Raw genomic sequence first — 272087 nt, 5'->3', positions numbered from 1 at the left:
AACTATCCTGATCATTTTCAAAGAATTACGTTAAAGTGTGTCAATAAGTAGTAGATGATCACAAGACGCTCTTTTACCGCTTATGTGCCGATAGATGTGCTTCGCTCTAGAGCCAGACCGGCCGCCTGAACGAGAGATGGTGAGAGACAACCATTCGCCGGGAGGATCGAGAAAACCACGCGGTTTATCAATATTGGCGTCGTGCGCGTCGGTCGGTCAAGCAATGAAATGCAAAGTTTGGTGCCAATCCGCGCCAGGACAAAAATCACTGCTTACATTGAACTTGCTGATCTTATGTTAAAGATGTTTGATTATTTTTACGGTGGGCAGTGTTTTGTTTTGGGCGGCACCCACCCTCGTTTTAACAAACTATGTCGGCTCATTTTGGTCAGTCTTCAGAGTGGTTTTAAAGATAATTGCCGACAGTGAGTGGTTCGGTGAGGAAATTTATGCGATCTCTCCTTCAACCTCTTCGCCGAGGTTAAAACCAACCTTTGTTTTGTTTTCGATCACCTGATAATCATTTTTAGATGAAGTGGCACTCCGGTGCTCGATCATGTGACTGTTTGTGTTTTTCCCCGTAAAGAGAAGGTTTGCCGAATGTCGTATATGGAATAAATCGATGGTGGTGGAATTTGGCAAGCCAGCTCATCCGTTCAATTAACTAAGATTGAGATGAGCTGGAATTAAAAAAATAAAAACGTCAGAGGGTGTGACGTTATGTCTGATCACGTTATGACGATCACGTGAAGCATACTTGAACATTAATAAATTATACTCTGGAATATATTATGGATTTTTGTTTTTGGTTTATGTAATATACATCAATCGCATACCAGTCTCATATGATTAAAAGACCTGACAAAGGTGATACTGCTTTCCGATGAAATGCAGTATGAATTGATTACTGTAAAAAACATTATAAGAAGTTTTACTATGTGCAAGAACCTGCAAAGAAATAATAATAGCCTTTTGTACTTCCGTAATGCTATAAAGCAAGACCATGCTTAGGGTGGCTGGGTTCGATTCCTGGTGCTGGTCTAGACAATTGTCGGATTGGAAATTGTCTCGACTTCCCTGGGCATAAAAGTATTATCGTGTTAGCCTCATGATATACGAATGCAAAAAATGGTAACTTGGCTTAGAAACCTCGCAGTTAATAATTGTGGAAATGCTTAAGTGAACACTAAGCTGCGAGGCGGCTCTGTCCCAGTCAGTGTGGGGATGTAATGCTAATAAAAAGAAGAAGAAGAACTTCCGTAATCCGCATGATCACATGCACTGTCTCACTGTTTTCTTTAGTTTTCTGAAAATTAGTATAAATAAGACAACTTAGAATGGATCATAATTTTTATTAAGGCCTATTTGAATAAAAAACCCAAAACAAAAATGCCTTTAAAAATAAACAAAAAGCCAGACAAATTTGCTATACTTTTCCAAGGGGGTTACTTTTTACGCGGATGGAATTCATACATTTTTTGGCCCTCCTCAATAGCTTTAGGTGATTATACAACAAAGCCATGAATCGGCAATCTTGGAAACAGGGCTTTTAACAGTAAGGGAAGGTGGGTAGACTTGATCCCCGGGGAGACTTGATCACCCCCTGTTTTTTCGAGAACTAAAGTAATTTTGTTCTAGCGTATTTTTTAGTATAGATTCTCTAGACAAATGACTTTTATGTGGTGAGTTATTTTTTGGATTGACAACCTTATTTATTCTGCAGGACGGTTTGTATATTTTGACCTTCCTAAAGATTTTTTTATTGGCCAAGCAAAATTTGAACAACTTTTCATAACAATGACCAAATACTTTCGTTTTTCACAGCACAAAGCCATAAATATGCTTAACGATCTGCACTGATGAAAATGTCAACACTCCATCAAAGTTTTAGGATATTTGGATTTGAAGTTATTACCTCAATATGGGGTCACTTGATCCCCCATTAGTCATCCATACAAAAATTTGGCGAAAAAGTTCAAAAAAATATAAATCTGTTCTCAGGCTTCTAATTTTTTGTAGATTTGACAGATTTGATGAAGGGTTGTCAGGAAAAATTATTTATTGCGTAGATATCATAGAAAGGGGATCAAGTCTCCCCAAATTTTAAAATTGCATGTGCTGTCGAATTCAATAACAAAAATCGTTCACGTATACGCACAGCAATTCGAAAATTCCGCGTATTTTGAAGTAAAAATATTAAAAAAATCTGAGAGCACCTTTCTAATTTTATCAAAGCAAGTTCTTGGAGAGGGATCCATTTCCCCCGAATATTTTAAAAGTCGATTTTTGACAGCACTCCAAAAAATCGATTGTGTATCAATAACAACAATAATTTAAGGACTGTCATACATCAGTAAAGTTAAATACTATATTTCTTAGAGAGTCTGTGTGGAAATCGCGTATGTTTATTTATTTTTGCCCGTGTTTTGGAAATCAGAAAAGGGGATCAAGTCTACCCAGTCTCCCCTATTTTTTAAAAGCACGAATTGAAAGAACCGTAACGTACATGGAGCTGTGTGGTCGTCTTCAGTGTCTCGTACTTGACTCGACTTAACTCGTCTTAGACGAGTGAATACATTCCACTAAAAAGAGCTTAAAATATTTTAATTATATTATATTTTTCCGAAAGGGTTATTTTGCCGAAAGTGTCGTTTGGCCGGAAGGGTAATTTGGCCGAAAGGGTCATTTGGCCGAAAGAGTCATTTGGCCGAATAGGTCATTTGAAAAGTGAGAAATGAGGAATGAGAAGATAGACGTCTTACTTCTCACACTTCATTTTTTCTCTTCTCACTGTAAAAAGTGGAAAGCGCGAAATGAGTAGTGAGACGTCTCACTTCCACTTCGCACTATTCACTTTTTACAGTGAGAAGTGAGAAAAGAGGAGTGAGAAGTGAGACGCCTCACTTCTCACTTCTCATTCCTCGTTTCTCACTTCTCGTTATAAAAAGTGAGTCCTGCGAAGTGAGTAGTGAGACGTCTCACTGCCCACTTTGCACTTCTTACTTTTCACAGTGATAAGTGAGAAATGAGGAGTTAGAAGATAGACGTCTCACTTCTCACTCCTCATTTATTACTTCTAACTGTGAAAAATTAAGAGCACGAAGTGAGAAGTGAGACGTCTCACTACTCACTTCGTTACTTTTTACAGCAAAAAGTGATAAATGAGAAGTGAGACGTCTCCCTACTCACTTCGCTATTTTTAACAACGAGAAGTGATAAATGAGAAGTGACGCCTCACTGCTCACTTCGCGCTTCTCAATTTTTCCAGTGAGAAGTGAGACGTCTCACTTCTCACTCCTCATTTATCACTTCTCGCTGTAAAAAGTAGCGAAGTTAGTAGTGAGACGTGTCACTTCTCACTCCGCGCTCTTAATTTTTTTACAGTGAGAAGTGATAAATGAGGAGTGAGAAGTGAGACGTCTCTCTTCTTACTCCTAATTTCTCACTTTTCAAATGACATGTTTAGCTAAATGACCTCTTCGGCCAAATGTCTTCTTCGGCCAAATGTCCTATTCGGCAAATGACCATTTCGGTCAAACGACCATTTCGGCCGAATGACCCTTTCGACCAAATGACCCATTCGGTCAAATGACTTCCGGCATAACGGTTTGTTCGGCCTAACAACTTTCAGCCGAATGGGTTTCGGCCAAACTACCCTTCCCCGTTTGAAAAAGATAATTATTGAAGCTGTGTAAAGAAATTAGACCTGTGCGCCGATTGAAAATTTGTCGGCGGCGGCGTAATAGATTATTTTCAGCCAGCGGCAGTGGCGTCACGCCGTTGGTAATCGGCGGCGGCAGCGTGAGTCGGCGTGAGCTTATTTCAAGCAATAGAAATTTTCTGAAATTATTCTACAAATTCTATCAGCAAGTGCTCTAAAAGCTGCTCCAGGAATTCGTCCAGGAGTTTCTCCAGAAATTCGTCTGGATGTTCTTTCAAGAATTACTCAGGAAGCTCCTCTGGTAGTTTCTCCAGGAATTCTTCCGGAAGTTCCTCCAGGAATTCTTCCAGGAATTACTCTGGAAGTTCCTCCAGGAATTGGTCCACAAGTTCCTTCAGGAATTTTTCCGCATGTTTCTCCAAGAATTTTGCCAGTTATTCCATCAAAAAAATTTCCAGGAATTCCTCCGGATTTTTTCATATGAATGCTTAAGGTCTGGGGGAAGCTCTCTCCCGGTAGAGCGCTATTTTCATACTAAAATGTCTTTAACTCGGAATTGAGAACGAATTTCGCTTATCTCAACTGACAACCTCTTTGGAATTTATCAGTAAATGTTCCTAGAAAATTTTTTGGACCTTCTATTTCCCAAATTTAAATCAGGCTCTAAATACTAACCTATTGTACAGCTAAAATTTTCGCTTCTCAGTACCTCTCTCTGATGATTTGAGGCATAAAGGAACCGAATTTTGCAAAACCCAATTGACAAAAGTTTTAAAAATTTTCAACGATCAATTTGATGTTGTAAAAGATATATATATTTTGTAGGAAGCTCTTTTTACTTCAACCAAGTTTTCCAAATTCCATACAAAAAAATTGTGAGCTGACATACGGGATGGGGCGCCTAACATAGCTCTGGTCCTCACAAGTTTCAATACTCACGCTTCCACGGGTCTTCCGATGACAATTGACCGCCAGCTAAGGGTTGCGTACTTAGCTGGTAGTGTAGCCTGGGCACTGTTGTCCTTCTGACATCAGCTAGAGTGAGAGGGTGCGTCCTGTGGGGTCTGCCTAGGATGTGGAGGGGTTCGACAGTGGGCTTTGTTGAACTTCTATAAAAAGCTGCATGTGTCCCCAAGCAGGCCCTATCAAAGCGACCGTGTGCCGCTCAAAGCGCACTAGCCTAGTCCTGGTATTGGGTGGGACTTTAAACAAATTTGACCCGATTGATCGAGCGTATGTTCACCAAGGAGGTGCGGCTATTCTGGCATCCAGCAACTGAGTATGAAATGCTATTCCCCGGAAGCTATACCTAAGATGGCAGCCCCATCTTGGTGGATAGGGAACCTTGGGCCAACAACCTACTGTTCCCGAAACATTAATTTGTTCGATAATCCGATAATGAAAGAATACGGACTGATTTTACGGCGACGACTCTTAGCGCGAAACAACAGACACGAATAGGAACATGGAACGTTTTAACCCTAGCCCAAGGGGCAGCAGGGACAGCAGGAACAGCATGATGTCCAAGGGCTTGACGACCCCTCCCCAGCTGTCTGCGAGTCAGGGAGAACTGCCTAGGGCGTGGTGGGATTTAGCAGTGGGCTCTGCTAAAATCCCTCCCAAAAAACCACAAGTGCCCGTAAGCGGACTCTATCAAAGCGACTGTGTGCCGCTTCAAAAGCACAAGCCCAGGGAGGGAGTGCCAACTGGCATGTGGAGTGTCCCTACTTCGGTAGGGTAGTGCGTGAGCTGCTTCGGCAGGGAGTGAGTGATCTGTTTGTGCTGAGGCAGGAGTGTCATAGCGAGTCGCCGCCGCTATGGCCACCTCGAAGCGCAGCAGAAGTCTAGAGTATGGACTGCACATGCTAAGGTAAGAGTGTCGTAGCGTAGTATCGTTGATTAGTCCCCACATACCGCTATCGACACCTCGAGGCATGGCAGTGGAGTGTTAGAATAAGTTGTGGAGTGTACCTACTTCGGTAGGGTAGCGCGTGAGCTGCTTCGGCAGGGAGTGAGTGATCTGGTTGTGCTGAGGCAGGAGTGTCATAGCGTGTCTCCGCCGCTATTGTCACCTCAAAGCGCAGCAGAAGTCTGAGTATGGACTGCACATGCTGAGGCAGGAGTCGAGGTATCCCATCGACACCTCGAGGCATTGCAGTGGAGTGTTAGAGTGAGCACCCGAAAAAGGGTCACATGGAGCGAATGGTCTTTGGAGAAGCTGCTTCGGCGGCAGGGTAGCAGTGGCTTGTACCCACACACCTACAGTTGTGCACATGTGGTGCATGGGGAGTAGGGTGGCTCAAATTAGTATGGGAAAAACTTTTTTTCACTTTGCGCTACGACACTCTGCCTCAGCACGAGCAGATCAATCACACCACTGCCGAAGCAGACCATACGCTACCCTGCCGAAGCAGGGACACTCCCCATTAGGGTGGCTCAAAAAACACTTTTTCAAATTTTTTGATGGGCCGTTCTCTTATTCGGTTCTATTTGATGCCCTGATGCTCTGGACAAAATTTCAGCCAAATCGGTCAACGTTTGGGCAGTGCTAAACCCGTTGGAAGTTTATATGGAAAAATGTATGCAGAAACATCCCAAAACCGTGAATTGCTGTTGGACGGCACAACTTACAATGAAGAACTATGATACTCACTCAGATCTTGAATAATTTAATACAGAATGCTATGCAGAAAACCGCGAGAAGATTAGAGTTTGCCCGGCTAAGTTATTAGCATTTCTCTGAAGTGGGGTTTGAGCAAATTTCGTTTCTTTTACCTTTGAAAAGAAATAAATTCACCCCTACAACACTCCAGTAAAATGCTAATATTTTTGCCTAAAAAACTCTAATCTTCTCGCGGTTTTCAGCATAACATTCTGTATTTAATTCTACAAGAACTGAATGAGTATCATGGTTCTTGATCGTAAATTGTACCGTCTAACTGCAAATCACTGTTTTTGGATATTTCTGCATACATTTTTCCATATAAACTTCTAATGAGTTTAGCACCGCCCAAACGTTGACCGATTTGGCTGAAATTTTGTCCAGAGCATCAGGGCATCAAATAGAACCGAATAAGAGAACGGCCCATCAAAAAATTTGAAAAAGTGTTTTTTGAGCCACCCTAATGGGGAGTGTCCCTGCTTCGGCAGGGTAGCGTATGGTCTGCTTCGGCAGTGGTGTGATTGATCTGCTCGTGCTGAGGCAGAGTGTCGTAGCGCAATATCTGTAGGCCCAGGCAGTTACCGCTATCGACACCTCGAGGCATGGCAGCGGAGCGTCCGGGAGAGCATCCAAGTAAGACTCAAATGGAGTGAATGGGGTGCGAGCACCCAAGTCAGTCTCGCGTGGGACGAGTGCCTGTGTGAGCGATAATGAGTGAGTACGCTTAGTACTGCCGTCCCCCCAGAAGTAGTACTGCGAGGTAGTTCCTGGGGGAAACGATGGTGGAGCCCAAGGGAGTTTAGTCGGTATTACCGGTATGGTCGAGTCCGACACTCCAGTACACTTCCGTGTGGTAGTTTGGCAACTACAATGCACGTGTACTGGGTTAGTGTGTAAATGCATTCTCCCTTGTAAAAAAAAAAAAAAAAAAAAAAAAAAAAAAAAGCCCTAGCCCAGCAAGGTAAATTGGCACAACTTGCCAATGAGGCACGCCGCATGAAGCTTGAGATCCTGGGACTGAGGGAAGTCCGTTGGCCAAACTTTGGAGAACACAGAACGCCGTCGGGACAAGTTCTGCTATACTCTGGTGTACGAGGTGAACACGCTCCCCGGCATCGCGGAGTTGGCTTCCTACTAAGCTGTCAGGCACACTCTGCGCTTATTAAGTGGGAACCTATAAGTGAAAGGATAATCGTTGCTAGATTCAGAACACGGGTCCGAAACCTTACTATAATCCAATGTTATGCGCCAACCGATGCTGCCGATCTGCAAGAGAAAGAGAACTTCTACAGTCAACTCAATGCCGTCGTAGATAGAATTCCGAAGGGTGATATCAAGATCTGTTTGGGCGACTTCAATGAGAAGATCGGATCCGACAACTCGAACCATGAGCGCATTATGGGACGCCATGGTCTCGGAGAAATGAGCGAAAACGGAGATCTGTTCGCAGAATTTTGTGGTAATAATGACATGGTGATCGGGGGATAGCTCTTCCCTCATCCACCGGTTCACAAGGTCACGTGGGTCTCCCGTGACGGCTTAACACAAAATCAAATCGACCACATCTGCATCAGCCGAAAATGGAAACGGAGTCTTCTTGATGTACGGAATGAACGTAGTGCCGATATCGCGTCTGATCATCACCTCCTCATCGGCGAAATACGCCTGCGCATTGCGCTAATTCGTCGGCAGGAGGAAAGAGTTGGACGACTATTCAACACACGCCGACTGGAAGATGGCACTGTAAAACGGTCCTTCGTTGAAGAACTGAAGACGAGTGCTGCAGATATGCCGGAAGGTGGCAGCGTGGAAGACCAATGGACCGCCATCAAGAATGCCTTCATCGCCACCAGCGAGAACAATCTGGGCGAACTGCGCACCCAGAGAAATCAATGAATCACCGATGAGACCTGGAGGAAGATAGAGGAGCGAAGAGAAGCCAAAGCAGCGATAGAGCGATCAAAAACCAGAGGAGCCTAAGACTTTGTCAACGATACTCGGCTCTTGAGAAGGAAGTAAAACGCTCATATCGACGGGACAAGCGAGCGTGGGCAGACTCTCTGGATGACGAAGGAGAGAGAGCCGCCGCAACCGGGGACATTCGCCTCCTCTACGATATCTTACGACGCTTAAGCGGGGCGAAGATGAATGCAACGATGCCTGTGAAAGACGCGAATGATCAGTTATTGACCGACCCAACTGACCAGCTGAAACGCTGGTTCGAGCACTTCGAACAACTTTTTCAAGTGCCAGCCAGGCCATCACCACCTCGGCATGATCTGCCTAGGATCCGATGTATAACACGCGTCAATACCAAAGGTCCATCACTGCTAGAGATTCAAACAGCCATCCAAAGCATGAAATCGAATATAGCCCTAGGGGTCGATCGCATATCAGCCGAGATGCTCAAAACTGACAACATAACATCCGCTCAACTATTGCATCGTTTATTTCGTAATATCTGGGACACCGCAACTTTCCCGGTCGACTGGATGCAAGGTATCTTAGTGAAAGTGCCCTCCGGCGGCAGCAGGCCGGATTCCGTGCCGGAAGATCCTGTGTGGACCATATTGTCACGCTCCGCATCATTCTGGAGCAGGTCAACGAATTCCAAGAGTCCCTTTACTTGGTATTCATTGACTACGAAAAAGTTTTCGACCGTCTCAATCACGAGAATATGTGGGGCGCCCTGAGACGCAAGGGGTTTTCTGAGAAAATGATCGGCCTCATCGAGGCACAGTACGAGGCCTTCTCGTGTAGAGTGCTGTCTTTGCGAGTTTAAGAAATATCTGGAAAAACAGGCAGATAAGTGAACGCACAAAAATACGAATTTTCAACTCTAACGTGAAATCTGTGCTGTTATACGCTAGCGAAACATGATGTGTATCAGTGGAGAACACTCAACGGCTGCAGGTGTTCATCAACAGATGCCTGCGGTATATAATTCGGGCCTGGTGGTGGCCCAACAACTGGATCTCAAACAACGAGCTTCGTCTTCGTTGTCACAAGAGGCCGATAGCAACAGAAATTCGGGATCGGAAGTGGGGCTGGGTCGGTCACACTCTACGTAGGGGTGGAAACGAAATCTGTAAACAAGCATTAGACTGGAAGCCAGCGGGACATCGCAGCAGAGGTAGACCCAGAGGCTCATGGCGGCGAAGCCTCAATAAAGAAATAAAAGAAGTCGACCGAAATCTAACCTGGCAACAGGTTAAAGCGATAGCCGGGCAACGCTCAGGATGGAGATCTTTCAAGTCGGCCCTTTGCACCACCGGAGGTGTACAGGATCCATAAGTAAGTAAGTAAGAACACCTGATTTGGTTATAACCGAGTTGCAAATCATTCGCGTGAGCTGTATGGACTAGCATGGACATGACGGAATTCCATTGGCATGAGTTTTCGTAGATTTCTTCGTCAAAATTTGCATATCGTCTTTCGTCAGTAAAGAGGCCACTTGAGAGGTGCTAGGGATTTGAGTTTTGCCAAAAACTATTGATCAGTATCAGTGGCGTAGCCAGCAAATTGGTCTGGGGGGGGGGGGGGGGGGGGGGTTCTCTGAACATTTTTTTTCCTCTAAAAAAAATTTTCTTCTAAAAATTTCGTCTCTTGGGGAGGGTTTTATGTCCAAAACCCCCCCGTGGCTACGCCACTGATCAGTATCGAAGAAATCGAAAGATTCGGTGCCCATTTGTTCAAAAACGGTTTTTTGTTTTCTCGAAATTGTGTAAAATGAATTTAAGCAGTTTCTCAATCAAATGATTCATTTATATTTAGTGACATTTTAGGAAAATTTCATTATTTTTATTTAAATTAGTATTCATGACTCCAAGCAATCGGGTTACGTTGTATATCAACACGCGCCAAGTGCTGGAAAAATTAATCAGCTTATTTCGTTTATAACACCTCCCATTATTCCCAAAAAAGTGCTCACGCGATAGTCCGAATCAGTGCCCCGCACGGCATTGTGCAGTTTTGGTGAAATCCAAGTAAATAACCCCAGTAGCAGTGCATATTAAGTGACATTTTTCTCACGACGGTGCAGTAAGAGTAACAATACTGAAGTCACCAACACACGCGTTGCGGTCATTTGCTATATCTATCGCCGCGTCCCGAGTGCGAATCGATTCCAAAAACAAACCGAAACTCAATCCCACTTTTTTGTTGTGGTTTCACGAAAAAGTAAAGTGGATCCGAAAAAGTGCCCCTGACGCCCGGTCTTATGGCCGGTAAACCCACCCCATCGGGGAGGGGCCCGGATGACTATTGTAGTACGCCCAGTTCCACCAGAACACCAGGATGGATGCGAACCGACGACGAAATAGGACAAACCGTTGTCCTAGTTTTGCGTTGTAAGGTTGACGACGATCACATGGAACCAAACGGCTCATACAGAGAACCTCGCCTTCCTGAACCTTTTATCATCGGAAAAACTGTTGAATTAGCAATCGGTGTAAAACAAGCAAGAAATGTGAAAGCCTCTCGAGAGGGGCGTGGGTCTCGATACCTTCTCCGCTCAAACTCCAGAAAAGTTATCGACAAGCTCATTACGCTGACGGAACTTACCGACGGCACGCCAATTGAAATTTTTCAACATCCGACGCTGAACACCGTCCAGGGTATTGTTTACGAACCGGATTCCATCTGCACTAACGAAAACATTATCGCGGAAAACCTAGCAGACCAAGACGTGCATGCAGTGCGTCGTATTAAAAAGCGAACTAATGGTAAACTGCAGAACACCCCGCTTTTAGTTTTATCCTTCCACGGAACTGTTCTCCCCAGACTACGTGTACTTCGGTTTATTGCGAATCAAGGTACGACCATATTATCCATCTCCTATGATGTGCTTCAACTGTGGTATGTATGGCCATCTACGCAAATCTTGTCAGCAATCCGGCATCTGCATGCGATGCTCTCAACCATCCCACCTAGTCGATGGAGAGCAATGCGAAAACACACCATATTGCTTCCACTGTAAAGCGAACACCCCGTTACATCGCGTGATTGCGCAAAATTCAAGGAGGAGGACAAGATTGTCCACATGAAAGTTAATCAATGTATCTCTTTCGCCGAAGCAAGACGCCGGTACCTAGAGGAAAATAGGAGAGAAAATATCGCCCGCGTAGTTCAAGAACAACTGAAACAAGAAATAGTGACAAAGGACCATTTGATCGCATCTCTTCAAAATAAAATAGCCATCCTAGCGAAAGAACTCGATTCTTTCAAGTCTGGCTACAAAACAACCTTACTCACTCAGCCGTTAACTCCGATAGATGCTCAACCGTTTTCAGATCAACGCTACTTATCCTCTACACAACCCGACTTACCCGCAACACCGCAGACTACAGATCAACGCCACTCAAGGAAGGACAACAGTTTTGTCTCGCCACCCGCAAAAAAAAGAGACAATCGTGATATTGCATCGATCAACAACATTCGCACCAGAAGCCGTAGCAATAAACGTATATTTGAAATCTCCCCAACCGATGCAGCCAAGAATCGTGGAAAACGTAATTTGCAACAGTCCGGTACGAAAAGCAACACTGGAATTTCGGACAACTAATGGCTCAAAAACAACCCTACAATCTCAACAACTCCCTATCTAACTTAGCCACGAATATGGACACGAAAATGAAAGAACCATCATCCACACCCAGTATACAACCTAACCCCAGCAACAACCACTTGGATCATGAATTAGAACAACGCCTTAACACCATGAACGCAACCAAACAAACAAACATCAACTGTCACGACAAGCGGTTTCAAGGCAGAAAACATGCAGCACCCCCTCCATCTTCGACGATTCTGGCAAGTGACACGATCCGGAATATCATCACCCAACCCGTAGACCGTCAGATCTCTGAATTGGCCGCAAGCATGTGGAAGTTACCAGCCCTGCCTGTTCGTACACTTTCTAACTCTGCTGCATACGACTTCTTTCGAAAAATTATCTGTGCACCACCGCCCAGTACGAGATCACCTGAGTCGCCACGTGCGAGGCCTACAACGTCGACCCTGACCAGAGACGTCCCGGATCTCTCCGATGAACCTCTGGCGGCAGTCGGCGTGGTTGGAGCCATTCTTCATGGCAAGTATCCTCATATATACCATTCAATGCACAGTCAACTCCGACAAGCTCTTCTACCAATCTAGGACAATTCCGTGGATTTTATCGACGAGTGGAGGAAGAACTTGTAGCAACTTCCTCCAACCACTTGCATTTCCCTCATTCTCATGGAATCCAGCAGAGTTGAAAATCAAAAGCGTTACCGCACCGACAGCTTCCTCGAACTCAAGATATTATGCAACCGAAACGATCCGTGATAAAATCTCCCAACCCACTGACCATCAAACTTCCAGCTTGACCGCAGCCATGAGGAAATTTCCAGCCCAAGTTGCTAACACTCTTCCACACCCTGGTGGATACAACATGTATCGTACAAATAACTGTGCACCACTCTCCAGTGCGGAATTATCTGATTCGCCAAGCGCGAGGCCTACCACGTCGACCCTGACCAGAGATGTCCCGGATCTCTCCGATGAACCTCTGGCGGCAGTCGGCGTGGTCGAGCCATTCTTCATGGCAAGTATCCCCTCAAATATACCATACAATGCACAGTCAAATCCCACAAGATCTTCTACCAATCTAGGACAAATCCGTGAATTTTATCGACGAGAAGATGGAGAGCATGTAGTGAGCTCCCCGCTTCAACCACTTGAAGTGAATGTCTGGAGGGATAGGAATGAAGCCACTTACGAGTGCTTTGCGCTTCCTCCACCCTCCTGGAATCCAGTCGAGCCCAACGTCAACAGCGCTATCACACCGACAGCTTCATCGAACTTAACAAATTATGCAACCGAAGTAAATCGGCACCGAATCTCCCGACCCACTGACCATCAAACTTCCAGCTGGACCGCAGCCATGAGGAAATTACCAGCCCAGCCTGCTAACATTCCTCCAAACCCTGTTAAATACAACACGTATCGTACAATTGACTGTGTACCATTGACCAGTATGGAATCATCTGATTCGCCAAGTGCGAGGCCTACCACGTCGACCCTGACCAGAGACGTCCCGGAACTCTCCGATGAACCTCTGGCGGCAGTCGGCGTGGTTGAGCCATTCTTCATGGCAAGTATTCCTTCTTATGTACCATTCAATGCACAGTCAACTCCCACAAACTCTTCTACCAACCTAGAACCCAACAACGGCGAAGATACTCTGCCAGCCTTCGCACTACAGTGGAACATTTGCGGTCTACGGACACATCAGAATGAGCTACAAATCCTGGCCACGAAATACCGTCCAATTGTGATTTGCCTACAAGAAACAAATATGGATCCAAAGCGACTCCAAGCTAAGTTTCTCGGCAACATGTATGAGTTTGTCTTCAGCCATTGTTCTCCTCACGGTAGACAAGGTGCTGGTATGGCAATCAAGAGCGGAACACCATTCCAAAGGATCCCAATACGAACCAACATCCAAGCTATTGCGGTACAACTTCAAGCTCCGACGAAGATCACAATCGCCTCGATCTACCTACCACCCAAAACTAACGATTCAGCAGCTAAACTACTAGACCCCTTAATAGAGGAACTTCCGAAACCGATACTCCTATTGGGAGACCTGAATGCACACCATGTCTCTTGGGGCAGCAGGATAGGCTCATTACAATGCGAAGCAAAAAAAAGAGGTGACGAAATACTGCAACTTGTAGTGCAACACGACCTAATTGTACTCAATGACGGGTCCCACACTCGAATAGACCCGGTTACTGGGAATTCCCAGGCCTTAGACATCTCTATCTGCTCAACATCCGTTGCATCGAAATTCAAATGGAAAACCCTACCGGATTGTTCAGATAGCGACCATTTTCCCATCGTAATTGACACACCAAGCACAACATGCGAGCCACACTACCGAAAAAGATGGATCCAAGACAAAGCCAACTGGGAGCGGTTCGAAGCGCTTACAAGCAGAACCCTGTGTCTTGAGCATCGCTTGACGGTGGAAGAATTCACAGCCAGAATCATTTCTGCAGCGGAAGAATGCATCCCACAAACCAGCGGCAAGCATGGAACGAAGGCAGTAGTATGGTGGAATGACGATGTCGAAGCAGCAGTAAAACAAAGGCGCAAGCGGCTTCGCGCCCTCAGGCGACTCGGAAGTGATGATCCCCGCAAAACTGATGCATTGAGACTATTTCAAGAAGCCCGGTCAATAAGCCGCAAAACCATCAAGGAAGCAAAACAGAAATGCTGGGAAGAGTTCGCTGAAAGTATTAATGATAATAGCCCAGCAAGCCAGGTATGGAATAAGCTTAATAGACTCCAAGGTAAGAGAACGAGTAATACAATCACTCTCAACCTTCCATCTGGTTTCACTAATGATGGGAAAATGATAGCAGAAGCTCTGGCTGATGAATACCAGAAAAAATCTTCCGATACAAACTACTCCGACAGGTTTCAAAAACAGCACAAATCAGACATCGGCATATCCACCACAACTCAGCGTCCAAACTTATACAAGCAATACAACATTGACTTCTCTATGGACGAGCTATTGTGGGCGCTTGATAGAAAAAGCGGCTCCTCAACCGGAAACGATAGCATAAGTTACCCAATGCTGCAATACCTTTCTTTTTCCGCTAAAACGGCGTTGCTGGATCTGCTTAATCGAATATGGATCAGCGGGAGTTTTCCAGTGCAATGGAAAATAGGCACAGTTATCCCAATACCTAAACCAGATGCAGATAGGAGCAAGGCCGATGGGTATAGACCAATATCACTCCTAAGCTGTTTGGGCAAATTATTTGAAAGGATGATAAACCGCCGCCTAATAACTGAACTTGAAAAGAACAAGAGACTGGATCCACGCCAACACGCTTTCCGCTCTGGTAAAGGTGTCGATTCTCACCTAGCACAGTTCGAATCATTCATTACCCTGCAACATAACCAGCACGTCGAAATAGTGTCCCTTGATATTGCCAAAGCATATGATACTACATGGAAACCCGGTATTATACGTACACTGAAAGAATGGAAAATATCTGGCCGTATGATGAACATGTTATCCAGCTTTCTCGAGAATAGACACTTTCAAGTCTCCGCTAATGGTTCAACATCCAGTCTCAGGCAAGCTGAAAACGGCGTGCCTCAGGGATCAATACTGTCAGTTACGCTTTTCCTAGTGGCAATGCAGCCCATCTTCAACAAAATACCCCCCGGCGTCGAAATCTTGCTCTACGCCGATGACGTTATCCTAATAATGAAAGGAACAGAGCCAGCTTCAATTAGAAGACTCCTACGGGAAGCAGTCCTAGCCGTCACTAATTGGGCTGCTAGTGTAGGGTTTTCCATTGCGCCAACAAAATCTAAACTTCTACACTCCTGCCAGTCAAACCATCGTAAAAGAGGTCGTGCAATTATTATCGATAGCATACCTATTCCTCAAGTACGCAAAATGAAAATCCTTGGAATCCTATGTGACGCTAAGTTCAACTTGAAACAACATCTTTCATCCGTCAAAAATAGCTGTAGCAAACGACTCAACATCCTACAAATTCTCGGATGCCGATTGAAAAGAAGCAGTAGATCAACACTGTTGAAAGCAGGATCAGCACTAGTAACCTCGAAACTATTGTTTGGTTTGGGATTAACGAGCACAAACATCGAAGACTTAGAACGAATACTAGGACCAACTTATAACGAAGTAGTTCGGGCATCTTCCGGTGCCTTTGTATCCAGCCCAATTACTTCCATTATGGCTGAATCTGGCTGCCTACCTTTTCGCTTGGTAGTAGCACAAAGACTAGCACAACTAGCTGTACGATTGGTAGAAAAAGATCCCTTGGCTGTAAATTATCCAGTAGTAACACGAGCAAGAGAGTTTCTCCACGAAACAACTGGGTTCGACTTACCGAACATACATTGTACCCTAAGAGCAGCCGACCGAGCATGGAGTGCAAAACCCCCATGTATCGACAATCGACTGAAGAGGAGAATTAAAGCTGGTACAAATAAGAACATCGTCCTCCCGCATTTCACGGAACTCATCACAGGGCAATATCAGCACCACACACACGTCTACACCGACGGTTCTAAAGACAGCGACTTTACAGGATCCGGGGTTGCCGCTGGTGTTGAGGAACAAAGTTTTCGCCTACCAAGCATTTGCAGTGTATTCTCAGCTGAGGCATACGCTCTTCATATGGCAGTAAGCACCGCTCATAATCAAGAAAAAACAATTATTTTTACTGACTCTGCCAGCTGTCTTGACGCCTTAAATGGAGGAAGATCTAAACATCCATGGATCCAATCTGTGGAGAGAAACGTCGAGGGCAAGGATATTACTTTCTGCTGGGTTCCAGGACACTGTGGGATCAGTGGGAATGATCTAGCTGATAACTTAGCCAAAGCATCACGGAACCAACAGAAGCTTGACATACCAATACCATCCCAGGACGTCTCGAAGGCTATTCGAAACAAAGTATGGTCAACTTGGGAACTAGAATGGCGCCAAAACCAGTCAAATTTAAGACAAATTAAAAGTATTCCTGTAAAGCAACTAGACCGCACGTGCGCATCACAACAACGTATCCTTACACGACTTCGGATTGGACATACCCGTCTCACCCATTCGTACCTACTCAGCAAATCTAGTCCACCCATCTGTACTTATTGCGGCACCCAAATTACCATACAGCATATCTTTACTGATTGTAGAGGATTTACTCAACAGCGGAGTGAGTGTGGGATCAACGGATCACTCAGTGAAACACTGGCTTTCAATTCACAAAAGGAAGCAGCAGTACTCAAGTTTATCAAAGAATGCAAGTTATATAATGAAATTTAACTCAAACAATTGTAATGTAAATAGCCTACAAACAATTATACGTAATGTATTAAAACCCAATCTGACATGAATGCCACGATCGTGGTGAAGTGTCACTAATAAAATAAATAAATAAATAAATAAATAAGTATTCATGAGATCAAGATCAAGATCAAGATCAAGTTGATCAATTTTAAAAAATAACGTTCTCGTAATTTTTGCAGTGGATGCTACCTCATATGTCCCTTTCAGATGCCACATTCAAAACAATTTATAGAACCAACGTTCTGAGATATAATCATATTGAAATTGCATTGTTTTTTGATCGAAACTGCACATAACTTTGAAATGACAAGATTTATAAATGTGCTGTGTTCAGTAAAAACATGCATCATTGTGCGCTATAGAATTCTCCTGAAGATTACAATGTCGTCAGGTTGAAAACAAAAAAGTTAGAATAAAAAACAGATTTTTTGAGGGCCACCCTGATTTAAAGTTTAAAATTTAATTTAATGAGTTAAAATGATGTGCTAGATAAATGGTATCTTCTTAAAGTTTCGCAAAATAAAGTTTTCTACAAGTATGCTGAAGAGTTCAACCACATAATATTTCCAATAATAAAAATAGATTCTTTGTGGATTCAGTACAGCAGAATACCACAGTAGATCTCGGCACAGTAGCGGTTAAGTAACACAGAGTGCATATCGAATAAAGAAAGGAATGAAAAATGGGTTCTAGTTGCAAATGGGTTGTTCCAAACATTTGTGGAATCTGTCGTGATTGTCCTTAAAAGATAGCTTGCAGGGTCTGCCACCTATCCGCCAATTTTCCGGAGGACCATTCCGCCTAAATTTCTGATGGAGTATGGTGTTGTGAGCCGGAGAACAGAACAGATGCTCGTTAAGATTTGTATCCTCGTATCCAATGATACTTCGAGATGAACCTAGGACTGAAAATCTCGTTAATAAAGATAATAATTATAGCCAATAATACGCATTGCACACAGCATTTGCCGGGGTCTAGTGACCACTGCTTCTGCCTTACAAGCTGGAGGTCGTGGTTTCAATCCCAGACTGTATGTACCCGGCTTTGCTCGGAGTTGCCAGTTTGATTCGCAGTTTTTTCACAATCGGAAAACGAATAGACCAATTGGTCAAAAGGATAATTGTTTTTTTTTTGTTAAATATCTTGGCTGTGCATATGCACAGCATATGTTTCGAAATGGACAAATTGATATGAAATTTGCGAAAAAGAATCCACGTGTCTTGGAGGGACTCGAACCCTCAACCTCCTACTCTCTAGATAGGCGTGATAACCCCTACACAACAAGACCAGTTAAAGGTCACGTTTGCGGAAAAGCCATCAGAATCCGAGTACCAACCTCCACCGCGGTTAGCTCTCTTTTTTGCAAATTGAATATGGGGGTTGGGAGTTACACTGAATTGCTCGTTTTCTAAAGACAACCTCTTTCCCCTTACCCTCCCTCTTTTCTTAATGACCATTTCACCCCCTTTGTTATCTTCTCCTTAGGATAGAGAATGTGCAAACATATTTTTTTTCGCCGAGATTTCAGCATTATTTGTTTATTTTTCCCGAGGTAAGCACCGCCGAGTTTCAGCAAACATGATTTTTGCCGAGATCTCAGTAAAAGTGACGTTTCAGTTGCTGAGATACGGTAAATATTTTGCCAAAAATCAGTAATAAACAAAATTTTCTGCCGAAGCTCAGTTCTGAAATTTACTGAGATACAGCGGTGCCCAATTTTGCCGAGCTCGAGAAAGAAAAGCTTAGTGTGTGTGTACCAATTTTAGTTGAAATCGGTACAGGGGTTCAGAAGTTACACTAAATTGCCCGTTTTCTGAACAATACCCCTCCCTCCAGACCCCTCTCCCTTTGTCCAAATTACCCGCCCATACGATCGGCTCCTCATAGTGAATATGTGTACAAAATTTGATTTAAATCGGTCCTGCGGATTGGGAGTTACACTGAGTTGCTCGTTTTCCAAAGACAACACCTCCCCCTATACTCTCCCTTTTTTCCAATGACCATCCCACCCCCTTTGTTATCCTTTCCTTATGATATGGAATGTGTGTAAAAAATTTGGTTGAAATCGTTACAGGGGTTCATAATTTACTTTGAATTGCCCGTTTTCTGAACAAAACCCCTCCCTCCAGACCCCTCCCCCTTTCCCATATGATCGCCTCCTCGTAGTGAATATGTGTACAAAATTTGGTTGAAATCGGTCCTGGGAGTTGAAAGTTACACAGAATTGTTCGTTTTCTGAACAAAACCCCTCCCACCACCCCTCCCCCTATTCCAAATGACCATCCCACTTAACTTCCCCTGAGGATGTAGAATGTGTGTACCAAATTTAGTTGAAATCGGTCAAGTGGTTCAGAAGTAGTTAGCGAACATACATACATAGATTGGTTTTTATATATATATAAGATAATAAGATAAGAATAAGATAAGATAAGATATAAGATATAAGAAAAAGAAATATAAGAAAAGAAGAAGAAGAAGATAGAAGATAGATGTGGCATGGATTACATCACTTTCCTTGTTGAATCCTTGAACCATGCTTCAACTACCCAATTAACAAAACTTCCTTTCCGTGGTATTGTGGGGATGCAGAGGTATTATCGGTCTCTAGTAGCATAGCATAGTTACGGTGTACTTCGCAGATTGAACACTAGCTTTACTTATGTTTTTCTTTTGGAATCCTTGTTCAGATTGCTATCAGAAATCAAGGTAGATGTGGTCCTGGACTTCAATCTAGGATAAAAATCACAAAGGCATTAGGAAGTAGAAGAAAGTGATTACCTATTTATTAAGGCAAAGGTATCTATCCATTGTTACGGGGGAGGTATTCTCGGTCTCTAGTAGGAACAATAACTAAACACTAAAATTCCCACCTTTCCCAATCGACTTTAAGGACTTGGCCGGCGCCACGAGATGTTTACCTAGAAAGGGATCGTCAAGCGCTTAGACGTAGTCCTGCATACATTGTTTTTTTTTCAAACATCATATTTCATTCTTATGAAATCATTTTACGTAATCTTTTAATTGATTGCTTTTTTTCGTTTTTATAAGATGCCAATGATAAATTCCTATCTTTTGACCTTTGTTTCTATCTTGAAGGCAAAAGTGGTACATTTCATTAAAAAAATCCTGTATAATTTTTCAAATAAATTTTGGATACGATGAATAGATTAGAACGAGTGCAAGTTAAAATGTTCAATGCATGTACATATATGTATGTACATTTTCGCATGAATGATGATAATAACAGTTACCAGTCTTCCACAAAGTCGCTTACTTTCACACTGAGAAGTACGATATTACTGAGGTCTTATTACTGCGTAAATGTGTTAAACTTTAAACGGGTTATTCAATTATACTCCTGATGATTTTTCCCGCTCACTGTGAAAATTAATCTGACTGTAGAAAGGTGTGATAGTGCTTTTGAAAACAACCCAATGTCTGAACTGCGACTAGTTGATTCCTGTATTAATAATATTAAATCAAAACTTGTTTTCATATGAAATCTGATTAACAGTATGTAAAAATTAATGACCATAAAAAGGTGACTAAATTATGGTAATGATTTTGAAATCAACCTAATGTCGAATCTGCAACTACAGTAAAACCTCCATGAGTCGATATTGAAGAGACCATCGACTCAAGGAAATATCGAGATGTGGAATATACAATCCTAGGGATGCTGTTTGAAGGGACCATCGTAGTAACCCAGAAAATAATTTTTAATATGGAATAATTTGCTTCCATGAGTCGATATCGAGTCATAGAACATCGACTCATGGAGGTTTAACTGTAGTTGGTTTTAGTTGGTTTCTGTTTTAACAATGTTGTAACTTATTCTCTTATGAAGGATTGCAGTATGTTTGTTTCAGTTTTAAGCAACGAATCATTTTTAGCCTATTTTTATCAAAATGTCGGGATTCTGAAAAACCTCACTGATTTGTGATACTCTGCAAGCAAAAAGAAAACGGATATAAGTTTATATCAATCTATGCGTATATTTGTTGTAGGATCCCTAGTTGTGGGGTTGATGGTTTTGGGATTCAGCATATTCGATTTGCGATTAATTTGAAATTTCAAACTTGAGCAAAAATTACCCTTCCCCATTCAATTTTTTTCATTCGCTCAATTGATTCTATAATTTATATAAGGACAACCTTCCAAAGGAGCCATATTTTTTATGAAGGCGTTTAAAACTTAAAACAAAAAATTAAAACAGTACTTTTTTTCAATCTTGGCCTAAAATTTTCCCGATTTTCAACCAATGCCAGGCTGGTTTACACCTACAACATTTTTTCAGTTTTTGTTTTCGATTTTTAAAACAGTTAGAGGCTTAAAAATATAGGTTCTTTGATACAGTTGAATGAGTATGTTGTAAGTCAAAGAATTGACTGAGACAATAAAACGAGATACTTTTTTGACGGGAACGGTCAATTAGGTATTTTTATTGGCACGTGGTGCAATTTGAAAGAATTCCGACCAAATATTCAAGTAAATTGTTTGCATGTTGAGCATGCCGATTTCTAAGGCTGTGAACCATTCCACCGATTCGTTTAACTTTTAGTTAAAATTTGACAGTTCAATGGTTATTTTCCCATCGTGGTTAAAATTTTACCCCGAAGCCGACCCATTTGAGTTTTGACAGATTGATAGTTATTTGGAACAAAATGTATTTGGCGCCAATTTTTTCGCGAACAAAGTTTAACTATCGAACCGTCGAATCTAACCATGCTCCGGAGCGGGGTTATTTTTAACCACAGAAAAATAACCATCGAATTGTCAAATTTTAACTAAAAATTAAACGAATCGGTGAAATGGTTCACAGCCTAAACAAAATGTACGACAAACTCCGTTTAACAGAAACAAACCTTTAAATTATTTTCCTTGAAGTGTGCTAATCATCATCGTAATAATATCTCAAATATCAATTGAATTAACATTACGATCAACATGTTTGCCAGCAGTTTCAGCTCGCAAGCACCAGTGAATTTGAAAAAAATGCGCGCAAAAGCACGCAGCCATTCGCCCTTCAGTAACGTAGCACCGGCTGCCACTCTGCTGCCCATTTATTTTGACACGTCCAAAAGAGAATGACAACCAAAACAAATCTTCCCCTTACGCGGTGCGATGAATGGCTGTCGATTTGCCACCGTATCTGCTCCTTTTCCCATTCAGTCGCCGGAATCAAAGCTCTGGAGTTGAACTTTGTGTTTAGTGCCCGTGTACCGTGATAAGGTGAGATTGACGGATATTTTTTTTTATTGCTGGGTTTTGATGCTGAAAAAAAACGTAAGCGTGCAAATATATTGGATTGATTTGCATTTCGTTGTTTATTCTAGAATCTGCAATATGGAAGTGGATGGAAATACGGTTTTAGCGAGGTCGCTTAAGGAGCAAGTGAGTACTTAATGGGGATCGTGAATTGATTTGTTCAATGGCGTTGAAGAGTCTTTGTTTTATGACAACAATTTTTGGCTAATTTACATGTTATCTAACCTATTTTATCTAATAAACAGTTATATTGAGTGATGTGTGTACTCTTCGCTACTAAAGGGACTTTGGAATCACCTCGATTATCTCCAAGCACCTTTGAATGACCAATAATCTTGTTTGTGAATTGCGGCTGATATCTTTTCAGGTTGATATGCTTTTTCATTTTTACTTTTTCATCTCTTCCGTTATCAGGGCGTTGAATATGTATTCGGTATCGTCGGTATTCCAGTGGTGGAGCTTTCGATGGCGATACAAGCTGAGGGTCTCAAGTTCATTGGCATGCGAAATGAGCAGTCTGCTTGCTATGCTGCACAGGTAAGATTATATGAAATAATATTTATAATTGGATAATTTTATAATTTATCATACCTAATGAAACGTCGTAAAACATTATAACAGGTGAACAACAGAGTTTTATAATATTTTTGCGCTTAGGAGCATAAGGGAAAACTGCATTGATCTGCAAAACTCACTGCATTGATAATAAGAAAACATCAAGCGCGAGATCCAGAGCAAATTGCGATTTGGAAAATGTAAAAAATGCAATCTAGAATACGCAATTCAATTTAATTTCTTATTTGGAAATTTATACATTGTGATGTGCTTATATTGCTTTTCAAGATACATTTCGAGCTGATTTTTTAGATTAAAGTACATACTATGTGATAATCTTTTTAATCCGATTAATTGTTTTGCTCATAACAAAAACTGTAAATGTTGATGTCGCCTAACACTGTTCGCCTAACATCGATAACGTTTGACAGCAGCGCCTTATATTTGAACTCGTATTTTTGTTTGTTTTCGGTATTGCCTATGGATTTGTTATCATTCACCTAACGCCCTTTACTTTCGCCGTTCTGCCTTCCTCGCTCATTGCGTTAATAACTCACTGGTAGTAAAGCACAAATCACAAAGCTCTAGGACAAACTTTCAATATGATTATGTTAACCCTTCTCTTCCCATGGTAGCTGAAGAGCTTCGTCAAATTTGTATTTGACTCAACTTTATGGATTCATTAGACTGCTAATATAATCAATTTTGTGAGAAAATAGTTAAACTGTCTATAAACTATTGATCTACAAACAAAAGCTTTTTTCGTTTTCCACTAATTTAGCTATGCCAAATAACTTTTGTTCTAGCATATTTCTCTTATGCTATGTTTTGACAGGGCAAGTGAATTGAACAACTCAGTTGAATTCAATTGACTTGCCAAAAGTTGAACATGTTCAACTTTCTTTTCGTTCAAGTGAATTGAATTCACACGTTCACACGTTCAGTTCGCGTTCGATTCAAGCGACTTGCTCAATTCACTTGCGTTGTCTTAATGTAGCATTATTAAATTAATTGACGCTGGATTACGTGGGTTGGCATAAATTGGCCTACCAGCGACGTGAGAAGCTCTTGTTAACGCCCTTTTGAAATGTTGGTGCCGCATTGATTGAATCTGACGGCACCCAGAAGAAATAGAAAAGCTATCCGCTAATTTTCGGCAGTAATAGTTTCAATCATTTATGCTACGTTTAGACAAGGCAAGTGAATTGAGCAAGTCGCTTGAATCGAACGTGAACTGAACGTGTAAACACCTTAATTCAATTCACTTGAACGAAAAGAAAGTTGAACATGTTCAACTTTTGGCAAGTCAATTGAATTCAACTGAGTTGTTCAATTCACTTGCCCTGTCAAAACGTAGCATTAGTCAGAGTTTGACTCATTTGCCAATTATTACTTCTAGAAACTGATTTTTAAAAAGTGTTTTATTATATTACAATATATTGCTCGAAGTGTAATATTCACAGCGTAAGATAGATAATATCGCTTAATATGAAACAATATAAATCCGAATAATTGAAGTTAGTGTAACTAGCGTTTTAGTTCTGTTGCTAATTTTAACAACGAACTGTTCACCAAATGGTGCTACAAGTCCATCATTTAGCTTCTGTTTGTGTCGGGCAAACTACAAAAAAATCCGAGCAATGATTCGTTTCGACAGGGAAAGGGGGAAAAGTGGATTGAACAACAGTTGAATTCAATTGACTTGTTAAAAATTGAATATGCTCAACTTTTCATTCGTTCAAGTGAGTTGAATGAAGGTGTTCAGACGTCCAATTCGCTTTCAGTTCACTTGCCTTGTCAAAATTTAGTAGGTACAGCCGCCTCCATCAAGGGACCATCAAGATAAGGAGAGACCGAGGAATGGATGGAAAATTGGAATGGGTACTAGATCGAAAAAAGCTCGTTGCTACGAAAATCGACAATAAATCAAACGTCATTTCATGTTTTTATATGTTTGTTATTGTCCCAAGCAGAGTGTATTTTAATTAAGAGTGGCGACACTGTCAGAGTTGGAACAAAATTCATCTGCCATTACAATACAAAATCGTGTTCCAAACGAGCAGGAGAGCTGTTAAATGCTGCACATGTCGGTACTCTTAGGGACCCCACACACGCTCCGACATGTTGTACAACTTTGACTCCGCCCCCAAGTCTATGCGACCAATTCAGTTTGTACAACCGTCTGACGAACAGTTGGTACAACCAAAACTCCAACAAACGTAATATTTAGTCATTTTCTTTCTGTATATGCTGATGTGTTTGGTGCTTTTTCACGAACACTGAATTGGACGGATTGAATAGGAATGAATTTGGATTGGAGTGAAATTATATTGGATTTGAATTGGAATGGAACTAGAATTAGATTGGTTGAGGATTGAATTGAATTTTATTGGAACGTTCCTCCAGAAAATAGAATTAAATTGTTCCAAGTTCAAGTTCCTCCGAAAATCTCTCCGGGATTTCCCCCGGAAGTTCCTCCTGGAATTCCTCCATAAGTTCTTCCCGTAATTCCTCCGGAAGTTCTCCCGACATTACTCTGGAAGTTCTTTCCGGAATTCCTCCGCGAGTGCCTCCCGGGATTCCTCCGAAGTTCACAGTTCAAGATCCTCCCAGAATTCCTCCGGAAGTGCCTCACGGGATTCCTCCGAATTTCGCAGTTCAAGATCCTCCCAGAATTCCTCCGACATTTCCTCCGGGGATTCCTTTGGAAATTCATTCGGAAGTTCCTCCGGAATTCCTCCAAGAATTGCTCCAGAAGCTCCACCCGGAATTCAACCGGAAGTTCCTCCTGGAATTCCTGCGGAAGTTCCTTCCGGAATTCCAATTGAAGTTTCTCCCGGAATTACTCCGGAAGTTCCTCCTGAATTTCCTCCGGAAGTGCCTTTTGGAATTCCTCCAGAGTTCTAAATTCAAGTTTCTCCCAGAATTCACCTGAAAGTTCTTCTCGGATTTCCTCCGGAAGTTCCGCCCTGGATTCCTCTGGAAATTCCTCCGGAAGTTTCTCCCGGAACTTTTCCGGAAGTTCTTGATCATCGACATAGGGCGACATATAGAGAGTTGTAGAGAGTAGACTGTATAAAGTATTGGAACCATCAATGTCTTTTGGTGGTGTTCAGACAAATTGAACCCACTTATTTATCTTCTGTTTATTGTATTATATTTCTAATAAAAACAAACTACAGGCAACGTTACCCAACTTAACTTTAAGGACGCCCTCCCCTAAAAGTAATATGAACTCAACTTATCTTTTTAGGCCATTGGCTATCTAACTGGAAAACCGGGAGTATGTCTGGTCGTACCAGGACCAGGCCTGCTCCACGTTACAGCAGGTATGGCGAACGCTCAAATCAATTGCTGGCCGTTGATTGTAGTGGCGGGAGCTGCCTTCCAAGATCATGAAGGCATTGGCGCTTTCCAAGAGTGCCCTCAGGTTGATCTGAGCAGGCCATACTGCAAGTACGCAGCCAGACCGGCAAGCATTCCACTCATCCCACAGCATGTGGAGAAGGCCGTTCGTTTGGCATGCTACGGCCGACCTGGGGTAGCCTACTTGGATTTACCAGGAAACATTTTGATGTCAAAAGTTCCCGAAGATAGCGTCCCGAAACAGTATGTTCATCCCGAACGACCGATTGCGTTCCCTAACACGAAATCGGTGAAAGAAGCGGCCCACTTGCTTGCCAAAGCCAAGCGACCATTGGTAATAGTAGGCAAAGGGGCTGCTTACGCTCACGCTGAACTGCATCTCAGACAGTTGGTGCATCAAACCAATCTACCGTTTCTTCCAACTCCGATGGGCAAAGGTGTAGTTCCCGACTTGGATCCCCAGTGTGTGGCTCCGGCTAGAACTCTCGCGCTGCAAAAAGCGGATGTCATTTTGCTACTTGGAGCTCGGCTCAACTGGATGCTCCACTTTGGTCGTCAACCCCGATTCAGCCCAAATGTCAAGGTCATCCAGGTTGACGTGAGTGCCGAAGAACTGCACAACAGCATCCTCAGCTCTGTGGCCATTCAATCGGACATAGTTCCGTTTACAGAACAGCTAATCGACGAGCTGGCCACTATGCACTTCTACTTCGACAAAAACAACGACTGGTGGGTCGACCTGAAAGCCAAGTGCGAGAAGAACAAGAAAATTGTCCATCAGATGGCCATGGAGACGAAGATTCCGCTGAATTACCACGCCGTTTTCCATCACCTTCAAGAATTAATTCCGAAGGATGCCATCATTGTCAGCGAAGGAGCCAACACCATGGACATTGGTAGGACTTTCTTGCACAACAAATGGCCCCGCCATCGCCTGGATGCCGGAACATTCGGTACGATGGGTGTTGGACCGGGATTCGCTATCGCTGCCGCTTTGGTGTGTCGGGATCGATTCCCCGGTGAGAAAGTCATCTGCGTCGAGGGCGACTCGGCATTCGGCTTCTCCGGAATGGAAATTGAGACAATGGTTCGGTATCAGTTGCCGGTCGTAATCGTGATCGTCAACAATAATGGAATCTACTCCGGATTCGACAAGCCAGTGTATGATGAGATGCGTACTGGGGGGGATCTTACTCAAGTGTAAATATCATTGTTTTCGGACAGATGCTCGAATCACGTTTAATTGTTTTTAATTTTTCTTTCAGAACTCCCCCTACTGCTCTGAATGTTGAAACACGCTACGAAGCCATGATGAATATGTTCGGACTGAAGGGGTATTTCGTTCGCACCATTCCGGAACTACAGGAAGCAGTCAAAGAAGCACTAATTTTGACCGATAAGCCAACGATCATCAATGTGGCGATTAGTCCATTGGCTGATCGTAAGCCACAGGACTTCCAGTGGTTGACGGAGTCAAAGCTGTAATATGTGATAGATTTTCGCATTAGCATGCTGGTGGTTTATATGTCAGCGGGCTACCAAAATAGGTTATTTGGGTTGTGCAGGTGTGGATATTTTATGTGCTGCTTAAGGTCCGGTTCAAGAAATATACATTAAAATAAATATTACTATTATAGTTAAATCATTTTACTAATGTAATATTTTTTTTTCGAAAGAAAGGTGCTCTACTGATCAAATACAAGGCTGGAGGAGTATCAAAGAGGGCCCCCACAGTGGCCGATTGCTCTCTACCTTCTCACAAGTTAATGCGGTGCATGTGATGTATAGTAAGTAAACCGAATTGATACTTGCTTAAATGTGCCTTGAGAGCATTTAAATCTTTGAGCTTTGAGAGGACCTCAACTTGTAAAGCAAGTAGTAACACTATGGGAAGGCTTTAGAAATGTTATCATCAAGCTGTTCTTCATTCGAATAATTATAGAATGCATTTAAATATGTTCTTTATCTTATCTCTAATTTCTGTGCGAATGTGTCTGCCTGCATACAGAGATTAAGGTGAGAAATGAAGGCGTTGGGGGTCGTATTCAACTGATTACAAATGTTTGGATTGAATATGTCTGTATACATAGGAAGAGACGATAGCATTTTACTGATAGGACATGTACACAAACATGCATCACAGAGAAGAGACTTACTAACTCGCGCAAAATTTCTTTCAAAATATGTGATAGCAATTACTCCATCATCAACGCCACCAGCAAGCATCGACATTGCAAGTTGAAATCTCCGATTTACAACGTGATTATGAAATGTGTAACGAACATACAAATGGGTTTCATCACGTGTAGATTTGTTTAGATGCTGGAGAATCTTCATGGTGTGTTCTGTAATGAGAAAAGTTGAAATGAAACAATTATAGATTTAGTGAGTTTTCACATTTAGCCATAATCACCTGAAGATTGGAAGCTTCCACTAGATACCGACGAGTGAAACCGGAAGAAAACCAGAGCCGTTAAATTTGGTCGGTGATGTCAAAACGAAACAAAGCTGAACAGGAGAAGAGCCGAAGCACTCAACGGGCAAAGATGACCCGACTGCGGAAAGAAGATTTTGTGTAGTGATGCGTTGGTTACTGCTATCGGAACGAGAAGGAGTTCAACCAGAGAAATGTTGAATCCTCCAAGTAACAAGAAAGCATGTACGAAGATCATCATCATTGGTGTTTTCTGTAATCAGAATAACTATTTGGCTTAAGTTTTTGAATTTTCTCCGTTTAAACGACAGTAACGATTCCTTATTTTCAATCATGCGCCTTTTCGAACACTAACAGCAGATAACGATATGTTCCACTAAGGTGGCGATTTTATTGGTTTGGCTGTTTCTGGAAAGCGCGTGTTGAAGGAAGATGATGCAATAAGTTTGTTTGAATAGCTGGCATCAGTGGTAATTAAATACAATTTTCTCACAATATTCTTATTTTTTTTCTGTTAGGGATTGAAAAGTCGCATTATTGAAAATGTATCGGTTCTTTGCTGCTCCATTATTTTACACAAGGGAAGATAGATCCGAGAATTTGGTCTTCGGTAGCAAGCGTGTGTCAAAGCGCGTGAAATCTTGTTCAAACTGAGGATTAGATCCAAACCAGTAAGTTGCTTGATTTTGATGTCTGTGCTAGTGATGCATGTACATGATTGGTTGGTTTTCCCATTTCTAAACTTTTTATCAATTGAAATATTTTGGCTTTTTCAGTCTGATCTATTCAAACGGGTTTATATTTGCATTGCCCGACGTTTCGGCCCGTTTACTGGGTCTTTTTCAAGGGAAAAGCTGTCTGCCGTTCTTCGGCAGACAGCTTTTCCCTTGAAAAAAAACCCAACAAAAACGGGCCGAAACGTCGGGCAATGCAAATTGCACACAAAGTGATTACGTAAAAACCCTGTATCTCTTCTCATAGCACGATTGAATTTTATTGTAAACCTTCTGCCCTTTGTTTTCCTGGTTATATATGCACTGAGGAAACTGGACGCATGATTTCCAATCAAACGCCTTATGAAAATTTGCCACAAGGAATCGGTATGAATTTCAATATTTTGCCTTATGAATGATGATTTACATTTAAAAAAAGTAAAGCGCAGCAGACTGGGTTCGAACCACAGACGTCGGGATCGGGAGGCCGGTATGTAGACCACACGCCCATCGACGCTTGAAGACTTGGGAAGGTAACTGCGTATAAAAAGCACTGTTGGTGGAATATTCAGTCGAAGCTTCATAAGGCGCCAGTTATGAATTTCGCTAGTCCAGTTCGCTGAGTGTGTATATATCCCCATGAACTGAAAGCGTATATAGTAGTAGTATAACCTGAAATATTGAAAACCACACGCGTTTTTTAGTCTTCCTCACACCTCGAAATCTCCCTGGTTAATGTCCGTACTGTGAATAGTTCCGCGCTTTTTTGGGACCTCGCCGTAATAGAAGCGTTGACTCATCCTTAATCGAATGGTCCAAAAAAAAATGAAAATCCATCGAAAAACGGCTGAGATATTAAAGTTTAAATTCTATCATATTTTCGTGACGGTCCCCGATTTTCGCAATCGTAAAGTGTACCTCAATATAGAAAAGACAGGCGTAGTCCTACGTCAAAAATGTTCAGATTCGTGAGCACATGTTGGAAGTTGTCTCAACTTCCCTGGACATAAAAGTATCATCGTGTTAGCCTCATGATATACGAATGCAAAAATGGTAACTTGGTTTACAAACCTCGCAGTTAATAACTGTGGAAGGGCTTAATGAACACAGCTGCGAGGTGGCAGTGTCTCAGGGGGTATGTAATGCCAATGAAGAAGATGAAGAAGAAGAAGAAGAAGAATACATGCACGGGAACGCGGCGATTTATAACTCCCTGCTTCTTCTTTGACTATAATTTTGTTGGTCGCATAACAGCTTTGACTTCAAAAGTAGAATCAGCATTGCATACATTATGTAAAACCAATTCAATAAAAATTCCGCGAAAAAAATTAAAATTTTGTTTCGTTTCGTAAAATTTCTAATTAAATGGACCTTGATTTCGTATCGTTTCCAAGTATCGAAAGTAAAGCTATGTTTTGTTTCGTTTCGAATCAACAAAGACATTTTAAATTTCGTTTCGTTTCGTTAGGAAAAAAGTGTGTTATCACATACTCTTACTGCGAATAGGGCCTTCTACGTTTTACGTAACCAGCTTAGGTCACGCAATATGTAGACGGAAACGAAATTGGCCCTATACAAAACCCTCACATCAATCTCATCTTCGATTATGGTATGGCGGTTATACATATGTACTTTCACATAATCTGCGAGTCAGTTGTTAAAAAATATATAGATATAGATAACTATTTTGGACTTTATAGTTGAATGTTTTCACTTGTCAATAGACGAGTTAGTACAATCAAAAGATATTATAAACTACAGAGAAAGATTATCTTTGTCGTCGCTGTCCGAAACATGCTGGCAGGAATAGCGAAGGAGAAACAAATTCATACGATTTGACAGTTCTGTTCCCAGTATGTTTCGAACGGTAGAACAAAAGGGAACCGAATCGACATTTTTTCTCTGTAGTTTACAACCTCTTCTATATTATCCCATTTCATTCCACCTCTTCATTGTAACTTTACCAGTGAATATAAAATTACAACATTGCCAATAACAGCAACATTGGCCTCTCATATAAATGTCGGGACAAACTCAACTCGCAACAAGCGTGTGTCCCAAACCAAAATTAAGAGAAGTATTCGATTTTCGATGATGAAAAGTATCAGTTATTAATATTTATACAAAAACATAGCCATCTTTTGATAAGATTTGTTTTTAATTCTGAAATTTACAAATTTTCGCGGTTCACCACCGGTTCACCTCAACATATTTATTGCAGACAAGATGGAACGCAACATTGTCCTTATCCTCTGCAGATGAGGAAAAAGACTTATCACTTTACTATTTTCTTGCTTGTTTTTGCATTTTTCAACTACAATTACAAGTACAATCCTTGAACTTTGCAGATACGTAGTCTGCTGCCTTTAATGTCTCGTACTTGACTCGACTTCGAGTTGATTCGATTTCGAACTGTAGTATTAAAGAGCGATCGTAATAAAGGTATTCTCAACAAAAGCTATTAATGTGTTATCTTCATTGAAAATCAAAATGAAAGATATAATTCATTTTATAATCCTATTATTCGAAGTCGTAAAAGCACCTTATAACCCTATTATGCAAAAGGCCTTTTGGAAAAAAAGAGAAGAAAAAAAAAAGCGTGGAACTGTTTCTCCTCGATGTTTTCCCCTTCGCTGTTTCTGATTGGTCGGCTGACTTGAGCATTCAGCTATAAAAGCAATGACGTTCGCTTGGATTGTTGATTCATCAGTCAGACGTTGCAGACAGCAGAAGTCAGCCATAGCAGCAGTGGATTGGACCCGACGCGCTCGTCATCATTCGGACATCATCGGCAGCAGCGCTAGCAGAGTACCGACGCAGAAGGGGAGGAAAAGAGCTTGGGCATCCATCGGCGAGATTCATTCGTTGTCATACTTTGACATCAGCGCATCAGCGGTGGTGAAAAACAACACCTACCCACTCGACGTTTACCAGTGGTAGTGGTACCAGAAAGCGCAGCAGCATCGGAATCAAACGGCCCTTTTCAGGGCCAAGGTTACAGAGGAAGATTTAGCCATACAAACTACACTGTCTGGTTTCACTGAGGAGAGGAACATTCGGAGTCCGGTCGCAGTAACAAAAGCAACCGGCCCTTTATCAGGGCCACAGTTAATTGAAAGTTTTCCATTGTTACTGCTCTGTCCGGCGGCAACAGCAGCTATCTCAGATCCGATTTCGGATCGGAATCTTCAGCATCGGCACCGAATCATCAAATACTTGGGCGGATAACCAGTGTCATAATGACCCCCGGCTACGACAATGGCGCGGCTGGTAGCAGCACACAGTCTCCAGAGAAATTTATCAAGTAAGTAAAAGAAAAACAAAAAAAGAACTAAAGGAAAATTGATATCCTTAAAATCGACTCCGATAGAAAAGGCGGTGGTCGGTGAATAGTAGACTCCGATTGGAAAGGCGGATGTCTGCAACAATGGAACTCCGATTGAAAAGGCGGAGTTCGATATTTTGAGACCCCGATTGGAAAGGCGGTGGTCGATAATTCTTTAGACTCCGATTGAAAAGGCGGTGGTCGATTTTAATGAACTCCGATAGGAATGGCGGTGGTTCATTCCAATAATTAAGTAGATACCAGGACTAAAGAAGGTTTTATTTTCTTCTACAGGATAGTAAAACGAAGTGCGGCCAAAAAAGTATCGGAAGAATTGGCCAAAGTGAAAGCAGAGTTGGAAAAGACTCGTTTGGAGAAGGAAGAATTAAGCCGGATCCTGGCGGATCGGGATAAGGAGGAGAATGAATTTTGCCAAGCTAGATCAAGCACGATCCGGGAGGAGCACACTGCAGATAATGAGACATTGCTCACGACAATGAACAACATGTCACTGAGCAGTCTCAATATTCCAGAGTGTGTTCCGACAGCAGGTGAAACGGAATTGAATAAACGTGACTACGACCATTGGAAGAACGTTCTGAACGCCTCCATGGACCTCATACAAGCAGTTGATGAGTCAACGAGGATCAATATATTTCGCATTAAAGGCAGGTACATTGCTGCTTGAGTTGCTTGACGGCACATCATCTAATCCAGGGATACCGGATGAGAAACAGTTTCCATATTCGAACGCGATTGCTCGGTTGGACGCTCACTTCGGATCAAGAGCATACATGTTGTCACAACGAAGTAAACTAGCCAATATGGTTCAAAGAAAGGGAGAAATGAACATCCAATTCGTGAAACGGGTGGCAGCGGCAGCAAGGCTATGCAATTACAGATCAGATGAAGAATTCGAAGCCATTTCTCGAACAATGACCAGAGGATCGACGGACAGCCATGTTAGAACTCTCTCTTACCGAGTTCTTACGGATGGAGGATCCTTGAACGAATTGGTTGACCAAGTGCGTATTCGAGAGGTTGAGCTAGAAAATGAAAATGACTATCGCAGACTGCACCAGCAGCAGCCGGCCACTGTAGCGGCTATTGCACACCGCTCACATGAATTCGTGCAGCAGCGTCGGGGTCCATACGAAATGCCAAGAGGATTTGGTAACCGCCGCGGTAGAGGATCTTTCGTTCGTGGGCCTGAGAGGAATCAAAGGCTTGCTCAGTCATGCTGGCGGTGCTTGAGTGCGTACCACACGTCAGAACAATGTTATCATGCTGACAAGGTATGTCGCAGCTGTAACCGTCGAGGGCATATTGCTCGAGCATGCTCAACACAGGTGAAACAAGAACCACGCAAACGAGGCTGGATGGAAGATGAAACGGAACCACCAACGAAAATCGCGGCTGTGCAGAAGACAGAAGAAGATTCAGACCATTCGAAGGTAACCGATGTTGAAAGTGTTTAAATTTTCGAAACTATAATTATTTCAATTTTGCTTTAAAATGAACTCGAATAATAATAAAAAGAGAGAAAACTATGCATAGTTATGGAAAAACGAAGTTTTATTATCACGGTGATATTGTTTCAGGAATCTCAAAATCTACCTACTGATCAAGAGAAGACAGTCATTGGTATGATCGGATCATATGTACCAGATGATAAGGCAGCATACGTAGTTGCAGACGTCGCTGGAATAAGAGTCCGTTTCTTTATAGACTCAGGTGCGCAGGTGAATACGATTACACCGGAGTCCTTCAACGCCATTCTACAGAATGATACCGCGAAACGAAACTTGCACGAACTTCAGTATCAATCGGACAAGGTTTTACGAGCATATGCTTCACAGGGAAATATAGATGTCTTAGCTACATTCTCAGCTGAGCTCTATGTTTCCGATGAAAGACCTGTGAATACTGAGAAGTTTTACGTAGTGCGCGAAACAAAGGCACTTCTTGGTTTCAATACTGCTGTACGATATAGTTTGTTGCGAATTGGTCTGGAGGTTCCTGTCCAAGGAAACACAAGCTCAGACTGGAGATGCGAATTCAAACTGAATGCCTTACAAGCGGAACCTCGGAGAGAATTTCCAAAGTTCAATATTCCGGCGGTGGCTTTGAAGTATGATAAAACCATGCCACCTTCCAGAAACGTTTATACCCATATTCCAGCAGCTTTCAAAGAGTTGACAAGCCAAAAACTCGAAGAATTAAGAGATACTGGTATAATTGAAAAGGTAACTAAGGAAATGGATAAAAGCTTCTGCTCATCATTGCTAGTGATCCCTAAAGGAAAGTCGGATATCAGACTTGTCATCGATCTACGGGGTCCAAATAAATGCATCTTCAGAACGCCTTTCAAGATGCCGACGTTTGAGTCAATTCTGTTGCAGCTGCACGGTGCAAAATTCTTTTCTACGATCGATTTGAAGAACGCTTTCTTCAATATTGAGCTAGAAGAAAACTCCAGGCCCCTTACAAACTTCTTTGCTGGCGACGCGCTTTACAGATGCTGCCGTTTACCATTTGGGTTAACAAACGCTCCGGATATATTCCAGGAAGTTATGCAAACGGTAATTCTTTCGGAATGCGGAGGAACGGTCAATTACCTGGACGATGTCATGGTGTTCGGCCGAACTAAGGAGGAACACGATCGGAACCTACAGAATGTATTAAAAAGACTGGAGGATCACAATGTGGTGATAAACCAAGAAAAGTGTTCATTCGGGATGGAAGTAGTCAAATTTCTTGGCTTCACAGTATCGAACGAAGGTTGGCAGATCGAGAATGAGAAAATCAGCGCCATCAAGGAAGCACGGAAGCCTGAATCGGTACCAGAGGTGAAAAGCTTCCTGGGGCTTATCACGTTTATCGACAGATTCATCCCTCAAAGAGCGGATAGGACTCGCTACTTGCGGGAATTGTCCAACTCCAATGTTTTTTATTGGAACCAAGACCTAGAGGATGAATTCCAATATCTGAAGACTAGTGCGTGGAAACATATCAAGACCCTTGGCTACTTCAATCGTGAAGACTCAACGGAGTTGTACGTGGACGCATCTCCATATGGACTCGGGGCCGTTCTGGTTCAGTATGACGCGGAATCAAAACCACGGATCATATCTTGCGCTTCAAAGGCATTAACGATGGCGGAGAAAAAATATCCGCAAACGCAGAAGGAAGCTTTGGCCATGGTTTGGGGCGTTGAGCGATTTTCGGTATATCTATTAAATATGCATTTCACCATTCGGACTGACGCGGAATCCAATGAATTCATATTCGGCGGATTACATAGAATTGGTAAAAGAGCAGTTTCCAGGGCTGAAGCATGGGCACTAAGGTTGCAGCCATATGATTTCAAGGTACGTTATTCATTCATTAGTATGATTAGTATTATATTATGTGTCATGTATATATATAGGTTGTTCGTGTACCAAGTGAGATGAACATGGCCGATGCGTTATCTCGGTTAGTAAAAGAAACACAGTCGACGGAATCGTTTGATGAATCGAACGAAAAACATCTTTTATATTTTCTGGACACCGGAACGATGGAATTTACTTGGGAGGATATTGAAATCGAAGCAGAGAAGGATGTTGAACAGGATATGGTACGGAAAGCAGTCAGTAATAATCACTGGGATAAGACTCTTAAACGATATGAATCTGAAGCGAAGAATTTGAGAGTTCTAGGAGCTCTAATCTTTAAGAATGATCGGGTTATTCTGCCGTACGCTCTTCGAGATAAAGCGCTTATTTCAGCTCATCAAGGCCATATGGGCGCGGCGTCAATGAAAAAATTTTTGAGGAACTACTTCTGGTGGCCATCCATGTCCAGGCAAGTGGAGATGTTTGTGAAGAGTTGCGAAACATGCTTCCGACTGTCTAGAAGAAATCCTCCTATTCCATTGACCAGTCGTGAATTACCTGATGGTCCGTGGGAAATCCTCCAGGTCGATTTTTTCTCGTTTAATGGCTGTGGCTCTGGAGAATTCCTGGTGGTTGTAGATACCTATTCGCGGTATTTACACGTTGTGGAGATGAGAAACACCGATGCAGACAACACAAATGCGGCTCTAAGCAGGATCTTTGAAGTATGGGGATATCCTATTGCAATACATAGCGATAATGGTCCACCCTTCCAAGGAGAAAAATTTGTCAAGACGTGGGAAAACAGAGGTGTCAGGATCAGAAAATCAATCCCACTGAGTGCTCAGTCAAACGGAGCAGTGGAACGCCAAAATAAAGGGTTGAAAGACGCTTTCACTGCTGCCAAGCTGGACAATGTTAATTGGAAAATTGCTTTGGAACAGTACCTGCATATGCATAATAAGGTTCGTCCACTATCAAGGCTGGGTATCACACCATTTGAGTTACTTGTTGGGTGGCGATATAGAGGAACCTTCCCGTTTCTGTGGGAGTCGCTACCATCGGAACAGGTTGATAGAACTGACGTACGTGAGAAGGATGCAAGAAGCAAGCTAGACAGTAAACTACATGCGGATTCAGCAAGAGGAGCTAAGGAATCGGGGATTGCAGTGGGAGACAAGGTACTTCTAGCTCAAAACACGAAACAGAAGGGAGAGCCAACTTTTTCTGCAGATCGTTTTACTGTTTTAACAAGAGACGGAGCCAAAATTGTGGTACAGAGCGACAGAGGCATGCAATATTCAAGGAATGTACAGGACGTGAAGAAAGTAAGAAAGTTCCGATTACGTTAGGTGAGAACAACGATACAAATCCAGATAAGGAAAAGGAGAAATCGTCCGATTTTCTTAATCCCGATCTCATCACAAGTATGTTTACAGATGAGATTACTTTAGAAGAAAGACCAAAACGTTCAAGAAAAAACCGTCTCGCTTTGAAAATATGGTTTTGTTCAGTGTGTTTGATTGAAGAGTACAGTGATGAAGCATTGTAGTATTAAAGAGCGATCGTAATAAAGGTATTCTCAACAAAAGCTATTAATGTGTTATCTTCATTGAAAATCAAAATGAAAGATATAATTCATTTTATAATCCTATTATTCGAAGTCGTAAAAGCACCTTATAACCCTATTATGCAAAAGGCCTTTTGGAAAAAAGAGAAGAAAAAAAAAGTGTGGAACTGTTTCTCCTCGATGTTTTCCCCTTCGCTGTTTCTGATTGGTCGGCTGACTTGAGCATTCAGCTATAAAAGCAATGACGTTCGCTTGGATTGTTGATTCATCAGTCAGACGTTGCAGACAGCAGAAGTCAGCCATAGCAGCAGTGGATTGGACCCGACGCGCTCGTCATCATTCGGACATCATCGGCAGCAGCGCTAGCAGAGTACCGACGCGGAAGGGGAGGAAAAGAGCTTGGGCATCCATCGGCGAGATTCATTCGTTGTCATACTTTGACATCAGCGCATCAGCGGTGGTGAAAAACAACACCTACCCACTCGACGTTTACCAGTGGTAGTGGTACCAGAAAGCGCAGCAGCATCGGAATCAAACGGCCCTTTTCAGGGCCAAGGTTACAGAGGAAGATTTAGCCATACAAACTACACTGTCTGGTTTCACTGAGGAGAGGAACATTCGGAGTCCGGTCGCAGTAACAAAAGCAACCGGCCCTTTATCAGGGCCACAGTTAATTGAAAGTTTTCCATTGTTACTGCTCTGTCCGGCGGCAACAGCAGCTATCTCAGATCCGATTTCGGATCGGAATCTTCAGCATCGGCACCGAATCATCAAATACTTGGGCGGATAACCAGTGTCATAATGACCCCCGGCTACGACACGAACCAAGTACGATACACTAAAGACGACCTTACTGTTGAGGTCGTGTAATAATGTCGTGTCGGTGAAGTTACAATCAAGTGGTGGAATAAAATGGGCTAGTACTAACTCGTCCTATGACAAAATTGGAGCAGAAATTTGCTTAAAAGGCGTATACGATTGACAACCAGTAAATGGCGAGTTCGAATCTCGGCCTAGGGTGTTTTCGGGTGGGAAATAGTATTGAAAAGCAGGTCAAGTACCAGTTGGAATGTAGAGTCGTTAAAGAAGATGTTTTTGTGAGAAATTATTTTTTTCAAGAATGTTCAAAATCTGTATAAAATCTGTTTATTTCTGGAAAATCTGTAATCTGTATTTACAGATTCTTGGTCCGAAAAAGACTCAAAAATCTGTATCATTACAGAAAAATCTGTATATGTGGCAACACTGCGCACAGTGCTTTGTCCCATGGACAGAAATGGAAAAATCGACTCTCGTATTTAGTCGAATCAAGTAGACCATGATATTAACATATGTTTCAATTATGCTGTATGCGCATTAGTATCTTTGTAAGGTCACTGGGACGATCAAAACAATTCGTGTTTGTAAACATTTCCATCGCTGAAAGTGGATGATTTATCACCTGTTAGTGAAAAGCATCTTTTGCATTGCCGAAATTTTCGGAACGGTACCTTTTACTGTGAAAATCGATATGGAAAGCATAAAATCAAGTAAGTAAAATCCAATTTAATGTGTTTCAGTTGGACATATTTCGATCATTGTGATAAGTAAAGCTTCCATGTCATGGGCATGAGGAAGAAATAATCTACAACTTCAAACAGCTTTTTAAAAAAAGTACTTCAAAACACATCTCTGAAAATCGCACAAGAGCTCACTTATAGTATTCTTAAGAGAATGGAAGTGATTCCAGCTGCTATTATTTGCTCTATTAATAGCTGTTAACGATTTCCTAGGTGATACTCTTGCGCTAAATAACATAGATATATACAAACAATAGCTTCCATTGATCCGTCCCAACGAAAAGCTCATATGCTGAAAAAGAACTAAAGCAGTTTTGCAAATTGTTTTGTTTGAGAATTGATCAAAAATGGTCACAGAGCTTTCGATCATCCGAGAAATCCAAGAAGCAAAACTCTCGCTGGCTGTCTTCGTTGGTAAATCTTCCTCGCTATCCGAATACAATTATTGAAGGAATTGCCGAGTCTTCATTCAACATCGCGAAGGGAAGAACTCAAAAACCGTTTCAGGAATGTTCAAATATAACAAAGAAGCAACGTGTTGAAGACCTCATCTATAATAATGAACCTGAGGAGCTAGCATTTGCGGCCAATATATCAAGTAGCTCAAGCACAAATCATGATAAGGTTACGACAGCGGCACAAGCACTAGCGTTGTACATTGACTTGGATTTATTCGAGAGAAAGGACAATCTGCTTCGAAGTACTTTAAACAAAGTACATGCAAATCTGCTTCCTAGTCTTTACGCGTTGAAACGTCCGCTTAGGTTGATTTGCAAGACCTAATGACTTGTACCTCGCTAAGCATAATGCAGCAACTTTCGGTAGAGAGCTCAAGGACGGTGAAACTTGTATGCAAATGGGCTTTTGACGGAAGCTCAGGACATAGCACCTACACACAAAAATTGCCGAAGGTGAAATTAGAGCCTGCTTGTCGAGGCTCTAGTTCTATCAAAAATTATTGACATTAAAAACAACGCTATCTTCTGGTCAAATCCGAGGCCATGTTCGATATCCTTCAGTTTCTGGCCATCCGGAAGATGCTCCCAGTCGAACCATTCCTCGAGAACGACGACACGCCACATCGTCCCTGATGCCAAATGACCGGATGAGCAGCTGAAATTCCTGGATTATGATGATTCCATGATTACCGAATCCTAATCCCGCCCATCCTTAAACATTGTAAACTTAAGCTCGAGTCACCACGAATACGCTGGCTTCTACCCCTCTGTTACTAACTTTATAAGATGATATTGATTGTACGTATCTATAACCATGGCTCCGTAAGGTGTTATACACGCCTGAGCCTACAAAATAAACAAACTTGGGGAAAAAAATAACAAAATCCAATGATTTCTGATGCCGTCGTTAAAAAAAACAATTCCTCGAATCATTTTTAAGGATATCCTAATTCTATAGTATAAAACAATAGAGCTGGCGTCTACGTCACTTATGAGATGATCAATTGGAAATTGGTCAATTGTTGTAATAGAAACTGTTATCATACCTGATATTTTTCGTAAAAAGATCTTGATTCGTAAAATCTGGCGCTTACGGCATTTATGCAATTATCTATTCAACATAGGTCTTCTTCTTCTTCTTCTTATTGGCATTACATCCCCACACTGGGACAGAGCCGCCTCGCAGCTTAGTGTTCACTAAGCACTTCCACAGTTATTAACTGCGAGGTTTCTAAGCCAGGTTACCATTTTTGCATTTGTATATCATGAGGCTAGCACGATGATACTTTTATGCCCAGGGAAGTCGAGACAATTTCCAATCCGGAAATTGCTTAGACCGGCATCGGGAATCGAACCCAGCCACCCTCAGCATGGTCTTGCTTTGTAGCCGCGCGTCTTACCGCACGGCTAAGGAGAGCCCCATTCAACATAGGTCAATAACGCAAATATAAGTTTTTATTATAAGTGACTATTTTCCCAAATGAATCTCGATTATACGAAGCATATTATATGTTATGAAATTTGGCATTTACGCCACTTATGCAATTATCAATTTAACATAGGTCAGTAATGTAACTAGTAGAAAAACTGGTTTACAACCATTTTCCCAAAGACACCATTGAGTTAGAACGTGTAGAAAGTAAGTTATAATTTTTGTCCTGTAGCTCCATACGTTCGAAGCACTGTGCGCCGCTGATCTATAGCTTTCCATGCCGATTCAAATTTGAAGCGGCCCGCAACATCGCGTTGAAACTACAGAGATTTTTTTCGTAAAGATACCAATGATTTTTTTTGGAAATTCCGTACAATTTATTGTTGAATTTATGAAAACTCTCCGTAAAAGCTAAGATAAATCATAAATGCGATGGGTTTCCCGTTGAAATCCAAAGAATTTCTCGTTGAATTTTCGTACGGAAAAGGATCGTTCGGCAGAAAGCCATTTGGCCGAATAGACGATTTGGTAAAAGACTAATTAGCTTAAAGTTTTTTTGGCCTTTGTCATTTGGGCGAACAATTCATTTGGCTGAAAAAAATCTGAAGGGTTATGTACAAGACACGACCGCCCAACGTAAACTACGTAGAACAGTCTGGTGCATTGAGGAATGTAGTCATATTTTAAGATAATTCATTCGATTACTTTTGTTACTGGTTTAGAACAAAATTACCATAACTTAAAATATAAAATAAATGTTGGATACCGTAGTCAGGGGTGACGTCCGAGCCCTCACCGACAGTCTGGAGGTCGGATAACAAAATCGTTCAAAAAGGTCACTTATAATTCAGTTTTATGGTTCTCGGATACATTAAATCTATTCTACAAGCATTCTATGTAGTTGAAACAGTGACCCATTCTCACCCCCATTTGACCCGTTGTATCCCCGACGACGGTACGATAACTTAAATTTTTATGGTGATATATGGTGGTGACATATGGTGAGAGAATTCGGGCATAAAAGTTACTGTGATCGATGTGCAATATGTTTGTTGCGGGGGGTGTATACTGGTGAGTGCGTGTACCACGATTTAGCGATTTTACGACAGATAGAAGAATCTCTGCTCTGGCTACGGACAAACAGGTGCCTCTGTCCAATGGTAGTCAGAGCATCGAATCATCACTGGTGGAAGAATACGAGCCTTGGACCTTTGGCAGAATCTCCGCCTTCTGTTATTTGGAGTGACCAGGAATAGTTGGCAGAGAAGGGATAGTCGTATTGTTGAGTCCGAAAAAGAAGCGCGAGTCGATAAAACCCGGTTGCGCCAACTAGAAATCAACAAATACTAGCCATGTACCGTTTTGACTCCAATTCCGAACATGACTCATATTCCGAACTTTAGCTTTTAAAAGCCCATTTTAACTTTATTCGTGTAATTTTCTCCACAGGAGTTTGAATTCGTTTGTTATCTAGATCCTCAGTGCGGAAAACCAATGACAGTAGTTATAGGGCGCTAAAACGTCAGTGTTCGGAATATGAGTCATATTCGGGATTTGAGTCAGAACGGTACCAAAAACCAAGCCATTCGGTTGAGATGCGCCAGAGTAGTAAACGCTGCGGACGGGAATAGGGTATTTGTGCTATTTTATTACAATCTAACTCCCACTATCTGGCAGTGGCATTATGGATAACATATTCGTGCAACCATATTATTAATATAATTGCAAGAATCTTAGATCCGGGAGCTTGAAAGTAATAGTTCTATTGTAACCTATAGCCCGGCCCGTTTCAATAAAGTATGCGTTCCGAAGCTATAGCCGTATACAATAAGCCCCGCATGGTTGTACCCACAGAGTATCTGAAGTGCATTCAAACTTCCTGAATTAAAATTGAAATCTTTTGATTTTGGCGCATATTTAATAATAAACATATAATTAACAATTTGCAGTTTATCATACAATGGCTTACCATTTTCCTAAGTTATCTTTGAATCGAACATGTTTGTTCATTTGCATTGCGATTATCGCATTATGACATTGCATTGCCGTTGCTAACAATCGATCATCCTATCCTTGCACAAACATGCGCTTGTAGGGTAAGACGGTATAATGCGCCCCACCTGGCCAAAACGCCCCACTTTGGTTTCTAGAAAACTATACCTAACTAAGGGTAAACATCAGTTGGAACCTATAAATATCTGTAAAACCATCATACTATGTGAATGTGGAAGTATTTTTCTATTACACAATGAAAATAATAGCAAAATACAAAAAGTTACAGTTTTGATGTAACTTTTCATGTTTGTTTGCTAAACATTCTGGAGCGACTCTAGCATACTGTCCGAAAAACTTGCACTGGAACACTCAGTTGGGCAATAAAATAACTTATCTCAGTGATTAATATGATATAAAATTGCTTCCATCTTGAAAAATGTAACGATTTTCGAAAACATGTTTCACTGGCCAAAACGCCCCAGTGTAGGCAGGACGGTATGCCCTTACCAACTGTACACAAGCGCAGCGAGCCTGCAGCAGTCGCTTCCAAATTGTATGGACAATATTGAAATGTAATTCACACCTGCTTAAATGGACTTATGTTGGTTTTTTAATGTCAAGCACATAAGGATTTGTAACCTTTTAATTATGGGATAGATGAAATACTAATGAAGGGCTATGAAACGTGTTTGATTACGGTGGGGCGTATTGCCCAGGCACTTTTTGAAATCCAGTTTTTCACGACTTTTCAAAAAAGCTTTATTTCGTGTTCTCAGTAATATTTTTATATGACTACTCACAGGTAATGCATTTGCGACTTGTTGAAGTACCAAATAACACAAAGTATGCATAAATTACGTTGAAAAGTAAAAAGTTTTCATTGATATTGCCTTAGGGGGGGCATATTATACCGTCTTACCCTATGTATATCGCCGACTGCGGTCACTGCTCTGGCCCTACTTTTTGTGGCAAACTGGTGCGAAACACCGCACAAAAAGAGCCCAAAAACCAACTACACTGAACGACGGCCGAATGAGACTCACGTTGCGAACGGGAAAAAGAGGTGCTGCCAAAATGGTCCAATACCCTACTTTAACGTTGATAATCAAATGTTTCAATATAACTGGAAAATTGGTGGAGAGTTTCCGAGTCGATTGATATATAAATCTCAAAAATCCATCGAAAGATGAATGCGCTATTAACGTTCAAAATCTTACATGATTTCGTGACGGTCTCGGATTTGGAAGTTTTCATTTGTCACCCTGTATCAGAGTCTTCCCCTTAGACGTAGTTTACGTCAAAAATGGTTGGCCGATTTTGCTCTTTGGCCGAAATAACATTCGGCCAAAAGTGTCGTTCGGTTGCAGCTCATTTTGGTTATTTTCAAGACATCAACGGAAGAATATTTTGAATTTTGCCGAAAAAAATGGATCAACTTCCCCAGAAATTTTTTTGAGTTTTTTTTCCAGAATATTAATTTGAAAATTATTTTCACATTTTCTACGGGAACTACTTTGAAGTTTTGAGAATTCTTTGAAGTTACCAAGAGGATTTCCTCTTTGGATTTCCCAAGGAAAATTGTTTGGAATTTCAGCGTAAAATTCTTCGGATTTTACATGAGAATCTCTTCAGAATTTTCACGGGAAGTTGTTCCAAGTTTCTACAGGAAAATATTCTTCAAAATAAACACAGAAAATCCTTCATAATTGTAAGAGCTCGTGACTGGTAGAAGCGATGTTCTTACGTTGACTTTCTCAATCTAGATTAATTAAGACGACTCAACTAGAGCTAATGTTTGAATAGAAAATTCTTCGGAATATCCGCGGGAGACTCTCTGGCATTTCCACGAAGAAAAATTCTTCAAAGTTTTAGCGGAAGATTGTTCAAAATGTAGATTTCAACAAAAAAATCTTTGATTATAAACGGAAAAATTCTCGGAATTTTAAAGGAATTTCTTTGGATTTCTACATGAAATGCTTTGTATTGTCCATAAGAAATTCTCAAGAAATTTCATCGGTTGAAAACGACAGACGGCTGAACTGGTGATTTGCCGAAAAATCCGTTTGCCCTAACAGGTCGTCTGGCCGAAAATGTCATTTGGCATACGGCCGAATTTCAATTACTGAATGGATCATATGGTCAAACTGGCCATTCGTTTAGTCAAATGGCCTTTTTGACAAATGACCATTGATCAATGACCATGACCTCTACTTTTTAAGTCGATACTGGCCTTTGAGCCAACAATCATCTAGTCAAATTCCTTTTAGCTGGGCCGTACTGAACGTTTTCCTGAAACTGTTATCAGGTCGACAATGGTTTGGCCAAAAACGACATACAGCAAAAAGAAAGATTCGCCCGAACTGATAATCTGAACGACATTTTTTTGCCCTGACAGGTTATTTGACTGAAAATGCCGTTCAACCGAAAAAGTCGTTTGATCAGATAGATCATTTGACAAAAATGCAATTTGGTAAGAATGGTCATTTGGCAGAAAGAGCCATCTGGCCCAAGAATGTCCTCTTTAAGATTTCCATTTAGGCCAAATGGCATTTTCTGCGAGAAGTGTCGTTCGGCTGAATTGATCATTTGGCCAAACAGTCGCTTAGCTGATTAGGTCATGTGGCAAAAATAACTTTGGCCGAAAAAGTTGTTTTGCAGAAAGGACGTTTTCGGGCCAAATGGTTGTTTCTGTGAAATGGCAATTCTTACCAAACGGCATTTTGGATCTAATGATCTATTCGGTCTAACGATTTTTAACGACCAAATTACCACCCAGCAAACCTGCAGTCGTATAAGGATGTCAGACTGAAATTATATAAATATCCAGATGAAGTTAGTTGTTAATCCTCCCCACAAACTCAATCATTTACAGCTTTCCACAGATAAGCAAGATAGTAAAGTTTATTTTACTGTTGTGGGACTAGATGCAGTAAATTGAGATTTCTGAACGATTCACAGGCTATCTACAAAATGAACAAAAATGCGAGTGTTACAAATATGCGTCATCAACGAAACTAAAAAATGTGTAAATTGAAACAATCATATCTAATTGGCTTTTGTGTTCAATTACTACGATCGTCTATGGATTTACTGGTAAGGCAAAAAAGGTTTCCATTTCGTTTCCTCCGGGTTGATAAAGCGTTTGCAAATGATAGCAATTCGATATCGATGAAAGTGCGTAAGTGTCATCCAATCGTTACTCAAGTCCTTCACTTCATACGCTGATCCGGATGAAGAGTGTTCGTAATCACCCCCTTCGGGAATTAATTGAGATATTGTGCAATGATAAATGGTGCCAAACTCCGCTGATATATGAGCTTCGAGGACATGAGCATAATTGAATGCTCCGTTCGCGACGTGAACATTGAATGTATTTTGAACTTCATTACTGCCTACGCTCTTCATCGTAATACAGAGAAAATGACTTGTGGACAGCGAGTGGGAGGCGTACATACATATATTACGTTAAATAGAATGTCTTACTAAAAAAAATCAACTAGAAATAACGATTTATTTTTTTTCTACATATCAACATAACTATCTATTTTAGGTGGGCAAATCGATTGCCAAGCGGTAAACGAGTGTGGAAATATACGCTATTGGAACTGGATAAATGTTCTTTTACGAATTTGAATGAAAACTGTACTGAGACCCACTAAATCTTTTAAGCTATGCGTTCCAACAAATTAATCCCTTGCTCGTTAAACTAGATAACAAGAAACAGGAAACTGCTCTCTACTTCATAGAGATTTCACGAATTTGTGTACCTATGTGCCTAATTCGTCCTAATTCGATTCAAATTTATGCACCGACGACGTTCAAGAGAAAGATTTGTGGCTTACAAGGCCACCAGATCCGCCTATCATCCGCTCCGACACCGTTACACAGTGCACCATTGCGTGACTCCACCCACGAATACGGATGCTTTCGATATGTAAATCAGCACGAAGCATATCAGAGCCAGCTGAATTTTCGGTTGACGCCGGTTAGTTTGACGATATGTGCTTGTAGTAATTCCACCGTGGGACACAATGGTACTTGTACAGCACATATATCTCATTCTGACTGGAAATGGTATCCTGCTAATTCGGTTCCATCCCCACATCCTTCCTTCCTACCCAGGCTGCTGTAGACGTGGAAAGCTCCATTCTCGAGGCTTCGGACTGACAAACGGGTAATTTATTATGTGGAAACGATGCTTCCGTCCGTCGTCGTTGAGATGGAAGATAAAGCCAGAGGAGTTTGGGTGCTTGTGCATTCGAAAGGGTTTATTCAACTCGCTGCAGGCAGACCATGTCCAAATCAGTAGGTAGCGTCTAGGATAAAGCACTCGGAAAAGTGCAACATGCAACAGTAATGATAATTTCATTCATCGTAGACGGGCAGAATTGTGCCAGCAATGAGACGAGCACGGGCTTTTCGCTATCTGTGGTCAGTTTTATGCGGCCATTGTTTTGGCTAGCTGTTTATGTTCTGGACTGGGAAAAATATTTCCGTAAACGATGCATCAAAATAAGAATTTTATCATAATATGTATATTATAATATATATCTGGAGAACCTTGCAAAATTTCTAAAATTGACAATAAGATTTATTCCGATGTTGAAAATATCTTGATATAGTGTAATCACAACGGTATTATCCGCAATGCGATAAAAACTCAAAACATTATTTTTGGCGGTGCCCAGCTAACGTTAGGGGAAGGTGGGTAGACTTGATCCCCGGGGAGACTTGATCACCCCCTGTTTTATCGAGGCCTAAAGTAGTTTTGTTCTAGCGTATTTTTTAGTATAGATCCTCTAGGCAAATGACCTTTATGTGGTGAGTTATTTTTTGGATTGACAACCTTTTTTATTCTGCAAGGCGGTTTGTTTGTTTTAACCTTCCTAAAGATTTTTTTATTGGCCACGCAAAATTTGAACAACTTTTCATAAAACTGACCAAAGTCTTTCGTTTTTTCAAAGCATCAAGCCATAAATATGCTTATTGATCTGTACTGATAAAAATGTCAACACTCCATCAAAGTTTTAGGATATTTGGATTTATATGCCTCAATATGCGGACACTTGATCCCCCATTAGTCACCCATACAAAAATTTGTCGAAAAAATTTAAAAAAATATAAATCTATTCTCAGGCTTCCATTTTATTGTAGATTTGGCGGATTTGATGAAGGGTTGGCAGGAAAAAAATATTTATTGCGTAGAACTCATAGAAAGGGATCAAGTCTCCCCAAATTTTAAAATTGCATGTGCTGTCGAATTCAATAACAAAAACCGTTCATATATACGCACAGCGATTCGATAATTCCACGTATTTTGAAGTGAAAATATTTAAAAAATCTGAGGGCACCTTTCTAATTTAATCAAAGCAAGTTCTTGGAGAGGGATCCCGAATATTTTCCAAGTCGATTTTTGACAGCACTCCAAAAATTCGTATGTATTGTGTATCAATAACAACAATAATTTAAGGACTGTCATACATCAGTAAAGTTAAATACTATATATTTCTTGGCGAGTTTGTGTGGAAATCGCGTATGTTTATTTATTTATTTTTGGTTGTGATACATCGGAGATCAGAAAAGGGGATCAAGTCTACCCAGTCTCCCCTAACGATTACCATTATTATTATTATTTATTCAGACTAAGGCCGAAGTGGCCTGTGTGGTATATAAGAGTCTTCTCCATTCGATTCGGTCCATGGCTACACGACATTCTGGCTACGTGCCCGGCCCACCACAGTCGTCCAGTTTTCGCGGTGTGAACGATGGATGGTTCTCCCAACAGCTGATGCAACTCGTGGTTCATTCGCCTCCTCTACGTACCGTCCGCCATCTGTACCCCACCATAGATGGTACGCAGCACTGTCATTTCGAAAACTCCAAGTGCGCGTTGGTCCTCCACAAGCATCGTCCAGGTCTCATGTCCGTAGAGGACTACCGGTCTAATGAGCGTTTTGTAGATTGTCAGTTTGGTACGGCGGCGAACTTTATTCGATCGGAGCGTCTTGCGGAGTCCAAAGTACGTACGATTTCCAGCCACTATGCGTCTCCGAATTTCTCTGCTGGTATCATTTTCGGCAGTCAACAGTGAGCCCAAGTACACAAATTCTTCTACCACCTTGATGTTGTCACCACCGATGCAAACTCGGATGGGTGGCTCACATTGTCTTCTCTTGAACCTCTTCCTATCATGTACTTCGTCTTCGACGTGTTGATGACTAGTCCGATCCGCTTGGCTTCCCTCTTCAGTGTGATGTAGGCTTCCTCCATCTTCTCAAAGTTACGTGCCATAATATCTATGTCGTCGGCGAAGCCAAATACCTGGACGGACTTATTGAAAATTGTACCACTCGTGTTAATCCCTGCTCTTCGTATTACCCCTTCCAAAGCGATGTTGAATAGCAGACACGAAAAAAACATCACCTTGCCGTAACCGTCTGAGGGTTTTGAAGAGACTCGAGAATACCCCTGAAACTCGAACTACGCACATCACCCGATCCATCGTCGCTTTGATCAACCGTGTCAGTTTATCCGGAAATCCGTGTTCGTGCATTAGTTGCCATAGTTGGTTCCGATTGATTGTATCATATGCGGCTTTGAAGTCGATAAATAGATGATGTGTGGGCACGTTGTATTCGTGGCATTTCTGCAGTACTTGGCGAATGGCGCGTTGGCCCATAAAACCCGCTTGGTACTGCCCCACGAACTCCCTTGCAATTGGTGCTAGTCGACGGCATAAAATTTGGGAGAGTACCTTGTAGGCGGCGTTCAGCAATGTGATTGCGCGGTAGTTACTACAATCCAGCTTATCGCCCTTTAGTAGATGGGACACACGACACCTTCCATCCACTCCTGCGGCAAAACTTCCTCCTTCCAAATCTTGGTAATGACCCAGTGCAGCGCTCCAGCCAGTTCCTCACCACCGTGTTTAAATATCTCTCCTGGTAGTTGGTCAACCCCAGGGGCTTTGTTGTTCTTCAGCCGGCCAATCTCCTCCTGGATTTCCTGGAGATCCGGAGCCTGTAGAATTATGTCCTGCGCGCGTTTCCCCAGGTCCACCACCATACCGCCATATTCGTCTGCCACATCGCCATTCAGGTGCTGCCGCCACCTTTGGATTACCTCACGCTCGTTCGTGAGACGGTTCCCGTTTATGTCCTTACACATATCAGGCTGTGGCACGTGGCCCTTACGTGAACGGTTCAACTTCTCATAGAGCTTTCGTGTGTTATTAGCTCGGTACTGTTGCTCCGTCTCTTCACGGTCACGATCTTCCTGCTGATGCCTTTTCCTCCGGAAAATCGAGTTTTGTCTGTTCCGCGCCCGTTTATATCGCGCCTCGTTCGCCCTCGTGCGGTGTTGCAGCAATCTCGCCCATGCTGCATTCTTCTCTTCTACTAACTGCTCACATTCGCCGTCATACCAGTCGTTTCTCTGATCCGGAGGAACCGTGCCAGGTGCAGCGGTTGCGGTGCTACCAATGGCTGATCGAATATCTCTCCTGCCATCTCCAAGAGACGCTGCGCCTAGCTGCTCTTCCGTTGGGAGTGCCACTTCTAGCTGCTGCGCTTATTCTTGGGCCGTCTTGTAGCCGCCCAATGTTAAGCCGCGGCGTCCGACTTCGACGCGTGTTGATCACCGTCGAGAGTTTTGAGCGCAGGCATACTGCAACGAGGTAGTGGTCGGATTCAATATTCGCACTGCAGTAAGTGCGGACGTTCGTGATGTCGGAGAAGAATGTACCGTCGATTAGAACGTGGTAAATTTGGTTTTCCGTTTCTTGGTTAGGTGATCTCCATGTGGCCTTATGGATATTTTTGCAGGGAAAGAAGGTGCTTCGGACTACCATTCCGCGGGAGGCTGCGAAGTTTATGCATCGTTGGCCGTTGTCATTCGATACGGTGTGCAGACGATTACCATGCCACTATATTATTGACAATCATCTGCATATAAATGAAATTTGCAGTGCGATAGAGATAATGGCAAATCATTAATCTATATAGGGGAAGGTGGGTAGACTTGATCCCCGGGTAGACTTGATTACACCCTGTTTTATCGAGAACTAAAGTAGTTTTGTTCTAGCGTATTTTTAGTATAGATCCTCTAGATAAATGACCTTTATGTGGCGAGTTATTTTTTGAATTGACAATCTTATTTATTCTGCAGGGCGGTTTGTATGTTTTGACCTTCCCAAAAAAAAATTTATTGACCACGCAAAATTTGAATAACTTTTCATAACAATGACCAAATGCTTTCGTTTTTTCACAGCATAAAGCCATAAATCTGCTTAATTATTTGCACTGATGAAAATGCCATTATTCCATCGAAGGTTTAGGAAATTTGGATTTGAAGTTATTTCCTCAATATGGGGACATTTGATCCCCCATACAAAAATTCTCAATACAATGATCGCAGGCTTCTAATTTTCAGTAGATTTGACAGATTTGATGAAGGGTTGACAGGAAAGAAATATTCATTGCGTAGATATCATAGAAAGGGGATCAAGTCTCCCCAAATTTTAAAATTGCATGTGCTGTCGAATTCAAAAACAAAAATCGTTCATGTATACGCACAGCAATTCGAAAATTGCGCGTATTTTGAAGCAAAAATATTTTAAAAATCTGAGGGCACCTTTCTAATTTTATCAAAGCAAGTTCTTGGAGGGGGGTCAATTTTCCCCGAATATTTTAAAAGTAGATTTTCGACAGAACTCTAAAAAATCGATTGTGTATCTATAACAACAATAATTTAAGGACTGTCATACATCAGTAAAGTTGAAAACTATATTTCTTAGAGAGTCTGTGTCTTCTTCTTCTTCTTCTTCGTTGGCATTACATCCCCCACTGGGACATTGCCGCCTCGCAGCTTAGTGTTCATTAAGCACTTCCACAGTTATTAACCGCGAGGTTTCTAAGCCAAGTTATCATTTCTGCATACGTATATCATGAGGCTAGCACGATGATACTTTTATGCCCAGGGAAGTCGAGACAATTTCCAAGCCGAAAATTATCTAGACCGGTACCGGGAATCGAACCCAGCCACCCTCAGCATGGTCTTGCTTTGTAGCCGCGCATCTTACCGCACGGCTAAGGAGGGCCCCATTTATTTTACTGTCAAATCGTATGTATTTTTCCTTCATTGACATTTGGATCCCCTATCCTCGCCAGCAAAAGATGTTCCGGACAGCGACGGCAGCGACAATGTTTATCTGGTAACTCAAATATCTTTTGTCTGAACCTTATAGACTTGGAAACTACTGAACCGATCGACGTTAAAATTTGTATGCAGAGGTTTATGGGGCCGGGGTGAGGGCCGGGAAGCGTTCTTAAGATGGTTCGAGACCCCTCCCCGCTTTGGAAAGAGGAAATCCAATACAAATGAAACACTAATTTCTTCATAACTCGAAAATTAATCAAGCAAATGGAACCAAATCTCGCATGTGGAGATTTTGGAAGGGAGATATGTTTCTGTGGTGGTTCGAAACTACTCCCTTTTCTGGAAAGGGGGGCTCCCATACAAATAAAAAACAAATTTCTGCAAAACTCAAGAACTAATCAGTGAATAAATCAATTTTAGGCGAAACGAAGTTCGTCGCTAGTATACAATGAAAATAGAAGTAGACCAAGGATCGATCCTTGAGAACAGGGATCAGCTGAGATTGCTTGTTGTTGCATTCTACAAATTGTTTTCGGTTTGACAAATAGGTGGGAATTGAATTTACAGATAAATGGTCTAACATAAAATTATGTTTTAACTTATTGCACAGTAATCGATGATCAATGGAATCAAACGCTTTACTAAAATCCAGAAGAGCCATAATTGTAATCTTTTTCTTGTTCAGAGCTTCTTCAATATAATTCTCGATTTTGATAAAAGCAGTAACCGTGCTGCATGTTTTCCTGTAGCCCGACTGGAATGGGCAATGCAGTTTATGAGCGGTGAGATACTTATTCAATTGTTTTGATAACATTGCTTTTGATAGAGTGCAAAGTTGGTTGCGCAGAAGAGGGATTTTTTGGAGAAAGGCCGTTCGACCAAAAGCCATTCGGCCGAGGCTGAAAGTAGTTTGGCCGAACAGTCCATTAGGCCAAAAGTCATTTGACCGAATATATTATTTGGCTCAATATGTCATTTGGCCGAATAGGTCGTTTGGCCGAATAGGTCATTTGGCCAAATAGGTCGATCGGCTGAAAATGTCATTTGGCCTAATAGGTCATTCGACGTCTCGCTTCTCAATCATCATTTCCCACTTCACACTGCGAAGAGAGACGTCTCTCTTCCCACTTTTCACAGTGAGCTGTGATGAGTGAGAAATAAAAACTGAGAAGTAAGACGTCTCACTTCCAACTTCTCATTTCTCACTTCTCACTTTTCACTGTGAATAGTGAGAAGTGTGAAGTGAGTAGTGAGACGTCTCACTTCTCACTTCGCACTACTCACTATTCACAGTGAGAAGTGAGAAGTGAAACAACTCGCTTCTCTCTAGTTAATTCTCACTTCTCACTGTGAAAAGTGAGTACTACGAAGTGAGAAGTGAGACGCCTTCTTAATTCATACTGTGAAAAGTAATATTCACTATTCACAGTGAGAAGTGAGAAATGATAAGTGAGAAGTGAAACGTCTCACTTTTTAATTCTCATTGTGAAATTTAGAAGAGTGAAGTGAGTAGTGAAAAGTGAAGTAAGTAGTGAAAAGTGAAGTCTTTGTGAAAAGTGAGTATAACGAAGTGAAAAGTGAGACGTCTACTCACTTTTCACAGTGACAAGTGAGAAGTGGGAAGATTGAAGTAAGAATGGAGACACCTCTCTTCTCACTCATCATTTCAAACTTTTTATTTCTCACTTTTGCAGTGAGAAGTGAGAAATGATGATTGAGAAGTGAGAAGTAAGACGTCAAATGACCTATTTCTCAAAATGACATACACGGCCGAATGACCTATTTGGCGAAAGGCCAAATGACCTATTCGGCCGCATGACTTTCGGCCACATGGCATATGTCATTGAAATATCAAAGTTATTCATCCGCATTAGTGAAAAAATCTACATATTGATCTGATAAAGAAGAGTTGTAATCAATCTTGTAATAATCTCGGGTCCAATATATATCAGAATTCATTCTGGAAATTTTTTGTTAATTATATCTTGGCTGTGCACAGCACATGTTTCGAAATGGACAAATTGATATGAAATTTGCGAAAAAGAATCACCGTGTTTTGGAGGGACTTAAACCCTCAACCTCCTACTCTCTAGATAGGCGTGATAACCCTTAAACAACAAGACCACTCAAAGGTCACGTTTGCGAGAGAGTAGGAGGTTGAGGATTCAAGTCCCTCCAAGACACGTGGATTTTTTTTCGCAAATTTCATATCAATTTGTCCATTTCGAAACATGTACTGTGCATATGCTCAGCCAAGATATTTAATGGTTTTCGTTCAGCCAGGTTGCAGAAAAATACGCAATTAATTGCATTTTAGACAGTTTATATTTGTACTCAATGCAAAGCAAATAATGATCACTGATATCAGCTATCGATGATTGATTGACATTATTCAAGCTTTCACGAGATGAATTTTTTTTTGTTAAATATCTTGGCTGTGCATATGCACAGCAAATGCTTTGAAATGGACAAATTAGTATGAAATTTGTGAAAAAGAATCCACGTGTTATGGGGGGATTTGAACCCTCAACCTCCTACTCTCTAGCAGTGCTGGTAAAATCACTCATAAATCTCAATCAACGAGCCCTCCCGTGCGAACGAAATCGTCTGCGATTTTAAAAGAACGCATCACGCTTGAATTTTTCATGCTAAAACGCATCATTTCACTCATTTGCCAAAAAATCATTTCGGTTTAAAAACTTATACTTATACTTTATTGCTTATACATGAAAGAGTATCCATTGTTCTATGCGATGAATGGTTATTTACTGTTTTTAACGAAGGAGAACAAAAGAAAACCTACGATGATTCAAATGGATGATTCAACTCATCCATGAGTTTTTAGATGCTGAGTTGGGTGCGTTCAACTCACGCTTTATTTGAATCGTCCATAAGTTTTGAGATATTGATTTTTTACCAACACTGCTCTCTAGATAGGCGTGATAATCCCTACACAACAAGATCACTTAAAGGTCACGTTTGCGGAAAAGCCATCAGAATCCGAGTACAAACCTCCACCGCATATAGCCCTTTTTTGCAAATTGAATATATTTCGGATGCTTGATTTCAAGACAAAATTTTCAAAACGACTTATCTGCTTTTGTAAACAATGATTCAAACGACGATTTGACGAATGCGATAGCTCTTCCACGCAAACCAACACCATGAACAGGTAGCGGAAACCTTCAGCTACCTGTTGGTGGTGTTGGTTTGCGTGGGAGAGCTATCAGATTCGTCAAATTGTCGTTTGAATTTTTGTTTACAAAAGCAGATAAGTCGTTTTGAAAATTTTGTCTTGATTTGTCCAATCGAGTCCCTCCAAGACACGTGGATTCTTTTTCGCAAATTTCATATCAATTTGTCCATTTCGAAACATGTGCTGTGCATATACACAGCCAAGATATTTAGATATTAGTTTCTATTCTTTAAAAAATGGACGCATTTAGGCTTGATTATGTCTTTTCATCGCCTGTTGCTTATAAGAATTATTTCAAGAATCAGACCGCATCGTGCTTTCGTGCTGTGCGGTTCTTTCTCTCTTTGCGGAAGGAAGTTTTTAATACTACCCGAAGCTATTTTAATTTCAACAGTGCTTCTTAGCGCTATTTGTACCCACTGATCCCGTTACGATCTTTGCAAGGACCCGTGCCTTCGTTTTACGTTGGACCCGTTTGCGGAAGTAAAATTCCGACAAGCGGTGGTAATCCTGCAGGGACACCGTTCTGAGAAAAAAAAACCCTTAGAAGGTCACGTCTCCACGCTCAGCAATGAGTATTAACAAAAACAAGAGGAAGGGGGAGTCTCTGAATTCTCCACTTCCTTCAAAGAAACAAGGTTTCAAGACCGTCCTGCCCAAGCGCGGTAAAAATAGAAGGAAGCTGGAGACTTCAGATATTCCTTCTAAATCTAATGTTGACATTGTTTCTTCTCCTATCGAACTGAGCAATCAGTTCGATTTGATTAATGATGAAATTGAGCAAATCGAATCTACCTTTAGCCCAGGTGATTCGATTCATGCGAAGAAACAAAGGATTCCGCCAATTGTGGTATCTGTTGCCGAGTTTTCTGGCTTTCGGAATGAGATTTTGAGTAACCTTCGGATCAAGGTTTCATTTCAGATTGCTAGGAAGGGTGACTGCCGCGTTTTGCCGGGATCCTTTGACGATCGCAAACGTCTTCTTCAGTATTTAACTGAGAAGCGCCATAAATTCTTCACATACGACGACAAAACCGAGCGATTGTTCAAAGTCGTCTTGAAAGGTCTCCCCAGTGATGATAAATCACTGGATGAGATTAAAATTGAAATTTCTCAATTACTTGGATTTTCACCAGTCCAAGTAATTAAGATGAAAAAGAAATCCCACTTTGGTACTTCCCAGAGAGGCATTTCTCAAGAATTTTATTTAGTTCATTTTAACAAAAGTGAACTAAATAATATGAAAAGTTTGGAAAAGGCCTGTATTATGTCCCATGTCCGTGTTACATGGGAACATTTCCGCAGGCCTGGGGGAAATTTCCAAAACCCCACCCAGTGCCGTAAGTGCCAGAAGTGGGGTCATAGAACCAAACATTGTCACATGGATGCTAAATGCATGATTTGTGGTGGAACCTCTCACGCCAAGGACGCATGTCCTGTGAGAGAAGATTCCAATAAATTTAAGTGCGCAAATTGTGGGGGCAATCATAAATCCAATTTCTGGGAATGCCCTTCACGCAAAAAAGTTTTGAATTCCCGTGCAAAATTGATGACGGGAAATTCCAATCGGATCCCAGATTCGACGGGTAGAAATTTTTCAAACGCTCAAACTTCGAAACCGGTTACCGGTCGAGCAATTCATACCCACCACAATTCACAAACAAATTTTGCCGCTCGTCAACGGGTAGCAAGCACTTCAGTAAATTCCAATTTTTCGAATGTACCTACGTATGCAAACATCGCTGCTGGTAGACAAAATTTCTCTTCTCAAAATGAGGTTTATACCCATGTCCCAACGGAAAATAACGGTCATGTTGCCGATTCAGGTAGCATGACTGCTTCCGATTTTGATTTTTTAACTGAACAATTGCATCACATGATTGATGCAATGTTCAAAGCAAATACCATTCCTGAAGCTGTTCAGGTTGGTATAAAGTACACACAAAAAATTGTTAACGGACTCCGTTTCAATGGATCCAAAAAAATGTGTGAAAGTTCTAAATTGGAATGCCCGCTCTCTAAAGGGTAAGGAAGATGAATTATTCAACTTCCTAACAGTTCATAATGTGCATATTGCCATCATAACAGAAACTTATTTAAAACCAGGACTCTCCATTAAAAGAGATCCAAATTATTTTATCTACAGAAATGATCGTCTTGACAGCGCCTGTGGTGGGGTCGCCATTGTCATCAATAGGCGTATCAAACATAAATTATTTTCTTCGTTCGAAACCAAAGTTTTTGAAACCTTGGGAGTTTCTGTTGAAACAAATTTTGGCCAATTTTCCTTCATTGCAGCCTACTTGCCTTTTCAATGCAATGCGCAGCAAAAGAATTTGTTGAAAGCTGATCTTCAAATTCTGACTCGCAACAAATCAAAATTCTTCGTAATTGGTGACTTCAATGCCAAACACCGTTCATGGAATAATGCTCAAAGCAATTCCAACGGCAAAATTTTATTTGAAGATTGTTCTGCGGGATATTATACTATTCAATATCCCAATGGACCAACTTGTTTTTCTTCCAGTCGAAATCCTTCTACAATTGATTTAGTTTTAACGGATTCAAGTCAGCTGTGTGGCCAATTGATAACTCATACTGACTTTGACTCTGATCACCTTCCTGTGACATTTGAAATCTCACAAGAAGCAATTTATAATCAATTCAGCTCTACTTTTAATTATCATAGAGCTGATTGGGATTTATATAAAGCATATATCGATAGGAATTTTGATGTTGATATTCCTCTCGATACCAAAAGTGATATTGATAATGCTCTCGTATCTTCGACAAATTTAATTGTCGAAGCCAGAGGCATTGCAATTCCGAAATGTGAAGTTAAATTCAACTCCATTATTATTGACGACGATCTTCAGCTACTGATCCGTCTTAAAAATGTGAGAAGAAGGCAATACCAAAGAACTCGCAATCCCGCGTTGAAAGTTATTTGGCGAGATTTGCAAAATGAAATTAAAAAACGTTTCGCTATTCTGAGAAATACCAACTTTGAGAATAATGTCTCGAAGTTGGATCCCAGTTCGAAACCCTTTTGGAAATTAACAAAAATTCTTAAAAAACCTCAAAAGCCAATTCCAGCGCTTAAAGAGGGAAATTAAATTTAATTAACAAATGGCAAAAAAGCTCAAAAACTTGGTCAGCGGTTTGAGAGTGCCTATAATTTTAATCTAGATCTCACTAGTTCAAATAAGGATCAGGTTACACGGAGCATCGAAGACATTCTCAATCAAGAGAATGTTTTGACCCTTCGTTGGGAACCAATTTGGATGAAGTGAGATCTATTACTAGAAAATTTAAAAATATGAAAGCCCGGGTGATGATGGTATTTTCTACATACTTATCAAAAACTTCCTGAGAGCTCTTTATCCTTTTTGGTTAATTTATTTAACAAATGTTTTCAATTGGCATACTTTCCAGATAAATGGAAAACGCCAAAGTTGTTCCAATTTTGAAGCTGTACAAAAGTCCAGCAGAGGCTACTAGTTATCGCCCAATCAGTTTGCTTTCTTCAATAAGCAAACTGTTTGAAAAGATTATTTTAAAGAGAATGATGTCTCATAGTAATGACAATTCTATTTTTGCTGATGAGCAATTTGGTTTTCGCCATGGGCATTCAACCACTCATCAGTTATTAAGAGTTACGAACTTAATTCGGCTCAACAAATCTGACGGATATTTGACTGGAGTGGCTCTTCTTGATATAGAGAAAGCATTTGACAGTGTTTGGCATGAAGGTTTGATTGTAAAATTGATGAATTTTAATTTTCCTTTGTACATTATTAAACTGATCCAAAATTATTTATCAGATCGCTCACTGCAGGTAAACTATCAGAATTCCAAATCTGATAGATTACCTGTAAGGGCTGGTGTGCCCCAAGGCAGCATACTGGGGCCCATATTGTATAACATTTTTACTTCTGACTTACCTGATTTATCACCAGGGTGTCAAAAATCTTTGTTTGCAGATGACACGGGCCTCTCAGCCAAAGGGCGAAGCCTTCGTGTCATTTGTAGTAGATTGCAAAAAAGTTTGGATATTTTCTCCACTTACTTGCAAAAATGGAAAATTTCCCCGAATGCTTCCAAAACTCAGCTTATAATTTTCCCACATAAGCCGAGAGCTTCTTATTTGAAACCTTCTAGCAGACATATTGTCACTATGAATGGGGTTCCAATTAATTGGTCTAGCGAAGCCAAATATTTAGGACTTCTGCTGGACCAAAAATTAACTTTTAAAAATCACATTGAAGGCCTTCAAGCCAAATGTAACAAATATATTAAGTGTCTATATCCACTTATAAACAGAAAATCAAAACTTTGTCTTAAGAACAAACTTTTGATTTACAAACAAATTTTTAGACCTGCCATGTTGTATGCTGTGCCAATATGGACTAGTTGCTGCAATACCAGAAAGAAGGCACTTCAGAGGATTCAAAATAAAATTTTGAAAATGATTCTGAAGTTGCCTCCGTGGTATAGTACCAATGAACTTCATAGAATTTCTAATATTGAGACATTGCAACAAATGTCTAACAAAATAATTTCCAATTTTAGACAAAAATCGTTGCAATCTTCTATTGCAACGATTAGCTCCTTGTACCCTTAGTATAAATTAGGTTAGGTTTAGTTTAAGTTAAAAACATTGTAATTCCTACATGGTTCAATTAAACCAGAGGAAAAATCCTAACTGCCAAAGGCAATTGAAATGTATTAATAATAACTAAAAAGTAACATATCAAATAAGGATGATAGTGTTAAGAAAACACGGAACACCTAGTCTAAGAGATGAATGCATGTATTAGATGATATTTAGCAAATAAAATTAGTAAAAAAAAAAAAAAAATTATTTCAAGAATTTTGAAGTTCAAAGAAGAAGAAGGATTATTCCAAATATTGAAGTCTATATGACAGTCAAAAACCATTAGTTGCTCTATATTTGTGCAATTTTGACCTCTCCAAAGTACTTTTTTTCTGTACATTTCACAATGAGCGAGAAAGACATCATCACAGATGCACTCTTTACTTTATTTCAGAAGCAGCTAATTTAGACTATGATTATGCAAAAATTAAAAAAAAAATTAATCTATATGTGGAAAAACAAGATATATTTTCATTTTCTTCTTTTTTTCAATAGTGTTCCTTAACACTTCTTAGTTGGCTGGCGTCGTTCGATTATACAAATTGTTTGGCATTTGATATGCAACCAATTTTCCATGTAGAACCTTCCTCATTTCCTGCATAACGTGTATCGCTGCTGCTGCAACCATATCCAACCAGTAGATCTCGTTGTCCTTTACCAGGCAAACTGATTCTACTTGTTGTTGGAGCTTCTGGGGTGCGTCATCGTCCGATTTGTGTCTCACGTCCACCGATTGGTATTCCTTATCGTTCATACTGGTTTCCACATACCTGGATCGCACGGATCGTCGGCTTCTATTTTTTCCTAGTTTTCCAAGGAATTTTTTGCCCATTTCTGAGAATTAAGCGATTAATATTCTAGAGAAATTAGGAATCGTAATGAAAGTTTTCCAAATTACCTGCAATCTGAGAAACTGCTGCTCCAGCGCCTCCGCCGCCTATCTTCTTCATCACTCCATCTACCATGAGGGGTATTTTACTCAACGCCTCCTGAATTTTGTTGGGCTCCGCTGAAATGGAACTCTTCACAGATCGCGTTAACCTACGGTAGCCTAATCGCCCAGCTCTAGTATTGTATCTTACCATGCAGAGGACCGATCCCAATGCGATCACTAGAAACGGAAGCTTAAACATTTTGCGGAAGGTTACCAATTTAACAAACACCGACTGAAAAAAACTATCGGAACTAATGACAGAGCTAGCGGTTTTATAGTTTACAAGCTGAATCAGATAATTTGCTGTAGCATTTATCAGATCCATTGGTTGTTGAAAGGTGTTCATTTGGCTAAATTGTGCGATGATAATCAAGAGAAGTCATCTCCGAAAGTGGATCATTTGTACGTTTTGGTTGAACTCAAAGCGTGGAAAAAATAAAAGATCGATTTTTTTTTTACTTTCAAATTTTACTCTGTAAGAAATGTGGTATTGTTTTTCGTCTTTCATTTTGGCAATAGTAATGTTTTGAGCATCAACCGGTGCTCGGTGATCTGATCCTGGATAAGGACCAGTTATCCAAAAGATGAAAACGCAGCAAGAAAATCTGACAATGCCAGAAAAGCTTTGTTCAATACCCTAACATCTAACTTGTGGTCAAGCCACAGAAGTGGTATGAGGTGGGCTACACCCGCCTCTATTGCCACGATCCACTAAGGCAAAGTGTGTGCTGGGATTGATCAAAGAATAGAGTTACTTGGAAACCTTTGGATCGGGATGCAATGGGCAGGCTGTCGCATATATGATTTGCTAATAGCAATCTGTTGTCTCGAAAGGGCTGTCTCTCGACAAGGCAGATAGGGCCGACGGACGGCCGGATGCTCAACGCTCTAAGGCGGAGACTGAAACTAGATGGATCCTGATTGAGGGAAATGAGGAAATGCTATTGGAGATGTTGAAAAATATGTTTTTCCCAAGGCAAGTACGCTTGGTCATTGTTTCCTTGCATATCTGCAAGGTCGTGAATAAATTTCACACAAAATGATACTATTTCTTCAGGGAAGGGTCGTTTGGCCGAAAGCTATTTGACCAAATGCCACTAGGCCAAACGACCCATTAGGCCGAAACCTATCTGGACGAAAGGGTCATTAGGCCAAAAGGGTCGTTTGGTTGAAAGGGTCGTCTAGCCGAAAGGGTAATTTTGCCGAATAGGTCATTTGAAAAGTGAGAATTTTGGAATGAGAAGAGAGACGTCTCACTTCTCACACTTCATTTTTCTCTTCTCACTGTGAAAAGTGAGAACCGCGAAATGAGTAGTGAGACGTCTCACTATCCACTTCGCACTTCTCACTTTTTACAGTGAGAAGTATGTAGTGAGACGTCTCACTTCTCACTCCTCATTTCTCACTTCTCACTGTGAAAAGTTAGTAGTGCGAAGTGGGTAGTGAGACGTCTCACTACTCACTTTGCGCTCCTTTTTTACAGTGAGAAGTGAGACGTATCACTTCTCACTCCTCATTTCCCACTTTTCAAATGACCTATTCGGCCAAATGTATTATTCGGCCAAATGTCTTATTTGGCCAAATGTCTCATTCGGCCAAATGTCCTATTCAGCCAAATGACCCTTTCGGCCAAATGACCATTTGGTCAAAGACCCTTCCGGCCAAACGACCCTTTCGGCCTAATGACCTTTTCAGTCAAACGACCCTTTCAGCCAAACGACCATTTCGGCCATATGACCCTTTCGGCCAAACGACCCTTTGTTCGGCCAAACAACTTTCGGCCTAGTGACATTCGGCCAAATGGCTTTCGACCAAACGACCCCTATTTCTTCCATCATAAAAAAAAACAAAATTTCCCATGAAGACTTTAGAAAATAGCAATAAAAATGATCTATTTGTAAAAGCAGTAAATTTGAGCATTTTGTAGACTCCTTCTTCGAAAGATATTATTTTTGAAGTAATTTAAAACTATTTTATTGCTTGCTTATATATTCAGTAATATTTTCAAATACTGAAAGTTTATAGCCGGGATTGAAGTTTTTGAAAATAAATCCCCTACAACATCACCGCTACTACACTTCTCCCCATTGCTTCGACGATGAAAAAGTGTCTGGACAAGCGTGTACAAACGAGACGCCTGGACGCCGATTGTATTAAATATTCGAACATTCGCAAAAACCCCATTGCGTACTGCTGACTGTCGCATCCCAGTTCCATTAATTCCATTTTCATAGATTTTTTTTCTGTTCTCGTCTTTTTTTGTTCCGAAAAAACCTTTAAAGCCCATTGAATCTGTATTCTTGTTTTAAATTGCTGGCTCAGTAGGTTAGTGTGCAATTTGTAAACCATGATTCAAATCAGGTAATATTTATTTATTGCAAAGAACGGTATTATCAGATTGATTTAATAGCTACCATTTATAGATGATGTTTGGATTTGGCGAGGGAAGGCAGTATAAAAACTAGAATATGCTAATATGAATTCAAGTTCAGTGCATTTTGGTGGATTCGAACTAGGTCTGGGTTTTTTCCGCTAAGATGTCGAAATTTACGGTTAGCATTATGGTTGTTCTACTATCGATGGTATGTAAGCAATTCTGAACATCAAGTTTTCACCAATTCGGCTGTTCGGGGTTTGATTTAATATTCGAATTGCTCAACTTTCAGACGATGGTTTCCGCCGAACCAATGAATAAGGAGTTTTTCGAAAATCTCCTTACCACTGCATCCCAGGTGCTGCACTCCATAGCGGAAAAGGATTCCACTGGAATGATGAAACAATTTCTTGCTCCATTGAAAGGTAGGAGTTTTATGAAACATTCATTCATATTCTTGTTCAATAAACTTAGCGAACCCAAATATGTTTGCTGCAGGTGTGTTTGAACGCTTCATGGGCGGCGGCCGTCAGAAGCGTTCCATTCAGAACACGTCGTATGTCGCCACGAAGCTTAACGCCACCCATTATCAGCAAGTGGAGTTCCACAGGTCTTGGAATGATACACAGCAGAAGCTCGAATCGTCCTGTCTGGTCAAGGAGAATGAAATCTACTGGTTGGACTTGATGACCACTGCACTGATCGGTCTTATGCAGGAGATGAAGAAAGTCATTGAAGGCAAACAGGTTTCAATGAAAATGTCAAAGGGTGCGTACGAACAGCGAAAAGTTTAAGCATAAGGCGTTTCCTTGATTATAAATCTACCGAAATTTGATGAAATTTGAAATGATATAATTAGAGAAGTGAATAAAAATTTGATCCCAGTCTTAATCTTAGTCTTCTATCCCAATTTTATTTTCACTCAAATACAGTGAACTCTTTCTTACTCGATATTCTATAATTCGATATGTTCTGTAGCTTGACTCTGTTCCGTCGACGGTCGCTAAAACAAAAAGCTTCATAGGAATTTAATCAACTGTTTTTCGACATACCTTGCAAATGACTCGAAAATTAATTCACAACTTCGACATGAACGTATTGTGTATACATTCTCAAATTTTTAACGAACACGTTAGCAAAGCACGATTTGAAAAGTAACGCATTGTAAGGCCTACCTTCTTCAACAAACTGATCCCATTGAACATTCACTAAAATATCGGTTTCTTCGACCAGGAAACAAGTCAAACAAATGCAGAACAAATTAATTTTATGAAGCCTGCGACGGAATTAACAGTGGCATTGATTTTAGTTTAGAAATGGAGAAAGTGTTGCCAGGGGTCCACCTCAATTTGGTTACTATACTTGGACTTTACATTTTGCAACAACAACTTCGATACTTTGCTGAATGGTCATTAGATGTGATATATTGCGAGAAGATTGAAAAAATCGAACCGAGGTCCGACGGTCGACTGTCGGAAAGCTGTTCCGCAAACGTGCAATTATTGGGTAAGTAAGGCCTGTGCTATGCTGAGACTCCCTGAATCAATGGCCTCAGGGTCGGCACGCTCACCTCAAGCTACTCGCAGGCAGGGAACTCTCGCAATCAAAATGTAGGGAAAACCACAGAGCTTCACAATGCGACACTTTATTTTCTCCACTCTTTCACTTTCTTAAGTTCAGCTCACCTGGCTTCCTCGGGGCCCCTCTTCCTGGCAGCACTCCACCACTTCACTTCTTCCTTTTTCAACTCCTGTCCTTCCTCATCCTCTGCCTAGCTCTCCTTCCGTCCTTCCTTGTCTTCAACCTTCGATGCAAAGGCATTCACGCCGGCGACGGCGGCTTTCTTCCTCCTCGGTACGGAATCCTTACTTCCTTCACCCTTCAACGGCCTCCGTAGCGTCGCGTCCGTAGCTGACACTTTCCTCCTTCTGTTGCCGACGACTCGGCTGCGGCTTACCGGTGGTAGCTCCGGGGTGGCTTGGGGATTTCCCTCGCTCCTTGCCGCGGTCCAAAACGACCAATAAGATGGCCGAACGGCTACCGGCGGAACAATGCCGAATCAGGCCGACAATGGAACCTGGGTACGATCGCGGTTCTCGATGGGGTTTAACCAAGGGTTTAACCATAAAACGGCGGGGTTCTGGGAAGGAGAAAATGCTGGGATCAGCTTCTGTCTCCGGAAGCAGCCACTTTAAGTTACCTGACGTCCTCTACGCCTGGTCTTCTTCCACAAACTCTCTCACTTCAACTTCTTCTAATTCGGTAGCTTTCGCTAGCTTTAAAACTTTATTCCGTTCACTTCGAATTGCGTTGGATAAGTGACCGGTTTTAGGCTTGTTTCCCGCATTCTAGGGTCATGACCTCCTTTTTCAGGTCAGTCACCTCGCATCATTCCATCAACCCAATTACGCCACCCCTTCATGGCTGCTCGACGATGGTGCTTCTGGCCCTCTGGTGATGGGTTGGAGGAGCCAACCAACCAACACTTACAAACGTCAAATCACTTATTGCACGGTAAAAAATGTTGTTTTATTTTTTCGGTGTGTATTGTTGATTATTAAAATCAACGAGAATATGTAACCTTTGATTAGATTTCTTGAATATTCTTGATAACAAGAAAAATCAAAAGGATTCGTACAGTGCATGCCATTTGAAGTTTCCGACACTCAGTCTGTTTCTTTTTCTTTGTTCCTAAAAATATAAAGCAATAAATCAACGCGTAAAAAATATTCAAAATCAAAATTAAGAAATATGTAGGTAATATGTAAACTAAAATTGACCAAGTTAGAATTATTTTTCTAAATGAGAGCTGAAGGGTGGGGATCACAAGTAGGTCTGGGAGAGGGAAGGCCCTTCCCTTTATTTACGCTAATGGTCATCGTATTGTCCATAAGGCAATTTCGCCGCATTTTCGAGAGTAATAAGAATCATGAATATAATTGTTTTCTGATGTTTAACAGTGACAGCTTGAAAGCATAATTGAAACAAATATATACGAGGGTTAAATCAACTATCGCGTATGATAGATTCAACCCTTTTTGTGGTTTTAACAACAAAAAAAACTGTTATTCACAACTCAGAGCAAACATATTGCTGATATGAAGCAGAATAAGGTTGATTCTTCTACATTTTCTTCTCCCTGCATTCAAGAGGCTCGGAAGCTTACTTTCAAGAGGCTCGGAAGCCTCCTTTCAAGAGGCTCGGAAGCCTCCTTTCAAGAGGCTCGGAAGCCTCCTTTCAAGAGGCTCGGAAGCCTCCTTTCAAGAGGCTCGGAGGCCTCCTTTCAAGAGGCTCGGAAGCCTCCTGTCAAGAGGCTCGGAAGCCTCCTGTCAAGAGGCTCGGAAGCCTCCTGTCAAGAGGCTCGGAAGCCTCCTGTCAAGAGGCGCGGAAGCCTCCTGTCAAGAGGCGCGGAAGCCTCCTGTCAAGAGGCGCGGAAGCCTCCTGTCAAGAGGCGCGGAAGCCTCCTGTCAAGAGGCTCGGAAGCCTCCTGTCAAGAGGCTCGGAAGCCTCCTGTCAAGAGGCTCGGAAGCCTCCTGTCAAGAGGCTCGGAAGCCTCCTGTCAAGAGGCTCGGAAGCCTCCTGTCAAGAGGCTCGGAAGCCGCCTGTCAAGAGGCTCGGAAGCCTCCTGTCAAGAGGCTCGGAAGCCTCCTGTCAAGAGGCCTCAGGCCTCCTTTCAAGAGGCTCAGAAGCCGCCTGTCAAGAGGCTCAGAAGCCCTAGTGTCAAGAGGCTCAGAAGCCTCCTTTCAAGAGGCTCAGAAGCCTCCTTTCAAGAGGCTCAGAAGCCTCCTTTCAAGAGGCTCAGAGCCTCCTTTCAAGAGGCTCAGAAGCCTCCTTTCAAGAGGCTCAGAAGCCTCCTTTCAAGAGGCTCAAGCCTCCTTTCAAGAGGCTCAGCCTCCTTTCAAGAGGCTCAGAAGCCTCCTTTCAAGAGGCTCAGAAGCCTCCTTTCAAGAGGCTCAGAAGCCTCCTTTCAAGAGGCTCAAAGCCTCCTTTCAAGAGGCTCAGGCCTCCTTTCAAGAGGCTCCAGCCTCCTTTCAAGAGGCTCAAGCCTCTTTCAAGAGGCTCAGAAGCCTCTTTCAAGAGGCTCAAGCCTCCTTTCAAGAGGCTCAGAAGCCTCCTTTCAAGAGGCTCAGCCTCTTTCAAGAGGCTCAGAAGCCTCCTTTCAAGAGGCTCAAGCCTCCTTTCAAGAGGCTCAGAAGCCTCCTTTCAAGAGGCTCAGAAGCCTCCTTTCAAGAGGCTCAGAAGCCTCCTTCAAGAGGCTCAGGCCTCCTTTCAAGAGGCTCAGAAGCCTCATTTCAAGAGGCCTCAGCCTCCTTTCAAGAGGCCTCAAGCCTCCTTTCAAGAGGCTCAGCCTCCTTTCAAGAGGCTCAAGCCTCCTTTCAAGAGGCTCAGAAGCCTCCTTTCAAGAGGCTCAGAAGCCTCCTTTCAAGAGGCTCAGAAGCCTCCTTCAAGAGGCTCAGAAGCCTCCTTTCAAGAGGCTCAAGCCTCCTTTCAAGAGGCTCGGAAGCCTCCTTTCAAGAGGCTCGGAAGCCTTCCTTCAAGAGGCTCAGAAGCCTCCTTTCAAGAGGCTCGGAAGCCTCCTTTCAAGAGGCTCGGAAGCCTCCTTTCAAGAGGCTCGGAAGCCTCCTTTCAAGAGGCTCGGAAGCCTCCTTTCAAGAGGCTCGGAAGACTCCTTTCTTTTAAGAGGCTTGAAAATCTTCTTTCAAGATCCTTGAAATAGTCCTTCAAGAAACTCGGAAGCTTTCTTTCAAGAAGCTCGAAAACTTTTTTTCAAGAGGGTCACAATCTCAATTTCAAAAGGCTCGGGCACCTCTTTTTAAGAGGCTCGTAAGCCCCTTTTTAAAAATTAGGAAGCCCACAGTATTCTCAAAGGCTTATAGGATGCTTGACGTATAAATTTAATTTGAATTGGAAAGGTTCTCGGAATAGCGAACATTTCAAACAACTTTTTTGAGAGCCATGTACCTAATTTTTTTATACATATATCATATTTTCATTTACAGCTAAAACATAGGGGATTATTTCGATGAAGGTAAAAGCCAGAAGGGGTAACTTTTAAGAAAAAGGTTTATAACTGCTGTTTCAGAGCATAAAAAATTCACGTCTTGGTTACTAAACCGAGTGAATACATTTGTGAATTGCAAAGATATCACTGTTTTTTCTTGAAAAAATCTGTCATTTTCAAATGCCTGCAAATGGGGGAACCGCAAAGCCGCGTGCCCAGCTAAATAAAAACTGATATCCCAGCAAAAATAACGTTTGTTAGCTTATTTTCAGCAAATTATTTGCTGATTTTCAGAGACCTTGACAGAAATCTCGGCAAAAAACATGTTTGCTGGAGCTTGGCTGTGCGAATTTCGGTAAAAGTTGAACAAATTGCAGCGTACTGCATACTGCAACGAGGTAGAGGTCAGGTTCTACATTCGCACTGCGGTAAAAGCGGCCAGTCTAGATGTCGGAAAGAATTTTCTGTCGATCGGAACGTGGTCGTTTTGGTTTTCCGTTTTTTGGTAGACTTGTTGGTCCGGTGCTTTCATGTCAACGATGAAGATTTTGACGTCTGGCTGGGCTCCAACAGTAAGGGTATGCGATAAGACACTTTTTTCTAACGAAACGAAACGAAACGAAATTTTAAATGTCTATGTTAATTCGAAACGAATCGAAACGAAATATAGTTTTACTTTCGATACTTCGAAACGATACGAGGTCCATTTAATTCGAAATTTCACGAAACGAAACGAAACTTTAATTTTTTTTTTCTGCGGATTTTTTATTGAATTGATTTCACATTAATTCTGATTTCATGTTTTCAAAGCCAAATATCTGTTTTGCGATCAATAGGGTTATAGTAACAGAAGAACCAGCCTATAATAAATCACTGGCAATAAGGCAATACCCTTGCATTTGTACCGCTTTCAAAGATATACATCGTGCAGTGTGTGCTTCCGAATCTGATTTGAATCTGATATAAAAATATAGAAATTGTGGGATTTTTTTTGTATTCTGTTTAAAACCTTATTTCATATAAAATTAAGTGAGCAAGCTGAAGCATACTTCATATCGACTTATCAGCGTGGTTTATGGTATTGAGCTAACTCAAGACCAGAAAATGAATGCATAGATATTGTTTTTTATCTAGTGGGATACTCATTTATACATCGACATCTGCCAGGCGTTTACGCAGATAGAGAATTGTTAATAGCATACATTTGCTGGCTAGACGAATCATCTGTACCTTTCTAAAATGCACAAAGATATCTATTTTAGATTATTTATCAGAAATGCGATCACAAAGTTTTTACGGCAGAAGTTTGCCAGGTATGAAGATATAATTTTTCCTTTCTCCTACAAAAACTTGTAACAAAAGGATATCATTTCCTTCCAAATTCAACCTTTTCATAGGAGGCTCGGAGTGTAAGAAACAGCTGCTATGGATAATATGAGTCGGTCACGCCCTTACAGTCAATTTAGGATTAGGAGAGGAAAATTAGTTTGACACTCATTATTATAAAATACCGCATATCCGTGAGCGCCACGGGAAAGGAATCGTTGGTTTGTTGAAATGGTAATTCATGTGAAGCCACGTTGGTAAGCAGCTAAATATTTCTTGTAAACCAAGTTATTTTGAAAACTCGAAGACGAAACCCGTGTTTCAAATCAATCTAATGCCAAATTGATTTATTTTTTTTGTCTTTATTAAGGAGACTTTCAGCCCTAGGCTGGCTCGTTTCCGTAATGCAAAATTAGTGTGCTTAGTTTAATAATAATGATTTTCTTAGTGGTGGCTCTCAAGGCCTAGTTATGCGCTTAAATCTGGTTTGAGGCCTAAGAGGTGAAGAATTCGGCCTTTAATAAGAAAGAGGCGCTCTAAAATACTTCACAAGGGCCCTAGGAATCCACGCCACGGTTTTGCCTCTTTGACAAAGTTGTATGTACTGATCTGATTCATACAGTAGACGTTCGATAACTGCAAGTCATTAAACTACAATGATTTTAACTGCAATTCGATAGTTGCAGCAGTTTTGCAGTTATCGGACTACTAAACTTCAAAACTATGTCAAACTCAATGACAGCTGCATTGCGCTGTACAATCAGATGCACTTTTATTTCATCTGACGTCGATTGACAACCGTTTGACGTCTAATATACGTCGAACGTCATTCGCTAACTGAAAAGTTAACATGTCGAACGGCTACTGTATATGATTGACTAAAATAAAAACTCCCCCTAATAAATTAGAAATTTTCCATAAAAAAATTGGAAATTTCCAATAAAGAAATCAGGGTATGGGCAATAAATAAATATAAAATTTCCACATATAATGCAAAATTTCCACAAACAATTATGAACTTTCTACAAAACAAAAACAAATTAGCACTTTTAAAAGCAAAAATTGCAATCATAAACGAAGAATTTTACATGAAGATCAAAATTTTCAACAACAAAAAATACAAAATTTCCATGAATGAATCTGTTAGAAATAGTCATAGCTGTAAATAGTAGTTTTAAGTTCAATTGAATTTTATTGCCCATCTAACGCAACCCTACACTACCCTTTTCAATGACTCGTCTAATACTCCGCCAACAAAAATAAAGAGTAAGAGAGTCTCCCGCACGACCGATAGCAAGTACGGTCGGTTGTTTTTTGGTCGTTTGATGACTTCGAAATCATTCTAAGTGTTGAGCTAAATAGCCAACTTTATCTTTGCGCGCTCGAGTGATACGGTGCAGTGGAAAAATCGTCAAAGACCCAGACGAGACTTAGTACATTTAGTGCATTTGGTGGAGTGCTTTGTATCGCGGAACTTTTCGGGGCTAATTAGATTAGCGAAGCAAGTCCTTCGAGTGACGGCACACGAGTATCGTGAACAAAATCAATAATAGTAATAAACAATTACAAAACTTTCTACAAAATAAATATTTTTTCCATAAATATTAAAAACAACTTCCACAGAATAATCAAGAAAAATGCAATGAAAAATAAAAAAAATAAGAAATATGAAAAAGCAATAAAACTGAGCCTGAGCTAAAACCATAGATGACCCCTTCTTTGAAAGTGTTCAAAGTTCATGGAAAATTTTTATATTTGTATTTTTTTATGGAAATTTTCTTTTTTTATTGCTCTTTATTTTGTATTTTTCTTAATGAAATTTTCTTTTCCTTTGTTGTTTATTGATTTATTTTGTGAAATTTTTTTTATTTTTTTTTTGGAGGAAATACATATTAATTTTGTGAGATATTTCGTTATTGTTTATTGCTAATATTGAATTATTTATGGAATTTTTTTTTCGTGGAACATTTTGATTTCTTTATGGAAAGTTCTTCCTTTATAATTGCAATTTTTGCTTTTAAAAGTGCTAATTTGTTTTTGTTTTGTGGAAAATTCTCAATTGTTCATGGAAATTTTGCATTATTTGTGGAAATTTTATATTTATTTATTGCTCATACCCTGATTTCTTTATTGGCAATTTCCTATTTTTTATGGAAAATTTCTAATTCTACATGGATATTTTATTTGGCTGCCTAAAATTTACACTCTGAGCCTGATGTCTTAAATATTGAGTTGGATCACTTTAAAAAAATAGGATAGAATAGTTAAAGATACCTGTCGTTTTTTGTTGGACATTTCTAACAAAACACTGCATCGATGAACTCTAATTATGAGAAAAATCACTTCAATAAAGTTTTAAAAAAATGTAACAAAACACTGAAGACGTTTTATAGAAGAAAACTAAATACGTATTTGTCGACTCAGAATGGGCTTAGAAAGCGCCAATAAAAAAAATGCATAACATTAAGATTTGAAAACAGTTTTATGATTTTGTCCAGCGGCGCAGCCAAATTTTTAAAAATGCACGATCGTTCGAGAAAGTATAATTTAAGTCTGAATTAGTTTCGAAATTCCGCGGAATTCCGTTAAATTTCGTTGAAAGCTAGTTTTTTCTAGCGAAATATTTGTAATTTTACGAAACGAAACGAAAACAAGAAACCAGATTTCGCCATGCTCAAATTCTGCGAAATTCCGCGGAATTTCGTTTCGAACCACCTAAAACGAAATTTTTCGAAATACCGCATATGCTTACCAACAGTGCGTTTAGCGATTCTATCTCGTCGCCAGGTTTTTTCCCTTCATATGGGCAGTACACGTGCTGGTTTGTTGTAGTTGAAGAAAGAGCATTTCGCAGATTGCGCTAACTGGCTTTCACCTAAACATGCGCTGAAGCTCCTGTCGAGTAAATTTCCTGCAGCGCCACGACCTCTAAGTAGTGGTAATGTAATTAATCTATCTTTTGTGACAAGAGGCGAACCAGTCTCCGGCTGAAAACTTCTTTAATCTTTTCTTTTATATATATTTAAAACAAAGTTGGTATTTATACGACCGCGCATCACACAAAAATAGACAGCTCAATTTTTGCTGATTTATATTCGATTTCTTGTTCTATTTACGGTGAAAAATTTACGTGCCCGGCCCACCGCAGTCTTCCGATTTTCGCGGTGTGAACGATGGATGGTTCTCCCAACAGCTGATGCAACTCGTGGTTCATTCGCCTCCTTCACGTACCGTCCGCCATCTGCACCCCACCATAGATGGTACGCAACACTTTCCTTTCAAAAACTCCCAGTGCGCGTTGGTCCTCCACGAGCATCGTCCAGGTCTCATGTCCGTAAAGAGAACTACCGGTCTTATAAGCGTTTTGTAGATAGTCAGTTTGGTACGGCGGCGAACTCTATTTGATCGGAGCGTCTTGCGGATTCCAAAGTACGTACGATTTCCAGCCACTATGCGCCTCCGAATTTCTCTGCTGGTATCGTTATCGGCGGTCACCAGTACACGAATTCTTCAACCACCTCGATTTCGTCACCACCGATAGAAACTCGTGGTGGGTGGCTTACATTGACCTCTCTTGAGCCTCTTTCTATCATGTACTTCGTCTTCGACGTATTGATGACTAGTCCAATCCGTTTAGCTTCGCTTTTCAGTCTGATGTAGGCTTCCTCCATCCTCTCAAAGTTACGTGCCATATATGTATATACAAATTATATATGTATGTATATACAAAGTAGTAAAAAAATGAGAGATCATTCTGAAGAACCGATTTGTTTTCTAGATAAATTGCGGACGCAAAAAAAAAACTGTATCAGAAAATTGCTCAATTTCTGGCGAGACAAAGTTCGCTGGATCAGCTAGTTGAGCAATAATAATAATAATAATTCTTTTGTGACATCGAAACCTAGCGACTTGTAGTTCCATGTTCCAAGATTCCAATCGTAATCCTAATAGAATTTGTTTCTCGCCGGGAGCCGTCGTGTCAAGGCTTAGAGTTCCAACAACAATATACCTAACAGGTGGGTCTCATCACAAAAGCTTGAGGATTACTACTTCTGGCCACGACCATCTTTGGTTCAGATTTGATGGTTCAGCCTATCCTCTTCAGTGTGACTGCTTTGCAATAGATTTCAACGAGGTCGATGTCGTCCAGACCGCATTGTGCTTTCGTGCTGTGCGGTTCTATTTTCTCTTTGCTGAAAGAAGTTTTTAATACTACCCGAAGCGCTATTTGTACCTACTGATCCCGTTACGATCTTTGCTTGGACCCGTGCCTTCGTTTTACGTTGAATCCGTTTGCGGAAGTAAAACTCAGACAAGCGGTGGTAATCCTGCAAGGACACCGTTCTGGGAAAAACTCTCTTAGAATGTCACGTCTTCACGCTCAGCAATGAGTATTAACAAAAACAAGAGGAAGGGGGAATCTCTGAATTCTCCACTTCCTTCTAAGAAACAAGGTTTCAATACCGTCCTGCCAAAGCGCGGAAAAATAGAAGGAAGCTGCTAACTCTAACGTTGACATTATTTCTTCTCCTATCGAGCTGAGCAATCAGTTTGATTTGATTAATGACGAATTTGAGAAAATCGAATCTACCTCTAGGCCAGGTGATTCGATTCATGCGAAGAAACGACGGATTCCGCCAATTGTGGTATCTTTTGCCGAGTTTTCTGGCTTTCGGAATGAATTCTTGAATAACCTTCATAAATTCTTCATGTACGACGACAAAATTGAGCGATCGTTCGAAGGCGTCTTCAAAGGTCTCCCCAGTGATGATAAATCACTGGATGAGATTAAAATTTGAATTTCTCAATTACTTGGATTTTCACCAGTCCAAGTTATTAAGATGAAAAAGAAACTGCGCTTTGGTACTTCCCAGAGGGTACTTTTATTGCATTTTGTCTGGTGTAGTTTGTTCATTTTCACTGAATCGCATGCTGTTTTAAAATCACTGATTAAATTATGATGATCATCAGCAGACTAAACATCTGATAAGTCGTTCGTCGGGCCACAAAAACCCTTCTTTATATGCGCCAGTGAACTACTTTGAGAATGTTCCGAATGCGCCATTTTCCCAGTATTATTGTTAACGAGTTGTACTTATCGAACTATTTACCAGGAAAATAAAAAAATGTTTTTTACAATTTTTGCATGTATTACTTCTAAACCATGCACACGGTGTGTCTGTGGCCATTATTAACGAAAAAAAATGTCCATCCATTCTGAACTCGCCTTTCGAAAGATATAATATCCAGGCGTCTGCTATGAAAATTTCAAAATCTTTCATCTAGGGAATCGAAAGTTATAGCAGTTACAAATTTAATGATTTTTGCGTTGGATATCTCACTAATATGCAACCATATATACCGTGAATTTCCTCCTGATTACATCCAAATAAATTATCATCAAATATGCAATTTGCAACCTCAATCAACTATAACCTAAAACCTATTCTTTAAATAATAGAAAAAATAGCAAAGGATGTTAGAGATAACATTGTACAAATATCGATGGCAAAATAGACAATACAACCAAAATACAGTATTCAAATTACAGAATTATTGCACTTCAACCTCCTAATCATACCAAAGTGAGAATATTGTCTATGACAGACAAGTAACTACACTCTGTATGATGATTCTGTTTTTATTAAATATGATAATAGTTGGTAACATAGAATACCGCGCTGAAACAATTTTGTCTTTCATGGGTACTGGGTAGTTAGTAAGACTAGTAACCAACATTTAAACAACAATGTGCATCATTTGTTGTCAGTTATACAACCATCATCCAGTTCGATTCAAGCAGTGGTACGAAATCGAGTTCCATTTGGAAAAAAAATGGGAAAGGCTAGATCACACGAGGAAAACCGCCTTTTCCGAGAACGGTAGGCGAAAGAAGCATATATGCACCACTTCGGAACGCCTCAACAATTTAACTGACTTACTGAACTACAATACATATACTTCATAAATTAATGCATTTACTACATAAACTAATTTACAATGTTATGAAAACTTATATGTGAATATGTACATTTTGAATTGAAAATGTATTGGAGGTAACCACTTTCCCTTCGGTAGGACTCGAACCCACGACCCTACAGTACGCTACACTAGTGCTTTAACCAACTAAGATACGAAGGACCTCCATCGGCCTTCGCAACCTAGAGGCTACTGAATGAGCTCGAGATTCCTAAATTGGACGCATAGTCAAATCACTCGCAATCCATTTGTCAAGTCAACACTTCCATATGTGTATAGTACACGTCCACATTAGAGGAGCGTGAGTATTTAGTCTGTTGACTTGTAAGGTCGTCTTCAGTGTCTCGACTTGAGTCGAGTCAAATACGAGACACTGAAGACGACCATACAGTTGAGGTCGAAATACGATATGTAATATGATTTGGTGGAATTAAATGGAATTGTACTAAAATCGTCTCATGACAGTGAAATATTTCTTAAATAGTTTCAGTCTTTTGAAACCTCTCATTTTCTTACCTGGCTTCATGGAAATGCGATGGTTTCCATCTTCTAGTTGGATACTAGTATTCCCTGTGTCAGTTAATTTATGAAGTAAATGTATCGTAGTTCAGTAAGTCAGTTAAATTGTTGAGGCGTTCCGAAGTGGTGCATATATGCTTCTTCCGCCTACCGTTCTCGGAAAAGGCGGTTTTCCTCGTGTGATCTAGCCTTTCCCATTTTTTTTTCCAAATGGAACTCGATTTCGTACCACTGCTTGAATCGAACAGGATGATGGTTGTATAACTGACAACAAATGATGCACATTGTTGTTTAAATGTTGGTTACTAGTCTTACTAACTACCCAGTACCCATGAAAGACAACATTGTTTCAGCGCGGTATTCTATGTTACCAACTATCATCATATTTAAAAAAGCAGAATCATCATACAGAGTGTAGTTACTTGTCTGTCATAGACAATATTCAAACTTTGGTATGATTAGGAGGTTGAAGTGCAATAATTCTGTAATTTGAATACTGTATTTTGGTTGTATTGTCTATTTTGCCATCGATATTTGTACAATGTTATCTCTAACATCCTTTGCTATTTTTTTTTTCTATTATTCAAAGAATAGGTTTTAGGTTATAGTTGATTGAGGTTGCAAATTGCATATTTGATGATAATTTACTTGGATGTAATCCGGAGGAAAAAAATTTTTTGGGGCTTTTTTTGAGGTAAGATTCAGTTGCAGATCTCGAATATTATAATGCAATTGATATATACAGGTTTCAATATTGACTGTAACTGAAAAGTGTAAAGTATGGTTTTGATTATAAGGTCATAACAGTGCATAAGATAAAATACATACATAGACGGAAACAGCCTTAAAGTTGTGATCGAAAAATGCGCTTCAAATGAAAATGAATAGGGTAGAATACGGCTTTGGCAGGGTGCGACATTTGTTGGCACCCTCAACAATATTTGCGTTTTCCAGCTAACATACACTATTTATGAACATAAATTTGATTCAATCACACAATTTCAAGTCTAGGCTTTCATTTGAATAAGTTGTTTGTGTAAAAGTAGCAAGATTTGACGAATTAATCACCGAAACAAATTTGCACCTACGAAATCGTTGCCATTATTGCATCGCCCAAGAAAGCAGCAGACGAAAAGCAAACTGTTACTTACTTTTTTGGATCGCCTGTTTCTTCTCTTTATCGTGTATGATACGACAAATTAGGTACGTAAACTACTTTTTACACTTTATTACCACTTGATTATCACCACAAATAGCAAATTTATCCAAAATTTGCTCTATGTTTCACTAAATAAAATTGGGACTGTTCGTTTTCTTTGGCAGCAGCGCACTTCGGAATAGAGCGAGAGAATGTGTTTGTGAGCATATCAAACACACGCTAAAAAAATACCGCGCACAGTTCCATGTGATTTAATTTAGCAAAACTACGAACAAAATATCCGGCGTTGGCATTTATTTTAAAAAAGTGTTAGAATACAAATGCTTCTATTCAGATTTTTACTCAGACCATGAATTATACCAAAAGTGATAGCCACACCGTAGTATTTTAAGCCTTATGTGGCTGACAGAACCGTTTTCCTTTTGCAACTTTAATAGGGTAAAGTGCCCAATAGTGGACCCCCAACCAATAGTGGACCCTCCAGCCATTTTTGCATTATTACAGCACAATGTAAACATTTTGCTGTGAAATTCCATCGGGAGAACCTACCTTACAGTCCTATGATTTGATTACATGCATTGGAAATGCTATAGAAAGTAAAATTAAATGATTTTTTACAATTCTATAAAAAATAAACACGAGAGTGTCCATTATAGGAAAATGTTGGGGGGTTCATAATAGGGCAGAAGAACGTCCCGAAACGGAACATAAAAATCAAATGAAGTGTCGACTATAGGGAAGCAGATTCCTATTATGGACCCCCAGGGGGTCTACTATGGGGCGAATTCAGTCAGACTTTAAAATGTTAATTTCAACGAATAACGTCGTGTATTTGAGTGTTTTATGTATGTATCGTAAAGAGGAGATGCAGAACTTGGTATTAGATGTCAAGCAGAATTAATATGTTGAAAATTTCTACTCCTTATGACAAAAAGAGCAAAATTTCGCTACTAGGGGGTCCACTATTGGGCATTTTACCCTACTTTCCAAGCTCATCAAAAAATCATAACCATTCCCGTTCCTACATAGCGCATTTCAACCATAAATAATTGCCTACTTTTAGGGTATTATCAATTATTCAACTGTGAAACGTAGTGTACGAATGAGGTGGCTCCAGCTCAATCTTATGTGTATAGATTTGGTTTTACATAGTTTACGTCGTTGTACACAACCCCCATGATTATTTTGATGAAACAAACATATCATGTAAGGACCTTCAAATCTAAAGACCGTAAAGAGCAAGTTGTATATTTGAAACTGGTTGATAGACTTTTGCTTACGCGTGAAGACTCTAAGGCATTACAAAAGACAAAAGATGTAAATCTTGGCAGCGGACGAAAAGTATGTAAGTTCCCTTCTCCGAAATGGCCAACATTATTCAAATAGGTTAAAAATGGTAAAATATGGACATAAAATTGATGCCAAGGCTAAAATGCATGTTTTGTTTTAAGCCAGTTTTGATAATTAATAAAATTTCTTCCAAAATTGAGTGAAGCGAGATGAGCGTGCAGCCGATTATTATGAATGAATTTTACTACTAGAGAATATAAACAACCAGCATATGGCACCAATACATTACTAGTTTTCTACTTCCATGTCTAGTTGCTGAAGGGAGCAAAATCATTGCTGATAATAGAAATTGCTATGCCAATAGAAGAAACGTTGACCTGTTACTTTATATTAAATTTACTAAGTTTGTGGTAAAAGATATTATATTAAGTGAACACCAATCATCAAAGGAAGAGCATACGAATGTATACCAGTTGAACTATACCTGTGTTTTAGTGTAATTATTCATTATTTTTATCATTCAATTTGGCGAATGTCTTAGACTGCCAAGAATAGGTATTTTCCCCTATTTAAATATGAATCCCATAATTATCAAACCATTTGCGGTTATCCTATTAACTTCTTGTATTGATTCGGTTGAACTTCTACATTGCGGCTTCAATAATCGCCAAATATACATCGAATATCGACTAGCCAACGACGCTTTTCTAGGGTTGCACCGAAAAGCTCCATCAACAGTTTGAAAGCTCGCGAAGCTATCGCCAGGACATTTTCACTCACACTGTCAGAGCACATCGCTATCAGACTTTTGTACTGTCACGTTACCTTCGCACTCCATCACCACCCCATCGGCGACGACCCGCGCAACGAAAAGCGGAAACCATTCCCGTGAATGAAAGAGGAACCTGTTAGCTCGGTTCGGCTCGCCGTCGTCGTGTCGTGGCTATTTAGTATCTGGTGACCATGCGCACCAAGTGAGCCACATTTTCATTCATCTGTGCTTCCGAAGACGGCGACATTGAGATACGGGACGAGCAAACCACGAACCACGCTATAAAAAGGATTGTACAAGTTCGGTACTCTTCAGGCGATTCCTGTCGCAGGACTGAGCAACAAGCGGTAGCAAGAGACCAGTTAGTCGATCCATCAGCAGAAGCAGCATCCAGTGGCAGATTATTTGGGTAGTGTTGTGTGCCAAACTACATTATTCATTTTTTTACCACCCAAGACTCTGTCTCTTTGTGCATTCTTTCTTGGGAACTCGTGCTTTAGTGCCAGTGATTGCAGAACGTGACTAAGGATTAATTGTGACAAGAGTGACCAGTGGCTTATTCACGTCCAAGGGGGCTGAGGTTGCACAAGAAGGAATTTGATTGAATTTTTCTCTCAGTAGTGGCACCCAAGAGGACGGTAGCTGCGGAGTGTGTGCTTGTGTTCGTGCGTGTATTTCCAGCATTTTGCTTCTTTTTTTCAGTAGCCGCAAGAGGAGTTGAGGACCGTGAAGTGTGGTGCATGAAGTGGGAGTAGAACGTAGCTCCAACAAAGTTTAGTTCCTGTCGGTGCTGGTTGGTGGTAGCTTTGCAGCACAGAAAAGGCAGAGAGGAAAATCCCTGAAGAAAATCCAGTGCGACTAAGCATAGGAATTGCAACTCGTCTCTGTGCAGCAGGTGGGCGCAAGGTGTTGGGAAGACAAACAAAAGTGAGAAAATAGTTTCATCTGCCAGCGGAGTCGTGCCCGTGGTTTGATGCACTTTCCCGATTGCGAAGGAAGTCCCGGTTGGAAATAGTAAAAGAAGCAACAAGCCAGGATATTCGAAGCGCGGGATTGCGACAGTGTACGCGTGCTGCGTATGTGTGAGTTTGTGCCCCGGTTTTAAGGATAACTGTGTAAAGTCGAGACAAGAAACATAATTCCTGGAAAGTGTAGGACACCGACGAAAATAGCTGGAAAACAGCCCCGCCTCCCTCAGACTACGACGACGACGACGACGACAAACACCGAAAACATGGGAAACTTTGGAATTCTTTTACCGCCAAAATTGTTTCTCCGGATGCTGGTGCTGCTCTTTTTGACTGTTTATAATGTAAGTAGAATTTTTCATATACTGCTCGTCCGAGAAAATTCAAATATGTTGAACGGCACGTTTTGCCGAAAAAACGCAGCTTGGCTAATTAGAAATGCTTCTAAGGATACTGAAAGATTATTATGAACACCTATATTTGAACTTTCTCTTTACACATGTTTTATTTTGCAAGAACATTTTGAATAAAGGTGGAGCATTCTTCGGAACATGAATGATATAAATCATCCTCTAAACACGTCCATATTGTTTTTCTTTGCCTTTCTCTTATACCAAAGTGTAACCTAAAGGCGATATGTCCCTGCTAATTTTTATATCTGAACGAATTCAGGCGATGTTTGTATGTGCGTGTTTATCTCGCTTAAATGTCATAAATTTTCCCAAAAGTTGCATTTGATGGAGGCACTTGCTTTATTTATCTTCATTGAAAACTAATCTATGCGGACAATGCTTCCAAAATTTATTTATTTAATTATGCAGACTATGTTGAGTGCATCTTTTCAGCCTTTCCTAAATCACGTAAGGTTTATGTGAGATTCTCGATGAATTATATTTATTCTGATATTTTCTCATGGAGACTAGAAATATTTATGACACGCAAAATTAAAACAATTAATAAAGTTCCTGTGTTTCTTACTTTTTCTATGTATGAAACCACAATTTTGACATTTCCGTATTTCTCCGGAAAATGGGTTTTTGAATATTCACGAATTCACGACTGTTGAGTTTTGGCAAAAACGACTGACTGTACCGAAGAAATCAAAAGACGCGGAGCCAATTCGTTAAAAAACAGTTTGGCCTTTCTCGTATACTGCAAACTCCATAGAAATCTCAAATGATAGCCTATATTCAACCTTCCCAAAAATGTATGGCCAGGAGACCCATAGTGTTATATACCAATCGACTCAGTTCGACGAATTGAGGTGTTGTCTGTGTGTGTGTGCGCAAAACGACGCAAAAAATGTCAAGTTGCATTCGACGCTGTTAGCCGATGCGCGTCTAGCGCACCTTCCAGTATCACCTTAATAAATCTACTACTACACTTTAAAGTTTTTCTAAATACGGGAGGCTATCAATCACCACATGGGAGGTATGATAATAGATAAGAGGAGAATAAAGGATAAAAACAAAGATAGATAGTTAGCAAGCCAAAGCGAACTGATATTTCCAAACAATTAAGAATAATTTGTTTCCCCAACCGCCAGTCATAGCCTTTCTATAAAGTTGTTTGAAGCGGTGATAATAATTTAGAGCCGGTAAGCCATGAATGTTATATCGAATCAGATAAATAACCGATATGTGATTCATAACTAGGTTTTACACTACTAGTGCCCGCAAGTTGAATTCCCAACCGTTAGACTGTTAGAGTACCGCCAATCATTGTGAAGAAGTACTAGATTATTCAGGTGAGATTGATAATTATGAGTGCAACATGAATTATGCTCATTAATCTATCATTAGACCGCTCGAGTCCAGCACATGCAGTAGTTCCAGAACGAAGCAATTGTGATTATATACAGGAACTAAACGTAAGTGCTCATAAAGTTCATTGACAATTCTATGTCACTTCTTGCACAGGGGTTCACCCCACACTTTTCAAACGGAACAGATGCTATGAACTCATACTGAATTAAGATCATTTATCTATTCTTACAAAAATAGCTATTAACGTTGAGAATATTATAATTGATAAACAACATAATATGCCATTCAACAGGAAAATTATATTCTTCCAAAACCGAGCTGTTTGCGTTTGTATTTCCTGCCGGTCGAAGAATAGTATTTCGGAAAATAACTCCCGTTGAAAAGACTTTCAACAGACGCAGAATCTTGTTGCATTATTTCTTATTGAAAATTGACCAGGTCGGATTATGGGATCGAAAATCATGGCCAAAATAAAAATTTTTACGAAAATATCGCATGAAAAATGTCATTCATTTTTCAGACATTTATCCTTATCCAATTTGCTTGCAACAAGTTGCATTCGACGCAGAACCATGTCCCATTATTTCCCATTGCAAATTGGCCAGATCAGACTATGCAATCAAAAACTATAGCATAAATAAAAGTGTTTACGAAAAAATCGTGTTAAAATATGTTACTCATTTTTCAGACTCATTTTCGGGCAACTAACCATGACCGAGTCCGACCGACCGCTACACATTGCAATCGAGGGGGAAACTTATCCCGTTGGTTTTTGGCTATTTAAAATCGGCCCGATTTGCTTGCGGCAAATTGAATTCAAAATTGTTTCCCATTAAAAATCGGTCAGTCCTAGGCTTAATTTCTCTCTTTCTCGTGCACAAATTGTACCGAAAGGCTATAATTCAGGAAACCCCTTCCAATTGCTTTTATTTATTTTGATTTGAACCGGTGCCAGCGAAAGTGGAACATGTTAAATTACATTACAAATTTTACAGGAGACGCATTTTTCCAAAAACCTCAAACATAAAATTCGAATTAGCTATTGTCTGCAATTTAACTGTACCAACGTGTTATGACTGGTGTGCCTAAAGGTAGTAATGAGAAATATGTGAAGTTTCTTGACAAATTTCGAGTTTGTGTGAACAAAATGCACATGTACCACTATTAATGGGAACAAAATGCAACAGAAACTGAAAATCGTTGCCAGTAAAAGTGGTACATGTTCATTTATAAAATTATTTTAAACGACAGTAAACCATTTGAAATTTAAAGTAGAGTTAAAATCTGTTGCAGGAACATCTTTGTTGTTAATTTTTTTTTGAATAAGCTGATTTTAGTGGGTAGAACTGTACGTACATGTACCACTTTTCCTGGTAACGAAATTGCCATTGTGATACATACCAGAAATTAAAAAGCGCATATCTCCAGATGTCAAAAATCACTTTTTCGTCATTCCTTACCAGATCTTTGCTAATAGAAGCCGCTGGTGTAAAAAACACAAAATCGACAAAAATGGTTTATGTACCACTTTTGCTGGCACCGGTTCATTTTTCCAATAGTTATTATTCGTAACTCTTGTTGAATTTGGAATTCTTTGGACATGCCTAAGACGTTGAAATATTTTTTCAACAGTGACAATTTCGATTGATTATGATTATTGCGTACCAGGGTTGTTAACGTTAATCATAATCATTTCATAGAAGTCCAATAAAGATGCAACGTCGATGTCAATAAATTTTTCAGGGCCATATTTATGAAATAAATGCATGTAATCAAATATGATGGAAATAATGGGATCTATTATCTATCCATTAATTGCTGTTTTGGCTCCTTCAAGTTTTCGCGATATATTTTATGATGAGCGAAAAAGGCATAAACACCGCTAGGTGGATTAATCTGTTTTTTTTTTCTTAAAAACCACAAACAAATCTTCAAAATCTCTGCTAAAATTCATTTGAAATGTCTCGAATATATACGTTTTAAATTACTTCTTGAGTTTCATGAGAAATTCTCTTGACATTCCTGGAAAATTGTTCAGAATGTCCACAGTTGACTTGAATCTCTATGGAAAATTTTTCTGAATTGTCTGGGATATTTGTTGGATGTTTTTATTCAAGCGATGACAAAGTTTGTATTCTCAACATGCATACCTTCACACGGTTGATAATGGCGCCGTGAGGAAGTGTTTCATGTAGGTCCAGGCCAGCAACACACCTGTCAAAAACGATTTGTTATGACTTATATACGACCGAATCAAGTTGTACACTGTACACACTGCAACCAAAACAGTTTGAATTGTACTACTCGGAAAATTTCCCATGGACCATGTCATAGCACAAAAATTATTGTCTTTACTTTACGTCAGGATCCGAAGCAAATTAACACCAATACCTAACTTCATCCAACTCAACATTTTCCGCAGCGCCGCTAAGCTAAAGTTGCTTATGATATACAAATTCGTCTATTTACCATTACCGCCATCGGGGGTGACAATGGGTCTGGGGGGTGAGAATGGGTCATCGCCTTCACCGGCAGTCTGGAGGTCGTAGAGCAAAATCGTTCAAAAAGGTTTCTTATATTTAAGTCTTCTTGCCCTTAGATGCACTCAATCCAATCTACAAGCATTTTAAGTGGTTGAAACAGTGACCTATTCTCACCCCCATTTGACCCATTGTCACCCCTGACGACGGTACTCGAAATTACACTCTTCAGCGTTTTGTTAGAAACCGCATTTTAAGGTACTTGAAGTGTTGGAGCGATACGATCTATCCTTGGAACAAGTATTGTCAATAACGTCGGATAACGGTAAGAACATGATTGCCGCCGGAAAACAGCTCCATCGTCTATATGCCCAAACGGCGATGAAAGATATGTTTGATCATGGAGAGCAATCAGAAGAATTTGAAGAAAAAGAGGAGAAGCTTCTCGAAAATATAACATATGAGTTAGGTGAGCAGTTTACTTAACATAATACGGTGCTCGGCCCATACACTCCAATTAGCTATAAATGACGTTGTTTTGAACACGGATAGTGTTAAGAGGTGAGCCAGCCTAGGGCTGCAAACCTCTATAATAAAGATACAAAAAAAAAAAAAAAAAACACGGATATCAATATAAAGAAAATAACCGATATCGCAAAACAGATGAAAAATCAAATACAAATATTTTGTTGATCTCACTGGAGCTACTTACCCACCTCTCTGGATTCCGACAAGATGGAGTGGAAAATTTGAGCTAATTGACAGTTCTACGAAGCAGGAGGCAATTTTTAGAACGATGGGTGAACAATTTCCTGAATTAGGTATTTTTTTGCCCTGCAATATGATGACATCAACAACTTATCAATAGTAACTCATTTCTTACAGCACTGAACGAAGAAGATTGGCAGTTTTGTCATGAATTCACAGCTACATTCCGTCCTTTGCATATTGACGTAAACTACGTCTAAGGGGAAGACTCGGATACAGGATGACAAATAAAAATTTCCAATTGTGAGACCGTCACGAAATCATGTAAGATTTGTAACATTAATAGGTCCTTTATCTTTCAATGGATTTTAAAGATTTTCATATCAATCTATTTGCAAACTCTCTACCAATTTGCCAGTAGTATTGAAACGTTTGATTATGAACGCTAAACTATTGAAAATTTTAGTTCTTTCATACATCATGCATCCCATATAGGGGAACTGGGGGTAGGACGCCCACGTTAAGGAAAATGCCATTTTTATCAATGAAAACCACCATTTCAGCCAGTTTTCATCAGCGCATACTGAAGAACAGCATATCTGCGACTGACTACCGATAACAGATATCTAATTGTCCATTTTATTGCACAGAAATTTGATTTTTAAAAAGCCCCCAGATAAAAAATGATTTTGAAACCATGCGGGGTGAGATGCGCCAGTGGATGGGTTAAAACGCGCATGTGCTTATCGTACTGATTTTCATTTTAATTGCCTACATTAAGGCAATTAACCGAATGTTTCAGCTGTTTCGGTCATACGAAATGAGCATGGGCGTAATGCCCCACACCGACCTCAGAAGTTTGAAGGCCCATAAAATCGTTTTAAAACCAGTTTTGACGACGATTTCGTGTGGAACATAAAGAACTCGAGTAAGCAGCATGGCTCATGGCTCAATTATTAATATATCAATGTATAACAGCGACAGAAAGACTAAATTCCACCGATCTAGAATTGCATCAAAACACGCAAAAATCGTTTTTCGAGTTTTCATGTATAACTAAAGAAAAATCATGAAATATATGTATCCAATGGCAATATTTTTCATTGCTTTATCGTATAGACTATTGAAAATAATCAAAATGGGGATATTTAACCTTATTCAGGGGTGGCGCGTTTTAACCCATATGGGCGTGCTACCCCCACTTCCCCTACAGCACGTTCCAATCCTTGGTAATTGCCTACTTTTAGGGTATTATCAATTATTGATCTGGTGTGGCCCAGCTAGAGATGTCGTAAAATTCCGATTAATCGATTAGTAACTAATCGATTACACTCGATCCTTGTCGATTATAGAATCGATTAATCGTTGGATAGTAATCGATTCAAAATTAATCGATTATCACAACGATGAATCGATTAATCGAGGTAATCAATCCAATTGCGACATCCTTATGATGTCGTAAAATCCTGATTAATCGATTAGTAACTAATCGATTATTCTCGATTCCTCTCGATTATTGAATCGATTAATCGTTTGGTAATAATCGATTCAAAATAAATCGATTATCACAACGATGAATCGATTAATCGAAGTAATCGATTAATTTGCGACATCTCTAGGCCCAGCTGCTAGTCAGCGGGGTCCCTACTCCCTCACAGAGTGGGAGATGCTGCTAAAGTTGGGTAGTGGTTTCGGTGGGATGGTTCCTTCTGTTCTATATAGAGAGGAATAACTGGTTCAGTGTACTATATTTGGTTTTACGTAGTTTTCGTCGAGCGGTCGTGTCTTGTATACAACCCCAACATTTTATGACAAAACGATTGCAACAGAATGATCAGGCTCTTCCGGAGTTTTACATGAAATGGGTTCTTGCAATCCGAGATCTGCGAATTATGCAAGATAATAGATTTGCAAGACCACTGATTGATGCCCTCAACCAATGACTTGTGAGTCTCAAAAACAATATGATTTTCAAAGCCTCTCTGTATTTAGATCCAAGGTTTACAAACATGAACTCTTCGTTTTTTACTCCACATGAGAAGGAAGAAATTCAGGTATTGCGATTCGAATTGTACTCATTCTAGTAGTAATAAAAAGGATATTATTTCAGAATTACAAAACTGAAAAACTGAGGTCAAAAGAAGACTCTACCACTACTGTTCAAACGCAAAGCTGAAATACTTCCAATGATATTGACAATTATTCGTATATCTCAAGACCCTAGCTCCAAAATCAGACAGCAACTCAAAATGCTGGAGGTTGAGCCGCGAAAACGCATCCAGTATTGACGATAGTGGCGTTAGCTATTTTGGTTACACCTTCTTACCATGTTTCGGTTGTACGGGCATTTAGTGCATTAGGCTTGGTGCTATCTGATTGGAGAACAGGACTTGCTGATGACACTCTGGAAGATATTTTGTTACCAATGCGGATCTTTTTAAAAAAAATATCCATTGTCCATTGTTATACTATTGGGGAAATTTGAGAAGTAATGTGCTATGATTTTGAACCACTGAGTTGAGTTTATTTCTGTTCTTCACGTTATTAAGTTATCAATCGTAATGTTAAAACAATGAGCAGTTTTATTTAAAGTTTTATTTCATTGTTTACAGCACTTGAACTAAGAAAACCTATGTACATTTTCCACAAAATTGTGAATCAGCTAAGGATTCATTTAATTTATTTAGTCTACATCTAAACAGATAACATTGAATCAACAATTTGTCGTCACAATATACGGTTCGAGACCGCATCTCTCCATCCTCGAATACGCTCCATGCTCGCCAAGTCGTTTTGCACTTGTTCTCGTCGTCTCGTACCTGCCGGATCGGAAGCATGGTTGCAGGGTTGCTGTCCAACATTCTTGCAACATGCCCTGCCCATCGTACCCTTCCGGCTATAGCTACCTTCTAGATACTGGGTTCGCCGTAGAGCTGGGCGAGCTCGTGGTTCATTCTTCGCAGCCACACACCGTCTTCTTGAACACCGCCAAAGATGGTCCTAATCCTAAGCACCCGTATCTCGAATACTTCGAGTGCTTGTAAGTCCTCCTCGAGCATTATCCATGTTTCATGTCCGTAGAGGACTACCGATCTTATCAGCGTTTTGTAAATAACACATTGGGTGCGGTGCACCGCGGCGGAAAGCCGGACAGAACCTCAAACAAAATTTTGTGATTGAGCTAGTTCCAAAATTTTTTGATTGTAGCTTGTAAATTAAATTTTTGGTGTCTTGTTGAAGTTCATTCCGTAAAGTGTCTTCCGAACAAATATGTATGGGAAAATTAAATTTGTCCGGGATTTGTATGAGGGCCCGCCACTGTGCGGTGGTGAATCTTTTTTGATCGCAGTTTATTCTGGAGCATGTAGTAGGCCCGACTTCCACAGATGATGCGCCTTCGTATTACACGACAAACATTGTTATCAGCCGTTAGCAAGGATCCAAGGCAGACAAATTCCTCGACCACCTCGAAGGTATCCCCGTCCATCGTAACACTGCTTCCCAGGCGGGCCCTGTCGCGAACAGTTCCGCCTACAAGCATGTACATACTTTGTCTTTGACGCATTCACCACCAGTCCAACTTTTGTTGCTTCACGTTTCAGGCGGGTGTACAGTTCTGCCACCTTTGCAAATGTTCGGCCGACAATGTCCATGTCATCCGCGAAACAAATCAATTGACTGGATCTGTTGAAAATCATACCCCGGCTCTCCGCATGACACGTTCTAGCGCAATGTTAAACAACAGGCACGAAAGTCCATCACCTTGTCTTAGTCTCCGGCGTGATTCGAACGAACTGGAGTGTTCGCCCGAAATCTTCACATAGTTTTTTGCACACCATCCACCGTTGCTTTGATCAGTCTGGTAAGTTTCCCAGAGAAGCTGTTCTCGTCCATGATTTTCCATAGCTCTACGCGGTCTATACTGTTGTATGCCGCCTTGAAATCAACGAACAGATGGTGCGTTGGGACCTGGTATTCACGGCATTTTTTATAGATTTGCAGATCTGGTCCGATCTGGCTATCTTTTCCGGGCCCATCTTGATGAACTTAGCTCCGATACCATCATTACCAGCTGCTTTATTGGTCTTCAACTGTTGGATAGCATCCTGGCTTCCATCGTCCGCTGAACTGACGTAGTCATCTCCTCCGTCTGTACTCTCAGCGCCATTCAAATGTTCCTCGTAGTGTTGCTTCCACCTTTCGATCACCACACGTTCGTCCGTCAAGATGCTCCCATCCTTATCCCGGCACATTTCGGCTCGCGGCACGAAGCCTTTGCGGGATGCGTTAAGCTTCTGGAAGAACTTGCGTGTTTCTTGAGAACGGGACATCTCCTCGCAATCCGCTTTTTCCAGGCAGCATTTCTTCTCCTGAAAAAGGCAGGTCTGCTGTCTCTGCTTCCGTCTATAACGTTCCACGTTTTGCCGGGTACATTACTGCAGCGTGACCGCCCTGCGTTCTTCTCCTCCAGAATCTGTCTGCACTATTCGTCGAACCAATCGTTTCGTGGACTTCGTCCCATATACCCGACGTTGTTCTCCGCTGCGTCGTTAATGGCTGCTTCGACTGTATTCCAGCAGTCCTCAAGAGGGGCCCCATCGAGCTCACCCTCTTCCGGCAACGTTGCCTCGAGATGCTGCGCGTATGGAGTGACGAAATCAGGTTGCTTCAGTCGATCTAGTTCGTACCGCGGCGGTCGTGGGTACCGAACATTGTTGATGACGGATAGTTTTGGGCGCAATTTAACCATCACCAGATAGAGGTCAGAGTCGATATTAGCGCCACGATATGTCCTGACGTTGTCGGATAATGTCGGAGAAGTGCCGTCCATCAATCAGAACGTGGTCGATTTGTGATTCTGTCTGCAGTGGTGATCTCCAGGTGTACCGATACGGGAGGCTGTGTTGGAAGTAGGTGCTGCGAATGCACAATGGGAAAATGTTGCATGTTTCGGGCAAAATTCAATAACTCAAAAGGCCGCTGAACGAAAATTCTGACCAAGAACTTATCTTAAACAAAATTTTCCCAGGAATCGAATTGGGGTAGTTTCGGATCCGGCACGGCATTCCTAATAGGACTTTTTGGACGTTTTCCCCTAACTTCCCCCAGAACTTTAATATTATGAACGGAATGCAGCCCTTATAAGCAGTTTACGGCATATTTCTGATTGAATCTGAATGATTAGAATATTTTTGGGTAAGCGCAGTGTTATTCTATCTGGAGAGTATGTTAGTTTATGGGGAATATGGGGTAAAATAGTCTCATATATTACATACATACAAATGAATTTCTGTCTGTCTGTCTGATCATTATAGACTCGGGAACTACTGAACCATCCGGCGTGAAAACTAGTATGCAGAGGTTTTTGGAGTCGAGAAGGTTCTTATGATACTTGGAGACCCCTCCCTCTCAGGGGGGGGGGGCTTCCACATAAATAAAAAAAAATTACAGCATAACTCGAGAACTAATCAAGCAAATGCAACCAAAGTTGGCATGTTAAGGTTTTTGAAGTCAAGAAATGTTTCTGTGGTGATTCGTGACCCCTCCCCCTTAGGGGGGGGGGGGGGGGTCTCCCATACAAATGAAACATAAATGTCTCTCTGCAAGGAGGGGAGGGGCATACTAATGGAATCAGAAATTTCCACATTACTCATAAACTAATGAAGCAAAAAGAACCAAATTTGGTATGTTAATGTGTTTGAAGTTTGGAAATATTTCTGTGGTGGTTCTTGATCCCTACCCCTTCTGGACGGGGAGGCTCTCATACTATTGTTATTCATTGCAGCTAAAGACTTAGAAGATGCGATTGATTACTTGAATGCAGATTTGCATTCTTCAAGTAGATGGTGGAAGTACAACTAGTTAAAATTGAATTTACTAATATAAGTATATGATTATTTCTCGAAATCATTCAATTGATGATGTCTCGGTGAAAAGTGATAACGAGACACTGCGTACGAGAAATTAAATATCTTGGCATGATTAATGATGATAAATTGAAATTTGACCAACATATTGACAATGTCATGAAGAACATAGCCCAGAAGTTTGGACTTTTCTGTCGGCTGAAAAACGAATCAAATATTGCAAGTGCAATACAGTTGTTGCATTCACTCATCTCTCCTAACTTGGACTTTTTTTCTTCCATTTTGTTTTTAGCAAATCAGATACAAATATCGAGATTGCAGCGTATGCAGAATAAGATTATGGGTTTCATTATAAGATGTAGCAGATTCACTTCCTTTACTTTTTTGGATGCTTTGCGGTGGCTCTTAGTCAAGCAATTGTGTGTTGAACAATGGTGTTCATTTTCAAAGTAACTAACAGATTACTGCCTCGATATTTGTGTGATCAAATCGAAAGAGGAAGTGACTTTCATAGATATAACACTAGGAACGCGGAAGATATAAGAACACCTTACTTTTTGCAAGGAGCTTCACAAAAAAAATTGTATTTAATTAAATTCGATGTCTACACATATCAAACGTGCAATTACATTATCATAGTTCAAGAGAATTGTTTCACATGTAAAAGCTTTTTTTAAGCAGCTACTGAGTTGACTTTTTTAACCCTTTCAGGACGAATTTGCTAGTGTATGATATGATATCCCAGTAGGTTTATTGAGTTGATACGACTTCAATCATTATTCATACAAGCTATTACAGACCTTTTAGGTTCAACAAAACGTCCTGAAAACCCGTAACGATTGAACTACACTCAAACCTCCATGAGTCGATATTGAAGGGATCATTGACTCTTGGAATTGGCTTATTGTCATTGTGCATCTTGACTCAAGATTATTTTGGAGCACCTTGGCCATTGGATTTCATGTTCATGGAAATTTGGATCATATCCCAAGTAACATTTTAAGTTTTGTAACGCTCTCGAAGACCATAATTCATCCTACAAGAGTGTTATAAAACCAGTATAAAACCAAAATGTTACTAGGGTTTGCTTATTACACCGGATTGGGTAAATACCGATAATGAGGATATTGCGAAAGTCTTGATTGATCTGGAAGATACTATGAACTAAACTCAAGAGAATTTTAGGGGTATACCGACGATGAGGACATTGAAAAAGCCTTGATTAATCCTGTAGATATCGTTAGCTGAACTCCAGAACGTTTTGTAATTCCATGAGGATCTCGTATTGTAGAAAAAAGAGTATGCATGACGCGTATATGCTTATTGAACCAGAATGGGTGAATACCGACGATGAAAACATTGCAAAAGCTTTGAATGATCGAATAGATACCGTGGACTGAACTCCAGATCGTTTTGGAGTACCTTGAGCATCCCGTATTCAAGATAATAGGGTTTGCATTATGCGTATATGCTTATAAAACCAGATCAGATGAATACCGACGATGAGGACATTGACTAAAACCTTGATTGATCTGATAGATACCGTGGGCTGAACTCCAGAACGTTTTGGAGTACCTTGAGCATCTCGTATTCAAGAAAATTAATCTCATGCATAACGAACTATCAAACAATGTGATTTAGGATTCACACACAGATTCATTTGCATGCTCTCAGAAGCGAAATCTTCCCAAGGTTTCGGACATTAGGATCTTCAGAGTATAGTCAAACTTAACCCCTGATATTTTTTCTGCGAAGCCAACAGTTTTGCTGAAGAAAGTGGTGACCTCTTCTGTGATTTTACACAGCCAGTTCACAGACGTTTACATGCCAAAATTTATTCCATTTGCTTGATTAGTTCTCGAGTTATGCGGAAACTCCTGTTTCATTTGTATAACATCCTTTCTCCGCTTCTAGAGGTGGGAGGGGTCACAAACCACCACAGAAACATTTATTGCCTTCAAAAACCCTCAGATTATTAACTTCATAATAAAATGATATTGATAGTACATATCCCAAAGAACCATGGCTCCGTAAAGTGTTATACACGCCTGAGCCTACCAAATAAACGAAATTGAAAAAAAACCCTCAGACGCCAAATTTGATTTCATTTGCTTGATTAGTTTCCGAATTATGCAGAAATTTATGTTTCATTTGTATGAGAGCTCCCCCCTCCCCCCCTTCCACCACAACAGAAACATTTCCTGACTTCAAAAACCTTAACATACAAAATTTGGTTCCATTTGCATGATTGGTTTTTGAATTATGTGGAAATTCCGATTCCATTAGTATGGGAGCCCCCCCCCCCCTCTTTTCAGAGAGGGAAGGGCTCACGAACTACTACAGAAACATTTTTTGCCTATTATATCCACCACATGCCAAATTCGGTTCCATTTGCTTGATCAGTTTCCGAACTATGCAGACATTTATGTTTCATTTGTATGGGAGGCCCCCCTTCCATAAGAAGGAGGGGTCACGAATCACCACAGAAACATTTCTTGACTTCAAAAACCTTAACATGCCAGCATTGGTTGCATTTGCTTGATTAGTTCTCGAGTTATTTTTTTATTTATGTGGAAGCCCCCCCCCCCTCCTCCCCCACCTGAGAGGGAGGGGTCTCCAAGTATCATAAGAACCTTCTCGACTCCAAAAACCTCTGCATACTAGTTTTCACGCCGGATGGTTCAGTAGTTCCCGAGTCTATAATGATCAGACAGACAGACAGAAATTCATTTGTATGTATGTAATATATGAGACTATTTTACCCCATATTCCCCTTAAACTAACATACTCTCCAGATAGAATAACACTGCGCTTACCCAACAATATTCTAATCATTCAGATTCAATCAGAAATATGCCGTAAACTGCTTATAACGGCTGCATTCCGTTCATAATATCAAAGTTCTGGGGGAAGTTGGGGGAAAACGTCCAAAAAGTCCTATTAGGAATGCCGTGCCGGATCCGAAACTACCCCCATTCGATTCCTGGGAAAATTTTGTTTAAGATAAGTTCTTGGTCAGAATTTTCGTTCAGCGGCCTTTTGAGTTATTGAATTTTGCCCGAAACATGCAACATTTTCCCCATTGTGGAATGGTACGCTTTACACAGTATTTGCCGTGCCATGCTAAGGATGTATGTGTCAAATAAATAAAGGTCGAATTGCCATTAATTTTCTATCTGGAAACTTCGTTCACTTCATTTACATGTGTATTTTTGATCAGTTTTGGATTTTTGTAACATGAAAACTAATTGCTCTGAGACAAATTATAGAGAAACTTTAAATTAGAATGATTTATGAGAACACTTGCTATTATTTCCGTCTAACCGCGAAAAATCCGGGAACTTTAGAAGTAATATTAATCCCACTATCATTTGAATCTTAAAAACAAACTTAATTGATTACAATTTTCTACTAAATTGTTCATCTTTTTGTTCACATAACAACGTACTATGGGAAAAGCAATCCCATTTGTAACATGAAACAATATGTTGGTAGCGCCAATGACCCTCACGACAGCCAATTGAGCATTGATGAGATTCAAATTTTCTAAAACATCTAAAACATGGTAACCAACGGTCGTCGCATAATACGATTTCATAAATAGTATTGCTTTCGAAGTGACGGGGCGAGCGATAAACAGTTTGTTTTAAACCGTCTAAGACGAATTAAGTACTGTCCATTAATTCGTCTTAGACGGTTTAATTCATTCCACTAAAAGAGCTTAATATATTTTTCAGTTTGTTTTGTTTTCCTGACAACGCCTTTAGGTGATTCAAACAGCCTGTTGTGATTGCATGAGACTGAATAGGAAGTAAATGTCTATGCTATGTTTATGTTTATGTTTATCGCAAGGATGCTAACGATCATTCAGTAATTTGCGTTCGATCACTTAGTAGTTTGTCAATAACACATTCCAGAAGCTGAATTTCAAATATGTTGTATGGTGGACTTCTAGTGTGAAGGTTTTTCTACAACTCTGCCTAATGGTTCGTTATTAGAATTCAACTAATAACGGAGTTAGAGCGCTAGTTGCAGTAACTTAAACTAAATGATTGGAATTTTGTTATCATTTAGTCTAAGTTACTGAAACTATAGCTATAACTCCGTTACTAGTGGAGTTTAAACAACAAACCATTAGGCAGAGTTGTAGAAAAACCTTCACACTAGAAGTCCATTATACAACACATTTGAAATTCAGCTTCCGGAATGTGTTATTGACAAACTACTAAATGATCGAACGCAAATTACTGAATGATCGTTAGCATCCTAGGTTTATTGTATAGAATCATCTGACATTTCGTGGTCTCAATGAATATACTAAATTCAAACAAGTATACATTCGTTTATTACATCTTCTTAAAAAGGTGGTGAATGGTAAGTTAAAATCAAATAGCCTATAAATGCTGTTAAAAGCAGCCACAGCAGCACGGAAAGGTTCATTCGTGCCTGTAGTGATCTGGACATGATTTATAATAAATACTAAAATAATTGTACAAACGTACAGAGTATATAGGATATCTGTTTATAAGCAAGATTTAAAATTCTGTATAATAACCTAAAGCAAAAAAAAAATATTAACAGTGTAAATAAAACTGCGATGTTATTATTCCGTTTGAATGATATAAGCATACCATAAGATTGAGCCAATACTTACCATACCGATACCACTATAATAAATTAAAGCAAATTTGAATTTCAAGTTTTAAATTTTGAAGTTTTCAAACTTGATCGAAGTAGGCATGTTAGACCAAAATGTACCACGTGTGAAAGAAAAGATTCATTATTCTATTCTTGTGCCAGAAGGTTCTGAAACATATAGTTCTGCGAATTTTAAGAAAACCAACCAGCCGAAAATGGATGGGCAGAAACACCACAATTCGATTACGCGGAGAAAGGTGCATGAAATCTCGTTGGCGCATTGTTCGTTCCGGAGCATAAAGATTTAACCTCATGAGAAGTTCCTCATGAGAGTCAATTTCACCAGTCACGATTTTGGCCACGAAGGCAACCTGCGATCTATTACTTCTCATTTGAAGAGTGTCAATGCCAAGTAGTCTTCATCGATCCTCATATGCGGGAAGATGAGTGGGATCCCTCCATGGAAGGTGCCGAAGTGCATAACGCACGAATCTACGCTGCACGGTTTCTAGCCTTGAGATCCAGACGCTATGATAAGGGCTCCAAACTACAGCACAAAATTCAAGGATAGAACGAACTAAAGAGCAGTACAGAGATTTTAGGCAATGAGGATCCCAGAAGTCTTCAGATAGTTTGAAAATGAATCCGAGTTGCCGATTAGCTTTTGCGATGATGTCGTTATAGTGCGGCTTGAATGTCATGTCTTGATGGAGTGTGACTCCTAAATCCTTTATCGTATTCACTCTTTCGAGGGTAGTACCAGAGATACAATAGTCAAAAACTATCGGCTTGTGTTTCCGATAAAAGGAAATAGCATTACATTTTTGAATACTGCGCGTCAGGAGTTTAGCAGAGCACCAGTTCACCATTCTATCTACACGGGATTGCAGCTCTTCACAATCCTCGATGCTGTTGATAATCTTAAACATTTTAACATCATCCGCATGAAACAAACGACAACCAGGAGGTAGAAGTCGGGAGAGTTCGTTGATAAACAGCGTGAACAAGAGAGGCCCCAGATTACTTCCTTGTGGTACACCAGAAGTATTGGAGAAGTATTCAGACTGTGAAGAACCGATTTTCACAGAAAGCAAACGGTTCGGCAGATATGATTTGAACCAGCACACTAGATGGCGACTATTTCCAAGTTGTTCTAACTTTGCAAGCAATATTCCATGGTCGACGCGGTCGAACGCTGCTTTTAAATCCGTATAAACTGCATCAACTTGAACACCGGAGTCCATGGTACGAGCACACAGCGAAACAAACTCTATTAAATTCGTTTCTACATATCGCTTTGGATAGAAGCCGTGCTGTGCAGTAGAGATGTACGCTTTACTGGCACTGAATAAAACGTCGTTCATGATTATCTCGAATACTTTGGAGCTATTGGACGATGACTATAGACGGTAACCAAAGCCAAGCATGTCGGTACGCGACGTAAACAGAATTTTAAACATAATTGACACAATTGATATTTTAGTTACCAGATAAATATTGTCGCTGTCGTCGCTGTCCGGAACATCTTTTGCTGGCGAGGATAGGGCAGCTAAATGTCAAAGAAGGAAAATCCATACGATTTGACAGCTTGGTACCCAACATGTTCCGGACAGCAGAACAAAGGGAACCGAAGCGACAATCTTTATCTAGTAACTAAAATATCTTTTGTTTGAATGATCACTAAGCGCAGGTTTCTATTCTAAAAGAAGGAATACATCTTTCGTTAAGCGTATAGACCTTGAGGTCTATTATTATTAGAGAATTCTTGTATTACATACTTTCAAGCCGGTGAACTTATGCAATAAAAACTTTCCGATCGTAATCCGATTATATCTTCATGCGGTTTTGAATGGTGCCGAGAATTTTTTGAGTAGGCCTATGCATGCTATTATCAATTTTCTGTTCACGTACACGTCTGGCAGATGCGCAAATCGCGGATGATATAAAAAAATACACAAAAAAGCACATTTAGCACAGCACAGCCTGGCTCTCATTGTTCCTGAGCTGTTTAAGGTTGGGGCTTGTTGGTTCAGAATCTGTTAAAGTTCGAACCAATCGTTCCGTCGACTTCTTCCCACATACAGTACACGTTGGTCTCCACTAAGTCAATAGTGGCTGCTCTAACTGTACTCTGGCAGACTCGAAGAGGGGCTCTATCGAGCTCATTATCTTTTGGAAACACTACCTGGAGATGTTGCACATTGGCGACATCAGATTGTATCAGTCGCTCTAGGTCGTACCGAGGTGGCTGTGTAGCAAATTCATGAAGTTTGACGTGTTGCAAGATGGGTTTCAATATTGGACGAAAACTGGCCACTTCCCCAAAGGAACCAGACCCTGGAAGTACCCGGATGGAGGTCAATTCAGTCGAAAATCGTCGAAATGTACTCCAGTGTACTTGTTTTGTAAAATCATGAAGCTTGACATGTCGCAAGATGGATTTCGAAGCCAATCTGCAAGTGGCCATTTCTTCCCGAGAGGGAGGTAGCCCCAGTACTCCCAGGAATATATTCGAAAGCATGGCCATTCCACAGAAAATGACATCGGTTCCTTAAACTATACGAACTTTGTGATCGATTCCAGAAGATATTTTGAAAATTCTTTGGAAACCGGCTGAGGCTGTATGATTTTGATTTTTAAGTTATGCCGTAAAATGGGGGTTGGGAAAAGACGAGTTCATACAATTCTATTTAATTCCAACACTTGATTGTACCTTTGACAGATACGTATTTCGACCTCAACAGTAATGGCTTAGGTTCCTGGCACTGGGGGACCTTCCCCTAAATGTAACACAAAAAATCAATAAATATGTACAAGGATTAAGGATATTGGATAATATGAATATCAATATCAAAATGGTTAAAATAGTCAAATAGTACCAGCGACTTAATTAAGATAATCGATCTGCTTGTTTCAAAATTTAATTTAAATTTTGAATGATGTAGATCCTGTTTCTGACAGATTCTATTCATCTCGTGTTGAGTTTCATGTGAGTTATTTCTGACGCGTTCCGAGAATACCAAATATGTTTCCTTTTTCCGTTTCCGAGATTCCAATTCAAACCAACATTTGCTGTGAACAGCATCATATAACATATTTCATTTTTGGCATGAGCTGAGATATTTTCCAACACGCCAGAAGGATGTAATTTTCCATCCACATTCGAAATAAACACGAAAATTTCGGGATGCGTAACAGAAAACAAATAACGAATACCGTCCCACACACTACATATATGTAGCTATGGCGAGCAGAAGTCTGTCCAACACTTCTTCAAAGTAGTTTTCCCCCGAAGAGAGACTTTTCAATTTGTATGCAAAGTCAGTGGAAAATATAATTCGGACCACATCACTCACCCGTCACCGAGATGAGTTCTTCTCGCATCCGCCGATGATGAACGCTACACAGCACAACTTGCCGTCGTCGGTTGTGGCCCACAACTTGTGGGTTTGTCGGGCATCTTTTTCGGGATACACATTCTGCACTATTCTATATAGGTAGGTATCTCTATTCTCTATGCTGGTACACAGCGAGGGAAAGCCAAACCGTCAGCAATGGAGATTATAAGTTCACCCACGTGCGTCGTCGTCATCGTCGTCTGATACCGTCCCGGCGACCGAGGATGACGTTGTTGGTTTTGGTTGTCAGCCACCATGTGAAGAATAAAGTTTTGGCTTTACGAATTCAATTTGCTGTTTGAATGACTGTTTCGATTTGCATCTTTCCGTTGGTTGCTAGGGCTCAGGGGTAGCGGACATGGCAGGAGGAGCTCATTCATCCATTCCAAGAGGCTGATGGGCAACTGACCATCGGCAGGCAGCAGTGATGAATGTAAAGTGGAAATTGGAATTTTCGCTTCATGCTGGAGTGTTGCTTTGTAGCTAGGATGAAGCTGGAGCTTTTGAAAAGAAGGTTGATATCTTTGTGGTTGGATCCTATTGAAAGAAGCAAGGTGGTGGAAAGACCTCAGCAAGACGGCATTCAAGCAGCAGAAGGAAATTTTGTTTCCGAAAGATAGTTTTCGTTCACATTCGAAGGTCAGCAGCTAGGTTTCATCAAAGGGTGCTTTCATGTAGTTTGAAATTTGTTTTGTATATTGTAGATTTAGTCCAATGAGATTAATGTACCGGTTTTGGCCATGGGATTTTATTCGGCCAATTTTACGGAGAACCATTGGCGTAACTAATGAACAAATCTAGGGAGGGGGCTAACTTTTTTTTTTTTTTTTCTATTTTACAGTCATAACACAGAAAGTTTATCATTTTCGTTCAAAAGAATTCCTAGTTTTTTTTGTTGCATATCTTTTAGTAGCTTCTCCTTGAAATCTAGGAATTTGCCGAACCTTTCTCCAATCTCAAGAAGCCTAGCGTGATAATTTGAAATTCAAAATGTTCGGGAAACAGCACTAAAACACAATACTAGGAAATTCTGCATAAAGAAATGCCTTCGAAACGATTAGATTTAATAGATTACGCTGCATCGTATTTTTAAGGATTATCCTGAAATCTTGTAGGATCAGCTTTAGAAAGAAAGCTAAAGATCATACGCTCGATTTAGTTATCAATTATTCACCAAACTCTGAAAAAATAAACTTTAAATAAAAAAAAGATCTTTTCCTAATAATTTTTTTCCGGCATTTTCTGCATTTCCCTATTTATAGTCAAAGGAGATCCTAGGTGGGGCTGAAGTCCCCCTAACCCCCCAGTAGTTACGCTAATACGCTAATAATGCATATTATGTTTGTTTATTGGCCCCATTGGAAGATATACACAATACACATATTTCAGACATGTTGAAACTCTTTGTTTATATAAGCTTAAAATTGAGTAATCATTACGATTTCGAGCGCTGTGATTATCCCTCAAAATGAATTAAAATAATCAAATATACATATTTCTTAAATATGACATCGAGACGAGCCAGCCTTGGGTTTCGCTAATAAAGACAAAAAAAAATATGACCAACCAACTACTGACACCTAGAACCCAAATTTGATTACATTTGAAAAAGGCCACTCGCAGCGATACGAACGCCGAGAGAAGAAATTTTAGGTTATCCGTTGAATGTTATCTTGTTAAAATAAAAAGTATGAGCATAAAGTAAGCTAGAAAACCGATGATAAATTGATTGTCAGAAAATCAGTTTAATGTTACTTAAATTTTAAGAGGTTCAATAAGACCTATAAAGGTCAGTTGTATTCAAAATAAATATAGAAAAAAACTGCACAAAAAACTTAGACTTAGGTATGAATGTCCTCAAAAAGCGACTTATCGTGTAATTACGACTAAGTGAATTATACCATTAGCAGGGAGCTAAGTGGGGCGGTCATGTAATGCATCGAAATGCACAACAATTATTCAAATGACCATATGCCAAACCATCACCCAACGGAACCGTTCCACATGTTTCCGGTCCGATTAGTTTGAAACAAGAACACCATAAAGCACAACATGTGCTCGAAATGAGTACACCCTTCTCCTCCACCAATTGCCGTAGACAAAAGTGCGAAATTAATTGCTCCATATTTCATACGGCCAATATCCGGATGCAACCGCATATTTGCAAAGCACTCTCATATTGCAGAACAAACTCTCATAAATATGGCGTTGAGATGAAATAGAATAGGTTTCTAAATGCTGCGCCTTTCGCTTCGTACCAGTTCCGGTACCGATCAACCGCATTTGGATTGTTTGTCTTTTCTATGATTCTGCTATATTTATGTATTTGTTTAAATATTCGGCAGGGTACTAAAGCATAAATTGGTAAAATCAGTATTTATTCAGCGATTATAAGCTATGACTAATCCTTGGAAGCAATGTAACGTGGCACTATAATTTTCCACCGTGTTATATTTCACCACTTTGGGAAAAGAATGACTACCAATATATTGGATTAAAAAATTAGTGTTTTCAATTGAAATCTATATAAACAAAATTCAATATATCTATTTTCTATCCTTTTCTTCGTCTGTCTGTCTAATTCTTCCACTTGGTCGATTTCAATCAAATTTGGTACATGAAGATTCATAGAGACTATTATAAGGAGTGTAAGTATTATAAGGGTTTGCGACAATACACTTTTTCTTGGCGACACGAAATGAAATGAAATTTGAAATAGCCATGTTGATTCCAAACGAAAAATAGATTATTTCCGTGACTTCGGTACGATACGAAGTAAAAGCTTCATGTGCTTCAGAATTTGACGAAAGGAATGAAATTTTTATTTTTTTGCGGATTTTTTTATCGATATTTTTTTTATTATATCCTACATAAATAATTTTAATTTAATATTCAGAAAAAATATTTTAAGCTCTTTTTAGTGGAATGTATTCAACCGTCTAAGACGAGTTTAGCACTCTCCATTTAATTCCAATACGTTTTGTTATCTGTATATACCGAGCAGATGCATTTATTTAAAGAAGGCGTTACCCCTCCCTTCCCTTTTATACCGGGAAGACGCGTTCTTTTTAAGAAGGCATTATCAACTCCTTTCGCATTATACCGGGAAAATGCATCCATTTAAAGGAGGCATTACCTCTCCCTTCGCCTTATACCGAGAAGACGCGTTCTTTTACATAAGACATTATTAACTCATTTCGTCTTTAAGCAGAAATCGGAAAATATTTCATTGATAATTATTCTAACTAAATTCCGCCAAATAGCATTCCGCAGAATGATTTTCGGTGAAAAGGTACATTCCGCGAAATGTCTTTCGGAAAAAAGGTGCATCCCGCGAAATATGTTTCGGAGAGTTGATACATTTCGCGGAATGTCGTACCGCGAAAAAAAATCCGCGAAGTGTTTTTCGGCGAAATAATATACAACCCTTTCGGTCAAACGACCCTTTCGCCTAATGACCCTTTCGGCCTAATGACCCTTTCGCCTAATGACCCTTCCGGCCTAATGACCCTTTCGGCCTAATGACCCTTTCGGCCAAATGACCCTTTCGGCCAAACGACCTTTTCGGCCTAATGACCCTTTCGGCCAAACGACCCTTTCGACCAAATGACCCTTTCGGCCTAATGACCCTTTCGGCCTAATGACCTTTTCGGCCAAATGACCCTTTCGGCCAAATGACCCTTTCGGCCAAACGATCTTTTCCTACCTCGGGATAACCGTATGACTTAGGTTGCTGATATTCAATGCTTTCAATGTTCAATGCTTCAAAACATTGGCAAAACAAAACATTTGAATTTCAAATCAAAGAAAGTCATTTTTTAATTTTCGGCTACCCTATTCCCCATAATGCATCCAGGTTGGCAACACCTTCTCTAATCAAGAATATGTCCATTATCAATTGCTCGTTTTTGTTTGCGCAATTCACCAATAAGTTTATTTTGTGGCCATGTTCTTGGAAAGTCACGCAAGTGAAGAGAGAAAAAGCTACACCCCTCAGTCCTGACTGAGCATTACTCTGACCATGGAACCTTAATCCAGTAATAGTCATTCTGGCCATTTGAGAGTAAGAGCTTCTAAATAGGGATTCCATATCCCACAACCAACAAGTGGAATCAATTTAATTTAACTGTTATGGTTTGGGTGGCAGTTTATGGTCCATCCTGCAATTGACTGTTCTCTGTGCGCGTGTGTCGAGCACATGCTTTGCATGAAACGTGCCTTTCGAATCGGAATAATATGGAAGTGTGGGGTCTCAAGTTAGCCTTGCGAGCAAAGGCGTAGGATTACCAATCCGGAGATGGCGAGTTCGATTCTCGATTCGATCTAGGATGTTTTCGGGTGGGAAACATTCTCGATTCCCCTTGGCATAGTGTATCCATTGTCTATGCCCGCCATTGCATAAGATACATACTTATGCAATGGCGGGCATAGAAAAGCTTTCAATTAATAACTGAGGAAATGCTAATAGAATATCAAGTTGCAAAGTAGGCCAAGTTCCAGTTGGAATGTTGTGCCTTGCAAGAAGGAGAAGAAGTGCAGAACGATATCCTGGTTACGAGTACTTGACGGATAAGGGCACTCTTCGAGTTGAATATTTGCTGCGGGAGTTTTCCGCCACTGCATTGCAATAATGTCGTTGAATGTCGTTCCGCCAATCAACGTAATGAAATTATTGAGTTTGATATATGCAAGGACGTTAGATGCATATTGTGAATAACCAGCTGTTATATGTTTGATAATCATAGAACATTTCATTTGTGCAACCCGGGAGCAACTTGACATATTTAGTACAATCCCAAGTAACACACAAAAACATCTTTTAAAATCTGGGTTGAGAAAGTGGTCGCATGACAGCAGTACAAGCGTTGCATAAAAACATATTGCGTTTGACGTAAAGGTGATAGACTTTGAACTTTAATATCTCAGTGGTTTCTTGATGGATTTTCCATTTTTTTTTGGACCATTCGATCAAAAATGAGTCAACACTTTTTGACGTAGGACTTACGTCTCTCTTTACTATACCGGGTGTCATTTCAAAATATTCAAATCGACCGCGTTACGCTGTGTTGAAAGATTTTAAATGTTAATAGCGTTCGTCTCAGTGGACGAATTTCTGCGGTAAGCCCCTCAATCGACAGATTTCAAGTATGCCTTTCATGTCCATGCTTGATAAGACCCGAGAAACTTGTTTCAATAGGCATGAAACTGTTTTCAAACATTGAGATCAAGAGAACCTATAAATATGGGTACCACATAATTCTTGCATCATTCCATTACCACGTTCTGATTGGTGCAGACACCAGCGAATGAGCAGCCGCTGGGTCTGCCGAGAAGCCATAAAATAGCGCAACGCGATTTTTTCCTTTCATTCTGACCAGGACAAGAGAAGTAACCGCATCATCGATTGAACAGCACTCACACCTTTTAGCAGGGAATGAAGTCTGCACCGACCGCTTTTTCGGCTCGACACCATCGAAGCGACCATCATCAGCCGAAACCTAGCTAGTACATTAGCAGTCCACCCTACAGACCCGACAGCAATGCTGAGCAGATACCGGCAGCAGCAGCAGAGTCGAGCCGAGACCGGCCGGCATCGGTGCTGAGCCGAGGCAGGCTGAAGAAAAGCCACATGATGCAGCATGTATATGTCCAAAAAACAAACGGTTCTTCAGAGAGCCAATAATTGAGATCAATATCAATGCTTTCAATACTCTTCGGGATAGAAATTGTACTTGGGTGCCAAATCCAATATTCTAGAGATAAAATTTTATGCGTGATTTTCATAATTAGCGTCAAAACTAACAGTTGATAATTTTTCTGATTTAACCGCGAAGTGGACGATGGACTTCGCTTGACCATGCCTTTAAAGATTCATAAGATTAAATCTCTCACATAATCTTATTTGGATAAAAAAAACACCGATAACAGCTCAAACATTAATAAACTATCAATCGATTTTCCATCAAATGTTGGATTTTTTGGCATTGATAAGAAAATATGTAGATAAACATTGTTTGATACTGACCGCACACAAAGCGAACGTGACTGAATGATCGTCCCATGTTACCAATTCTAAATCTTATCACTCAAAATCCCATGTTCGGGTGTATCCTTCCTTCTACTACTAATAATGTTGTCTCAGAAAAGAACACGTACTTCCCACCTGAACTGCGATTCTAAGCTCGCTTGCCCGGCTTATTGGCCTGTATCTAGCGAAAAGTCCCGTTAGGAAATAGACGCCAGCAGCGAGCAACAAGCGTAAAAAAGAAGAAGCCCTTCTCGAACGCGTTGATGATGATGACGCTTTGGCTGCCAAAAAACGGGATACAAGACACTAGCTGATTGGCCCACCAATTGGGAAGCAGAGAAGATTCAATATAAGGTATAAAAGAAAAGTGCATTCGCTCGCAGAGCATTCAGTCTTTTTTATACCATCACTAGAAATTCGCGGTTATTTGAAAAGATCGTTTTCTTACTTTTTGCACTTAACCGAAGCAAACAGCCTTTTTCAAGGCTCTAAGAGTTAAAAATAATGTTCTCCTTCAGTCGCTATCGCACGGATTAGAAGGCCCTTCAGTGGAAGGGCTGAGATACAGTCTACATCCCCTGCTGAGCCAACTTGTGGTTTATTTCAGGCAGTCCTTCAGTGGGAAGGTTGCCACTGTCGAGGCTAATTTTTCGTGACCGGACAGATACCTCCTGAATTTTTTTTTGATGATTCTTGTTCGAGGTAGATTTGATTTCTGTGTCGGTTTGATGAGAAGATTTTGCCAAGGAATGGTATGCAACACCGATTATTTATCCAAAACAGTTGATTTGAGAAATTTGGATATATTATGTATCTTAAAGGCATGGTCAAGTCAAGTCCTACGTCCACTTAGCGGTTATGTCACAGACATTACCCACTGTTCGTTTTTGTATTTATATGAAAATACTGATTTTAAACTATTTATTATCGATAATTTATGAAAAGTTGAGAAATAGGTAAACCAACCAATCACGCACATGCATTATAAGCACAGACATTAAAATGAAGCAACTTGCGGGTTTGGATCTAATCTTCAGTTCGACCAAGTTTCCACGCAGAGCGGACACAGCTGCACGAAAGCGCTGGTAACATTCTCAACGGAAAACCATCGCATCAGTGGTCGGTGGTCGGTGTGACATCATTCAACCTAAACGAACCAGCATTTTATGCGAAGAAATGGTTGACTACTATTTTGATGCCGCGCCACCAGTGGCGATGTTGAAATTTTTTGAATTGTGGCGTCTTAGCGAAAAGTCATTGAGTTGCCGTCGGACAGTAACAACACGAAGTGAAATTTCAACGCAAATATTCGAACAAGCGTTTGGTTGCAGTTAGTTATTGGAAAGGCGCATAGGGGAAAACAATTGGCTCTTTTCAGGACCAGCATATTCTGGATAGAAAAGGTTGCAAGAATTCAATGGATTTATTAGTAAAACCCGAAGAGAAAAAACTGCTAGGTCATGCTTTAACTTTTTAGATTTGGTCGAATATTCACGCCAGGAAGGTTATGCTGGTATTTGGTGGGACCAGGTCGATGTGATCTACCATAAGCTGTCAAATCATTAATGGAGAATAGTATCAGACTTTATTGATGCTATTGAGCTAAGCGGTTCCAAAACAAGCAGTGGCAAGACAAAGTGATTCTTCAGCATGATAATGCTCCGCCTTACTTAGCCCTTTATTCATAGAAAGTTCTACCCCATCCGTTATATTCCACAGATATTACACCTTCCGATTATTACTGTTCCGTTCGATGACACATGTTCAGGAATATTATCAGCAGATCACTTATATGAACGCATTGCAAAATTGCTTGATTCGTGGAAAACCCAAAGGACGAATAGTTCTACCGTGATGGTATTTGTGATTTGTCAGAAAAGCTGGGAAATACTTCGATAAATTAGTTTTCAACTGTATTTGCTATTTTTGTATACTGAGCATATGTATTAGGCTATTTGACTACTCCAAAACCGACTTTTTATAGAAAGCTCCGAGACCCATAGCACAAATCATAATATAGGCATCTCATTTGGCCAAAAGGAATGACCGTAAGGGTCATTTGGTCGAAAGAGTTTTTTTGGCCGAAAGGGCCATTAGGCCGAATAGGACATTTGCCCGAATAGGTTGTTTGAAAAGTGAGAAATTAGGAATGAGAAGTGTCTCACTTTCGGCCTAATGACCCTTTCGGCAAAATGACCCTTTTCGGCCAAACGACCCTTTCGGCCAAACGACTTTCGGCTTATTGGTCTGTTCGACAAAATGGTATATTCGGCCAAACAACTTTCGGCCTAGTGGCATTCGGCCGAATGGGTTTCGGCCAAACGACCCTTCCCCAACAATTGTTGATATACAAAGGGCCTACTTTGAAACTTGCAGCTCGTTCTATGATGCTTATCTGAAAGGAGGCTTCCGGGCCTCTTGGAAGGAGGCTTCCGGGCCTCTTGGAAGGAGGCTTCCGGGCCTCTTGAAAGGAGGCTTCCGGGCCTCTTGAAAGGAGTCTTCCAGGCCTCTTGAAAGGAGGCTTCCGGGCCTCTTGGAAGGAGGCTTCCGGGCCTCTTGGAAGGAGGCTTCCGGGCCTCTTGAAAGGAGGCTTCCGGGCCTCTTGAAAGGAGGCTTCCGGGCCTCTTGAAAGGAGGCTTCCGGGCCTCTTGAAAGGAGGCTTCTAGGCTCTTGAAAGGAGGCTTCCGGGCCTCTTGAAAGGAGGCTTCCGGGCCTCTTGAAAGGAGGCTTCCGGGCCTCTTGAAAGGAGGCTTCCGGGCCTCTTGAAAGGAGGCGTCCGGGCCTCTTGAAAGGAGGCTTCCGGGCCTCTTGAAAGGAGGCTTCCGGGCCTCTTGAAAGGAGGCTTCCGGGCCTCTTGGAAGGAGGCTTCCGGGCCTCTTGAAAGGAGGCTTCCCGGCCTCTTGAAACAAGGCTTCCGGGCCTCTTGAAAGGAGGCTTCCGAGCCTCTTGAAAGGAGGCTTCCGAGCCTCTTCAAAGGAGGCTTCCGGGCCTCTTGAAATGAGGCTTCCGGGCCTCTTAAAAGGAGGTTTCCGAGCCTCTTGAAAGGAGGCTTTCGGGCGTCTTGAAAGGAGGCTTCCGAGCGTCTTGAAAGGAGGTTTCCGGGCCTCTTGAAAGGAAGCCTTCGGGCCTCTTGAAAGGAGGCTTTCGGGCCTCTTGAAAGAAGGCTCCCGGGCTTTTTGAAAGGAGGCTTCCGGGCCTCTTTAAAGGAGGCTTCCGAGCCTCTTGAAAGGAGGCTTCCGGGCCTCTTGAAAGGAGGCTTCCGGGCCTCTTGAAAGGAGGCTTTCGGGCCTCTTGAAAGGAGGCTTCCGAGCCTCTTGGAAGGAGGCTTCCGAGCCTCTTGAAAGGAGGCTTCCGAGCCTCTTGAAAGGAGGCTTCCGAGCCTCTTGAAAGGAGGCTTCCGAGCCTCTTGAAAGGAGGCTTCCGAGCCTCTTGAAAAGAGGCTTCCGGGCCCTCTTGAAGGAGGCTTCCAGGGCCTCTTGAAAGGAGGCTTCTGAGCCTCTTGAAAGGAGGCTTCTGAGCCTCTCTTGGAAGGAGGCTTCTGAGCCTCTTGAAAGGAGGCTTCTGAGCCTCTTGAAAGGAGGGTTCCGAGCCTCTTGAAAGGAGGGTTCCGGGCCTCTTGAAAGGAGGCTTCCGGGCCTCTTGAAAGGAGGCTTCCGAGCCTCTTGAAAGGAGGCTTCCGGGCCTCTTGAAAGGAGGCTTCCGGGCCTCTTGAAAGGAGGCTTCCGGGCCTCTTGAAAGGAGGCTTCCGGGCCTCTTGAAAGGAGGTTTCCGGGCCTCTTGAAAGGAAGCCTTCGGGCCTCTTGAAAGGAAGCTTTCGGGCCTCTTGAAAGAAGGCTCCCGGGCTTTTTGAAAGGAGGCTTCCGGGCCTCTTTAAAGGAGGCTTCCGAGCCTCTTGAAAGGAGGCTTCCGGGCCTCTTGAAAGGAGGCTTCCGGGACTCTTGAAAGGAGGCTTCCGGGACTCTTGAAAGGAGGCTTCCCGGATTCTTGAAAGGAGGCTTCCGAGCCTCTTGAAAGGAGGCTTCCGAGCCTCTTGAAAGGAGGCTTCCGAGCCTCTTGAAAGGAGGCTTCTGAGCCTCTTGAAAGGAGGCTTCTGAGCCTCTTGAAAGGAGGCCTGAGGCCTCTTGAAAGGAGGCTTCTGAGCCTCTTGAAAGGAGGCTTCTGAGCCCTATTGAAAGGAGGCTTCCTGAGCCTCTTGGAAGGAGGCTTCTGAGCCTCTTGAAAGGAGGCTTCCAGAGCCTCTTGAAAGGAGGCTTCCGAGCCTCTTGAAGGAGGCTTCCTGAGCCTCTTGAAAGGAGGCTTCTGAGCCTCTTGAAAGGAGGCTTCCGAGAGTCTCTTGAAAGGAGGCCTGAGCCTCTTGAAAGGAGACTTCTGAGCCTCTTGAAAGGAGGCTTCCTGAGCCTCTTGAAAGGAGGCTTCTGAGCCTCTTGAAAGGAGGCTTCCGAGCCTCTTGAAAGGAGGCTTCCGAGCCTCTTGAAAGGAGGCTTCCGAGCCTCTTGAAAGGAGGCTTCCGAGCCTCTTGAAAGGAGGCTTCCGAGCCTCTTGAAAGGAGGCTTCCGAGCCTCTTGAAAGGAGGCTTCCGGGACTCTTGAAAGGGGGCTTCCTGGCCTCTTGAAAGGAGGCTTCCTGGCCTCTTGAAAGGAGGCTTCCCGGCCTCTTAAAAGGAGGCTTCACGGCCTCTTAAAAGGAGACTCCCCTGCCTCTTAAAAGGAGGCTCCCCGGCCTCTTGAAATGAGGCTTCCCGGCCTCTTGAAAGGAGGCTTCCCGGCCTCTTGAAAGGAGGCTTCCCGGCCTTTTGAAAGGAGGCTTCTCGGCCTCTTGAAAGGAGGCTTCTCGGCCTCTTGAAAGGAGGCTTCTCGGCCTCTTGAAAGGAGGCTTCCCGGCCTCTTGAAAGGAGGCTTCCCGGCCTCTTGAAAGGAGGCTTCCCGGCCTCTTGAAAGGAGGCTTCCGAGCCTCTAGAAAGAAGACTTCCGGGCCTCTTGAATGGAGGCTTCCGGGCCTCTTGAAAGGAGGCTTCCGGGCCTCTTGAAATGAGGCTTCCGGGCCTCTTGAAATGAGGCTTCCGGGCCTCTTGAAAGGAGGCTTCCGGGCCTTTCGAAAAGTCTCTTCCGGGTCTCTTGAAAGTTGGCTTCCGGGCCACTTGAAATGAGGCTTCCGGGCCTCTTGAAAGCAGGCTTCCGGGCCTCTTGGAAGGAGGCTTCCGGGCCCCTTGAAAGGAGGCTCCCGGACCTCTTGAATTATGAAAATTACATATTGGAACATTTGTATGTATTTATATTGAGTCCACGCTTTCACCCACTTTCTGACATCTTGTGTGACAGCCCATTTCTTTCCATTGAAATAGATAGATAGGTGAATCAAAGAACATGTGTCTGCAAATCGAAATTAAATAATTTTAGGTAATTTTTCAATATTGCTTTCGCATCTTACACACAAGAACCACCATTTAGTAAAATTTTATTTACAACTAAACATTGCCTCATACCCTATACTGTTATTTTCGCTGTTTATTATACAACACCGAAATTGAATAAATCTTATTCTAAAAACGTGACGCACTAAGCCGAAGGCAATCCCAGCTCGGGACGTTAAACCGCACTCCGGTTGAAAGCTTCCCTCATTTTCATCTACATTATGTATGCCTATACAGTTCCCACATCAAAAAGTGAACACGTGGTTTTGCGGTGACGGTTTGATGGTTGCACGACACGACCATCGCTGGGTTGCTCGTCTAAAATCACGCAGACACACAATCTGGCACCCTGCCCATGATAATGTATGTAAAAAGCGGGGGATGGAAAACAGAGCTTGTCAGTTTGTCAGTGACGTGATTCCCTGGAATGGGGATTCTAGAGGTGTTGTCTGAAAAAATGGTAGAATCTTTTTACTCCTTCGAGTTTTACGACACATGTGTGGGCGTACTAGCAAATGTATTCTATTGGCACGATAGATGATGAAAAGCCTCTTCAAAAGTGCAAAAAAGATGTTCACGACAGAATTTTGTTATGGTTCTTGCCAGTTTAATAAGTACTACTGAATACAGCTATGTCCCAGTATGTAGGTGGATGGAATGCGAATGGATGTTTGTGTTGATAAAAAAGCTTTAACCAAATCCCTTTTTCTATCTCCACGCATCACCATAATGCTGCGAACCCGAGATCTTATATTGAATTTCAACCTTCAGCCATACACATGGCTGGAAAAAAAGGTATAACACGAAAAGATATGCTTACCAAAACCATAAATGAGATGCGGATTAGATTATGGTGGGTGCCGCCGGAGGAGGGTGATAAATGGGATTGATTTAGTTTTTTCCCTTCAATGATGTTAACGATTTACCCTTTTTTTTGGCAATCGGCTGATATACGGTATATTGGTCCAGGAACACACGACATCAATCAGCGTGATCGTAGAGATGATGTTCGACAGAAATCGGTCGCACCCAAAATATTATTTTTTATGGTTATGTGTAAAACGTAGGTCAAAGAAAATTATAAATATCTTGGTCTGTTATTAAAAGAGCAAATTGAAAGTTGGAGAAATTTATCAATTTTATAGAATTTTCTCGCTTCTATAATCTTCCATTACGGAAACGGTTTGCAATTCCTCTCAGATTTTTCGATTTCTAATATGCGTCATCGAATCGATTGAGCGATGTTCTAGTGATTGTAAAATTTTCTCTAGTTGACATCGATTGTTTAGGTACACATCCTAGTCCCATTCAAAGTTTACCAAACTAATGCGAGGTAGTTTGCATTTGTTGCGTTTTTTACCTTCATAAATAAAATGGCAATGCGATGCACCGCATGGAACGTTGTTCTGAGTGCACCACAAACGTGGGTCGCAATAATGGAAGTGGCTTAATTACGTTTTTATTCTCGATACCATCATTATTCGTTTTTCTTCCTCATTGCGCGCTTATATGAACAGCTGTTGGTAATTGCGGGGAATCACACATGGGCGTGTACTACCAGAATCAGAAAGGTGTTCTCAAAGGCTATATTTTACTCCAGAAGCGGAGCTTTGATTAGATACTGGAGGTTTGAATTTAGTTTGCACTCAAATTCCTAATACTAAAAATGTTATCACTAATCAATTTAATCAGGAAGTTACGGAATGGTCAATTCCTTCAACAGTAATAACCAAAATATTGGGAGTGGAGCTAGTACTTACTGCGAATCTCACAGTACAAAAAGTCGACGTTGAAGATTCATATTTTGACCAATTATTCATCGTGCATAGCTTTGAAAATGCCTAGAAAAAGTTGCAGTTGTTGATTTTACATAAGTTCATTAACTCAATTGTCTCCTGTGTGACAGGGGCCCTCCTTAGCCGTGCGGTAAGACGCGCGACTACAAAGCAAGACCATGCTGAGGGTGGCTGGGTTCGATTCCCGGTGCCGGTCTAGGCAATTTTCGGTTTGGAAATTGTCTCGACTTCCCTGGGCATAAAAGTATCATCGTGTTAGCCTCATGATATACGAATGCAAAAATGGTAATCTGGCTTAGAAACCTCGCGGTTAATAACTGTGGAAGTGCTTAATGAATACTAAGCTGCGAGGCGGCTCTGTCCCAGTGTGGGGATGTAATGCCAATAAGAAGAAGAAGAAGAAGAAGAAGAAGAAGTGACAGTGAAATAGTGCTTGTATGAACTATGCAAATACAATATACAATTGCATTGAACTTATCGAAGTAGGCTTTGTATGGACGTCAACTGAAAGTCACGCCAACAGCAATCGAAGCAATCGAGGCAAGCAGTTGTCAGTCATACGAAGTGAACGATCAGAATCAGGAGACTCCCGCTTGCCTATCACAATAATAAACTCCACAACTCCTAAAGTAAACGAAACTTTAGGAGAGAAAGTCTATTTTTACAAATCATCTCTTCCCTTCGTGAATTCGGTCCTGTGCACGCTGGTCTTTTAAAACCTACCCAAGACTGATTCCATCTACTTGGATAACAATATAAAATTAAATCATCAGTAAACAGCAGCAAATGACCACTGCAAGCGCAGTGTAAAAAAAAAACTCCATTAATTTTTCATTCATCAAACACAATCATTTGCATGTGGTTAGCGAGCCACCCAGCAACCATTTCGATGTGGCAGCTGCACGATGGTCATCGTTATGTGAGGTGGGGATACCGTACCCACAATAGGGGTGGTGCAATTTCAACGCGATTTCCCGTTTTTATTCACTTCACTATCGTTTCCTAATTTTTTTTCTTTTTGAAATGCGCCCACCACTGATTCATTTACCCTAATGACTTTAGTCGCCTGGCATTTTCGCAGAACAATTTTTTCCCTCGATCATTAATTATTCCCCTTTCATCGCGTGCTGCTGCTCCACTGCGATTCGTTTTCAACCCTAGTCATTAATTCGAACTTCCGTTAAGGGGTTTCGGTGGGGCCAACTTGAGTGAACTGGACCCTCGGTCGCAGTTCATCTCTTTTGTACGGTTGGTTGGACGCCCACTTTTGGACTTTAAATAATTGAAATCAGCAGCTGGGATAAGGTAGAGTTGGGTCACGATGAGATGGGATTTTTGTTGTAAGTCGAATAATACCACCAAAAGAGCTGAATGAACGGAAGCGAAGATAATGGGAAGAAAACCCATTTACATACTTGCAGTGATCAACTTCATTGGAAACTACTACAGGAAGATAATTGATATATGTATGTTGTCAAAGAAAATTGATATAAGTTGAAAATAAAAGCTTCTTTAAATAGCTAACAAGAGGTAAAAATGCGAATTACGGCTGGGATTATTGTATCACCTTCTCAACGAGATTGAATAGCCCTGAGTGAAGGCTGATGAGACGGGAGAGGATCCTTTCCAAGCTTTCGGATGGGGATGACTTTTACTGACTACCAGGACGATGGGAAGTAAATGACTAAGAATGAGCGGAAACTGCTCGAAAAAACGAGCTTTCATGTGTTTTTGTTCGAGCTTCGGGAACCTTAATAGTTTTTGATGGTTTGATATCTATTGAGCCATCCAACTCCTCCGAATAGTGGTTGGGCTTATCAGCCAAATAAAGGTTGATTGCATGATTGTTGAAGCCTGCCTAATGTGGATCATTATTGTCTATGATCATTTTGGCCATGCGATTGCAACTGTCTGTGCTGCTCGTGGATCACCGAACACACTCCTTCGGAAGAACTCGGCTTCCAGGGTACCACAATGCTTCAGTTTTCTTATTACCCGATCACAAGGAACAACCGAGACGCACCTTGATAGGTTTATAGAAATGCTGGAAGTCTCCAATCTTTCCAACACAGTCCTGCCACTTACAGGCTCTACTCACCAAAGCCGTCTCGGTCCTGTGATTGGATGTAGAATGTAGATGTTCTACTCCTGCATGCTTTGAGATAAATCTACTCATTATTTAAACTCTGAACGACCTATTGAAAGTGTTGTATCATTGGCACACTTTCATACGAATCGATCACATCTTCAACCAGGACGGACAGACGAAAGGCCTTTGGAAGCCCCTGGTCCCTCTAACTCAGTTGAGCAAACCATAGTGGATGCCGCTAACAAATTAAAAACCTCATACAATTCTGAATCCGACGAAATCCCATCTACATATGTTCCTCATTTTCATTTTTTTAGCGAAGGTAATAGAAATCTGCAAACGAGGTGAACCCAGGTAGTGTGGGGATGGGATCACCACTCCCGACCCACTAAAACCAACTCCTTCCTCTCCAGTCATTCCCCCGGCCCGCAATTAAGCAATACTTCGGGGGATGACTATTGGGCATTGCGCCCCCTCCATGACGTACACAAGTGCACGTATGCGCCTCAACTCTTCGACACTCCCCATGCAACACATTTGTACAAGACATACAGGCACCACATGTGCCCCAACACTCACCTGCCTATGCCGCTTGAATGACTGCAAGAGAAACGATAGGTACCCTGCAGGGGGTACCCCATGCCGCCATCTCAGAACATAGACAGTCCTCACTCAGTATGGTGCTGGAGGCAACCCTAGGTTGGTGGCTCCTATGCCGCTCCTACCTAAGCTACGAGGCAGACCCTTTCATGTCTCCTATTTCTGAGGTGCCGCAGAGGCATCCCCCCCCCGACACTCCTGCCAGCCAGGAATCTCCACAGACTCCGTTAACGACCTGGCTAATTGTTTCACCCCCAGGTCATTCATCCCTTCGGCACGGGTCGCCTGACACCTTGGGATTCGGGGTTAGGGGCTTGTATGCTTTAAGCGGCACACGGTTGGTTAATAGGGTCTGCTTGCGGATACTTGGGGTTTTTGGGAGAGAATTAACAGAGCCCCCTGTTAACCCCACCACCTCCTAGGCAGAACCCCCTGACTCGCAGACAGCTGGGGAGGGGTCGTCAAGACCTTGAACATAGTCCCTGCTGCCCCCATGTATGTTCCTCATGAAAAACATCGAATCTGGCAGGCTCTTTTCAAAAATTTAACTATTAATATTTTCCAGAAAATTTCCTAGTTTCGGAAAAACAGCTTACAGGACAGAAAGGAGAGATCTATATCGCCTGCCCAAATCAAATACAGGTGCCAACATAGACTGTCTGGCCATCCTTGAAGAGATCAACCTGTGTAATCTCGTGCTTTGAGAAACCAGCATATGTTAAGGCTACCTTACCGTCACACAAACTACGGAATGATTGAATCAGTCGATGGAATCCAGATAACATTCAACCGTGTATCATCATTCTACGATTATAACTTGTCAAACACTACACCAAATTCCTAACCGTTTTCTTCTGGTAGTTTAAATTAGCATTCTCGGTGTCATAACATCCCGAGTAGACGAAAATAGCTCAATAATATCAAATCTTGATAAGATAGCAAAATGAGATATGGACATGATTGATATAAGAGATAAAAGATCAGACGAAAATATCTAAATTTTGCCCTAAAACATCATGAGGAGATCAACTTATGCTATTTGTAAGAAGTAATCAATATCATGTGCTATTGGCTTGTTCTTATCCAAAACATATTTCGATATTGAAATGATATTTCGGTGCAAATTTTTGATATTGTTGGCTGTTCTTTTATCTCTTATATCAATCAAGTCCATATCATGTTTTGTTATTCTGTTCATGCCTTGTGCCCGGGATGCAATACATCATTCATATTATTCAGTTATGTTATTGATACTCAGGCTATAGCCCCTTCATTTATTTTCTCTATTTTGAGCTTCTTTTAAAAAATTCTCGAACATTTTACCACCTCAGTAGGTTATCCAACCATCAGTAAATTGCAGATCAATCACACTCATCAATATTCTCTTTTCTCAAGCACGTGCTTTCTGTTTTAACCCACAGCATCGAAGTGTGCTTGTTTACCAGCCGATGATTGCAACAAATTGATAGCGTTTGGCTAATCCGTTAGGCTAACACCAATAGGCAGTGGATATTTTTGCATATTTCATAAATATTCCATCAATCTCAAAGGAAAAAAATGCAACATTTATCCAGGGATTCCGACAGAAATCTTCCAAACATTCCGATGAGAATCCTTCAGTGATTCCGACGGGAATCCCCAGAGATTTTTATGGGAATCCTCCAAGCATTCCGAAGGGAACCTCCAGGGATTCTGAAGGCAATCCACCAGGGATTCCGACAGGAATTTTCCTGGGAGTCCGAAGAGAATGTTTCATGAATTCCAAATCTTCACGGGACTGCGCTCGATCGATTCTTTGGCTTATTTAAGGTCAACTTTCCCAAAGAACTTATATTTTTGAAGCCTCTAACTATTTTTAAAATCGAAAACAAAAAAGTGCTGCACGGCCTGAAAAATTCACCCGATGTTCGTTCAAAATGGGGTCAATCTTAAAAAAACAGCACTTTTTCGATTTTAAAAATAGTTAAGAGGCTTCAAAAAATATGGGTTCTTTGGGAAAGTTGACCTTAAATACGCCAAACAATCGAACGAGACAATAAAACGAGATACAATTTTTGACGGGAAAGGTCAATTCTTTCTCTCGGATTCTGATGAGAATCCTTCTCGTATGCTGATGGGAATTATGGAGATTAACAAGCTGCTAGGCAAGCGGAAATCTGCTGATAAACTGTTACTCCTCTCCGCGATGGTTGACCATATGTCTTTGACTGATGGGGAAGTACCACCAGGGATGCCAGATACAATTTTTAAATGTCTGTGTTAATCTCAGTAAAATGTCTGTATTTGTCTGTATAGGGCTTCAGAGGTATACTGGAAATAGAAAATTTCTCAAAACCATACATTTTTTTATAGGGGAACAGACGGCTTTGGCAGGTTTTGTTCTATTATTGGCAGGGGGTTTTTGTCGACCGAATTCTATGAAATCTGGCCACAATATTCTTTGATATGCAAAGAATGTTAAGGCCAAATTTGAGCAAAATCAGTCATAAAAAAAACCCCCTGACAATAATAGAACAAAACCTGCCAAAGCCGTCATTCCCCCTATCATTGAATATCAAGGCTTCAATAATCTGAAAATAATAAAACTAATTGTAATTCATTTAGTTTCCGTTAGCGATTATCCAGCTGAGATTCAGCGCACACTCTACATCTGTCGAGTCCCTCCGGATTCACAAAACGCCTATTTCAATTCTACGTTTTCCGCCTAAGAGCTGCCTTCGCTCTCTCAATGAGTAATGGAAAATCATCAGGTCTCGATATGGTTGGTTATTTCATCATTAAAAACTTTCCCAACTCCGCCAAAATCTGGTTCTGGGGTTGATCAACTAAGCATGGTCTGATCGAATCTTTCCGGATGAATGGCGGAAAACCCTCGTTGTACCCATCCACAAAAAAAGATTTCCTCTCGAGATGTCACAATGTACCGGCCTATTTCTCTGACAAGAGGTGTCTTCAAAGCCGTGGAAAGGTTTGTAGATCAGCGGCTGTAAATTAGAAGTCGATAATAGGTTCGGCTTTCTCTATCAAGCGTTCCGCCCAGAATAAGACACGGGCACTTACTTCGGGCATATACTTCGCATATCTGGAAGATGTATTGCACAACGCCTACAATGACGGCAAGCACGCGGATCTAGAACATTTCCAAGGCCTTCATCAGGACTTCTAACAGTGGCAATAATGGGAATTCTCCGGCAACCTCCTTGCTTTTGTCAGGAACTTGGTAGACTCTGACAACCAGCAAATGCGTTTGAGGACACGGTTGGGTGACTAACCCATCTACAATAAAAAGATTGTGGAAGTTCTCGGAGTCTCCATTGATCGGAGACTCTCGTTCCTTTCGCACTTCCGCGAACTCAAAGTAAACTGTCGGACCAGAGACAACGTTGTTCGGACCTTGTCTCATCCTCATCGAACCAACAACAGGAGGTCCTTCAATTCCTTCGTTCGAGCCGCCTCAGAATTGTTACTCGCAACACCAGCCGAGTCTGCCTGTGCGGAGGCTGGCATTCTGCCTTTTTGCCATCGTGCGCTGACGGCCATCTGCCGCTAGCCAGCTCGTTCACCACAGCTACTGCTGGAGAATATAAGATCCCTCTTCTAGCTGAAAGGGACCGGAATCTTAACACTACGGCCTGTGACTAATATAAATAGTTTGCAATTCCCGCAGGTGTGACAATTCCGTGGCTCTTAGACGGTCGTTGGTTGAGCCACAGATATTTCCACAACTATGAACACAGTTTTACGGATGGGTGAAGTCGGCATTGGGGTCACTGGGACCGGTTTCATTATCTCGGACCGCCTCCCGGACCGGACCAGAACCCATCCTCGTACTTTTAGACTCTGCCAGCGCCATCTCCACATTCCAGAGTGATAAGCCTAAGCACAACAGGATCCAATGCATCTTAGCGAATATGCTCTCGAACGAGCGCTCGAACACAACCTTTCCTTGGATCCTGGGGCACTGCGGAGTGCCTGGCAACAACAAGGCAGATCTTCTTGCCGAAGTCGGACATCAGGGCAAACATTTCACGACATCCGTCCCGTTTGGTGATGTCAAAACCTGCATGAAGAAAATCATTTGAGAAAACTGGGAAAAACTGGAAAAATACATCCGTTTACCTTCGGAGTAAAGGGACCACATCGGCATGGACATATGTTCCCTGTTTTAACAGCAGATCATGTCGCGGCTCCGAAACGGACACAGGCGGCCCTTGCATAATTTCGGCAGGAGCCCTGTCTGTACTATCTGCTTGTGATGTAAGCAACTCTGAGGTGCATTTTGCCAGCGGATGCTTGTTAAATCAAGTTCTTCTATTCAAGTATTCAATATCACCTTCGAATTACTTATAAAATCTTTATGAGGTTTGTACAATTATATTTGTACAATTATTCCAATTATTCCACAATTATTGATTCGATTTTCTTTGGTGTTGTTCTCTCAGGATTCCTTATGTAATGTTTTCAAAAGCAACATTAGGTTTTAATTTATACTGGAATCATCATCGGAGATTCTTAAGTTTTCATGATTTTTTCTGCTTTGGTTTTTCTCCAAAAATAACAAATGTCTGTAAAAGTCTGTAACATCAATCAAAAGTCTGTATAATGTCTGTAATCTGCATGATGTCTGTATGCAAGACCAAAAGTCTGTATAAATACAGACATGTCTGTATATCTGGCATCCCTGAGTACCACGATTGCTTTGATTGATATTTTGGTGGCTCACTGTCGTTGTTCATATAAAGCTTACTTTGCTTTCAAATCAATTAGATTTTCATAACTACCGCCAAGTGCAATTTCACTGCCACACAGGATCCTTTCTAAGAAATGAGAAACAAGCTCATTTGTTTTCCACTCATTTCATTGTGATAAATAGATTGAATTTATCTGAGGGCAAGAAGACTAATATATTTAAGAGACCTTTTTGAACGATTTTGCTATCCGACCTCCAGGCTGCCAGTGGGAGCCATGACCCATTCTCACCCCCAGACCCATTGCCACCCCCAATGGCAAAGTTAAAAAAAATTTTTTTAGATACTCTCATATTATTTTTTTTTAAATTTATTTAATTAACATCTAAACAGATAACAATGAATCAACAGTTTGACGCCACAATACACAGTTCGATGCCGCATCTCGCCATCATCGAATACGCCCCACGCTTGCCAAATCGTTTTGCACCTGGTCTACCCACCTTGCTCGCTGTGCTCCACGCCGTCTCGTACCTGCCGGATTGGAAGCGAACACCATCTTTGCAGGGTTGCTGTCACGCATCTTCCCGCACGGCTAAGGAAAGCCTCCCAGAATATTTAGAAGTAGTTTCAATTGCCCCCTATACCGGGCAGATACATCCTTTCGCCTTATACCGGGCAGATGCATCCATTTAAAGAAGGCGTTACCCCTCCCTTCGCCTTATACCGGGCAGACGCGTTCTTTTAAAGAAGGCATTATCAACTTCTTTCGCCTTATACCAGGCAGATGCATCCATTTAAAGAAGGCGTTACCCGGCGCCTTATACCGGGTAGATGCATCCATCTAAAGAAGGCGTTACCACACCCATCCCTTTGCTTTATACCGGGCAGATGCATCCATTTAAACAAGGCGTTACCCCTGCCTTCGCCTTATACCGGCAGACGCATTCTTTTAAAGAAGGAATTATCAACTCCTTTCACCTTATACCTTATACCTTATACCACCTTATTTCCATTTAAAGAAGGCGTTACCCGTCCCTTTGCCTTATACCGGGCTGACGCGTTCTTTTAAAGAAGGCATTATCAACTTCTTTCACCTTATACCGTGCAGATGCATCCATTTAAAGAAGGCGTTAGCCCTCCCTTCGCCTTATACCGAGCAGACACGTTCTTTTATTGAAGTCATTATCAACTGCTTTCGTCTTATACCGGGCAGATGCATCCATTCAAAGAAGGCGTTACCCAGCGCCTTATACCGGATAGATGCATCCATCTAAAGAAGGCGTTACCACTCCCCATCCCTTCGCTTTATACCGGGCAGATGCATTCATTTAAAGAAGGCGTTACCCCTGCCTTCGCCTTATACCGGCAGACGCATTCTTTTAAAGAAGGCATTATCAACTCCTTTCACCTTACACCTTATACCACCTTATTTCCATTTAAAGAAGGCGTTACCCGTCCCTGATTCGTTGTTTGGGCTTACATTTTTTTCGATTTAAAAAAAATAGAATATCTAGTTTGAATTTTCGGGCAAAACTTTAGTGCGGGCTTAAATAATTAAATTATGTCAGGTTTGGGTCTAGTACTGGTTTACGAATAAAAAAAACTGTCGGGTTCGAATTTTATAAAAAAAAATATTCCGGGTTTGGGTCAGGTCCGGATTTGAAGGAAATTTACAAACTGGGTTCTGGTCGGGCTTGGGTTTGCAAAATGTGAAACCCGACCATTTCTAGGGTAGACGCATCCATTCAAAGTAGGCATTATCTTTTCCCTTTACCGGCAGATGCGTTAATTCATAGAAGGGACTACCTCCTTTATTTTCTTTATACCGAGCAAACGTGTCCATTTCAAGAAGGCATTGTTTACTCATTTTGCGTTATACCGACTGGATGTGGTCATTCAAAGAAAGCATTACCTTCGTTCATTATTTAAATCGCAATTCAAAAGAATTTAGCCCGGATTGTATGTAAATAAGCAGAAATCGGCAAATATTTCAATGATAATTATTCTAACTGTATTCCGCCAAATGGCATTCCGCGAAATGATTTTCGGTGAAAAGGTACATTCCGCGAAATGTCTTTCGGAAAAAAGGTGCATTCCGCGAAATGTGAACCGAAATGTCGTACCGCGAAAAAAATCCGCGGAGTGTTTTTCGGCGAAATAGTATACAACTCTCGAACATTGTCCATGTTTCATGTCTGTAGAGGACTACCGGTCTTATCATCGTCTTGCGCATGACACATTTGGTGCGGTGGCGAATCTTTTTTGACCGCAGTTTCTTCTGGACCCGTAGTAGGCCCGATTTCCACAAATGATGCGCCTTCGTATTTCACGACCAACATTGTTATCAACCGTTAGCTAGGATCCGAGGTAGACGAATTCCTTGACCACCTCGAATGTATCCCCGTCTATCGTAACACTGCTTCCCAGACGGGCCCTTTCGCGCTCGGTTTCACCCACAAGCATGTACTTTGTCTTTGACGCATTCACCACCAGTCCAACTTTTGTTGGGCCACGTTTCAGGCGGGTGTACAGTTCTGACTTGACTGGATCTGTTGAAAATCGTACCCCGGCTATTACACCTGGCTCTCCGCATGACACCTTCTAGCGCAATGTTGAACAACAGGCACGAAAGTCCATCACCTTGTCTCAGTTCCTGGCACGATTCGAACGAACTGGAGTGCCCGAAATCTTCACACAGTTTTGCACACCATCCACCGTTGCTTTAATCAGTCTGGTAAGCTTCCCAAATAAGCTGTTCTCGTCCATAATTTTCCATAGCTCTACGCGGTCTATACTGTCGTATGCAGCCTTGAAATCAATGAACAGATGATGCGTTGGGACTTGAGCGGTTGGACGAGCGGCCGTCAGCGAAGCCGGCTTGATCTGGGATATCACTTTGTAGGCGGCATTAAGGCTGGTGATCGCTCGAAAGTTATCACACTCCAACTTGTCGCCTTTCTTGTAGATGGGGCATATAATTCCTTCCTTCCACTCCTCCGGTAGCTGTTCAGTTTCCCAGATTCTGACTATCAGTTTCTGCAGGCAAGTGGATGAGCTCAGCTCCTATATCATCCTTACCAGCTGCTTTATTGGTCTTAAGCTGTTGGAAGGCATCTCTAACTTCCCTCAAGTGGGGGACTTCCATCGTCCGCTGAACTGACGTAGTCATCTCCTCCACTGCCTTGACTTGCCTTGACTGTACTCTCAGCGCCATTCAAATGTTCCTCTAAGTGCTGCTTCCACCTTTCGATCACCACACGTTCGTCCGTCAAGATGCTCCCATCCTTATCCCGGCGCATTTCGGCTCGCGGCACGAAGCCTTTGCGGAATGCGTTGAGCTTCTGATAGAACTTGCGTGTTTCTTGAGAACGGCACAGCTGTTCCATCTCCTCGCACTCCGCTTCTTCCAGGCGGCGTTTCTTCTCCTGAAAAGGCGGGTCTGCTGTCTCCACTTCCGTCTATAACGTTCCACGTTCTGCCGAGTACCTTGCTACAGCGCGACCGCCCGCGCTGCGTCCTTCTCCTCCAGAATCTGTCTGCACTCTTCGTCGAACCAATCGTTCCGTCGACTTCGTCCCATAGAGATGAGTGACGTTTAACGCTCGCACACTGATGTGCAATTCGGCATGTGTAAATACATGTTTGTTTTCCTTCTGCTCTTAACCTCAAAATTGATCGAGTCATCACGATGGTTGCGAAGGAGTCAAAAAATATATGGAAATATACTCATTTTTACCCAAACTTTGCTGAGTAGCACCATCTAGGAGTGTTTGTTTTCCTTTTATCGCCACTCACACATTCGGACGTGAGAATCTCAATATAGGGTAAATGATATATTTTGGACATGTACATATTTTGGACAAGCCTGAGCTTCTTCGATCAATTTTAGATAATGTGTAGGAAAATTTTTATCAAAAATATGATCATTGCATACTTTTACCTCAACTCTAGCGGCTCCTGATGAGAATTCACAAATCAACTATTATTTATCTTTAAAATTATCTAAAAATTAAAGCTTTCTACCAAAGTTCCTGCTGGACGCCAGTATGCAGGAGAACATGCATTATAGGACTCTTCGTAACATGCACCTGAAACACGTTTAAATTGGTTCAAACGGCAATCTTGAGGTCCTGCGGCCAAAGTTTGATTGTAATTGAGATACTAACATATTCCAATCGCTTAACATGAACTTGAGACGGGTGAAAAAGGAGTGACCAAAATAAAGTTATATGTTTATGCATCAGACATTTATTGGACACCCCATGTACAGTACATGGATGAACCATTAATTGCCAACTTTTAGGCTGTTTTCAATGATATCGATAAGATTGCGAAACAATGTTAATTTCTGGTTTAATCTATGTCAGTTAAGCAAATAAATGCACTTAAATGAATGTGGATACGTGTAGGTAAGTCATACCATTGAGATCTGTAGGTGGCCATTTTTAAATTAGGAGAAAATGACTCTGTCCAAAATATATGCATTTTCCATGTCGAAATTATATATTTAATGTCCAAAAAGAAAATATTTCAGTTCGCAGTATATCACAGTTTACACCTAGTAAACGTAATTTACTCAAAAATTGGGCAATGGAGACACAAGACTAATCATAGGTTATGTATTTGGATGAACCTAGTGGTTTTCAATTGTTTTATACTATTCAATCTCGATATATTTTCTAATGAATGTCCTGCGCTTGTCCAAGATACATCATTTACCCTACCCGACGTTGTTCTCCGCTGCGTCGTTAATGGCTGCTTTGACTGTATTTCAGCAGTTCTCAAAAGGGGCCCCATCGAGCTCACCCTTTTCCGGCAACGCTTCCTCGAGATGCTGCGCGTAAGCAGTGGCGACATCAGGTTGCTTCAGTCGCTCTAGATCGTACCGCGGCGGTCGTCGGTACCGAACATTGTTGATGACGGATAGTTTTGGGCGCAGTTTAACCATCACCGGATAGTGGTCAGAGTCGATGTTAGCGCCACGATATGTTCTGACGCCGATAATGTCGCAGAAGTGCCGTCCATCAATCAGAACGTGGTTGATTTGTGATTCTGTCTGCAGTGGTGATCTCCAGGTGTATCGATACGGGAGGCTGTGTTGGAAGTAGGTGCTGCGAATGGCCATATTCTTGGAGGCGGCGAAATCAATTAGTCTTAGGCCGTTTTAGTTCGTCAGCCGGTGAGAGCTAAACTTTCCAATAGTCGGTCTAAACTCCTCCTCTTGGCCAACCTGAGCGTTCAAATCTCCTATGATGATTTTGACATCGTGGCTTGGGCAGCTGTCGTACTTACGTCCCAGATGCGCGTAGAATGCGTCCTTATCATTATCAGTGCTTCCGGAGTGTGGGCTATGGACGTTGATTATGCTGAAGTTGAAAAACCGGCCTTTGATCCACAACCTGCACATTCTTTCATTGATCGGCCAGCTCGAGTCGTACGTTTATCAAACTACGCTTGCCGAGTTGGATAAATACTACGAGTGCTGAAAAAATCGAGTTTTGCAACGAGTTGCACACGCTTTTTTTGCAATGACGAAAAATAAACTTTAATACGACAAATTTGTACCAAAATTATTCTTGCACTTCTTGCACTTGCACTTGCATTCTTGCACGAGCCGTTTTTTGAACCTTAACTGATAAGATTAGTTCGATCCATTTACTTTATTATATTACATTCAGTCTGCCTATAACAAAATTATTGCTAAAATGTTCCGTCAGCTCTATGGATCACCTAGTGAGCTTTTCAGCTTTTCACAAAGGATACATTTGACCCGTTAATTTTCCTCACCACCCACGGTACAATCAGCACATTAACAGCGACATCGGCAAATGTGGAAAACATAAGCCTTTCGACACACCTGTTACCGACCCAACAGAGCCGATCCAACAATGTTCCGCACACGATTTTCACCCAGCATCAGCGAGCGGGCCCCATACTTCCATTATCCAGGAGGCAGTCAGCCTAAATTAATGGCCGGAGACATAGAATTTGTGTAGCGTAGCGTGACCCATAATCGGAACAAAAACCGACTCACAACAATGGCACTGGCGCGGACCGTGTGCGCTGCGGCGGCGGTACACAATCTGTGCTAATATCCGCCCCAGCAGTTAACCGGAGACTAATTGAACACCCACAGCCGGAGGGCAAATGACAAAGGAAGTCCTGTGGCGATGATTTAGGGTGTTGTGGTGTGGAAAACGATTTGTTGTGTTTTTTTAAACAGTGCGGGCTTGAATTCACTATCGTCTGCTCCGGTGGTTGTGGGTACAAATGGAAATCGCCCACGTTTCACAAACTTTGCATTGCTGAAAGGCTTGTGGATAGCTGGGTGACTTAACGATTATTGCTCGTTTGCCACTTGTAGGCGGCAGTTGCAGTAACTGCAAGGTGGTCAAGGAATGGTGGGAAATTAATCTTAGAAAGTGCCATTAGAAGTGCACAATAGTAAAATCAAGCGATTTTCGGGTCGGAGGAGAATCTTTTTTCGGATTTTGTAGTGGAAAAATTCTTTATCCCACCCCTCTTCTCTCTAGAGCGATCCTGGGAGATAAAAGAAAATCGTTCCTGTGAACTCTTCCTTACTTGATATTGAAGGGACCATCGAGTTAGGGAGGCATCGAGATAGATAACACATGGTAGACATATGGTTTTAGGGTCATTTGACCGAATACGAAAGGAAGGAGAAGGAATGATGAGAAAGAATACAAATTAAGTTCAAAAATTCCTATTTTTATCTCATATTTTACTCCTCAGTGCTTGGTCCTCTTGCTTCACAGTTCTCACTTCTCACTACTTATTTTGTACTTCTCATTACATACCATTCATTTCGCACTTCTCTCTCCTCACTTTTACCTTCTTACTTTTCACTTCTCACTTCGAATTTCTCACTTATCACTTTTTACTTCTCGATTCTTTCACTTTTCTGTTCTCTTTTTTTTACTTTTCACTTCTAACTTCAGATCTCTCACTTTTCACTTCTCAATTCTTACTTCCCACTTCACACTTCTTTCTTCTCATTTCTCACTTTTCACAATTGAGCTTGAGCTTGATTGACTGCTCGTAGTTGCTACTCCATTATGACCAGATCAGCTGTTCTTGCACAGGGAACCAACAGATGTTTGCTTGGGACTAGCACACATCTTCAATGTACAAGTACTGGTGATCTCATTTGTTAGGTCATACTGGCGCCTGCCACGTCAGAATGCAAGTCAATGTAGGGAAGGGGGAGGAAATGATGATGCAATCACTCGCCCACTGCAAGCCGAATATACCTCTGCACTTGCCACGAGTTCATGCGGAATTTGTTGGAATTTTTTGGGTTAGGTTGGAGAGGCAGAGGTTCGTCTTGGTTAACGAGCTGCTAATGTGATAGATAGGAGAAGATAACTGATGGAATTTCTAATTGGATGTAGGAAACGAGCTCTATAGTTCATTTCCAATTCTAGCAGATTACTGTTAGAATACTCAAGTTGAAGGTATAGGAATAGTAATGGAAACGGTATGGAAGTCCATTTCCAGTTCTAGGGATTGCTAGAACATGAGGAATAAAAAGAAAGATACAAAGTAGGAGAATGGAACGGACCTGGGATTGAACCCACGACCTCCTGCGTATGATGCAGAAGCAGTAGCCTTATGACTACCAAGCCCTCTTCGAAACAAGAGAGATCACGCACTGAACTGATTAATTTTATTACCGGCCGCGCAATGCAGAACACAATAATTCGTCCGACCACGCGATCGTTCTGCTGTCCGAAACAAGAAAGATCACGCACTGAACTGATTAATTTTATTACCGGCCGCGCAATGCAGAACACAATAATTCGTCCGACCACGCGATCGTTCTGCTGTCCGAAACAAGAAAGATCACGCACTGAACTCTCATTTCTCACTTTTCACAATTTTCCATTAACTTTATGCTTTTCTTTTCTCACTTTTCATTTCTTACATCTCACTTCAGAATCTTACTTCGAATTTGTTACTTCTCACTTCTTATTTTGAACTTCTTACTTCCCATTTCTGACTTCTTACTTTTCACTTCTCAATTTTTACTTTCACTTCTTACTCCTCCCTGCACAGTTCCCACTTCTTACTTCTCACTTCTCACTTTTATCTTCTCAATTCTTACTTCTCACTTCTCACTTTTTACTTCTCACGTTCCAATTCTTGCTTCATACTTCTCATTTCTAATTTTTCATAATTTACTTCTCCCATTTTACTTTTCTTTTCTCACTTTTCATTTCTCACTTCTCCCTTCACACTTCTTACTTCGAATTTGGCAATTCTCACCACTTACTTCTGACTTCTCACTTCTTACTTTTCATTCCTCATTTTTCACTTTTCACTTCTCACTTTCCACTTCTCAATTTTCACTTCTCACTTTCCACTTCTCAATACACAGTTCTTACTTCACAAATTTCTCACTACTAACTTCTAACTTCTCACTTTTCACTTTTCAATTCTTACTTCTTACTTCTCGCTTTTCACTTTTTATTCACTTCCTATTTGCTATTATGAAATGTGCGCAATGTCTCATTTCTCACTTCTCGCTGCACACTTCATGTAATTCCAACTACTCATTACTCACAATATATGTTTCTTTTTTATTTTTTATTTTTGATCAAACGGCAACGATATTCAGCCAAATGGCCCGACATTGAATATATTGTGCATGTGAACTTATTCTGACAACATCGAGTTAGCGATGTGAAAATGCTTTGGGAAATAACTTCGACATAGAGAATATCGAGTAAGAGTGGTATTGACTTACGGAGGTAACGCAGTATGCAAAATATAAAGGGACTTTGAATTTCATCAAGTAAGAGAAAATATCGAGTTAAAGAGAGTTCGCTGTACTTGATGAATTTCTTTTTCGGTAACGATTTTCATCAGAAAATAGTTCGGCAATTTTATTACCGCAACGGGATTCGAACCTAGAACATCCCAAAAATTGCGATGGAAAGCGGTCACTATAACCATACTACCACATTGACTGCATGTAGGAAATAGGTTGTTTGTTTCATGAAGGCTACTTTTTTTTGTAATTGGTGATGACATGAAAAAGGAAGAAAGGTGTAATAAAACGAGCAAATCAACTTTCCGCGGCACTGGCAGTGACAGAGAAATGGTAACCTCTCATCAGACCTTTCTTTCCGCAAAACGATTTCTTGGCGAAAATCAGCGTGAGGGGGCATTCTCTGCTCGGGGGAATAATTGAGAATTACGATCCTTGATTACGAGTTGTGACTTTGATAAATTTATGTTGATCAAAGTATCTATTATTGATGCTTTTGTTAGACATCATTTTCTTCTATTTCTGTGAAGTAGGTAATATATTTTTGATATGTCTTGTTGATCAGAATCGCTGTATTATATAAAAATACTTTCATGGTTTGATGTTTATTGTTCGACATATATGTAGAGCTTCTTCTCGCACACTCACTCATGGATCCTGACCACGACTATTGGTACATAGATCCATAGCATCCTGGACGGCTGCTCGCTTTAGACTCAAACTGATCCCATGTCAGATTCATGTCGATTTCCTTTATTCCTTTGTTGAGGATTTGTCGCCAAGAGCCCTTGGATCTGCCTCTACTGCAGTGTCCTGCCGGATTCCAGTCTAGCGCTGACTTGCAGATTTCGTTTCCACTCTTCCATAATGTTTGGCTGATACAATTCTATTTTCGCTTTCGAATTCGGTCGTCGATGGAGCTCAGCATTCGGAATGCAGTCATGTAACCCCCAGGTCCGAATTATAAAATCAGGCATCAGTTGATGAATACTTGCAGCCTTGCAGATACACACCAGGTCACACTGGCTTCTTATTTCGTAGTTCCCATGTTCGTCCAATCAAAAACAAAAGACAATCAGCTTATTTTTTTCATTTTTGCATTTCTTGTTAGGACACATGCTGACAAAATTGCGTTTTATTTTACCTATTGCGTTTAGATAAATTTATATCAGTGAGATTGAAAATAGAACACGTTTCGCCAAACTATTTGATGGTATGGCGTCATGATAGATTCAGATTATATTGTTTGGCAAGTGTGCTTAGTCTTGTTTCCGTAACAGGAAAAACCATCATGACAAACTATCTGAAGCGACAAGTGCATGCATAATCTACTCATTTTAATCGCTCTAATGCAATTTCGGCACGAATCCGAGCTTTCCGACACAAAGTCCAACGGCACTTCATAATCAGCCAAAGTAGAGCAAACTTGCCGCACGAAGCAAAAGTATCAAGTGCCAGAAAGACAAAAAGACGGAGTCGTTGAGCTTCTATTTTCATGGATAAAAACGTGTTTCCTACAAAGAAGCCATTCATCTAGCGAAGAATAGCGCGCATTATGCCTAGAGAGCCCATCCACTGGTCTCAGAATGGCAACAGTGGCATCATCCGTGGCGCTGCATCCGATACCAAAAGCGCACTTGAACAGGGGCGTTGCTCTGACAGCTAAGACGACGATGACGGCGACGACGACGACGGAAACCTCGCCGGCCCCAGACTAATTAAATTAGTTGAAATTAATCTTTTTCCGTGTATCAAGATTTAATTTTCTCCAGGAATTGTTCTCGTCCCTCGGTGGTGAGGCCAAAGCTTAGCCAAATTGCTTTCGGTGAAGATTAATTGGATCCATCCCGGGAAAGCAGTTTTGAGAGCATTTGAATGGATTATTCGTCGAGGGCTGTTGATTGTTTGTCTGGCTGAATTCGAATATCCATGACCTTTCTTCGGACTCATTTGTCTTGAAGTTATATGCAGCGAGTTTCTTGTTCTGAGAGGGACTTTATTGGTGGGGAGGCTCATGCTGGTACTGACAGGGGAGAATTCGTTTGAACAGGTAAACAAAGAGGTAATGATTGGGGCTAGGATAAGAACAGAATGGACAATTATCGTTTCGGCATTTCACAAAGTTTGGACCTGATGAAGTAAAACATGATCCATTAATAACGTACCTAGGTAAAAACCAAAACGCCCACTGCAGCATTACCAGTAAAAAAAAGTTCAACAACTTGCGTGTATAGAGATAACAGGAACGCTGCATTGCAGTCTGAAGCATACGATGCAAATTGTGAGGGCGAAGATTGTAGAGACAGCCTTGGCGAAACCTTCATTGGGTGCTCTTAATTACTAAGGGATTTTGGATCAGGCAATTTGGATCTTGTCTAAAAGATTGAAAGGCTTAGTTGCTTACAGATGCTTGAAATAAAAATCAATAAATATGCAATGGTATACACTAGGGTGGTTCAAAAAATCGATTTTGTTCCACAGTGGTCATCTAATTCTTTACCATGTTCTGAGTGTCCTCTGAAAATTTGAGCTCATTTGGATTAAAACTGATTTAGCACAAGCCGTTTCAAGTTTGCATGCAAATTAGTATGGGGAAATTTATTTTTTCATTATACTGTTAATGACGTTCCCCCATTAAGCGCAGGTTGAAAGAAAACCTACATAGCTAAAGGGAATACTCAACAGCTTTCACCCAACGAAAATCGCATGTTGATTAATCACCCCAATAATTAGTAATCGATTTTAAGACAGGTTGCGAATCTTTAGTCATGATCGTTAAACTTCTTTGAGGGCATCACTGAAATGTGCAGTGAAACATAGTAGCCTGAATTTGTGTGTGCTATCTTTCGCGCCACTAGCAGCAATGTTGCCTGTTGATGAGTTATGCAATTAGCTCCAGAAAACTACGGTATAGATTAAAATTCGATTACTAGAAAAATATATTAAGCTCTTTTAGTGGAATGTATTAAACCGTCTAAGACGAATTAAGTACTGTCCATTTAATTCCACTAGTTAATTTTCGTTATCTTTGCAGATACGTATTTCGACCACAACTGTGTGGTCGTCTTCAGTGTCTTGTACTCGACTCGACTTGAAGAAAACAATCGCAACTTACACTATTTATACTACGCTAGGTACCTAATCTAATCTTATTTGCCTACTTTATTTACCTATACTGTAAATTACTTTATTGTTTAGGTAGAAACTTGAAGAGCCAAGAGCTGCCATTTCCCTGATCCTTATTCAACAGCGCTGTTTGTACCTGTCGGTGGAAATTAAAACTCTCAGCTACATCGAGTTTCCATGGGGAAGAGACATTTCTTAAGATTTTAATATTTGATGCCGTAATTGGGTGATTTTCCTTATACACATGCTCTGCTACCTTAGATCTAAATTCGTAATGTAATCCCTTATCGTTTTCTCTTTTCGCCTTACTCACTTCCGCCATATGTTCCTTGAACCTTATATCTAATGATCTTTTTGTTTGGCCTACATAGATTTTTTCACATTGGGAACAACATATCTTATAAACGCCTGCCTTATTCAACATTTCTACTTTATCCTTCGTTGAACCCAATAGAGACTTGAGTTGGTTGCTTCTACTGGAGAATACTAGATCGATGCCGAATTTCCTTAGTCGAGGGCGTAGCTGGTTGGTGATGTGTTTATCATATGGGACCGAAACTCTTTTCAGCGGCTCCTCTATCGGTGTCAGCGTTGTATGTCCATTTCGTCGTAGGGTCCTTTCCTTCTTGTTGATGATCGCTCGTATAGTCCTCTCCTGGTATCCGTGGCATCGTGGCAGACGCCATCAAAGAAGGACGGCACGGGACAACGAACCATGACGAAAGGAGGATTCTAAAGGAGCTTAAGGAAAAACCAGTATACTACGTAAAAGCCGATAAGGGAAACGCAGTAGTGGTAATGGATAAAGAGGACTACGACGAACAGATGACGACGAAAATCAACGGAGGACCTTATAGACATTTGAGAGTGGATCCGCTACCAGGATTAATACGACTCACGGACAAAACAATAAAGGAGTGTAAGGCGATCATCGAAGAAGCCCGAGTGAAGACAGTAAACCCGGTTCTACCTAGGATTAAAGGACTACCAAAAATCCATAAACCCGGCAAGGAGATGCGAGAGATAGTTTCATCAGTGGGTTCCCCTACCCAAAACATAGCCAAATGGTTGGTAAAGGAGTTCCAAAGTATGCCGAAACCATTCCCCAGCAGGTCAGTCATCAACACCCAGGAGTTCGCCCAGAAGCTGTTGGAATCAGGACACATCGAAGAAGAGGACATAATGGTATCATTCGACGTAGCGGCATTGTTCCCTAGCGTTCCAGTGAAAGATGCTCTGAATCTTCTAGAGGATTGGCTGCTAACACAAAGGACGGAAACAACATGGCGAGGAAAGGTGAAGATGTACCTAAATCTGGCAAGGCTATGCATGACGGAGAACTACTTCACATTTCGTGGCAACTACTACAAACAGACGAAAGGAGCACCGATGGGAAATCCGCTATCACCGTTTTTGTGCGAACTGTTCATGGCGAATCTGGAGAACAACCTACAAGAACAAGGAATACTACCCCAGAAGTGGTGGAGATACGTCGACGATATTTTCAGCATCATCAACCGAAAGGATCTACCCAGGATTTTGGAAGCGATAAACAACGTGCATAAGGACATCAAATTTACCTTCGAAGAGGAAAAAGAAGGTAAACTACCTTTCTTGGATATACTAGTCATCAGGGAAGCAAATACAACATTGAGCCTCGAAATCTACAGGAAGCCCACGAACACCATGAGAGTCATCCCATATACATCGAACCATTCGTACCAACATAAAATGGCAGCATTTCATCACATGATCCACAGGATGCAGACGATACCCTGAGAGAAGAAGGAAAAACGAAGGAACTACAATACATCTTGGAAACAGCGAAGATCAACGGATACCAGGAGAGGACTATACGAGCGATCATCAACAAGAAGGAAAGGACCCTACGACGAAATGGACATACAACGCTGACACCGATAGAGGAGCCGCTGAAAGAGTTTCGGTCCCATATGATAAACACATCACCAACCAGCTACGCCCTCGACTAAGGAAATTCGGCATCGATCTAGTATTCTCCAGTAGAAGCAACCAACTCAAGTCTCTATTGGGTTCAACGAAGGATAAAGTAGAAATGTTGAATAAGGCAGGCGTTTATAAGATATATAAGTTGTTCCCAATGTGAAAAAAATCTATGTAGGCCAAACAAAAGATCATTAGATATAAGGTTCAAGGAACATATGGCGGAAGTGAGTAAGGCGAAAAGAGAAAACGATAAGGGATTACATTACGAATTTAGATCTAAGGTAGCAGAGCATGTGTATAAGGAAAATCACCCAATTACGGCATCAAATATTAAAATCTTAAGAAATGTCTCTTCCCCATGGAAACTCGATGTAGCTGAGAGTTTGGAAATCCACCGACAGGTACAAACAGCGCTGTTGAATAAGGATCAGGAAATGGCAGCTCTTGGCTCTTCAAGTTTCTACCTAAACAATAAAGTAATTTACAGTATAGGTAAATAAAGTAGGCAAATAAGATTAGATTAGGTACCTAGCGTAGTATAAATAGTGTAAGTTGCGATTGTTTTCTTCAAGTCGAGTCGAGTACAAGACACTGAAGACGACCACACAGTTGTGGTCGAAATACGTATCTGCAAAGATAACGAAAATTAACTAGTGGAATTAAATGGACAGTACTTAATTCGTCTTAGACGGTTTATTCGATTACTAATTATTGGGGCGATTAATCAACATGCGATTTTCGTTGGGTGAAAGCTGTTAAGTATTCCTTTTAGCTGTGTAGGTTTTCTTTTAACCTGCGCTTAATGGGGGAACGTCATTAACTGTATAATGAAAAAATAAATTTCCCCATACTAATTTGCATGCAAACTTGAAACGGCTTGTGCTAAATCAGTTTTAATCCAAATGAGCTCAAATTTTCAGAGGACACTCAGAACATGATAAAGAATCAGATAAGCACTGTGGAGCAAAATCGATTTTTTGAACCACCCTAATACACACACTTGGTTTTATTTCTGCAGCTCGGCAAAAATCCGCACAGCCGTGCGCCAGCAAAATAAAAGACTGATATTTCAGCAGAAATGACGTTTGTTAGCTGATTTTCGGGAAAATATTTGCTGATTTTTAGCAATTTTGACAGAAATCTTGGCAAAAAACTAACAGTGGGTAATGTCTGTGACATAACCGGAAGTGGACGTAGGACTTGGCTTGACCATGCATGTAAAAATACATATTTTGCTCAGCATTATTCATAAGCATTATTACACGTTTCGTTACCAATCTAGAGAAAAAATAGCAAAATGGAAAGCTATCAATCGATTTTTCATCTAATGTTGATTTTTTTGTCATTGATGAAAGTATGTAAAAAGAGACGGCAATATCATCATCCCTGTCCGGGCTGACAATAGTCATTCTCGTCGTATGAAGAAAGCGAGAAAATATAGTCTTCGTCATAACATTGCCATACGCGACACCTATTCGGTTTCTTCATGACGCATGCCTACCACGAAGATAGTCCTGCAGCCAAAAGTAAAAAGACGGTTTGCGTCGTCACTGCTTCACATAATCGATTGCACGTCATTATAGACGGAGTAGTTAAAAACATAATGTCGTCTAGAATAAAGAAATAGTACGAACTTTGGTAACATAAATGTTTCGATAGCATTTATAACACCTTCATACGTTACTTCAAATTCATTTCCACAAAGAAATAATAAAAATCTTCGCAGGGCAGCTGCCGCTTGAAGTCTTCGTTCTTCGCTGTCATCATGACGATTTGGTTGCATGACGAAAGTTAACGTTGTGCGCGTCATTGACGGTGCGTCGAGTAGCAATGAAGACAATAAATCTCGTCGCTACTGCGGTTTTTCTTACTGCGACGATGACTATTGTTAGGCCTGTCCCTATCGCTGGATGTTGGTTCTCTACCGACCGCTCAAGATAAAATTTGAGCAGGAACTAAACTCGCGTGAGCCATGATATTATTATTATATAAGAACTCTAGCCGAAGCTCCGCCCCTTTGATGAATAAGACCATTGAACATCGTTAGTCGTGGGTAATTAAAGTGACAAAACATTTCAAAATTATTATTTTCTAAATAATAACTAATGAATAAAAGAGTTCACTATCAAAATAATTATATATGGGACATTCGAAGTATTTTCAATGCCATAAATGCCAAAAAACAGATGAACTATAGCATAGGAAATCCGCCGAAGCTCCGCCTTTTCGATGAATAATACCATTGTAAATCAGCTGATGGCTACACCTTTACATTGATCAATAAAGCGAATGATTTCTTCATTATAGCATTGCAACTTAAGCCGGTGTTCCACCTCTTTGATGAATACATCGCAAAACATTTGTTGGTTCTACCTTTACGTTGACCAACCAAGCAAAAATGATTTGTCACATATATAGTATATAGTATAGTATATTAACAACATGATCCACTTCGAGAATCCCCATATATTGCGCAACAGACAGCACATTCACACCATCTTGGGTTACCAAAGATGACTAACGCCTAAAAATGATTGCCAGGGGTGCGATAATTGCAAATACAGTGTTGACCCGATTTTGTCTACCCCCGATTTTATCACGTTTTCGACCCGATTTTATCACGTCCCGATTTTGTCACGTTTTCGACCCGATTTTGTCACCCCATACAAAATGTCATTCTTTTTATTTTCGTAAATAATACCAAAAACAACATTGATTTTCATGAAATAACTTTCACCGCCTGTAGTTTATTACGAACGATTTCTGAGTACCTGGGAAATATTCTGTAAGCAATTTCGACAAGAAATAATGGGTACCGTTCACGCATTTGGCCTTTCCAAGGCATAAAATAATTCATATTTGTGGAATGAATTAAAAAAAATGAAAATATTTTTTTTCCAATTTTGTCACATACCCTGTTTTATCACCCCAAAATTCACCAGGGGGGTGATAAAATCGGTATATTACTGTATTACACTAATTTTACAATTTTTGAACATTTTAATTACATTTTTCAACATTTCATTTTTAAACTAAGATTCCAAAATGGGATCATGTGATGATTTCTAGCACATTATTTCGACATGTTATGCTGCACATTGAATTATACGTTTAAGCACCCCCCGCAATGTCTCTTCACTACATTGCTTGTCTTTTGTGATACCGCGACGCTACTGCGTTAAGTCTTCAAATTAGCTAGAGTGGTAATAGTGGTAATAGAGTATACTTGCTGAAACACAAAATCACGTTAACCAAGAATATTCAAAAGCTTTATACCAACGTTTGAAAGTTACACAAAATTCAGTAGCTATTTACCTATTCACATCAACAAATAAATCAAATTTTAAATTGAAATATTTAGACTCAAAACAGTGACAATTTTTGGAAATTCTAATGGAAAAATTTCAAAAATTTTCGTCGAGATCTTAGAATAAGAAACGCATTTTCTTTTGTCGTGAGCGAGGAAGACAGAATTTTGTAACAATTCATCGCCATGAACGCGAATTAATAAAATTGTCACGCAAACGCTCTCTAATTAGTTGATTGTACTACATTTTCAAAATGATTCTATTGCGAAAAACTCTTTAGTAAGTATGCCTTCCTAGCAGACCTAGTGAGCTCATTCGTTGACGTCTGCACCAATCAGAACGTGATAATGGAATGATGCAAGAATGATGCGGTACCCATATTTATAGGTTTTCGTGAATTCAATGTTTTGCTTTGAAAACAGTTTTAGGCCTATTGAAACAAGATATCAAGCATTAATATGAAAGGCATACTTGAAAGCTGTCGATTGAGGGGTTAACTGCAGAAATCTGTTTACTAGGGTAAAAGCTATTAACGTTTGAAATCTTTCAACACAGCGTAACGCGGCCGATTTAGAAATTTTGAAATGACACCCGGTATAGTAAAGATAGACGTAAGTCCTACGTCAAAACATGATTGCTGGGGCACGGCTGTGAAAATCTTGGTGAAAGTTGACCATTTTGGTGAGATCCCGGTAAAAAAATAAGTGTGCAGGAGCCTAATCATTGAAAGCCTATTTGAATTGGATCCTCTCAGAGTTGGGCTAGCAGTTCAAAGAAATTGCTGAAAGCTCTTCACGGCCCTCTATAAAGCACATGAAAAACCAGATGTTTGAAACAAAAAGCGTAAGAAACGTTATGTCAGCTACAGAAAATGAATATTTTCTTTATGATTTCTGTAAGCCAATATAAATACTATTTTAGAAAATGATTAAAGCAGTAAGAATTGCTAAATATCGATAAAATTTTACGAAACTCTCTAAATTTTAATAAAAAATCATCTAAATAAATTGACGCAAATCACAAAAAAAAATCGTGATTCCACGCATTCGCTATTAGTCGTTATCGTTATTTTTGAATGGATTTGTTGATGGTCTGAATCACCAGCTTTGTACATCACACATTTTGTGCGGGTGTAATTCTTTTTTGGTCGTAATTTCTTCTGGAGCACGTAGTAGGCCGACTTCCACAGATGATGCGCCTTCGTATTTCACGACTAACATTATTATCAGCCGTTGGCAAGGATCCAAGGTAGACGAATTCTCGCTTAACTTTTCAAAAGGACCTAAGTCACATTTTTTTTATGAATTAATTTGAGTACTGCAATCAATAGCTTTCATGTTTTTCTGTTGATTGCGCTATTTAAATTAATTCATGAAAAAAATGTTACTTAGGTCCTTTTGAAAAGTTAAGCGAGAATTCCTCGAACACCTTGAAAGTATCCCCGTCTACAGTTTTGCTACCTTTTCAAATGTTCGGCTGGAAGCTGTTTGGCCGAATTCCACTAGGCCGAACAAACCATTAGGGCGAAACCCATCTGGTCGAAAAGGGTGATTTGGCCGAAAGTGTCATTTGGGCGAAAGGGCCATTCGGCCGAAAAGGTTTTTTGTTAAATATCTTGGCTGTGCATATGCACAGCACATGTTTCGAAATGGACAAATTGATATGAAATTTGAGAAAAAGAATCCTCGTGTCTTGGAGGGACTCGAACCCTCAACCTCCTACTCTCTAGATAGGCCACTCGTCTAGCCAAAAGGACATTTGACCGAATAAGATATTTGGCCGAATAGGACATTTGACCGAATAAGTCATTTGAAAAGTGAGAAATTAGGAGTGGGAAAAGAGACGTCTCAATTCTCATTTCTCATTTCTCACTTCTCACTGTAAAAAGTGAGAAGCGTGAAGTGAGTAGTGATACGTCTTACTATCCACTTCGCCCTACTCACTTTTCAAAGTGAGAAGTGCGAAATGAGGAGTGAGAAGTGAAACGTCTCACTTCTCATTTCGTCTCATTTCTTACTTTTTACAGCGAGAAGAAAAAATAAGAGTGAGCAGAGAAACGTCTCACTATTCTCTTCAGTCTTCACTGCAAAAAAGTGTATAGTGTGAAGTGGGTAGTGAGAAGTCTTACTACTGACTTCGCGCTTCAAACTTTTTGCAGCGGTAATTGATAAATAAAAAACCCAGATTAATCCACCTAGCAGTGATGATGCCTTTCTCGTGCATTATAAAATATGTTGAAAGAATCACATTAGAAAGGTCAAAAAAGCTCTTTAGGAGAATAGATCACATTTTTTCGATCATTTTGCATGTTTTTGCATTAGTTAAAATGTATTGCCACCATTTTCGGAAAAAAAAATTTTTTCCGGTTTTGATTTTTTTTTCCAAGGGGGGACCCTTGGGAAAAAACAATGATTTTTCAATAATTCCGAGATGCAATGTCCGATCGAGCCAATTTTCAATAGCAAACAATGGGACCGCATTCCCCGTCGAATGCAACTTGTTGCGAGTAAATCGGATAATGCTAAGGTCCAAAAAGTGTGTCTACAAAATTTGTACACATACACACATACACACACACACACATACATACATACACACATACAGACATCACCTCAATTCGTCGAGCTGAGTCGATCGGTATATGAAAATCGGCCCTCCGGGCCTCCTATCAAAATTTTGTTTTTGAAGCAATATTATAGCCTTTACGTACACTTAGTGTACGAGAAAGGCAAAAAAAGACAGAATCACCGTCTTCGACCAGAGGTCGTATAGACTGAACACTTAACATCTAGCATGAGACAACGGACAGGACATGCACACAACACCCAGTGGACCAGTGGAGAACTGTTCGCTTTACGAAAAGTTTTCTCCTTACCAGGGCGGGAATCGAACGCGTACTTCACAGTACATGCGACTACATTGGGCGCGAAGCCCAATGAAGAGTGAGAAGTGAGACGTCTTACTTGTTTATCCTCATTTCTCACTTTACGCTGTAAAAAGTGAGCAGTGAGTAGTGAGACGTATCACTACTTACTTCGCGCTTCTCACTTTTTTCAGTGAGCAGTGAGAAATGAGAAGTGAGTAGTGAGACGTTTCACTTCTCTTTCATCATTTTTCTCTTCTCACTGTAGAAAATAAGAAGCGCGAAGCGAATAGTGAGACGTCTTACTACTCACTTCGCGCTTCTCATTTTTTACAGCGAAAAGGGAGAAATGAGGATTGAGGATTGATTCTCTGGAGTGCCGATGTTCCATAGGAAATTTCACCGCAAATTCCTCCAGAAACCTGCGGATTATTTCGATTTTTAACGGATATTCCTCTAGAATGTCCACTAGGGCGGACCACACTTATATGAAAAAATTCAAAATCATTTTTTTGAGACGCATATATCAATTTAGTTTTTGTTTTCTTTCAGACAGCCCAACCTAATCTAGGAACTTTTTTCAAATAGGCGTAACTGTATTTGACCTTGAAATTTGAAATGACTCTTACTCTGTCTATTCAGCATATTTCGTTAAAGTGACGTTTCTACCAGATATAAGGTACACTGGGGGAAGTGGAAAAAGGGGGTAAGTGTAAAAATCGACTCGAAAAATTGGAATTGTACATACTTTACAGTTTTTACCACATCATAGCATCATACAATGTTATACTTTGATGCTCACACTAATACTATGTTGATATTTGTATAACACATACACTAACACGGTTTTCGCTTGAACTGTAATTTTAGGTTTCGCGAAAGTTGATTTTTGCATTCATAAAATCAATTCTTATTTGCACCAATTGTCCCTTTTTCAAGTGAATTTATATCACAGGTGACCATTATAATACAATTAAACTAATCCCATTCAATTGGTAGTGGTTTATACCAAGAAAGCAAATAATTCAAAGATTTTACACTTACCCCAGGTATCAAACACTGCGGGGGAAGTGGATAATGTTCTAATTATGCAATTTTTTTCTTCCCTCCAGGGTTTATTTCGATAGCTGTGAATCTTGATATGTTCCTTCTTTGTTATCATTGTGATTCCAGTGGTGATTGGACTCATATAAATGAGAAAATGCCTGATTAATCCACCTATCGGTACTGATTCCTTTCACATGTTTTACATATGAAAAAAAATATATAAAAAAGTTAAAATAGCACTGATAGGTAAATATATTCTATAATTCACATTGATTTTTATTCCTAACAAGTTTCGCCGTTGAACGCAATTTTTTGCGAACAAATCGATTAAGGCCAAGTGCTTAAGAATAGCTGATAATTTTGTACGTGTTTTGCGCACACACATACATACAAATACGCACATACAGACATCATCTCAATTCGTTAAACTAAGTTGATTAGTTTATAACCCTGTAAGTCCCAGTTTTCCTTTAAAATGTTCATCTTTGGGGCGAACATATAGACTTTACGTACACTAAGTGTCCGAGAAGGCAAAACCAGCCCTTCCCTAGCTATTACGAGAATTCTTTGAGGATCTTTTCCGTTAAGGTAATGCAATTATTCCACAAAAGATACTCAGAGCAATTATAGTATTGATTTTAGTTATATGTAACTACTCATCACTATTGAAGGTCAAGGCAACATGGGTTTTCCACTTACCTCATCCCACTAGGGTAAGTGGAAAAACAACTCCTAATTTTAAAATCTATTTCCATAAATTTCAAGCGACCAAAATGGTATGAATTACCGCACAGTTAGTGCAAAATTGACTGTTTTTGATAGCCCATTTTGATTGAACGCATTTAAATCATTTAAACTAGTTTTACACTAATTCAAACATGCACTATCGATTTTTCCTTTTCCACTTCCCCCAGTGTACCTTATGGTAATCTATTCTTTTTGTTCGGTACGTTAGTCGATCAAAATAGTTTAAAGTAAGAGCGCAATCGCTGTTCCAAAAATCAAGGTCAGAATCAATTACACCCATTTGAAAAAAGTAATGTTCATTTTGTCATGACGTGCTGCTACCTTTCTTTGAAAGTTAAGAGACAAAATTAATTGACTGCTGATGGCATTTTTCAACCTTTATACGGGCTGATGAAGATATAAAAGATTGGACAACTGATAGATTATCGATCTTTAGTCTTTCTTATCTGCTGGTTTTCATCTATTATTATTAATGTAGCTTTTGAGATCTATTTCGCTTATATTTGGCTGAAGATTTTTAATGCAATAAAAAATATCCGTTCAAATAAAAAAAAAATCCGGAAAACAATTGTTAAAATCCTTCCAAAGACGCCATTAATCCTGTTTTGATAATACGTAGTTAGGCAATCATTTATTAAGCTACTATGATGCCGTAATCTGGCTAAGTGACGTATTCGCCATTTTACAATAATGGTGTTAACAAGTAGTATTCATCGAGCTTTTTAACAGAAAAATGAAAATCATGTAGGTTGTAATTTGGCGCATACGTCACTTTTTCAGATTAATGTATGATGGGGGTCCAACAATCATAATGAGAAATTAAACTTGCTTTGTTTTCTTTTGTATCTTATGGAGAAAGCATGGTAATGTGACGCATACTTCTTTTGTTCCCATCCTCATGTTCAAGCATTTTTAGCATCAGCCTCGTCTAAAAATAGTATCCATTGTCGACGATTTCCAGCATAGACATTTCCTTGTCAACTGATAACTAGTGCTCTCTTTTGTTTATCCGATGGTTGATTGGTACCCAATTGGTACGAACGAACTGAACTACGCTTTTTCGACCTGATCACAATAAAGCTATCAACAGGGAAAAGCGTGTGCCAACCCCGCCCAGATTGATTCGATTCTTGGGAAAAAATAAAATGTGCGCGCCTTTGAAAGCATACCTACGTAATAGCCCCAGCAATCAACAACAAGAACGTGGCCACTGATTGATGCGACCGTGCATGAGGCGCTGTCATCGACCTCACGTGTTTGCTATTAAGTGCCACCACCATCTCCATTTGGACAAATTGGCTATTGATATCGGATTGTTATACATCTCGTTTTTTACGAGGAATATATATTATGGTGGAAATGTATTTTCATCTTTTATGCTAGTGATGTACATCTATGCTACAAAGGAGAGGACGCAAACTCGTAAATACATAAATATTTGTTACAAATCATTGGAAGCTCGATTGGAAATAACATCTAGGATAGAAAGTACGTCTTTGCGAGATTTGAACCGAAGAAAAGTATGAAGGTAGACAAAGAAATATTTGAATCTGGAAAGAAACTGTCGGACGGATTGCCTGTGTGGCTTCTTTTTTCTATTTCTCTCCGTCTCAGAAGCAAATGGCATTAAAAAACTATAATTATCCAAACAGTAATGACCTTTCCGTATTATGACTGAACACCAAAAAATTCCATCGTTTTCTTCACAACAAATGAATGTCGCCGTCTTGCTGAACCATGTGCTCAAAAAAATACCCAATTTTTTGCACCAGCTGACGTAGTTGCAATAATGACAAATCGTATCGAATGTGAAATTTATGACATTGAAATTAGCTTTCATGTTCTTTTCGCGAACAAATTATCACAGGATAGGGATGAAACAATTTGATGGGAGGTGAAGTAGAAGCTTGACAATATGAAACTTGTTGCTTGGAATAATTTTTATTTTTAGTGTAAGTATTGTTCTGCTATGAAAATCTTCAACGCATAAAAACGTGCCTTAGTTTCGTCGAACATAACTCGCAAGAAATAACATCAAAATATCAATTCGATTGTTCGAATATTCAAGCGGTTAACTGGATCCGACTAAGTGCATTCAAAGTAAAGCCGTTCCCTTGAAGATCGCATCCGCCCTCTCAATCTCGACACTTGTTAGTTGATGTTGTGCCATATCACTTATTGTTGAGATTGAGATTCTATCGTCGCGTCGCACTTAGGAGTATTTCACCATTCTAGCCGGAATAAAGTTAAATTTTCAAAATCGTCCTAGAGCAGTCCAAATATGCCTCAAACTTCTCTGAATAGTAGACGAGCGACTCCTAGTACTAGGTTTTCTATTTAGATTTAAAGTTTTACCGCTACACTTCTAGAAAGTTAGAGGTTTTTCGTTGAGGAAATTAATGATTTTCTCTGTTGAATTTGACTACGTTCGGTATGTTCTATTGTGGTCAAATATTTGTCACAGCAATCCACAGATCAGTACATACCATGAAAAAGTAGACAAAATAGTATCATGTAAACATATTTTTGACAAGAATGAATGGTTCTGAACAGAAATACAAAAGAGTAATTCGAAGTCCATTTTCGAGCTGAAACTAGATAATGTTACTCATATTTTCAATAAGCATAAAACACTTATTCGATGATATTCGGTAATATTTCAGTATAGAGAGGACGCATTTATGTCTATATTTTAGGATCCCGAAGAAAAATCTTGCGCAAATTTGCGCCATTTTGAAAGCGGATGTTTTTAGTTTGGTACTGTATTTAAGGCATTTATGGCCTATATCATACATTCAACCTCCCTATGAAAAGAGGAAGAGTCATAGAGCAATTTCCATGACACCATCTTTTAGCTCTATGTTTTCCCTTGCAAACACATAGAGTTGAGTTGATTTCGGTAGAAGCGTTGATGAGAGTGAATTAATTGAAATTACCAATGTTTTTCCAGGTTTAAAGGGTAAAGCACATGGGTCAAAAAGTGAAAATTAAGAAAACTGATATTTCAGCCAAATTATCATCACAGTATCATAAAATAAGGTGAAATATAGCAGTTTGAGAGATAAAATAATTTATTCCGGCTAGATTGCGAAAATACCCCTATGTGCGTCGACATCATCCTCTAACTTCTTGTCAATGTTTGCGGATCCATCATCAGATACGCATTAGTCGCACATCCTTTGTGAGGGAAGTATCCCGGAGCACACAGCATACGTCTGACGTATGGACTTGAAATGCTTCGAGACTTGAGAGTTGAGAGTGTTGAAGAACTATTACTCTCGTATGTATGTACGTTGGTGTATGATGGAGGAAAAAAGTGAGTGACAACAAACAGCAGTGTCTGAAAGTGAGCTTTTGATCGATTCGATTCCAGGCAGCAAATATGCGATGCAAGATATGAAGTTGATTGCTATAATTGACACTCTTCAGAGAAAACAGTGGTACAGGATAGCTCTTTGATACATTTTGTTTGAAAACTTACCGCACGGTGTCTCTATGGGGAAACATTATTTTTCAAAAATCAGTATCTCTGAAACACCCACCACTCTCCTTTTTTATTTAGAGGGTGAACTAAAATGTTCTATCGGGGGATCTTGAACAATTTTTATTTTTTTCACTATTTTTGGTGCAAACTCCATAGAAATCTTAAATGATAGCCGATTTAACCCCCCCCCCCCCAAATGTATGGAAAAATGATCCCCGATAGAACATTTTAAAAATGCACCTACGTGAAAAAAGAAAACTTATGCCTTCGTGTAGTGAGTGTTTTAGAAATACTGATTTTTTGAAAATAAGCTTCGTCGGACAAGCACAAGGTGACCGGTTATGTTTAAGCCATTGCATTTTTTTTGTTAGGCTCATGATAGGGACTTCCGTAACTAATTATGATGTTAACAAGAATATCAACTTATTACACTGAGGTCGCTTTTAACGTGGTTTGTTTTTGATTATTTTCGGCCTTTAGATTTATTGAAACATTGAGTAGACCCCACGAAACAATCCATTTAAAAAACGATGAAAAATCAAGAGGTATTCAATAGATTGTGGAAAATGATGGAAATTTATGATATCAATCTGCGTAAAAAGCGGCCCCGGTGTATTAACAGATATTAATGGGGGAGGAATATGAACAAACGTAAAAAAACACACAATGTCGAAAGTGCCAATAGGGTAATTTAGCGATTGTCACAGATGTCATGATAGAAGCAAATTCAATTGTAACGACATCGTCCAATAAATTTTGCCAAAAGTTTTTTTTAGCTCTTAAGTAGGCTGATTTAGAGCAATTTTACTCACTTATTAAACAGTATTTTTGACCTATTTATTTTTCGGAGTGACTTTTAGAGCTAAAAAAATGCACATTTTGATGGGTAAATGCGCTTAATATCTTTTGCCGATCAAAAGTTATATTCGTTTTTCTGCCAAAATTACATTTTTTCCTAAAGTTGATATCTCCGATTAGGGCAGACCAAAAAAATATGTTCACACGGCATTTGAAAAAGCAATTCATATTCTTCATTATGTCAAAAAATTGGAGATACGTTATTTTTTTATATCAAGTTTTACCAATTTTACTAAAGTCATATTTTTTTCAAGTAAATTGATATAACTCGATAACGGAAGAAGGTACAGAAGGTGTTCTTATAAAAAACACACGATTTGAAAAGCCCCAAAAGTCTTCAGAAGCTGACATTCGTGTAAAACTAAAAGTAAAAAAAATCTACAGACTGCTTATGCCGTTTCAGCATCGCCACTGATGTCGCGGGAAAGCAACCGACGCCATTTTTGCAATCAGCCTTTTTTTCTCATAAAATGTTGGTCCTGACAAAAACCGATATTCATTCCGCAATGGGCTTTTGATTTCACCTACAGCAACTTAACGTTAGTCCGAATTTTGCGTTTAAATTTTAGTTAACTGCTGCTGCTGTCTGTCGGTCACTCTAAAAGACGCTACGATTTAGAATACATTTTCAGCATCACCACTGATGTCGTGGGATTGCGACCGACCTCATTTTTGCAATCAACCCTTTCGTTTCATAAAATTCCGCTGCTACCAGCGTCATCTTGCGACAACTGATATCTGTGCTTGCGATGCTTTGCGATTGTTTAGTTGGGCAAAACTTTGAAGAGTTGGCTATTGATTGATGTTAGAATCTTCACTAGTCGGTTGGAAGACGGATGAGTTATTGGCCATACTTCCTGACCTCTTTTCGTGACGGTCTCAAATCTGAATCTGCATAATGATTCCCTATCTTCCCGAAGGATGTAATTCTACGTCAAAAAACCCAGATCAATCCACCTAGCGTTGGTGGTGCCTTTCTCGCATTTAGTTGAGACACCAACCTTATATGGGGTTTATATGGTCCGATGTACCATTTTCTTCATAACTTTTAAACGCAATGACCGATCGTTATAAAATTCAATAGTGATCAACAAGGCTTTGTCTCCTGTCGAATGAAACTTGTTGCGAGAAAATCGGTTAAGGATTACTATACGAAAAGTTGTCTAATATTTTTTATAGCTTTTGTGCACACACATACACACATACACACGGACAGACAGACATGTGCTCAGCTCGTCGAGCTGAGTCGATTGATATATAATACTATAGGTCTCAGAGGCTTCTATAAAAAGATCGGTTTCGGAGTGAAATGATAGCCTTTCGGTACAACTTTGTTGTACGAGAAAGGCAATAAAAAGGTTATCTAAAGGCAAAATATAGTCGTTCCATACTGTTCCAACTATTACTTATAAATATTATCAAGAATAGTAAGAACTAACGTACAGTGTTGTAGATCTTACTCCGCAACACATTACGTAATGGTGTCTACCCTGCATTGTGGGAAAAGCACACAACCACAACGGGACTGTATTAAAAGTAATTTCCATTTGATGGTGTATCCAAAGTGTTCTTCGATTACGAAATGAAACGTTCGCAGTACAATAATGTGCCGGAAGTAATTGTTTTCTGCGAGATGCCTTTGTATAATAGTGTGAGAGAAACATTACATCAAGGGGGGTCCCGTAGCGTAGTTGGCTACACGTTCGCCTTTCAAGCGAATGGTCATGGGTTCGATTCCCAGCCCCTCCACCAAAACCCTCGTCAGTCGCCGGATGCGCAGCCAATGTGGTGGTGTATGGCGTGCACGCCTCATTGTCACGGCTGCCTGATGACGACTGACAGCTTGTTCTTCTCGGAGGCATTCCTCCAACGTTACCCGGATAAATGGCAAACGGACAATGCAACGATCATTGGACACACAACATGGACAAAAACAAACACAATGGACTCACGACGAGATGGACCAGCAACGACAGCAGAGATGAGTGACGTTTAGCGCTCGCACACTAATGTCCAATTCGGCATGTGTAAATACATGTTTGTTTTCCTTCTGCTCATAACCTCAAAATTGATCGGGTCATCACAATGATTGCAAAGGAGTCAAAAAATATATGAAAATATACTCATTTTAACCCAAGCTTCGCTGAGTTGCACCATTTAGGAGTGTTTGTTTTCCTTTTATCGCCACTCACACATTCGGACGTGAGAATCTCTACAACAACGGAAATAATGGAAAAATCTAAAAATAGATTCTGTGTGGATTCTGGCTGCAGAATACCACAGTAGATCTCGGCACAGTAGCGGTTAAGTAACACAGAGTGCCTATCAAATAAATAAAGGAATAAAAAAGAAACATTATATTAAACATTACATTAAACGTTCGTTAATTGGGATTATTTAGTTGAGGGTTCGTGAATTAGGGCAAAACCTAATTAAAAAGCCGTTTCGTTTCCGTGTTTAGGCTAGTGCGCTGCTGTAAAGTACTGTAGAAATAGATAGGACACGGAATGATTCCGCTACTGAAATTCCGTGAGCAGTACGGAGCTGAAAAGTAAAAAACAATTCGTTACGCTAATAACGCCTGCTTGGTAAAGTAAATGAGGCTGTCACTTTTCCTTACACGGAAGAAAAAAAAGAACCCAAAATTGAGTATTTTTAAACTTACTTTTGAGTTATTTTTTCTCTTCTCTTTCATTCACTCTTTCTTTTGTTGTCAAAAACAAAAGAGCCAAACAATCCAACGACGCCAGTTCAATACGGGAAGCCAATTTTGAGTTTTATTACCTGAGTTCGAAATTGAGTGAATTAAACTTACATTTGGGTAAATAAATTTTCCGTTGGGTACTTTTTTAACATGGGAGTAAAGGCAAACTACTTCGACCCTACTTACTCAATTTTGGCTTCCCGTACGGATGTTCGAGGTTGGGTGAATTAAACTCACTATTGGGTAGTTTATTTCTTCCGTGTACGGAAAAATATTTCTCCCATACTTAATCAGCTGTCAAATTTACTTTGGTCAAATTTTTCAGTAAACCCATGCCGTATCAGAGCGGGATCGATACTTTTTAGTGCGTAAAATTTTCCTTTGTTCAATGCAAAAAGTAAACAACATTGACGCTTGTCAAAGCGCCCCAATTAGCAAACGGCATTTGCTAGTTGGGGTGAGGTCTTGCCCCTGTTTTTGTTTTTTTTTTTGAAATCTGCAACCAGACACCTGGGGAGGCGAACCCAGGAATTGTGGGGATGGGATTACCACTCCCGACCCACTAAAACCAACTCCTTCTTCTCCAGTCATTCCTCCGGCCCGCAATTAAGCAATACTTTGGGGGATGACTATTGCGAATTTCGCCCCCTACATGACGTACACAAGTGCTCGTATGCGCCTCAACTTTCCTAGCACTCCCCATGCACCACATGTGCACAAGACATTGTAGCCGGCACGGAGCGATCCGTCGTTAAAAGCACGTGGCTTAAGCGCCACTCCATTAAGGAGACCACGGCCCAATTTATTTTGCCCGGATGAGACTCTCTCAAGGCGAGTCCATTTTAATTTTCCCGATAAGGATTTATGGATCGGTCCAGCCAGCAACAATGAAAAGTGCCAAATCGGGTCCACCCTATCTTTCCTCTATACCGTACAGCCACACCATACACTCAAAGAGTCGGTGAGAGCCCACCAGAACCTAATACACTCTAAGCTTGAGTACCGCTCTCATCATCGGCGGACTCTCTCCTCTCACCAACAACCATCAATGAGTTGGAAGCAACATAACACACCACAGTCAAACTCGCAAAGAGGACGGGACTCGAAACTAACAAACAATATCGCGTTGTAACGTTAAACACAATCAATTAACTAATTGGCTAGGGATACACATTGAACATTTTATTTACTAACAACTGAAACATTTATTGTCTTAATACTAACGGGGGCACATGTTTGTTCGGGGTTTGTGTTCTGTTCGTTTTAGTGTTTGTGTTCATTCATAATTTCTGTCTCCTATCTTGTGTGCGGTTCCTCTTCCCTAGCTCTCTCTTTCGTTTTTGCTCTGTGTTGTGTCTTAATGTGACGTCACTCTTCCACGCAGCACAGCTGTTGACTAGTCTGCGCTCCTACTACTTGATGTTATTTTTGGTGGTGGCGAAAACGGCTCACGCACGCATGTTTCACGGGTCCGTGATGGCGGACCCAAGCGGTCGTCGGTGGATTGCGACTCGCGAAAATTGTTTCGGCTTCTATTAGCACATGGCTCTTCAGTCTAAGACTGGCACAAAAAACGTTTCTCCGCGGCGCCCTCCTCGGACGCCGCACTCCAATCAAAAAAAGGTTTGTTGACTCACCGGTTTGTTTCGGCTTACTGACCCAGTCGATGACCTGCCGGTGGGGTCGACGCTCCCGGCTTGTTAGCGGTCGGTGATTGCTTCTTAATGAAGCGCTGCACGATGGCGGTTGCTTGCCGGCGGTTTGACGAACCGGCTGGTGGATCTCGTCCACGTGGAGGTCCCCTGGCCTTCCCTCGGACTAATATGTCAACGGATCAGTCCGCTTCCGACCAGACGAATTTCGCGCCAACTCGACCAGCGGTTGGCAGCATCATCTCAGAATCGAATGAAACTTGGTGGGCATAAATATATGGTATTTCTAAGCCACTCTGCATACTTAGTTTTTCAAAAATTGTTAAGAGTAACATTTTATGAGGGCCTATTTCTTTTTTCATGGATTTTTTATAAATCGATGTAACTCCAAAATGACAAGACCTACAAAAAAGTGTTGTATGGCGGATTGTCGTGAAATTCGTTTTTCGGAAAAATATCTAAAAAATAAAAACCCGATTTCTACACTGAAAAAAAATAGTTTTAAAAATTAAAATCGATATTACAAAAAACCTCATCTCAGAAATCGATGAATTTTTTTCTGCAGATAGGTATTTTAATTATCTAACTTTTCTGGGAATAATGTTCCTGTGACATATTTAAGGAAAAAAAGTTTTTCTAACAAAAACTTTTTTCATGTCCATATTGAGTGAAAATTTATCAGCGTGTTTTATGCCTACAGCGCTAATTATAGGTTCAGCAGCCTATCATCAACCAACGACACATTTTGGAAGTATAAAAATTTGTTTAGGAAGCAATTTAGCATAATCTAACATTAATGTGGACCAACATTTGGAAAGGACGTATATTTTCCTAGATTGCTTATATCAATGTTACACACAAATGACCAGATTTACAAAATTTTGATGTTTGATGGACTATTGTAAATTTGTCTGAACTATGAAGTCTGAAACATAAAAGAGCGTTTCGTTCACCGAGAAAATAAATTAATGAATGTAAAGATTAAAATTGGTTTAGCAAAAAAAAATTGGAGGTCGATTTTTTTAATCAGATAAACATTTTGATTCCAAACGATGAAGCTCGGTAGGTAATTTCATTAGGGGGATTTCCGGTAAACGCACATTTAAAGAATAATAAATTTTCCGCATTTTTTAAATTTTTTCTTCAATTTTATTTGTTATACTACATTTAATTCTTATTTATACTTGAATGCTCATAATTTGTAAACTTAGTCGAACAATTCAAAGACTTTTGGGTCTTCATCTGAGTTGGAATATTTTTAGCCAGGATTTTATTATGAGCGAAGAATGAAGCTTTTGCGTGCCAATTATAGTTTTTGCTTTTTTGAAAAGTTCATCAAACTCTTGTTGAGTACCGTCGTCGGGGGTGACAATCGGTCAAATGGGGGTGAGAATGGGTCACTGTTTCAACTACTTAGAATGCTTGTAGAATGGATGTATCTGAGGACAAAAAGACAAAAATATAAGAGACCTTTTTGAACGATTTTGCTCTACGCCCTCCATGCTCGCGTTGAGAGCGATGACCCATTCTCACCCCCAGTCCTATTGCCACCCCCGATGGCGGTATTGCTCATTCGTGATATAACAGAAATGTAATATAGTTATATTTTTGTTTGATAGTTGATAGTTTGTTTGATGAGGAGTCTTGATAGTATTTCCATAATCTTTGGCAAGAGTTGCGCGTTTTGTCATTAGTTTGATAGCGCCACCAATAGCTTCGCAAGGGCCTTTTCCGTGCGATGTTGTAAAGAAGTGCCATTCTGCTTCTAAGCCATGTTTTGAATCTAAATTACACAGGCTTGCAAAGTTCCTTTTATGTTTATAATGTGCTGCAGCTCACCCAGACACAAAAGTATTTTTTGTAAAATCGATCGACTGTTTCAAAAAGTCAATTAATTTTGAAATGAATAAGTGAACAGATTTTGTGTCATGGGTCATTACTTCTGATTAATAAATCTAACGTTTTCTAATTAACCGTTTCTTTTAAAGTAAATTTCGAATGGATGTATTGTTGCCTGGGAATTATTCCAACCTTGAGCAGCATTTTGGATAATGAATGAATAATTTTCAGACAAATCTATCAGTACAAGTGTATTGCTGTTTGCAAATAATGTCATAAGTTTTAAGTTTATCAATTTTTTAAATAAAATACGATACAAAATCATCTACAGGCTTTATAACGGTTTCTAAATTACACCGTTCAGTGGTTAGCCTTTGCTGAATAACAACATCTTTTCCACTATTACAATTAAATATCACTTCAGTTTCGTTTCGGCAACATTGCCCGTTTTCAAAGTAATTATTTTTTGTAATTGTTTTTAAGTTTTTTTTTGTGTCTTTATTAAAGAGACTTTCAGCCCGAGGCTGGCTCGTCTCCGAGTTTTTAAGTTACTTCGATACAAAAAGTCAAATAAAACATAAACCCTTTTCAAATGTTAGTCCACAATTATGTTAGATTATGCTAAATTTCTTCTTAAATTAATTTCCAAAATGTGTCATTGGTTTATAATAAGCTGCTGAACCTATAATTGGCGATGTAGGCATAAAACACGCTGATAAATTGTCACTAAATATGGACATGAAAAAAGTTTTTGTTAGTAAAACTTTTTTTCCTTAAATATGTCACAGGAACATTATTCCCAGAAAAGTTAGATAATTAAAAATATCTATCCGCGGAAAAAAAATCATCGATTTCTGAGATGAGGTTTTTTGTAATATCGATTTTATTTTTTAAAACAATTTTTTTAGTGTAGAAATCAGTATTTTATTTTTTGGATATTTTTCCAAAAAACTTCTGGGAATTTCACGACAGTCCGCCATACAACACTTTTTTGTAGGTCTTGTCATTTTAGAGTTACATCGATTTATAAAAAATCCATGAAAAAAAATTAGGTCCTCATCAAATGTTACTCTTGCCAATTTTTGAAAAACTAAGTAAGCAGAGTGGCTTAGAAATACCATATCTTTATGCCCACCAAGTTTCATTCGATTCTGAGATGGTGCTGCCAGCCCCATAGAAGGGTTGGCGCGAAATTCGTCACCAGTGTACGATTGTCGTGGATTTTCCGTCCGTTGGGGAGAAGCGTCGCGCTTGGGTGCGGAAAGAATCTGCGGGCGGGAAAATCAAGCCAATCTGGCTACACAAAACACATGAGCACAAACACATTTAGCACACTTTAGAGCAACAAACTTTACCTTCACAAAGTTTTCTTCGCCTACTCTCGCACACAAAATCTTTACGCACACTTTCTGCCTAATTGCTAAGGAATGAACAATTATTAATTAACTAATTACATTTAAAGTCACAGTAACACATACTTTCGAACAATTGAAATAATTACTAGCAAACGCGGACACTTCCAACTCATTAGCTGATCACGGACGAAATGATCGAGTCCGTGAATCCTCAGCTCAAGGATGGTGGGCTCGGACACAACCGGAAACACGTCATTTCCCGACCCTCTTCGTGTACGATCGTGACCTTATTGGCACGATGGATAATTGACACGAAAGTTGTGCTGCTTTCCCTCTTCCACCTTATCCGAAAAACAAATGGCCTCGACCTTGGAGAGCTTGGCTAATTGATAGTGCCCGTTTGCCTACGTCAAGGGACAATTATGTAAATTAATTGGCGATTTAAAGATGTAACTGCTTACAATCTACCTTATTTACAAAAACTATATACACATTTATTCACAATATTCCTGACTGCTACAACATACTGGCACCACATGTGCCCCAACACTCACCTGCCTATGCCGCTCAAATGATTGCAAGGGGGGTACCCCATGTCGCCATCTCACAACATAGACAGTCCTCATTCAGTATGGTGTTCACCCCGTCCTGGAACAGGGTGACACCACTCGTCTACCAAGCCGGAGGTGACCCTAGGTTGGTGGCTCCTATGCCGCTCCTACCTCATCTACGAGGCAGACCCTTTCAAATCTCCTATTTCTGAGGTGCCTCAGAAGCATCAACCCCCCGACACTCCTGCCAGTCATAGCGAGCCTTTCGTATCCCCTACTTCTGAGGTGCCGCAGAGGTATCTGCCCCCCGACACTCCTGCCAGGCCTAGCGAGACTTCTCTCAATCCGTCCCTGGCAGCCGGATCACACTACTGCCTAAGCAGTCACTTAGGCCACACGTACCATGCGAGTCTAACTTGTGTGCTCTTTGATATTGATACTGCCAACAGGGTGTCGAACAGGTACTTTGCAGGCAGTACCCCCTATTGATATTTCGAAGCCCAGATAGTCCTCAATCAGTGTGGTGGTCTACCCATCCTGCAACGGAGTGGCACCACTTACCTTACATGTCTCCAATTTCTGAGGTGCCCCAGTAACATCAACCCCCCGACACTCCTGCCAGGCATCGCAAGACTTTCGTGTCTCCTAATTCTGAGGTGCCGCAGAGGTATCTGCCCCCCGACACTCCTGTTAGGCCTCACTAGACTTCAGTCATTGTAACACTACCGACCATGCGTACCATGCGAGGTTTACTAGTGTGCTCACCCATACACTCGGTCCCTCGCTCTGTGGGGGTATTATGAGTAATACCCCCAACTCCCATTCGCTTGCACCACATGTGCTCCCCGGGGGGGTGTGTGGGTACCACCCACTGCCACCCGCTTGCCGCCGAAGCAGCCCTCACTCTGTGGAACCTCCACAGGCTCCGTTAACGACCTGGATAATTGTTTCACCCCCAGGTCATTTGTCCCCTCGGCACGGGTCGCCTGACACCTTCGGATTCGGGATTAGGGACGCCATATTGTCAGCTCCAGTGTTGTACTGAGCCTGGCGATTTAGCCGGATTTACACTGTTACGCACTACTTCCGAGTATCCATATCCCAACGTAACGGGTTAGGTCTTGTCCCTATTAGTGACATATCACTTCATTTATTTATTTTGCTTATTTCATCTGACTGTGTCGTCTAAATAAAATCTTAAAACTAAAGGTCAGTTGATAAAATACCTGTTTAGCCGTTGACGAAACGCGGATCAACTGATGCTGAATTCGAATTGGTCTGACACATCGTTGACATGGCGGATCATAGCGACAAAGCACCTATATTGGCTGCATTCATAAAATGTCAGAAGTATAAGGTGCTGTACATTTGATTAGAGGAGAGGGGTGATGTGTGGCATTGGACAGGCCTTTAACATGATCAAGCCTAATATAGCACAATTCCCCAGTTACATGACAGGCTTTTTTATCTTGAGAATTTCAACCCACGGCGGGCTCATCTCTAGGTAGAATGACAGGTCATAGCAGCCATTGTGCAAGATATACATCCGCAGTCACGATTGTAAACAAAGAGCAAACATGACGGGTGATTAATGTGTACTTTATGAAATTGCACATTTGGTGATCCTGTCAGGAGTGTGTTACAACGTGACTCGTGAAATTACCCATCATGTTGTGTAGAAGTGTGTGAGGAGAAACAGTTTGAAACGCATTTCACGGGAAGCCGAAAAAAAGGTTAAAGCAGCGAAACTTTTTTCACATAGGCAAGAAAAGTAATGCCTTTGTTTTGTCTGCGTGAATAAGAGGGATGCTGCTTTTGGGGTGTTGTCCTTGCGTTTGGCCTTTGGAGCACTTAGAAGGTTTTGGACGATTATGTTATGGCATTATTTTGTTTTGTTTTCGTTTTTTGTTTTGGTCCGGCTGAAGGATGGTGATGTACAGGTTGAATGAATGAAGTTGGTTTGTGTGCTTTTTATGACGCGAGTAGGTTTGGTGTTTGCAAGACTTTCTTTTGATTAGTTAAACGGATCCGATTCGGCCGATTCGATTTGATTGTTGATGTCAAGTATCTTATGGGCGAAAGAGTATTAAGTTCGGAACCAGTTTCCTTGTTCCTCTTTGTTGTCAGCCTGGCCGATGAATACAGTTCAAGTAAGGATTTGTAGATATAAGTGTGATTAACAATACACACCTAAGAAATAGATTTGGTAAAATTGCAAGAACCATCTAAGAATATAGGAGTGATTTTCCGTAGGACGTATGAAACTCTAAAATTTACCAATGAGAAAGTGTTGTTCCATAAACAAGACGAGCTCGGTGGTCTAGTGGCTACAGTTTCTGCCTTATAAGCAGGAAGTCGTGGGTTCTATTCCAGGCTCACCCTTTCCTAGTTTGTATTTTTATCATAGTTCTTTCAAACACGATAGCCAACAGCTCCTTTTCTATTTGGGCGTACCCTCTCTCAGTCTTGGTAAGCGTCCTTGAAGCGTAACCAACAACTCCCTTGGATTGATACACTGCTACTTCTAGGCCATGACAACTAGCATCACATTCTATAATCAGCGACCTTGCTAGGTAGTTGACCATTCCTACAAATCGGTGGACTTCTTTTGGCGACGTGGGCACAGGGTAGTTTCGTATTGCCTCCACTTTTCGTTCATCAGGTTTGACCCCCTCGGAAGATATGACGTGACCAAAGAAATTGACGGACGTTTGGCACAAAGTAAGTTTCGCAAGGTTGAGTTTTATTCCATTACTCCAAAGACGAACAAGCAATTTCTCCAGTCGCTGGTTATGGCACAATAAAGCTTCTTCAAAAGTGTTCCCGCTCCTATTATTAAAATGTCGTCCGCTAAGCACTCAATACCGTCTAATCCCTGAAGAGCTTCTTGCAATTTGGCTTGAAATATTTCTGGTGCAGATGAAATTCCAAAAGGCATCCTGAGCCATCGATAGCGTCCAAAGGGAGTCCAAAAAGTAGTAAGTTTACTACTGGCTTCATCCAACTCAACTTGCCAGAAGCCCTTTTTCGCATCCACAGTTGAAAATATCCTCGCTTTGCCTAGTTTAGGCAAAATTTCGTCCAAGGTTGTGAATTGAAGATTTGGACGCTTGAGGGCTTTGTTCAAAAGTATGGGATCCAGGCAAACACGAAGAGAATCCACACCAGAGGATTTTTTCTTCACCAGAACTAAATTACTCACCCAATCAGTGTGCTTTGACTCCTTTTGAATGATGCCATCGTTAACCAGCTGACCAATCTTACGCCGCAAATCGTCCCTAAAGGCAATGGGAACACGACGGGGAGTTTGTATCACAGGCTTCACTGAGTCATCAATTTCCAGCGTGACGGCGCCTTCCATCTTCCCATAGCCTCGAACACATCATGGTAGTTCTTCACAGCAACTCTGGTGGCTTCACGATATTGATCCAACACTGTCGAAGCAACTGGGTCCCGATGAACAGCGTTGCAGAATTTTACCAGACCCAGTGTGGTACACACTGCGACCGATAATAGTGGTGGATGATTCATGTTGACAACTTGGAATACCATCCTGTATCGCTTATTCTTATGCTGACAAGGAACTTCAATTTGCCCCAATACTTCAATCGATGTTCCGTTAAAAGCTCGCAGACGGCACCTTGACGTATTCAGTTCCGGGTGAACTCCTCCAGACAACTTTCTTAACCAGTCGAAGCCAATAATGCTTGCCCTGGCACCGGTATCTAACTCACAGCTAACAACCTTCCACACGTTTCCAAACTTCAGTGACAGATCCGACAGAACAGCACCACCCCAAGCAGAGTTATCCATAAGTTTCCCAATAATTGCCTCTTCCTCTTCTTGAATCCAGATTTCCTGTTCTTCATCTACGTCGTATACCTCGACTGGGCGTTCAGCTTTTTATGGTATTACTGCCTTTATTTTTCTACCACTTTTTGGTTTACTAGACGACGATTCCTTCGATTTGCAGACTCTTTAAAGTGGTTTTTCCCGCCACACTTATCACAACGTTTCCCGAAAGCTGGACATACTCCACGTTTGAACGGATGTCGTCCATCGCAAAACTTGCAGACCCCGTCGACGATTTTATTGACATCTACAGGCACTTCTAACGATAACTGTTTCGAATGTCGGGCGGTAATTTTTTCCATCCGGCATAAATCAATAGCTTTCGACAAATTAATATCAGTCATGGTAAGCATCTTGGCTTTTAAGCTAGTTCGATTTAAGTTCGATGTAACTATCTTGAACACCATCATATATTGCTCCAATGTACCAAAACGACACGGTTTACCCAGCACTTTCAAGCGGCTCACATATTCATCGATAGATTCTGTTGGTATCTGAATCGCAGAGAAAAATTCCAGCCGATCAACAATGATATTTCGAACTGACACTACTTTCGCCCTAATGGCATCTAACACAGCTTCGGGTGTAGCCTTCTGCTGATCGCTGAGCTCGAAATTGAAATACCGCTTCAGAGCATCGGTTCCAACAACCGACAACAAAAAAACTGACTTTCTTCTTGTTTTCACTATCGGGCCAATCATTCATTCCAACAGCGACCGAATAGTTTTTCCAATTGGATTCGAAAAATGTAAAATTCTCCTCCATATCTCCTTCTAAACTAGAATTACATATAGAGATTACAACAATATCATCACACGAGAAGGCTAAGGAAGCGTTACAGTAAAGCTACGTCTTAACATACATGCCATCAAAGATTGTGTCCCATTTGTTGTGCTAAAGTCGTTTATTAAATTACGTGTACTAATTATTAACTTTTCCCGTGCCTTTGTTTTATGCTTTGGAACCTTTACTATTTTTTTTATTATTTATGCATTTATACAAACGAACACGAGTCCAATCATGAATGAAGTTTATGAATTTATGAATTCAGTGAGTTTTGTTCGGGTTTTGAGAGGTTTAACTTTCCCCAACACTGCAAACAAGCTGTTAATGCAATTGTTTGCCATGAATAACATTTTCGGCCAACTTTTCAGAGAAACCGTTTTGCGATTATGATAGAAAATAGAAATAAAATAAAAAGTCAGTACGATGAATGGAAAAATACGATGAGGCAAAGTGCCGACTCAAATGCCAGATAGATGGCTTTACGTCAATTCGGCACGTGATCCTGTAGCGGCACAACAAATTATGTAAATTTATGTAATACTGCTCGGGTGAGGATCAACCCACAGGCTGGGAGGGAAAGTTAATTGGAAACTTTTTCCTTTCTCGGAATTTCGTCGTCATCCAGTTTGACCGAGTCATTGAGTGGCATTTTTCAGTTCATTTGTTAATGTCGACAGCCTTCATCAGTATGAACAGGAGTTAAACAAAGGTTGAAGAAGATGGACGTTTAAAATAGCTGGTCGTTGAGTATGTGTTTTGCAAAGCATTGTCTTTATTGTCAATAGAACTCTCACAAGACTCAGCTTATTTTAGATTAAACGGAATTTATAGTAAGTGTGGATTTGGATTGGATTTTGATAGGATTTGGATTGGATTCGGATAGGATTTGGATTAAATTTGGATTGGATTTGGATTGGATTCGGATAGGATTTGGATTAAATTTGGATAGGATTTGGATTGGATTGGATTTGAATTGGATTTGGATTGAATTTGGATTTGGATTGGATTTGGATTGGATTTGGATTGGATTTGGATTGGATTTGGATTGGATTTGGATTGGATTTGGATTGGATTTGGATTGGATTTGGATTGGATTTGGATTGGATTGGGTTGATTTGGATTGATTTGGATTGGTTTGGATTGATTTGGATTGAATTTGGATTGGTTTGAATAGGATTTGGTTTGGATTGGATGTGGATTTGGATTGGTTTTGATTGGTTTGGATTGGTTTGGATTGGTTTGGATTCGATTAGATTTGGATTAGATTTGGATTGGTTTGGATTGATTTGGATTGGTTTGGATTAGATTTGGATTGATTTGGATTAGATTTGGATTGGTTTGGATTGGTTTGGATTGGTTTGGATTGGTTTGGATTGAATTTGGATTGGTTTGGATTGGTTTGGTTTGGATTGGTTTGGTTTGGATTGATTTTGATTGGTTTGGATTGGTTTGGATTAGATTTGGATTGGTTTGGATTCGATTAGATTTGGATTAGATTTGGATTGGTTTGGATTGGTTTGGATTGGTTTGGATTGGTTTGGATTAGATTTGGATTGATTTGAATTGATTTGGATTGATTTGGATTGGTTTGGATTGGTTTGGATTGGTTTGGATTGGATTTGGATTGGTTTGGATTGATTTGGATTGGTTGGATTGATTTGGATTGGTTTGGATTGGTTTGGATTGGTTGGATTGGTTTGGATTGGTTTGGATTGGTTTGGATTGGTTTGGATTGGTTTGATTGGTTTGGATTGGTTTGGATTGATTTGGATTGGATTTGGATTGGTTTGGATTGGTTTGGATTGGTTTGGATTGATTTGGATTGGTTTGGATTGGTTTGGATTGGTTTGGATTGGTTTGGATTGGTTTGGATTGGTTTGGATTGATTTGGATTGGTTTGGATTGGTTTGGATTGGTTTGAATTGGATTTGGATTGATTTGGATTGGTTTGGATTGATTTGGATTGGTTTTGGATTGGATTTGGATTGGATTTGGATTGGATTTGGGTTGGATTTGGATTGGATTTGGATATGGATTGGATTGGATTTGGTTTAGATTTAATTGGATTTGGTTTAGATTTAATTGGATTTGGTTTAGATTTGGATTGGATTTTGATTCGATTTGGATTGGATTTGAATTGGATTTGGATTGGATTTGGATTGAATTGTCTCTGGTTTAGTTCTGGATTAGAATTGAATAAGATTTTGCATTTTCGTACTCTTAGCTATTGACGTATCAACCATTTAAATGTTTGATTTTGCATTGGTTTGGATTTGAATCATAATTGCGTTTATTTGGATTGAAAATGTACAATATTTGCCTTGGTTTTAAAATTATATTAAATTCAGGTTGAAATTGATGTGAACTTAGATGGGACTGGATTTCAGATCCACCTTAGCGTTTATTAGCTTTGGATCAGCTTTGATATGAGGCAATCCTGGAATTCCTGAAAATACAATTATGATATCAGTTTTAAAAAAAATGAAATTTTAAAGTTTTGTTTACTTCTGATCCTGCTTACCAATGTCGGTTTCTTTTCCCTCGAATAAACTTGTATTATAATCCTTCTGCTCTCCTTTGTTAAAGTTTACTTAAAAGTCTTTATTCAGGAATTTCAGCTGAACTAATTTTGTAATCGTTTGTTGAAGATTAATTTGTATCTAACTCAATAAGTTTTTGATCTATTACACTTCCACAAGTGCTGGTTAGAAACACATTACGTTTATATTTTTAACACCAAATATATCAATTCAATCATATTCACAATTGTATTAAAATTTTCTTATTTCATTATCCTTTCTAGGTCAATTCACAATACGCAGATGTGAACCGCCGGTTGAAACCATGCGAGCTGGAATCGTTACTGCGGGATCTCACCTACCCGGAGGAAGGCTACGAGATGCATGCCGCTGCCTTACGCAACCAGTTGCGACACATTCTCGAAAGGGAACCCACCGACAGCGCCGGGTACCAATCCCTGGACGAGTATGGCACCTACGAAAATGCCGGACCGTATGAGGACAAACGCTCATACCGTTCGCTCCTGCGGGATGGGGCCACGTTCGGTAAACGCAACCTCGGTTCCCTGGCACGCGCCGGACTGCTGCGGGGTCCTTCGTCGAATGACTATCTCAAGCGCAGCATTGCCACCCTCGCCAAGAATGGTCAGCTTCCCGCTTCACGGGAGCCCGACTCGGAGGAAGCGGCCTCGTCCGGCGGATGGAACGACGAAAAGCGCAATCTTGCGGCGGCCCGTGCATCGGGGTACATGCTGAACGGAAAGCGTAACATCGCATCGTTGGCAAGAAAGTACGAACTGCCCGGCAAGCGGAACATACAATCGTTGCTGAGAAGCGGAATGCTACCGTCGATTGCCCCCAAGCGAAACATGCAATCGCTGGCACGCGATAACTCACTGCCTCACTTTGCGGGAGCCACGGCTCAGGAGAGCAAACGCAACATCCAAACGTTGGTACGCGACTGGAATCTGCCCCGGCAGCAGAACGTTGGTGCTGATAATGGTGAGTGTTTTTGACGAAGAACTACATTCCATGCTTGGTGATAAGTTATAAATGGCAAGACAATTAAAATCATTTTTTATTAACATGCATGTTTAATTGCATTTTATTCGGCGATACGATCATACAAAAAATAATTTTATTGTTAAATATCTTGGTTGCCAATATGCACAGCACATGCTTAAAAATTGATGATTGTTTGATTGTCTAACAATTCTGTATAAGAACCTACCAAAACCTGTACAAGAATTGAACAAATGCGAAAATGTTTGATTCTTATACAAATATTGTATGAGACCTTACAATTTTGCAAGCATCTTTTACAATATTTGTTTGTGAGCTTACATTTTTGTATAAGAATCTAACAATTTCGCATATGCCCAGTTCTTATACAGGTTTTGGTAGGTTCTTATACTGCCCATGATCGCATATTTGCAACATTTGCATTTTTGTCGATTTTGAGATAAGCTCATGAGTCATCTCCGAATTGCTAGTTCTTCCAGCTGACCAGGTGAAATAAGAAAGTTTGTTCCGAAAAACTCGAAAAAACTACCAAGTTGTTTTGTAACATTAAGCAAAGTGACCGCATAACCGTAACACTGGAAAACTTTTTTGCCGGTACGCCATGCGCTGAGTACAAAAATTTTCGAAAATAGGTGGCATTCAAATACCAAGTAATGGAAATGTTTCTACCGAAGATTCCAACTAGATAAAGTTTTTGTGCAATTTTTGGGAATTTTTACATATTACAAACATCATCGTTCCATTTCTCCCATGCCTACTTTTGTCGATTGTTACAAATATGCGATCATAGGCAGTATACAGAATTGTTAAACAATCTAAAAGTCGCTAGTTGGGTGTAATCTCTAAATAGGCGCGACAAACCCTACATAACAAGACCATTTAAAGATCACAGTTGCGGAAAAGTCATCTTTTTTTGCAAATCAAATGTCTTTCGGATGCTTGATTAGTCCTACGTCAACGTAGCTTATAACAACGTAGGGATGTAGGTACCATTATTATTTTTCTCTTTTTGCCACTACTGCTGGTGGGATTGGGAGGAATGCGAATGATGACAGGTGTACTAATATTTGAGGAATGATAGCGAATAATTTGTAGCGGAATGCGTTGGTGTAGTATTTCAATTTGGAATGCGTTGCGATATTAGATTGTATAGCGTTGAAATTGGTGCTTAATCTCATTAAACTTATTTAAAAAAATGTACACATATTGAAATCTTAGCATTGAAATACTTTCGATTTGGATTGGATTCCTCCTAATTGTAGAAACATTCCTAATTGAAGAATTGAATTCCAGATTCAGAACAATCCTAAGCAAGCGTAGATTCCTTTTCAATTATTTGACCTTAACCGGAATAGTAGATGCTAAAAGGCTTTAGGCTCAATATAATTTGCGGCGTAATGCTATTGATCTCTAATCTCACACAGTAAAAACTTTTTGCACTATTTCAACGTTTTTCTGGTCGTATTTTTGATCGCGAAAAAACAGAACTAGGTGGTCAATAATAATGTTAATAAAATAGATTTCTTAAATTGAAAAGGAACAGTGGGTCGTGTCTATGACGTCTATGTTCAAATCATCCACATAATCTAATTTTGATGAACAATTTCCGATATTAGCGCAGATCACAACAATATTTTTTCTTTTTCTTGACCAGTTTAGGTAAAATTATCTCAAAATGGAAAGCTTTGAATAGATTTTTTGTTTAACCCGTAAATGCCCAGGACGAACTTTTAATTTTGAAAACCATGTAGGGGAAATGACGGCTTTGGCATGCAGGTTTTGTTCTATTATTGTCAGGGGCGTTTTTGTTGACCAAATTTTATGAAATTGCAAAGAATGTTTAGGCCAAATTTGAGCATAATTAGTTATAGAAAACCCCCTATCTCGGAGGTTTTTAGAGATTTTTATTTAGAATTTTGACTAGAGACAAGGTGAATAGTTATACTTTCATGTACATGCAAACCGTCCTTCCCCTTTTTATGGTTCTGAAAACTAGGTGGCCCAAAAGAGCAATTTTAGGCAATTATATATAGAACTGGTCGTATTTGACGATTTAATGATGAGATGAGATGAGATTTGTGCAAATAATGTAACAAGAACTTAACCGGTGATGGATCGACTGTATGTTTTATTCTATTTATTGAACGGCTACTCAGTCTTACAATTTTCACAACGAGTTTATTATTTACCCGACGTTTCGACACGGGTTTCGTCGGGTAAATAATAAAATCGTTGTAAAAATTGTAAGACTGAGTAGCCGTTCAATAAATAGAATGTAACAAGATCTATTATAAGGCCTCCAATACCTCAGGAAGATTGTGGTGAAGTTGCTCTAAATAAATGATTTTTTTTAACCTACAGTAATCCAACATGTCCATATAAGTCCCTAAAGCCCTTGCGAATGCTTCACCAGTCAAATAAGTCCAACGCAGACGTTCTAGGGTCTCCAAATTGTCCAGAAGTTGAGTTCAATTGATCTACCTGGTCAACTACACCTAGCATCAAACCGATAGCAACCCAGCGAGTCCCTTAAGTCCTTGCACTCTGATACGTTTGATTGCTATTTATTTGATGCCAGGCGTAGTTAACCTGGTAGACTAATTGAATTCAACTTTCGAACAATTTAGAGACCCTTGAACATCTACGTTGGGTTTATTTGAATGGTAAAGCATTCACAAGGGCTCTAAAGACTTATATGGACACGCTGGGTTGCTATCGGTTTGATGTCAGGCGTAGTTGACCTGGTAGATCAATTGAACTCAACTTCCGGACAATTTGGAGAACCTAGATCATTTGCGTTGGACTTTGTTGAGTGTTTTTTTTCAAGTTCGTTTATTTGGTAGGCTCAGGCGTGTATAACACTTTACGGAGCCATGTTTCTTTGTGATATATACAATCAATGTCATTTTTTCAGTTAGTAAGAGAGGGATAGGAGCCAGCGTACTCGTGGTGACTCGAGGTTAGTTTACAATATTTAAGGATGGACGGGGCTTAGGATTCGGGATCAAGGAATTTCGGTTGCTCATCCGGGCATTTGGCGTAAGGGACGATGTGGCGTGTCGTCGTGCTCGAGGATTGGTTCGACTGGGAGCGTCTTCCGGATGGCCTGAGTAACGGAGATCTACGGAACATAGAGACAGAGACAGTACAAAAAAAAAACTTTGACGGAAGAAAAAAAAAACAAAAATTAGATTTTGATGTCAGAATCACAAATGAAACTATAAATGGCCTGCATATAGACCGCATCACGATCCCCCAATACAGCTCGAATTTCCCTGAAGGGTTGTTTACCTCGGGCCACTAGGGTATCCAATAGTCGCTCTCTGGAGGCGTCATTTTCCGAGCAGGACCAAACTACGTGATCGATGTCATCATAACCGGCTCCGCACCTACATAAGTTGCTATCGACAAGGTTTATTCTGTACAGATGTGCGTTTAGTGAATAGTGATTAGACATAAGTCTCGACATCACGCGAATGAAGCCTCGACTTAAGTCCTCACCTCTGAACCACGCTCGCCCAGAAACTTTTGGAACTATGGAAAATAGCCACCGTCCGAGTTCATTGTGTGTCCAATTCCTTTGCCAACTTTGAAGAGTACTCTGACGGACTAATGGGAAAAACTCGTCGCTCGAGAATTGTCTATCATAAACTTCACCTTCCTGTGCGCCCACCTTTGCCAGCGAGTCTGCCTTCTCATTGCCGTAGATTGAGCAGTGAGATGGGACCCAAACAAAGGTAATCTTGAATGATCTTTCGACCAAAACACGCATCTGCTCTCTTATGTTTGTAAGAAAGTAAGATGCGTGCTTAACAGGTTTCATCGACCGGAGTGTCTCGATAGAACTAAGACTATCCGAGAAGATGAAATAATGGTCTACGGGCTGATTGGAAATTATCCCCAAAGCGAAGTTAATTGCTGCCAGCTCAGCAACATAAACCGAACACGGTTCCTGAAGTTTTCGGAAGGTGGTTGAAGTTACATTGAAAACACCGAAGCCAGTGGATCCGTTGATGCGAGAACCATCAGTGAAATATCTGTTGTTGCAATTGACATGTTCATACTTTTCTGAAAAAAGGGAGGGTATAGATATTTGTCGAAGATAATCCGGTATTCCTTGAATAGCGTATTTCATGGACAGATCGTATTCAATTGAGGAACTGTCGTTGGTGAAGTGAACTCGAGGTTGATTATAACACGGAAGACAAAGATCTGAAGAAATGTAGTTGAGATAGACTCTAAGGAATCTTGAACGACAAGTCAGTTCAAGCATTTTATCGAAGTTATCTAAGACAAGTGTGTTACTTGTTCCACATTTGACGAGTATTCTAAGTGAGAGCTCCCAGTAACGGTGCTTTAAAGGAGTGACTCCAGCAAGCACCTCCAGGCTCATGTTATGCGTCGAATGCATGCAGCCAAGGGCAATACGCAAACAACGATACTGAATTCGTTCCAATTTGATCAGGTGGCAATCAGCTGCTGAGAGGAAGCAGAAAGAGCCATACTCTAAAACAGAGAGAATAGTCGTTCTATAGAGTTTGATGAGGTCTTCCGGGTGAGCACCCCACCAGGTTCCGGAGATAGAACGTAGAAAATGGATCCTTTCCCGGCATTTTTGCATCAAATACTCAAAATGGAGTTTCCAAGTACATTTAGAATCAAACACGACCCCAAGGTATTTAGAAGATAAAGATTGGTTGATGTCATCATTCAACAGTTTTAGTTTCAGTTGAGCTGGGTACCGCTTCCTAGTAAACACAACCAACTGAGTTTTTTGCGGTGAAAACTCGATCGCTAGATGTCTGGCCCAAACAGTCAGATTATCTAGGGTACTTTGCAATGGTCCTTGCAAGACAGCTGCACATGGACCTCTTAAGAGACCACGGCATCATCTGCAAGTTGTCTGAGCGTGCATTGTCCTTCCAAACAATTGTCAATATCTTTAACATAGAAATTATAAAGCAAGGGACTTAAACACGAACCTTGGGGAAGGCCCATGTAGCTATTTCTGGAAGTTGTCAGAGTGCCGAGTGTGAAGTTCATTTGTTTTTCTGACAACAAATTATACAAGAAATTGTTCAAAATAACGGGTAATCCACTACTGTGCAGATTGTCTGACAGTACTTCTATGGAAACTGAATCAAAAGCGCCCTTAATATCCAAGAATACTGAAGCCAATTGCTCCTTGTGCGCAAAGGCCAGTTGTATATCTGAAGAAAGCAACGCTAGACAATCGTTTGTTCCTTTCCCTTTTCGAAATCCAAACTGAGTATTTGAAAGCAATGCATTTTCTTCGACCCAATGGTCGACTCTTGAAAGGATCATTTTCTCCAATAATTTTCTCATGCATGATAGCATGGCAATCGGTCGGTATGAATTGTGATTAGACGCTGGTTTCCCAGGCTTTTGAATAGCTATTACTTTGACCTGTCGCCATTCAGGTGGCACAAGGTTGTACTCCATGAAACAGTTGTACAGGTCAAGTAATCGTCTTTTTGCGACATCTGGGAGGTTTTAAGAAGATTGAATTTGATGTTATCGCATCCCGGAGCAGAGTTATTCGATGAAAGAAGAGACATAGAAAGTTCCAGCATTGTGAATGGTCCACCCAAAGAACCGGGATCAGTGACTGATTCTCGAAATAGCGGTTCTGCTGGTACGGAATCTGGGCAGACCTTTTTTGCGAAGTTGAATATCCATCGATTGGAGTATTCTTCACTCTCATTGGTGGAAATGCGGTTCCGCATGTTGCGAGCCGTTTTCCAAAGTGTTGTCATTGAGGTTTCTCGTGATAGTCCCTCGACAAAACGTCGCCAGTAGCTACGTTTTTTAACCCTTAAGAAGATTTTTGAGCTTTCTTTCAAGCCTCAAATACTCTTCAAAAAGCTCTGACCTTCCGTTTTTACGGAAGGCCTTGAAGGCATCAGATTTCTCAGAATACAACTTAGTATATTCATCATCCCATCCAGGAGTGGCTGGTCTTCTGATGACAGATGTACTTGGAACGCGTCGTTTCTGAGCTTCTAGTACGCTTTTTGAATCAACTCAGTAAGGAATCGATATTCATCCAAAGGTGGAAGAGTATCAGTTGATTCAATACCAATTTTACCGCCGATGCAAATTTTGCCAGTCAATGTTCTTCGTGAGATCGAAAGGAACATTAACTGGCTCAGATTGTTGATAGCCACTCTTAATTGTGGTGACTATCGGCATATGGTCACTACCATGGGGATCTTGAATTACCTTCCACGTGCAATCTAATGATAGTGAATTTGAACATAAAGACAGATCAATACGGCTTTGTTGACCATTTGGTCCTATTCGAGTTACTTCACCAGTGTTCAAAATATTCAAATTGAAATCGTCACACAAATCATAGAAAATAGGCGCTCTATAATCGTCATACGTTTCGCCCCATCCAATACCATGTGCGTTCATATCACCCAATATCAATACTGGAGATGATAGGAGGGAGACTGCGCTCCAAAAATGTCGACGATTAATAGAGGCATTTGGAGGAATGTACACTGAAGCTATGCAAAGATCTTTATTCTTGAGCTTGAGCTTGAGCTTGATTGACTGCTCGTAGTTGCTACTCCATTATGACCAGATCAGCTGTTCTTGCACAGGGAACCAACAGATGTTTGCTTGGGACTAGCACACATCTTCAATGTACAAGCACTGGTGATCTCATTTGTTAGGTCATACTGGCGCCTGCCACGTCAGAATGCGAGTCAATGTAGGGAATGGGGAGGAAATGATGATGCAATCACTCGCCCACTGCAAGCCGAATATACCTCTGCACTTGCCACGAGTTCATGCGGAATTTGTTGGATTTTCTGGGTAAGGTTGGAGAGGCAGAGGTCCGTCTTGGTTAACGAGCTGCCAATGTGATAGATAGGAGAAGGTAACTGATGGAATTTCTAATTGGATGTAGGAAACGAGCTCTATAGTTCATTTCCAATTCTAGCAGATTACTGTTAGAATACTCAAGTTGAAGGTATAGGAATAGTAATGGAAACGGTATGGAAGTCCATTTCCAGTTCTAGCGATTGCTAGAACATGAGAAATAAAGAGAAAGATATAAAGTAGGAGAATGGAACGGACCTGGGAATGAACCCACGACCTCCTGCGTATGAGGCAGAAGCAGTAGCCATATGACTACCAAGCCCGCTTCGAAACAAGAGAGATCACGAACTGAACTGGTTAATTTTATTACCGGCCGCGCAATGCAGAACACAATATTTCGTCCGACCGCACGATCCTTCTGCTGTCCGAAACAAGAGAGATCACGCACTGAACTGGGGAATTTTATCACCGGCCGCGCAATGCAGAACACAATATTTCGTCCGACCGCACGATCCTTCTGCTGTCCGAAACAAGAGAGATCACGCACTGAACTGGGGAATTTTATTACCGGCCGCGCAATGCAGAACGCAATATTTCGTCCGACCGCACGATCGTTCTGCTGTCCGAAACAAGAGAGATCACGCACTGAACTGGGGAATTTTATCACCGGCCGCGCAATGCAGAACACAATATTTCGTCCGACCGCACGATCCTTCTGCTGTCCGAAACAAGAGAGATCACGCACTGAACTGGTTAATTTTATTACCGGCCGCGCAATGCAGAACACAATGATTCGGCCGACCGCGCGATCGTTCTGCTGTCCGAAACAAGAGAGATCACGCACTGAACTGGTTAATTTTATTACCGGCCGCGCAATGCAGAACACAATATTTCGTCCGACCACGCGATCGTTCTGCTGTCCGAAACAAGAGAGATCACTCACTGAACTGGTTAATTTTATTACCGGCCGCGCAATGCAGAACACAATATTTCGTCCGACCGCACGATCCTTCTGCTGTCCGAAACAAGAGAGATCACGCACTGAACTGGTTAATTTTATTACCGGCCGCGCAATGCAGAACACAATATTTCGTCCGACCACGCGATCGTTCTGCTGTCCGAAACAAGAGAGATCACTCACTGAACTGGTTAATTTTATTACCGGCCGCGCAATGCAGAACACAATATTTCGTCCGACCGCACGATCCTTCTGCTGTCCGAAACAAGAGAGATCACGCACTGAACTGGTTAAAGGTTCCCCCAAACACACGCGATGCGACAGTCGCTGCGCGATTCTATCGCTTGGCGACAGCGATTCTGTCGTCGGTAAAATGGAAGCGTAAATACAACATTGCCTGCAGCGACCCAACGACAGAATCGCGGCGACTAGTTGTCGCCGTCGCGGCGATGAAATAGCTTAGGTCTGGGGGAGCCTTAATTTTATTACCGGCCGCGCAATGCAGAACACAATATTTCGTCCGACCGCACGATCCTTCTGCTGTCCGAAACAAGAGAGATCACGCACTGAACTGGTTAATTTTATTACCGGCCGCGCAATGCAGAACACAATATTTCGTCCGACCACGCGATCGTTCTGCTGTCCGAAACAAGAGAGATCACGAACTGAACTCGCTATGCAAAGATCTTTATTCTTCACATTTACTTGGCATGCGACGATTTCTAAGCCGGGAACAGTCGGAATGGGAATTTTGTAGAAGGAGTAGCATTTTTTGATCCCCAAAAGAACGCCACCATAATGATCATCCCGATCTTGGCGAATAATATTAAAATCGTGGAAGTTGATTTCGTCTTCGGAAGAAAGCCATGTTTCACAGAGTGCAAATATATCGCAATCGGAATTGCGAATCAAAAACTTGAACACGTCTAATTTATTTTTCAGACTATGACAGTTCCACTGCAGTACAGTGATTGTATCTTGGGTATTGGCCGTATTATCCATCAAAAGATACAATTCCTGCAAGAAGGGGTCATGAAACAGTCAATTGCTTCAGATAACTTTCCACTGTTGGTATAAAAAGGTCAATGATAGGCCTCAATGAATTCGGAATATTGAATAAATTCAAAACCGGTCCACAAGGTCCTTAAGGAGATCAATGCTCGCTTGGACGGATTACTTTACTAGAAGTGCGAATTACTTTTTTTCTTTCGTTGATTCTTCTAGCCGGATGTTTCTTCGAAACATCGGATTTTGGCAATGGCGGGAATGCCTTACTGCAACTAGGATCAAAAGAAGCAGTAGGGACAGGTTGCTTCGGGATTTTAAATAAACCCCATTACCTTCAGATTTTGGCAAGCTTTTATGGATGATTTTGTTCTCTTGCGGCGCGATCCCGGGAAGACGGTTGCTTCCTCTTTTCGGGCACGTGTAGCTCCGCAGGATCATCCATATCGGCTGCGTCAGAGTCCAATTCATCAATGGATATGGAATCATAATAATCACTTACACGAACGGTGGCTGAAATAGCAGTCGATGCAGTGGCTGTGGCGGATGTGTCTTGCGACTTAACCATTTCCGCATACGACTGCTTGGAGCGCTGCACCAACGAGCGCTTCACTTTTTGGGTGCGCTTTCTGTACACCGGGCATTCTTGCAAACCATGGGGAGGGTTCAAACCCCAATAAGCACATTTTGTTGCTTGTTGCTAGCAGGACTCCTCCCGATGCCTTTCAGAACATTTGCCACAACGTGGTTTGTTGTCACAAAACTCGGCAGTGTGACCAAGTTGTTTGCAATTGGTACAATTAAATACCCTTGGCACAAAAAGACGCACCGGAAATAGCATGTTTTCAATATCAACATATTTTGGGAGCATCGAACCGGCGAACGTCACCCGAAGCGAACCTGACTTGGAATATACCGTCTTTCCATCTACCGTGGCTGCTGAATGCAATTCCTTGCAGTCCAGAATATCCACGGTAGACTCCATTGCATCCTTTAGGCGGCCTTTTCCCGCAAGTACATCCTTGCAAGTCAGGCTCGCTGCGTTGATCACACCTTCAATTTCGACCTCCCGCGAGGGGACATAAACCATATATTCAACATTGTACGCCCTGTCGCCAGCAATTTCATTCACCACCTGGTATGTAGGTGCGGTTATGCGTAGTTTGTTCCTGTTGATCTGGCTAAAATCAAGCTTCGGAAACCGACGCGTCAAATCTCGTTTAATGCCGAGAAAATCTAGGCTTTTTACTTTCTGCCGAAAGTAAACAACCCAAGGCCCAGGCGAAGCCGCATGGTACAATCGAGTGCGCCCTCCATCTTTAGCAGGCACGTTGCCTTCTCCAGTCTCCGCCTCCATTCTCACCCCGCAAGGTGGAAGGATAATTTTGCTTATAGTACTAACTTAAAACCAATAGCAAATTAGAAAAAAAAAAAACTTAAAAAAACTAATTCGATTAATTCTAAGCAGTCCCACTCTGTATTAAACAGAAGGGAGAACAATAAAAAGCTTTGCCATTTATCTGCCCCTGCTGCTGTAGGTAGCAGCAGTAACAATAGCCTGCTTCAGTGGCGTCGCCAGAAGCAGCTACTTCACTAGCCAACAGCGATCGCCTTGGATCCGTAGGTAGGAGCGCACCACACAATAGCCTTTTTACTACTGAACACAATTCGCGATGAGACACAGCACACATGTCTGGCTCGTTCGAACTATCGGCACGGAATGAGACCCTAATGTTATGCCATAATGAAAAGATTTTTAGAATGAGAGCCTACCCGCATAATAATTTACCGTTCTTCAATCAGTTAAAAATTAGTAGACCTGTGTACTATTTTCAAGTATTCGAAGTGTCACCCCTACATTTTAATGGGCAGCTTGAAAGAAATCTTGTGGACAATTTTTAGCCAATTCCATGAAGATTTAAAGGTGCATTAAATGAGATTTGTGTTTTTTTTTTACTTCTAAGTTCTTCGAACAACTACATGTTTCAGCCATTACTTTTAAATTATTAAATGAGGATAACTCATTATTAACGGTCTACGTACCACAATCAATTTTATATTGATAGAATTCTTCCTATAAAATATATGTCAAAATTACTTTTTCAAACGGAGAACATTCTTAACAAACCGTTGCTCATACAGTCCGGTCTATTAAAATCGTAGTCAGTATCATCAAAGCACTGCCGAACTACATTGTAGTTTAGTAAACATTTTTGATTAAGGTACAACTATTATGAATTTACTGTCCCGAATTTACCATGAGTAAAACGAGCCTTCCAGCATAATTATTTACCGTCCTTCGCACAGCTACAAATAGAACGCGGATATGATTGATACCGTTACCTATTAACACAAAGTTCTTCAAACAAAACAAATTTATGGAAAACTCTTGCATTAATCTAAACCAATGACGTTTATGGTCTTCGCAACATAATAAATATAATATTAAAATCCACCTTCCAAAAATGTATAAAGAAAATCAGACTTGTGATTTCATTATATCAATATGTGTTTATAATGTGACGACCTTTGAAAATTGATTTTAAATCCCATTTAAACATGAATTGAAGTTTATATTATTGATCAACATAAAAAACTTCCCGAATTCTGATTAATTGAAAATTACAAAAAGTAATCAAAATACCCCGTCTAAAGGCGGTCTTGGGCATTAGAGGGTTAAGTCCTTGCACGCTGATACGTTAGAACATCCACGCTGGGTTTATTTGAATGGTAAAGCATTCACAAGGGCTCTAAGGACTTATATAGACACGTTAGGTTACTATTGGTTTGATGCCCGGCATAGATGTCCTGGTAGACCAATTGAACTCTACTCCTGGACAATTTGAAGACCCTAGAACATCTGCGTTGTACTTATTTGAATGCTGAAGCATTCACAAGAACTTTTAGGATTTATATGCATATTATATGCATCAATGGATACGCTTGGTTGCTATCGGTTCGGCAAAGTTGACCTGGTAGATCAATTTAACTCAACTACCGGCCAATTTGGAGAACCTAGAACATCTGCGTTGGACTTGGTTGAGTGGTTAAGCTCTTGCAAAGGCTCTAGAGGCTTAAATGGACACGCTGGACACGTTCTCCTGGTTTGACCTGGTAGACACAATTTGGAGACTCTAGAACATCTGCTTTTGACTTATTGGAATGTTAAAGCATTCACAAGGGCTCAAAGGACTCTTATGGACAGGGAGGGTTACTATCGGTTTGATGTCAGTCGTAGATGACCTGGTAGATCAATTGAACTCAACTTCCGTACGATTTGGAGACACTGGAACATCTGCATTCGACTTATTTGAATGGTGGAGCATTCACAAGGGCTTTGGGACAGAACGTCGAAAGACAAAAGGTCGAAGAACAAAAGGTCGACGGACAAAAGGTCGAAGAGACAAAAGGTCGAAGGGACAAAAGGTCGAAAGGACAAAAGTTCGACGGGACAAAAGGTCGACGGGACAAAAGGTCGGTGAGACAAAAGGTCGAAGGGACCAAAGGTCGAAAGGCCTAGAATTTAACAATCTAAAATTCTGTACCAATGAAAAACACTAGACATACGACAATAAGTTTGAAAACATGTTTCTGAAGAAAAAAATAGTTTACTACATTTCCCAGATATTTCTCCTTCTTTATTTCATGGGCAGTTCTTTAACCAATTTACAGTAAATATACAGCAGCCATGGCGAGCATTGTATGATTTTTATTTGTTCTCGGGACGATGAAGCTGAATAATTAGTACTTGTTAGATAGTGCTCTTGTAACACGTGTCGCTTCGACTGCATGTTTGAGTGAAATAAGTTGGTTTTGGTATCTTTGAAGCAGTGTCGTATAATAAATTATTTCACAGCTGACCAACGCGACTTCCTATACATTCCTATACATTACATTCCAATGTCGATCATGGAGATACAGAAGATTGTCAGTCTCTTGTAGCAAAGTGTATCAAATTCATTTTCCACTCCTCAGCATGTATTAGATGGGGATTAAATTGCATATTATCCGGTGATTCAACCGTACGAATCATTTTAATTAACACTCAAACACGCGTGATGTTGTATTTTGTACAAAATTAACGAAAAAAATCTCTCTTGGTACACAACATGAACGAGCTGCATGAGTGTTCTAGGACTGCGCGCGTCACGAACGGTTTATAATCATGATTGTGAATATGCACATTGCATATCTTGGTGGTAGAGTTTTGTGTAGAAAAAAGAGGTTGTAGGCTCAAGTCAAGATCCCGAGCAGCACAAGTCAGACAAAAATGGTTGCAGCAACTTGATTGTGACTGAATCTGGTCACATATAAGTTTTAGTAACCTATGTGGAACATGTGTGCTGCTAGGGATTGGACCATCGTTCTCACGAACAGTCTGTAGGTAGGCTATCTAAATCGCTCAAAAAGATATCTTATATTACAATTTCCTTGTGCCCAGATACATAAATTCCATTATAAAGACATTCTAATTTGTTAAGAACATTATTTTGAGCTTTTTAGTGGAATGTCTTCACTTGTCATAAGACGAGTTTGTACACTCCCATTTAATTCCACCACTTAATTGTACCTTGACAGACACTGAAGACGACCTTACTGTTGAGGTCGAAATACGTATCTGTCAAGGTACAATTAAGTGGTGGAATTAAATGGGATTGTACAAACTCGTCTTATGACAAGTGCATTCTAATTTGTTGAAAACATAGTCCAATATGACCCCTATTTGGCCAATTAAGACCTCCGATGACGGTATCTACATCATAGTTTTGCTTTGTATTGTTCTGAATACTATGGCTTTTCAATTTCAACCAATTTTGTGATTTCGACCTTTTGTCCTTTCGACATTTTGTCTTTTCGACATTTTGTCCATTCGACCTCTTGTCCTTCGACCTTTTGTAATAGATTCTTCACAAGGGTTCTAAGTATTTATATGGACACGTTGGGTTTCTATCGGTTTGATGTCAGGCGTAGTTGACTTGGTAGATCAATTCAACTCAACTCCCGGATAATTTGGAGACTCTAGAACATCTGCGTTGGATTTTTTTTTACTGGTAAAGTATGCACAAGAGCTCTTCACAGCTCTTCAATTTACAGATTCTATTGCTCTGGGAATGGCGATTCAACATGAAATCATGTCTTAAGGTTAAGGTAGACAAAAAATGTATATTTTCTTATCAAGTTGTTTTTTAGAGCCATTGCTTAAACTGCTAAAGTTTTGTCCTAGTATCGCGTTCAAAGAATCTATGACAAAAGACATCTATGACTATATCGAAGGACAAAATGTCGAAAAACAAAAGATCGAAGGACATTGTGTCCTTGTGTGTGTGTCCTTGTGTGGAATGGACAAAAGGTTGAAGGGACAAAATGTCGAAAGGGCAAAAGGTCGAAGGGACACAAGGTCGGTATTAGAAAATTGATTAGATTTGAAAAGCCACAGTCTTGAGAACAATACAAAGCAAAACTATGATTTAGGTACCGTCATCGGGGGTGACAACTGGCCAAACAGAGGAGAGATTGGCTCATGTATTCTACAACATAGAATGTCTTTATAATGGAATTAATGTATCTGAGCACAAGGACATTGTAGTATAAAATAAAGCCTGTCCACGTTAAATTTCGGACACGTAGGTAATGTCCAATTGATTTGTCGTCATTTTATCAATTTGGGCGTGTTTAAAGTATGCTGAAAGCAGCACATAAATCAGAAAGAATCAGCTGTCATGTAAATTGATCGTCTCAGTGGTTTGTGAAAATTTTGAAAAATGGCTTTATAAGATAGGTGTCCGAAATTTAGCGTGGACAGGCTTTATCTTTTTGAGCCATTTAGATATCGCAGCAACAGACTGTTCAAAAGAACGATGGCTCAACCTGATTTAAACCTACAACCTCTTATTTCTACACAAAATCCTACCACCAATATGTAATATGCATTCACAACCATGATTATAAACCGTTCGGACGACGCAAGCCCAAGTCCTGGTGTTAGGTGGGATGCTAAACAGCTCTGACACGACGGCCCTCCGCTGCCTTTAAAAACAACCATTATGAACGGCATAGAAGATAATACGACTCGATACAATCGGCAACGACTTAGGCGACGAATAAAGGATCACGATTGGAAGCTTGGAACATGGAACTGCAAGTCGCTAGGCTTCGCAGGTTGCGACAAGATAATATACGAGGAATTACATCCCCGCAACCTCGACGTCGCGGCGCTGCAGGAGATTTGCTGGACAAGACAGAAAGTGTGGGAAAGTGGGCATCGAGCGGCTACCTTCTACAAAAGCTGTGGCATCCCCCCCCCCCCCTAACGAGCTGGGAACCGGCTTCATAGTGCTGGGTAAGATGCGCCAACGTGTGATTGCGTGGCAGCCAATCAACGCAAGGATGTGCAAGCTGAGGATAAAAGGCCGTTTCTTCAACTATAGCATCATCAACGTGCACAGCCCACGCGAAGGGAGACCCGACGACGTGAAAGAAGCGTTCTACGCACAGCTGGAGCTGACATACGATGGGTGCCCACTGCGGGACGTCAAAATCGTCATCGGTGACATAAATGCACAGGTAGGAAGGGAGGAAATCTATAGACCGGTCATCGGACCGGATAGTCTGCAAACCGTATCGAATGACAACGGCCAACGATGCATAAACTTCGCCGCCTCCCGCGGACTGGTCCGAAGCACCTTCTTTCCCCGCCAAAATATCCACAAGGCCACATGGAGATCACCCAACCAAGAAACGGAAAACCAAATCGACCACGTTCTAATCGACGGTAAATACTTCTCCGACATCACGAACGTCCGCACTCACCGCAGTGCGAATATTGAATTCGACCACTACCTCGTTGCAGTATGCCTGCGCTCAAAACTCTCGAACGAGGCACGATATAAACAGGCGCGGAGCAGACAAAACCATGAAGAGACGGAGCAACTGTACCGCGCTAATAACACACGAAAATTCTATGAGAAGTTGAACCGTTCACGTAAAGGCAACGTGTCACAGCCTGATATGTGTAAGGACATAAACGGGAACCTTCTTACGAACGAGCGTGAGGTGATCCAAAGGTGGCGGCAGCACTACGAAGAGCACCTGTGAAGCGAAACTTCCCTTTTACGATGTATTGTTCACGCATAAATGAACTATGAAGCGTTCTAAGCCGACGGCGCGGCACTGGTTTTTCGGGTTTTTAGTTCAAACACTCAATTACGGTTAGAATAAAACTTTATTATTTATGTATCACTTGTTTGTACATTTATAAACTTTTTTTACATTTTAGCACTTATTCATTACACTCATTACAATTAACACTTTCGTATAATTATAAACTCGAATATTTTCGTTTTTACAAACTTTTGCACTATTTTCCGTATGACAATGTCTTTCCCAGAGATACTAACACTTTTTATTTATCGATACTTATTCTGAGACTCTAACACCGATTTTCGATTTTACCGCGACGGACTATTTAACTGTTCACTTTTATCTTTTTCAAGAAGTTAATTAATTTAAACTTAGATCTCGATTCGTGCACTAGTCACGAGTGTCGAGGTGTCTAATGGACAACCCTGATTCAATTGGAGTATTCGGTAGGCCGGCTAGGGAAACCTAGAAAGCGCCGAATTCCAATAAAGGTGCTGCTGAATATTTGGGACTGACCCTGAGCTTGGAAAGCGCACGGTATTTATAGTCAATCCGAGTTCTGAATTTCATAATGATTTCATGAATTGCATCAGACTGGACTTTGGACCCCACGAAAGGTCTGAGAATCCTTAAATAACGTAATCATTTTCTTCATCCCACATTTATCTGTTCAGACTATGTGGTTTTAATTTCAACTTCGTAAATATCCTCAATTTTTTAGCTTCCATTCATTACTCAACTTTGCATTCTTTATGGATGCTCCCTAAAGTTCTTTTGCACGAAATGCTTAATCAGCTTATTTGAAAAATCCATAAATTCCGAAACATCTTCCTTTTTATTCCAAATTTTTTCAACAGTTATTTAATTTCTTGTCATAGATTACCTAATTCAGCCTTAATATTGGACTTCCATACTTTACGAAACTTTGCCCCCTTTTTTGGATGTTCCTTCGAAATTCTCTTGGAAAAATTCTGTTCTCTTTCCACTCTCTAAAACTCTCTTATTTCGAGCATACATTCAAGTGGCTACTTCAATTTACTAATGTATTAATTCACAGTAAAAAATAAAAAGTAATATCACATCATATTTGATGCACATCATCGCCGTCGTAATTATAATGTTATATTACATTTGATTGACGTAACCAAAAGTTGACGTACTTGATAATTCGTTTTCAAATTCAAGCAGTGTAATTCATTTGCGACGTAATATTTGCGATGTCTGAAAAACGACGTAAAAACAGGTCAGGATGAATCCCGATTTCGGTAGCGGGATTAGGGGTATTCGGATATTTTTCTTTCATGCTTGAAAATACATTTTCAGATGCAACACTATCGAATTTTATTTATTCAAATTGCATTTTATTGTATACACAAAAACTTGAACTAAAAATGTATTTAAAATTCTTATTTTTTAATATATTTAATTAATTAATTTTAACTATTAATTTTTAATTTTAAAATTAAATTTTTATTTTTCATGGGTATATATTTTATTCAATTTATTCAATTCACTATATATTTTATTATTATTTATGTATTTTTATTATTATTTATGTATTATGTTTTATCGGCGGTGACGTGGCGGCGTCACGCGGCAGGTTATTGTCAATAAAGGCGGGGGAATTTGTTGGAAAGTTTTTCAGGAAGTCCTCCGGAAATTGCCTAGGAAGGTCCTCAAAAATTTCTTTAGAAGATTTTCCAAGCATACTTCAGGAAGTTCCTCTAGAAATTCCTCCGGAAGTTTGTCTGAAAATTCCTCCAGATATTCCTTTGCAAATACCTCCGCCAATTCTATTGGAAATTTCCCCAGGAATTCCTCTGAAAATTCCACTAGCAATTCCTCCGGAGGATCGTTAAATTCCTTCACAATTTCCTTCAGGAATTCCCTAGGGATTTCCTCCAGAAATCCCTTCGAAAGTGACTCCAGAATTCCTCCAGAAGCTCTTACGTGAGTTCTTCCAGAAGGTCCTCCAGGATCTCCTCCAAGAATTTCTTCGGATGTTCCTCCAGCAATTCCCCCAAAACATTGTCTACAAATTCCTCCAGACATTCCTTTGAAATACCTGTACGAATTTTCTTGTAAATTGCCCCAGAAAATTTTCTGGAAGTTCCTCCGGAATATCCTCGAGCAATTCCATCACATTTTCCTCGATTTCCATGAATTTCTTTGGAAGTTCCTCATGGAATTTCACCGGAAGTTCTTCCAGAAATACCCCGGAAGTTTCGCCAGGAGTTCTTTCGGAAATTGTTCCACGAATTCTTCCGGATTTCCTCTAAGATTTCTTATGGATATTGTTCCAGTAATTCGCATCCTCAGGGACTTCCTCCGGAGTTTCTTCCAGCAATTCAAGCGGAAACTTCCTCCAGCAATTCATGCGGAAACTTCCTCCAGGAATTCCTCCGGAAGTTCCTCCGGGAGGTCCTCCGGAAGTTCCTCCGGGAGGTCCTCCGGAAGTTCCTCCGGGAGGTCCTCCGGAAGTTCCTCCGGGAGTTCCTCCGGAAGTTCCTCCAGGAATTCCTCCGGAAGTTCCTCCGGGAATTCCTCCGGAAGTTCCTCCGGGAATTCCTCCGGAAGTTCCTCCGGGAATTCCTCCGAAGTTCCTCCGAAGTTCCTCCTGGAATTCCTCCGGAAGTTCCTCCGAATTCCTCCGAAGTTCCTCCGAATTCCTCCGAAGTTCCTCCGAATTCCTCCGGAAGTTCCTCCGGGAATTCCTCCGGAAGTTCCTCCGGGAATTCCTCCGAAGTTCCTCCGAAATTCCTCCGAAGTTCCTCCGGGAATTCCTCCGGAAGTTCCTCCGAATTCCTCCGGAAGTTCCTCCGAATTCCTCCGAAGCTCCTCCGGGAATTCCTCCGGAAGTTCCTCCGAATTCCTCCGAAGTTCCTCCGGGAATTCCTCCGAAGTTCCTCCGGGAATTCCTCCGGAAGTTCCTCCGGGAATTCCTCCGGAAGTTCCTCCGGAAATTCCTCCGGAAGTTCCTCCGAATTCCTCCGGAAGTTCCTCCGGGAATTCCTCCGAAGTTCCTCCGGGAATTCCTCCGAAGTTCCTCCGAATTCCTCCGAAGTTCCTCCGGGAATTCCTCCGGAAGTTCCTCCGAATTCCTCCGGAAGTTCCTCCGAATTCCTCCGGAAGTTCCTCCGGGAATTCCTCCGGAAGTTCCTCCGAATTCCTCCGAAGTTCCTCCGAATTCCTCCGGAAGTTCCTCCGAATTCCTCCGGAAGTTCCTCCGAATTCCTCCGAAGTTCCTCCGAATTCCTCCGGAAGTTCCTCCGGGAATTCCTCCGGAAGTTCCTCCGGGAATTCCTCCGGAAGTTCCTCCGGGAATTCCTCCGAAGTTCCTCCGAATTCCTCCGGAAGTTCCTCCGGGAATTCCTCCGGAAGTTCCTCCGAATTCCTCCGAAGTTCCTCCGGGAATTCCTCCGAAGTTCCTCCGAATTCCTCCGAAGTTCCTCCAATTCCTCCGGAAGTTCCTCCGGGAATTCCTCCGAAGTTCCTCCGAATTCCTCCGGAAGTTCCTCCGAATTCCTCCGGATATTCCTCCAGGAATTTCTTCGGAAGTTCCTCCAGGAGTTCTTTCGGAAGTTCCTCCTGGAATTCCTTCGGAAGCTCCTCCTGGAATTTTTCCGGAAGTTCCTCCGAGAATTTCTCCGGAAGTTCCCCCAGGAATCCCTCCGGAAGTTCCTCCAAAACTTCCTTCAAAAGTTCCTCCAGGAATTCCTTCGGAAGCTCCTCCAGGACTTCCTTCAAAAGTTCCTCCAGGAATTCCTTCGGAAGCTTCTCCAGCAATTCTTTCAGAAGTTCCTCCAGGAATTCCCTCGGAAGTTCCTCCAGCAATTCCTGCGGAAGTTCCATCTGGGAATTCCTGCGGAAGTTCCTCCGGGAATTCCTGCGGAAGTTCCTCCAGGAATTCCTTCGGAAGTTCCTCCAGGAATTCCTTCGGAAGTTCCTCCAGGAATTCCTTCGAAGTTCCTCCAGGAATTCCTTCGAAGTTCCTCCAGGAATTCCTTCGGAAGTTCCTCCAGGAATTCCTTCGAAGCTCCTCCAGGAATTCCTTCGAAGTTCCTCCAGGAATTCCTTCGAAGTTCCTCCAGGAATTCCTTCGAAGTTCCTTCAGGAACTTCCTCCGGAAGTTCCCCCGAATTCCTCCGAAGTTCCCCAGGAATTCCTCCGGAAGTTCCTCCAGGAATTCCTTCTGAAGTTCCTCCAGGAATTCCTTCGAAGTTCCTCCAGGAATTCCTTCGGAAGTTCCTCCAGGAATTCCTTCGAAGTTCCTCCAGGAATTCCTTCGGAAGTTCCTCCAGGAATTCCTTCGAAGTTCCTCCAGGAATTCCTTCGGAAGTTCCTCCAGGAATTCCTTCGAAGTTCCTCTGGAAATTCTTTCAGAAATTCCTCCAGGAATTCCTTCAGAAGTTCCTCCAGGAATTCCTTCAAAAATTCTTCAAGGAATTCCTTCGGAAGTTCCTCCAGGAATTCCTTCGGAAGTTCCGTTAAAAAAGCGGATTCCTTCGGAAGCTCCTCCAGCAATTCCTTCGGAAGTTCCTCCAGGAATTCCTTCAAAAGTTCCTCCATAAATTCCTTCAGAAGCTCCTCCGAGAATTCCTTCGGAAGTTCCTCCAGGAATTCTTTCGGAAGTGCCTTCGAAGGTTCCTCCAGGAATTCCTTCGAAAGCTCCACCAGGAATTCCTTCGGAAGCTCCTCCAGGAATTCCTTAGGAAGTTCCTCCAGGAATTCCTTCGAAGTTCCTCCAGGAATTCCTTCGAAGTTCCTCCAGGAATTCCTTCGAAGTTCCTCCAGGAATTCCTTCGAAGTTCCTCCAGGAATTCCTTCGAAGTTCCTCCAGGAATTCCTTCGAAGTTCCTCCAGGAATTCCTTCGGAAGTTCCTCCAGGAAATTCCTCCGAAGTTCCCTGAATTCCTCCGGAAGTTCCCTGGAATTCCTCCGAAGTTCCCCGAATTCCTCCGAAGTTCCCGAATTCCTCCGAAGTTCCTCCGAATTCCTCCGAAGTTCCCCGGGAATTCCTCCGAAGTTCCCTGGAATTCCTCCGAAGTTCCCCTGAATTCCTCCGAAGTTCCCCAGAATTCCTCCGGAAGTTCCCCAGAATTCCTCCGAAGTTCCCCGAATTCCTCCGAAGTTCCCCGAATTCCTCCGAAGTTCCCTGAATTCCTCCGAAGTTCCCTGAATTCCTCCGAAGTTCCCAGGAATTCCTCCGAAGTTCCTCGAATTCCTCCTCCAGAAGTTCCCTGAATTCCTCCGAAGTTCTGAATTCCTCCGAAGTTCCCCTGAATTCCTCCGAAGTTCCCCTGAATTCCTCCGAAGTTCCCCTGAATTCTTCCGAAGTTCCCTGAATTCCTCCGAAGTTCCCTGAATTCCTCCGAAGTTTCCCGGGAATTCCTCCGGAAGTTCCTCCGAAGTTCCTCCGAATTCCTCCGAAGTTTCTGGAATTCCTCCGGAAGTTCCCCCGGGAATTCCTCCGGAAGTATCCCCGGGAATTCCTCCGGAAATTCCCCCGGGAATTCCTCCGGAAGTTCCCCCGGGAATTCCTCCGGAAGTTCCCCCGGGAATTCCTCCGGAAGTTCCCCCGGGAATATCTCCGGAAGTTCCCCCGGGAATTCCTCCGAAAGTTCCCCCGGGAATTCCTCCGGAAGTTCCCCCGGGAATTCCTCCGGAAGTTCCCCCGGGAGTTCCTCTGGAAGTTCCTCCGGGAATTCCTCCGGAAGTTCCTCCGGGAATTCCTCCAAGGGTTCCTCCGGAAGTTCCTCCGAGGGTTCCTCCGGAAGTTCCTCCGGAAGTTCCTCCGGGAATTCCTTCGGATGTTCCTCCGGGAATTCCTTCGGAAGTTCCTCCGGGAATTCCTTCGGAAGTTCCTCTTGGAGTTCCTCCGGAAGTTCCTCCGGGAGTTCCTCCGCAAGTTCCTCCGGGAGTTCCTCCGCAAGTTCCTCCGGGAGTTCCTCCGGAAGTTCCAAAGCAACTTCTGGAGAAACTTCCGAACTTAAACTTATAATTTAAAATTTTAACTTTGGGTTTTCAATTTGAAATTTGAAACTTTAAATTTTGATTAGAAACTACAAGTGAAAATTACAAGATTTCAATAAAAATTTTAAATTTAGAAATAAAATTTGGGATTAGAATTAAAATAAAACTTACGATAAAAATGAAAAAAATAAAAAACAAAATAAATATATTAATAAAACAATAATAAAAATATTAATAAAGCTTAAACTTGAATTAAAACTTGAACTTGAACTTGAACTTAACCTTAACCTTAACTTCAACCTTAACCATAACCTTAACCTCAACCTTATCCTTAACCTTTACCTTAAAAATTAAAATTAAAATTAAAATTAAAATTAAAATTAAAATAAAATTAAAACTAAAACTAAAATTAAAATTGAAAATCAAATAAGTTGAAAAGCAGGCCAAGTTCCAGTTGAAATGTAGGGCCATGAAAGAAGCAAAAGAAAATTTTAAATTCAAATCTTTAAAAATTAAATTATCATATTTTAATTTCCCAAATGGCAAATAAGCCTTCTAAATAAACGCCTTCTAAAATATTTGAATTTTTTACACTTTTTGGTATGTTTGTTTTCCATGAGCAGCCCTGTTCACACAATAATTCCTACGACGAATGAAACAACCCTGGCCTTCACCATGAATATAATTTTTGATTATGTTTCGATTTTCACTCCGGTAACAATTTATTTAAAACATCATTCTTAGCAATTAGCATACCTTCCGCTCAAATAGCGCTCCACGGTAATTGTTTGAAGGATCAGCCCCCGATTGGTCATCCAGAAACATTTGTTTCGCAAGACGCCAGATCAATATCCAAGACTGTTTTCCCTGTAATAAAACCAACCATTGAGTAATCCGGCAGGTGGTTTAAAACTGTTGGCATTCAGAACTTACCTTTGAAACCGAAAATCCATTCAATTTCCATCATTTTTTTGGTTACGGCGACTGTTCTTAACAAATTAGCGAAGCACAAACTGACTCTTTTTTCGGTGGCCAGCCACAGTTACCCGAATCAATTATGTTGGAATACAATCATTCAAAAATTCACTGACCACTTCCTTTTTCACAGAGGTACACATTTTATACTTTTCTTTGGAGGTACATTTGATTTATAACGTTTAAACTTGTGACTTTGTCTGCGGCTAAAGGCAGCCATCTTCTTGCTGCGCAGCAAAAGAAAATAATCTGCTCAGCTGTCAGTTGAGGATGTTATTTTAGATGCTATTTCGCATTGTCGCGCGGTAAAAATACATAAATTTATACGCAATGAACTACTTTTAGAGGTAGTATTAAGTTTGATTTGCAACCTGCATGATGTGCACCATTTTGTATGTAGTCAAATGCGCAGTTGGGCGGGTAATCTTATGTCAATTACACGTAACGAATAAAATGTTTGGGTTCATTAGATATTACAACGAGCAATGTAATAAGACATGGATTAGATGTGTAATTACATGAAATCTATTATAACATAGAATTTTCGGATACGTTTATGGTAGTTACGTCCCAGCATATTAATATTTTTTTTGCTGTGTTCATATATTTTTTTGTATAAAATGAGTATTTCTACACACTTAAAAACTATTACCGACTTCGGTTGTATTTTTTAATCGGGCCAGATCGGTTCACCAATAAAGAACCGAACAACCGTTTTAAAGCAAAACAACTAACATATATTTTTAAATTTAACCGAAAATCGGTATAACTGTTAATAACATGACAGTTTGGCACGCTAGATAAACCGAACACCCTGGTTAACCGATTGTATGAACGGGCTCGGTTCATTCAAACCGAGAATACTCGGTTTCAAGCCGTTTTGACATATATCGAAACCGAGAAACTTGGTTAACGCATCAGTCAAGGAAGGTCGAAGAAACTGCGTCAGCCATTTCTTGTTGTCCGAAGTTCTTTCTCACAGTTTTCATGTAACTAGTTTAAAAACAATGATCATGGAAAACTAATTTCAGTATGGAGATCAAGACCAAGAATACATTGGGTAGCGTGAGAGAGTGGATAAATGTAAAATAAATTACACATCACTCATATATGAGGTAATCATGTTTTTCTAATTCCAGACAGATGAAGACTATTTTAGAGGATCCAGCCTCTGTTAGGATCGTATCAATCTTGGCTACAATGCAGCTGGATGTTGCCGTTGCGCTTGAATTGTGGTTCTGTGTTGATGTGGTGGTGATTAAATTTTTAGCTAATTCCATGATTTTTCTATAACGTTATATGAATTTTATGTATTTTAATAAAATAAGATTGAGAATTGATTGGAAAGAGCATATTTTCTTCTAATTATAAACAGCTACATATTTGTGCGTGATCCTGGGAACCGAATTCCGTTATTGCTACCGAACTTTCGGTTTATTTGACATCTCTCGGTAAAATTTGAAGAAAACTGAACAACCGAGGTTTTTTCATGAACCGAGTTTTTTCGGTTGTTTTGACAGAAAGGGCTTGCTGAAAAGTTTAACGACTGCTCGGTTGTTAACTCTTGAACCGAGCAGACAACCGAGCGTTCAGCAGATAAAAACTCGGTTAAAATTTAACCGAATTCGGTCAATTTTTTTAAGTGTGTAAGTCCTGCCCCTTTCTTTACACCTAAACTTGAACATTGCTGTCTCACAGAGTAATGTTCAACAAGTCCCAAATGTTCCATAATGCATGATACTACTAAACCAACGGAGTTGTGAAAACATTCACTTAAAAATCTGTATTCGAACCCAGCATGGGTTCTTTGTAAAACAGCGCACCATACCGCCGAGCTATTAACAGCTACCGCTTGTATTACTCTTTGATTTTAAGTATACTCTTAAAAATCAATCAATCAATATTTTTCTCTTTCTTTCAACTGGGCTTTGAATTAAATTCCCCTTTCCCTAAAGAATCATTACCCCTTCAGGTCGGCTCTTCCTTTTCCGAACCACTCAGACCCCAATATCAATATTTGCTTTCAAGTTTATATTGGTAAGAACAAAATCATGTTCTCTCTGTTTTGACGTAGAACTACGTCTGTCTTTTCTATATTGGGGTACACTTTACGATTGCAAAAAATTGAAAATCGTCACGAAAATATGATAGACTTCGATCGTTAATATCTCAGCCGTTTCTCGATGGATTTTCAATTTTCTTGGACCATTCGATCAAGGAAGAGTCAACGCTTCACCTGATGTACACTGAAGTCGTTTGTTACGCGATTATTTTTACAGGAATCGTTTTTTATGCGATTTTTTTTCACTCTATTTTCTAGATTTCCGCGGTTCATTCAGACATACTTCGGGATTTACGCGGTTTTATACGTTGTTTTATTTTACGCGGCCCATATCTTCCGCGTAAAAAACGACTCTAGTATGCTACAATATCTATGAATGATAATATTTACTATTTAAAACTTGCTAACAGTTTAGCACTTGGTTTCGGTGAATCAGTCGATCTCGTAAGTGCAACGCAAGCTTCATCTTCCATAGCACTACATTCCAACTAGAACTTGGCCTGCTTTTCAACTTAGTAATTTATAAGCATTTCTTTAGTTATTCATTGAAAGTTTTTTTTCATGTCTGCCATTGCAGGGCTTTAAGCTGGTGCAGTTCGTTTATGCTAACTTAAACGTGCGTTTTCTTTGGAAAGCTTGGGGGCGTTTGACGGTAGCTTCTTGCTTACGTCTGTTGATGCCAGTAGAGGGGCTCGGAATCTTCTTCGCTGTTGCAGTAAATGCGTTCTGGTAAACTTTCTTTGGCTCGTTTTTGCTGATTCGTAGGTGTCTGCCGGAGTAAACTCTAAGTCTGACGCAATTCACGTGAAGGAATAATTATTATTATCAATAACGCCGTTGACAGACCAGCTTTCGCAATGGGTTTTTCTGTAATGAGCCACCAGGGGGTTAGACTAACTTAGTGACGAGTGGTAAGTCTCTGTAGCAGTTTGCGTCGGAGATGGTTGCAGCTGTACACTATCGGCCAGGCTTGTGCTTTTCAAATTGTGTAATCGATTATCATTTAAAATAATGTAAACCTAATTAATACCAATTTAATGTCAACAATGAAGTTCAATCGGATGTTTGGCATTGTTACCAATGCTTCGAATAGAGATACAATTATTGAATGATTCTTACTCTCTAGCGAGTTTTTATCAATTGGTAATTTGGATATATGAACGCTTGAGAGTGTTGTTCATCCTCGATTATTTGAAAATTTTATTTTTATCCTCATTTTCAAATGTTGGTCCAAAAATTATATACATCACCAGTTATGCTCACTCAATCTCAGGAGCATAGGATAAACATCGAAAGTAGATTCAGGCTGGGCTTGAAAAACGCTTGCTTTGTTTTCATCGCACAGAATAGTCGAAAACCTGTACATTACATACAGCTACGTAGTTCAACGTCACCTTTGCGTACAACCCGATTGGGCTGAACCTTTGAGTTTTTCATACTGGGCAACAAACCCCTTTATATCAACACGCCTGTATACGTGTATGTAGATTCAATGAAGACTCTTATTGTCTCTATCATTTTGGCTAAGTTATTATTCCGCGCTCCTCACCCAAACAAATTCTTTACTTACACGCTTAGTTCAGTTCACCCAAATATGGGTGAAGAGTACCCATAATCGCCAAAAAGTGCACATACCTATTTATGGGTGAAATGGCATTTACCCATATTTGAGTACAAGCCAATTTCAGAAAAATTGGTAATGTTTACCTATTTATGGGTATACTATTATAGGTGAAATTAACTCACATATGGGTGAACTTTTTGTTTTGGTATTGAAAATAGCATTCGATAAAAATTTTCGTATTCCGCACGTAATAAATAAACCAATTGTGCGAATTCTTATCATTTTTATTTATTAATTGGTGACCTGCCTTTTCAATCGAATCACAATACATAATAATCTACTCGTTGTCGAGTGTTGGGAAACGGCTGCTTTACCAAAACTGATGATCGAAACATTAATATCACGTGAAACCGGAACTAACGACAGCTTGGATGATCGGGTCGGGCAGCAGCTTCAGTCGAAAATCGTTAATCGCAGCAGGCACCGGGTCACCTGCTGGAAATTTGACGGTGTATAATCCCGAAACATGGCAGCTAAAAGATGATAGAAGTACGAAGAAACAAACGATCCGTCGTCACAGGTACTGCGTCTAAAAATATATTTAAAATCATAATAAAAACTGAAATATGCTTCATATGCAAATATGAAGAGCCTACCTTTAAATCAACGATCCGGAAGCCACTTTTGGCATCGCATAGCTGCAAAGAGAATCAGCGCTCGATGCTTTCAATTTTTCGCGTTCATATTTCATCTCGCGATTTCTCGATGACTTCTTGAATGACTTCTTTTAGGTTTTTCCTCCAACGCTCATGTTTTCGGTTGCCTCTGGGAAAGGTCATCAGCTTTCTCCGGACCCGCCAAAACAGTAATTCAAGATCTGATCAGTTAGGCGAAACAATTGGTTATCCGCCGCATGCTTAGTTCTAAAACAATATAGTTGATTATAATAAAGTTATTAAAATTCCATTAAACTAAATAACTTACCCGCTAAATGAAAATGTTCGGTCCGGAAGCCACAGCAACACCATTGGAAAGCAGCGAAGAGAATAAATATGAATCTCAGGGCTTCGGTCTACGTGCAAGGAATTTAACAACAGTATAGGAGGCAAATGCGTTGGATCTGAAAATAAAAAGTTGAAAATATTATAAGGAACTGGATTCAATTTTTTAATTATCTTACTCTTTATAGCGAGATCAGTTATGTTCTGCAAACAACTTATTAATTCTGACGGATTCAATCAAGTTCCATTTTTCATCCAAATATGGGTGAATTACCGTCACCTAAATTTGCGTAAACTCAGTTTACTAATACAATCAGTAAATATTACCGATAATATCAGTACATTTCACCCATAATATAGGTAATGTATACAGTACTCATATATGGGTGAAACAAGAACCCAAAAATAGGTAAACTGATCTAAGCGTGTAGTGTCCTATACATTGCGCCAATGCATCATCATCAAATACGATCGCGGCTATGTACCGCTATATCGTACACTGTCCAATATGTGAGCACGTTTGAACATGTCAATCCACCGCGCTCCAGTTAAGTAAATCTGACTTAGCTGTTTTCGACGGTTTCACCAAACCGTGATAAGGGTCTGCGATATTCCACATAACTTTTAAATTGATGAAAAGTAAATTTACCCAACAATTCCTACATGCAACATTTTAAATTTATGTTGATTGCTTAAATTACTTTGCGTTGAGTAATTGAATATATTCGGCCTTGTTTTTACAATATCTCACTGCCATTAGTATTTAAATTTTGTTTAGGGAGGTGTCGGCACATAAGGCTGTGCACCTGAATGGCGATGTGGCAGACGAAGATGGCGGTATGGTGATGGACCTGGGGGAACGCGCGCAGGACATAATTCTACCGGCTCCGGATCTCCAAGAAATCCAGGAGAAGATTGGCCGGCTGAAGAACAACAAAGCCCCTGGGGTTGACCAACTACTAGGAGAGCTATTTAAACACGGTGGTGAGGCACTGGCTAGAGCGCTGCACTGGGTCATTAGTTTTGCCGCAGGAGTAGATGGAAGGTGTCGTGTGTCCCATCTACAAAAAGGGCGATAAGCTGGATTGTAGCAACTACCGAACAATCACATTACTGAACGCCGCCTACAAGGTACTCTCCCAAATTTTATGCCGTCGACTAGCACCAATTGCAAGGGAGTTCGTGGGGCAGTACCAGGCGGGTTTTATGGGCGAACGCTCCACCACGGACCAGGTGTTCGCCATTCGCCAAGTACTGCAGAAATGCCGCGAATACAACGTGCCCACACATCATCTATTTATCGACTTCAAAGCGGCATAGGATACAATCGATCGGGACCAGCTATGGCAGCTAATGCACGAACACGGATTTCCGGATAAACTGACAAGGTTGATCAAAGCGACGATGGATCGGGTGATGTACGTAGTTCGAGTTTCAGAGGCACTCTCGAGTCCCTTTGAAATGCGCAGAGGGTTACGGCAAGGTGATGGTCTTTCGTGTATGCTATTCAACATCGCTTTGGAAGGGGTAATACGAAGGGCAGGGATTGACACGAGTGGTACGATTTTCACGAAGTCCGCCAATTATTTGGTTTCGCCGACGACATTGATATCATGGCACGTAACTTTGAGAGGATGGAGGAAGCCTACATCAGACTGAAAAGCGAAGCTAAACGGATTGGACTAGTCATCAACACGTCGAAGACGAAGTACATGATAGGGAGAGGCTCAAGAGAGGTCAATGTAAGCCACCCACCACGAGTTTCTATCGGTGGTGACGAAATCGAGGTGGTTGAAAAATTCGTGTACTTGGGCTCACTGGTGACCGCCGATAAAGATACCAGCAGAGAAATTCGAAGACGCATAGTGGCTGGAAATCGTACGTACTTTGGACTCCGCAAGACAGAGTCTGTTTCCACAGCTTTCTTTCGGATTAAAAAACATGTCTCGGCATCCACGTGTAAAAACTACGTGTTTAATGCAATTCATACCGCGAAAGAATCGAAAACGGAGGTTTTTGTTGTGTCTGGATGTTAGCGAAGCGTACTACTCGGTTAACACCGGTACCCTGTTGGAAACTCTGGCTAAGGCCAGAAAAACTAATTTCATTACTCTGTGAATACTTGAAAAGCCGCAAAAAGTAGGTAAGGACAGAGTCAAAGACTATCTGTCTCCTTTGCTTGTCAACCTCTACACATACTTTTTTTTTTAATTTTTTTTTCTTGAGCGAGGGTAAACGGAAATCTGCAACCAGACACCTGAGGAGGTACTCAGGTAGTGTGGGGATGGGTATGTCATGTAACTCTTACCCGACCCACTAAAACCAAAACCTTTTCGCTAGTCCGTACCCCCGGCCCGCAATTAAGCAATACATCTACACATCTACCCTGCATGAACTGTCCACGAAAAATGATGTGTTCGTACAATTTGCGGATGACTTTGCAGCAATTTTTGTAGCAGACATGATCGAAGAAGCAGCGGAAAACTGCAATGTTTTTCTACAAAAAAATCTCCGACAAACTGACGACGTCACTCAACTTGGGAGTAAGCTCGCATAAATAAGCTGTGATCTCGTTTACCAGAAAACATGTCGATTCTATCCCTAGCAGCACAATCCAGACCGATTTGTGGGTAAAACAGTAGAACACACACCATATTTAAAGTTAGCGAGCAATGTTTTTCTTCAGTCGATAACTACACACTGAAGATGTCCACAAGTGGTGGACGAAATACGTATCTGTGTTGATACCAAGTAAAAGGAAGTAAAAGTAAGACACAAACAGTTTTTTAAACCGTGTAACATTTTCCCCTAAGACGCTCGCAAATAATTATTAATTATAAGATTTTTTATTTGATATCAAAATGAGTATTCAATTAGATTATTTTTATGAGCATTCATAACAACAACAGCATATTATTTTGTTTGCAGATTGCTTTTGATTTTCGTAAAACGCAGTTTAGATAATCGACAGCATAATTTGATGTCAAGCTGCTATCATTATGATAGCTGAGGAATGCACATTGAAAACATGTTGCGATATCAATTTGTATTGACTAATAATTGTCAACAAATTTTGTTTTCAAAATAATCTCAACAACAGAGGTTAATATCAATTTACTCTCATTTTGTTAACCGACTTTGCTCGGGCGGAGCAACCATTTCATCAACCGATACCGAAAATCTCGTTAAGCAAGAATAATCAATATTTTAACCGTTGAAATATTTCAAAAGGTAATGCATAATTCATAAGCTGTTATAGACCTCTTCATGTTTCCAAAAAGTATCTAAAATTCAATCGGTCAGCCTAGAATCACAATTCTTAAGCTAAAATAAGCCTCTGTCAAATTTTCAGCCAATTCGGATAAAATTTCGAGATGACACAAGTCGATCTAGTGGTTTTGATCTATTTTCAATTTTGAAAAAAAAATCTAACGGTAGATATAAAAGCCAAAAACCATCGCAACAACCACTAAACGGAAGCTTATAGTGTGCTCTACAAGTCTTGTGAACATTGCGATTCGTTCCGTTCACGTTTTGACCATGTCAAGCTTTAAAGTGCTTAATAACTTAATCGCGCATTAGCAAATATGTTACTCAAATGTCCAGGGAAAAGGAGGAATATTAATATAATAAATTAGCATTGATTTGTAATAAATTCAATAATTTTGTTAAACAACAACTTTTGGGGGAAACAGTGTTTTTGAATATCACGAAACATCTTGAATATCACTTTAACATGGTCAAACGAGAACGGAACGAATCGCAATGATCACAAGACTAGTAGAGCACACTATAAGCTTTCGTTTAGTGGTTGTGGCGATGGTTTTTGGCTTTTATATCTCTTGTTGGATTTTTTTCAAAATTGAAAATAGCTCAAAAACACTAAATCGACTTGAGCCACCTCGAAATTTTATCCTAATTAGCTGAAAATTTGGCAGGAGGCTTATTTTAGCATTAGAATTGTGATTCTAGGCTGAAAGGTTGAATTTTTATACTTTTAAAAACATGAAGAGCTCTAGTTTATTTATATCAATGGATAACCATGATCACCATGATCAAATCCCAGCCCATGATAGCTCTCCATTTTGCGATTTTTTTAATTGTTTACGAAAAATTCAAACACAATGCAGTGTTTGTAAATTTCAGAATTCTTTTTGATGAAGAAATTGAGGAATCATTTATGTAGAAATCTTAGAATAAGTAAAGCAATTTAAGTTTATCATAATTGAGGAAAATTACCATAATATTGCTACTGAATGTTAAGAAGATATGCGCTGGTGCAGGTTGGATCCACTTATAGTAGTGACAGATATGGTACGTTATGTGCAACCCCGAGATTATGTTTTTTGCCAATTGCGAAGATTTCATATTACTCATCGATTTTGTAAATAAAATTAACCTAAATGAGAATGCATAAATACTGCACCGGATCATGGATTAGTGTCATCAAAATGCTTTTTTATTATTGCACTAAATTAATCCTCTTCCTTCCATGCAATATTGTAATCCAATCAACTTATGCCAAAGCATAATTGCTAAAATCCGCCCAAGCATTCTGCCATTATTCTCAACTCACCATCATCACCGCCGTTATGTTTACACCATCAGTCAACAAAATTTCAGCGGATAAATGCTTTCCGGTGCGCTGCTCTGGACATTTCGCGCAACAGTACTTTTCACTTTTTATTGCATTCCAGTAAAAGCGCTATTTATTGCTCGCTCCTCAAATATGCTGCCGCCATCGTCACCGCGTTGGTCGTTGGCGGTCGCCATTTCTTTTCGACTTCCACCGAGGACATTCATCTTAACAGCAGCAGCAGCATCAGCATGGAGAACTGTCTCCGACGAGAAAATATTAAATTTCCTGAGCCGTAAAACTCAAACACGATACTCGGTTGGAAAACATCCTGTTGTCATCCATTTACGCTCCGCAGCGTTGGTGGCATTCAGCGATGATGGCTCGGGTGGACCGATGATGTCTGTTTGCGATGGGTGGCAAAATGGAAATTTTAAATTTCAAAACTGACGTTTGGCACATGAAATGGATAAGGTGTGAAAAGAGGATTGTTTTTATGCGAATCAAAAATTAATTTTCAGCTTTATTTCTAATGTAAGTCGTCAACAAGGAATTCCATTTCCGAAGAATTTGCAAACGATCTGCACAGACTTTGACTGTCGCTACAATATTCAATTCAATCTTCCATGCCTTCACGCATCAGATAAATTCTAACGGCATTTTTGTCTTCTTTCCGCTTCGTTTGTAGAAAAACGCAACATTCAGTCACTCAAGAATTCCCAGGGTCAGGGCGGTGGAAGTGCAAACGGCGGCCGCAAGAAACGGGAACTATACTACGAGGACGAAACGCTCGACGATAGCACGCCGGAAATTCTCGAACCCGTGTACCAATCTTCCCCGCTGGACTACGAAGAGCTGATGGAAGCGATGAACGAGGCGTACCCGTCGTCGTACTACAACGGTCCCAGCGATAACCATCTGGAGGAGAAGAGATACTTAGGTAAGTGGCTTGGAGCGGGCTGTTTGAAACGAGAATGTGCCCGCACAACCTCGGGGGTTTAGGGGGCAGAGTGAGTTAAATATTTGACTTTTGAAGAGCACATTCAAAAGCGTTACCAACTATTAACCGTGTGAGGCTGATCAAATTATATGTGTTTTTTTGTTGGGGTGGTTAATTTTAGGTGCCTGCCAGAGTAAACGCGACTTACGCAAAGGAATATCATTTATTGTCAATGAACTGGCAGGAAAAAGCCTATTTGACTTGATCTTGGATCATTATCAAATAGGCATAACAAATGTTACATCTTTTAACTTTTTTACATTACAACACTTAATCAGCAAATTTTTATCTTAGTTTCTAAAAAAAGCACAACACATTCAGTTTTTATTTTTGCAGCTAGACAGAAATGCGCACAACCGGGTGCCAAGCAAAACAAAAACTAATATTCCGGCAAATTATTTGCTGATTTTCAGCAACTAGATCTAGGCAAAAATCATGTTTGCTGAAGCTCGGTGATCAACCTCGTGAAATTAAACGAAAAATGCGGAGGTGCCCGGCGATAAAAAATCAAGTGTGTATGATACACTATTAGTTATTACATTTCAATTGCTGTCTTACAATGTTTTTAACTAAAACTGAGCTTAATGTAATTAATACTAAGGGTAGAAGAAGCTAATCGTTGCTATAGAAGAAGCAAAATTTCTAACTCCAACGTGTCTTGTGTCCAAACAACAATTTTGTCACGTTGCCTCCCCCATTTTCTACACTTGTGGGTGTTAGACCCCCAACTTCTAGAAGCTGCTCGTCTCTTTCAATAGCCTTTCCTAAGTGGAATATAAATGAGTTTGACTATAACTACAGCGATCTGGAACCTTCAGAAATTGGAGTCAACCCCGTCTACATTGCGCTATACAGTAGATCACCGTGCCACTGCAATAAGAATGGACAGGGCTCTGGGAGCTAGGTATTGGTGGATCACCGAATTCGGATCAAATGTGTACCAATCGGTTGCTGTGGGAATCCAGGACGGAGTCCCTGTCTCCCAAATCGATATCGATGCTAGGTTCCCAATCGTGGCGGTGAGGCTGGACTGGCTTTCCCTTCATCTACAGTTTTGACTCAAACTCCGAACATGACTCATATTCCGAACACTCGCTTTTAAATTCCCATTTTGTCTTTATTCGTATAATTTTCTCAAGAGCTTGAATTCATTAGTAATCTTGATCCTCAGTGCGGACAATCAATGAAAGTTTTAGTTTTAGGGCGCTAAAACGCCAGTGTTTGGGATTTGAGTTAGAACGGTACCTTGCAATGGAAAACTGCCAGGATTTCAGAGGGAAGTCGCCAAAGTCTAAAAGGAACTGCTGCCGCCTATGATCATTCTATGATACGCCAGAGGTAGTATGGTGCTCAAAGTAATCTCCAATGCCTGCCTAATGGTGTTGAACGATTGCTACAGAGTTTTCGCAGCCTCGATGTCTATTGTGAACCGGCTGCTGTGGTCAAGTGACGGTAACCCCCAGAGCATGTGTCGCTATTGTTTACCTTTAATAGTACTCCAGTTGAGGTGACCAGGAGACCTCGCAAGCAGCCAAAAAGCAGCATCGAACTGACCGATGCTATGATCCAAGCAGCCGAATGCAGCATTACCAGGACCAGCCCTGTCTCATCTGGTGGGATGATATAAAAAAAAAACAATCAAGAGCAGACGCATGAAGTACCACGAAAAAAGCAAGAAAACGCCTTTATGCCACTGGTAGAATAAAAGTTTTGTATAGAGCAAATTTCGTTTCCGTCTGCATGTTGCGGGATCTAAGTGGGTTACGTAATCATCAACAAGCACTACCTCTGCACCAACACCACTAGGTCTTCACTTATCTCTACCTGCCACCATGTACTTTGTCTTGGTAGAGTTAATGGTTAAGCCTATCCTCGCCGTCTCCCTCTTCAGTGGGACAAAAGCCTCCACTACTGCTCTGCGATCGATTCCAATAAGGTCGATGTCGTCCGCAAAGCCCAGGAGCATATGCGACCGTGTGATGATAGTGCCGTTCCTCTGCACGCCAGATCTCCTAATAGCGCCCTCGAGTGCAATGTTGAACAATAAATTCGAAAGTGCATCACCCTGCTTCAATCCGTCTAAGGTCACAAACGAGGTTGACACTTCGTCTGCAATCCGAATACTTGATTTCGAGCCATCCAGCGTTGCACGATTAGTCTAATCAGTTTCGTCGGAAAACCATGCTCGGACATTATCTGCCACAGCTCATTTCTTTCACTGAATCGTACGCTGCTTTGAAAACAATGAACATATGGTGCGTTTGCAAGTTGTACTTCCGGAATTTATCAAGGACTAGTCGACCCGGCAGACGTTGTTCTGCATAGTAGACGAAAAAGCCCATGCGAAATTTCCATACGAATCTTAATTTTAGTATTTCACGATTTACTCAACCTTATTCGTAATTTTCGCATGAGGAAATATCATATAAACCCGTCGGAAACGATAATGAACATATCTGCTAAAGAAATAAAGGAAATCCATCCAGCCGTTTTCGAGTTATGCGAATACGAACACAGACCATTTAATTTTTATATATATAGATATATAATCTGCAAGCTAAACATCTGATCCGTCGTTGATCGGCCATCACGAAAACCTGCCTGGTATTCGCCGAGGAAGGACTCCTCAAGCGGTCTCAGTCTGTTAAACAGGCTACGCGACAGAATTTTGTACGCCGAGCTCAGAAGGGTGATCCCTCTGTAATTGGCACACTCTAGTCTGTACCCTTCCTTATAGATTGGGCATATGAGGCCATCCAACCAGCCGGCAGGCAGTTCTTCATCCTCCCATACTCCCATGTTTTCTGGATAATGTGGTGGATTGATTGATGCAGCTGCTCACTTCCGTGTTGGAGAAGCTCGAACGGGATCTCGGACTGCCCCGCAGTTTTGCTGTTTTTTAGCACGTTCAGAGCCTTCTTAACCTCGTCCAGTGTTGGTGGTTCCACAGCTTGAACGTCCCCGACTATGTCCATCGTGCTCCTAACTACACCTTCATTTTCATCGTTCAATAAAGCTTCGAAGTGCTCCTTCAACCTGGCTGCCACCATAGTCTTGTCTGTCAGCAAATTCCCTTCTCGGTCATTGCACATGGTGGGCACTGACGCAGTCTTATGCCGCGCGCCATTGAAAGTTGCGTAAAACCTACGCATATCGTTCCTATCCATTTTCCTCTGCGCTTCAGCTATCACACTCGCTTCGAGTTGCCTTTTTTATGCGGTGAATTCGTTTCTCTTCTACTTTTGCTACACTGTACCGCTCTCTGTTGAAACGGGTACGAGCCACTAGCATTCGACTCCTGGCAACATTTTTCTCATCCGTCACTCGCTGGCACTCCTCATCAAACCAACCATTTCGTTGGCGTTGCTGTGCAGTGCCTAACACTTCCTGCGCTGTTGTAGTCACAGCTTCGTGGATATTTTCCCACAATCTGTTGACGTCGCCAGATCCGGTGGCATCTCCTATCCGCTCGTCCAGCTTCTGGTGGTACTGTTCAGCAACTCCTTCAACTGACAAGCGTTGGATATTGAAACGCATCGTTCTGTTGTTTCGTGAATTCGTGACGCTGGAGAGTCGCGCCCGAATTTTTGCAACTACAAGGTAGTGATCCGAGTCGATGTTCGGACCTCTGAAGGACCTTACATCTATAACATCCGAGAAATGTCGTCCGTCGACCAGCACGTGGTCTATCTGTGAGCAAGTGTCTCCACTCGGATGTTGCCAGGTGTGTTTGCGGATATTCTTACGTGCGAAGTAGGTACTGCTTATTGCCATCCTTCTAGCAGCAGCAAAGGTTACAAGTCGCAGACCATTATCGTTGGTAGCGGAATGAAGGCTTTCCGTACCAATGACAGGGCGAAAGAAACTTTCTCTTCCGATCTGCGCATTTGCATCACCGATGACAATCTTTGCATCGTGTATTGGGTACTCTCTGTAGACCTTATCAAGGCTCTCATAGAACTCATCCTTCACGTCATCAGGCTTATCGTTCGTTGGGACATAGATGCTGAATTGCATAGATGCTGGGCTATAGTTGAAGAATTTGCCCTTCATTCTCAAAACAAAGATGCGGTCGTTTATCGGCACCTCCGGAGAGGAGCAAATCCCCCCTTCCCTGTCAGCATACAACCATAGTTCCCCCCGGGGATGGTTACCCGATCTTCCCTTAAGTTGCTCGTATCCCAGCCAGCGCCAAGAGGAGGTGATAGGAGATGCTGGGTAAGAGGCTAAGGACCGCGAAATGGGGTCTATTTTATTCCTTCAGGTACGCGAAGTACCAATGGTACGCTTTACCCAGCATGGTCCATGGTTCCATTCCTGTTAGGTTTTTGTGTTTCCATTTCCATTGTAGCCGCAAGATGTTGCAAAAGGAGTTCCAAATACGACCCGTTGGGCATAACTCAGACCTTTAGTAATTCACACCACAGTTTTTGTTACTCACAGAGAATCAAGTGGTGTTTCTTGGGAGGTGAAAACGCTCCAAAAGCCTTACACTCACCATTTTGATGCATCGATGGCTTTGTACTGCGAAACCCGGTACTGGTATAGCTGACGCCCTAGTTGACCATTTCGAGTCTCAATCCTCCTACCGTCAGTACCCTGATCCTGCCTCTGAGATCCTTGCATTTTAATCCTCCGCCGAGAATGGTGAGGATTTTATCAAGCCTTTCACGGTGGGCGAACTGGACTTCGCCCTGCGCAAGTCGACGAGAAAATGGATTTTCTCGAGAGTGCACCCCACGCGGACTGAGAAGAACTAGTATCATCGTTCCCATCCCGAAAAATTACGACTTTCTCAGCGACGTACAAACATAACAGCAAAAAATGTTGAGCAGATGTTCTAAATATGGAGACACGGAATGCTAAGGAAACACCGGTAGGCTTGAGAACAGGCAGCATACACTTCGTCCCGGCTGCAGAACCAGCACGTATTTTGTGTCACTAGGACAAATACTCGCGAACGCCAAGAATGCTGGCCATCACACCTAAATAGTCTTCCTGGACATCTCCAGGGTTTATAGCAGGACTTGGACCCCTGGCATCCTCGAAAAATTGAAGCTTTTGGGGATTTCTTCATCTAGTCAAAAAATAAATCTTTCCAAAAAAAAAATCGTTAAGCTTCTAGGGGTAAAAGTGGGAAGACACTTCACCTTCAGCAAACATTTCGACCGGATCAGTAAGAAGACTATAATACTGAATAGGATCTCCCGACGGCAGACAAGGAGTGACCACCATCCCGCGCATGGATAACAGATAACCGTCATTGCCAGCCGCCTGCTCTACGGATTCACGCTGGTCGATGCAAATTTTGACAACCTCATCCGAACCTTGGCACCAATTTATAACCGATCCATAATAATTGGGTCCGGCCATCTCCCTTCCACTCTAGCAAACACTATGTGTGATGTAGCAGCTGTATTCCCCTTCAAGTCCAAGGCCACCGGAGCACTATGCTCCAAAGCCATGGGCTATCTGGACAAAAATAAGAACAAACGACATCTCTTGCACCTCCTTGAAAAAGCCTCCCGCCTAGGACCAGGCCACCAGCGCTTAGGACCAATCAGCTGTCGCAGTAATAAACTTCCCAAGCAGCACACACGTTTCACATGTTACTGCTAGTTATATGTGACCAGATTCAGTCACAATTATATCGGGATCGGGATCATCTTGGAAGGAAACATGTTTCAATCGTACCGCCTTTTGGATTTCTGCTTCGTATTTTCGACCGAGGCTGCGATGGTTTCGGCCAAGGGTGTTAACGATCATTCAGTAATTTGCGTTCGATCATTTAGTAGTTTCAATAACACGTTCCAGAAGCTGAATTTCAAAATATGTTATATGGTGGACTTCTAGTGCGAAGGTTTTTCTACAATTTTGTATAATGGTTCGTTGTTTGAATTCCACTAGCAACGGAGTTATAGCTATAGTTTCAGTAACTTAGACTAAATGATAACAAAATTCCAATTTTTTTTTTTTAAATTCCATTAAGCAAAGTTGCAGAAAAACCTTCGCACTAGAAGTCCACCATACAACATGATTTGAAATTCAGCTTCTGGAATGCGTTATTGACAAAATACTAAATGATCGAACGCAAATTAATTTATGATCGTTAACATCCTTGGTTTCGGCCGTCGTTGAACTTTGAACAGGTCATATGTATATTTAATTGCTACCGACTCTGCCAGCGTGCTGGCTGCACTTACGTACCTCGCCAGCCAATCGACATCATTTCTTTCAAGCCATTCAAGCTGCTCTGGACGCATCGGAAGAAGAAGCCCTTGATAAACCTCTTGATGGAACGGCAGACATACGCAACTTAGGCCACTGAATGGCATAAACAGAGAACTTTCTGCCAGATGATAAATTGTAGCTTACTTCCAAAATATGGCCTACTCGGTTCTATAGCGCCTTCCTCCGTACGGGGCACACTAACGCCACCCATGACCTGAGTAGCGGCAACTTACATCGTTCCTGTAAGGCATGTAATCACCAACTCTCATTGACGAGGCTGACCGGATCCTGAGAAGCGTAGCCGGTTCCGGTCTCCTCCCAGTGGCGCGGATCCACTGGCACGGAGCAAATAACTGGCTGATGCTTCCCCACAGTAAAATATTATGAAAATTAGGCACGACGGAATTCACAGTTGAATGTAAAATTTGGTGACATAATGTGTACCAGACCATAATTTTAAGTTTCTGTGATATAAATGATAAAATCATTGAAATTTCAATTCAATATATCTTAATTTTACATGATTATGCCGGAAACCTTGTTTTGTGAGCACGTGGCTGTCAAAACAAATCAAAACAAACCCCATTCCATTTCAAGCAAATCGCAGCTGGGACCTAATTTATTCACATAAGCGTTTACCAAATGTATATATTCTGATATCCCAATAAGATAACCGTCCAATCGCAGCATTTCATTGCTATAACTTAATGATGTTTGGACATTTCGGCGAGAAATCTGTGATGCATTCATCTAACTGAGTCTCAAACGATTCCGTCTCGAAGGAGTTTCCGTGTCATGTAAATCTAAGCTATCGTTCAGCCTGATGAAGAATTATCGAATCACCAAAACGCTTAACCTGTTACACTCTGATCGACTCGATACCAAAAAGCGAAAATATCCGAGAGGATAACAAGTTAGGCTCTCACTCTGCAGACCGAAGTTCGATTCCTCATGCTCTGCTCTTATTTTTTTTGTTTTCCTATAAAAATTAGAACTGTAAAATTCCAGCACGATTAAATTTAAAACATCCTATAACTTTATGTTATTTATCACGGAGCAGATTTGTTACATCTACTTCAACGGAAAATTACAGGTTTTGTTCGTACTGTGCCGTTAACATCGACCGTACCATCGCCTTCCGGTTTAAAAGAGAAGAAAACACGGACGAACTTAGAAGATCCGTATTGGAACTCAGCGCAACGCGGTTCCGAAACAGTCGAGGAGTCGGCTTTGGAGTCTGTGGACCCAACCTACCAAATCGAAGAGTCTGCCTAGCTAATGGAATATTTTTTTCGTTGAAGCCGCCGCTGTTTTTGTCGTAGCCACCCTTCGGGCGAACAAACCAACCGTGGTCTTCACGGACTCTGCTAGGGCTTTTACCTAACTATCATGTTTCCATTCTATTTCAAGACAAATGCTGCCCCATTTTTGAAGGTTTTTCTTCTTTCTTTTCAATAACGATTTCTTCGAGCAATTCAGGCTTCTTCCGTTTTCGAGACTCGAAATTCGCCTCATTTTTAGCTATATTCTTTCAAAATGATAGGTCAGAAAATCTAAAAGGATTCTCTGTGGGAAGTCATAATTTGACTGGAAACCCCATTTCTTATTGGCATCTCTAACCGAAAACCTTCATACTTAACAAGGCAGGGAACACTACCAGAGGACAGCGCATTATTTTCATAAACTATGTAAGACTGTCGGATTAATCGTGGAAGCAATGCATCAACACCAACGGATCAGCTGAGCTGGGACAATGAGACAGTCCACTATAGGACAGAACACTGGAGGACAGAACACGGGTTTCGGAACAATCACTTAGAATGAATCATCCATCAATCAAAATCCCGTTGTGATTTGTTGAGAAATTTTATTATTACTTTTATTATGATACCGTTTCTGGTACGGTCTCTTGGATTCGAGGAACTACTCAACTAAACCCGGCAGAGGCTCAGTCCTAAACCGCTGATTACTGGTCTATAGCCAACGGTCACCTATGGGGTGGGCACGCAAGGCCTCTTTTGATCCTCGAGTCCCAGGATCGGTGGAGGTTATGGGGGAGGGAGGTTAGCTTTATAAACTCTTTAATTATTCTCGATTTTGTACTGGGTGATGAAACTTTGGAATGGCGGCAGGGCGACAGACGCCCGGCCGGGAGAATACCAGCAAAGGGATGAAATGCCGTCGGAGCGATAAGGCGTCGGCCGGGTGGAATGCCGGACGAACGGTGGAGCGTAAGCCGGGCGAAATGCCAGACGATGGATGAAACGCCGGACGGGCGGAATGCCGAACGAGCGATGGAGCCTCGGCCGGGCGAAATGGCGGAGGAGTGATGGAGCGTTAGCCGGGCGAAATGCCAGACGATCGATGAAACGTTGGCCGGGTGGGATACCGGAATGCCAGGAAATGGAAAGCCAGCGGGCGATGGGTCGCCGGAAGGATGACGAATCGTGCGGAGCGTGAAAATTGAATGTAAACTATACAGAAAACATGTATGATGATAAATTATGATGAACTAGGATTGTCCTGGAATTTGAATTAAATGGTCTACCGAATCAACCACGACTTCCAAGATATCCCCAGCCTCGGTATCAATCAAATCATGTCCTCCGAGTATTTGTCTTTCATTTGCGTCGCAAATCCAGGCGTATGAGATGTTATAAGATCTCCACATTGTCGTGGAGTTTGAATCAAATGGTCTACCTATTCAAATAAGATTTTCATGATGTCCCCAGCCGCAGTATCAACCAAATCATGTCCTTCGAGTATTTGTTTTTTATTTGCGTCTCAAATCCAGGCATGTGAGATATTGTAAGATCTCCAAATTGTCCTGCAGATCTTATCAAATGTTCTACTGAATCAACCATGACTTCATGATGTCCCCAGCTGCTGTATCAACCCTAACAGCACACATGTTCCACATAGCTTACTGCAACACATATATGACCAGAATGAGTGACAATCAAGTTGTTGCAACCATTTTTGTCTGACTTGTGCTACTCGGGAACCCAATCATAATAACCACCATTTAATTCCACTACTTTATGTCTTCAGCCGCATTATCAACCAAATCATGTCCTCCGAGTATTAATTGTCTTTCATTTGCGTCTCAAATGCAGGCATATGAAATGTTGTAAGGGATTCTGGAATCTTAATGTAATGGTCTATCACAACGGCTCTCAACCTTTTTCTTTAGTGGTACCCCTTCGAACTTTTTTATTTATTGAGGTACCCCCTATATTTTACGTAAATAAAAATAAGCGTAACTCTCAAGATATATGCAAAACGAATCTGAAAACTAACGGGATATATGGTTCTCCAAAAAGTTGTCTGAAATGTTCGTTATTCCATGAAACTTTTCAGTTCAAATTACGTTTATACATCAACCTTACTACAATACTTTGAGGAATTTTGGAGCTTTCCGAGCCTTTTAAAAGGAGGCTTCTGAGCATTTTGGAAGGACGCTTCTCAGCCCCTTGAAAGGAGGTTATCAAGTCATTCAAAAGAATATTTTTTTTTTATTATCTGTGTTTGGGAGATTTTCACCCGGAGACTGGTTCATCTCCTTTTCAAAAGAATAATACCGAAACTCTTAAAAAAAGGCTTCCGAACCTTTTGAAACTAGGCTTTTAAGTCTCCTGAAAATAGGATTCAAAGCCTGTTAAAAGAAGGTTTCCGAGCCTCTTGAAAAGAACTCTCCGAGCAGCTTGAAAGCAGACTTTCGAGCCTCTTAAAAGGTGGCGTCTTAGCATCTTTAAAGGAGGCTTCCAAGCCTCTTGTAGGGGACTCTCAAGCCTCTTAAAAAGAACCTCTTAAAAGATTGCTTCCGAGCCTTTTGAAGAAGACTTCCAAGCCACTTTAAAGAATAATTCATAGCCTCTTGAAAGGAGACTTCCGAGCCTCTTAAAAGGAGGCTTCCGTGCTTCTTGAAACAAGGCTTCCGAACCTCTTCAAAAAAGGTTTCCAAGCCTCTTGAAAGGAGCTATCCGAGCCTTGAAAGCTGACTTACGAGTCAAAGGAGACTTCCGAGCCTCTCACAAGATGGCTTCCGAAACTCTTAAAAGGAGGCTTCTGAGCATCTTTAAAACAGGCTTCAAAGTATCTTGAGGGGATACTCCCAAGCCTTTTAATAAGAGCCTCTTGAAAGGAGGCTTCCAAGCTTCTTTAAAGTAGGCTCCCGAGCTTTTTGAAAGGAGGCTTGGGAGGCTCTTGAAAGGAGACTTCCAAGTCTCTTGAAAGAAAAGCTTTAAGCCTCTTGAAGCGAGACTTTCGAGAAAGTAGGCTTGCGAGCCTTTTGGAAGACGGTTTACGAGCCTCTTGAAAGGAGGTTCCGTACCACTTGAAAGTCGGCTTCCAAGCCTCTTGAAAGAAGAAATCTAAGCCTCTTAAAAGAGGTTTCTGAGCATTTTTACAGAAGGCACCCAAGTCTATTTAAGGGAATCTCTTCTGAAATAGAGCATCTTGAAAGGATGTTTACAAGCCTCTTGAAAGTAGGCTTCCTAGGTTTACGAGCCACTTAAAAGGAGGCTTTCGAGCTGCTTGAAAGGAGACTTTCAAGCCTCTTGAAAGAAGAATTTTGAGCCTTATTGAAGGAGGCTACCGAGCCTCTTGAAAAAAGCTCTCCTGGGTTCTTGGAAGGTGGCTTCCGAGCCTCTTGAAAGAAGACTTCAGAGTTTCTCGAATGGAAGCTTCCGAACCTCTAAAAACAAGGCTTCCAAGCCTCTTGAATGTGGGCATCCGAGCCTCTTGCATGAAGGCTTCCGAGCCTAATAAATACAGGGTACCGAGGCTTTCGAAAAGAGGCTTCCGAGCCTCTTGAAAGGAGGCTCCCAAGTCTTTTGAAAAAAAGCTCCTAAGCCTCTTGAAAAGAAGCATCCATAAATTATCAGAACTTTATCAAAAAGTTTTTATTGGAATTTTTTACAGGTACCCCCTAGGGCCAGCGAAGGTACCCTCAGGGGTACATGTACCCCAGGTTGAGAACCGCTGGTCTATCGAATCAATCACTGCTTTCAATATATCCTCAACCTCAGCGTTAAACTAATTATGTCCTCCAAGTATATATTGTTTACTGGCAGTCGTACATAAGATCTTTTGAGATCCCCGAATTGGCCTTGAGCTTGAATAAAAAGGTCTACCGAATCAGCCACGACTTCCGTAATGCTTCCAGCAACGATATCAACGCAGTTGTACTATGTACAAATATTTGTAGCTTGATATTTATGTGCATCAATGACCTATTGCCTGCTCCTACAGAAAAGGTACTTTTCAAACGTAGTCAGACTTTCAGAATTGATTCCTGTCGAATTAGAATGGACAATTTTAGAAGAACTTATTCGGGGATCACCGAAAAGATTTTCAGCGATTTTTTTTATAGGAATTTTTAAAATAGTTCTCCGTGGATCTTCTTCAGTAAGAACTATATTTTATTATTGAATTAATTTAAAAAAAAATCTGCTGGTCTTCTTCTTGGTGTTTGTTACTTGAACGTCAGCTCGGCATCAAGAACAACTCCAAGATCTTGAACAGAATAAGCATGGTTTAGCGGTTCATCACCGATTTGGTAGTTGTGATTGAGGGGGCACTTCTTTCGATCAAAACTTACGATGGAACACTTTAACACGCTCGAAGTCATGTGATTGTCCGAACACCAGACGAGAAGCGATATCTACCCAAGTAACCAATAAGCACTATATTCCGCCAAATCGACCATATAGTGCTACTTTAATGCTTATAAGTTTTTTTTAATAGCCGTATAGTGGCCCTATATGTCGGTTTGGCGTAGTATAGTGCTAATGGTTACTTGGGTAGGAGCCCCGCTTGATGCAAACTGACGATTTATCGACGATAACATATATTTCCATATCGTCTGCATAAAATACAATAGTAGCCTTCGTCAACATTGAGGACAACATCGCTTAAGAGGGTAAGGGTCGTTTGGCCGAAACCCATTCGGCCGAAAGCCAATTGGCCGAATGCAACTAGGCCGAAAGTTGTTTGACCGAATATACCATTTGGCCGAACAAATTATTAAGCCGAAAGTAATTTGCCCGAAAAGGGTCATTTGGCCGAAAAGGTCGTTTGGCCGAAAGGGTCATTTGGCCGAAAAGGGCGTTTGCCTAAAGGGTCGTTTGACCAGAAGGGTCATTTGGCCGAAAGGGTCATTTGGCCGGAAGGGTCATTTGACCGAAAGGGTCATTTGACCGAAAGGGTCATTTGGCCGAATAGGACATTTGGCCGAATAAGGCATTTGGCCGAATAGGTCATTTGAAAAGTGAGAAATTAGAATTAAGAAGAGAGGCTTCTCAATTCTCATTCAATCTAACGTTAAAAAATGAGGCGCGAAGTGAGTAGTGATACGTCTCACTACTCACTTCGTGCTTCTTACGTTTTACAGCGAGAAGAGATAAATTAGGAGTAAGAAGTGCGACGTTTAACTTTTCACTCCTCATTTCTCCTCACTTTAGAAAAGAGGAGCGTGAAGTGAGTCGTGAGACTTAATTTTTCTCTTAATTTTTCTCTTCTCACTTTAAAATGTGAGAAGTGAGAAATGTGGAGTGAGATGTGAGACGTCTCTCTTTTCACTCCTCATTTCTCACTTCTCATTATGAAAAGTCAGTAGTGTGAAGTGGGTCGTCGTCTGGGAGACGTCTCACTACTCATTTCGCGATTCTCACTTTTTACAACGAGAAGAGAAAAATGAAGAGTGAGCAGTGAGACGTCCTCTTCTTATTCCTTATTTCTCACTTTTCAAATTACCTTTTCAGCCAAATGACCTATTCGGCCAAATGACCTTTTCAGCCAAAAGATCCTTTCGGCCAAATGACCCTTTCGGCCAAACGACCGTTACTGTCAAATGACCCTTTCGACAAAATGAACCATTCGGCCAAACGACTCTTTCGGGCGAACGACCCTTTCGGCCGAACGATCCTTTCGGCCAAACGACCCATTCGGCCAAACAACCCTTTCAGCCAAATGACTCTTTCGGCTAAACGACCCTTTCGGCCAAACGACCCTTTCGGTCTGATGACCTTTTCGGCCTAATGACCTTTTCGGCCGAATGACCCTTCGGGCAAATGACTCTTTCGGCCAAACGACCCTTTCGACCAGATGAGTTTCGGCCTAATCGATTGTTCGGCCTAGTGGCATTCGGCCAAATGGCTTTCGGCCAAACGACCCTTACCCTCTTTGTTATCCTCAATGTTGGCGAAGGCTACTTTATATTTCATGCAGACGACATGGAAATATATGTTATTGTCGATAAATCGTCAGTTTGCTAGTTTTCTATCACACAGATAGGACCTGAACCAACCAAAACGCCCAGACAGTGACTCGAGACATCATAGAAATGACGGTTGATTCGGTAGACCATTTGGTTCACACTATAGGGCAATTTGGAGATCTTATAACATCTCATATGCCAGGATTTGAGATGCAAATGAGATACAAATACTCGGAGGCCATGATGAGGAGGTGTTATCGGCTGGGGACATCACGGAAGTCGTGGTTGATTCGGTAGACAATTTGGTTTAAACTGCAGGACAATTTTTGTATCCTACAATATCTCATGTAGTACACCCAACCAGCGGTTGTTAGATTTTTTAGCAATTCTGTATAAGAATCTACCAACACCTGTATAAGAATTGGGCATATGCGAAATTAGATTCTTATACAATACTTATACAACAGAATTGTTAGAAAATCTAACAATCGCCGATTGGGTGTACCAATGACGCATTACCCAGAATTTGCCGTGCCATTTAATCAACCATATTTCTATTCATTTTCGAATGTTCTTTTGAAAAAAAGTTGATGAGCATTGTCGTTTACGCCAGTAAAACAAAATGGGACAATGATTCGAACGAGAATAGACAAGAATACGGGTGAAAACTGTTGAGTTCTACGAAATTTCTCGTTTAGAATTTCTGAAGAATGTTTCATTCATAATATTGTATGAGGAAGTCACCACAGTTTTTAGATAAGTAATGTCTGGAAAATTAATTTCTAAAACAAAATCAAGGAGAAGAAACTCTTTAAAATTCTAGTTTGAGAATTTCATTGAAATTATTGCAGAAGGAACTCTCCATAAGTTCAGTAGAAGTATGTATGTGGCAGAAGGAGTCCCCTAGAAACAGGTAGAAGACCTTTCCTTGAATTTGTGGGAGAAAATTTCCTCATAATTTAGGAGGGAGAAATTCCCCAGAGTTCCTAATACAGGATTTGCCATGATTATCTGAGCTGAGCAATTTCCCAGGAGCCTCGGAGAAGGCATTCATCGAAACTCCTAAAGGAGGAATTCCTCTGAAATTAAAAATACGTGCCGCATCCCCTAATTCTGGAAAAACCATTCTCGAGAATTCTTTCAAAAATATATTCTTGGAGAAGTATTCCTCAGAGTTTTTGAAAGAGAAATTTTGCAATAGTCCTGAAACGGGCCTGGTAGTTATATGGCTACTGCTACTGCCTCATACGCAGGAGGTCGTGGGTTCAATCCCAGGTCCGTTTCATTCTCCTACTTTGTATCTTTTTCTATATTTCTCATGTTCTAGTAATAGCTAGAACTGGAAATGAACATCCACACCGTTTCCATTTCTATCCTTATACCTTCAACTTGACTATTCTAGCAGCAGCTGCTAGAATTGGAATTGTTTCTTCGTTTCCTACATCTAATTAGAAAATCCCTCAGTTGCTTTCTTCTATCTATAACATTGGCAGCTCGTTAACCAAGACGAACCTCTGCCTCTCGAACCTAACCCAAAAATTCCAATAAATTCCGTATGATCTCGTGGCAAGTGCAGAGGTATATTCGGCTTGCAGTGGGCGAGTGATTACATCATCATTTCCTCCCCTTCCCTACATTGACTTGCATTCTGACGTGGCAGGCGCCAGTATGACCTAACAAATGAGATCACCAGTACTTGTACATTGAAGATGAGTGCTAGTCCCAAGCAAACATCTGTTGGTTCTCTGTGCAAGAGTAGCTAATCTGATCATAATGTAGTAGCAACTACGCGCAGACAATCGAGCTCAACCTCAAGCTCAAGCTCAAGAAAATTTGCAATAATCCTGAAGGAAAATGTTTCCAGAATTTTTGGAGAACCAGTTCCTAGAATTCCTGTAGAAGGAATTTCCCAAAATACCCTAGAGGAGATGAAATTTGAGTATGAGATTTCTTGCATACTTAGAATATGTAAAAACATCGATCTCCTGAACAAGCCAGTTCCTGAGGTTTGTTCAGAAGTGATAGATAAAATAATTTCTAGAAGAGCTGTAATTTCTAAAAAAATAACCTTAGTGGAATAATTTTACCAAAATTCTTAACCGTTGTGTGATCGGCAAAAAAACACCCTTAACAGGCCGGCAGGGTACCCACGAAACTAAAATGCTTATATCTCTGGAAATTTTCAACCGATTTCAATAATTTTGGGCTTATTCGATTCAGAATTTTCTCTTCTATAAAGATGTTATCAAGAAAAACCGATCCGGTCAATTCGATTCCTGGAAAATTTGGATTTCCAGGAACATGTCCTGCATAAATGATACTGATCGTGGATTTCGGTAGCTAATCAGCTATATGGGTATCAAACTTCTTGAAATTTCATCACTAGATTGATTTTTATCGATTTGGGTCCATCAGAAGTGCAGACTTTCGATTGGCCATTTCAGAACAGGTTCCTCGAGGGGTCATAGGTGACCATGAACATTGTTCAATGGAACATCAACAATATGGGTATCAAACTTCATGAAATTAACTCTTGCGTATGTCCTTCATGATCCTAAGCTAACCAGACAAGTTGACTTCGGAGTGGCCATTCTGGAACAGGTTCCCCGAGAGCCGGGGTTGACCAAAAACATTTCTCATTGGAACCCCAACAATATGGGTGTCAAACTTCTTGAAATTGTCTCAAGCGTTTATTTCTGATCTATTTGGATTCATCAAACAAGTTCACCCCGGATTGCCAATTCCGGAATAGGTTCCCTGAGGAGTCAAGAGTGTTCATAAACATTTTCAGAGCCGCATTTTGTTTTAAATCAGTTTATGTAGCAACGTAAGTGCAAAATCAACGACCACTCATTGACGCCGGGTGACCAGCAGGAGACCCACCATAAGATTCCGGACACTCGGAGATATGATAAATTCCATAAATTCTTCTAGACAGATGTGATTTTTTGTAAATCGTTTGTTTTAACATTGTCACATCAAAACCAATACATGCGCTACTCTTCGATCTTAGGTGGCCTCTATCTGATACTACGAAAGTTTGTTCTAGAAATTTGCGCCTTTTTTATAAACAATCCGTTGTAAAGTAATGTCCAGGGCCATCAATTGATTCCAGGTGGACACTAAGTTATCCTTGGGAAGCTCCGAATCATCCGGAGCAGTGGTTAATTCTTGAAATTCGTCATTTGTTGTGAGAGCAAAATTAATGCAAGGGCTACCTGGTGGTCCCCAAATGGTGCTCCAGAAGTGCAGGGACATCCAGAGCAGTGGTCAATTATTGCAGTTTGTTCTAGAAACTTTCGAAAATCGATTGTAATAGCAGCATAGAAGCAGAGTCTTTGCTCGCACTCAGAATCATAGGAGCGAAACTGTATTGATCGATTTCTCTTAATCGATTTTATATTTACTTCAGGTAGAAAATGCAATCATCCTTCATTACAACCAGGAACTCGTCGAAGATAAATCGATCAATACAGCTACGCCCTTATGATTCTAAGCGCGAGATTGCGAGTATCATTCATTGATCCCGAGTGGCCACCAAGAAGTCCTCCTGAAATACCGGAATTCCCGAAGCAATCGCCATTTCTTACATTTTGTTTTCAACAGTTGCGTAATGGTGAACAATTTTTTTGTAACAAAGTAAAAAGGAGAAAAGAGCAGGCTTGGTAGTCACTGCTTCTGCCTCATACGCGGCGGTCGTGGGTTCAATACAAGGTCCGTTCAATTCTCCTACTTTGTATCTTTTTTTATATTTATCTCTAGCAATCGCTAGAACTGGAAATGTACTTCCATACCATTTTCTTCTCTATTTCTATACCTTCAGCTTAACTATTCTAGCAGTATCTGCTAGAATTGGAAATGAACTAAAGAGCTTGTTTCCTACATCCAATTAGAAATTCCATCAGTTGCTTTCTATCTATAAGATTGGCAGTTCGTTATCCAAGACGGACCTCTGCTTCTCGAACCTTGACCCAAAAATTCCAATATATTCCGTACGAACTCGTGGCAAGTGCAGAGGTATATTCGGCTTGCAGTGGGCGAGTGATTTCATCATCATTCCATCCCCCTTCTCTACATTGACTTGCATTCTGATCTGTAACTAGATGCACTCCCTCAGTAGATAAAGAAACTGGCTAGTCTTATCAGTTTCGTCGTTCCAGTTTCAAAATCTACCTGTCTGGCCGTGAAGGCCGATCAACGATGGATGAGATGTTTAGCCTGGAGAAGATCCTTTATGAATTTCGGGAGTACAACTTGCAGACTCACCATCAGTCTATTGATTTCAAAGCAGCGTACGATTCAGTGAAAAGAAATTAGCTGTGGCAGATAATGTCTGAACATGTTTCTCCGGCGAAGCTGATTACGATGATACGTGCAACGCTAGATGACTCGAAATAAAGTATTCGGGTTGCAGACGACGTATCAATTGCGTTTTTGACCGTGGAGAGATTGAAGCAGAGTGATGCGCTTTCAAATTTATTGTAAACTAGCAGACCCGACGAACTTCGTTTCGCCTAAAATTAATTTATTCTCTGCTTACATCTCGAGTTATTTCTGTTTCATTTGTATGGGAGCCCCCCATCTTAAGAGCCTTCCCCGGCCCCAAAAACCTCTGCATAGAAATTTTCACGCCGATTAGTTCAATAGTTTCGGAGTCTATAAGGTTCAGACAGACAAAAAAATCATTTTTATGTATATAGATATTGTACTCGAGGGGGTGATTAGGAGATCTGGTGTGCAGAAGAATAACACTATCATCACATGGTCGCATATGCTCCTAATCTTTGCGGACGACATTGACTACATTCGATCGCAGGGCAGTAGTGGACGCTTTTGTCTTAATCAAGAGGGAGCCGGTGAAGATAGGCTAAATCATCGACTCTACCAAGACGCAGTACATGGTTGCGGATAAAGATAAAGGTAGACCTATTGGTGTTAGTGCTGAGGTAGTTCTTGATGGGTAAGTTGTTGAAGAATTTGTTTATCTTTGAACACATGACATGTGACAATAACGATTCCTGTGAAGTGAAGAGACGTATGCTGCTGCGAATTAGGAGCTTCCTCGAATATGGGAACCGAAATTTGCTCCGATTCGTAAGGATGTAAAAAGAGGCGGACTTGAATGAAGGAAAAAAATAGAATACACTACAGTAAAGAACGCAAGTTTTAATTGCCTGTCATATGTCATCGGCAAGACATTACAACTTATGAAGGCGATAAGATTGAGAAATAAAAGCTTGTTAATGTTGACTTCTCTAAAGCTTTTGATCTATTCCCTCTTCAGTTGGCTGTAGAAACACTTAAACGAATATGTTTCCTCAATTGAACAATAAAGACTTATAATAGTTAAGTCAGCTGTTCTTTTTATATTGTTTGTTAACGATTTATCAACAAATCAACAAATTAATATCATATGAAACTATTTTCATTATTCATTGTACTACTGAACTAGTTTGTGGGCAATCATACTGGACTGATAACATGTGTTTGTGGTAAGGAATAATCAATAAATAAAAAAAAATCAGAAAAAAAACAGAAAGGTCGAAAAGTCGTCGTGCTATTAGCGTTAAAGGAAGATATGTTGGTCTATGGGTTTGCTTTAATATTCAGTTAAAATCAATAATAACTTTCTTCAAGAAATAGATATTCTTCCAGAAACTAAAACACATGTACATATTAACGCTTCTGAAATCAGGTATTTTTCCCTCAAACAGTTAACTATTTTAACTGATGATGGCTCAATATTTATGAAATCTGAATAAGATTGATAGCATTTACAATTTAAAAAAATGACTGGATTTAATAACTAAAAACGCTTTATAACTACACTATCATATAAAGTATAAAGCGCCTCCACGCCTTATTACATACACAAAAATATGAAAATAATGGGCAAAGGGTTTCTTTATTTTTGTGTTTCTTTTTCTAGTTTTTTTTTTCAATTGTCTGACAAATGAAGCAGAAATCCTAATTAGAATAAACTCATATAATTTGATCAGTAATCTCCGCTCTAACTCTTGACATTCACACACTGGGTGGTGCTTTTGTTTGTGCTCGAAGAAAAAGTTCTCCCTCACTAATTGCTCTCAATTACGAAACAAATCACTCTCAAGGTTCACTGGCACGTGCTGGCACTTTGCATCGGTTTCACCGATTCTACAAGCGCGTCCCCGCGGGAAGCTTCCGCGATGATGGCGATGACGATTCTGACACTAATAACGGTGAAGATTCTGAAACTCGTAAGCACACTTCTGAGGATGTTCAAAATAATGATGGTGATGATGATGATGACAATGATAATGATGAAGATTTCGAACCGAGCAATTCCGCTGGCCTGCAATCGCCCCAGAAGCGACACCTTGCCTCGATAATACGTTCCGGTTGGATGCCGTCATTCCGGCCAGCGCGAACTACTGGCCGCTTCAGTCGGTCCGGGAGGGCGAGGTCTCACATAGTAGGAAATTGAAACGCTTTACCGTAGCGTCGTTTAGATGTTTCTTCGTTTTTCTTTCTCGGTAGACGCAAAGGTGCAAGAGTGTGGGAGACAGCATGATTGCCGTCCTTCCTCCTTTTGGCATTAATGGATATAAATGTTGAAAGTGAGCAGAAAAAAGCCTTAATCTGCTCCTAGCAGCCGACATCCTGCAGTTCTACTTCTGATTCCCAACCCCCTCCGTCCCCGTGTCTTCCCAAATTGTTTACCATGCTAGTTCGAAATTGTCTTGAACCCCACCCCACTAGACTCGATAGGAGTTATCTGTACCTATACCCATTATTGAAACAATTCCCTCCACATTATTAGAAACATCCCATCAGGAAAACGTTTTTCTGTGTAATCGTTGGAATGATCGTCAATTATCTGTTCCCTTTCAGTTACCCAGCATTTGGTTGAACCCCAGCCATCCGCATTTATGCAATCTTTCTACATTTTCTATATTTAGGTATACGTAAAACGATGTTTCCATTTCTGTGACCTCTAGCTGTGTTTCTTCTACCCTGAGCTCCTCGTTTTTATTTTCCTTTGACAGCCTCCAACCCTTGTCCTGGTTTATGCTTTTGTTTGCCATTTATTTTGTCATGAGTGCATGACTTTAGAAGCTACGTTTCATCAAAAGAGCATTCCATCACTGCTGGCAGTCTCGTCAAACTCGTCAACTTTTAGGGAAACATTTGAACCACTTTCCATCGTTACTGTTGCTGTGCTGCCACAATTGCTGCTGCTGCTTTTGTGAATGGAGATAACCACTTGGGATTTGAAAGAAGGCAATTAACGCCATCTCCAGCTTGAACTTGCTCGGACTGTAAACTTTTAAGTAGATGTCAGCAAACAATGAGACAGAGAGAGAAAGTTTTCACGTATCATGAGTGAAGTCTTCAAGTTTTTCTTCAGGAATCTGATCACAGAAACGAAATAAAGTGGCCACAAGGTTTCTGTGGTGGAGAACTCCGAAGAATGCTTGCAGATATGTCTGATAAGTGGAAAAACTTTCAATGGGGGTTTGAAGAAACGATTTAAAATTAAATCAAGCTGAAATCCATCGGTTAAGGTAAAGAAAATTATTTTGAGATTTTAGTGGAATGTTTTCCCTTGTCATAAGACGAGTTCGGACTATCCCTTTTAGTTCCTGTGATTTCGACTGGATCTGCTGCATATAATTAGGTTTTTCGGCTTTTAGTCGCATGGAAATTTTGATAATTTTAAATCATTGCCAACGTTTCGATCCGGAAGTTTGATGACGAAAAGCCGAAAAACCTAATTATAACCTTTCAGTTGCACCACTTGATTGTAACTTCAACAGATACGTATTTTGATCTCAACAGTAAAGACGTCTTCAGTGTCTCGTACTTGACTTAGACTGAAGTCAAGTGAAGTGCTAGACACTGACGACGGCCTTACTGTTGAGGTCGAAATACGTATCTGTTAAAATACAATCAAGTGGTGGAATTGAATGGGATAGTATGAACTCGTATTATGACAAGCTAAGAGGTTAATTATTATGGGTTATCAGGTTTGCACTAGGCTTGCTTGTCAACATAGTGTTTTATGATTGCCATTGCATCATATATGTATCTTGTGTGGAGCTAACCTTCATATACTTGGCAGGTTTCGATAATAAATTTGGAAAATTCTATCGGACTCCCACGTTTTTTTTTTCTCTAAATTTTCCATTGACATCACAAAACATTTCAGAATATTTGTAATTTTTAGGGTAAGTTCTTTGGAATTTCTACGTGCCTTTCTAATCTCGAAGGATCTTTTGAGGGTTTAACAAAATTCCACGGGAAATTTTCTCGAACTTCCACAGGGAAATTGTTCCGTATTCTCGACAGAATTTTAAGCTCAATTTCCTTTGAGATTTTTATTCAGAATTCCAGCCGGATTTTTTTTTTATTTTCCGCGGGAAATTCTAATAATTATGGTGTGATAAATTTATCGCCAACTACAAAAAGAATAATCACAGGAAATTATGAAGTGTTCCCAAATTTTCACCGGGATTTTTTCTAAATTTTCACCGGGAAATTCTTCGGAGCTTCTATCCTGAAATGCTTCCAAATTTCCACCGGGAAACTGTTTTGAATTTTCTTCCGAAATTCCATCGAGAAACTACTCCAAACTTCCTCTATAAAAATTCTTCAAATGATTTTTCATTTTCGGAAAACTTTTCCAATTTTGCACTCAAAAATGCTTCTTAATTTCCTTCGAGAAAATCTTACAAATTTCTTAAGGAAAATTCTAACAAATTATCACGGAAAAAATTTCAGAATTTCCACCGGGTAGTTCTATCGACATTCCTCCATGAAATTCTTCCAAATTTTTATAGGAAAATTCTTCCGAATTTCCATCGGGATATTCTTCAGAATTTTCATCGGGAAATTCTTCAGAATTTTCATCGGGAAATTCTTCCAGATTTCCATCGGGAAATTCTTCCAGATTTCCATCGGAAAATTCTTCTGGATTTCCATCGGGAGATGCTTCCGCATTCCATCGGGATATTCTTCCGAATTTTCATCGGGAAATTCTTCCGAATTTCCATCGGGAGCTTCTTTCGGCTTTTCCATCGGGAGATGCTTTTGAATTCCATCGAGAAATACTTCCGAATTCCATCGGGAAATTCTTCCAGATTTCCATCGGGAAACTCTTCCAAATTAAAATCGGGAAATTCTTCAGAATTCCATCGAGAAATTCTTCCGGCTTTTCCATCGGGAAATTCTTCCGGATTTTCCATCGGGAAATTCTTCCGAATTTCCATCGGGAGATGCTTCCAAATTTCAATCGGGAAATTCTTCCGAATTTTGGGAAATTCTTCCGGATTTTCCATCGGGAAATTCTTCCGAATTTCCATCAAGAGATGCTTTCGAATTCCATCGAAAAACTTCCGAATTCCATCGGGAAATTCTTCTGGATTTTACATCGAGATATTTTTCGAATTTCCATCGGGAAATTCTTCCGGATTTTCCATCCGGAAATTCTCTCGAATTTCCATCGGGAGATGCTTCCCAATTCCATCGAGTAATTCTTCCGTATTCCATCGGGAAATTCGTCCGGCTTTTCCATCGGAAAATTCTTCCGAATTTTCATCGGGAAATTCTTCCGGATTTTCCATCGAGAAACTTTTCCGAATTTTGGGAAATTCTTCCGAATTTCCATCGGAAGATGCTTCCGAACTGCCTCGAGAAATACTTCCGAATTTCATCGGGAAATTCTTTCGGCTTTTTCATCGGAAAATTCTTCCGAATTTCCATAGGTAATTTCTTCCAGATTTCCATCGGGAGATTCTTCCGAATTTTGGGAAATTCTTCCAAATTCCATCGGAAAATTCCCAATGGAAATTCTTCCGGATTCTCCATCGGGAAATTCTTCCAATTTCCATCGGAAGATGCTTCCGAATTCCATCGGGAAATTCTTCCGAATTCCATCGGGAAATTCTTCCGAATTCCATCGGAAAATTCTTCCGAATTCCATCGGGAAATTCTTCCGAATTTCCATCATTCCCGGGAAATTCTTCCGAATTCCATCGGAAAATTCTTCTGGATTTTCAATCGGGAAATTCTTCTGAATTTTGGGAAATTTTTCCGGATTTTCCATCCGGAAATTCTTCCGAATTCCATCGAGAAATACTTCCGAATTCCATCGGGAGCTTCTTCCGGCTTTTCCATCGGGAGATGCTTCCAAATTCCATCGAAAAATTCTTACAGATTTCCATCGAAACTCTTCCGAATTTCCATCGGGAGATGCTTCCGAATTCCATCGAGAAATACTTCCGAATTTCATCGGAAAATTCTTTCAGATTTCCATCGGGAAATTCTTCCGAATTTCCATAGGTAGTTTCTTCCAGATTTCCATCGGGAGATTCTTCCGAATTTTGGGAAATTCTTCCGAATTCCATCGGAAAATTCTAAATGGAAATTCTTCCGGATTCTCCATCGGGAAATTCTTCCGATTTCCACCGGGAGATGCTTCTGAATTCCATCGGGAAATTCTTCCGAATTCCATCGGTAAGTTCTTCCGAATTTTCATCTAGAAATTTATCCGGATTTTCCATCGGGAAATTCTTCCGAATTTTCATAAAATTCTTCCGGATTTTCCATCCGGAAATTCTTCCGAATTTCCATCGGAAGATGCTTCCAAATTTCCATCGGGAAATTCTTCCGAATTCCATCGGGAAATTCTTCCGAATTTCCATCGAGAAATTCTTCCGGATTTTCCATCGGGAAATTCTTCCGAATTTCCATCGGGAGATGCTTCCGAATTCCATCGAGAAATTCTTCCGAATTCCATCGGGAAATTCTTCCAAATTTCCATCGGGAGACTCTTCCGAATTTTGGGAAATTCTTCCGAATTCCATCGGAAAATTCCCAATGGAAATTCTTCCGGATTTTCCATTGGGGAATTCTTCCGATTTCCATCGGGAAATTCTTCCGAATTTCCATCGGGAAATTCTTCCGAATTCCATCAGGAAATTCATCCGTATTTTCATCGGGAAATTCTTCCGGATTTTTCATCGGGAAAATCTTTCAAATTACGATCGGGAGATGCTTCCAAATTCCATCGAGAAATTCTTCCAGATTTTCCTTCGGGAAATTTTTCCGAATTTCTATCGGGAAATTCTTTCGGATTTTCCATCGGGATATTCTTCCGAATTTCCATCAGGAAATTCTTCCGAATTTCCATCGGGAAATTCTTCCGAATTTCCATCGGGAAATTCTTCCGAATTTCCATCGGGAAATTCTTCCGAATTTCCATCGGGAAATTCTTCCGAATTTCCATCGGGAAATTCTTCCGAATTTCCATCGGGAAATTCTTCCGAATTTCCATCGGGAAATTCTTCCGAATTTCCATCGGGAAATTCTTCCGAATTTCCATCGGGAAATTCTTCCGGATTTTCCATCGGGAAATTCTTCCGAATTTCCATGGGAAATTCTTCCGAATTTCCGAGGGGAAATTCTTCCGAATTTCCTAGGGGAAATTCTTCCGAATTTCCTAGGGGAAATTCTTCCGAATTTCCTAGGGGAAATTCTTCCGAATTTCCTAGGGGAAATTCTTCCGAATTTCCTAGGGGAAATTCTTCCGAATTTCCATCGGGAAATTCTTCCTAATTTCCATCGGGAAATTCTTCCTAATTTCCATCGGGAAATTCTTCCGAATTTCCATCGGGAAATTCTTCCGAATTTCCATCGGGAAATTCTTCCGAATTTCCATCGGGAAATTCTTCCGAATTTCCATCGGGAAATTCTTCCGAATTTCCATCGGGAAATTCTTCCGAATTTCCATCGGGAAATTCTTCCGAATTTCCTATCGGGAAATTCTTACGAATGTCCATCGGGAAATTCTTCCTAATTTCCATCGGGAAATTCTTCCGAATTCCATCGGGAAATTCTTCCGAATTTCCATCGGGAAATTCTTCCGAATTTCCATCGGGAAATTCTTCCGAATTTCCATCGGGAAATTCTTCCGAATTTCCATCGGGAAATTCTTTCGAATTTCCATGGGAAATTCTTTCGAATTTCCATGGGAAATTCTTTTGAATTTCCATCGGGAAATTTTTCCGAATTTCTATCGGGAAATTCTTCCGAATTTGCATCGGGAAATTCTTCCGAATTTCCATCGGGAAATTCTTCCGAATTTCCATTGAAAAATTCTTCCGAATTTCCATCGGGGAATTCTTCCGAATTTCTATCGGGAAATTTTTACGAATTCACTACGGGAAATTTTTACAAATCTCGATAGGGAAATATTTCCGAATTTCTTAATCGTTTTTTATAGCAATCTAAGAGCAAGATCAGTGTTGTAGAGAGACAAAAAATTACCCTGAGGTGATTCGAAGTATCCTGCACACTTAGAGAAGTGGTCACTTCTAAAATTAAAGCCTAAGGAGAACAATATCTCTCCTTAAGCTTTTGTAAAAATGTTTCAAAAATCAAACCGTCCAGGGTCGAGGAAAAGTAATCTGGTAATGGTAGGGCACCAGCACTTTCGGCGTAATTGATTTATTTATAATTTGGTGTCAGTAGTAAGAACTACAATTGGAGGCGTCAATGAATCAAGCGATAAATCAATTAAAAAAATGTCAGGCAATTTCGAATATTATAAAATTTTTATTGCATTTTATCGTCTATGGAATGCACTGCAATCGTTTAATTTATTGAAAAAGCCGCTGGAAATTCTTTGGAATGTTTTTCCATAAACTTACGATTCAAAAAATATTCCAGGATACCATCGGAAATTCCATTCCCTCGGAAATTTCTCCAGTAATTTCTCCGAATTTGCATCCAAAATCTTTCCACAAATCTAGGACAAAATTTCAGGAATTTCCTTGGGTAATGGGTAATGGGTACAAGAATTTATTTGAACATTCCTCCGAGTATTTTTTTGAGATTTACTGTAAGAATTTTTTTTTAGAAAATCCTCTGGAATTTACTTCGGAGATAAATCCAGAAATTCCTTCGTAAATTCTTTTAGTAAAACTATTTGAAGTTTCTTCCGAAATTCCGACAGGAACTGTTCCAAAATTTATTTTGGAAGAATTTTTCCGAAATTTTTTTGTAGAATAAAATAACAAATTCCAAAGGAATTTCCCGAAGAGTTTCTAAAGGTAAGTTTTTTCAAATAAATTTCCAGATGAAACTTACGAAAGAACTCTTGAAGTAATTTCCGAATGATCCTAAAAGATTTTCTGAATGAATTTCTGAAAAAAAATAGTTAGAACTCCAATAACTTCTTCCTAGAAGCTCCGAAGGGATTTCCTAATACTTGAAGAATTTATTTATGAAATTCCTGGAATAATTGCTGAAGCAATTTCTTTAAAAAAAAGTTCGATGGAATTCCTAAACCAATATCCGCAGACATCCATGGCTTTAGGGATGGAAAGCCTTAAAGGAAATTTCGAAGGATTTCATGAAAAAAAAAATCGTTGGGAATTTCAAAAGAATTCTCGAAGAACTTCCCAAAATAATTCCCAAATAAAATTTACGAAGGATTTGCAAAGGAAAATTCGAACGAATTTCAAAAGAAATCTTAGAAGGTTTAAGGAATTTCTGCAAGAATTGGTAAATAAAATACGGAGGAATGACCGAAGGAATGCCTGAAAGAATTTTCGAAAGAGTTTTTGGATTTAGATCTGAAGATTTTCCTGAGGGAAATTTTGTCCCAGAGCCTTTTGTTCCAAAGGGATTTCTTGGGAAAGTACTGGCAGAATTCCTAAAATATAATTGGAAGAAATTCCTAAAGAAATTTCCAAAACAATTTCCGTAGGTGTAATAGGTACTGAAAAAATCCTAAAATAAGGATCTTCCGAAATTTTCTTATAATTATTTCTTTGAATATTTAATAAAAAAATTTAAGAGGAATTTCCAAAAAAAAACGGATTTTTTTTATTCCTTTCTTTCTTTCTGATCTTTATTTGACAGGCACTCTTTGTTACGTAACCGCTAATGTGCCGGGATCTTCTGTGGTATTCTGCTGTACAGAATCCACACAAAATCTATTTTTAGATTTCCATCACTCATTTATTGTTGTCGTTGCCAGTCCATCTCATCGTGAGTCCATTGTGTCCGTTTGACCATGTCTTGCGTCCCATTATCGTTGCATTGTTCGGTTGCCATTTATCCGGGTAACGTTGGAGAAAAGCTTCCGAGAAGAACAAGTTGTTAGTCGTCATTCGGCAGCCGTGACGGTAAGGCGCGTACCACAAAACGCCACCGCATGGGCTGCAGATCTGGCGACTGACAAGGGTTTGGTGGAGGGGATTCTGGATTTATCTTCGAAGCTATTTCCGGAAGATTTTTAGAAGAAATCCCAAGAAATTCCGAAAGAATTCTTGGATGAATGTCCTAAGAAATTTAACGATGCCAGAAATTTCTTCAGAACTTATTTTGGAAATTCCGTTGGAATACCTATAAGGAAATTGTATCAGGAATACCTACCGAAATTGTTTAGGGGAAGTCATTGGGAAATTTCCTCAAAAATTCCTCGGAAAGGTCAAATTATTTTCGAAAATTCGTTCGAAAATTCCTTCAGAAATTCCATCCGAAATGATTCTAGAGATTCCTTCGAAAATTCTTTTAAGAATTTCTTCAAATTTTTTTTTTATAGAAAGACAAAAATTCCTTTAAGGATACCTTGTGGAAAACGATACTGAAGACCGAAAAACATGTATTTCGGAGGAGAACATTTATGATATATGCAAAAATTTCCACCGCCAAGCTGTCGGATTCGATTGCACACCTCCCAGTACGCTAGACGGTTACTCTACCAGTATGCTACTCATTAAGTGTGGGTTCGATGCAGACCAGTAGGCAGTGGGTATTTTTGCATATTTTATAAATATTCTCCTTCTCAAAAACACTTGATTTTCGATTTTCAGTATAGTTTTTTACATAGTAAAAAGTAAGACGAAAGCCGATAACCTGAATTATTTTAAAGGATTCCTTGTTTTCAACAGATTCCACAACACAATGTTTGTTTACAAAATAAGTTACGCCCAAATCGCAGATCGGTTCCGATCTTCAGAATTTCATCCAGGAATTCTTGAGAAAATTCGCACAGGTATTCTGTCATGCATTTATCCGGAGATTTATATCATAAATTTATGCAGATATTCTTCTAGGAATCATTCAGAAATTACTTCAAGAATCACGTCGGAAATTTCATCTGGAAATTCAATTACCGTTACCGTTAGAAACTGTTCCGAAAACTTTCTTGGGATTCTCTATTTTATTCTATAATATTCTATAATTCCCGGAAAAATTTCAGATTGAATTCTCGAGCGAATTTCCAAAGCAAAACCTGAAAGATTTGACAAAGAAATTTCTAAAGAAATTAACGAAAGAATTTCCAATGAAATTTTCGGTGTAATACCTATCAGAATTCCCAAAGAAATTCCAAGAGTTATTAAAAAAAAATTTTTTTTTCAGAAACAGGAAAAAGGAAAGTCGTTTTTGTTTATCAGAGCAATTTTGGAGTAAATAATCATGTTGCAGGAAAAATATTTGATTTGGTGGTTCACGTGCCCCATCGTGGCCAGCTTAACTTCACCAGTGATGATCACCAGAAGAAATCCTTTTCTCTATGAACTCTATGAAGGTTTCTTTCCGAATTCCTAAATTATGTTGATCTGAAATCAATACTTTGAAAACAGTTGAACTTGCGTTCTGAGCGTTTCTTTTCTGTTTCTGGAATCACCACCATAAAACGAGACTACGCCGCCTGACAACCTTATTAATCATAGCTACAATTACTATTTCCGAATGTCAAACCATGTGTCATTTATGCGTTTGTATATAAAGTGGCTTGCAAGAATATTATATCGTTAATTTGTTGATATTTTTCGGTGAAAACTAAACACACACTTTGTATAATGTTGCATAATGTTTCGGCCTACTGCTTTTCAGCCATCTCAGATCTAAAAATTATTGAAACAAAGTTAACTTAAAGTTAAACTTTGTACACCAAAATATATAAAAAAAAAATTAAAATATGTTAATAAATTCAGTATGATTAAAAACAAATGAACCGTTTGTTTGAGAAACTGCATATGTAACATTTTTGGCCAAAATGAGGTTTTTATATATTTTTCTATTCTCGTCCAAAAATACGTATTCTGGCAAAAAAATACGAAAAAAAAATTGTTTAGGAATGTATGAAAAAAAATTTCGTTTGTTTGAGAAACTACATATGTCCATGCACTTTGAAGAGCAATTATGGAGTACTGCTTACAGTTTTTGCAATAGAAGTACCACAGGGTGTTGAGTTTTGCCAAAAACTGTTGATCTGTATCGAAGAAATCCAAAGATTCGGTACCAATTTGTTGTTTTCTTGAAATTGTGTACAATGGATATATGCAGTTTTTGTACCACAAAAGTTCAACTCAATGGACGCAGTGGTTCTGCGCCCCAAAAAAAAATGCAGTTTCTCAAACAAATGAGTCAAATATTTTCATATCACATTGAAAGTAACAGCAGTAACAGTGGCAGCAGTAACAGCAACAACAGTATTTACCAGTGGTCATGGAAATTTAGAAAGAGGTTCAGCCAATATTTCACCGCTTGGAAGGCATTGCGTATTACCCGGAACGGTTAAAATCTTCATCATATATCACAAGATTCAGTTCATCGCCGTGTTACCATCCCGCCTTAACCACACATTTCTGAGAATGAAACAACAACAATGAATGATTTCTTCATACTTTCGAAATTCTCAGAAGCGGTACTGTGATTTCGGCTGATTAAAAGATAGTTGTAATGATGACATTTCGTACATCCGACCAAACAAAGATAACAAGCAATCATTAATCAAACATTGCGGCAGTACCTAGTGGCCCCATAACATCAGCCAGCATCCACAGTTGGGCGCAAACGAGCGGTGCGTTCCGGTTAACCTTGCGTGTGGATGATGTTTCGCATATGTCACATTTATCTTTGTCATTATCAGCGCACCAAGATACTAACCAGATTCATTCAACTTTTTTTTTTCACTCAACTCGTTTATGACGATTCTTTTTTTGGCGTTTCCTGTCGCTCCTATGGTGAACAACATCCATGATTTTTGATTGCGCATCATCGTAGGGAGCAGGTGAAATGAAGTGCTTTTCTCCCGTTCTCCATTAAGTTTCAATTTTTTCAAACTTTATATTTTGATTTTTGCAATGAAGAGTTTTGCATTCTATGTATCTTAGTTCACTGTGTTCACTTATTTGTTTTATCTGATTTTAAAATTGTTAACATATTAAAAAAACAAACAGCGATCTTAATCGTATTCAACGTTTCAACGTTAAAAAGTAGTTCAATTTCTTGCTAAAAGTTGATCGTTTTTTAATCCTCAACTAAATGTTGACATTTCTATTGTTTTCTACTTAATGTGCAATATCGACTAAGCACGATTTCAAGAGTTTTCTATGTAGCAAATATACGACCATTGCCAACGGAAAACAATCGATCAATTATATCATTCACTGCCAATGGTTGTCAATAGCTTCGGCAAATTTGTTTCAATTGATGGCAGTGTATACTTGACCACGACATTAAGTAAAAATATCGAGGGGATACTCCGAAGAATGTCAAATTCATACTTAATATTTACGTTAATTACGTTAAACTTCTCTTCAATATTTTCACTGGTTAGGCAAGCATGGTTTCTTGAAATACAGTAATATCCCGATTTTATCACCCCCCTGGTGAATTTTGAGGTGATAAAACAGGGTATATGATAAAATTGGATAAAAAAATATTTCCAACTTTTTAATTCATTCCACAAATTTGAATCATTTTATGCCTTGGAAATGCCAAATGCGTGAATGGTACCCGTTATTTCTGGTCGAAATTGCTTACAGAATATTTCCCAAATACTCAGAAGTCGTTCGTAATAAACTCCAGGCGGTGAAAGTTATTTCATGAAAATCAATGTTGTTTGTGGTATTATTTGGGAAAATAAAAAGAATGACAATTTTTTTTGGGGTGACAAAATCGGGTCGAAAACGTGATAAAATCGGGTCGAAAACGTGATAAAGTCGGGGGTAGACAAAATCGGGGAGTGACAAAATCGGGTCAACACTGTACTACGAATCAATTAGTAGTACAATCAATCCTCTTTTTACGGCAGTTTTTTATACGTCACTTCGTTTCACGTCCTTCTTTTTACGCCACGTGCCATAAAAAGAATATTAAGAAGAGTAGCAAAATAAAATTTCCATGAAGAACTAGAAATTGTCCGTAAAAAAATAGAAAATTGTCAATAAGTAAATCAGGGTATGAGCAATAAACACATATAAAATTTCCACAAATAAAGCGAAATTTTCAAAAAATAATCAAGATTTTTCCACATAACAAAAATAAATTAGAAAAAGCAAAAATTGTAAATTATTAAAAAAAAGTTTTCCATTAAGAAATAAAAATGTTCCACGGCAAAAATACAAAATTTCCATAAATAAATCAATATTAGCAATAAACAATAACAAAATTTTCCGCAAAATAAATATTTTTTTCCCATAAAAAAATTAAAATTTTCCAGAGATAAGCAATAAAAAACCCTGATTAATTTACCTAGCGGTTATTTTCTTTGGTGCCTTTCTCGTGCAAGAAAAAAAAATACTAAAAAATATGAGTGAGTGCTTTTAAGCGTGTTTTGCGCGAAAAAATAGTATTTTGACCATAACTCCCGATCCCATAGTGCAATCTGGCCAATTTTCAATAGCAAACAATGGGACAGGATTCTCAGTCGAATGGAACTTGTTGCGAGTAATTCGGCCAATGCTAAGTGTGTCTACAAAATTTTGTACACATACACACATACACACACACATACATACATACACACAAACAGACCTCACCTCGATTCGTCGAGCTGAGTCGATTGGTATATAACACTATGGTTATCCGAGCCTTCTATCAAAAGTTTGGTTTTGGAGTGATCATATAGCCTTTACGTACCTATACTTAGTATACAAGAAAGGCAAAAAACTAAATTTCCATAAAAAAAAACAGAAAGAAGCAATAAAATGGATACCATTTTACATGAACTTTACACGCATTCAAAAAAGGAGTCATCTATGGAAAAAAAAAGCTAAGTTATTGCTTTTTATATTTCTCAATTAATGGAAATTTGAATTTTTTATTGCTCTTCATTAATTTTTTCGTGGAAATTTTTTAATTTTTTGTAGAAAAAAATATTTATTTTGAGAAAAATTTTGTAGGCTAGGTGTACCAGTTGTGGCTATAGCACCAGTTGTCGCACTAGTGCTTTATATGCGAAATGGCCAATCAAATCACCGCAAACCAAGTTCAAATCGATAAAGCATATTCATATGATACGATAACACCTTTGATTTCCTCCCAAACAAGCAAAGCATAATTGTAAAAATTGATTTTGCTTAATTTTTGACGTCCTTTGCACCAGTTGTGGCACTAGTGGTCCCTATTTGGCCAGTCCCATAAGAAAACAATGGGATTTGCCAAATAAGGAACCAAAATTAAGAATAGTGCCACAACTGGTGCATGCGTTCCTATTATGGATTAATTAATTTTGAGGATAATTACAATTTTTATTGTGGTTTTCACAGCTGTACTAAGGAGCAGAAAGTAAAATCTTTCACTTGATATATAAAGTCCACCCACATACCTTTTACTTATTTTTTTAAAAATAGTTGTTCTTATGTATGGCGACAATTGGTACACCCACCCTAATTGTTTAATACTAATATTGATTAATTTATGGAAATTTTATATTTTTTCTCGGAACATATTGATTTTTTTTATGGAAAATTCTTCAAATTTTTGCTTTTAAAAGTTCTAATTTATTTTTGTTTTGTGGAAAATTCTTGTTTGTTTATGGAAATTTTGCTTTATTTGTGGAAATTTTATACTTATTTATTGCTCATACCTTCAATTATTTATAGACAGTTTTCTAATATTTCATGGAAATTTTCTATTTATTAAGGGGGAGTTTTTATTTTAGTCATTAAGAATTATTGTTATCCAAAAGTAAATCTTAAAGAAGGCACTCTTAGAAACCCAATAAACTAAGTAGCTGTTTTGCATCTTCAACACTTGCCTTCAACAATTGTTCCCTCCAGATTATGCAAGACTCCCTTGGAATAGAGGTGTGCGCCGGTCAAAAAATCGTCGGCGGCGGTGTTTGTCATAATTTTGGTCGGCGGCGTGGCTTTTTTTTATTGCGTACCGAAAGAAGCTTTTTAATTTCATCTGATTACCTTCCCCAAAAAAATCTCTTAGTTTTTCCAAATTATTAATTTGGATTTTTTTTAGATTTTCTACGGGACTACTTTGAAGTTGTCACGAGAAATTCTTTGAAAATTCCATGGATAGCTTTCTAGAATTTCCAAGGAAAAATGTTCGGAATTTCCGTAAAAAAATCTTCGGAATTTACATAAGAAATTGTTCTAATATGCACGAAAAGTTCTTCGGAAATTCTGTTGAGTATTCTTCAAAATTTACACAGAAAATTCTTCAAAATACCCACGGGAAACTTTAAAGAGTTTTCGCAGGAAACTCCCTGCAGTTTTCACGGGAACGTTTTTCGTAATTTCAATGAGCTTTTAAGTAATTCATTTTGTTTTCTACGGGAAATTCTTTATATTGTCCATAAGAATTTTCTTGGCAATTCCACCGAAAATGATATAGGATAGGAGATGAGAGAAGATGATATAGGAAATAGGAGTAAGGGTCGATTGACTGAAAATCTTGCGATGGAAAGCCATAAAGTCAAAAGTCATCTGCCCGAAATTAATTAGGCCAAAATGATTGTCGAGCGAAAACCCAAGTAACAATCAGTTACCACAAATAGACATCATTGTCGAACTAACGTTTAATTAAAGTATTCGTAGCTGAACAATATGTAGTATGGAATAACAAATTGGGCGAACATTGTTGACATTTGTAACCAGCTTCTGTTCTGCTTTCAGTCATGTATCTGAATAATACTTTTATAAACGTTACCGAATTATTTCTTTTTAAATCGAAATGTATATTGAACAACTAGCTAAATACAAACAACTTAAACTTGAAAAGCTTATGCTGTTCATCGTGAGCATATGTTTGAATAATTTGTTTTTGAAGCATCGAACAAACGTTTTAAAACTCTATTACAATCTACGCACGAGCATGAGTTCATTAAGAAGTCTAATAATTGACGTTATCAGTAAACATCATTGCTTCTGTATCCGATTTCAATTTTGTTTATTTATATAATTTTAAAACGTTGAATAAACGTTTGACAATTCGCTTATTGCAATAACAACAATGGCTTTGGTTAAACTTTGTACGAACATTTATTCCACTCTACAAATAAATTTATTTTTAGCGGACTTATTCTTATTAAAACATTTTGCACTTTGCACTTTGCCATTCACTAGAGAATAAATTATTATTTTTATACTTACTTCAGGAATGATAGAAGAAATCTGCAGGAAAAATCTACCTCCATGATGGCAGATAGAAGGCAGCAGCTTCACAACTCACTAAATCAAACTATAAAATCAAGACTGAATGACATTACACTAACTATAACATCATAGAACTCCTATTAAGCTTTTGTTCGATTGTTGGCAATTTTGTTGAGTAATGACCAACAACCCCATTACAGCTATTCTACCAGTATTGTTCAACAACGTATGGTTTATATTTCTAATTCAGCTTGGTACTATCCAAGGTGACAAATATAGCTGTTGGTAAACAAGAGGGCTGGGGATTCAAAGGTCTCTGGATCGATACCGGTATCCTGTTAATAATTTATTGTTCATCTTATTTCCAGTATATTGAACAATGCCTTAATAAGTGTAACAATGTAATGGAATAAAAGTATTCAGAAACGCATAATTAAAAAAGCCTAATCAGAAAGTTGCTGACTAGTTGAATCAACATTATACCTGGTTTCTGAACAAAGTCGATGAATAAATATTGTTATTTACTATTTAAGTAAAGTTGAAGAGAGTTGCTAGTTGTTGTTGAATAAATACTCCATTTTTGGGCGAACAATGCTGGAACAAATGTTAACATGTATGATAGTATAATTTTTAATCAACGCTGGCTGAATAAATCTGACCATACTAATGTTTATTCAACTGGCAATTGTTACTTGGGAAGGTTATTAAATCAAAAACGGTTTGGCTGAAAATGTCATTTGGCCGAACAGGTCATAGACAAAAAATGTCATTTGCCGGTAATATAGTCAAAAATGTCGACCCGTTTGGTCAAATGATTTTTTTTTGGTCAAATGGCTTTTCTACCGAACAACCATTTCGGCCAAAGGACCATTTTAGCAAACGGTATTTTCGGGGAAATAACCTATTTGGCCATACGAATTTTTCGATCAAATGACCAGCTCGGTCGAACGATATTTCAAGCCGTATCCCCATTTCGGTTAAACGACATTTTCGGGTTCGGGTTTCGGCCAAACATCTTTCGTCCTTCCGTCGTTTGACCGAAAGTTATTCGACAGTAAGCCATAAGTTCGAATCCAACGTTTGTCCGAAACGGTTATTAGGTAGAAAATGGTTTGGCCAAAAATATCATTTGACTGAAAGTGACATACAGCCGAATGAAACAATTGCCTAAAGTGGTACTTTGGCCGAAAAAGTTGGTTGCCATTACAGGTCATTTAGCTTAAAATGCCGTTTGGTCTAAATGGTCGTTTGGCCGAAAATGTCTGTTGGTAGAAAGTGAATAGACTCGAATATGTCCTTTTTGCTAGGGAATCGTTCGGTCAAACGGCATTTCCGTCCAAATAACCTATTCGGCTAAACCATTGGATCTCAACCGGGGGTACATGTTCCCCTGGGGGTACCTTTACCGGCCCTAGGAGGGTACCTCGATTCAAAATGCGTAATGGCGGATGTATTGAAATTCCAATAAAAACTTATCGAAAAAGTTTTGATAAATGTGTAATTTTAGATTGCAAAACATTGTACAGTGATCGTTCACTAATTGGGGCGTTTTGACAAGCGTCAATGTTGTTTACTTTTTGCATTGAACAAAGGAAAATTTTACGCGCCAGAAAACATCGATCCCGTCAAACATAAAAACAAAACGTCAACGCGTTTTTGACATCACATTCTGACGTTCAGCTGCTTTTTAATTGGGTTTCACCCCAATTAGCGAACCCCCTAACTAAAAAGCGCTTCAACTAGAAAAAAAAAAACAATTAGCGAACGTTCACTGTATTCTACATGATATGCATGAAGATCAGTAAATCAAAACCTACAACCAACATTGTGTATGAAGGGCTGTGGAACAAAAGATCAAAGAACAACAAGTTGAATGACTAAAATATAGAATCTAAAGGTTTGGAAGACACGGCAGCCTCCTTTCAAGAAGCTCGGAAGCCTTCTACTAAGAGGCTGGGGAAGCCGCCTTTCAAGATGCTGGGAAGCTTTTTCAAGAGGCTCGGAGGCCTCCTTTCAAGAGGCTAGGTAGCCTCATTTCAAGAGGTTTGGAAGCCTCCTTTCAAGAGGCTCGGAAGCCTCCTTTCAAGAGGCTCGGAAGCCTCCTTTCAAGAGGCTCGGAAGCCTCCTTTCAAGAGGCTCGGAAGCCTCCTTTCAAGAGGCTCGGAAGCCTCCTTTCAAGAGGCCTCAGGCCTCCTTTCAAGAGGCTCAGAAGCCTCCTTTCAAGAGGCTCAGAAGCCTCCTTTCAAGAGGCCTCGGAAGCCTCCTTTCAAGAGGCCCAGAAGCCTCCGTTCAAGAGGCTCAGAAGCCTCCTTTCAAGAGGCTCAGAAGCCTCCTTTCAAGAGGCCTCAGAGCCTCCTTTCAAGAGGCTCAGAAGCCTCCTTTCAAGAGGCTCGAGCCTCCTTTCAAGAGGCTCAGAAGCCTCCTTTCAAGAGGCCTCAAGCCTCCTTTCAAGAGGCTCAGCCTCCTTTCAAGAGGCTCGGAAGCCTCCTTTCAAGAGGCTCGGAAGCCTCCTTTCAAGAGGCTCGGAAGCCTCCTTTCAAGAGGCTCGGAAGCCTCCTTTCAAGAGGCTCGGAAGCCTCCTTTCAAGAGGCTCGGAAGCCTCCTTTCAAGAGGCTGGGAAGCTTCCTTTCAAGAGGCTGGGGAAGCCGCATTTCAAGATGCTGGGAAGCTTTTTCAAGAGGCTCGGAGACCTCCTTCCAAGAGGCTAGGTAGCCTCATTTCAAGAGGTTTGGAAGCCTCCTTTCAAGAGGCTCGGAAGCCTCCTTTCAAGAGGCTCGGAAGCCTCCTTTCAAGAGGCTCGGAAGCCTCCTTTCAAGAGGCTCGGAAGCCTCCTTTCAAGAGGCCTCAGGCCTCCTTTCAAGAGGCTCAGAAGCCTCCTTTCAAGAGGCTCAGAAGCCTCCTTTCAAGAGGCTCAGAAGCCTCCTTTCAAGAGGCTCAGAAGCCTCCTTTCAAGAGGCCTCAGAAGCCTCCTTTCAAGAGGCTCAGAAGCCTCCTTTCAAGAGGCTCAGAAGCCTCCTTTCAAGAGGCCTCGGAAGCCTCCTTTCAAGAGGCCTCAGCCTCCTTTCAAGAGGCTCAAGCCTCCTTTCAAGAGGCTCAGAAGCCTCCTTTCAAGAGGCCTCAGCCTCCTTTCAAGAGGTTGGGAAGCCTCCTTTAAAGAGGCTGGGAAGCCTCCTTTCAAGAGGCTCGGAAGCCCCCTTTCAAGAGGCTTGGATACCTCCTCTTTCAATAGGCTTGGAAACCTCATTTCAAGAGGCTGTAAAGCCTTCTTTCAAGAGGCTGGGAAGCCTCCTTTCAAGAGGCTGAGAAGCCTACTTTCGAGCGACTGAGAAGCCTCCTTTCAAGAGGCTGGGAAGCCTTCTTTCAGGAGGCTGGGAAGCCTCCTTTCAAGAGGCCCGGAAGCCTCCTTTCAAGAGGCTCGGAAGCCTCCTTTCAAGACACTCGGAAACCTCCTTTCAAGAGGCTGGGAAGCCTTCTGTCAAAAGGCTGGGATGCTTCCTTTCAAGAGGTTAGGAAGCCTCCTTTCAAAAGACTGTGAAGCCTCCTTACAGGAGACTGGAAAGCCTCTTTTTACAAAGCGCGGAAGTCTATTTCTAAGAAGCTCGGGAGCCTTGAGAAGTCACCAAGGCCTTATAGGAAGCTTGATGTATAAACTTAATTTGAATTGCAAAATTGCAGAGACCAACGAAGATTTCAAAAAACATTCTGAAGATCCATATATTGCGTTAGTCTTTAAGTCCGTTTCCATATGTCTAATGAGTTATGATTATTTTCCTAATCAGGGAAAAAATAAGGGGCACCTCAATGAACGTAAAAGTTCGATAGGATACCTTTCAAAAAAAGGTTGAGAGCCGCTGAGCTAAACGATTTTTCCGGCAAAACAAAACCAGTTCAGCCAAATGATACTTTCGGCTGAGTGTTCGGATTTCGGCCAAATGGCCCTTTCTGTCAAATGACCATTTTGATCAAAGGGCCTTCTCGGAGAAATGTGCTCTTTGGCCAACCGACCTTTTAAGCCAAGGGAACTGTTTGACCGAACCTCATTTTCGGCTGAATGTCCCTTACGACCAAATGACATTTTTGGCCAAAAAACTTTGTGCCAAGTAGTTTGTTTGATCAAATAACATATTGTGCCTAACAACAAATAACTCTCTGCCTCACAATGTATCTCCGTTCAAAAGCTTTATTTAGCATGAGCATGAGCATTATGACTGCACAATTCGTAGTTGCTACTAGAACTTGCGAAGTTGCACAGAAAACACAATAAATGGGGCTTGGGACTAGCTACCCTCTCCGTTCAAAAACTTTATTTAAATGAGAAATTCTATGGATTTCAGCAGGAAATGCTTCGAAATTTTCATTGCAAGCTCGTCATAGTTTTAGCGTAGAGATTTTCTAAATTCCAACGGAAAACGTAATGTTGTAAGAATATCAATCGAGAAATTCTACGTCAGCGGAATTTCCACAAAAAATTCTGCGAAGTTCTGCAGGTTTCAAAACTATAAATTAGCGGCGTGACCATTTTTAAACGGCGGCGCGCCGATGAAAAAATGTCGGCGGCGGCGGCGTGCCAAAAACTGTCGGTGGCGGCGGCGCACACCTCTACCTTGGAATCTACACGCGTATCCAAGACCTTAAGATTTACGCACATAACCAAAGGGCCGATATCCTTGAAGTATAGGCCTTAGGGTCGACATGCGTAACCAAAGGGCTCTTTTTGTTTTTAAATGGTTAGTGTCCTGTTTAATCTAGTAAACCAAATTGGATATGCCTTTAATAGCTGTTCCGTTTCAGGTCTTCCAAGAAGGAGTATAGGCCTTAAGTTCTACATGCGCAACCAAAGGGTTGTTATCTCTTTTTGAAGATGGTCCATGCCCAGTTTTCTCTTCCTTTGTGGTCCATTTTGTTGCATCCCAGCTCAACCAAGAATTCCTTAAAGCATGGGCTTTCAGTTTCTGATTGTAATTCATATAATCGAATTTCATGATCATTCAACAATTGTTCTTTTTCATTTCATTCAAAAAATCACTGGAGTTTAGGCCTTAAGGTCGTCACGCGTACTAAAAGGGCTGTTATCTCTTTTGTAAATGGTTCACGTTCTTTTTTTTCTAATCTTGCGTTTATTTGGAACGCTCATTTGCCATTTGGCGTTACGGAGCCGAGTATTTCGCTTTTTTTGTACAATTCACAATTTCACAATTTTTCAAATCTTCTTACAGCTAGAGTTAGTTTGGGTGACCGAGGTACAAGCGGCTGACTCGAGGTTAGGGATCACAAATACACAATAGGAGCTTTAGGGGCTTTAGGGTTCTAAAATTGATTTGATGTTGTTGACTTGTTCTAATGGCGGGTTTTTGCATTGATCTGTAATGGAAGACAAACAAAAAACAAAAAAGACGAGAGACACTTAAAATAGAGGACATTTTCAAGGAAAAATTCGACAGACACACAAAGAGCAAAGGTTCATAAACTCTAAATCAAGGCCCGTCATCACTTCCTTAACAGGTTTTATTTGTTTTCCTCCTATAAAAAGCAACATGTATCTGGAAATAGGCCCCACCAAAGCGACCATGTGCCGCTCACAGCGCACAAGCCCAAGTCCTGGTGTCAGGCGGGACACAAAACAGACCTGACACTACGGCCCTCCGACGAGACAGGAGGTTTGCTCAGACTCAATAAGCCGTCTGTAAAACCAATAATTACGAGCAATATAAGAGATAATACGACTCTATATAATCGGCAAAGTCCTAGGTGACGAATAAAGGATCACGATTGGAAGCTTGGAACATGGAACTGCAAGCTGCGGCAAGATGATCTACGATGAATTACATCCCCGGAGCTTCGACGTCGTGTCGCTGCTGGAGATTTCCTTCACAGGACAGAAAGTGTGGAAAAGCGGGCATCGAGCGGCTACCTTCTACCAAAGCTGTGTCGCCACCAAAGAGCTGGAAACCGGCTTCATAGTGCTGGGTAAGATACTCCAACATGTGATTGGGTGGCAGCCAATCAACCGCATCGATGTGCAAGCTGAGGATAAAAGGCCGTTTCTTCAACTATAGCAACATCAACGTGCACTGCCCAAATAAAGGGAGACTCGAGGACGAGAAAGAAGCGTTCTATGCACAGCTGGAGCAGACATACGACGGATGTTCACTGCGGGACGTCAAAATCGTCATCGGCGAACGCTCAGGTGGGAAGGGAGGAAATGTATAGACCGGACATCGGACCGGATGGTCTGCATATGGTATCGAACGACAACGGCCAACGATGCATGAACTTAGCAGCCTCCCGCGAAATAGTTGTCCGAAGAACCTTCTTTCCCCGCAAGAATATCCAGAAGGCCACATAGAGATCACCTACCAAGAAACGGAAAACCAAATCGACCACGTTCTAATCGACGGTAAATTCTTCTCCGACATCACGAACGTACACACTTACCGCAGTGCGAATATTGAATCCGGCCACTACCTCGTTCCAGTATGCCTGCGCTCAAAACTCTCGACGGTGTACAACACGCGTTGAAATCGGACGCTGCGGAATAACATTGGGCGGCTACAAGACGATAGACTAGCCCAAGAATACGCGCAGCAGCTGGAAGGGGCACTCCCAACGGAAGAGCAGCTAGGCGCAGCGTCTCTTGAAGATGGCTGGAGAGATATTCGATCCGCCATTGGAAGCACCGCAACCGCTGCACTAGACAAGGTGGCCCCGGATCAGAGAAACGACTGATATGACGGCGAATGCAAGCAGTTAGTTGAGGAGAAGAATGTAGCATGGGCGAGATTGCTGCAACACCGCACGAGGGCGAACGAGGCACGATACAAACGGGCGCTGAACAGACAAAACTCGATTTTCCGGAGAAAAAAGCGCCAGCAAGAAGATCGAGACCGTGAAGAGACGGAAGAACTGTACTAAACCGTCTAAGACGAATTAAGTACTGTCCATTTAATTCCACCAGTTAATTTTCGTTATCTTTGCAGATACGTATTTCGACCACAACTGTGTGGTCGTCTTCAGTGTCTTGTGCTTGACTCGACGCAATCACATTGACTCGCGCAATCACATTGCTGAACGCCGTCTACAAGGTACTCTCCCAAATTTTATGCTGCCGACTAGCACCAATTGCAAGAGAGCTCGTGAGGCTATACCAGGCGGGATTCATGGGTGAATGCTCTACCACAGACCACGTGTTCGCCGTACGTCAGGTATTGCAGAAATGCCGTGAATACAACGAGCCCACACATCATCTATTTATCGACTTCAAAGCCGCATATGATACAATCGATCGGGACCAGCTATATCAGCTAATGCACTTCTTGAAGAATTTATCGAAAGATAGGAATATTCAAATTTTATGCAACAGATAAAGTATGCGGCATATTTTTTTTATTCAACCTAAGAAAAACAAATTGGCTAGTTACCTACCTTTTTTACTTTGCAAAATTGACTTTCAAACAGTTCTAAGGCGAAATAATCTGAGTTCCAAAATTTATTTATAATAACAATTTTGAATAAATTTCTTTCGATTAAAGCGCTCAAATTTATTTCGCGGAATCCCGGGAAATCCCAGGAAATCCCGGGAAATTTCGATTTTATTTCCCGTTTCCCGGGAAGTTGATTCCCGGAAAAACTGGCAGCCATAGAGCTATGGGGGTTTGACAATAGCTGCTTAATCGTTGACACCAAGTGTAGATCACCTTTACAAGTCAATTTATTTATCCTGTATTTCATCCAAAAACCTCCTAGGGGGTCGCACGAAATTTCGGAGAACTATGTTAGCAATGTTCAATCCATGTAGCTTTTCTATGCTCAATCCGTTGTTGGTGTGGTACAGAGTGAAGATAACCTGGTAGACCAATTGACGGTTCCCGTGAAAAAGTGTATCTCGTTTTATTGTCTCAGTCCATTCTTTGACTTATTTAAGGTAAATTTTCCCAAAGAACCCATATTTTTTTACGCCCATTATAGTATTTTTAAAATTTAAAACAAAAAATTGAAAGCAGTGCTGTTTTTAATATTGGCCCGATTTTGAACGAACATAGGGTGCAATTTTCAGGCCCTTGAGGTGAACCGGTCAAGGGCCGAAGACAATAAAAAAAAATTTCAGGCCGGTTCACACGTGCAGCACTTCTTCGGTTTTTGTTTTCGATTTTTAAAATAGTTAGAGGCGTTAAAAAATATGGGTTCTTTGGGAAAGTTGACCTTAAATAATCCAAAGAATAAATTGAGCGAATAATATTTTTTGACGGGAAAGGTCAATTGATCGGAACTCCTGAACACTTTGTAGAATTTAGAACACCCGACTTACAAATTATTCAATTCTAAGTTACACCCAAAGGTTCTATGGACATGTGTAGGTTTGATGGGTTGACGGCATTGTTATATAGAGCGAAGTTGACCAGGTTGATGAACTGATCTAAACTCTAGAACGATTTGGAGAACTTAGAACTGCAGAAATATTGATTGTATTACGTTATCTATCTCCTCTGAATTAGTTACAAACACAATCTGGTTTAAGGTCGTTTGAAAAATAGCATAAATATAGTCATTTTAAACGTTGTTTTGTTTTATTTTTTTTTTAATATGATATACCCTTCCAAAGGCTTCTGTTCGATAAGTTCATGTGGCATTTCTTTGTGGAATAGTATGAACTATGCTAGAACTTTTTGAGTAAACCGTATTCTACAATTTTTTGATTGGCATCGTCGTGACTCACAGAATTCGAGGGAAAACTGAGCACCCCTTTAAACACAAAACTTCAGTAGGATGGAATTATTTGAGATGAGTAAAAGATCATTGAAAGATTTTTTTTTAAATCGCTCAACGCGCTGCTGAGATATAGCGATTTGAGCTTCAAGTTTCCTTCTAATTTTATCTCGGTGTTCGTAGTGTTTTAACTATCTCCCTAAGCCCCATCGTGGAAACCTATCATCATTATTGGGATGCTGGAAGGCAATCTCCTACATCTCTCTCAGGAGAAGAATAGAACCAAGATTGTAGAACAAGCCAGGGTTCGGGTCGAAGCCCAATGAACAGTTAAAGTCATACAATGTAAGGGTTGATGTAAACGACCAGTGATCTGGTCGTCACACTGAAAACCCAGTACGGAGTTACGGGAGTCAAAATTCAGGAAAAATGATAAAACGTAACTCATTCAGCCCTAAGCAGCACACTTGTCATAAACGAGTTACTATGGCTTTTGTACAACTAAACCCTGCCATACATGAGTTTCTGCAACCTAATCGGTCCTAATTGTGCTACTCAGGACCTTAGGCTGGTTTGGAAACTGACAACATGAATCTCCAAGCACTAAAGCACTTATCCATCAGGAATAAAGTGGCTACGAATTTGTGGGTCTGCTGAAAACTCTGGATGATCTAAGTTCTGTGTAAAAAAATCAGTACGTCAAAAGAAATGAAATCTTTTCTTGTGCAGAGATCAGATTTCGGAATAGAATTCGCAATTCATAAAAATATGCAGAAATGTGATTGAACTTCAGTACCGATGCATGATCAAATTCAGTATTATATCACCTTGAAACGGATGATCGTGCTACATTAATTGGAAGAACAGGCGCTGGTAGAACAAAAGATTGCAATGGACAGAATGTCGAAAAGACAAAACTTCGAAAGGGAAAAAATGTCGAAAGAGACAAAAGGGCGAAAAGGACTTTTTTTCTTTCTTCTTCCTTCTTCTTCATTCTTTCTACTTCCGTCTTTCCTTTTTGTTTTTGTTTCTCTTCCTTTCTTCCTTCTACTTTTTGCTTTCCTCATTTTTTCTCCTTTAGTCATACTAACTTTTTATTCCATCTTTCTTTCTCTTTCTTCTTCCTTTTTTATTCATTTCTCATTCTTCTTCCTTCTTATTTGTGCTATCTTCTTTCTTTCTCCTTCCTTCTTTCTTCTTCCATTCCTTCTACTTTTACCGTTCGTCCTTTCAACTTTCTGTCCCTTTCGACGTTTTGTTTTCCGAGCTAAGTATCAAGAGTCAATAACTGGCTGACTGATCAGAAGGATGCGCAAAAATGGCAGTAGAGTTCTCTCATAACGCAGTGAACTGAGAGCATGGATAGCTGTCTCTTGCCCTCAGTTCTTCTCCATATTTTTTTGTCCTTGGTTCTCCTCCATGTCTACACGACCTTTTGTAGCAACTCTAATTCGTTCTGGGGAAGGGGTCGCTTGGCCGAACAAACCGTTAGACCGAAAACCACATGGCCAAATAAATCATTTGGCTCGAACAGGTTTGCGAATTTTTGCGAAAAGGTCATTTGGCTGAAAATGCCGATTAGCCGAAATGGTCGTTTGGCGGAAAGCGCCATTTGGCTAAACGGGTCATATGGCCAAAAATGTCGTTTCCCGAACTGGTCATTTCTCGATTAACTTTTCAAGAGGACCTAAGTAACATTTTTTTCATGAATTAATTTGAGTACTGCAATCAAAAGCTTTCATGTTGTTCTGTTAATTGCGCTATTCAAATAAATTCATGAAAAAAATGTTACTTAGGTCCTTTTGAAAAGTTAAGCGAGATTTGTCCAAAAGCGCCGCCGTGAGACGTCTCACTTTTCAATTCTCACTCTTCATTTTACACTTCTTTATGTGAAAAAGTGCGAAATGCGAAGTAATAAATGATGAATGTGAAGCGAGTAGTCCAGTGTGAGAAGTGAAGAGACGTCTCGTTTCTCATTCATTGTTCCTCACTCTCATCTTTGCTCAACGAGAAGTGAAAAGTGAGAAGGGAGACGTCCCACGTTTTACTCTTTATTTCTCACTTCTAACTCTGAAAAATAAAAAGTGTGACGTGAAACGTCTTACTTCTCATTCATCATTTCTTATTTTTCGCAGTGAAAAGTAAGAAGTGTGAACATTGAAAAAGGCGAATTGAGGAGTGAGAAGTGAGACATCTCATTTCCCTCTTTCACTTTTCACAGTGGACGTTTTCTGCCAGAAGATTATTTAGGCTAAACGGCATTTTCGGCCAAATGACTTTTTTAACCAAATGACGTGATCGGCCAACCGACATTTATATCCAACTGGCCTTTCTAAATAACCTATTCTATCAAATGATCTGCTGGTCAAATGACCTATTCGACAAAATGACTTGTTTGGTTTTAATGAAGACTTCTATAAACAATCTGATAGTCTTTCGGCACAGCAGATTGCAGCTCACCAGGTGCTCGGTAAAGAACATTCTACGTTCAGCGGGTAGTCCAGAAAATTGGTCGGATGTTGCACGCGGCGTGTTCTTCAGGAGAGGTACCACCGTATTTTATGTAACCCGTTTACTGGCTTCTTATGAGTGAGTAGCATTGCGGTGTTTTGTTTGACGCGGCTGTCCCTTTCTATAGTGAAACTCCGCGTGATTTTTTGTGCAAGTACGCATACCCGAGCAGGAGAAATTGGCTCAATAATACCTATTTCTGTTATTTATACAATACTCTGTTATGAACTAGCCATGCATAAGAGGTAAAATTCCAAAGGAATAATACCAAAAATTAATATGCATAATACTTGAGCATACTTAGTTATTAAATTGAATTTCAATACCAAATTCATAACCAATTATTATTCGTTTGGTACTGAAATACCTAGCATGTTATGCCTAAAGTATTCTGCATATTAATTTTTGGTATTATTTTTTGGTTTTACCTATTATGCTAGTTCATACCAATTTCTGTTATCGAGGTTGTCGCTCCTGCTCGGGTAAGAACAATATTAATATGATGGTATTACACTCTTTCTCTGTGCAGAGAAATGATAAAGCTAGCTCTGGAATGGAGAAATATTGAAACACTTGACTACGTTTCATTTTAAACAGTGTTTCACATTTACCGCTTTGAATCAATTGAATGTAGAATTCAGGGATTGATATTTCCACGAACAGCCAATCATCGCTGCTTACAATTTTCCGAGGAATAGTAGCTAGTCTTTGCTCTGTTTGTTTTATTCGTCTACTCTAGAGCACTATTTTGGAGAATCACTTTGTTTAGCGGTACTGCGTTCTCAGCCACTCTGACGTCGAAGAACGTGTCGTGGAAGACTTATGCATATATGTTTAACAAACTACATCGATTATGATTTTCTGGTTTTCATTAACAAGAAAACAACAAGATATTTTTGTCACGGATGTTTATAAACACTTTTTTATTAAGTCATTCTGAATTTTTGCTGTTTACATCGACTCTCAGTTGAATGTAGATTTTTGATCCAATTTTTGTATTTTGTGACGCATCACTTTTCAAAAATACGTGTTAGTTGTTTGAATTTTGTATTTTGTTGTTGCAATATATTTTTTGTAGAATTTTTGCATGTCTAAATGGTAGGGATTTTTGTCAAGTAGCTTTTTTTCATTTATTTGGGATGTTGAACATGTTCAGTAGTGTTAAAGTAAGATTTACTAACAAATTTTCCTTATTTCCCTTTCCCATTCAAACCAAAGGTCGAGTTTTACTCCCAACCCGAGCGACTACGACAGCCTACCGCCGGCGTTTGTAGACGATGCGACGGCACTAGCGACGGCATCGGATTTCGAGCAGCCCCATCCTCATCATCATCAGCAGCAGCAGCATCCTCTCCCTTCAGCAGTTGGGGAGCTCCCGGTCTACAGTCCACGTGGGGTTCCGCGCCGCCCCGAGTTACCGCGCTACACTGGCGCCGCTTTCGAGAGCCGTCCGCGAACGTACGGCGGCGGTTCGCCCGAGGAGTTCCCCTACTACGACAGTTCCAGTGAGACATCGGCCCGGCCGCTGAATCCCTTCTACACGGAGGACGAGTTTCGCTGCGCTGCCCGACTGCGTAAGTTGCTCTACTACCTTAAGAAACAGTACTACCTGGACAATAAGTACATACAGTCCGTGTACGGGCACAACCCTGTAAGATATTAAATGTCACACAAATAATTAGCCGCGGCATTCGGACCGGTTTATGTTTTACATCATATGTAGGCAGGAAGAAACAAGCTGACACAGGACAATAATCTATCGCTCGGTGCTCTGGAAACAGAACGCCGGGTCTGCTTGTAATGTAGAATATTTTTAAACTAACTCATAGCTACCCAAGGTGACGTTTCGAATATCAACTTCCACAGGAAGAAAACTGATCGCTGAACGCAGATGTGTTTGAAACTTATTATACACATATTAAATGGACTCAACTAAGTCAACCAACAGATCAGATTAAGAGAAAAGGAGCCCCCCTTGTAAGTGTTTGTATGCATTTATATTGTATTAAAGTGTAGAGACTTAGGTAACGATTACTGGAATTTTAAGATGTATTTATCAACACAAATATGATGCCAGGTTCTAACAGCAAGACCGAGGCGAAGGACGACAAGTCCTCCTCTTGATCAGCTTCCTCCCAGCGGAGCTAATATGGCGCAAAACCAAACCGTACATATTGAACAAAAGAAGAATATAACCAAATATCTCTATTCCCCATATCCTTTCCTTCATATCAAGTTGACAACCAAGGAAAACTGAACACTTTTTCTACACCTTAAGCCACTAGCAAGCAAGTTATATATCTTCCTCTTCCCCGTTTTCGACTAACCCTATTGTATGAAATTTTATCCACGTAAATTTATAGACTTTACAGAGTGTATACAGGATCCAGAAACATAGTTAAACGAAAAACAATAATCTCCGAACAAATACCAATGTTAGGCGAAGCAAACAGATCCCGTTTTGGAACCGAGCCGCGCTATGGTTGATACACAAATTTAAATAAGCTTCGCAACGGCTCTTTAGCGTGTCCAAAAGTGTAATTTACAGATGAATTCTTTATTGCAGTGCAGTTTAATCACAGTTTCTTTTTCGCAACATTTTGAAAAAAAAATTGTTTATGTAATGAGGTTTGAGTTATTACCAAATATTGATTTTGATTTTGGAACACAAATGCTTGGCAGTAGTCTATTCCAGAGTCCAATTATGGCAACTCTAAAAATCCGATGAAGCGGAGTGAGAACTAATTATGAATGAATTTAAAAGCACTTTGCTGTCTCATGAGCACGCAGCGTGGTGAAGAATGATTTGTGTGCATCTAGTTTATAAGGTCAAAATGTTGGTCAATTGATTCTTATCCCATATTTATATTGCGCAATTATGGTAATCGACGATCGTATTCGGAACACTCGCTTCTTTTAAAACTTTTTTCGTATGTTTTTTTCCTAGGATGTTGAATTCGTGTGTAATTTTGGTCCTAGCACAGTCCGGTACAGTTCTCCTAGTTGGTTAGTTAGGGAGGTAATCCATGGGAAGTCACCATAGTAACTAAATATTTATTGTGTGTTTCAATCAATCCAACGCGAAATAATTATGCTTCGTTTAATAAGCTTCTACAACATGACCGATCCCACACTAACAAATTGTCTGCTCTTCGATGCAGAAATTAGTTTTTTTCACTTCACGTTCTCCCGGACTAGCTGGCGTGCCCATCCTCGAAAATGAAAACGACAGTGTATGGAATAACAGTCACGTTCGGAATTTGAGCCAAAACGGTACAAAAGTGTGTCGATGCCCTGTTGGGCAGCTACTGTAATTAATCTGAAACAAAGCTTGACCTTGGCCAGATGTTTCTCTGCTTTGACCACAAAATTATTGACTAAACTCTCTCTGAAGGATTTGAGGGACGATAGAATTGTTGGTGGTTTCGGTTTACATTCAGCAGATTTTCAGTTGTTTTTCACCAGCATTTTTAGCCGTTTCTTTCGAGCCTCCCGGAATCTAAATTTAAATATATTTCCGTTTGCAAACACCACTCAATACGGAAGAAACGCACAACTGTCATCATTTTATTCCAGCGTTGCTGCATCGCAAAATGCGTGATATAATTAAAATGACAGTTGTGCATTGTTTCCATATTGAGTGGTTTACCCCAAGATGAATACACAGCTAGGTGTTTCAATCTGCCCAGTTTATGGACGAGAAGAAGGCGGGGGTGAAAAATTCATTTCCGGTGCAAAACATAAACAAACCGGCTGGCTCTTCCATACTAAAATCCAAGATGGCTGAATCGTGAATTTGGCAGATTGGAACACCTAGTGGTGTATTCATCTTGGTTTACCCTAAAACACGCGAGTGAATTTAGTTTTGAATTCCGAAAGGCTTGTTCAGGATTGCTGCGATTGATGAGGCATACATGAATTAATCACCAGTTGCCAAGGTAACAGTTTAACTTTTACATCCTAGACTTTTACCTACTCAGTGACTTAGTAAAATTGTATTTGTTTTATTGTATTATGTTTTATTTTTCACTGAAGTTTAACTCAATTTCCGTCAACAGCGGGACTATTTGAAATTCAGAGTGGTTTAGCTTCTACGGATATTAAGTAAAATTTCCGTGAAAAAAAACAGACGGCAATACAATTTTACTCGGTGACTAATAAGTTGAAAGAAATGGTGAATCGCATGATAAATCGCTAGAATCATTCCAGTTTTTATTGCATAATTTAGAAAAGAGCTTACTCTTTCTTAGACCTACACTGAGGAAAATGGACGTTGGTGGTGGACCACTTGCCTCAGATAAGAAGCACTGTTGGTGGAATAATCTGTCGAAGATTAATGAGGCGCCAGTTGTGAATTTCGATAATTCAGTTCGCTGAGTGTATCCAAACGATTGCTCGTAGTTCTTTATTGGGCCACCATATCTTTCGTGCGGCTCGCGGCGCATCTCAGAAAAGTGCACATATTTGGCTCATTTTGTTCTAAATATGAATACAGTTTATGAAACAACAGCAATTTGTCAATTTTGAAACAATTTCACAGGTAAGAGAAACAACCAACTCTTAGTTTGGTTCGTCAAATAGACGAATAGAATATAAATATCCTATTTTCAACAAGGCGATCTGAATCGTGTAGGGTAAACTGGGGTAAAATGCACCCCCGGGGCAAAACGACCTTTTAGCTTTTTTGGTGGTGCTTAAGACATACTTTCAAGAATGTTTACTGCTAGATTCGTAGTTCGAGATTCGAACTACATGCTCTGTTGTAAACACTCCTGAAAATATGCCGAAAATGTTCTTAAAAACGTCAAAGGGTCGTTTTGCCCCGGGGGTGCATATTACCCCAGTTTCCCCTAGATTTATTTCAATGCTACAATTTCCAATGCAATTGTTTAGAATGTTTCGGGAAGTTCATCCAAGATATTTCCGGGACCCATATACTTTTTAATTCTGTTCTGATTTTCTTTTCGAAATCAGATCTGCACCAAACCAGCGGTTCTACATATTGCTACAATTCTATAAATGAACCCACAACAATCTGTATAAGAACTTGACAAATGCGAAATGGCTAGATTCTTATTCAGCAAACGTGAAGGTATTTTATAAGAATTGTATATAAAGATATTGTATGAAATGCTTGCAAAATTGTAGGGTCTTAAACAATATTTGTATTAGAATTCAACAATTTTGCATATCACTAGTTAATACACAGATTTTGATAACATTTGCAGAATTGTAAGAAAATCTAAAAAACACCAGTTGGGTGCGGTGCGGGTAGTTTTATTAAGTTAATGTTATATTATCATTTCATCAAATCAAGCCTGGTCTATCTTTGGATAGTGTAGGTTTAAATGGTTGTTCATTCGACAAATAGACGTTTGAAATGTTATTAAAAAAAATTACTAAAAAAACAAGTTGAGTCCTTTTGTCTTGTCTTGTCTTTGTACATGCACAGCCAGTAATGGAACGGGGACAGCCGTACCATTCGTTCCATATTTAGGGGGTATATGAATAGGTGACGTTGGGATGGACATTGCTAAGAAGGCTGGTATCCCTCCTTGCAGATCCAACTTCCAGGGATAGACAAAGGTACCTATTTCTGCCATATGTCTTGGCTCTTATGCCTAGGTTAAAGTGCCATTACTCGTTCTAAGACAAGTTGAGTCCTTTTGATAACTTATTGCTGAAATAATCTTTCACTCGCCATTTTGTAGAAGCTTCACCTAATGGATGCTTTGATCAAAAAGTTCTTAAACATGAATTGTTCTTAAACAATGAATTTATTTCTTTTCTTCGAGTTAAATGAAGAACAAGCCAAATTAAAATCTACCCGCGGATTTCAATACGGGAGTAACGCACAACTGTCTTTTTCATTATTTCCACTTGTCTGCGTTGCAGCATGCGAAACATAAAAATGTCAGTTGTGCTTTGCTTCTGTATGTAGTGTGTCCTTGGAAACGCGAGTGAATTTAGTTTTGGATTCCGAGAAGCTATTTCTTAAATAAAAAGTACTGAGATATTCAGCAGAGGTTCTCTCAAACCCATCCGACGCAATTTTCGCAGAAGCTGGGCAACTTTCGATGCTGCATACATGATCCCATTGATGTCTTCACGTCCGAATAAGCAAATGTTCGGGGTTTGAGCTTGGCTACTTCCATAAACCTCCTGTGTGGCGTCATTATCCTATTTTTTGCAAGTTCTTTAAATCTGTCTTAACGGGGGTACGAAGAACTTATTTACAAATCGATTCAACGAGTAATGATTCCATTGCTGAACTTCCCCGAGCAATATTGAGTTGGCAAAGAGTTTTGAAGAATCTTCCATGTTCAATAAATTGGGCTGTAATGTTTCTTGCGGCAAATTATTCCTTTTCATTAATTTGCAATGCAATTTTGTGGTTTTGTCTATACTTACACAGCAAATAGTTTAAAAATTAAATGGCGTGTAAAATTGTACCTCATCAACCACAACAAATGCATTAACATTCGATGTTCAATTAAATTTGACTAAATTTTACTAGCAAATATAGTTTAAATTTCTTTAGATTAAACAGATCGGTAAGTTTATTTGGATGTTCCAAATATTTACGCGAACAAAAATACATTTAAAATCACAACATCTTTTTATTTGTGATTGAGTGGCATTCAATTTTACTTCTGTGCTTCTGTAATAGAAGTAATTTTTCCTCAGTCCCTTTATTGCTATTTTCATGTGAAAACTTTTCACGTGAAAACAGGAGGCGAGATGTCGCTGGCGACAACTTCTCAAATTTTGTACTCAAACGATAATGAACACAGAATTTCCATTCCAACAATAATTTTTTCTAATATCAGCTAATTGTCAAACGTCCCGTTATATCTTCTTTTTGACGATATGGTTTCATGGTAGTAAACAAAGTTCAAAAAAGAGTGCAAAGTGTAACGGTAAATGCTTCAAATCAAGATACGATTTTCAAACGATTCTTAATCGCTGGCGAGTTTTTATCACTTGATAATTTAAAAGTGAGATCGCGGGTGAGTTTGATCATTCTCGTTTCGTGGGAAAATTTATGAACTGTTCGACAAAATGCGAAAATAACAAAAATGCGGGACGTCTAGTCACTTTTGACTAGGTGGAGCGCCTCCTTCAAATTGTTCGCAGGATAGTACTACCTGTAATCGCATATCTGCCCCATATGAATAGGAAACCCAGCAAAGATGGGACAAATATGCGATTACAGGCAGAGTACAGCAAAAAAATTTCACAGTGACAACATGTTACATTCGCACAGAACAAAACGAAACAAATGTGTTGCTGTTGCTGTTGTGTTGCATATTTTTCCAAGCATTCGGCATTATAACCATCTTGGCTCTGATGGCCTCGGTCGCAGTGGAAATGTCGCTTTTCAAGTCGCGCCTGTGACGATCTGCCACAAACGATATTTGTTTTCCTGCTTCGACTGTTCAATGTGTTTGAAAATCTCTGCAAAGGAAGCTGTCTATCTTGGCGTGGCTTTATTAGTCATCTACGTAACGCAATCAAACATAGTCAATATCATCATGTAAAACGATTGAACATCGGCGGAATTTGTTGCGATGGTGCTACTGTCTTCTTGGAAGTTATCAGTCCTCTCGTTACAAAGTTGCAAACTAAGACGCCACCATCAGCCTGTTTGTAACAACTCGGATGGAAAGTTTGAAAATCGTGAAACCGCTGCCTACACTTTTTCTTTGCGTCTTTCGGCTTCTAATTTGGTGCCGATTAAGCCTACTGGGATCCTTGACAAATGTTCTCCAAAGTTAGTGACTGTTGAGTGGTCCACATTTTACAATTTGCCAAATTGTCGTGCGAGTAGTCCATACTTTCGCGAAAAGCGAGCAGCATGTACCTAGATGCGTGCTTCTCTTGCTTTGACTTTATTAAATACTTCACTGATTTGTTCACATGCACATTTGTCATGACTCTACAAAATGACGAAAGCTCATACATAGATTGATGATGCCTGGTTTGGAAAAGTGTATCGTATTTTTTTTACAAATGTACTGCTTTGGTGATTTCGACGAAGAGTACAGTGGTGGATTATTTTGACACTGCTGTTTCTCAGGATATGTACTCTAACGACTTGTTTTTGGGAATGACTTACCCCAATTTATCCGCATCATAGTTTCCGTGCATTGCACTCCCATCCAATGTTAACGACAATCTGTAGAAGATTGAGAATAATTTTGAGCATTTGTCCATACGGCCGCGACATGTCATTATGTCAACTTTAAGTTAGGCGGTTTATTCAAGAGTACTTCTATAATTGCCGTACATCGTACTCTAGGAATTTCGTTTTTAATGATAGATATTGCTCTGTGCACTGTTCTCGGCCGCCCAAACTCCTATAAGCAATGCCACTTTCTGGAGCTTTAATCGTAATTGCTACGTACCTTTGTCTGAAACTAGCAACATACGTCATCTTTCCGACCGCTCAAAGGACAGGCATCCTCCAGAACTGAGGTTACCGAGGAGTTGGTTCAGCCATATTGCTTCCCAGCACGTCTAGCTAAAGCAATAAGTTTCAATCGAGGAAACCGTGGCACTTGGCTAGCAGTAAGTAGCCAATGAAATAGTGCCGCCTGCCAAATTGATTGAAAAGATCATTCCCGATGCTGAACTTCTTTTACTGACGTCACCAACCCAAACGCTGTCGGCGTTGTTGACGAGAATCTGATTTCTCGATACCCAAGAAGCCTTTGGTCACCTTCATCCAAACATCTGCGTCGACCGCTTCCCATAGATATGGGTGTTGAAAACGTCAAATGACCAAAAGAGAGGCTCCTTTTGTTTACTTTGTTTCTTGATTATCACAAAGCATTCCAACAATTACATCGGATTTTTTAGCAGAGATCTGAAGAAAATAGCTTTGTCTACCGTGCTGTGGTAAAACTATTGTAACAAACGCTAAACTAGCCTAGATATTAGCGAAAAAGAGTGCAATCGAAGAGAGTCTCGCATTTGGACATACGTTTTCAAAAATCATGCTTATGTTTAGTGCATCTGTCATCTGCTCACTCGATTTTGTTCTATTTGCCTGGGCACGACCCAGAACCTTCGCATCTGCTAGATTTAAATGTTTCAAACTTTTCAAATTGGAAAAAAAGGGTATGGAAATTGTAAATTGAGTGGAATTGGAATTTAAGTAAGAAAAATACAAACGATGATCTGTGGCGTGACAATTCTTCTTTTCTCTTGTTTTCTCTTCTTTTAATTTCAGTTTGTTTTATTGTTCAAATGATTCACAAACCTCGTGTATTTTAGATTCTTCTTGTCATAAAAAAGGTTTCCAATTCGTTAAATTCTGCACAGCAGAAAAGAAATAAAAATTCATATCAGTATTTCAGGAGGAAGGGTCATTTGGCCGAAAGCCATTCGGCTGAATAACACGTTGTCATCGCCAAAAGTCATCTAACCGAATTCATTTTGTCCGCATTGGACATTTGGCCAAAGCGGTTATTAGACTGCAAATGAATTGACCAAAAATGACATTTGACCGAAATGTCGCTCGGGCAAACTGGTGATTTGGACGACCAGCTAATTTGGTAAATGTCGTTACCTAAACGGGTCATATGGCCGAAAATGTCATTTGGTTGAACAGTACATAATTCAGTACGATTCAACTATGACGTCCACTACTTTTTGCTTTTTTTAGACCCCCTCCCTCCCCCCTCTGTCACGCTTTTTTGTATACCTAGCATATGTACTGTCACAAAATCTAAGACCCCCTTCCCCCCTTAAACCTGTGACATCATTATTGAACGACCCCAAAGTGTGAACTGATTAATTTTAATTGAGAAGTTAGAAAAGAAAATTAAGAAATTAGAATTGAAAAATAAGAAAGAGAAGTGAGACATCTCTTATTTCGTCTTTTACTATCATCCGTTACTTTCCACTTCTCGTTTTCACTTCTCACTGTGGGTAGCGAGAAATGAGAAATAAGGTGTGATATGTAAGAAGTCTCACTTCTCATTTGTCATTTTTTGCTTCTTAATTATTTTCTCCTTATTTTGACATTGTTGTTTCATGAGGGTGAAATTCGCAAACATAAACCTTGCAGGCCTGTCGTGTCGCTTTTTAATGACTAGGTCATTTTTTTTGGGTCAGTCACTAAAGTCACTTTCCCCCCTAAAAACTTCAACTATTTTGAGCAAAATCATAGTTTGGAGGCCTAAACCCAGTGTTGATCAATATCCACGCTTCGCAAAGAAGATCGTCGTGGAATAGGAGTTTTTTTTTATTAATGTGAAGTTTATGTACCGTAACCTGCCCTAATTCCGCGCATCGCCTAATACCGTGGTTACCATCCTAATTGGTGAATATAGAGATACTGTCTATCGCACACATCATATTATTTGGTGAAATGCCCAAATATATAAAATAAAGGATTTGCAAATAGTTATTGTGGGTGTTTGTGACATCAAACAGAACACGATATCACTTCTATGACATTTTATACAGACTGTTTACGTAAATACTTTGGGATATTCACGTTTCTTGTAAAAAAGTGGAATATTCTGTATCTGAGTACAAATTCTTCCATTATTTTCAAAACATTTAGACACTGGATATTATCGTATCTAATTTTAAAAAAATATGAAGTAAATGTAAATAAATATGAAGAATTAATATGAAATAAATATGAAGGCAAGTCAAAAAAGAGCATTTAAACCGTCAATATTGTGACATTTCTATCTTCCCAATGTCTTCTCCCAATGTCTTTGTAAAATAGTTCTTTTATTTGACGTATTTTTCAAGTATGATAATTTAATAAAAATTAGAGGCCTGAATAAGAGAAACGCGGATAGGTATGTGCCGCCAATCGAACCGTCAAAAAACAGCAGCCAATCGAGCAGGAGACCTGTCAAGCAGCCAAAATATTGGCTCAGATACTGAAAACGGCCAAATTCGATTTTATGACATTTTTAAATAAACAAAATTTAATTTATTTTACATTAGTTTGCAATAATATATGCAAGTCATTTATAGATTATGAAATGAAATTCCATTGTTTATTGGGTTCTAATGTTATGTGATGTGGACACATAAAATAGCGGATTGTGAGATTTTATCTACATAAACCATTTCTTCCTTTTCATATGTTGTTCTTTGATGAAGAAGATCAAATGCAGTGTTGGCAGAGTCATATTTTCTATCCGCGTTTCTCTTATTCAGGCCTCTAATATAAATTTGTGAATGATTCAAATATGCACACATGTCATTGTAAATATGCTTTTATTAGAGCTTATTTGATTGGGCAAGGTGTTAGGAATTTTTCTGCGTGGTATTTGCAATCGTCTTTTGAATATACGCGGTAAGGCGTATTAGTAAAATGTCGAATACTATTTCGTTCATTATTTTTAAAGATGAACTACAAAACATATTTTTTGTGCGTGTCACGATACTCGTCACATTTTTATTCCTGCAAATCTTCAAAAAATAAAATATGTACTTGTCAGGTCATTCCATTCTATAGGTTTTATCGCCGTTGCTGACTTTTAGTCTATAAAGCATGAGTCATTTAATATTGGCACGCACTGTTTATTTTACTGTAGTGCTCCTAGTGGTCGGAACTGGAATGTTTTGACAGCAGTTTGTTGTAAAATGCCTCCTCTTTTAGTGCTTAGTGCTTTTAGTTCATTTTGTTTGAAGTTATACACAATGAAAGCCGCGAATCGAAAGTTAGTTTTAAACACTAGCTTCGAAAACACGATTGGTCAGGTTAAAAAACCGCAAAATCGTTGAAATGCAGCTACCCGAACAATAGTTTACTACTGGACGAGGTGATGTCCCAAGCAAGTTTTTGCCGATAAATTCGCAAGAAAACTAATGAATCGGTAATGTATTTGCTGCTGCGGACAAAAATCCCAGGTTTTCGTGACAAACAAGACTGTGAATTCTCAAGCAGAAGTGTCTAAATAAGCGTATTCTTCCGTACATTAAAGCCCACAAAAGACCTGTAAAGTTTGGCATGGTTTGGCAAGCTGTCATTACAGCAGAGAAGTGCTGCAATGGTATCGAGATAACGGGGTGGATTTCTTCGAAAAGGAAATTTTCGAAATTTTGGGCAATTGTCATGCAGAAGTTGAAGGAGAGTGGAAAGGTGTCTAAGGATGCGACAGAGATGAAGAGATGGTGGAGAAAAAGGCCGCTCAGGTAATCCAACAGAGTGTCCAAAAAATGATGAGTGGTGTTCGAAGAAAAGCTTGAGATGTCATTAAAACGAAATCGGAATAATTTTCCGCTATTTTTTCTTCAAAGATCAATAAATAACCTTCATTTTCAGTACGTAACATTTTTAGTTCAATAATATGGCTCCGAAATAAATCAGTTTTTTTGCGTCCCAATTTTAAATGACTCAAGCTTCAGAACCGTTTTTGCAGGAGCGGACTTGACACGAGTAATTAATTTTTCGCTACATCAGTTGGCAAAAAATATTCTAAACTGTTTTTCTAATGGATCATATGTCGACCGATTCTTTAATTACGATCTTATGTCTTTTTATTTCCAAGGTTTAACTATAACTTATCGTAGCAAATATCAAAAGAAGTATCCATTCAGAATGCCGAGTAGAATTCGTTTGAATTCTATTCAGAATCCGTCTGGAATTCTGAACAAAATTCGTTTGGAATTCTAAGCAAATGTGTTCGGGGTTTTAAACAGGATTCGTTTGGAATTCGTTCCGTTCCGAGAACCCGTTCGTGATTCTGAAGAGTATCTCGGTTAGGATTCGGAGCGGAATCCTTTCGAAATTAGTTTATAATTCAGAATAGAGTCCGCTTAGAATTCTGAGCAGAACCTGTTTCAGAGTTCCCAAACATAATCCGTTCGGAATTCATAAGGGATTCTGCATAGACTCCGTTTGAAGGTTCTGGACAGAATCTATTTGCAATTCTGAAAACAGAGTTCGAATGGTATTCTGAACAGAATCCATTTGGAACTCTGAACAGAATACGTTCGCGATTATGAACAAAATCTATTTGAGATTCTAAGCACTGAAAAATTCTTGAATACGTTGAATATTTTTCGTAAAGTACGTGGATAGGTAACATTTTTTTTTTAGGTTAGATTTCACCAAAACTTAACTTGTTTCGGAAAATAAAAGCATTCTTATTACGGAGCAGTGTATGACACATTATTTTCACCTGTGGTTCAACCTTTTGCTTCTTAAAATCTGCGATTAAATACACAGAAAGAAAAACCATTGTTAGAATTAAAAAAACCATTGGTAAAAATAAAAAGTTTCGTTGGTTCTTTTTCGTAGAGAGTTGTAAGTATTCAAAATTAAAGTACGGTAACTGTTACGGCAACCATGGTTTAAAAGCTGCAAGCTATTCTGAAATTAAAAGTTTGAACTTTTTAAATAAATTGTCGAACTGTCAAATAGAAAAAAGGTTCACTGTGAAAAATAAAAGTGAAATATTGTTATTCCAAATGATGACATCATCGCTATTAGTTGCTTTTCTCAAAACAATCAAAGAAAACCAGTTTTATAGACATATTTTATTATACAATAATGGATATTATTTGACTAGGTACACGTTGATTTTACAGGTGCTTTTGCCCTCGACAGCCCTATAACTGTGATCTTCCGATCCAACACTGACGACTCTCGAACCATGATTATTTGTCAGCAACAATACTGCCATCGATTCCGCTAAAATTAACAAGAATAAAATTAGCACAAATTAATTTTATTCTCTATAATTAATTATTTTGTGGCAAGATGCAAATATAGCACTGCGCGATTGATTTATGGTAAACAAATATGTATGTATGTTCCTACTTACTATCGATGGTATTTTATAGATCCGAAATTTGGCCAGCGATGTTCCCCCGCGACACACTCTGGGTCCATTTGAAAAATCCATTTCCATCGCTCTAACATTGTATGGGTGATTCCAATGGGACATCTCGTCATTGACTGGAAAGATCTGGGGAAGAGGAAGTGGAAAATATCTGAAGTCATTGTATAAATACTAGTCCCGTCCAATGGGCAGGTTCAAGTCGTGAGAATTTTATCATATCTGGCTCTAATTTTTTTTTCAACAAAGGAAGGCGAGGATGGGTGAAACTTCCAGTGACTTCAACCTGCTAATTGGACGGGACAAGTTTGAGTTTGATTGAATGCTTACCTTCCGTTTCCTGTAGCCTAGAGCCGAGCCTAGAGCAACGATTTCAGTTTAAGAGAATGCGAAGTTGTTTATCTCAGGGGGAAACCCGCAGCGCAGACCGATGCAGCTAAATATACCGCTTCACAGCGGCAACCTATAGGAAAATATGCAGAAAATATCCAATAATTTATTAAATATAAATCGTGACTGAAATCTTTGTGACCTACCTTCTATTTATTATCCACTTTCCTGATATATTTAATCTAATTGAGGATATTTCTGTTTTGTCTGTTTTGTTGTTTGTTTTGTTTTGGATGTCTGTTTTGTTGTTTGGCAGATGGCTACGGGTGTTTTGCTTGGCGGCTTGACACTTTTGAAATACTCACACTGAAAGAAAACACTTTTTATTTTACATTATAAACAGACGAAAAATACTTTCAAATTGAAAATATAATTTTCACAGTAAAAAATAAACTTTTATTTTGATGAAATAAATACAATTTTTAAATGTAAAGGTCAAATTATTTAATTAAACAATTTTTGTTTTTTGTGTGTACAAATTTGCTATTATCATAACCCTGAGCGATAACATCATGCTCATAATGATGTGAACCTGTCATATAATGCTTATCTATCAATGGGCCACATGTAGTGTATTCTCAGAAATCCTTCGCGGGCCGCAGGAAAAGGTTTAAAGAGCCGCACTTTGGGGATCACTGGCTCAGAGTTTGTTGGCCCAAAAGTCGGTCTTGACTTCTTTGTGCCTGCAAGGTCTCATTAAAACCTTTTAACCTTTTCACTAGACGCTATTGATAGCTTTTCAACAGTAACTTGTTGAAGGGGTTCTATGTCACTGTTCATGCATATTTATATTGTGAAGTAAGCAGAATGGGCTAATGGTTTCCATGTCAAGAAATTCTACAAAGGTTTGAGGAGGTTTTTACAAAGGTTTGAGGAGGTTTTTCCCCATACTGCTTGAGCTTGCTTCCAAATTGTTGTACAATTTGTAACTCATGTAATCATTCTAAATCTAATTCATCGTGTTTGATACATGAGGTTTTGAATTTTTTCTCAACACTGACTGAAAGTCACTATTTAGTCTCTTTTTCATCCACTTTGGTCACTAAAGTTACTATTTTGAATGGCGTTGATCGCTACCAGCCTTGACATTGACTTTTTCTGCTGATTTCAGGAAGGTTACACGGGTAGAAGAAAATAGCAGCAGAATATCAAGTCTTAGCATTAACATATGAATAACAGAATAGCCAAATCTGATGTTAGTTTTCTTGATATAGTTGTTGAAATAACAAAAATTATAACAGACATTGTTCAAGAAAAAAGCTCAAAAATGACTTGTTTTGCCATTATAAGGGTAAACCTATAGCAGAATATTAGAAGAAAAGGAAATATCAAATTATAATTGATATGTTGCAAATGCAAATAATAAATGAATAACAAACTTTGTTACGATTGCAAAAAGTGTTCTTCATTTGTTGTTCTGTCCTTCCTTACAATAACATATGAATATTTTTTTCACTATTATAACAAAATATGTTGTTGGGATGCTATTTTAAATGCACTGCATAATGACAATAACAAATTTGTTATTCATGAATAACATAAGAATAACAAAGTCTGATATCACACAATCACACCACACAATCTTCCCGATTCCATTTAGCTTGGTAACGGAAAAGGACACAAATATGGTACTTATTCCACTTACCCTTCCACTTGTCACATCCGCATACCATGAAACGTGGATTATGATTGCGTTTGGTCGCGTAGTTCCTCATCTGGTCAATAGTCCAGATGTCCATCATATCAATAGTCCAGATGGTAGCGTGTCAGTCTAGACGTGCTAAGTGTGGAGGGTTCGGGTTCAATTCCCGTCTTTGACCGAATTATTTTGAATGGTTGCAGAGGTTGTCGAAGTATCCAGCATTTTACTCCTTCATGGGGGAGCGTAAAATTAGATTCAATGTAGACACTAACACATAACCAGTTCTTATTTTCTCGTGACCGAAGACCTAATGCAAGGGCCTTCCGTTTACTTAATACAATCTGTGCATATGTCGCAAATTATGGCAAACTGTAGGCGAAACTAATGCGATATTGCAATAAAATGTTGCAATCTCTGGTTGGGTGTGTCTGACTTTCGCTCTTATGAAGCAACAATGTCGATTTATCACTTCTCACAGTGAGAAGTTAGAAAATATGAGAGAAAAGATGTGAACAGTAACATAACAGAAGTAGAAGTTACTTTCCACTGTGAGAAATAAGGTGCAAAAAATGCGAAAAGTGAGTCTCTTCTTGCTTTTTATTTTTCACTTCCTACTTCGCTCTTCTTACTTCTCACTTCCCAATAATCATTAATCACTTCACACTTTTCACATTCTTATTCAAACTACTTTTTCGGTCATATGACCCGTTCAGCAAACGACACTTACGGCCGACCCGTTCCGTTGCACCAAATGAAATTTTCGGTCAAAGGACAGATTCAGCTTTATGACCTCTTTCTGTCGAACGATCATTTCGGCCAAACGGCATTTTCGGCCAAATGGCCTATTCGGTTAAACGGCATTTTCAACCTATTGGTCCATTCTGCTAAACGACTTTTTCGGTCATATGACCAGTTCGGCCAAATAGACATTTTAGGCCACATGTTCCTTTCAACCAAATGACATTATCGGCCGATTGACTTTCGGTCAGATGGACTTCGGCCTGGTGGTTTGTTTGGCCAAATTACATATTCGTTCAAACAATTATCGGCCTAGTGGTATTCCGTTAAATGGCTGACTTTTGGTTAAACGGTCCTTCCCTGTATTTTAGATATATGTATGAGATATCAATACTTCACAACAAAAAGTTATTGCATCTGACAGCTCATCATCAACCTTTTACGATTTAACTGTTTTTCCTCTTCCCATGATTTGTCTCAGGTTCTAGGTTCTATTTGCGTTCCGCTGTTCCAAGAAACTTCCAAGAATGTGTTGAATTATATTTATGCTTTGTAGCTGTAACAAATATTATTAAAAATAATATATTATTGGGAACAAAAAAATCATCGTTTTTACAAAGGAATGTTTTGGAATTTGCCCCCTCAAATTGCTTATTTAACAAAAAGTATGTCATGGGAGAAAACAGGAGTTGTAAAAAGAAAATGTTTAAACTTGATCAACTTGCATTCAGGACACTTCTCAGGGAATCCAAATTTCAAAGTACCCACCTTTTCAAGGGCACACCACTCGATACGGATGTAACGCACAACTGCCATTTTTATTATTTCACGCATGCTGCGGCGCAGCAAAGCTGAAATTATAAAAATGACAGTTTTGCATTGCTTTCGTATCGATTGGTGTGCCCTTGAAAAAGCGAGTACTTTGAAATTCGGATTCCGTGAGGAGTGTCCTTAAGGTCACTCCTTATGGAATCCAAAGTTTCAAAGTGCTCGCGGTTTCGGGGCACACTACTCGATACGGATTTTATTTTTACACGCATGCTGCGACGCAGCAACGCTAAATCAACAAAACTGACAGTTTCGTGCCGCCTCCGTATCGAGTGGTGTGCCCCCAGAGGGGGGACAACGGATTTTTTTTCATATGGAGTTTGGCAAGTATGACAGTACCCTCTTTTTTGGCGCATAAATTTATACTCCAATGTCTAAATGCTCATATACTATTATAAATTGTGATGGTATTTGTAAAAATTTGTATTGTTTACCGTTTTTACAAGAGAGAGTGGTGTCGAAAGCACATATTAAATTAAAGATCGCAACGAACAAAAATACACCAAATCCGTAAATATGTAGTGTTTTCACTTTATTCCTTACGCAAAATATGCAGATAAATAATTATGTTGGTAGAAGAAACTCTGTGGTTAGCAGAAACAGTTGTTTCTTGCATTATCCAAACCTTGTGCGTTTCAGAACATTCTCACTCACTGCAGTGTTTATTTTTCATAGACTACGGCTTGGTGTTAGTGCCGTCGGCATTCGCTCGATTGGTGGCAACAAAAATTTGACAGCTTAGCACCCGCCTGTGTGCCCCCGAAAACGCGAGTACTTTGAAATTCGGATTCCGTGAGGAGTAGGGTATCCAATCATGGTTTGAACCAAATGGCGGGTTCCAGATGAGCCGTTAAAATAAAATTGATTTATTTCATTAACGGGACATGTTAGAACTGCGATTTCTAGTTTGTATGAAAGCTTAGTTCATTATCTTTCTAAAAACATCCTGGGTGCACATATTTATGCTTAGTTTCATTGAAAAAACTTAATAATTACATAACTTTGATTCGTACCATGGTTTGAACTACACTGTTCATGGTTTGAACTAAATTCGTACCATGGTTTGAACTACTGCAGCAGCTAGCAGCTCCTAAATATAATACTAATCACATGCATGAAACGCTGAGGAAATCTGTAGAAAAGCAAATTTGTTTTACTATGCATCTTCTCGCATTCGATTAGTAACTCGAAACGTATGAAAATCGTCTAAACTATCGATATGAAAATTGCGATTTTTTCATATTGGAAATGTAAACAAAATGCTCCAGCTAGGCGCATGCAGCGCTCCTAGCGGACAGCAGCAGAACATGACTGCATTTACAAGTTCAAACCATGGTACGAATTTAGTTCAAACCATGATCAGTTTTTACCTTGTATAAATGTTACTATTTTAACTATTTAAAACTGTTTCTCAATTGTATGATGACGTCAATCGATTACAGATGAAAATAGCGTTCTTTTGATATATTGATCTCACTCCTGTGTCATAAAATGCGTCCTTTACGAGCTTTTTGAAATTATGCCACTGGTGGGGGGGATTTGGCGCAAATTCAGGACGTTTTTAAATCGCTTTATTTTATTACTTAAACAATATGTACGAATGTTTAAATAAACTCTATCACTTCCAGTATACCTAAATATTCCATTCATACTGTTTTAGGTTCATTTCCTGCCAATGAGATGGTAATTTCTACTGATTTCAAAATGGTTCAAACCATGATACGCTTTTCACTAGTTCAAACCATGATTGGATACCCTATCCTTAAATGACTTCAATGACTGCCAATGGCTTCTATAGGGCACTGCACGGACTACTTTGTCTCTTTCTCGCTGCAATGAAATTAGAAAACAACAAGGCCAGTAAACGTCAAAATTTATAAGGAACGAAAGAGAAAGAGATGTTTCCGTGCAGTGCCCTATTCAAAAAGCGGTTCTTCGGATATCGGCCCATTGAATATACAGTCAAACCTCCATGAGCCGATCTTCTATGACTTGACATCGACTCATGGAAGCAAATTTTGCCATATAAAAAATATTTTCTGGGTTGCTGTGATCGTCCCTTCAAACAGCTTTCCAAGAAATTTCTATTCCACAAGTCGATATTTCCATGAGTCGATGGTCCTTTCAAAATCGACACATGAAGGTATGACTGTATGCGAGGTTCCGTGAATTGTTCTTCATATACTGCACAATATTCGAAATTTGGCAAAATTCGGCCAAATCTAGGGTTGTTACGTTTATTACTTGATTATCTCGTCTGGATGCCATATCAAGTTAAATGATTGTTTTATAGTTCCATTTATTCTATTTTGCAGGATATGAAGGTTGTACATATCACCAAATATGAAGTGGAATATTTTTTTTCATTCCACTTCAGATTTAATATTTCATTTCGTTATTCCATTCCGTTTATACTCCAGCTATTGTATTTCGACTTATTGTGTAGATAGGCACAAGCATGTTTTTCAACCCCAAGATAAGAATAAATGGTCAGTGTTGATTCTTAAACACCAAATTAGTCACATGTTCGTAAACAGTGATGTAATCTGTTGATTTCTGAAAAATAGTATCTAAACGTGATGTTTTGCAGGAAAAGTTTACGATTGTCATCCTTTGTGAATCATCAATGAGATGTTCTTAAAGCATCATGATAATGTGATGAAGAATTTTAATGCCATTTCTTAGCCATAAATTATTAAATAGTAATCGATTCAAATACAATTCCGATTTCATAATTTCGCACTATAAGAATTAGCAGTGCTGTGTGTTTTTCTGACTAAAGATGAGTCGAGCGAAGAGGCTTTAAAATCATAAGGCGTTTTGCCTCAAGCAATCAAGTATTTTAGATCCATCGTAGCCTACGAGACTGAAGGATAAACAGCCTACGAATGTTCTATTATTTAGCTTTCATCTGATTAACACCAGAATAGATTTGAATTAATTTCAAACAACATAACTCAAAACTCTTCAAAGAACATCCAAACGTATTTAAACAGTTTTTGAATGGAGAGGTTTAGAGACGCCGGCAGCCCATCGTCATTTTGTTGACACCATCGAATACTACGCTTCTATTCACTATTGAACCATTTTAAATTGTTTTGCTTTGAACTTTTGCTGATACGAAATCTGTAATACAGGATTACACTTCTTTCTTTATCCGGAAAGACACTGTCATTCTAATTCTACCAACCCTTTTCCAAATCGCAACCCAATCGTCCTTAAACTGTTACAGCAACGAACTCATCCCTATCTATCAAACACGCTAAAGAGAACACTCCACCCTATCAGACAGCCTCCGGCCCGGTTCCAAAATCCCAAAATCGTTTGTTTCTTGTATCGTCGAGTCCGATATATCCACCGTCGTTGTCGTCGCAGTGAATCGACGGAAATGCCAAACCGTAGGCAGCTAAACCACTTTCCCGCTCGGTTTTTCCCCCCAATCTCCATCATCATCAGCATCATCGATCGGGGCATCACGGTCGCTAGACTAGAAGATAAGAAAATATGAAATTCATTCTGTCTATGCTGCTACACTGGAAAGGCATCTGCTCCGGTCGGCGGGGATCGTCGCAGGACGCGGTCGACGGTTCGGGGAAACCAGTTACGGAAATGGGAAAAACAGTTGTAAACAATCCGCGTCTGAAGGGCGGACGATAAATGGGTCATGGTGGGTGACGGACCACGTGGAAGAGAATATCGATAGATTTCTTTCGTCTGACGTCGTTGTCAGTTTTGATCCAGGAAGAAACATGGAATGGAATTAAACTTTGAGTTAAATTGGCTCGTTAGTAGGTTTTTGTTACTTTCTTTTTCTTTCCCACTAGGATTGCTGATGGGTGGCAGATTTTTCCTGTCGCTTCGATGATGAGGGTGGACTTTCCTGATAAACGTGTCGAGGGGTGGTGGCAAAGACGTCATCATTTTTCGATGTGTGTTAAATGTATCAATTGATGTGAATTGATTCATTTCGGGCTCAATTTTCTGGATCAGATAGTATGGAATGAATCTTTTCAGATACGTGTTTCCGGTTTCTATTAAGGTTTTCGGAGACGAATGAGTGGGTTTATATATCCTATAATTGGCTGTATGGAATAAAGGGCTTGAGGATTAGCTGTGCATCAGCTAGAAACTACACCTTTATCCCTGTTAGAAGATTAGGGCCATAACAATCTCCATTTTCGGCAACGTTGAATATAAAAAACACCGTCAAATGGTAAAAAATATAATTTTTTTTCTCAAATATTTTACTTCATGCGTTCCACTTTTTTGACCCTTGTATGTTTTGGAGTTTGTGTCGACCAAATAACGGTAAACTGCTCCAATTAAAACTGCACACAAACTAGAAAGTATAATATTCTTTCGATTTGGATTTCTACTGTGAAATACCATTTCTTTCACGTGGTCGTCAATGCCGCCCATAAACAATAAAATATCAATTTACCTTTAATCGAACCAACTTCTAAAAACGGTTTTCAACAATTGTCAATATCTAAAAAAAGTCAAACAAACGTACGATAATTTAGGCATTCTATCAATAAAATGGAAACCTTTAGAGAAGAGCTATGCAATTAGTCGCTTTGGGAAAATGGGAGATAAATTGACCGGTACCATCTATTATATAAGCTAACGAATAATGGCATCTGAATATCAAAAACTTGCTGTGGGTGACAATTCATTATCATTATTATCATTGCACCGAGTATCAGTTCCCAAGTGTGTTACGATGATCATCATTGTCTCTTAAGATAAGGAACAAAACCAATAACAGCAGAAATCAATGGACAATACATATTATTCCTAACTAGTGGGAAGCCAAATAGAAAGAAGTCGCTGCAAAGCGTTTAGAATCCTCATTGATGGCAATCCATTTCCCCTTCAGCTTTATCAATCAAGGGTTAATCGATTGTCTATGAGATGTCGATAGGATTTACATTTAAGGAAAGATATAGTCGTTAAGAATGTGTTTCGAGAATGAACAAAAGATGGGAAAACTAAGCTTACAGTAAACGTAATCAAACAATACAAGTCGTTCCGACAATAATTAAATACGGAGAAGGCATGAGAAAAACGGTGAAAGTTCGTACAATCTAAGAATAAATGTATTCATGTGGAATGATCAGTATTATAATAAAAATAAAAATATGAACAAAATACGAGTAAACCCCCAAGACAATAAACTTAATACGAAACATGTGTAACTGACAGAACATAACATTCGAAACGGATTGCAGCTAAGTAGGAAAGAAAAACACAAAGATCTGATGTAGGTAAATCTGAAGACAATAAATATACTATGATAAAAAAACACATGTTGATGATTGCACCCCATAGATCAAACAAATAACACAGATTTTATGTTGCGTAAATACTTTCCTGCAGATCGCACTTGTTGAAGTAAAAAAAAAACACAAACCACACTCCAGACAGACAGATTTATATTGCAAATCTATGCGCTTCACCAGAGCAAACTAATGCAGAACCGGAAGAGATTTGCGAGCGAACCTGCTTGCCCTCTTATGATGCGGATAAGACGAAAGTCAGACAAGTTTCACGTGGTGCAATGTAGATAAACAGAGTAGGGAAGTAAAATAACGAGTACAGAAGTGCGCCAATCTGCGAAAACTCTTTGAAGGAAAATAAGAGCCGTCGTCGTCGGAATCAGAGTATCATACAGCAGTTGTGAAATATGCATCCTAATGATGAAGGAAGAAAATAAACAAAAATACATATATTTACTGTATTTACTCTCCCCCTTCTAAAAAGAGAATAAAAGTCAAACATTGAATACAAATAAAGATTGAGATAAAATTGCAGTCGGTATGGTTGGTCCTTGAGGGTTTATATTATAATATCACATCCGTTCTTCTTCTAAGAGCGATTGGATAATGTGAAACGAAGACGCTGTTTGAAGGTAAGTTTATTGGAAATTGTTTTCTCATATAGGTTCTTGAGTGTTTTATTATTGAAGCCCCGTAGGTACGTCAGTCAACGATACAACTTTATGCTTCTTGAGATATCGTTTTAACGATCGAATAACCAACAAGAAAACCTGTCCCGTACCTATCATCCCAAGTGCAAAATCGACATTCTGATGAGGAGGAAGTATTCTTGTTTGAAAACTACATTATCATACACGTAGGATTTGCCGTTAAACAGCGTCTTACCAGAAGGTGCTGGGCGTCAAATCAGAATCTAAAATTGGGGCTCGTCATGAAATCATGTAAGATTTTGAACGTTATACTTTTATCTTTCGATGGATTTTGGAAGACTATATATCATTCGACTCGGAAACTATACAGCAATTTACCAATTTCATTGAAACTTTCGATTGTTTACGATAAACTTTTGAAAATATCAGCAGACGTTTTAGAACCAATCAATCCCGTTCATGCGTTTCCAACTCCCAACACGGACATCAGAATGATGTTAGTTTCTGATGCCACCCATGCGATATAATTTTTGCAGCTCTAGGGATTCTGCTACGAACGGTAACTGTCTGCGGTAGGGACGTTCCGATATTTCCGATATATCGGAATATTGATATATTTGTTTCGATATCCGATATTTTTGTATCGATATTTTGCTTTCGATATATCGGTCATATCGATATTTTTGCTTTCGATATCAATATATCGAATCAGGAAAATGGCCATTAATACACAAAAGTAACAATAACATTTTTACATTGTAAAAAAAAGTACTTCACATAATAGAAGTTATATGTAACCCTAACCAGAGAAAGGTTCTGAAATGCCGTATTTTTAATAGAAAAGGTCAGTTTTGAAAAAATAGAAAATATATTTTTCTTAGTGCCGCGGTTGATATAAATTGAGGTGTGCGCTGTCGTCGGTGAAAGTTTTGGCAACTCGCCGCTGTGAACAAATTTTAATTGACACGCCACTGTGCAAAATCTGTCTTTTTGTTTTAATTTAAACAAAGAGGCGTCAAAAATATAGAGTTCTTTGAAAAAATTACTTCAAGTAACGTAACTCAAATAATCGATTCAACGAACAAAACTTTTTGACGTGATAGGTCAATGTCAATCATGTGTGATTTGTTCCTTTGAAAATTGAAGAGAATTCCTCCTTAAGGAATCAGGAAGAATTTCCTTAAGAAGTAGTTAATTCAGAACAATATCTTATGGACATTTAGAAGTATTTCTTGTGGAAAAGATTCAGAATAACCTTACGAAATTTGAAGAAAAAAAATGCTATAGAAGTTCAATATTTGTATGGGCTTTCCCTTGGAAATTTTACAACATGATGCATTAATTATGGCCAATTGAAGCTCGTTGAAGCTAATTTTGGCTAAATAATTTCAATGACTATACAGCGCCACTAGCGTTAGGTACTAGTATGCTACTACTGGTGAAACTAAGACGATCGCAGCAGCCGATGATTGGTGGACTTGCAAACGTCGCCCAGATTCAGTTGACTTTAAGGGTATGCGATAACACACTTTTTCCTAACGAAACGAAACGAAACGAAATTTAAAATGTTTATGTTGATTCGGATCGAAACGAAACGAAATATAGATTTCTTTCGAGACTTCGAAACGATACGAAATCAAGGTTCATTTAATTCGAAATTTTTCGAAACGAAACGAAATTTTGATTTTTTTCCGCGGAATTTTTATTGAATTGGTTTTACATGTACGCAATTCTGATTCCACTTTTCGAAGTCTGTTTTGCGAAGGTCTGTTTTGCGACCAAAAGAGTTATAATAACTGAAGAGGCAATCTATGATAAATCGTCACATTCTCGCCGCATATACCATTGCATTGGCGATGAAGCAATACCCCAGCATTTGTGCCGCTTTCAAAGGAATTCATCGTGGAGTGTGTGCTCCCGAATCGGATCAATTTTATATCAGTTTTATATCAGTAAGTATATAAAAATAAAGACGGGTGAGTCAATTAATTAGAAAGTGAAGATTCAGTTCGCGGCAGTAAGCAGAACGATCGGCCGGTCATCGAAAATATTGTTCTGCTTTGTGCGGTTAGCAGAGAGATCGGCTGGTCATCGATAATTTTGTTCTGTTTAGAGCGGTCGGTAATTAAAATAATTAGTGTTCGTTCGATTATGTTTTGAATTGATCAAACTACACTCTATACACGGCATACCGTTTACCAAAACGAACCCTGCCACAATACCTACCCCATATATCCAACATCCCAGTGATTTCTCGTGGAAGTGCAGATGACTCGTCGGCTTCTATCAAAGCGAGTATCATGTCAACATTTTCCTACCCATTCCTTAATTGACCTGCATTCGGACACGGCCGGCGCTGGTATTGCTTATTTTTGGGTTACCAGTTCTTACACATTCTTACACCAGTTCTTACAAATTTCGTTTAAGACCTTAGTTCACCTAAGAATTATGTAATTATGCTGAAGCTTGCTTCATATTGTCTTGTCAGCGTGGTTTTACAGTATTGACTTAGTCAAAATTTTAAAAAGGATGCTTGGATTTATTTTTCATTTAGTGGGATACTTAATTATGTGTCCACATCTGCCAGAATTGATATTACTAGATCAACATTTGAAAAGGGCGTATCTGCCAAATTTTATTCCTTCTTATTCTTCGTCTACATATATAGCAATAGCATTAATTTGCTCACTAGAAGAATCCTGTGCACCTTTCTAAAATGCACAAAGATATGTACATATTTCAGATTGAATTTCACAGACCCATACTGCCGCTAACCGCAAGTCGAGCACACCTGTATATGAGCGTCCATATACAGATGTGCTCGACTTGCGGTTAGCGGCAGCATAGTCTTATATACAATCAGCTCGACAAACTGAGCTATTGTGTGTATGTCCTTGGCATATGAGAACAGCTGTTATGGTCAGTATGTGCTGAAAGCAATCATAAGTAAAAAATTCTCAGCAATTTTAATGATCTTTCAACCCGCTCTTAATTTTTTTTTGCTAATTCCATGCGAAGATCTAGAAATACCCACAAATCTGCAATGTTCCTCACCAGGGAATCAATTTTTCTGGAATGCGCGTGCGAAAAAAGCGACAAAAGCAAACCAACGACAAAGCTTTGATTTTGTCGGAGATAATAATGACAAAGAGCTTGAGCTTGAGCTTGAGCTTGATTGACTGCTCGTAGTTGCTACTCCATTATGACCAGATCAGCTGTTCTTGCACAGGGAACCAACAGATGTTTGCTTGGGACTAGCACACATCTTCAATGTACAAGTACTGGTGATCTCATTTGTTAGGTCATACTGGCGCCTGCCACGTCAGAATGCAAGTCAATGTAGGGAAGAAGGAGGAAATGATGATGCAATCACTCGCCCACTGCAAGCCGAATATACCTCTGCACGTGCCACGAGTTCATGCGGATTTTGTTGGAATTTTTTGGGTTAGGTTCGAGAGGCAGAGGTCCGTCTTGGTTAACGAGCTGCCAATGTGATAGATAGGAGAAAGCAACTGATGGAATTTCTAATTGGATGTAGGAAACGAGCTCTATAGTTCATTTCCAATTCTAGCAGATTACTGTTAGAATACTCAAGTTGAAGGTATAGGAATCGTAATGGAAACGGTTTGGAAGTCCATTTCCTGTTCTAGCGATTGCTAGAACATGAGAAATATAGAGAAAGATACAAAGTAGGAGAATGGAACGGACCTGGGATTGAACCCACGACCTCCTGTGTATGAGGCAGAAGCTGTAGCTATATGACTACCAAGCCCGTTTTCTCGGAGATAATCCGAGATCCGAAAAATTTTGTCAGCAACAAAAAAGAAGACAATCTTGTTGCTAACTTTTCAACCCGTTATTTTGCATTATTTCTAGAGCAAATTTCGGTTTTATGCTATCATAGTTTCTGCTTTTATGGAAATATTCGAGAATCGAACAATGATTACAAAATAAGCATTGTATTCTTGGAAATATAAGAGTATGCAAGGCAAATGACTCTTGCCATATTGTATTCGGCTCCGGATAAAGGTTTGTCGCTAAGTGCGTTTGTCAGTATAACAAACTCTGTTGATGACAAAGAGTATACTGTTAGGCGTTGTCCAAATATTGATTCCCTGTTCCTCACATTCATTTTCATTCATTTATTTAGTCTACATCTATACAGATAACACTGAATCAACAATTTGACGCCACAATACACGGTTCGAGGCCGCATCTCTCCATCCTCGAATACGCCCCACGCTCGCCAAGTCGTTCTGCACCTGGTCTCCCCATTTCGCTCGCTGCGCTCCACGTTGTCTCGTCCCTCGTCCCTCGTCCCGAACACCATCTTCGGGGGTTGCTGTCCGGCATTCTTGCAACATGCCCTGCCCATCGTACCCTTCCGGCTTTAGCTACCTTCTGGATACTGGGTTCGCCGTAGAGCTGGGCGAGCTCATGGTTCATTCTTCGCCGCCACACACCGTCTTCTTGTACACCGCCAAAGATGGTCCTAAGCACCCGTCTCTCGAATACTCCGAGTGCTTGCAAGTCCTCCTCGAGCATTGTCCATGTTTCATGTCCGTAGAGGACTACCGGTCTTATTAACGTCTTGTACATGACACATTTGGTGCGGTGGCGAATCTTTTCGACCGCAGTTTCTTCTGGAGCCCGTAGTAGGCCCGACTTCCACAGATGATGCGCCTTCGTATTTCACGACTAACGTTGTTGTCAGCCGTTAGCAAGGATCCGAGGTAGACGAATTCCTCGACCACCTCGAAGGTATCCCCGTCTATCGTAACACTGCTTCCCAGGCGGGCCCTGTCGCGCTCGGTTCCGCCCACAAGCATGTACTTTGTCTTTGACGCATTCACCACCAGTCCAACTTTTGTTGCTTCACGTTTCAGGCGGGTGTACAGTTCTGCCACCTTTGCAAATGTTCGGCCGACAATGTCCATGTCATCCGCGAAGCAAATAAATTGACTGGATCTGTTGAAAATCGTACCCCGGCTATTACACCCGGCTCTCCGCATGACACCTTCTAGCGCAATGTTGAACAACAGGCACGAAAGTCCATCACCTTGTCTTAGTCCCCGGCGCGATTCGAACCAACTGGAGTGTTCGCCCGAGATCTTCACACAGTTTTGCACACCATCCACCGTTGCTTTGATCAGTCTGGTAAGCTTTCCAGGGAAGCTGTTCTCGTCCATAATTTTCCATAGCTCTACGCGGTCTATACTGTCGTATGCCGCCTTGAAATCAACGAACTGTTGCTCACATATTGTGCAAATAGTCAAAGAAGAGCTTATTAGCTTAATTAACTGCACACATCATAGTTGCTAATCATGATTGGTTGAGAAACAGCAAATATGCCCAGCTCACCAATTAAATAATATTCTTGGGATACAAAAAAGCTATTCTTATTGTATACTTGCTTCGGAGTATCCAATTCATGACCAACAACGATGGTGGTCACGTGCTAATAGTCAATTTAGGATAAGGAGAGGAAAATTAGTTTAACACTCATTGTTTTAAGAGACTGAGGAATACTCTGCATCTCCGTAAGCGCTACGGAAAAGGAATCGTTGGTTGAGAAGGTAATTCATGTGAAACCCCTTGTTAAGCGACAAAATATTTATTGTAAACGAATTTATTTTGAAAGCAAGAAGATGAAAACTGTGTTTCAAATCAATCCAACGCAAGATCAATGTGCTTCGTTTAATAATCTTCTACAACACGATCGATTCCGCACTACATTATTTTGTGCTCTTCGATGCAGACATGAGTTTTATCACTTCGCGTTCTCCCATACTAGCAGGCATGACCAGCATCAACACGATCGATTGCACACTGGTTAAACAAATTTTTGCTACGCAAGGTAGATTTTTTCACTTCGCGTTCTCCCGGACTAGCTGCGGTCCCATGCCCATGACCAGCAGCAACACGATCGATTCCGCATTCATATTATGCAAATAGTAGAAAAATATCACAAAATTGAAATCATGGAAACACTGAAGACGTTTTATAGAAGAAAACTACTTACGTATTTGTCGACTAAGAATGGGGTTATATAGTAAGCGTTAATAGGAAAAACTGTATAACCAAAATTTTGATATCAACTTAACGATTTCTCAGCGGCGCAGCCAGAATTTTTTATAATATAAAGTATGGATTAGTTTAAATTTGTTTCGAAATTCCGCGGAATTCCGTAAAATTTCGTTAGAAGCTAGTTTTTTCTAGCGAAATTTTTGACTTTTTACGGAACGAAACGAAATCAAGAAATCTGATTTCGCCATGCTTAAATTCCGCGAAATTCCGCGGAATTTCGTTTCGAACCACCTGAAACGAAATTTTTCGAAATACCGCATATGCTTAGTTGACTTATAGATAGTGGAATATATAGATGAGCGAAGATAAATCCTCTGTCTCCAAACGAACTGTCAAACGTGTCTCCAAACGAGCATGACGTCACGATTTCAATGGAAACGTTAAGGGCTATGACGTCATATGCGCGTGTGCACGGGCAAAAAAATCGACTCAGCCATGCTTTCGCTCATCTATAGATTCTACTATCTATAAGTTGACTAACTGAAAAAAAATGTCATTTGCAATTATTTTTGTAAAGGACTAATACGCTATTGAATATAAAACAACAAATATCTTCTAATTGTTCTCATGACTGAAATATCATATGATTTTCCGATGTATCGATATTTTCTTTCCAATATATCAGTGATATCGATACTTTGATTCGATTATCGTTTCGAATCAAATATCAATATTTTGGAGTATCGGAACGTCCCTAGTCTGCGGTAGCGTCATCAAGTGCTAATTTGGACAAATTTGGAATGGTGGTCCTGAAAAGAAACGATTGATTTCCTATCATGCGCCTTTTGAATCACTAATTCCTTCCAGAATCACAATTTTATAGAAGAGAAGGATGAGCTGATACAAATTTTCTTCAAAGTACAAATCATAATCGCAAACCTTCGGCAGCAGAATCACAAGCGAGCGTCGGAAGAAGACACTGTGAAAGTGTACACCCAGGTTTTTTTTTACGAGGGGGATA

At 40.3% G+C, this 272087-nt stretch overlaps 5 protein-coding genes and 1 long non-coding RNA gene across 6 annotated transcripts; 4 read left to right on the top strand and 2 right to left on the bottom strand.

Moving 5' to 3' along the window:
- The first annotated feature begins 22298 nt into the window (after positions 1-22298).
- LOC134220414 (2-hydroxyacyl-CoA lyase 1) lies at positions 22299-28036 on the top strand. Its single transcript, XM_062699475.1, has 5 exons — positions 22299-22437; positions 22542-22599; positions 22888-23010; positions 26282-27594; positions 27660-28036. Exons 2-5 carry the CDS (start codon positions 22552-22554, stop codon positions 27877-27879), a joined length of 1704 nt encoding a protein of 567 aa, XP_062555459.1. The 5' UTR covers positions 22299-22437; positions 22542-22551; the 3' UTR covers positions 27880-28036.
- Positions 28037-32269: 4233 nt separating this feature from the next.
- Positions 32270-33554, top strand: LOC134222575 (uncharacterized). The gene is made up of 2 exons (XM_062701736.1): positions 32270-32845; positions 33161-33554. The coding sequence occupies exons 1-2, from the start codon at positions 32781-32783 to the stop codon at positions 33552-33554; spliced, it is 459 nt and encodes a 152-aa protein (XP_062557720.1). The 5' UTR covers positions 32270-32780.
- Positions 33555-60707: 27153 nt separating this feature from the next.
- LOC134220412 (uncharacterized) lies at positions 60708-61441 on the bottom strand. Its single transcript, XM_062699469.1, has 3 exons — positions 61349-61441; positions 61165-61288; positions 60708-61100 (listed from the first exon to the last, which is right to left on the bottom strand). Exons 1-3 carry the CDS (start codon positions 61397-61399, stop codon positions 60778-60780), a joined length of 498 nt encoding a protein of 165 aa, XP_062555453.1. The 5' UTR covers positions 61400-61441; the 3' UTR covers positions 60708-60777.
- A 2223-nt stretch (positions 61442-63664) lies between these two features.
- Positions 63665-64464, top strand: LOC134220411 (uncharacterized). The gene is made up of 3 exons (XM_062699468.1): positions 63665-63782; positions 63867-63999; positions 64073-64464. The coding sequence occupies exons 1-3, from the start codon at positions 63738-63740 to the stop codon at positions 64366-64368; spliced, it is 474 nt and encodes a 157-aa protein (XP_062555452.1). The 5' UTR covers positions 63665-63737; the 3' UTR covers positions 64369-64464.
- Positions 64465-79965: 15501 nt separating this feature from the next.
- On the top strand, positions 79966-244261 carry LOC134224907 (uncharacterized). The gene is made up of 5 exons (XM_062704554.1): positions 79966-80933; positions 161792-162509; positions 195322-195573; positions 215197-215527; positions 242911-244261. Exons 1-5 carry the CDS (start codon positions 80856-80858, stop codon positions 243353-243355), a joined length of 1824 nt encoding a protein of 607 aa, XP_062560538.1. The 5' UTR covers positions 79966-80855; the 3' UTR covers positions 243356-244261.
- A 10934-nt stretch (positions 244262-255195) lies between these two features.
- On the bottom strand, positions 255196-256286 carry LOC134224906 (uncharacterized). Its single transcript, XR_009983104.1, has 4 exons — positions 256049-256286; positions 255843-255975; positions 255498-255641; positions 255196-255364 (listed from the first exon to the last, which is right to left on the bottom strand). It is a non-coding gene; the product is annotated as an uncharacterized LOC134224906 (long non-coding RNA).
- Positions 256287-272087: the final 15801 nt, after the last annotated feature.

The sequence above is a fragment of the Armigeres subalbatus genome, chromosome 3 (genome assembly GCF_024139115.2).
Source record: "Armigeres subalbatus isolate Guangzhou_Male chromosome 3, GZ_Asu_2, whole genome shotgun sequence".
Classification (NCBI taxonomy): domain Eukaryota; kingdom Metazoa; phylum Arthropoda; class Insecta; order Diptera; family Culicidae; genus Armigeres; species Armigeres subalbatus.
This window is presented reverse-complemented; position numbering and strand designations above follow the sequence as displayed.

Excerpts from the sequence above, each read along its gene's own strand:
- LOC134220414 (XM_062699475.1), top strand. The coding sequence starts at position 22,552 with ATGGAAGTGGATGGAAATACGGTTTTAGCGAGGTCGCTTAAGGAGCAA. Across the intron at positions 22,600-22,887 it reads CGAGGTCGCTTAAGGAGCAA|GGCGTTGAATATGTATTCGG; the intron begins GTGAGTACTTAA and ends TTCCGTTATCAG. Across the intron at positions 23,011-26,281 it reads CTGCTTGCTATGCTGCACAG|GCCATTGGCTATCTAACTGG; the intron begins GTAAGATTATAT and ends TTATCTTTTTAG.
- LOC134224907 (XM_062704554.1), top strand. The coding sequence starts at position 80,856 with ATGGGAAACTTTGGAATTCTTTTACCGCCAAAATTGTTTCTCCGGATG. Across the intron at positions 162,510-195,321 it reads GAACGTTGGTGCTGATAATG|AAAAACGCAACATTCAGTCA; the intron begins GTGAGTGTTTTT and ends CTTCGTTTGTAG. Across the intron at positions 215,528-242,910 it reads AGTCGGTCCGGGAGGGCGAG|GTCGAGTTTTACTCCCAACC; the intron begins GTCTCACATAGT and ends TTCAAACCAAAG.
- LOC134220411 (XM_062699468.1), top strand. The coding sequence starts at position 63,738 with ATGTCGAAATTTACGGTTAGCATTATGGTTGTTCTACTATCGATG. Across the intron at positions 63,783-63,866 it reads TGGTTGTTCTACTATCGATG|ACGATGGTTTCCGCCGAACC; the intron begins GTATGTAAGCAA and ends CTCAACTTTCAG. Across the intron at positions 64,000-64,072 it reads ATTTCTTGCTCCATTGAAAG|GTGTGTTTGAACGCTTCATG; the intron begins GTAGGAGTTTTA and ends TGTTTGCTGCAG.
- LOC134222575 (XM_062701736.1), top strand. The coding sequence starts at position 32,781 with ATGACCCCCGGCTACGACAATGGCGCGGCTGGTAGCAGCACACAGTCT. Across the intron at positions 32,846-33,160 it reads TCTCCAGAGAAATTTATCAA|GATAGTAAAACGAAGTGCGG; the intron begins GTAAGTAAAAGA and ends TTTCTTCTACAG.
- LOC134220412 (XM_062699469.1), bottom strand. The coding sequence starts at position 61,399 with ATGTTTAAGCTTCCGTTTCTAGTGATCGCATTGGGATCGGTCCTCTGC. Across the intron at positions 61,289-61,348 it reads TGGGATCGGTCCTCTGCATG|AGTTCCATTTCAGCGGAGCC; the intron begins GTAAGATACAAT and ends CGATCTGTGAAG. Across the intron at positions 61,101-61,164 it reads AGCAGTTTCTCAGATTGCAG|AAATGGGCAAAAAATTCCTT; the intron begins GTAATTTGGAAA and ends CTTAATTCTCAG.